The 228374-nt window shown below is 39.6% G+C and overlaps 5 protein-coding genes across 9 annotated transcripts; 2 read left to right on the top strand and 3 right to left on the bottom strand.

Annotated features, from left to right (window-relative positions):
* The first annotated feature begins 13182 nt into the window (after positions 1-13182).
* Positions 13183-74309, top strand: LOC135479124 (myosin-VIIa-like). Of its 3 annotated transcripts, XM_064758864.1 has the most exons (30): positions 13183-14097; positions 32340-32648; positions 46218-46448; positions 46697-46783; positions 47224-47319; positions 47700-47818; positions 48459-48576; positions 49439-49567; positions 49996-50169; positions 50534-50761; positions 51278-51687; positions 54492-54527; positions 55657-55811; positions 56295-56473; positions 56944-57047; positions 57898-58064; positions 59994-60088; positions 60489-60550; positions 60972-61124; positions 63283-63388; positions 64524-64638; positions 65289-65315; positions 66603-66683; positions 67692-67795; positions 68459-68577; positions 69131-69197; positions 70242-70358; positions 70929-71012; positions 71891-72010; positions 73198-74309. In XM_064758864.1, exons 1-30 carry the CDS (start codon positions 14014-14016, stop codon positions 73309-73311), a joined length of 3990 nt encoding a protein of 1329 aa, XP_064614934.1. In that variant the 5' UTR covers positions 13183-14013; the 3' UTR covers positions 73312-74309. The 3 variants fall into 3 exon arrangements, with proteins under 3 accessions (XP_064614934.1, XP_064614937.1, XP_064614936.1); XM_064758867.1 differs by lacking the exon at positions 54492-54527; XM_064758866.1 differs by lacking the exon at positions 65289-65315.
* A 6626-nt stretch (positions 74310-80935) lies between these two features.
* Positions 80936-81916, top strand: LOC135479749 (alpha-1D adrenergic receptor-like). The gene has a single exon (XM_064759653.1). The coding sequence runs from the start codon at positions 80936-80938 to the stop codon at positions 81914-81916; it is 981 nt and encodes a 326-aa protein (XP_064615723.1).
* A 1377-nt stretch (positions 81917-83293) lies between these two features.
* Positions 83294-105523, bottom strand: LOC135479748 (receptor-type tyrosine-protein phosphatase kappa-like). Its single transcript, XM_064759652.1, has 19 exons — positions 105481-105523; positions 105163-105259; positions 102662-102738; positions 101749-101882; positions 101469-101556; positions 98010-98086; positions 97482-97503; positions 97004-97101; positions 95918-96037; positions 94039-94187; positions 92343-92478; positions 91733-91885; positions 89356-89455; positions 88777-88847; positions 87199-87321; positions 86563-86691; positions 85704-85858; positions 85045-85180; positions 83294-83902 (listed from the first exon to the last, which is right to left on the bottom strand). The coding sequence occupies exons 1-19, from the start codon at positions 105521-105523 to the stop codon at positions 83765-83767; spliced, it is 2046 nt and encodes a 681-aa protein (XP_064615722.1). The 3' UTR covers positions 83294-83764.
* A 5773-nt stretch (positions 105524-111296) lies between these two features.
* On the bottom strand, positions 111297-174941 carry LOC135479192 (filamin-A-like). 2 transcript variants are annotated; one of them, XM_064758975.1, is made up of 21 exons: positions 174260-174941; positions 149544-149739; positions 148918-148983; positions 147278-147491; positions 145919-146030; positions 142399-142586; positions 132854-133006; positions 129003-129137; positions 128612-128741; positions 128252-128389; positions 126556-126729; positions 125846-125989; positions 124595-124720; positions 123314-123460; positions 122618-122722; positions 121955-122140; positions 119687-119791; positions 116582-116758; positions 115995-116144; positions 113672-113839; positions 111297-113164 (listed from the first exon to the last, which is right to left on the bottom strand). In XM_064758975.1, exons 1-21 carry the CDS (start codon positions 174537-174539, stop codon positions 112926-112928), a joined length of 3333 nt encoding a protein of 1110 aa, XP_064615045.1. In that variant the 5' UTR covers positions 174540-174941; the 3' UTR covers positions 111297-112925. The 2 variants fall into 2 exon arrangements, with proteins under 2 accessions (XP_064615045.1, XP_064615046.1); XM_064758976.1 differs by lacking the exon at positions 126556-126729.
* A 5432-nt stretch (positions 174942-180373) lies between these two features.
* LOC135479083 (low-density lipoprotein receptor-related protein 6-like) lies at positions 180374-218405 on the bottom strand. Of its 2 annotated transcripts, XM_064758804.1 has the most exons (22): positions 217637-218404; positions 207399-207849; positions 204036-204288; positions 202385-202529; positions 201026-201139; positions 199706-199978; positions 198548-198701; positions 197708-197848; positions 196869-196986; positions 196214-196367; positions 195755-195913; positions 194482-194718; positions 192230-192401; positions 191474-191604; positions 190072-190228; positions 189724-189836; positions 188998-189117; positions 187103-187261; positions 184609-184872; positions 184252-184311; positions 183101-183200; positions 180375-181502 (listed from the first exon to the last, which is right to left on the bottom strand). In XM_064758804.1, exons 1-22 carry the CDS (start codon positions 217704-217706, stop codon positions 181316-181318), a joined length of 3732 nt encoding a protein of 1243 aa, XP_064614874.1. In that variant the 5' UTR covers positions 217707-218404; the 3' UTR covers positions 180375-181315. The 2 variants fall into 2 exon arrangements, with proteins under 2 accessions (XP_064614875.1, XP_064614874.1); XM_064758805.1 differs by lacking the exon at positions 187103-187261 and having other exon boundaries at positions 180374-181502; positions 217637-218405.
* Between the last annotated feature and the right edge of the window lie 9969 nt (positions 218406-228374).

Below are 228374 nucleotides of genomic sequence, written 5' to 3'. Positions count from 1 at the left end.
ATAAGCTACTTATGACCATGGATGCCCTCCAAGACATCAGGAAGGTGACCAAATGTTTTACTAGATACAAAGGAGGCCCCGAGGTGGTGAGCGTGCCAGCGCTGCGCAATGACCCAGGAGCCTCTCACCAATGTGGTTGCTGTGAGTTCAAGTCCAGCTCAAGCTGACTTCCTCGCCAGCCATGCATGAAAAGAGCTCTCGGCAATGTATGGATGGTTGTGGGTTTCCCCCGCGCTGTGTTCGTTTCTTCCCACCATAATTCTGGCTGCCATTGTATAAGTGAAATATTCTTTAAGACGGTTTATTTATTTATTTGATTGGTGTTTTACGCCCTACTCAAGAATATTTCACTTATACAACGGCGGCCAGCATTATGGTGGGAGGAAACGCACGACCATCCGCAGGTTGCTGGAAGACCTTCCCACATACGGCCGGAGAGGAAGCTAGCATGAGCTGGACTTGAACTCACAGTGACCGCATTGGTGAGAGGCTCTTGGGTCATTACGCTGCCCTAGCGCGCTAACCAACTGAGCCACGGAGGCCCCTTAAGACGGTTTAAAACACCCATGTAATAAATACAGATAGAGCAAGGTGACAGTACGGTTTTACTACGAAGATACAATGTGTAGTCAAGGTATGACAATGGATGACTGCGGTGGTAGATCGTTGTGGGTCACTAGTATATCCGGAAAACTGGCCTGGTTTTCTGTAGGGGGCAAAGGCCGACAAGACCATTTTTTGGCCTAATACTTATTATGTGTTACCAAGTTTAATTCGTAAGATCCAAAAATAAGGTTTCGTGTCAGATATGTGCTTAAGTTGAAACCTACACTGATTGTCAGAATTTCAGTATTTATACATGACGGCGAGATTTTTACCGATTTAGGCACCTTTTTTTTGTAGTTTAGAGGAAAAAGATGTAACAAGAATTTCGTCCTGCATGTTTATAGGGACGTTTTAACCGAGGAAAACGGGTGTAAAGTGCAAATGGACAGGTGAACATGAGCCAAAGGAATTTGTAGAAAAATCCTAAATTCGGCATGAGGGAGGTAGGACTGTGTATATGTTGGTTTAATTGGGACATCACCGTCGTGATATGCCGCTTCGGTGGCCTATTGATTAGATATTCCGCCTCGAAGTCGGAATACCTAAGATAAGACCTGAGTCTGGTTATACGAAAGAGTTTAAAAATCGACGTTGTTGTTCCTTCGCTTGGCGCTCAGCACTAAGAGGTTAGAGCAAGGAAAACAGGACTGTTTCTCCTGGTGTCAGTTTTATGTGACTGGGCGTGACGTCATGTGTGGTGTCTTCGGTATGATACTTGAGTGGCGGCAGCACTTTGGCGCCATGGACTCGCCCTGCCACAAGAACACATAATATATGTATGGATACCTGATGATTCCTCGTCATCATATGACTGAAAAATTGTTAAGCGCGACGTAAACGCCAAGCAAATATACTTATAGGCCTACATATTTCAAATTTTTTACTTTGTGGGTAAAAGTGGTTTAAAAGCTTAATAAATAGTGATTTTTTGATATGTTGAAGATAAACGCAAGTTGCATGTGGTTGTATGGCATAGTACTACTTGATAGTTACGAGATATATATTTTATTGGTTGAAGTTGACAGATATACTAAATAAATGGTAAGGAATATCAGTCCGATCTTGTAATCTATATGCGGTAGCATATGTATACGACGAGTTGCTTCCCTTTTATCCTCCCAGTACAAAACCATACCGCTCTTAGCATAACATCCGACGTTCTATTCTAGGAGGTGCACATCCTAGAGGTTTGCTGAACAAAAATGTTACGGCTTCTGGTCATTCTGAACGTACATCTTGATATGAACGATATTATGTTGAATGAAAGTGCCGTGAAATAGTAAACAAACAACCGAGGGAGAAAAAAAAGTCATGAAAACTTCGATTTCTGGTTGCGGAATGTAACTCTCTGTATCTATCAACACGTTCCGCAACTATTCGATTTCAGGCTCATAGCGGTATAGTTGTTACATACCAATCGTTATAAACGTTGTTACTGCATATTTTTGAAGGGGGGACCAGTGTGAAAAGTTGACATATACTACTAACCAGTGTGGTGCTGGACTATCCCCTAACGCCAAAGGATGCCTTATCTGAGGCATTACTAAATACCCGACATGGGATGTGAACCCGATGTATGACTGACGTCATATATTTGTTTATTTCATTAAATTTTAACGCCGAAAATTTCGCTTACGCGGTGGTGTTGAGGAGGAGAAAGCGAGAGCGACGGCATATTCAAATGAGCCACTCAGGGGCCGGGCCCTATTTGTACAAAGCCCTCTTAACGTAACGAGCACGTAACTACCATGACAACCAGCAATGTAAGCATTACGTCCCCATGGCCGTTACGGGCTCAAAACGTTTAGAGGGCTTCGTACAAGTGGAGCCATGACCACTGCATTTTGCAGGTAATACTAAAAGCAGTATACTACATCAATATAGTATATTTTGCCGAGGAACTTCTGACGTTCTGGTGTCTTGAGACAGATGATAAATTAATTCATCGGGAAAATATTATGTATAAACAAGAAGACAAGCTCTGTTCAAGGGTGTACTCTAGGCTTCAAGTGCTATACGAAAGAGACCTGATGGGAGAAATCATGAAATATCCGGTTCCAGACAATTTTTATTGTGTAAAAAAATAAAAAAATAAAAATAACAACAAGTTTTTACATATGAATTCGTTTATTTAGAAGAGACCGAATGTACAAGACATATCTCCGAAATTCTCCGACTGTGAAATCATAAATCACTTTGATTTATTCTTAACCAATAAATGAAGCGTAGAGGAAAGCTGTCCGTCGCAATCTATGTTCAAATTCTCCACTATTTTCAGTCATTGGCTTAGTCATTGTCCGAAGTTCTGTGCCTTTACCAGGCTTCCTAAAATATTTGAATGCTACGGTGGGCTTTATGAGCCACATTGGTGGTTTCTAGGAATTCTGACCTCACGTCATCTTTCATTTCCTGATGTCCACCAGGAAGAAGGAACACTTGTGAGCTGGGCTATATATACGTTCGAACAAGATACCAGAATCCTCTAGCTCCGAAGGAAAGAATGATTATGTTTACAACAATTCATAGTTGATTCTCGAAGGAATGGCCTATATACAATTATAGCATATACACTGACAGTGAGCATCCACAATCGCCCAGGATAAATGTGCTCTAACACATAGTCAGCTTTTCCATGTTAACAGCTCGGATCTTGGTTATGGACTTAGCCTTCCTGTGCAATCTTACAGTACCGATTTAGTCAAGGACTTAGCTTTCCTGTGCAATCTTACAGTACTGATTTAGTCATGGACTTAGCCTTCCTGTGGAATCTTACAGTACTGATTTAGTCAAGGGCTTAGCCTTCCTATGCAATCTTACAGTACCGATTTAGTCAAGGAGTTAGCCTTCCTGTGCAATCTTACAGTACCGATTTAGTCAAGGGCTTAGCCTTCCTGTGCAGTCTTACAGTACTGATTTAGTCATGGACTTAGCCTTCCTGTGCAATCTTACAGTACTGATTTAGTCAAGGGCTTAGCCTTCCTGTGTAATCTTACAGTACCGATTTAGTCAAGGACTTAGCCTTCCTGTGCAATCTTACAGTTCTGATTTAGTCAAGGACTTAGCCTTCCTGTGCAATCTTACAGTTCTGATTTAGTCATGGACTTAGCCTTCCTGTGCAATCTTACAGTACCGATTTAGTCAAGGGCTTAGCTTTCCTGTGCAATCTTACAGTACTGATTTAGTCAAGGGCTTAGCCTTCCTGTGCAATCTTACAGTTCTGATTTAGTCATGGACTTAGCCAACCTGTGGAATCTTACAGTACTGATTTAGTCAAGGGCTTAGCCATCATGTGGAATCTTACAGTAATAATTACAGTCACGGACTTATCAAGACTCTATCAAGGTTTGCCTGTAAGCCACACGACGCCGGTTGCTTGAACGGACAGATGTCAAATGTTTTTCCTCCATTTCAATAACGATGAAGTTGTTTTCCACATCTGTTTCTGTAGCGCGAGCAGGCGCACATGTCATTTCATAGAAAACCTGCCTAAAGAGTCTCCAAATGCCGACGAAAATGAAACAGTTAAGAGCGAAGCTCGCGAAGTAGAGCTGCTTCAAGCGGTCCTTCAGTCCTGCGTACTTGTGGGACCCCTCCACAGTTGAGGGGTCCGTCAACGCTCGGATAACAAGGTAAAGTTTGAGGCATTCCCCAGGTAAGAACAAGATGAGAAACACGAGAGATGAGGTAACCAGAGCTAAGATCATGCTCCTTGGAAGATCAGTTCTGCGTTGAGGTTTGTTTTTCGCCAACTGGCAAGCAAGTCGAACGGATGCTGGAACCAGGACGATACAGGGAAGCAGGAACCCCATGAGGCTGTCCACGAAGGTAAGGAGGTGGTTTGTCTTTGAGACTGTCCCGTGCCATTTTGATAGCTCTATGTCAGCCACCTCAATAGGTGCGCTGCTCCAAATGGAAACGGCGTACAGGACACTCGTTGTGGTCACAAGAGACATGGAGACTTCTTTGGCGCGAGTCGTTGTGCAGTAATTTGGTATAAGAGAGGGCCAGCACAACCGCATGCAGTTGTCTCCCGTGACAGTAGCTAAGTACCACGTTGATAACGAAGCGCTGCAGTGCATGAGCCAAACGAACAAGTAAAAGACGGGCGCGTGATGTAACAGCCCGAGACGTTCAAGTCCAAACCAAAGCATCGCCGAAGACAGCAAATATATGATGTTAGAAAGAGCATTTCCAATCAAGTACCACACCAACGAAAACTTCCTCATTGTCTTCCTGCAAAATATGGCCAGAGATAAAGCGTTCGATAGAATGCCCATGACGATTAAAGCGGACACAAATAGTTGTTTTTGCCGAGCCGGAAGTAGTGTGGTTGCAAAGTACAAGATGTTACTGCTGTTCAGTGGTGGTGTGATTACTAAGGACACTGTTTCATTGTCATTCAGCGGATCCTTAGTAAAATGATTGCTCTTGGTAGAGTTCATGCTGATATCAAGCTGAAACATAACAATAGATTGTAATAAAACAACATTATCGAGTCTAGATTCGTTTACATTTGTTATTAAGATTGGCAGGGGTCTTCCCGGCCGAGGTGTTTTCGCTAGCTGAGCTCAAGTCCAGCTCATGTTGGCTTCCTCTCCGGCCGTACGTGAAAAGGTCTGCCGACAACCTGCCGATGGTTATGGATTTCCCCCGGGCTCTGCCCGGTATCCTTCCACCATAAAGATGGCTGGCTTCGTATAAGTGAAATATTCTGGAATGCGACGTAAAATAAATAAATAAATAATTAACATTGGCTAAAGCGATTGTCGGATTCGATGAACGAAAACAAAAATTTTTCGCTTTCGGGCAACTATAACATTCGACAAATCTCATTGTCAGAGCGCAGCTTATCAAATAGACTCATATCGTCATCCAACTTGCCAAATTCGATGAGTGACATAGGCAATCGCATCGTTTGACCGCGGCTTCAATGAAAACCATTTCCAAATTAGGACACATCGGAATATTGAAATGAAATTTTTGAGACCGCGTAGGCCCCTATTCTTTGCACGTCAAGGAATGCACGGTTAAATGTTTAAAAGATCGTTGGGGGATGACAGCATGCCGAAGAGACCTGCAAGCGCCGTGTCCTTATCTCGCCTTGTGGCATTTGTTACATTACGTGTGTTACCACGTCACAAATTATTACTAGAAAAGCTATAGTTTCGACGGTACTCTCAAAAAAATCAAGGGACCAGACCTCGAGGATACTTAGTTCTTCAGTAGAGTCCTGGAGTGTGCAGTAATACAACTTAAACCTTAACTCAGCTAGACTGACATGAAGCCGTAGGCCGTACTGCACCGGTTAAGTGTGACCATTTGCACACTGTCACACCGTTGTCGTTGCTCTGGTTTCGCTGTCCATGTTCTATCTTTTGTTTGGAGACAAAACACTTGTGAGTGGTGAAGACGTATTCTATCAGGACTATAGTAGTTTACATTATACTCACTAGAGAATTTAATATACTTTTTGGAGAGAAAATCTTTTTTGTAACCCCGACTTAATAGGCCAATCCCAGGTCGTTTGCCATGAACAGCCAATATGGCAGCCACAGACGAGCATCTCTCACTAATAACTACATATTTTGACTAGGGCCTTACCGTGAGATAAAGTACAGTTATTGCAATGGACCTGATCGACTATACAGGTAAATTTCAATCTTTTCAAAAACATACATCACTCTCAGCTGCCACACTACACATGAAAGCATTTAAGCGTTTAAGCATTTACATGAACAGCTAGAATAAAAACCTAACTGGAGTAAGAGGCTGTATTTCAGCAGTTGTGTGTGACCATTTGTCATCTAACACAATGTTCTCTCAACTCTTTGTGGAAATGCTTAAACGTCCGCTACCACCATATCACAATTAGGCAAACCATGCAAAAATTGCAGTGATCTTGGTTGCAGTTCACTACCCGTCACGATCTAGAATTACATGTATATTGTTGTCAAAACGTACACTATGCAATTTTCTTTTAACGTCTGTCATAACAAACGTTCGTATATCAGTCGTCAACTGTAATGGGCGATGCAGGTCAATAGTCGCAATTTCCGAAACATCTTTCAACACAGACCACCACAAACCAAGGAAGTACATGTATTTATAAAGTAAGAAAATAGGACGGAATCATGTGAAGAGAAACACTGAAGCGTTTTCAATGATGATGGAATGACGCAAAGAGTGGTCTTGGTCCGTTGATTTGTCAGGACATATCCACATATATATATATTTGTATACCAAAACCGCAAATGGTCAGCTGTAACCGGTGAAATATGGCCTCTTGAAAGTTTAGCTCAGTTAGGGTTTTATTCCAACTGACCGTGTAAATGCTTTAATATACTCACCATTTGTTTGCTTGTCTTTTTTTCAAGCAACGGTCGAGAACATCGTATCCGCAAGAGGGTGATATGAATAGTGAATTTTTTATAGAACACAACTGATCTGTTATCTTCGGAATATAAGAATAAAGAAATTTGTTCACCTCGCTGACATTTCTGTCCTTGTGCCGTGTTTCTCTGGCCGTCGTCGCTTTAAAAAGAGCACTATCAGCCGCGCATCAGACGTAACTAGAATGAAAGAGGCGACACGTGATGGAGATTGTACTTGACAAACAGTTAGGCACGAACTCACTTTCACCTGCGGAATCGTGACCACGAAGAACAAAACAAAAGGTGAAGTTCATTAACACTTTCCTGAACACAAATCTCATGTAATGTTAAAGAAAGCCTTGTATGATGGATTTTAAGGAAAGGAGAACCCGATGGTGACGTACTTACAATAATATATCGCCAATGGTTAACTATTAGTATGTATTGTTCAAGGCATAGACATTTGTAAAACCAGGTGTCAACCATAATGGATGTTCCAGTTCCAGTCAACGCAAACCACTAAAGAACTAAGAAAGTCCATGAAGTAAGACTCAAGTCATATTGTGACAATCCATCACCCGAGATCTACAGAGAGTATGTCAGAAATATCTTTGTTGATCTTCCATGAATTCGGTCTTCACCTTGTCAAATCAATTCAGTTACATTCTCCGACATTTATAAGAAAAGCCATTTTTAATGCAATTATCTGTGCATCACCTCGACAGAGTCAAGTAATAACAAAAAAGGTGGGAGAGACATTGTTTATTTTTTTTTCTTACATTCCCTGCTTCCTCAGCAGAACTAAAGCGGCGTTGAAAACTTCTGGTCGGGGTGGCAGTGATGTATGCAAGTGTTAGGCAACGGCGCATGCGCAGACAGAAATCGTGATGCAGGTGTAATTCCTTATGTATACGTCCACTATTGGTTAACATTCGCAGGTGTGAAAGGATTCTGACGTCAAAACTCAAAGTGATTCCATCAAACCCAAATTCGATTGAGTTCTGACACCTGCTTGCATGCCCCATTGTAATGGCCAAAATGCCTTTTTGTATTTGTGAAAGTGAGATGTTGCGTTTTAGCTTTAGTGCGTGCGTTTTCACGTATCATCTAGTTAGCTGACTAAGGGAGACTATCTCCTTAGGTGTCGCTTAGGTCTGTTTGAACGTGGAAATGTAAGACACAAACATGGCGAATCCCTAGCATAGACAGCGTGAAAACGACAGAACGTAATGAAGCCCCAAAAAATGATATGCAGTTTATTAATGTATTAATGTAACGTGCAGATATTTACATGTATATCTCTGTGTATAAGCCGCATATATTTTGTGTCTGTGAGCGGCGTAACTTTCCTGGGTTAAAGTAAATAGTTTTCTTCGTTGACAGGGCTTGCTATCGCCTAATTGTGTACTGCATTTCCGCCTTGTTGGCATGGGTTAACCCCGAGTTGTTTCCCTTTATCTGAGGTACTTATGAATGTGATAAAAATAGCGTTAAACGTACACAGTGAAATGCGAATGTTTTCGAACCATTCTTTCGAAATTCTTTCTTCGTTTTTACTTTATCTGTTTTGTTCTAATATGTGTAAATGATCATGTATTTGATTAACATATATATATTAGCCCAAATGGTACTATTTCTTTGCTTGTCATAACGGAGAATGTGTGATGTAAAGCTTACATGTGAAATGTTGTCGTTTATTTTGTTTACAGTCAATCACGTACTGAAAGTATCACGTACTAAAGTATCACGTACCGAAAGTATCACGCACTAATCGTAGAGCATTGACGGACAGAATGTAGCCCAAAAGTATATCAGTAAATGCCAAGAAATCGAACTACGTGCATTGAGTTCTTTATTATCAATTGTTACACCCTTCCCTTGTATTCTTTGAGCTTTTGCGCGTCTTTGGTGGTAGGAAGTTACCAGTCGTTAGACCTTAAATGGTAATTCTCTTATTCACCAGTTTTTACTGCTTACATATAAAATAGTTATATAAAAATGTAAAAATACAAAATCAACAGAAACATGTAAGAAAAGGAAAACGATAATCTGGCGGGAATAAATCTCGAAAAGCTTGTTCTATCCCATGTAAATTAAAGTAAGGGATTACAAATTTTTGTGTCCAAAAATAATCATTTTGGCATAAATATACATGGACACATACAAATACATGTATATACATAAAGGTTACAATAACGAGCATAATATAGACAACAAATAATAAAGAAAAGAAAAAAACATAAAAATGGGAAAAGTACGATAAAGAAGTAGTTATTTTATAAGAAAAATTCTTTTGCTTATAAACTTATAACTTATAAAGACTGAGGTTAAAGTAATGGATGTAGCCGAAGGTGATAGTTTATTCCATTTCCGGAAACAGCTGTGCTTAAGTGTGTAGGTTGTGTGGCAAAAATGTTTGCACAGATTGTGCGGGTTAGATCTAGTTGGATGAAAGTGTATTTTATTTTGTCTTCTAAGCAGGCTACGAAAGTCGGTATGAGTGAAATTATGACCTTGTAACACTAGAAAAAGATATTTAGCTTAAAAATAATTAGTGTTTTTAATGTCATAAAAGCGGTTCAGTGTATTGGAGCTGGATAACGTAACCATTCTTTTGTTGAAGATACAGGGGCTGAAGATGACTAGAAAAAGTATTTTCTCATCAGGCATTAATGCACAAGAAAGATAAGGGCAAAGAAGATAATAGTATAGTATATCTGAAAAGCTACAATCTAAAATGTAGGGGTTCCAGCCAGCAAGGGACAGGAAGGGGCAGGAAGGGGCAGGAAGGGGTAGGTCATGGGCCATCTCCTACTTCCATACTTCTCCTGCTGGTTGGGACAGTTGCGGGGACAGCATTATTGGTTGTGTTGTTGCTTTTTGTATACATCAATGTACGTAGCTTCACTTTTCAAACTACACGATGCTTTATCTTGTTTTATATAAACATTTATGTCCTATCTATATCTTTTATTTCCTTTTTTTCTGTTTTTTTTTTTTCTGAAGAAACCTTGTGCTATACAAAATCAGAACGTGTTATATAATTCTGACTTCACATGGAGTCCTATCTAGATCTTTTATTCCTGGGCGAAAATTACCTACCTCTCAATAAGTGTAAGGACCGAGGATATTGCCCAAACCTTCATAAATTTCGTACCTGGGTAAAGCCAATTAGCCAAGACATCGATTCCAGTCTGCCTTTCCTTCCGTAAAGGGGAAGCGCTGCTGTGTAAAACCGAGGTTTTGAAATATTCAAAGCTGCTACTTGTGCCTCAGGTATAGAGCGGTATGTTAAAACCTCTTTACTTAAGATTTCCCTGAAGGGCAACAAGCAACAAGGTATAGGAATTTACATATCTGTGCATACATCTCTATGTCTTAAACCGATGTCGTATAAGTAAAATATTCTTGAGTGCGGAGTAATTTTAAACATCAATCAAGTCATTATTTTAACGAATGCAAAAAAAGGGGAGGCAACAACGAACAGCTTAATGCAAGTTTGTGCGTACTCCTTACAGCGCACACTCCCCTCTCTTTATGTTCACTGTACATCACGCCATCACTAGCAACATTTGTACACAAATCTTGAACAACGCAGTGGTCGCTAGGGGTTGTGGTAATGAGACAGTAAGTGATATCAGAAAACACAAAAACTCTTTCTCCACCTTTGTTTCTAATAAAAGTTTAATACACATACATTCTCTTTACAGTATATACAACATGATTATGTGTGTTATATTTACAGAATAATAGGTTGCAAAAATAGAATACGTTAGAGCATCACTCAGACAAAAGACTTTCTTTTATAATTAACAGATTAATTTTTTGAGTGAATAGCTGTATAATTACAGCTGTTTGCCATGTGTAGTATACACCGTATAACAAATTGCATTGCATGTCTTGTGTGTTGTGGGACATCAACTGACCTCCGGATGAATTTGTGACTTTCGGTTTATTTATTTATTTTATTTGATTGTTGTTTTTCGCCGTACTCAAGAGTATTTCACTTATACGACGGCGGCCAGCATTACGGTGGGTGGAAACCAAGCAGAAAGCCAGCATGAGCTGGTCTTGAACTGAAAGCAACCGCATGGTGAGAAGCTGCTGGGTCACTCCGCTGCGCTGGCACGCTCACCGACTGAGCCACGGAGGCCCCCGTGACTTTCAAGGTGTTGTACAATAATCTCTTGTATGTATATACATACCTACTATAGAAGAAAAGAATTCATGAATTAATCACAGTCTGGCATGTGAACTATAAGATATATAAGCCATTTCATTATTTATGTCCACTAATTAATTCAAGTGTCCAGAAAATGAATACAAAAGCCTTGATTGTTTGATTGGCGAATTAAAATACAATAACGTTACTGTTATCGAGATTGGAGATTATACATTTCTTGTGAATTTAGCTGGAGGCTTGTAAACACCACCGAAAGGAAGGAAAATCTAAGTAAACATTAGCATATAGTAAATCACTTACAAATCACGACAAAACGAAATAATGGCTTCTGTGGATTTAAGTTACAGGATTTGTCATGTACCTGGTAAGATTCGAAATAGTCCAGAGAGAAAAACATCAGACAGCCTGTGTTTGTTTTAGTCAGATCAGAAATTAATTTCGCCTCAAACGTAGGGACAAAAAAAATGCAGACATATACAAGACTGTTAAAAAAATGGATATTTCATAGACTTGTGTATTGTGTGAAGTTATTGGCTAACTGCGTCGAAATTTTCTTATATCCTTACACTCAAAACATTAATCAGTTAATTTTAAAAGTCTGTTGTTTGAATGGTATTATAATGTATTCTGTTATTGCAGCAGATTGTTCTGTTAAATATAACACAGGTATTCTCTTAATAACAACATAAAAATTCTATTAGATTAATAGGATAATATATTGACTAAGACAGAATATTGTGTTATAATAACAGGATTCATTCTAGCAGAAATTCTGTTAAAATTAAGAGATTATTTTTTTGAGTGTACCAAAAGTCGTTTTACTCCAGCTCTGTAAAACTTTAATGCACATGTCGATCAAGATTAATAATATCATAGAGTAGAATGTTTTTGGGGTGTTTTAACATTTTTGCGTTTTCTTCTAGCATCGCATTAACATAAATACTCTGTATATATTCTGAACAACTTAACGATCTTTTCTGAGACAATAACTTAAGTGTGTCGAATTGTAAGCAAATCCTATCATTTTCTGCAATTTCTTTTCGACATTAAATTTGTATCGATTATTTTTTTAAATATATGGTGTGTGAAAATGTGGTTATTCAAAGTCAAATCAAAACTGAAGTCACATATTTACACGAGACGTTCCAATAATTGTTTTAGTGGTTTAAAGGAGCATTAACTGTATATAGGACGGGAAAACTGCATAAACTCCATAGCTTATGCTTCCCACTCCTATACAATGGCTAGGCTGTTGAGCGATTGAGCTGACTTGTGAAATGAATGAACCTACAGTATTCCTGGCCGAATTCTCATTCGGGTGTACAGGTATATACAGAAACGTCATTAGCTTTCAGACATGTATAACAGGTGGATCAGAAATTCCTCAAGTGGAACGACATATCAAGCAGTTCGAATTCCAAGGAGCACTTCGCCTATCTTAAGGGACACATATAGACACCCTAATTCTTCAACCTATACAATCGCTATTGCAGTCAATATTTCGAAACATTCTGAGAGAACTGTATAGGGGAGAGGAATAATATACACAGTTTTATTAAGCTTGCACCTTTCATGACACAAACAGATCATTTTTAATGTCATTTTTATAATATTTGTATGCATAAATTCCACTTGAAAATGTCCTTTAGTGGTTGAAAACATTGAAGATTTGTAGTAAGTTTTGGATCATTTAACTAGGTTAGGCAAATCAGTCATATTCTTTCATTAACTCATGTAACTGTAATACATTTTTAAAAATTGTAATAAATATTTTTAAAAATGTATATTTACAGACACACCCTTGATGCCCTCCCCCCGCTTTCCTTTGAATAAACGTACCAATATATTCTCTACATCATGAGTAACTAGAGTATAGGCCCATGAGAAAACTCTGTGCATTTTGCTTGAGAGCCGAGCCCGCGGCATTCGCGACCCTCCCGTAGGGACCCTCCCTAGTAATTCGCTGAACAACATTTTCAGCGTGTCGTGTCTGCGAGCCACCACACAGGTAAATAAGTGGCCCATAGAGGAGTTGCTTTTTACCTGGGATCGTACTGTAGGATGATCTATGGTCAGCCACTGACAGACTGAACTGAACTTCACGAAGAACAACAGATCTAAGCAAATGTAAGATGAGGCGATGAGCCAGGTAATTACACCTTACCTGTAAGAAGATAGCGAGTGTGGGACAGTATACAGTTTGTGAATGCAATGTTACACATGGGCGCCGGGGTGTTGCGTAGCGAGACGAAGCACGGCTCTGCGTGAACCAACGTGACGGGGACTGCGTGACGACTGAGCGGGCGGAGAGCTGTGTGTCCGAAGCCGTGCGTGCCCGGAAATAAAGGCGCTGTGTTCGTTCAAAGGAATTGTTACCTGACCAGCCTGTGCCGTGGTGGAGACACTGACAATTATACCTGTTGTAGTCCCACAGGATACTTATACACCTGTCCGCATTTAGTCAGGAATTTTGACTTCACCTGACGTGAAGGTGTACTAAGAGGTATACGCGTGCTTATTTTTCAAAGAGGTAGAACCATACCTGTCCGAACTGAAGTTGGAATCTAATAAGCAACTTTGACAGTTGTTGGACGCCTACCTGTGTGAACGAAATCTGATGAAAGCTAGTTAACCCGATCCTCCACACGTGTGTAGGCATTTATAGACAGACTAGTCGTAGTGATCTATAGCATAGGCCTACTGCGCTCCTGTACCTGTGTGGCTGGGTCAGTACCGCCTCCGTTAGCTGTCGCCTGGTCTGAGGGGGCAGGGGTCAGGGAGGGGATTTACCTGTGGGATGTACCTCAGATTTGACACCGGTAGAGAGGTTTACTTGGGGTGTATGTCTTAAGTATGGATGGCCAAACGGAACAATTCGGCGCGACCACGGAGATCGAGGCAAATGGAACCAGACAAAAAGTGGTCATTCGAAGTAAAGTAAGTACCTATAACTTTATAGCAATTTATTGTTAATCAGAATCAAGTATTCAAATTGGAAAGCTTAAATTGGAAATCATGCTGTCTATATAATTTCAGTGGTTCCTTTCGGAATCAGCAATATTTTACTGATTATATAGCCGTATACAGCCCTGGCGGTGACAAATCACATTGCAACGCAGCAATGATATCAGACAATGTTTGCTGACAACCAGACGGGTGCGGTATTTGAACCATGAGCTACGTGATCAGTTGCTAATGATTTCCAGTGCAGAACTATGTCTTAATATGTTTGAAAGTTTTAAGCCTTATGCCTATATACTGACTAGTGTTCGTGAAGTTCGGCCATTTGTATGATTTAATAGAGAGTATATCTAACACTATACATCTCCATGTACACCTTAGAAACGAAAATGAAAGTGAATGTGTGTAAAGTCTTATGTGTTATTGTTTCATCGCATCTGTACATGTTAAGGAAAACAAGGAACTTCTTCACGAGGGATGAAGATGAATAAGATGGGGGAGGTGGGGAGTGGGGGGGGGGGGTAGAGAGAAAAAATGAAAATGAAAAAGCAGAATGCCCTCATTATTTATACTCAAGTATTTGTACACAAGTACAGCCGCTTGTGAATGCTTATCCCCGCTGAGCCTGTGTAACCTTATGTAGATACACTTGGGGTTGGTGGTTGGGATGGGGTCGGAGTTTTTAGGTGGGGGTGGGGGTGGGGTTGGGAGGGGTTGGGGGGATAGTCCACATCAGTCTCTAGCAGTCACCATTGAGCAAGTTTAGGTAGGTTTTGTATATTTACGGTAGTTCTCTATAACGATGTGGATTAGTATGACACCTTATAACGTCACCTTACAACGTCACACAATCCACGAGGTTAAAATATGCGATGTTAAGTATAACACAAGCTATTCATAGTTTCCAGCACTCGGGTACCTCACATAAGGCAGGAGGTGATAAATAACATGGAGCTAAATAAAGCGAAACGCTGATTCTTGCTGATTCCTAAAGTTTAAAATACTGCAGGACAATGGGTCTATCCTATTTGAAGGTTCGATACGTTCTGATTGCTTTTCCAGAGAGGATTTGTTACCTAAAAGCTATATTTTTCATTTTTTGGGGAGAAACCCCTCTTCAGTGCCTGTCTCCCCTGGGTTAAATTCACTTTATTTTCACCTCCAGTACTCTAGTCACGTGACCAAAGGGTATGCTGGTGATTTGCTCAGAGCAGCTAGTACAATCACTGCAAAACTATGAATGAAGTCGTTTTGCTATGCTAGTATGTTATGTGGCGTAAGTCTATTCTGTCGTGTAAACGTTATGTAAAACATAGTGTATACTGTCAAATGCATTGTTACATGACAAAGTCTAATTTGTTGTATATGCGATGTAGCGTATGGCTTATCATGTCGTATGCGTATTTTATATGGCGTAATATATTCTGTCGGTCATATGATGGTTAGCCATTTGTGTCGTACGCAGTGTTATATGTAGCATGGTCGAACCTGTTTGTATATGCGATGTTATGTGGCGTAGTCGATTCCAGCGTATGTGCATTGTTATTTGGTCCACACAGGTCTAGTCGATTCCGTCATAGGCACCATGTTATTTACCCTACACAGTAGTAGATTCCGTCGTAGATGCCTTGTTATCCGGCCTACAGCGTACTAGTCGATTCCGTCATAGGCACCATGTTATTTACCCTACACAGTAGTAGATTCCGTCGTAGATGCCTTGTTATCCGGCCTACAGCGTACTAGTCGATTTCGTCATAGGCACCATGTTATTTACCCTACACAGTAGTAGATTCCGTCGTAGATGCCTTGTTATCCGGCCTACACCGTACTAGTCGATTCCGTCATGGATACCATGTTATTTGGCGTACACGGTAGTCGATTCCGTCGTAGATGCCATGTTATTTGGCGTAGACATTTCTGCAATTCATGGGATGACTGTACAGTGAAATGTGTGTGATGTTATGTGGCGCAGCTGATTATGTTATATAGGAGATGTTATGAGATGTATCGCATAATGTGTAATGTCCATTTGCAATGTTATATGACGTAGTTTCTAGCATTTACTTATGTACTTATAGCCTTCATCAACTGAGAGTTTGAAGTGGTGTTTTTGTCTGTGATCTGTGTCAATAGCTCGCAACTAGCACGCTCACGACAGACTTATAGCATCCACTAACATTCACCTAGCTTTTCATGGTGAGTTATTGCTGTAGTCTGTGGTCTGTAGATGTGGTATCCCCAGCCACTAGCTCGCCACTAGCATGCACTTCCATGTAGTAGACTTGACTTAGCATTCGTCAGCTGTGGATGTAGAATTACTGGGCAAAGTGTCTGTTGCCACTAGTTTACGACTAGTACACTTGTAGCAGGCTTCTAGCATTCCACAACCATTTCCCTAGCCTTTATCTGCTGATGATGTAGATTTACTGCTGTGTTCTGCGGATATGGTGCCTAGTGCCATTGACTTACCACTAGCATACTTTTAGCACGCATCTAGCGTTTCACAACCATTTACGTAGCCTTAAGGGTGTCTGAGGGTGTGTAGTTTAGTCTTGCGGCCTGTGGATATGGCGCCTATGACTTCTAGCATTCCATTCCCTTCATCTACTGAAGGTGTAGAGTTACTGCTGTGGTCTGTGGATACATTGCCAAGTGCTGCTAGCCCACCAATAGCACACTTGGAGCAGGCTTATATCATTCCACTATCATTCACCTAGGCTGCTATCTGGGGAGTGTGTAGAGTTACTGCTTATACAACGACTGATCCTCTGATACAGTTATGATGTCATTGTGGTTTTCACGAATTCACTATGCACGGATGCGATTTACGTTGCCAAGCTATGGGCGACACCTCTAAACGCACTATAGTCAAATTTATTAGCAAACTATTGCAATGATCATAATTCAAATATCGCACATAAACATATATTCCAGTTCGTGCACGCACCTCATATTTGTCTTTTTGATAATCTTTCCTAATACATTAATTCTCGCAGTAAGAACTTGACGATATCATCAGGAGCCCGTTTTGGCGATTAGTGCTGTCGGCCGGAGATATCATCGTATAAAGAAGATAGAAATCTAGCTTATGTTTACCATTATAAAGGAATGGGTAATTATGGAAAAGCACATGTATAAATTATTCATTCAAGCGTCTGATAATAATTAGCTAATTAATAATTAGCTACAGATGTTAAAGCTTCTCCGCTTTTAGTAATGGCAAAAGTTGCCTTGTGTTGACAACTAATTAATGTGAGGTATTCGATTTATGTTTGGATCGTTGCGGTGGCCTAATGGTTAGAGCATCCGCCTCGAATTCGGGTCGTGGGTCATACCAAATGCTTCAAAAATTGTACTTGTTGTACTGGGATGTTAGAGCAAGAAAACATGACTGGTTGACCGGATGTCAGTATAATATGACTGGGTAAGGTGTCATGCAGCACTTTGGCGGCATGGACTCGCCCTTCCACAAGAAGACACACTTTATGTACACCCACCTATCGACTCCTCGTCGTTATTATTACTGAAAACTTGTTAAGTACGACGTTAAAACCCCAAGCATTCATTCGATGTGTGCGTACGTGGGCTTGCGTTTACGTGCGTGTGCGTGTGCCACACTTCATACTCCATAATACACCGTGTCTTCGGCATGGTACTTCAGTGGCGGCAGCACTTTGGCGGCAGCACTTCGGCGGCATGGACTCGCCCTTCCAAAAGAAGATACACTTTATGTACACACACCTATCGACTCCTCGCCGTTATTATTACTGAAAACTTGTTAAGTACGACGTTAAAACCCCAAGCATTCATTCGATGTGTGCGTACGTGGGCTTGCGTTTACGTGCGTGTGCGTGTGCCACACTTCATACTCCATAATACACCGCGAGCGCAAACCATTACGTCATTCAACATCCGTATATGGGTATATGGGTATATGGTCATATAGTCGTATGGTCATATGGTGGTATGGTCGGCTGGTATCTGGTATCTGGTAGGCCGTGAAGAAAACCCTGTCGTAAATAAGGAGAGCTGGGTCCAAGTTTGCGATCTCACTGAATAAGGGCTGATAGCCACGAGAGTAACCCTTTATATCAACGAGCCAGCCACGGTCAGATTGATTTCGCAAGATTTATATGCCATTTTATAACACGCCTAATTATTTTTGCTTGGATATATGACCATGTTTATCTGAAATTGAACTACACCTTAAAAGAACTAATGAATGGGTGATTATACGAAACTCTCTGCCACATACAGAAATATCCAAACTGTATACAGACGTGTAAGAGATTTCAAGAAGTAGAATTTCCCACATTCCCTGTAGATATATACACATAAAAACTCTGACTGGGCTCACATGTGTTCTGGTATCTCTCTAAGTGCGTGTAAGTAAGAGCCTGGAGGCATTGAGACTATATATAAGTGTACAGAGATGGTTTGTGAACACATCACCACCGCTATATCCGCTATGAACAATAACCTAATCACCTCAGTTTAAAATAGAACTTTTTTTTACAGCAATCGCGAAAACGGACAGTGCTGTACAGTTATGTGCAATGATGTGATACTGACTGTATGAAGTGTTCCTCATGAATATTCATTAGGCTGCAGACCTTATACGGACTACTTTTCTAATGGATAAGCTCTGAAGAAACAGGAGTGCGCGCGTCTCCGTAGCCTTAATTGTGCAGGTGATTTTGTCTGTGTTATATGAAATTTGAACAAAAACAGCTCAACCAAAAATAAAGTAATGTGGAGATGTTATATTTTTGCATTTCTTCGTTTCATGATGCATTTTTTTTTTGTTGAAGTTTATATTTGGTCTCTCTTATTTGCATAATTTTGCGAAGTGACATTTTATACTTTTCATACTTCATTCCTTTATGGGAAATGTCCAAAATCTTTGCCATACATGTTCATTAATATACCTTTATTGAGCCTGCCCTCGCGCAACCTTTAAAAAAATCGTTTATAAGTTAGTTGATTGTAGGCCTAGGGCACCAACTTCATGTACAACACTGGCATTCTTTACCTCCGAATCTAGAGAGTCAAGTCTTCACGGTCACTTGTACCGATACTACTGACACACAGAGCTATATGAAAAAGTAGCCTACATGATTCTTATCCCCGGGGGAAGAGGACCGCGTGGGTATGGTCCTTTCACTTTAGTCATGTCTGGGATCTGCTCCAATGGTTACGTTTAATGGCTGTATGTGTAGGGCGACAGGTTTGGACTGAATTCCCTTGTAACGCCAGCATGTGTATTGTAGTCACAGAATATACCACAAATATCCTTGTGTCCGTTTTATTACGTTCTTTTACACATAAGAAGTACACATATTCGCTCTGGTACATGGTACAAGCCAACATTCACACGCCTCGAATATGGCCGGCCCTGAACATAATCCCTAGTGACAAACGGATCGGGCTGTCACAGCCGGACGGAGAATAAACGCAGATTTAAGTCTCTCACTATTCGCAGGGGCCTTGGTGACAGTAAGTGTTGGCGCTCGATAGGCCATTTACGCAGTGTTACGTTGAAGCCCACCTGCCTTCCACCAATGTGGGGTGCATACCTGTGAGTCACAATATGGCTTGTACACAGATTGATTCATGTTTTCTAGACTATGAAGCTGGATGAGGACATCTCGTTCGTTGTCTCGCGAGGACGGTGCAAATTAGGTTCTGCTAATAAACTTTGTCGATAGTGCTGCACTTCCATAAGTCAGTGAAGTCAAAGTTGATTTGTGTTCGGTAGTGCTGCACTTCCATAAAATCAGTGAAGTCAAAGTTGATTTGTGGTCGGTAGTGCTGCACTTCCATATATCAGTCAAGTCAAAATTGATTTGTGCTTGGGGAGCGGTCAGTAAGTCAATACTGTAAAGATGCAGGGCGAGGTACTTGTATTTACACTATAATAATTAAAGGTCTACTCCATTTGTAAAGTCTTTACGGTATGCTTTCCACAGACGTAAAACTGAGCGAAATATTGTGAGATCTTGTACAGTGTTTGTCAAGCAACAGTTTCTGTTGGTCACATAATGTCCTTGATACAATGTTGGCCTAAACGCTTGGATAAGTCATGTGGAGAGAGTCACCCAGTGCTATTCCAGCTCATTTTAGTTCACGTTACACGACTAATGGCAGATATTTCCACTGTGTCTAATTTCGGTGCTGACCAGTAGCCATGTATTTTGGAATCGTGCCTTGTATAACTGCCAAATCAGGCCATCACTCTAACTCTTCATCGTTCTTTATGAAAGCCAGCCATTGTCTGTGTAAATCTACCTGTCATTTATCTGGATTTGAAGTGTCAAGTGGTAGATTTTGACTTTTAAGATGTCCGACTGTTTGCCTGTCTGCCCACTCATCAACTGGCTCTATAATTAACGGCAAACTGAGGTTGAAAGGTCAGTGCAGCTAAGTAATCTCCAAATCACACGATTGGCTTTTCTAAATAAGAATACATCTGTTGTAGACATTCCTAAAAAGGTGCTTATGCATTTTTCTGAAGTTCTGTACACTCTCATTTAAAATGAAAGAGATCACGAGATTTTAAAGGTAAACAACCAAAGCGACTTTTTTTTTACCTTCGGTTTAAAAGAGGTAGACTTGTCCAATGAACATATTACTCTTAACACTGAGTATCTCTACCTTTGCTTACAAGGGCTGTATTGGAAGATATTGTGTTTGTTCTCAGCTATAAATTTGTGTAATCTCACAAGTGATAAGGGAGCCTTGTAAACAATACAATAAATCTTGCGTCTGGTTCATACAAGCATTCAGCTGCATGTCGGAAGCTACTCACACGCATGCGTATCGTAAAGTAGTGAAATGAACTGAAACACACAACCCTTCAGCGTCTACAACAGCAGGAAGGTTTTACTTGAAAGTATTCGATGCTTTAATCGATCGATTTTTCACTTGGAGGCTTTCTTGGGTGTTGACACTGTGCTTACGTGTTCCGTGTCTGGTTATGAAGAGTCTATAAAAGGGGGAAGTGCACTTCTCATAGGGCAAAAGTGTTAAGGTCCACGCCACACAGATCAATATTGCTGCACCTATTCGGTACATATTCATTCAGTCTACACCGTTAATTGATTTTTGCGCTTGAAGCTTACTTGTGTCAGTTATACGTGTTATTTTAGCCATGTTCCCAGCACTGTTTGCTACCCTTGGAGGTCAGACCTGTTGATGAATTTTCTCAGAGCCCAGCTGACTGATACAAACCGATCGCTATACAGACAGAAAGATATGACATACTGGTGTTACACGGTCAGTCAGACAAACCGATCGACGGATATGCAAAAAGATATTATGACATACTGGTGTTACACGGTCAGTCAGACAAACCGAACAACGGACAAACAGATAGATATTATGACATATTGATGCTGCACGGTCAGTCAGACAAACCGATCGACTTACATGCAAAAAGATATTATGACATATTGATGTTACACGGTCAGTCAGACAAACCGATCGACTTACATGCAAAAAGATATTATGACATATTGATGTTACACGGTCAGTCAGACAAACCGATCGACGGATATGCAAAAAGATATTATGACATATTGATGTTACACGGTCAGTCAGACAAACCGATCGACTTACATGCAAAAAGATATTATGACATATTGATGTTACACGGTCAGTCAGACAAACCGATCGACTTACATGCAAAAAGATATTATGACATATTGATGCTACACGGTCAGTCAGACAAACCGATCGACGGATATGCAAAAAGATATTATGACATATTGATGTTACACGGTCAGTCAGACAAACCGATCGACGGATATGCAAAAAGATATTATGACATATTGGTGTATACAAACCGACCGACAGTAACCTGCTTCACACATTTCACAAGCGAAAATGTACTAATATCTTTAGTGGGAAACTGTTAATTGTTTAAAGATGTTAAGTTAATTTTACTGGGATTCCTGTGAATGCGCGCTTTTGTATGAAGTGCCATGAAAACCCAGTTTTATTCCTTTAAACATTTCAGCTCAAACCATGAGATTCTAATTGAAATCAGCTTCACACGAATCATACGAAGTACAATTTTTCTGTTATCTAAAGTTTTCGAAACTGCACATAATGATGACAAAGGAAAGTAAGCGTATGCGCAAGGGTACTGTTTTATTGAAATCTCGCTTGAGGGTCAGTAATGATGTCTTTAATTGATCAGTAATTAACACGCTCTCCAAGGAAATTGACACGCCGTGCTGCTCACAAGCCATTAACAGAGGTGTGGAAATTTAGATGGTGTTCCCGAAATCTATTATAGTTGTTCATTTAACTCGAATCATTCTGACGTCGCGTTAATTTTATAGATGAGGCTCTCGTGGGGTGGGCATACGCATGGGATGACAACCATCCTATAATAATGACTTTACCCTATCACTACGGTCATTTAGACTCTAATTATCTCAGGTAGTGATCTACCATCCCAGCTAACGTACACACCTGAATCCATTTGACTCGTGCTTGTTGTGATTGACCGGAATAATTTGTTAATGGTTTTGATATAATTATAAGGAAGTTAGTCATTAATTGGACAAGCCTTAGTTCCTTCGCGTGAAAAGAAAGACGATACTTTACTGGAGTACAGACTTCATAACGTGTAATTATTCCTAATAACAACTGTTACGTTGAAACCGATATAAGTATAGCTAACATTGTTTGTAGTAATTTTTAATCTTTAGTGGTTTATAAATATGTCGATATATGGAACGAATCGGTTTTTAATTGCACTTGCTGCTGGCACGTATCAGAAAAAAACGCCTTGGCTCCTCATAGTCAGAACAAAAGGCTGTCTATTTTGGTAACCTGGTAGTGTGGGATTTCTGGTGCCCGAAGCTAAGCTCTACGGGTCCATTCATCCCTTGACTCGGAGGACCTCCATGGCCGAGGTTGTTAGCACGCCTGCGCGGCGCAGTGACCCAGGAGCCTCTCACGAATGCGGTCGCTGTGAGTTCAAGTCTAGCTCTTGCTGGCTTCTTCTCTGGCCGTACGTCGGAAGGTCTGCAGGCAAGCTGCGAATGGTCGTGGGTTTCCAATCCTGGCCGCCATTTTATAAGTGAAATATTCTTCAATACGGCGTAAAACATCAACCAAATAAATAAATAAATCGTCCATTGACTCAGCTCATCAGTCACTTCCGAAGTGGCTAAGAAGCGAAATAAACAGCTAATTTACATTTGTAGTTGAGCAAGTAGGTGATGGTATAAGTGTTTTCAAGCATGCTCTTATACATGTACACTCTTACAATGGTTCAGTGGTCTTATGGTAAGAGATGATATATTTTGTGTCCATAAGATATTTAAGGCAAACAGCAATCAAACTATCAAATCCGTACAGTTTCTCCTGTGAGTCGACACTTTCCTCCTTCTGTACCGCCCAGCCGGCCACACTCAACCGTGTGGGTTTTTAAAATGCTGCGAAACTCAGCATGAACAACCATCTATCCATTACACCCGTCTTTGTGCACATTCAGTGTCCCGTGTTAGTTACCTGTTCTACTATTGCGTGTTCTGGTATTACCTTTGTGTGCATCACACCAATAAAACATGACATAAAACAGGCTGACCTGACAAGCTACAGTTGGAGACAACACAGAGGTCTGCAGGTCTAAAGAGAGGAGTGTAGAGTGTTCAAGCAGAGGTATAAGGTAGTGCATGTATAGGGCGTGGAGGAGACAACGCCCAGATCAAATTTATTTTAAAATGTTGGTTGCAGCAGTTGTTGACATCAGTAAGAACGGAAGGCTTTTTATATATCATTCTGGAACATGCACAGTTGTTGACACAATCAAGGATATCTACATTTGTTGACACAAATAAGGACAGATACTTTTTATTTATCTTTATGGACATCCATTGTTGTTGACAAAATCACGAACATCCACAGTTGTTGACAAAAATCACAAACATCTACAGTTTTTGACAAAATCATGAATATCTACAGTAGCTGATTTTATCATGTAACATTCTGGACATCTACTGTTGTTGCCACAAGCAAGGACAGAGAACTTTCATGTAACAATTCTGGACATTTACAGTTGTTGACAAAATCATGAACATCTACAGTTGTTGACAAAATCATGAACATCTACAGTTGTTGACAAAATCATGAATATCTACAGCTGTTGACAAAATCATGAACATCTACAGTTGTTGATTTTTTTCATGTAACATTCTGGACATTTACAGTTGTTGACAAAATCATGAACATCTACAGTTGTTGATTTTTTCATGTAACATTCTGGACATTTACAGTTGTTGACAAAATCATGAACATCTACAGTTGTTGACAAAATCATGAACATCTAAAGTTGTTGACAAAATCATGAACATCTACAGTTGTTGACAAAATCATGAACATCTACAGTTGTTGAGTTTTTCATGTAACATTCAGGACATTTACAGTTGTTGACACAAGCAAGAAAAAAACTTCATGAAACAGTTTGAATATCTAACAGTTGTTAACATAAACAAGGGCAAAAACTTTTCTTATATCATTTTAGACATCTACATTATGAACAAAGATATTTGGTATTATGTGCTTTGAAAAAGTTTGATATATTGTGATCCAGTTATAACGTATTATCTAAATCCGGGCATTGACAATGCGACACGATTCACGACCCTATGTTTTATGACCACATAAACTTGGATTCACGAGAGCAGTTTGGAATCTTAATCAGAAGAGAACACTTTAGCGCAAAGCCAAAAAACGATTTGTTGTAGCATTTGAAGTGTTTTTGCCATGTGCATAGCAGCAGTGGTTACGCTGTTGCAATTCCAAGGTCTAATTACCAAGGAGATATGACTAAAGTATTAAAAACCTACTCTCATTGTAATTAAAATCAAATCATGCGTAAAACAACACATTTGCTTATTTCTATAATTCAGTCAGTTTAAATCAGTTTAGCCACTGCCTAGGCTGATAAAAGTGATACTTACAGTTGACCAGCTCAGTCACTATAATTGTATACAAACAGTGAGATGATTAAACCGCATGCAAATTGTCTCTTTATGATCTAGTACATGTGGAAACTTGATCAAATAGAGAGTGTGGACAAACTCGTACATTTATGGATGTATATACTAATTCCAAATGAGAAGTTATTGACTTTCACGCAGCTTTCTTACAAACCAGTCATTCGTGAGAATAGCACTGGCACAATATGTCCACAAAAACAAGACAATATAATCACCGAGTGTTAAGAGCAAAAAAAAAAAAAAAAAAAAAAAATGACGTCAAGAAAAAAAATAGCTTGAGTGAACATTCTGTGATGTATATTGCGGCATAGCTGGTCTATGAATAGTATATGATATTTTTGTGATATGCACAAATGTACATCTTTACATGTAATCCCAGAGCTAGGTACGCTTAGTGCATCGACTAATAGACTGCACTCATTGAAAGAACCAAGTTAGCTTAAGAGAACACAGGTTTAGGGCTATGCACAGAGCGCAGAGAGTTTGTTATGAATATTAATGATATGCATGAGGCATCCCGGAAATAAGTCTGCTACTGGCCTTATTGTTAATTGTCACGATATTTAATTAGGGTTTTCGAATGAAGAATAAATCACAGAAGGTACGTGAATGACTTCTACGCGGGCGTGGTACGTAGATGGGAATCACATTCCTTGATAAGAAGAATGGATAATACTTTAACAGGAAAGAAAGTACCACAACGGTAAAATCAGTAGTAATGTAACTCTCCACGATTTAACCGATGTGTTCTCCATGTGATCTTGATCCCCAATAAAGCAATCGACCATGTTGCCCTCACAATGGGGGACAGGTCACACACCCGCCAGCAGGACCTTGACGTCATTTCATTGATGTCAAACGTTCTTTTCCGACATCATCAAGATGACGTCGCATTAAACACAGAACGACGTTACACTAGAAACCCAGACATTCCAAGATTGTAGACGTTCAGCTACAATCCATTTTTGACGTATCAATAACTCAAGGTCCTGCTTCACACTAGCGCCATCTCTCGGGATTAACAAATATGTCCCCTCCTCGTGTTTTATCAGTACTATCATAACAATTTATTTAAAAGTCATTAGTTTTTATCAGCGTTATTTTTTTTCTTCTAATTCTCTGTTTTATAAACAGTATAACCACCGGTGACTATCGATTGCAACTGGTTTTTCTTTCATTCCTCTAGCCACAGGCTTCTAAATACCATTTTAGACCATCAAACCTTCCCCTGATAAAAACAGTGTTCTGTATCAGTATTATGGCTGGGGGTACATTGTCACCGACGTGTGACTAAGTACTGTAAAAAAACCCAGACGAAGTCCCTCTCTAGGATAAAATGATTAATAAACTAAGAGCAAATATTCTTCCACACAAAGACTATTATATTTTGCCTAAAGGTGTTATCCACAAAAATCATCCTTCCATTTTAAAGTATGGTAATTTAGTTTTGTTTCTGTAGTGAAGTTCTTGTACAAACCACGATTTTTAAAACATTTCTACCTGGCTGCATATTGTGTGATTTTTGTGTTTCTTAATAGTTAGAGATAAGATCATCGGGTTACAGTATCACCAATCATGTCTTACTTCTGCCAGCGCTGCACGCTATTAACCACGACTCCTATGTTTCTAGGGGTGAGAGCAGAATAAGAGTGTGAGAGTGCTTGGGGTTTAACGTCGTACGAGCAAAATAGGAAGGAAAAATGATGTGAAAACCCAGGGATTGGGTGGGTTCACAGTCTACTGTTACATTTTTCTGGTTTAACAGACAGACAGAATCACGTGGTCTCATCACTTATGGCATAGACAGGTTTTGTACACAAAGAGATCAGCATTAACAACCAGATGGCGTCTAATTCTCGATTTTCTTTGAGTACATTGTATGTCTACATAGGATATTTAAGATGCGTACGTAATTCATTCAAAAATAAATTGCTATTAAGGGTTTGCATGGCCTACTTTTGGGTTGCCATATTGGTGCAGTGCCTCTATGCCAGGCCATATTAACATCATTCCGATATGGCTGACAACCTAATGTTTCGTTAGGAAGATGTATATTTCTCAATGTGTCCTTTGTTCTGTAGTTCATCTACGTTCTGTGCAATATATGAATATTACCTGTGTTGTAGAAGAAAGTCAATCAAACAATTTCCATAGTTTGATTGACATGGAAAAGAGTGATTTACATATCTCAATACAAAGGAAGGCAGCTACTTTCATATTTTTTACGCTCGTTCTGCATGAAGGGTATAGTACAACGACTGGTTGACCCGTATAGTACAACGACTGGTTGACCCGTATCAGTATAATGGTTCGGGCGGGGCGGCTTACTGGCCTTGGTTAAGTCGTCTCAGTGAAGCAGCACCAGATAAAAGAGCGGTGGAAATCAGTCCTGCAACAAGGAGGCCCATTACATGCACTCGAAGGACTCCTGCGTCGTCATATTGAAAAATTGTTAACTACGACATTAAACCCCAAGCACTCACTCACTCACTCACTCACTCACTCACTCAGCTTGAGGATGAACTGTTTCGAACATAGCGGTGACTTTCCTCTACAAACTTTAGCTGTGTTAATTTAAGTGGAGAAGAAACTACTGTTATGCTCAACAGCTGATTGGCTGCAGTGATCTTAAGATACGACCAGAGCAGATGGCGTATAAACGCATAAGTAACTATTTAAACAGGGCTCTTTGATAATTTTAAGTTATCTATTACACTGTGTGCGAGTAACTGGGTAGGTCTGATCTAGTGCATTTAACACATGACACTAATCCTGTGACACAAACTGGACAAGCTCGGTAAATAGTTTTAAAAACACAATTGCTCAAACAAAACCATGATAATTTAAGTAAAGAAAGAATTTAAGGGAAGTATCAACGAGAAGGGAAACGTCACATTGTTAGGGTTTAGCATCTGTATTTATATTCAAAATCACTGAGGAATCCGCAAAGAACACATAGGTAAGTGAGTGAGCGTCTGGGGTATAACGTCGTACTTAACAGTCTAATTTTTCAGTAATATGACGCTGAAGGAGTCCTTAGAGAGCATGTAATGTGACTCCTTGTTGCAGGACGGATTTCCACCGCTCGTTTATCTAGTATTGATTCACTGAGACACTGAGACGACTTACCCAAGGCAAGTAAGGCGCCCCACCCGAGCCATTACACTGGTACGGGTCAAATTGTTAGTGGCACTATCCCTTTAATGCTGAACGTCGTTTTAAGCTTTTACATGTGGCACAACATGTTGACCCTGGATCTACCGCCTCCCGAAGCGGACGCTCTACCAACTGAGCCATCGTTTCCGTAAAATCACATAGGGAATTTAGCTGTTAAGAACACTGCGAATAGCACAGAACAAACCGTGAAGAGTGCAGAGAAAACCGCGAAGAGCACATAAGAATCCATGAATAGCACACAGGAAACTATGAATAGTACAGAGGATATCGCGGAGAGCACAGAGGAAACCATGAATAATTCAGAGGATACCGCGAAGAGCACAGGAAAAACGTAGGGAGCATAGAGGAAACCACTGTGAGGATAACTTTGAAAAGCACATAGGAAACCACAAATAGCGTATGCGAAATCACGATGAGAATAGAGGAAATTGTGATGAGCGAAGAGAAAAGCGTCGTATCTTGACAGGTAACTTTCCTCACTAGGGTCACTGCCGATCCAGGTTATCTCTTACACTAAAGAACACCTACCCGCGTGTACAACAGCTGTAGTACAACATTATTAGCGAAGTTTGCTGAGCAATACATGTGGTTAGTTTACCACTGACATGCCAGCATGGTAAGAGATATCATGCCACAGGCTGAGATAACGCCATACAGAATTACATGGGTAGGCAGTTGTACATAGTGATACAGCCGCTACATACCAAGGCCTACACAGTATCATAAGTTGTTACATGTAGGTAGCTCACGGTCTGCGATTAGCAGTAATTAACGTCATTTGCAGATTGCTATCTGGAGAAATGTCTTGTCTGATGGATATCTGTGGGATTATTTAGGGCGATCCGGTAAAAGCTCAGGAGAGCTGAGGTCTTAACGACCGAAGCACGACATGCACCATGCAGAAAGAAAGAAAAATAGCGATAATAAAAAAAAGCAGGTACTTGAGGATTGTTTTTCGAGCGTGATAATGATAATAAAAAAAGCCTAACGAATAAAAGTCCATTGACTAAAGCGGAGATGTTATCTCTCAGCATGTGAGGGTTGTTGGTCACATGATGTGTCTGCTGTGAGCAACGGGGAGTTGGGCTTGTCATTTATGTGGCCAAGTGGCGAGAGCGTGTTTGCCGGAGGTTGAAAAGCCAGAGATCGATCCTGAAAATGACCACACAGGACAGTAAAATGTGGTAAGAGTTTAGCCGTCACTATGTGGCTGACATATTTCCGACGTTGCGTTAAGCCCAAAACACTTTTTAATTGTGCTTAGGGAGAAATTGGGACAAGTCATGACTCTTCAGTGGGGCAAAGTATGCAGTTAAACAACGTACTTGACAAGCTTGCCTAGTAGCGTGCCCTTATATACTGTGACTTACTGAATGTCCATCTCACGTTATTTTGGTGTCATCTCTGGTGTTCGATGGTTTTTGGTGTCATGTCTTTGTGCCATATGTCTGGTGTCATTTATGGTGGTATATCTTGTGACCGCTGGGCGTGTTGTCCTGTCTAATGTCCTAGGCAGATTTCAGCACTGATGCAGCAGTGTAAATATGACAACACTGACAGTGCAATGCCGTTGTGATATATCCGAAGTGATGTTGAAAATGACTGTAGAAGTCAGCATTCAGACATTTGGCCCTAAAACGCTATCCAGGTTGACGTCATCATTATCATATGCATGCGATAGACTGAAATATTACAAGCAATCATCGTATATACACATAGAAATCGACGTGAGATATTTTCAAACAAGATTAAACAAGATTCGTATACTGACCTCTTTGTTTACCTCTTACAATAGATGGTTTTATGGACTAATTGAAGAGCCGCTTGTCTTTATAAAGGGAGATAAGCCGCGTTGTCTTTATTGACAACACGCGATAAGTACGCGTCTATAAACTAAAATGAGGCAAATTTGAGGAACTTCTCCGCTCCTAAACAGTAACTGGGTAAACCTGGCCTTGAGTTGTACGACAGTGAAATCATAGTTTTTTTTTCACATTTTTCCAGTTAAGTAAGGGGTTTTCAAACCAAGCTCATGCCTTTTTGGCGAAGAATTTTAAGTTCCATTTGTTACATAGTACTGTGATATTTGTATTAAGCTTCTGTCCAGGTATAGTAGCTATTTATGTTATGTAGCAAGATGATAATTGGTGAACACAACCAACGAACACTATATGGCATGGCATGAGGTGATATCACTTCCATGCAGTTTTGGAAAGTGTAACCGTATTAATTTTTTCAATGCATTTAGTTCCAAAAATATCTACCATTATAGCTGAGACGTAATGTTAAGGGACACAGATAAAAACGATCATTCCCTTCTTCCTGTTTTGCTTTGATTCTGTCTGTGTATTCCCGTGAATGGCGACAATTTCCCCTGGGGCAGAGCCTGTGTATGGTGTGTCTGTGATTGTGATTACAGGTATAAAAACTGTTCTATGAACTACCTGGAATATTATGTTTACCTGAGTGAGGGGGTGCCCTTTTATATCATAAGTTAAACAAATAATAAAGTCGTCACTTCACCCACGTCCATTTAAATTCCATGGGGCATGGTAGACGATATGACAGTCATTGAAGTTCCTCAACGAACGTTCCCATCTGCTTACAATATTTATCTAACTATGAAATCACATGCATACAGCCAAACAAGTTGACATCCCTCAAAATTTTAACGATCACAGTTAAAATGCTTGGGTTATATTTTATAGCAGTTAATTAAATATATGATTAGCTGTGGATAGCTACATTTTGTATGAGCAGTTTTCATCGTTCCGCGGTCGTACGTCTTTCAGCAACCTGCGGACGGTCGTGTGTTTCCTTCGAATTATGCTCGGTTTTCATCCAATATAATACTGCCGTCGCCGTGTAAGTGAAATATTCCTGAGTGTACGACGTAAAACACCAAACAAAGAAATAAATAAATTGAGGGTTCTACTTGAAAAACCTCTTTTGCAATCATCCATTCACCATTCTGCCATACATTAAAAATCCTCTCGTCTGCTCTTCTTCTGTACGGAACTGTCAGTACACATTTATTACAACACAACAATACATATTGACAAGCTGATTCAAGTACTTGGCCTCAATAGCACTTATACAGGCCCCTTTCCAAAGAGTAAAGTGGAGTTATTTCACACGATTGGAAGTGGCCTACATATATGTTTACTATACAGCAATAGGTCGGGTGAAAACATGTAGTAGGCTGTGCGAAACGGGCCTCACTCAAGGCCACGGGCGGACTTTAAATCTCACCCACGTGGAGACACCAGAGAAATGCGGCGAAAAGCAGCGTGTATACGCACCGGAAGCAATGTATACAGAAAAGCGGCGTAATTCCGAAACAAGTAGAGATAATCAACCTTTCAGACAGGCCTATATCTATTTACCTGCAGTAAGCCAGAAGAGTTTTGACCTCACTGTTCTTCCATTCATATCTGGCTCACCGTTTGTGCATTGGTTGGCTTATTCTTGCCAATGTTTGACGTTCACGATTATAAGGACTTTTAAAATTAATCATTCACAGTAATGATTCACGATAATGATGATTCATTATGATGAGGATTACCGAGTTTTCGCGATTAGTATTGATGGTCACTTTCATGATTCGCAAGATTCACGGGAATGACGATTCACAGCTGTCATGATTCCAGGTGATGACGATTCACGGCGATGACAATTCACGGTGATGATGATTTATGGTGAAATCGATTCACGGCGATGACAATTCACGGTGATGATTTATTGTGAAAACGATTCTCGGTTATGACAATTCACACTGATGACGATTTACGGTGATGACGATTCGCGGTGATGATGAATCACGGTGATGACGACGATTTACGGTGATAACTGTTGACAGTTCATGACCACTCACAGTTATGAATCTTCGGTCTTCCGAAAAAGTCGAGGCCAGATAGGTGTCATTGACATCGTTTTTAAATATCTCATGCATACATTCTTTATTCTATACATTTACTCTGTAGGTAATATTTTTCATGTTTCATGTTTCTTTCTGTCTCACTTCAGGATCGACGCAAAAGTGAGGGCCAAAGCTCTTCGAATGGTTCCAAGGCAGTCTCAGCACGGCGGGGCTCTCGACCTGGCGATGAAGAGGCATCGGGGCGCCGAGACTCAAGGCCGGGGGTTGAGACAGTCATCAATGGAGCAAGTTATGGGTCAGTGTTTGGGGACGACAATGACGACGCATACAGCGTGGTCAGTCTAGCCGAAGAAGTGGCCAAAGCTGACAAAGAGAAAAGCAGGAAGTCTTCAGTTACCACAGCTTTCCACAAAGCGACATTCTCCACTCTAGAGAAAAGCTCCAAGACGTCATCGGTGAGTATCTTTTTGTCATAACTTTCTTTTCTTTGTTCCTAGTTTTGGGTTAAAACACGCATGGCTTCGCAGATTACGTTGCAAAGTGTATGTTTACTTTATACCAAACATTTTGTTTAGTATCCATGACCATCTTTTTCAGTATTGGTACTCATATTTTGGATAGCCAATTACTTCTTTGATGATTGTCTTGTTCAGTTTTGATGGCCAGCTGATGGGGATACAATGAAGATGTATGTCTGCTTCAGTTTAGTTGACCATATTGTGTATCTGTGGTGCTAGTCATCCTCTTCTTCCGTTATGTTTGCCATCTTGGTCATTTTTGTAGGCCATCTTGGTCATTTTTGTAGGCCATCTTGATCATTTTTGTAGGCCATCTTGATCATTTTTGTAGGCCACCTTGGTCATTTTTGTAGGCCATCTTGATCATTTTTGTAGGCCATCTTGATCATTTTTGTAGGCCACCTTGGTCATTTTTGTAGGCCATCTTGATCATTTTTGTAGGCCATCTTGGACATTTTTGTAGGCCATCTTGGTCATTTTTGTAGGCCATCTTGGTCATTTTTGTAGGCCATCTTGATCATTTTTGTAGGCCATCTTGATCATTTTTGTAGGCCACCTTGGTCATTTTTGTAGGCCATCTTGATCATTTTTGTAGGCCATCTTGATCATTTTTGTAGGCCATCTTGATAATTTTTGTAGGCCACCTTGGTCATTTTTGTAGGCCATATTGGTCATTTTAGTAGGCCATCTTGATCATTTTTGTAGGCCATCTTGGTCATTTTTGTAGGCCATCTTGATAATTTTATAGGCCGTATTGGTCATTTTTGTAGGCTTTCTTGATTATTTTTGTAGGCCACCTTGGTCATTTTTGTAGGCCATCTTGATCATTTTTGTAGGCCACCTTGGTCATTTTTGTAGGCCATCTTGATCATTTTTGTAGGCCATCTTGATAATTTTTGTAGGCCATCTTGGTCATTTTTGTAGGCCATCTTGATAATTTTATAGGCCGTATTGGTCATTTTTGTAGGCTTTCTTGATTATTTTTGTAAGCCATCTTGGTCATTTTTGTAAGCCATCTTGATCATTTTTGTAGGCCACCTTGGTCATTTTTGTAGGCCATCTTGGTCATTTTTGTAGGCCATCTTGATAATTTTATAGGCCGTATTGGTCATTTTTGTAGGCTTTCTTGATTATTTTTGTAGGCCACCTTGGTCATTTTTGTAGGCCATCTTGATCATTTTTGTAGGCCACCTTGGTCATTTTTGTAGGCCACCTTGGTCATTTTTGTAGGCCATCTTGGTCATTTTTGTAGGCCATCTTGGACATTTTTGTAGGCCACCTTGGTCATTTTTGTTGGCCATCTTGGTCATTTTTGTAGGCCACCTTGGTCATTTTTGTAGGCCATCTTGGTCATTTTTGTAGGCCATCTTGGACATTTTTGTAGGCCACCTTGGTCATTTTTGTAGGCCATCTTGGTCATTTTTGTAGGCCACCTTGGTCATTTTTGTAGGCCATCTTGGTCATTTTTGCGCGCCATCAAGTTCAGTTTTGGTGGCTGTCATGTGCTGCTATATGTAGGATCCAACTTGTTGATTTTTGTTGACCCTCTTCTTCATTTTTGTTGACCCTCTTCTTCATTTTTGTTGACCTTCTTCTTCATTTTTGACGGCCAACTAGTGCAGTTCTGTTGGCCCCTTATTGTTCAGTTTTGACGGCTGGCTGTCTTCGGTGACTTCCCGTTTTGTTTTACACATATTTGTGATAGGAACTTTCCCGAGGAGAATTCCTCAATGGAAATTTACATGGATACACCTTTTCTGTTTATTATACCAAACAAAACCGCATCTAGAAACTGGACCTTGAAAATTGTGTTTTCGGATATTTTGGGGGTCATGAGTTAATACCCGAAAGCAAGTACATGTAGATTTGATCTAACAAACAAACAAACAAACAAACAAAGAGACAGACACATAAATGACATCATTTATGTGTCTGGTTCAAGAAAGCTGAGCTAATAAAGCTTATATGCAGGTAGTGGTGAATCCACATTTCATGCAGTCTTTCATTTCTGACATAAGTGATTAACTCTTCTTTACGTGTTCAAGTGCTCTGTACGGTCTGGATAGATGCGGGGGTGCTGGAATAGGGGCTCCCGGCTATGATTACCTGTGCTTGTCACCATTTCGTGTGTACTTACCTGTAAACATGGGACAGGTGTTAACGATTCTTACGGGGAAAACGCGCTGAATAATCCGCGGATTCTGTTTCGTGGTAAAATGTCTTTGAGAACATATCTGCTTTTCAAGAGAATAAAGCGTTGAACCGTGGGAAAGTTCCCAGATAACATGGACATAGATTTACCAAGAAGACGACGACGAGTGAATACCTTTAGACCTATATTGTGTATAGACTTCTGGTGTACTGTGTCAATATACTATAGGCTTTGGACCGAATCGGAGCAATGAGTTCTACCTACGCTCTATAATATAAACAGTATATAAGGGTGTATAGGGAGAAAATTAGGCCGAAATACCTAGCTGTATATGCTGTATCAGATGTGTACATATACTGTATCAGACGTGTAAAATTACTGTATCAGACGTGTACATATACTGTATCATGCGTGTACATATACTGTATCATGCGTGTACATATGCTGTATCAGACGTGTACATATACTGTATCAGACGTGTAAAATTACTGTATCAGACGTGTACATATACTGTATCAGACGTGTACATATACTGTATCATGCGTGTACATATACTGTATCATGCGTGTACATATGCTGTATCAGACGTGTACATATACTGTATCAGACGTGTAAAATTACTGTATCAGACGTGTACATATACTGTATCAGACGTATACATATACTGTATCAGACGTGTACATATACTGTATCATGCGTGTACATATACTGTATCAGAGGTGTACGTACACTGTATCAGACGTGTAGTAACTTAATAAGTTAGTAGTCTTCTGATTGTAAATGTATATAAGCCTACATGTACCGGCAGTCCATTTTTAACGCGAGTAATTTTAGTGAGATAAAATTTCTTTACTGAAATTCTGATTTTTTTTTTCTTGGTAAAGACTCCGATATTTTTTTTGGGGACAGGCACTTTAAAACCAAACTTAGGTGAAAAAAAGGCTCATGTGATGTCCCAGTATATGTGCACATAGTTTTCATAGTCAGTTAGATAAGACGCATTTTATAGCTCATGGACTTGCTGGAATTTTATTTCAGTATGGTTATTTTAGAAAAAAACTCTACTGCTTGTATTGGCCAAAACAAGGTTTAATCAGTAATAGTGTGGACAGATTTCGTTCTATGTCATTGCCATTTTACAGTAGTAAAGTGGTGACAGAGGTCATGGAGTTAATATGTTGCAGAGGACAAAATACACGTAGCCGTTAATTGCCCTTGCAACGCAAGTCGTCGGCCATATTTGTGTTCAGGGAAACAAGCTTTGCACAGATGGTAAAGGATGCAGCTGAGATTTCTCAGCATTTTACGTGCGATCATATACGTGCGAACTGCAAGGGACTATATCTAAAACAACGCATACAGCTGGAATGTCGTTCTATAAGCGATACCTGTACCCCGCCCTTCCTTTAAGACGTTTACGAAAAAGTCACATTCTATGATACCGACAGAATTGTACCGGACAATGTCTTCCACCATTTATTATGATATTCATTTATTTGATTGGTGCTTTATGCTGTACTCAGAAATCACGCAGATTTGGGGGAAACAAATGGCCATCCACATGCTCCTGCCAGACCTTGCCACTTACGACCGGAGAGGAAGTCAGCATGAGTTGGAATCACAGCGATCGCATTAGTGAGAGACTAGCGGGTCATTGCACCGCGCTGGCACATTAACCACTAGGCCACGGAGGCCACTTTATCCGGATATAAACTAATCTTTGAATATGAAATAATGTTTTATATCTGCAACTTTGTCATTAAAATAAATCAGAAGACAAGTTACGGTTTTTACAGTGAATGAATAAATCATTGATTAAAGTGTAGTTCAGTGTAGCCGCAGCCCATTGTCTATGATCAGTGAGGTCACAGGTTCAAATCCAGCTCTCGCTTGTACAGTTCCAACACTGGGTGAAGACGTTTGCAAGTTACCTGACCAAGGGTGGTTGATTACTTTGGGGACCCCAGTACCATCCACCTTCAACTCTTACTTCCGTGATATAAATGAAAAAGTCCTATTTACAGCGTTTAATATTAATTAAAGGAATAAATGAATGAGGAATAGTTCAATAGGAGAATAGTTCAAGAGGAATAGTTCAAGAGGAATATTTCAAGCGGAATAGTTCAAGAGGAACACACATGAACATTGAAACTAGTAGCTACAGACAAGCGTGCTAGCTCCTATTCATTTGTCAAACATATACATACATGTAGCAAAAACATATATGTGTATAGCATACACAGCTGACCTTTATAGCAAATAATTTCTTGTTTTTCCTTTTCACAAGCGTACGATTTAATTAACATACCTTCAGTTTTAATACGCTTACAAGGTTATGTTTCGCCGTCAGCAAATTTGTGTCTCTATTTTTTATTACCACGAAGGCCAGACTGCTTGTTTCAACAAAGGGCATTTGTTGTGAATTATACGTGTGGCATCCAATAACGTACTGGTTACGTAATAACAAAACCTACGCTTGTCTCCCCTTGCGGTGTAATCAGCCATAGGTAATTCTGGTGCCCTCGCGTTATTCGTCTTTAAGGTGTACATAAATAACTAACCTGTTCTATTTCCGGAAAATAACTGAGATATTTGTCTTAATTATTAATTAAGCTGGGACCATACATTGTGAATAGAGCTGTAGCCAGAACTGGTTTTTGTGGGGACATTTTTTTTTTTATACCTTCTACACCAGCTGTGATTCATTGTCACTGGAAGGGCCTATAATACATATTTTACTCATACATGTATACATTACGCAGGGTTACTCCGGCATGTATATTTAAGCTGTCACAGTTAACAATTTGCAAGTCCGCTCCTGAGACGAGAAGGCAGGACCCGAGGGTTTAAAGGTCTGTGTACATGTTAGGTAGACATCACCTCAGACTTTTGACAGTGGATTTATACCTGCAGCTTTCTAACACCGGATTTACCTGGAAACTTCTAACAACGGATTTACCGCCAGACTTTTAAGGGTGGATTTACCGGCCTGCTAATTTACCTGGAGATTTCTGGTAACGGGTTTAAACTTGGCAAAGCGTGGGAGTGAGTGGAAAACAAATGTAATTTGAGATAAACGCGGAAAAGGACAGGACGTACCTCTAGAACTTGTACAGCCATACTTGCAGAGAATTTCTACCTGTTATCAGACTCATCCGTGTCAGCAACTCTGTTGGTACAGTACCTGGGAGGAAATCACATCGCCTGCGCGACAGTGGTTCTGTATCGGTTATTAGCCTGTACTGTGGAAGGTTCAACGTTTTATGTACCTAAGTGAAAACTGGCTCATTATAAGTCATCAGCGATTCCAGAATCATCATGGATCGATCTCCTTTCTCAGTGTCTGCGCATTTGGCTCAGATTTGCTGTTAAGCTTTAAAAAACTGACATGTCAACTATTTTCAAACGCTGTCCACAAGCGATGGTTTGTTACCTTTTCTCAACGGGCTTAACGTTAATTTCTTCAGCTAACTTCATAACATTACCAATGTGATGTTGATTTAATGCATTTTGAATCAAATCAGCTAAGAAGTGAAACGTCTACCATTGCAACACCTGTTATACCTGGCCTTTGCGGATCTCAGCATTTTATTTGAAATGTGGCATGATCCATTTCCATCAAAAACTGTAGGAAATGGTAAACTCTGCTCCCAAAATTATGACATGGTTCTGATCTGTAGTCTCTTTTCGACGTTTATTACGCTGTGACACGTGCCTGTCGTCTGGTCTAAACGTTAGCTGTGTGTAACGTATAACTGTAGGGCTCGAACGGTGTATCGGTTACTACCCGTCACAACGTAACGTGTACGACTCTAGGGTCAAATTTGTTTCGTCAGTTTATGGGGGGACCTATAACAATCAGCTGGAACTATATGACGTGGATTTAGTGTTTGTTCTCAGCTGGAACTATATGACGTGGATTTAGTGTCTGTTCTCAGCTGGAACTATATGGAGTGGATTTAGTGGCTGTTCTCAGCTGGAACTATATGACGTGGATTTAGTGTCTGTTCTCAGCTGGAACTATATGACGTGGATTTAGTGTCTGTTCTCAACTGGAACTATATGACGTGGATTTAGTGGCTGTTCTCAGCTGGAACTATATGACGTGGATTTAGTGGCTGTTCTCAAATGGAACTATATGACGTGGATTTAGTGCCTGTTCTCAGCTGGAACAATATGACGTGGATTTAGTGCCTGTTCCCAGCGGGGAATATACAAGACGTCAGTTTATTGCACGTGCTTTGCACCAGCTGTACAGATGAAGTGCAGATTAACTGCGTGAGCGTGAATACTGTCTTGTTTGCTGGTGGTATTATTGCGGAGTCATCGAAATCTTGAAACATTTTTCTGCGACATACAGGTTTATCTTTCTTTTAAAAGTATAACCAGTGTCTAATCGCGTCATTGTTTGACTTTCTAAAAAAAAAAACACAATCTTATATCTTGTTTTCCTTCGCCTATTGTCAAAGTGTGATACAGTACAGTGTTGAGAGTCGGCGCATCTTTACCGTGTCCGTCCTCTTTCTTGTTGAAACCAGGCATACTCAAAAAAAATTTTTTCACCTGCAAATTAGATATCCTGCTCGGTGGATAAGCACTCATTAACATTTGTAATGAGGGCAGGGGTGTGACATCTATGAGCAACCACAGACTGGGGCGTTTTACAGGAATAGCGGTGTGCATGAGCTGAGACGATGACGAACTTTGAGGAGAGTGATGTAAGTAAAACATTCGAATCATATAGAGAAATGAGGGTAACGGTCTGACAGAAGATTCCAAACGCAGAGATCGTGAATCGGTTAATTGACGAGAGAGGAGACATAAATATTAATTTGGAAGTGAGCTAGTAGAGTGTTCATGGAAGCTCTTGTGAATACTAAGTGTGGATTTCTGGACAAATAATTTAGGATTTAAGAAATTTCGAAAAATATATTTCTGGGCCCTTACTGTATGAAATTACTGTAACAGTGGAATGTTGGTAATGTTTTTTCGGGTTTATCGTATTTTTAAACCCATGCATGGTATTTATAAGTAACAGATTTGCGTGTATTATGTAAGTACTTTCGGAAGCACTTTTCTTAGTCTGAGGAGTGTTTGTCTTGTAAGAAAAGACTACATATTTCAGTCTTCCTTGAATAAGTTGTAATGATGTTTGTTTTCCCACCAGCAACGTCAGCTATCGATAATGCAGACACAGTATCAGGTATAGGCCCACAAACATAGACGAAAATAATCAGTCCTGGTATCAGTGCTCTGGGTGTTCAAGAGTTATGTAATCCAAATCCTAGAATAAGTAGACATTCTCATGAGAATCCCACCATTGTCGACAAACAAACACTCTGATGTAATATGCGGATCTGTTTATATGGTTTTATGTCTGATTCTATAGAAAACTGACGTGGAGTACCAATTTGTGCGTGTCATTTTTTCCCCACTCTCCATTTGTCAAGCTGCATACCAGTGAGTAACAAAGCGGAAGACACACCTGTTCTTTCTCACTTGTTGATGGATAATTATGCCTGCAGTACTTCGATACCGTTCCGATTCTTTACCCGTGAAGGTATTCTATTCACTTCCTGTACGACACATTGAACTTTTTTTTTTTTTACACTTTTCATGTAAATGTATATAGGCATTGTCTGCCTTTATATCTGATAAAACTATAGGAAATATTCCCACCCATAACCATACCTGAGATATTAGCCTGCTGGAAGAACAACATGTATACATATGTTGTCCCCTTCACATCTTTATTATTACCTTCGCTAAGGAGGCCATGTTCTTGTCGGCGTTTATTTACCTGCCTGTCAACAGCTTTAATAAAAAAAGCTACGCAGGGATTTTGATGAAATTTTGACAACAGGTTGGCCAAAGGTTTAAGGACCATTTCGTTTCATGATGGTGGAGATCCGTATCTGGAATATTTGATTTATCGATTCTTACGCACCAATAATGTAGATTATTGTTCCTTTGTCTGTAGTGAGGGAACTTGTACATCTAGCTGTGACGGAAGTTGTTTATGTCGGTAGCTATTTCTAGTTTGTCAGACGTCCATCGTCGTACTCAATTGTTTTTGTTTACTTATATCACGACGGTTAGGTTTAGGGTGGATGATACCAGAATGCCACGTATAAACCACACTTTAGGGATGGTACCTGACAAAGTTCATGACTTAAATCGGCAGGCATACCGCCGAAAGCTGGATTTGAACCTGTCACCTGTTTGGTCATGTGTCTATCAGTTGCTAAGAGAACAACCCTATCTACACGTGCGTGAGCTACTTGTAGTGATGAAGTTACTGCCTTGTATCTGGACAAGATCCGTTTGTTCATTTATGTGACCTTTACTCGGTGTTGATTATTTACCTGAGCAAACTAGGCTTACTTGGGCAACTAATATGACTGACAAGTGTTTCTGTCCTCTGATCATGCAGACTGAGTTTATTTTGGTCTCAGCACCTCACAAGTAGCCTGTGAAAACGTTGGTGACATCTGAACCCCTAATGGCTCATCTGATGGTTTTTAATGAAGGTAGCGTGGTAAAGGATCGCTGTAAATTCCCGGTGATGATGAACATGTCTTGTGAGCGCCTAGAGAGAAATGTGTAGAATGGCTTTAAAACTGTATTATTAGGGAAAAAGTGTTGCATTTTAAAGGACAAGAATAATTGCGACCTCTCGAACTCGTGGTTTATTTGTATCCGTCAGCTTATATATTCTTAGGTTCTAAAGTTCCTTTTTATTTGACGGCTGATTAAAGATTTCCAATCCAACTGCTTTAAGCACTTTTGACCCACAGAAGGCGTAAAATGTCCCGTCTGTTTTTCTAATTGCGCATTTTTCTGAATTCCCTTGACGAAAATATTTACTTTTTCGCATGAAGTTAATAAATTTACACTCCAGCGGGTATTTTTGTACCGATAATTGTTTCCTGTGCCGATAATTGTTTCCTGTGCATATTTCAGCCATAAAATGTTTGGCAAAATTGCACGAAAATTTGTTAATGTATAAGCAATTCTGACTATATTGCATTGATATATATGTTTTCTGGCTCATCCTTTCTTGAATTAAAATGTCTTATGGCTTTTCCTTTCAATCGCTTTCAGGAAATGACTTTGTCCAGCATAGTCTTTTCTGTACTCTTTGAAGCACACGCAATCCCTTTAAGTTGGATTAAAGTAGAAGAAAGCTAAAATATGAAGTAAGGTTCACCATTCAGACAACTGAAAACTAGGCGTAAAAATACTTTCGTTTATTTTTTCAGATTTTTGTAAGAATGTTGAAAGCATTCAAATATTTGAATATTATGCTGGGCTTTATGAGCCATACTGACGGTGTCTAGGAACTCTGACGTCAAATCACCTTTTATTCCTGGTGTTCACTAGAAGGAAGGAATTTTTGTACACATCATTTCAGTAGTGTTTTACACATGGATAAAAAGAGTTATTCCAGCATTCAGTGTTGTGATTAGAGGTTGGATAAACTTCCTGTGACGTCAGAGTCCCTAACGTTTGATAGCTCACCTTAGAATTCAAATGTTTGAGCGCCTTTAACCCTTTTCAAAAAATCTAAAAAGCAAAATGAAGGTATATTTATGCATGGTTTTAAGTGGTCTCTTTAGAGATACCTACTTCGATTTTTCGAGGTGTTTTCCTTTAAATGAATCGTAAAGTATGCACGATGAGGACGATTATCTATAGTTATTGTACTCTAACTTAAATATATCTAATACCTATAAATATACCCTTGGGTATTAATCCTAAACAAGCTGATATTACAGTGTTTGATATCCGTGAAATGAATCGCATGATAAAGTTTATCCAAGTTGACAGTGCATGACTGACAGATCATTTTCTCGTTGTGACGAGACCTTAACTCTGACCCAGATATAACCCAGCCGTCTTTTCACATGAGTCCAATGTCTGTTGTCACGGCAACTGAATGGGAGCTGTAAGGTTTGGAATGTATACAATGTCAGGCTTTGAGGATAATATCACACGGGTTCAGTAAGGCGTGACCAACATTACAGACACTGACGTTCTGTATTCTTATGACGATATTAGATCATTCTGGTTAGGAATGCGATTACCTGTACCAGAAATGGTCTATTTCATGTTGTTTTTTCAGGTAGAAAAATGTAACAAGCATGTTATAGAGCTATTTACACCGGTAGAATTAATACCTGGTCGTATCTCTGGGTTTTCTGATTGTTTTTACGGTATTGTCTTTGTCCATCTTGAATATAAGCCTGGTTAAGAGTAGCTTACATGCACTTAACTGTTTGTACTTAACCAGTCGGTGGATGGAGTTACAGTAGCGTGTCTACCTGTCCATGTTGAAAATGCCTATGTATGTAAATTTTCACGATGAAAAGAAAAGACAAGAAACACGTCTGAACATGTTTCCTCGGCCGTAGAATTATTCTGTAGATGTACCGTTCTGACCGGAGTGTTAACGAGTGGTTACTTATCTGAGCTACATGATTATTTACTTTATACAAATGGTATGCGCAAAGACAGTTCTGTTCACAACGCTATAAAGCGCACGCTTGTAACAGTATATACTCGCACCTGCTGTAAACTGCATATACATGAATGTTGAACAGTTTCATAGAGCAAACACAACGGCATTGCTTGGGTGAGGTTTTAGCTTTGATGTGCACAGAGGCTTCTTGATTTGAGGTAAATAGATTAATGAACAAGAAGGGAGAATTTTGTGAGAATAGTGGTAATGAGTGTGGCCAAACTAAATGCAGAGGTTAAGCTATATATGGCCAGATTGAACACGGAATTTGGTGTGAATGCCGGAGTGAATACAGAGGCTAAGAGTATGGCCAGACTGAATACAGAAGCTAGGGTTACATGGGAACTGAATACAGAGGCTAGGATTAAGGCGAAACTGAATACAGAGGTTAGAATTAAGGCGAAACTGAATACAGAGGCTAGGATTAAGGCGAAACTGAATACAGAGGCTAGGATTAAGGCGAAACTGAATACAGAGGATAGAATTAAAGCGGAACTAAATACAGAGGCTAGGATTAAGGCGGAACTGAATACAGAGGCTAGGATTAAGGCGAAACTGAATACAGAGGATAGGATTAAGGCGAAACTAAATACAGAGGATAGGATTAAGGCGGGACTAAATACAGAGGATAGGATTAAGGCGAAACTAAATACAGAGGCTAGGAGTATGGCGGAACTGAATACAGAGGATATGGTTATGGCGGAACTGAATGCATAGGTTGAACTATGGCCAGAATGAATACCGAAGTTGGGATTAAACCTAGACTGAATACAGAGGCTAGAATTATGGCGGCACTGAGTACAGAGGCTAAAATTGAGGCGGCACTGAATACAGAGGCTGGGATTATATGGGAACCGAATACAGAGACTAGGAGGCGGAACTGAAATCAGAGGCTAACGTGAAGGCTTAACTGAATACATAGGCTATGATTATATGGGAAATGAATACAGAGGCTAGTTTTAAGGTGGAACTGAATACAGAGGCTAGTTTTAAGGTGGAACTGAATACAGAGGCTAGGAGAAGCTAGAATTATATGGGAACTGAATACAGAGGCTAGTATTAAGGCGGAACTGAATATAGAGGCCAGGAGATGCTAGGATTATATGGGAATTGAATACAGATTTTCAAGTGAACGGCCATTGGAATGAAACTAGTGTGGAAGTTTTACGGCTTTGTTCAAGGTTTGTATATCCTCCATCTGATATAAACATTGTAGGGAAGCTTTTTGACGCCCATAGTAAGATCTACTTTGTCGGTTGGTTAGAAAGAAATTCATAAAATGGATTGAAAAAGGTTATGACTATAAGTGTTACATATACTGGGCTAGTCGTGCTTTGTCTACACCCATAGACTGAGAGCGGAATAACAGTCAAACGTTTACGTTAACACAAAAGAAAAATAAAGCAAAAAAAAAGGGAAGGTCTTCCAGCAACCTGCGGATGGTTGTGGGTTTCCCCCGGGCTCTGCCCGGTTTCCACCCACCGTCGAACAAGTGAAATATTCTTGAGTACGGCGTAAAACACCAATCAAATAAATAAATAAATTTATTCTTCATATTATAATTATTTGTTGGGAATGACATGCAGTCTCTTCTGCATCATATTAAGTCTACGTCCGCTTCCTGCCAATGTTGATTCACGTGTACGACGAATACGGTAACTATCAATTATTATAATTTTATATTGTAATTAGTGTTGCTTCTAAAGATTACTAGGTAAGGAATTCTATTGTCTCTTGTACATAATAGTGCAGTCTTTCAACGATTTTAGTGTACACGTTCTGAATCTGGGTAAAAAAGGTTTTCCTCGGGGACATCGAGTAAAAATCATGCCTTGTTGTTTTTATGCTTTTTTGTTCTACTCGCACGTCACACCTTTTTGACCGTCTGGGTTCATGAGTGTGAAATCGGATGGAAACGATCGTCCGACTTTATGTTGAGAATTATCTCGATCAATGACCGAGTTAAATTGACTTGTTCGTCTGTCCAGTTGTCCGTCCGTCTTTCCAGTTGTCCGTCCGTCTTTCCAGTTTTGTCCGTCTTTCTGTCCAGTTGTCTGTCTGTCTGTGGGATCCAAATATAACGTCAGGCCATTTCCATCAAGAAATTTTGTCAACAAGAACATTAATGTTTCCTTGGATTTTGTAGATTTTGTTTCTCGTCTACGGGGATTTTTTTGGCCACATTTATTCAGTCTATGACGTAATGAAACTATAGCTATATCACAAATGTCAGAGAACTAACGCTTTTTACATATATTTATATTATTTATTTATTTGATTTGTGTTTTACGCCGTTCTTCACATATATACACGGACATCTTAAATACTTTGGTTCTAGCGTTATTTTCACGAATAACTGATCACTGTTTCTTTGATATTTATGCCACCAGTGTGGGCGTTCCCTTAGCTGTGTGTAAAATCTCTTCTTGAAGTGAGACCATGGAAAATAGTAAGGGGCCGTACCCTATTACGTTCTGGTTCATTACTCTCTTTCATTGTTTACGTACTTTATCTCAAGTCCGAAAGAACACCAATCCGGTAAATAAATAGCCTTTGAGCAAAGAGGTTGTAGGTTTTTACTCAGGAGGTTTATCGCGTGCCTGGCCAGGACGGGTGGTTTACTCCGGGCACTCTGGTTAGCTTTCCGGGCACTCTGGTTTCGTCTCCGGGCACTATGCTTTCCGGGCAGTCTGGTTTCCTTTCCGGAGACTCCGGTTTCCATAACCCATATACACCTTGTCGTTACTGATTAAGTCGAAACTTCTTGAGTGTGACCATAAACAGCAATTAAATAAATGATTAAAATAATGAAATCAACGAAATTTGTTTTCAGGGCCGAGAACGTCCGGTATCGTCTATGAACGATGACGGGTCAGGTCACTCGGACGATTCCCCTCCCGGCTCCAGCGAGGAAGTTGCCCAGGAGAGTTATCTCCCCAGACAGGTGCCCGACGGCTTCGCGCATTTCGCCGCTACGTCCTTCCAGTTCAAAGCTACGCCCGTGTATAGTTGTTCAGCGCTACCTAATCCGTTATTGCAGCCGAATGATAGAACAGAGCACCTGGTAAGCACAGCGAGCTGTGGACAATTTCTGAAGTGTATAAGGACTGACGTTAGAATCTGGTATTAGTCGATTTTGTTTTTGCCATTAGGCCTACATGTTTGTCGTGGGCATGAATACAAATACTTATGAATATTACCTAGGTTTCTCATCTGTGTGCTTTTTTTTTTTTGCTCGACGTAATTTAACAATAGCTTACTGAATACTGCTATTTGGTTTACGTTACTTACGAATTGTATTTTTGTATCTAGGCTGCCATGGCTTCTTGGATGCTGATTCTGAGGATTATGGGGGATATGCCCGATTTGGATCACATGAGTACACTGACGGTGTCAGGGGTGAGAGCGAAAACGTGATTTCTTATATTCCTTGGTGTTTACGCCCTTTTTCATATATATTTGCTGATACAACCTCAGTCATTTTTATATATTGCGGAAAGAATACCGCGCTGGGCTCTCCACAAGGCAGCTGAAAACCTCCTAACATAAAGCCACAGCTAAAGCTGGAAGGGAGCACACCATATCAGTGGTCACGATACTATGGTAGACTAAGTAGACCATTTTGACAAGGTCATTGCGAGGTCAACTGCCAAAACTGCTTGAAATCAGTATTGTTCTCAGTAATACTGTTATTTAAACACAGGTTTAAATACATTTTTGATTGGACTTTTTCATCGTTTATATTCCTCATTAAGAGTTAAAAGCTATACAGAAATATTTTGTTTTCCTCCATTCAAACAATTCATTTTAACTACGTTTACTAATTATGATTTCAACAGCAAACTCCTGATGCTTTGTCGAAAGTGAAAAGGTTTTTCAGCAAGAAATACACAAAAAAGGACGTGGAAGATGCCCAGAAAAAGTATTCTGAAATGGTGAGTGTGAGACACGTCACTTCCGGTGTTCGTGATGTCACGTGTACGATGAAGTTTTATATGGTATCATTATACCAAACTGGGACATGTTGCTTTGTTTGATAAAGCTTTGTTTTTAAATATTATATTCCTTAATGATCACGAAATACAGAGAAAATTTTAAGAACAAAGGATCAGTACTTTTACTGAGTTTACTAAACATCATGCAAGATTACTATACTTTATAATATGTAAACATCATATATGATGCTATTGCTCAGGCAAAACTGATGATTTTTAAAACGGATTTTTTTGTTTCTGTTTCTGGAAAACGTTGAAAGATTTTCATTCTGAGGACATATAAATGACACTATTTTTCTTTTCTTTTCACGATTGTTTAGTTTAAAGATCCAACCAACTCCGAGATAAAAGACATCCCTTTCTTGGCCGACCACAAAGAGTCCATGTTGGAAAAAGTCCAGTACATTTGCATGATGGGAATTTATCGACCAGAGCTGAGGTTTGTAACACACGATTTGATGAGAAAATTTTGAAAGTGGACATAGGTTCATCTTTATTTAATCATTGATTCATACATGTACATTTAAAAACTTGTCGATAAAAATAGACCGAATAGACTCACTTTGCTAAGGGTAACATTGATGTCGGTTTATTTGCTCTATTTAGACAAAATCACTATCTTCATTGGTCAGAAGAGTGTCATGGCCGCTTTCATCCAACAAATATACGAGTGCCATCATATCAGTGATAATCTCCTCAGCTCTAAACACAATCATGACCAAAACGTGCAAGGTGGCAGTGCTGATACTTTCTGTCTTGATACTGAAGGCATTTCTGAGTTAAGGAGTTAAATTCAATTTTAAAACTTCGACACAATGCTTGATTCGATGTTTTGCACTATATGACGAAATTTTGATGCATTTGTCTTATGGTAGCACTGATAAAGTGTTCAAAAATTTGTATTTCAAATTTGGCTTAGGTCAAAACTGGATTTTTGGAATCGAACCCAGGTAGACGGATGTGTGCGTAATGTGGAGGTGCGGTTCACCTTATTGGGTGTCTTGGGTATAGCGTTTCAGTAAGGCATCACATTTTGCTGTTGTCTCTACGACACTCTTATGGATTTTTGTATTTTGTAGGGATGAGTTATACTGCCAACTATGCAAACAGCTAACAAATAACCCATCAAAGAACAGCACCGCCCGAGGCTGGGTCCTCATGTATCTGTTCACAGGATGCTTTGCGCCCACAGAGAAGGTAGGGAATTAACGCGCTCTTCAACAGAACTAAAGTTTGTTTCTGTTCATCACCCCAATCTTCAGAAATTATTGTGATCCGTAAAGATATATTTCCTAGTAGATTAATGTACAACAGGTTTATAACAAGGTTGAGGATTCGCTTACCAAGTGGTGTAGACTGGCGTCATGTCGCGGGTTCGAATCCTCCTTCCGGCAGATTATCTAGGTCATTACATCAAAAGGTTTATCGAATGCCTGACGAGTTCAATACTCCTTACAGCGCATGTACGCTCGCTGTACACCTCTGGGACAAATAGACAGACTTGATCTTTGGGGCATGTAGGCTTGATTAGGCTTAGCCTGATCATTGGTGTCCTCGCGCGGAACCATTTAATCAGCATTCATCAGTATAAATGTTTCAGGTTTTGGCTAGAATCATGTTGCACATGCTTCAGACGCAAGAATGCATGTGCATAAAGTATTATTAGAAGCACAGACTGAGACGGTTTTTGTGTTTTCTGACATCACTTTCTGCCTCATCCTTGTGACCTTTGGGACGTCAACGTTGTTCAAGATTACAGCCCAAAAGTTGGTTCCAAATGTGTAATGTAATAGAAGAAGTACAGCATAGAGAATAAAACCAGAGCAGCTACGACAATGTGATAGTTGGCAAATGATAACGCCTAAATGGTGGAATACGGCCTCTTGCCAGGTTACCTCACAGAAGATTATATAATTATTCTAAACTGTTCATCCAGATGTTTAAATACAAGCAATTCACAAGCAATGTAAGTTACATGCACCCTAACGCAAATTACACGCACCCTATACCAATTGTATCACTTGATCAGCATTGCAATCATTTCACCTTATCTTTCCAGTTTGCCTCCTGTCTAGTAAGGTTTTTAAGGGAAGGCCCCACGGAGTTTGCCCCTCAGTGTGAACGGTTGTTACGCCACACCTTTACTAATGGCACAAGGGGCTACCCTCCCAGCTGGTTGGAGTTCCAGGTAAAACGCTGGATCATGCGCAGGCTTTCTGACTTTCTGTGAAGGTCAACAGATTTTATAGCATGCAGAGGATTTTGGTGATTAGTCTAGTAGTGCAAGTTATAAGAAAAACTTTAAGTGTGTTAACTTTGCCGTTACAGTGTTCCCGAAAACTATTTTTTCTGTGGTTGTTTTTTGTGCGGATAAGATATTCGAGAAAAAAACAGTACTGCATTTAAATTCTGTTGGCGGAAGTGAATTAAAACCGCATACTAGTCTAGACACACTATTCGAGTGAGAGGTCAGGTACATGAATTCCGTACTTGTCTGATTTTTTCAAAATTTGTTTTCCCCAGTGTTTCACCTTTTTGGAGAGAAAATATTTAACCGATTAAAATTAATAAAGCACAGATTTCTGTATCATTGCCGTACTATTGTCTAACAAACAGGCTGCAAAGAACAACAAACCACTTTTGTTACCGGTGTCCTTGATGGGAGGTCAAAGGTTATTAATTCAAGCTGACCCTTCAACGACCTTGACCCAGTTCTGCAGACGAATCGCCACCAAAATTGGTCTTCACGACCGCACTGGATTTTCTGTCTATATTACACTGTTTAGAAAGGTGAGTATCATATAGTAAATAGGATACACGGTTAATTAATGCGGGTAATTCCTAAAACATTAAAATCTAAAATCTTTGTAGTCAGTCGCTTGGTGTTCTACGTATGTGGACACATTCCAAATGTTGTTTGTTGGGGGACATCGTACATGATGTCTTTGCAAAGCACTTCAGTGAGGCAGCGCAATAAACATTTTTAGACAAGTTCAAAATTTGTCGTTGTCACACGGAATAATAATTATCTTCTTGTTAATGATTTTTTTAGTTGTTTTTTGTACAATCTACATCTTTTTAAAGGCCTCAGAATAGAATCAGCGAAGGTTTATTCCGCATTTTGTTTATTTTAGTTCATTCGTGCTGTTTTCAGATTTCCTGTCTTGGTCATGGACAACACAGAATCATGGATGCTGTAGCAGAGTGCGAGATCCACACGAAACAGATGGGCATGAGGGAGAGCAGTGCCACTTGGCGGCTCTATTTCCGCCGAGAGTTCTTCCCCCCTTGGCACGTAGCTGGCGGAGACCAGAGAGCTATAGATCTGACCTACCAGCAGATCATGAGAGGAGTTTCCGTGGCCGAATATCGCTGTGATAATGTTAGTACATGGATCCAAAACATGTAGAATGATTGATTGATTGATTGATTGATTGATTGATTGATATATTGTTTAACGATATACTTAAGAATATTTGAACCCCCAGTGAATATAATGGATCTGTCAGAAACCTGCACATGCTCGTTGGTTTCAGAGCCCGGTTTCCCCCCACTACAATGCTGGCCGCTGACGTACACTCAAAACATTAATGTGTTAATATTATCAGAAATTAGTTGTCTGAGTGATGCCAGAATGTATTCTGTTATTATAACACAATATTCTGTCATATTCAAGATAATATTCTGTTAGTTTTATAGAATCTTCAGGTTGAATTAACAGAATATGTATGTTATATTTAACAGAATAATCTACTGCAGTAACAGAATACATTCTAGCATCACTCAGACGACAGACTTTCTGTTAAATTAAACAGATCATTTCTTGAATGTATATGTGAAATATTCTTGAAAGGCGTCTATAACGCCAGTGGAATAATTAAATAAATTATTCTTTCAGGACGACGATATCATTTTAATGGCCGCGCGGCGGTATTATCTGGAACATCTCCCCAAACCAGAACCCAAGAAGGTAGAGCCATTTTTGACTTCCTGGTTGCCAGAGTCCTGTCTGCAGACGAAACCAGTGGCGGAGTGGATGGAAGTCTTTAACAAGATTTTACAGGAAGATCTAGTGGCCAAAAACGTTCCCTCGTATGACGTCAAAGAGCAGATTGTGACGTATGCGAAAGAGCGCTGGACGATGTTGTTTTCACGGTGTTATGATTTGACCAAGCTGCAGGGGCCGAACTTCCAGTGGAACAGCGGCGTGCTAGCCGTAAACTGTCAGGGATTCTTCGTCGTCGATGAGTCGGATAAAACCAAAGTACACTTACCGTTTGTGGAGATCACGGATGTTGTTCGCGGAGGGTAAGCCAAGTGAACACACGCCTCAGCTACACTCATGTAGACTTTTAGCCAACTAATTCACAATATCCAATAGAGGAGTTTTCGTGTTCTCCCTCTTTTATTGCTAAAGGTAAAAAAGTCCTACTGTTCCGGTACCACGTGACCCATCAAAAATGTTAGGCAACTATTTTTGATTACAATTAGTGTAACATAGGCGCCTGAAAAAGGTTTCTGAAAAAGTTATTAAGACTAAATGAACATCGGAGAAAATTGAGAAACTGAACCTTTGTAAACTAAGGAAGTTCCTAAGAAAGCGGTGTTAGTGGTCAATCCAAATATGCAGAGACATTTGATAGGTAAATTAATGTCTTTTAATGTTTCCAAACATTTTTGGTACAAAAGGACTATTTTTACCTTTAGCAACAAAACTCCTCCTCACAATGACGTCAAATTAGTACACGTTAAACCCTTTCTGGCATAATGTGTGTACCGATGCAAACTCTCTCAGCTGAGTACCTTAATGTCGAATAGATCGATTTGAAGTGAAATTGTTTGTTTACTTAGTGGATTTATTCATTTTAGGAAATTTTTTTCTAACAGAAACAGATAATGTTATAGGCACCCTGTGTCCGATTTTTCGTGTACCATACAAAATACAAGAAGAAGTTCAAACTCGCTAATTGAATAGCAAGTTCTCAGCACCACCATCAATATCACTTTGTTTTATCAAATTTGAACTGATTTTAATGAAAGTTTTTTCTTGTTGGAAATTGGTGTTGATTATAAAGGTGGCTTTGCTGGCAGGAACAATAGATAAATGAGATGTTCGTTGTCTGTTTAAATCTGTTTTGTCGACATTCCATACATTTAAATTAAGAATAAAGTCTCTTATCACCACTTGAATTCGATTAGCCAGTAATCGTAGACCTTTCCGGATTCGAAATTGCCTGTTCTGCAGAATTATCTCCGTTTGCAAATCTGCTACTTAAAAATATCGACTGCTTGTTTATCTATGCATGTGTTATGCCTGAACTAAATGCATCCCACCCCTTACCCCGCTCCCCCACACCCCACCCCCACGCCCCAGTGTGTATCAGTATACACTGATATCACATGAGCACCATCTGATTTGTGGTCAAGCAAACGAAGCTCCAGAATGTTAAGGTGTACAGGCCTAATCCCATTAAGAGAATGACACATAAAACCGAACTAATTATATCTTTATTTTATATAATACCTGGACAAGAACATTTCTCTGTACAAACACAACGTATTTTGTGTGCCAACAAACACTGTTTCTGTTTTATTCATTATTGGCATTAACAGAAATATGAATTTGCAATTTTTAAAGTCAAATTGTAATTTTGGCTAGAAAATATGTACTGAAAATCCGTAATCTTGTCACTACTCTACATGGCACTTACCTTAAGATTATTTCTTGTAGAGTCACTGAAGTGGATAACTTTAGCCGATTTATTGTTGGATTGTTCTAATTTATGCTAATCATACGAGACATGCTTTTTAAACTTTCGAAATGGTAGGCGCCTCAGCATATTCGAAGTCCCATGTGTTCTGTCCCTCTTTTCCTGAGTTAAACCATTCTCCGGTATTTAACCGATTTCAAAGTCCCATATTTACTCGGCGACACACCAGTACGTATATTTTAAAGGTAAAAATCACTCAAATATAAAAAAGTAACTTTAAAAATATCAAAGAATTGTGCCTCAAATTACAAGATTTTATTTTTCACCCAGATATACATGCATTCGTTGCACTGTATTGACAGTATTAAGCGCAATGACGTCACATCGAAATAGTAAACAGAGCATAGGATGCCTAATTAGCTGTTTCATTTATTGGAGTATACTAACAATGCAATATAAAATAGATCTATCTCCAGCTGAATATATAATAAATAGAAAAGATCGATATGACGTCATTTGTGGTTAACGCGGTATCAGTATGCTACACCGAAAATTCACGCATTTTACTGTGTGTAATTCACCGAGAAGAAATGTGAAAAGATAGAGAGAAGATGTTTTTAGATAAATTTTCAATGGTCAGTGTGATGAATAACTTGGTTTTGAGAGACCTTTTTTCCATCAGCCAATATGGGCTGCCCACATCAGAGACAAAGACTTATATATACATGCACAGAACATTGATAATGAAGTAAGCATCAGTAGGCCTTTTTTTATAGCTTTATTTCATCTTTGAATACAATTCTGGTGAATTGTACTCATGAAATGTGTGCCTTTGCGTGATGAAGTAAGTCTGACGTTAAATACACGTTTTAGATCGAGAATAATCGCTTTGATGTTACTAGCGATATACGTCATCTGTATTGATACTGTTTAAGACTCATAGTTGTGCGTGGGTTCAATAGTAATAATAATGAAGTCTCGACTTCATTATTATTATTATTATTATCAATATTGTTCATAAAGCCCATCATACAATCAAAACATCTGACCGCATTTCACTCAGTAAAAAATCTAAAACGTAATTAAAGATATTTTCATGTACAGTTTCCAGTAATCTTCCATCTGACGCTTATTTCATTTTTATACTTCTTTTTCCCTTTAAGACACGACTGTTTAGAAAAACTAAATGAATGATCCATTCATTGCTTAATTTGTTACAATCCACTGTGTTTGAAATTTTCTTCTTTTTTCTTTACACGAAATTACTCCCCATATACTTTTGTCTTTAGCTTTTTAACTTTGTTTGCTATCTCACCCTACTTATTGCCTGATGTTTTATATAGAATGCCGATGTACTCTCTACTAACGAAGCCTTTCATTTACCGCTTGTTTTGCTTTTAGCACCAATCCTGTTCTTCTTTCAAACGGAAACCTGAGGTAAATAACCTAATATATTCATGTAATGTGACCTTGCATAACTCGAAGGGAAATTTCTGTTATAACTTTATCGGATATAACTATCTGTTACAGAGTTATTTTGCTCGAACTCATTGGGGTTCACGTTTCCTCCCACTATAGTGCTCACCGCCGACGTATCAGTGACATATTTTTAATGCGGCGTGAAAAACCAATCAAGAAAACATAAATTAATATATAAATAAATTCCAGCACATTCTTGGCCGAGAGGTATAAAGAGCTGGAAATCGAGACCAGTAATCTTTGATGAATATGTTGGGAATTTTGTCAGTTGTATTCAACAGCTTCCCTCAAGTCGGACCTATGAGATATGCTCTCCAGATCGCGAAATAGATCCGAAGAAACCCATTCTCTCATGCAGCCTTTGCTGAAGACCCAATCTCGTTCTTACTTCCTTTTGCTCCTTTTGTCTCATTCAGCTAAATCAGTTTAAAACAAAGATTCTGACTGGTGCAAATGGTTGACCTATCCAACCAAAGAGCGGTCATCGGACCGTCATGCAGCAGGTAGTACCGTAGATCTAATTAACCTCAATTAAGTATTGGGAGGTATTACTAAATCTGACTTCAATGAGATTGATACCTAAGGACGTCGCATGGTTTCCTCACTTTTTCCCGGTTTCCCCGAGTCCCATAAATCTGTATGCCATCCCGCCCCTTGGCGACGATATAATTTGCGTTATAAATCATCAGTAGATTAAGTGAATACGTCAGTTAAGACGTTTTGTCCTTATCACTTGAAAATGTAGACCGATGTCTACATAATTCATACTACAGCCTAGCCCTGAATGACTTGATTCATACTAACCGAGCACTTATTCCCCATGCATTTGACAATTTCATAACCATAATATATTATGTTGTAGTAGTTTGCTTTTCTTAGATACCTTATACATGCTGTTATTTAACGATTAACCATTGAACTTAATAACATTGCAAGGAACATTTCGTCGAATTGCAAAATATGAAAGCACATATCCCGGAATGACGGGAAACGTCATTCCGGGATAATAATAAACGTTGATACGTTGACGACACTCTGAATTACAGACATGTGGCTCAGTGTAACGTTTCTTCCTATTTAATTTTAGCCGACAGTTGCTGACGATGACAACGCTGAAGGGAGAGCAGTACATCATTACATCCCCACATTGTGACGACATGTTTAATCTCCTGCTCAGTTTTGTTGATGGCCTCAAACGACGCTCAATCTTTGCTGTAGTTTTGGAGAGTTCTTCCAAATTTGGTAAGTCGGAATGTCTGAACACTGGCGCGTCGTACATGTAGTCTTAGCCTGCAAAGGGGGACAGACACGAAACCTGCTGCTAAAATTATTGAATATTTTTTTTATTTCAATGGAGTTTAACGCCTCATTTTTCATTTATACAATGGTAATCCGGTATATTGATGGAAGAAACCTGTGTGCCCGAAACTACCCATGTCGTTAGTCAGGAACCTGATAAATGTCTCTATTTAAAACTGCAAGATAACTGATTAAAGACAAGCGTTTGAATGTCCATAGCAATGTCCCAGAACACAATCGCGAGAAGATTTAAGGCAATAAAAAAGCTAAAAAAAAGCTAAAGCCAAACCTATGCCTCAAATGGTACATGCTTGTTTTACTTGTTAACCGAAAAAAAGAAACGTTAGAAATCAACGATGGCAGTTAGGGCACAATACATCGTCTGTGCCGAATAAACGGAGACGTATATATTTGTCCTTCGTACAGGTCCTAATGGACAAAGTGTGGTGAGAGGGGACCTCCTCGTCCTGGACAAAACCTGGGAGGATTTCAGCGACTCTCAGGAAGTGTCGGGGACATGCAAAAGATCTGAACAGTGCGGAACATTACCAAAGTCCAGCGTACATATACTAACCACAACCACAGAGCCATCTCCAGATGTGATGGTAAGATTTTATATATTTTATATTATAGTATTTATATGATTACTTTTGAACTTATGATAAACTCGCAATCTAGTGCACTCTTTTCTTTGAGTGGTTCAAATTATCAGGTTAAAAGTGTTCATAGATTTATTTGATTGGCGTTTTACGCTGTACTCAAGAATATTTCACATTATTTTTACACGACGGTGGCCAGCATTATGGTGGGCGGAAACCGGGCAGTACCCGGGGGAAACCAACGACCATTCGCAGGTTTTTGGCAGACCTTCCCACTTATGGGCGGAGAGGAAGCTAGCATGAGCTGGACGTGCTATCAACCTTTCATAGATGTGGAGTGTCAGGTTTTCTTTCCATTATGGATTGACGTTCGCTGTTGTTTGGAAGAGAAATCTGCTTTTTTTTTCGTGGCTTTTTTTTTGTATTGAATTTAAACACCCTGACCTCACTATGCTTTTGTTGTGTTTTGTCATCAGGGTTTGTTAACAGTTCAGCTTAAGAAGGACGGAGGCCTGTTTGCACAGAACAATAATCAGTCTGCACAACATACGCTGGAAAACTATGCCAAATTACATTTTAGGTAAGACACCAAATTACACTTTAGGCAAGACGCCATATTACACTTCTGGTAAGATGCCAAATTTCACTTAAGGAAAGATGCCAAATTACACTTTTGGTAAGATGCCAAATTACATTTTGGTAAGATGCCAAATTACACTTTAGATGCCAAAACACGTACGCTCAAAAATTAATCTGGTAATTTTTAGAGGAAGTCTGTCGTCTTAGTGATGATATAATGTATTCTCCTATCGCAACAGATTAGTCTCTTAAATATAACACACATATTCTATTAAATCAAGATGAAGATTTTATTAGACTAACAGAACATTATGTTGAATATGACACCGTATTATGTCATAATAGCAGAATACATTCTATCATCACTCAGACAAAAGCTATCCGTTAAAGTTAACAGATTATTTTTTTGAGTGTAGAGAGTAGAACCTGCGATAACTTGGCTTCTGATATGGACAACCAGGTAACTAATGCTCACTTAAGAAGTAAACTACCATCACGACGATGTTCTTGTTATCAGATGCAAATAGCCCCACATGTACATGGAAGAACAAGAATTCAATTAGAACTTGCCAATGGCATCCCATTGTAGCGTCTCCGGCCGTACGTGGGAAGGTCTTCCAGCAACATGCGGATGGTCGTGGATTTCACCGAGGCCCTGCCCGGTTTTCTCCAACTATAGTGATGGCTGCATACTCTTGAGTATGGTGTAAAACAGAATTCAATTAAGTAAATGAATTTCTTTGTAGCGCTGTTAGGCAACTGGCACAATCAATGTTCTTATGTTTCAATGATGTTCGCTGATCTTCTGCTGATTTTTCAAACACTTTTTGTTTTGATGAATACTTTTGTAGAAAATCAACTGAAGGTAGTGTTTCCAAGTTACTGTCCAAAGCCTCCTTCAAACGGAAGTCCCAGAGCCAGCAATGGGCATATCAGAAAGATCCAATCAAACGGCCGTTGTTAAGGAAACTCCAGTTGAGACCGGATACATACAATACCGCATGTACTGCCTTCACTTGTATCCTTTCTTCAGAAAGTTGAAACGGTTTTGCGAAAATCTCTTTTCCTGTTTTCAGTCTGTATTCTCTCCCCTATGTTTACCAACTTATCTAAGTAAATCTACATTACTAAGCTTCACCGTTCAAAAATCGTATTGCTTATTCTTAGATTCCAATCTGAGTTCTTTAATAAAATTTGAGATTTCATAGATTACCAATTTATAAAAGACTACAGCACAGATTGTAGAACTAGTGCACGACGCCAGAGTGATAGTTGGCAAATGGTCACGTGTACCCAATGAAGTAAGGCCTTCTTTCAGTTTACCTCAGTTGCTATTTGTGCTTTTTAGAATTTTCTCCAATGTCTCATGAAGCAACTTTCAGTTTTCCTCAGTTGCTATTTGTGCTTTTGAGAATTTTCTCCAATGTCTCATGAAGCAACTTTCATTTTACCTCAGTTGCTGTTTGTGCTTTTGAGAATTTTCTCCAATGTTTCATGAAGCAACTTTCAGTTTACCTCAGTTGCTATTTGTGCTTTTGAGAATTTTCTCCATTGTCTCATGAAGCAACTTTCATTTTACCGCAGTTGCTATTTGTGCTTTTGAGAATTTTCTCCAATGTCTCATGAAGCAACTTTCAGTTTACCTCAGTTGCTATTTGTGCTTTTGAGAATTTTCTCCAATGTCTCATGAAGCAACTTTCAGTTTACCTCAGTTGCTATTTGTGCTTTTGAGAATTTTCTCCAATGTCTCATGAAGCAACTTTCAGTTTACCTCAGTTGCTATTTGTGCTTTTGAGAATTTTCTCCAATGTCTCATGAAGCAACTTTCATTTTACCTCAGTTGCTATTTGTGCTTTTGAGAATTTTCTCCAATGTCTCATGAAGCAACTTTCATTTTACCTCAGTTGCTATTTGTGCTTTTGAGAATTTTCTCCAATGTCTCATGAAGCAACTTTCAGTTTACCTCAGTTGCTGTTTGTGCTTTTGAGAATTTTCTCCAATGTCTCATGAAGCAACTTTCATTTTACCTCAGTTGCTATTTGTGCTTTTGAGAATTTTCTCCAATGTCTCATGAAGCAACTTTCATTTTACCTCAGTTGCTATTTGTGCTTTTGAGAATTTTCTCCAATGTCTCATGAAGCAACTTTCAGGTTACCTCAGTTGCTGTTTGTGCTTTTGAGAATTTTCTCCAATGTCTCATGAAGCAACTTTCAGTTTACCTCAGTTGCTATTTGTGCTTTTGAGAATTTTCTCCAATGTCTCATGAAGCAACTTTCAGTTTACCTCGGTTGCTATTTGTGCTTTTGAGAATTTTCTCCAATGTCTCATGAAGCAACTTTCAGGTTACCTCAGTTGCTATTTGTGCTTTTGAGAATTTTCTCCAATGTCTCATGAAGTAACTTTCAGTTTACCTCAGTTGCTATTTGTTCCTTTGAGAAGCCTGTCAAATACCTCATGAAGCACGTCCTGTAAATGATTAATGATATTAAGATTACCCAATTATTGCGGTGGGCATCTTTCCAGTAAAGTATTTGGCGACGAATCCAAAATCTGTAGGATGGACAATCTTAAAGTTTTGGAAAGTTATTTTGATTCCTTATCACAATCTGACGGAAAGTTAATCAGTGCCTTTTTATTTCGAATTCACGATTTCTCCTGCTCATTGTTCAATTACGACATAAGATGTTGGTGAAAATGGACGTATGAAAACAGTTTGAGGGATTTTTTTTTACCCATACGTCATTACTGCGTTGTCTGTTTAAGGGCTTAGACTTAAGGAACAAATTGGGTTGAAGTCAAAATAGCAAGTTATGTATAAAGCCTTACATGGGTATTGCAGTCAGAAAGCCAGATTAGTGGCAATACGCGGGAGCATGCGCCAGTTTAAAGTTCAATTTTCAAATATCGTCCAGCCTAAGGCTATGGTTTGTTCTTAACCCCCATTAAGCTATTCTCCAGTACATGTCGGACACATCCGGTACTATCTCTCCAGGACTGAAGGATCTGGTAAATTCTACAGTCGTGGAACCAGCTCTGAGGAATGTGAGTGTGTGGGAAACAGAGTGTCATAAGTCAAGACAAAACTTACAATAAATAATGATCATTTTAACAAGAAATTTTCTCATAACGTCCAAACGACGACAACTCCTTCAGATGCAAGAATAACAGGTGTACTCTTACAAAAGAGTATAAAAATTATATTAATATTTCAACAAAATATTTCAACACAGAATTCAACAAAATAATCGTTGGTATTTTCTGACATTTGATGAATGCGAACCCTGTAGTTGCTTACTTAAAGTTTGAATCTCTAGTCTTGAAGATAAAAATTCGAAAAAAAAAAAATGGTAGCACATTTCTTTCAGTCGTGTTGTATGCCAGTCGTTGCTTTAATTTAATACCACGCACAGTTGTAAACATTCCCACGTACTTACTGTTACAGAGATATATGAGAGAAGAGATTTATTGTCAGCTTGTGAAACAGATTACACAGAACAATGACGTGTAAGTATGATGTTGTTGAGTGTGACGTTAAGTACGAATGTAACAAGTTGCATTCGAAAATACTATGGACGGCGCCATCATTCGCCGGCTTTACTGTATGAGGAAGCCGCAAATTGCAGATGCCGTCAGTTAAGTGAAGAAATTCTAAAGCTGTTTCGTGAATATCTTCGCTGAACATGGGAGGAAAGTGCAGGATGGAGGTGGGGGAGGGGGGGGGGGGGGGTTGCGGGGGAGAAAGAAAAAAAGAAAGAGATGAAATAAGGTATGGCGAATGGACCCTTCATAGACAATCTCATACTCCTTGTTAAATATGAGAACTGGATATGGAAGTATTTGTCTATTTCTTCAATGAAGCATTAAAACTCTCTGATATGAAGCTGTTTCCAGTATTGCATCTGACTTTGTTTATTGCCTTTTCCAGTTCCAGCGAAGATCGGGGCTGGCAGTTGTTGTGGTTGATGACCGGCGTGACGTTCCCCGGAAGTGAGCTTTTCGAGGAGTGTACCAGAGTGATGAAGAGCAGTTCTCATCGGCTGGCCAAGGCCTGTTTAGAGAGACTAATCCAGATCAAAAAGTTAGTGTTTACGACTACCATGAGAACCCAACAAAATAAGGTGGTCCGATCAGGCTACGTTACTTATTTACAATATCAAATCGGATCAAACAGTGTTGCTTATTTGCAGTTTTAATACGAGTGCCATCAAGTATGGCTGTCGTTCTAGACCATATTACTTATTTTAGCATTCTTGTAAACCGAGGAAAGTATGGTTGTCTGATTAGACCATGTTACTTATTTGAGCCATCATGTTAACCAAACGCTATTCAAAACAGGCCGAGGTGCTCTCTGGTTTATGAATAGGGGATAAATGGTAAAAGCCATCAGGTAAACTCAACTTCATAAATTATTCATTGTCCTCAAGATTTCACACCTTCTTTACAAAAAAAAGAAGAAAAACGAAAAAAAAAACAAAAAAAAAAAACGCGACAGTACAAATACAACAATAGTTTCTTGCATTATTGTGGAGATAAAACGATATTTTACAAAAACACATTATACAGACAATACATTCAGTTACTAATAAAAAAGTTTAATTACCAAAAACGAAAACGAAACCAGATGCAGACTATTGGGTTCTTTCCGAAATATATGTACCGGTATTTAAAGTGAAAGACAGCACCTGACTAATGTTTATGTCCACTAAAAGTCAACCATTTACAGTATCTTAAACCGGCGTTAAATATTTTTTACATTTTGTTCAACACCGCAAAAAGTTTAGTGAAACTCTGTCTTGACGCAGCTCCAGCACGTTTCCTTTATTGAGGGCAAGATGACTTCACGTTTACTCTAGCTTTCTAACGTCGAAGGTATTTTCTGTCTAAGCAGTAGCCTAGCTGTGACATATATGAAGTGATACATATAGTTTTCTGGGAAATTGGACACACTGGAAATTCTTCCACACCTTGAACTGTTGATACAGCAGGCCTACTATATCATTTACAAGGAAATCCAGTGACCCTGTCTAAATAGCATAGCTGCAGATGCACGGCCTGGGTATTCTTGGCTTAGGTCATAGCCTCCGGATGGGTTGAGGTGGTGATTTTGACCCGTATTAAATGTTTACAAAATTACAATATGCTTGTTGTACAACTAGATTCATGCTGAATTCAGAAACAAATGGAAATTAATCTAAGCACCACTGTGGCCGATCCAGGCATTCGACTGTCGCTGGATTTGATGCTTCAATTCTGGAGCGGTCGCTTCTAAGATGAAAGCAGTGCAAACCTAGTTATCGCGGACGTCAGAGGAAGAACCTCGGATTAAACACGGTTTCAATAATTTTTCTGTATTTCATAAGAGAAAACAGAAAAAATATCCTTTGTATGCGAATTATAATTCAGTTGTAATAAATTCAGAGAAGATAAAATTATATCTGAAGAATTCATTAATTTTAAGTGTTGTCTGGTGAGGAGTCTCATTCCCATAACCCTTCGGCCTTCCAAGTGAATTTTGCACCGACTCTGATATTTGTTATTTAGAAGCTGCTAATTAAACTCTAAAATGTACAGCAAACACTGTATTTGGGATATTAATGAGGTATGGGCCGAAACAGTATGCTACTGTCTGACATAATTTGTAATAATTTGAACGGCTTCAAATGATTTTGCCTCTTTGGGGATCCGTAAATGATACAGACCTGCCCCACAAGACTTTGTGAAATGGCCCTTCGGCCACACGTAACTAAATCGTTGTAAACGATCTCAAAATGATGTCCTATGCTTAGTTTTGTGGTATTATATGTCAGTTTATGGAGTGAATGGATACAGGCTACGTCACAGCCTAGGCCGCTCAATCTGATAGCAACGTGTTTGATTGGATAAAATTCTCAACATGGCTGCCTCGACTCACACCAGCCATTTGTGCAGAATTGTCATTTTGTTCTACATGTAACTCGGTTAAATCTCATTAAAATAATAAAGTATGATACTTTTTAGAAAGTTTGAGTATCCTGCTGTCAACTGAAATATGTTTTAGCCAGGTGCTATCTGGTCCTTTAACATGTTTCCCGGTCGCTTTTCATTGTGATTAGAGCTTCTGTTATATCATTATCTGTGAATACCCGTCTTCCATATACACTAACTATACACAGCACGCCGTCATGTACGTGGCTTAAAAGTCAGTGTTAAGTGAAACACCTGTCAGATACATAGACGAACTTCTATTGCTTCTCCAGGGGAGGGAGCCGCCATTTTGCTCCACACCGATACGAGTACGAGGCTGTAGAAGCTGGCGAGACTACTATCACAATACATGTCCACTTCCCAGACCAAACCTCACAGGTAAAACTATTCTCACAAAGGAACCAGCTTCTGGTTTCACGAAACGCTTTAATTTTTTTTGTACTTAAGCAAAATTGCTTGGTCGTTTCTGATTTAAGTCAAAATTTGAGAAACGATCTCAAAGCTTCGTTTCGGGTTATAGAAATTAAAATTTTGTACCCTTCTTCAACGTTATCTTGAGAGAAAAGTGTTTCCAAATTTGAACTTCCAGTACCAAAAATTAACCATCGTACATAGTTTTTAAATGTTGACTTAAGTCAGAAAGGGCTTTGTGGAATAGGCCCGATAAGTGTTTGCCTTAAGTTTTTTTGGATAAGCTGTTCATGTTGGACTAGAGCAAAAAAAAAAGAACTATTGACTTAAGCAACTTGCTGAACATAATAAGTTTCGTGAAACTGGAACCGTCTTCCGATTCATTTCTTCGCTTATAAAGGCCTAGTACAATGTTACTGAAGTAAATTAAGGAGAGTCGTAATATAGCGGCATTAGTAAAATTACAATATTATTTTTTATATTTTTGATTAGTGTTTTTCGCCCTATATTCAAGAAAAGGTGTATTTTATATGGCGGCGATAAGGTTTGTGGATGAAGGAATCAAGACAAAATCTAGAAAAGAATTACCGCTGCCCTTCTCCAGAAACACTGGAGCAGCCACGCAAACACAACAGGCTGTTCAACTTCTAGTTTCAAGCAAGGACACAGCAGGAATGAATCAAATGTATGCAGTATTTTTATATGTGGCCAGAGAGGTCGCTCTGAGTTCGAGTCCAGCTCATGCTGGCTTCCTCTTCGGTCGTAAGTTGGAAGGTCTGCCAACAACCTGCGTATGGTCATGGGTTTCCCCCGGGCTCTGTCCAATTTCCTCCCACCATAATGCTGGCCGCCGTCGTATAAGAGAAATATTCTCGAGTATGGCGTAAGACAACAATCAAATAAATAAATAAATATATGTGGCCATTGAATCTGAAATCTTATATGAGAATGTGAAAACTGGCGGAAGTCCATGTTCCATGCTGTTAGAACAGGGGAAGTAACAAGGGTCCAGACACTAGACTAGTCTCCCAGCACCATTGACTCCTTTAGTATGTAAGGAAGCAAACCAGTTGGACGTCAATGAATGGTTTTTGTGTTCCAGCACTACCAAGCGACGTCTTCGAGTCGCGCGGTGGAGTTATGTGCGACGATAGCCAGTGATTTACAGCTCAAATCCTCGGAGGAATACAGTCTGTTCTTCAGTGCTGGCGACAAAGGTTTGTATGTCAAAGACATTGTTCCAGGTCTCAGTAACATTTCTGTATTCGGTTTTGTAATCACGTGCTTTTAATATGAATGGATGTATGAATGGATGTATGAATGATTGGATAATTGTAGATTAATGCTACAAATGAAAGTCTTCGGCAGTATGTTGGTGAGTTTTTTTTTGTAACGTAAAGGATATTTCTGAACATAAATAGCACAATTAGCATAATCAAATGGTACAGACCTAGAAACAGACGATCACCAATGAATAGCAACTGCTTGGTTTAGTTTGATTTCTGTCTCGAATAATAATGGAGTCTTGTCTGAAGGCAACAACTAAATGCCTTAGACAGAAGTTGTTTTGGATTAGATTGATAGTTTTTTGGGGGATGAAAAATTTGAATTTGGTTTTTTATGCGGTACATGATTCATGTGCAGTTTTTAACTGATCGATTGCTCGTAGGCCTACGTGGTTTCCTCCCACCATAATGCGGGCCGGCGTTGTATAAGTGAAATATTCTTGAGCAGAGCGTAAAACACCAATCAAATAAATAAATAAATTTTGGTCATGCGACCATGTAAATGCCTAGAAGTATTCATATTTACAGTGTTTTCCTTTCATGCGTTATAGACAATTGTTTTACCTGTATTCTTATCGCAGGTTTATCGGAACGAGGCTCAGGCCCGTGTAGGTAACTTTTGTGTAATTACACCCTCTTTACACCCGGGCTGCATGCTCCTTGGCATTGGATCCTCTGTCTCTCTCATATCTTATATGTTTGTGGGTAGAGGGCTGAGTTTTCGTAAAAACGTGTTGTAAAATAAAGGAGATGGACGTTAACCATATGTACATTTGTCAAGTAATATATATATATATATATATATATATTCTTCAGTAAGTTTTGGGAATCTGGCCTGTTTGGGTAAATGTACCTCCATAGTCGAAAGAGCGCTATATTTTCAGGGGAGCTAATTGAACCGAAGCGTTTGCAGTGTCGAATATTTCCTCTTTGTCGTATTATGAAGCTGTTGCCTATCGCCTTTTGCTTTACCCACTAGACGTCACTCCCGATTTTCTCTCCACCACACATACCCACTGAAGACGACATTCCACTGAGTTTATTTACATTCTCATCCCCACCCCGACCCCCTAGTACTATTCCATACTACACGTGATAGTTTAAAGGGTAATGTAGTCTGCCATTCCCAGTGAGCCAGTGCTGTAAAACTGCATCCATAATCACGACCTACTTCTCACAAGAGAAAAAGTCTGAAGTGGGGTGTAAAACAGTAATCAAATGCCATAAAAATGCAACCTGCGGATGGTCGTGGGTTTCCGCCGGGCTCTGCCCGGTTTCCACCCACCATAATGCTGGCCGCCGTCGTATAAGTGAAATATTCTTGAGTACGGCGTAAAACACCATTCACTGAGGGAAATAAAACTGTTATAGACAGTGTTTACTTTCTCGGGGGTGTGGTTAATGTTGTTTAAGGCGTCAAAGGCAAGTAACATGTCCAAGCCTAAATGATTTACACTGTAGGGGTGTGTAGGCATTAAATGGTAAAAAATCAATTCCATCCATTCTCATTTATTGATTTTTTTTCTTGTAATTATGCATTTATCCTTACGATGAGTATCTGTAACCTACCTCATGGTTTGGAAGGGGTGTACGGATGTCAGACTTGACGATCACGATTTATAAATTTAATGGACATACCCTTGTATTTAGACAGAATACGTTTTTGAATTCTTGTTCGATGTCTAATTGCTTTATTTGGGGATTTTGCTATTTGCGATTTTTGAGATGTTTCAAGAAACCACAGAGGGATTGACTCAAATTTACGTCAAAATAAATATTTTGTACTTTCAGAATTGAGCAATAAATCAACTGTGCTTAAAAGTTTATGTAGGTATCCAGCATTTTATCTCTTCTGTCAAATAGCTTACTGATTAAAATGATTGTTTTGCTTTCAGTTTTATCCATTCCGGATGACGAGTATATTTTTGATCACGTGTCTTTCGCGGACATTTATTGGATCAAGCGCCGAGCAAGCTGTGAGTTCATTGGTTGATATTTTCGGCTTCATACTTGACGGCTAAGAGTTAACTTTGTTTCATGTGATTTACAAACAACACGTAAACCTTTCGAATTTAGAATTTTACTAAAGATTACAAAGCCAGTGTGCCTGGCAGTGTTGCATAATGACAAAGGAAGGAATGCCTCAATAATAGAAAGTTCAGAGGGGCATTCTTCCATCGGTCTGTCGTTTCCTGAATTGACCGCTATATGCAAGGGTATATTTGTACATATGGGGAACTTTAAGGTTGCGTTCCAATTACATTAATTGAAAGAAAAGTAGCAAAAACTGCTTCTGGCTTATTTACATAATTGGTGTTATTCTTGTTAAGACCTTAAAACACCACACTTTAAAGTGACACTATCTGAGTCCCAGTCGCATTCGTGACTTCACACATATAAGTCAGTTTCCTTTAAATCAACAGTGTAATCACAACAAAGAGGAAATTTGTCATCATGATCGTATAGTAGCGTAGACGTTTCTATTTGCCATTTGCGTTAACAATTTCGTCTTGCCTTGTGTTTACTCATGGCATGTATACACAGTAAAATATGTGTTTAGCATTTAAACACATTATTTTCACAGTTAATAAACGCGTCTTTGTGTTTATTCATCAAAGGCTATGCTTAGTAATTAAAGGAATGTGTTGTTATAGTAAACATAAGGAATGCTTTGTAAAGTATTGGGGTAACTATTTGCCAGAGAGACACACTGTCCAGTAAACATAACTTGCTGTTATGTGAAAGAAGCCGCTAAAAATGTAAGCGTGTTTACATAGCAAACATGTAACATTTACTTTGTAAACATGTCACCTGCTTACTGTGGTAAGCATTACTATGTAAACATTTCACATATTTACTGTAATAAACACTTCTTTAGTTACTAAACATAGTTTTTATTATTAAGCATCAGGATGCGTTTATTAAACGAAACGCCTATGTTTAGTATGTACATGTAAGTATCGCCTTTCTATTGCATATTGCAGACTCCCCTCCCCGCCATTTGGCTCTGTTCTTTATGAAGAAACTCTGGGTGAACGTCGCCCCGGACTCCGACCCTGTGGCAGACCTGAAGTTCCATTATACTCAGGTAAGGTTGCTAAACTGATGAATGTGGTGCGACGGGTTTTTTCATGGCCGTTTTCGTCTTCTTATCTGAACACTACTACTACCTTGTATTTAAAAGACTACATCACAGAGAGTAAAATCAGAGCGGTGATGACAGAGTGATAGCTGGTAAATGGTCACACGCAGGACCAGTGAAATCCGACTCCTTCTGAATTTACCAATGTCAGGATTATGTTCTGAAAGCCTACACGCCCCTGGCAAAGTACATGCCTTCAACATACACAGTCCCCTGTGAGGAATTCCTAACAGAAGACCAACATCACTGCCTAACGTGTGAACCCTAAGGTTTCTGACGGCCACTATCTTTCCTCAGATAAGGCGTTCTTTCAAATTTGAATAGCACAATATTGTGTATGATTGGTCAGATCAGTCATTTGCAAAAATAAAATCAAGCCAATGGTACGGAAGTTCTATTGATTTTTCATTTCTGTCTTTCTCTGACATGTGAAGAGAAGGTGTTTGTGGATTTGTTTCCTGTAAATGGCCAAAACATTTCTATCACCACAAAAATGGAAAACCGCACCAAGGTGATGAGATAAACAGCTCTTGCCTTGACCCGATTTCGGAGCTACAGTAGATTTTTCAGTAGAATGGGTTAAAATTTTTTCATATTCATGTCTTTCAGGAACTGCCTAACTACCTTCGTGGATATCACAAAGTGACGGACGAAGAAGCAGTAACTTTGGCCGCGTGTGTCTACGTGGTGAAAGCCGGCACGACGAGGGCCTCGTCAGATGACATACGGTAAGAAAATATAGTCTGGTAACATGAAAAGTCGGAATGGGGCATAGTTACCCTGCACTGGACTAGGATAGCTCATTCCCGAGTTGCGGCTTACCTACGCTTTTAAAATCTACGAACTTGGTGCGATTTTCTTTCTTTCACTCTTTGTGTGATTTTGTCGTTTTACGCCGTACTCAAGAATGTTCCGCTTATGCAACGGTGGCCAGCATTATGGATGGTGGAGACATGCAGAGCCTGGGGGGAAGCCCACGACCGTCCGCAGGTTGCATCGAAACCTTTCCCACGTACGACCGGGGAGAAAACGATGAACAAGCCAAGTACAGGTCGACCAGATGTATGTGTAATGTGAATAGATGGGGCTTCATATCTGGTGTCTTCGTCAAGGCGTGTCAGCGGGGAAGCCATGTAAATATATTGGTATTTGGACCACTCTTCTCCTAGTATACACGGTAGTAATATGACATGAAACAGCGTTTAAAGGAGGCGTCAAAATCATTTGCAAACTTTGAAAAGAATTAGCACTTCTGTTATGACATTTCTTTTTTCCCCCCAGAAAATCCTTGCCGCAGCTTATTCCGGATGACTTGCTAAAGAAGAGGAGCGCCGACGATTGGGCAGAGGTGAGACTCAACAGATTGATAACAGATTTTATTCAAGAAGTAAAATATAAGTAAAAAATTTATTTATTTATTTTATTAGTGTTTTACGCCATACTGAAGAATATTTCACTCATATAACCGCCGTCAGCATTATGGTGGGAGGAAGCCGGGCAAACCCCGGGGTGAACCCACGACAATCTGCATTTTGCTGGAAGACCTTCCAGCAAAAAATTCCAGCCAGAGAGGAAGACAGCATGAGCTGGACTCATAGCGACCGCTGTAGTGGGAGGCTCGTGCGTCATAAGACTGTGTTGGCAGCTAACTACGACGGCCACTCAGGCCCCCGCATTGGATGAAAACTTGCCTATGAATGCGGTTCGGTTATGGGTTCGGTTATGTAGGTACATCGCACCTATTATACACGCCAGTACTTTTACCAGAGCTAGAAATAACTTACCAACTACGTGGAACAGTTGATTGTGTTGATCATCTTTGTTATCACTGGCTTTATAATCCGTTTTATACCAACGCCATTCGATATATTGTCCTTTTTTCAAAAGAAAAATAAAGAGTTAATCAATTTTTAATACAGCGGAATTTCCCTTAACAAGCCGCCAATGACTTCTGAGAACGTTGCACAAAAAAAGAACACCATGTCAAGTGGCGCATCAGCAAAACAGGCCATTTCTATCTCTATTTCTGATGACATGGGCGTTCCAGAATGTTAAATCCTGTCTTTTCAGGAACGTTCCAACGTGTTATTCTTGTCATTTCCGGAGCGTTCTAGTAAATCGTGTCGTTTCAGGAACGTGCGTATATGTTAATCTTGTCGTTTCAGGAACTTTCCTGTATGTTAATCTTGTCGTTTCAGGAACAATCCCATATGTCAATCTTGTTTCAGAAACGATCCGATATGTAATCTTCTCGTTTCAGGAACGTTCCAGTGTGTTAATCGTGTTGTTTCAGGAACGTTCCAGTATGTTAATTTTGTCGTTTTAGGAACGATCCGACATGTTAATCTTGTCGTTTCAGGAACTTTTCAATATGTTAATCTTCTCGTTTCAGAACATTGTGTCTACTTTGTCTCAGAACAGTCAGATGAGCGTAGATGACGCCAAGCGTGGCTTCCTTGAAATTGCCAGCCACTGGCCTACGTATGGGTCCGTCTTCTTTGAAGTGAAGGTAAGCTGTGGCTATAACGAAGATCCATGGGGAGGGGGAACGAGAATTTTATTGCGTTACTTAGCACTTATTCGGTTGTTTATTTATTTGATTGGTGTTTTACGCCGCACTCAAGAATATTTCATTTATGCGACAGTGGCCAGCAATATGCGGTCGGATGTTTATTCCAAACACTCTAGTTTTGTCATATAAAAGAAGTGTTCATGCATACAGCTTTGAAACAGTCAATTAAATCAAATTAACCAAACCGATCAACCAAACTTAATAATAAAGAAATCCACTTTTTGGTAACCCACATCTGTTAACCAAATACACGCCCACAAAAGCTATGCATGACAGTGCAATAGAAATGTACATACACCAGGTTGTTTTGTTCAACTGTTGGTTCTCTTTACCCTTTTAACATTCTGTATTTTTGAGAAACAGTGACTCTGTGATATAAATCAGTATGAATGAACGAAAGGTGCTGCACATTTCTTGGTGTGTGTTTTGCCTAGTTTGGCTTGGCTTATCTACATAGGTTTTCACTTCAGCTTTCACTTTCACTTCCGCTTTCACTTTCACTTTCAGCAAAGAAGCGCCAAATCTTATCCTAAAGACGTTCTGTTAGCAATCAACACGTCTGGAGTGTATCTCATCGACCGACAGACAAAGGTAAATGCCATTATTTCTTTATTTATGCGTCAGAGGCCAGGTGGTTAGCTTATATAGTAGAAAGCAATACTTAAGCAAAAGTTAATTTAATGTTTTCGCGTCTTATGTCTTGCAACTCAGAATCGATAACGTCATTTCCTATTACATAGTGCAACTATAGAGGTTGATTAACCTATTTCCTCCTGCGTTCTACTTTTCCTGATATTCCAACGTTATTGAAAGAGTTATTAAACATTTCTGCCCTATGAACACACGTATTATTAATTACATAGTGAAGAATATGTATACCTCCCACCATAATACTGGCCGCCGTCGTATAAGTGAACTATTCTTGAGTACGGCGTAAAACACCAATCAAATAAATAAATAAATAAATAAATAAATAAGAATATGCATGAATTTAGTATTTGATGTCATTATATTCGAATTTGTCAACTTTTATGCGTAAGGCTCTAAGCAGGCGGTTTATCAAGTCCATTTGTTTGTGTCAGTGGCATATTTTCGATGTTACCTTACTTCATCAGAACTGTTATATACATAAAATGGATAAAATTATTAAAAATTGTTGTTATAAAATGGATATTTTTTAAAATCAGTGTACGACAAGTGGATCATACCTACCTACGCAACGTTGCACAGTCTTCAAAATCTATGCGCCGAAACAGACATTCGTATACCAGCCGTTAACGAAAATGGACGTTTAGATTCAATAATCGCAAGGACAATTCCCAAGAGACTTAACATTACGGTACATTTTTTTAAACAAACCTTGTACCGGTGTTTGGAAATGACTGTTTTATATAGCATTGTTTCTAGTTTTCTTGCACATGCTCATTCCACGTTTGTTCTCAACTTCCCGTCTGTTTATCTCCCTTTAGGACATGTTGGTGACGTATGGCTACTCCAAGATCCCTAACTGGCAGTACGACAATAGCCAGTTCACTCTGCTCATCGGAGACTCGGTCAACACCGCCAAGATGGTCCTGGACACTGCTCTAGTAAGTGTATAAACCCAGATTAAACGTAATAAACTTACTAAAATCCATGCTTTACTCTCACTCTGGCACTCTGGCTCACCCCAACCATAAAGTCAGGGGCCATTTTTATCACACGTCTTAAGACTTAAGTGAAAAATTCAAACAGCTACAATCAAAACGTTTTACTCTAGGAAGTTTGTACACTGATCGCGATCTTTACTGCTGAACAATGTACTAACCACGATTTGAGTTCTTTCCTATTCTCAATCCGCGTTTAAGCCCTGTGCAATATATGGTTTAATTTTTATGTTGCTTGATTAATAAAGGCATTAACCATCATCATGCAGGTGGGATATCTTATTAATATAAGAGAGAAAAACTGGAGCAGCGAGGACAGTTTGATAGTTTTTAAATGGTCACACGTAACCCAAAGAGGCTGATCTTCTGTCAGTTTAATGGGGTTAAGGTTTTGTTCTTAGTATTGGTGTAAATCCTTAATTTACAAGCCCCTAACACCATTGTTTAGGCAGAATTAGGTAAAACGAAATGCAGTGATGTTAATCGCAATATGGTAGACGTCAGTGCTATAGAATTACTGAAATACTGTGTTATCATCACATTTGCGTTAAACAGTAATCAATAACATTATTTACTTTAAAGGTGGAGAAAACATAAAAATAACATGTGGTTCTGATGAAAGAGTGCGAAAAGTTATTCCTAAATGTGGTCTTCAATATTTTTTCCGATTTTTCCTTAAGGAGAAAAAGACACTTGAAAATAATTTTTGTACAGTGGGTATTTGTGACCACCTTTTGGTATTTATAGTCTTTGTTTAATATTGTCATATATGAGGATGTAACACAGGTTTAATAATATTTTTGCACTAGAATTTTAATTTAGGTTAAATGCATATGTTTCGATATAAACACCAAATTTTTATTCAAATAAATTTATTAGACAAGCATCACATCGTTATTTAGTACATTATTATGCAACAACGAGAAATACCAAAGGTTGTTTCCAAATATCCACCATACAAAAAATTTTCAAATAACCTTTCGTCCCCCCAAAAAATCCAAAAAGATATTAAAGATCATATTTGCAAATAAGATTTGACGGTCTTTCATCTGATTTTGGAATCATTTTTATGTTTTCTTCTCCTTTAAAAATTAATGAATGAATCGATCAATCTGTGTGCTTTATTCCAGGGTCACAATATCGACGACTTAGTCATGGCCTACATCACCTGGCTGATGAACTACCATATGAAGAAGAGAGTGAAGACTGTAGATGGGGACCCTTCTGGGGAATCCTATTGTTGAGAACGACAATGACATGTTTTCTTGGCGAATCTCCATGTTACAGACAAAAAACGAGTGAAATGCAAATGGGATCAAATAATCAAATCCTTGGCGAATCTCAATGTCACAGACAAAAATCGAGTGACATATACGATCAACTGATTCCTTTGTGAATCGCAATGTTACAGACAAAAACGAGTGACATGTAAGTAGGATCAACTGATTCCTTTGTGAATCGCAATGTTACAGACAATCCGGTGAGTGAAATACAAGTGAGACCAAGTGTTTTCTCGGTGAATTTCAATGTTACAGACCAACATATTCCTTAAAAACAATCAGAAAATATCAAGTGAAACCAACAGGTTCATTAGAGAATCACACTCTGAGGGACAAACGTGAGTGAATTTAAAGTGGACTCAAGAGAATTAACCTGAAAGAAATAGTAATAAGCAAAGGACATTTATGGAATTGGAATTGCTTGAACTACTAGTTTTCCAAAGATTTAAAATCGTAAGATCGCACCCGGGGGATTTGCACTAATAGACATTTCGACGAATCAACTTCCAAAATATTCCTTCTATTACTTAGGACTACTTTGTGTGGATTTTTTTTTATCTGAACAAGACCGTCTAAATGTTCGGCACACACAACTAACAGATCAGATAACAAGACGTTGGTTGCAAGCGACCGGATTAAGCCATTAACTTATCATAGGTAGGCTTCTGTTTAGCAAAAGAAGGAAAGAATATCCACTGGTAGCTTTTAAGGCTGTCTGGAATTTTAGGAATTCAGCGTTAACAAGACGACTGATTGCTTGAAATCATCAGACAAACGTGCCGTTTGGATTACTCACTGAAGAGTTGGCTCGTCTGTGATGAAGTTAAATTCAAAACCGGATGTACCTACTTGGGCAGCTGACGATGCGGATTTTGTGCAGTGCAACATTTTGTAACAGAGGACCGCTGTGTACCCCAGATTGGTCTGGGTCTACAACAATGTGCGCGATGAACACAGTCTTGCATTCTGCTACCTTGTGGTTGCTGAAATGCTGTATCTTCTTGTGTTGGCTAGGTACAAGGTTGTGTGGTCCTGGAACCAAAAATTGTGCTCGTTGTCATACAACATTGTACTCGTTGTTATACTACATTGTGTTCCCTAGAATACGACATTGTTTCTACAAGAATACAACATTGTGTTGAAAAAAATATTGTATTGTATTTCCCGTAGTACAGTCCTTTCTCGCACTTAAATACAACCTTGTGCTCGCTGAAATACAATCTTGTGCGCGTCTGGATACAACCCTGTGCTTGCTTGAATACAACCCTGTGCTTGCTTGAATACAACATTTTGCTCTGGCTGAAATACAACTGTGCTTGCGGTAATGTAACACGACATGGAGAATATAATCCAACTTGTCAGTTAATGTCAAAGACTAATGTGTTCAGTATATTTAAATGCACAGAAAGAGTATTAACCAGCGATATATTGCATAACATTTCATAAACCCTGCAAAAATGACACATGGTTTGTGGATGGCTCATTTTTGAAGCACTTATTATTGGTGTATTTTTACTAGGTTTTTCCAGGCTTTACCAAATGACCCTGTAAGTTTTTGTGACATATTTCAAAGCTTTTGGAAATATGCAGGTGTTAGTTAAACTAGAGGGTTTGACTACCGTAATTATTCTTTGCGTATGAAGAGGCCTATTTCAGATGGTTGAAGTGGAAAATTTTGGAAAAAGTTGTTTTTGTTTTTGCAGAGAAATTATTTTTACATGACCAAAGGGTGTTATGGTTTTTTCATGTTTTCAAAGCCATATATACAGCGCAGGGGTGTAAAATTATTTGTTGTAAACAAAGCAAAACAAACATATAGCAAACTACATTAACAAAATTGACGTGAACAATGAACTGCAAAGTATGTGTGGATTGCAAGATAAAAAGTGATCCTAAAAATGTCATTTTTGGGAAAGAAAACATCGTCCGATTACTTTAATACACATTTATAAGTATTTAGAACAATTCTTTTGTATCAGATCCTCGTTCGTGTGTCAAATTTTACATGACAGGTAATATTTGTAATCGGTAACTTGATAACTTAATGAGATTCCAGCATTAGAATCCGCGTAGTATACTAGTGTTAAACTACAGCAATTCCATTGTCTGGATGTTGATTCTCCAGAGTAAACGACGACCTGTATGCTCCTACAGCACAATTACGTGTTCTCAGATGTTTTATTGGGGTTGGGGGCCAACTGGATTTATTATTTTTTTTTCGAAGATGTGGTTCTGAGACATTTATTACTTTGTTCTGTAGTTTCGCCCGGGCCCAACTGAATTTATTTTTTTCGAAGATCTGAGGCATTTATTACTTTGTTCTGTAGTTTCTGTGCGACGAAACTGTCTCAGTTGTTCGAAGTTGAAGTGGATAAGTAGTATGGGTAGTAATAGACATGAAAAACACGTGCAGTTTGGCTGCATTTTTGGCTGCATTTTGTCATTTATACACACTGTTTTTAGTGTCTCCCTGTCCGTTTAGGTAATACGTGGCCCTGAGATTTCTGATTTGAGATTCTTAAATTCTTGAATCGAGGATATGAAAATTGTTTGTTGGCTTAGTGTGAGTTCATTAAAAGTCAAAACTTGTAACATTCGTAGCCACCAAGGGATAAGGGTTGAAACATTGGGATCATTGATATATTGGAATAAATTGTTTATATATATTAATCCGTTGACGCATTCGGATGAATTGGTGACAACATAATTGTTTATACATTCGGATGAGCCATTCACATTTTCAGGTAAACTGTCTGGATATTTGGATGACCCGTTGGCACATTGGGATAAAATGCTGACACATTGGCGTGTACAGTGGATAACATTCGGATAAACTGTTGACACATTGGCATGGCCCGTTGACACATTCGGATAAAACTGTGGACACATCGACATAAACCGTTGACACATTTGGATAAACTGTGGACATATCAGCATGAACCGTTGACACATTCGGTAATCTATTGACACATCGACATGAACCGTTGACACATTCGGATAAACTGTTGACACATTGCGTGAACAGTAGATAACGTTCGGATAAACTGTTGACACATTGGCATGGCCCGTTGACACATTCGGATAAACTGTTGACATATCGACATGAACCGTTGACACATTCGGATAAACTGTTGATACATCGGCATGAACCGTTGACACATTCGGATAAACTGTTGACATTCGGATGAACCGCTTACAAATTCAGATGAACTGTAGACACATATGGACGAACAGCTTACAAATTTGGATGAACCGCTGACACATTCGGGTGACGGGCTGACAAATTCGGATGAACCGTTGACACATTCGGATAAACTGTAGACACATTTGGACGAACCGCTGACAAATTTGGATGGACCGCTGACACATTCGGGTGACGGGCTGACAAACTTGGATGAACCGTTGACACATTCGGATAAACTGTGGACACATTTGGATGAACCGCTGACACATTCGGGTGACGGGCTGACAAGTTCGGAGGAACCGTTCACACATTTGGATAAACTGGGAACACATTTGGACGAACGGCTGACAAATTTGGATGGACTGTTGACACATTCGGATTAACTATAGCGCGGACCAAAGCATATCGATACAACTATTTCCAAGTTTTTAGCAACTTAATTAAATTAGCTATTGTCAACACTTCATGTTTTCCCAGAATTGTTTGGATCTGTATCACCTTCTAAAGAAGTGGCATTGTTTCAGCATGTATTAATGTTTTCGGCAGTATCTTTTAAGAGCCCTGATTGGCGAAGAGATTTCGACTGATCAGGCTCCAGTCACATGTCAAATCCAGCTCGCACTGGGTCATTTGCGGCCTGACCTCGAAAAGTTTGACAGGTTTTGGGTGATTTCCTTATACACCTTGCTACTGTTAAAAACTGAATCGTTTCAATAACGTAAAACAGTAATCAAATAAATAAATGTATTAGTGCGACAGAAAGTATCTGGCCGAAAGTATTTTCTTTAGGAAGTATCTGGCAGTAAAACGTGCACTGTAGAGTATGCTGACGGTATGTAAACACGTGTATATAAAAATACTGAGTACAGAACATATGTACGTCTTTCATTTATTTTTTATAAGCACTTGTTCAATATTAAAAGATAAATAATGTATAGCGCATTTTTATCTAAGATTTATGTATTTATGCATTTCTATTTTTGTACTGTAAAATATCTGTATTTGACTACTTCTACCATGTCAATAGCGATATCTCCATCTTTATACCGGATCAGTTTTTGCCTCGCGGTCATGTCTCAACCTTATTAGTCTGTGAAAAGATTGTATTTATATTGCTTCACAAATATATACCCTGACAATTCATGTTATCTTATGTCATTCGTTCTGTGAAACTTTTGCTGAGCCTTAAAATGAAAAGTGGCTTAGTGATAAGTGCCCAATTTCCAACGGATATCAAATGAGTTTGCGGGTTCAATCCCGGCATTAGATTTGTTTCTTGTGCAATTTCATGTTCGCTGTAGATGACTTGTGTTTCACCAATACGGCGTGGGAAAGTCTCTCAGCAACTTGCTAAAAGTATGTGGTTTTGAACCGAAAACTCCCGTTTTATCCACCAATAAAAATGGCTACGCCTTTGCGTAAATAAGAGAGCAATTCTTGTGTACATGGCGTTTAAACAACAAACAAATAAATAAATTGAAGTGACTAAAACCGACACCAAGTAACTTGCATTTGAAAGACATCCTCGGTGTTTTCCAAATACTGGTTTCATCTCGTATATTTGAAGAGATAGACCTCGTCAATGTGTTCCAATAACGCAATAGTCCCGTATATTTATAAACATTTTTCGCCAAAAAAGAAAAAAAAATCGCGACATTACTTTTCACCCTTTTACGACATTTATTGTTTACGTGTGACACGTTCTTGTCTCAGACTATCTAAGCCAGGACTTTTCCGACAAAACTTGACGAATTCGTGCATTGTAAGAAATTTGCGTCAGAACTACAAATTGTTGCGAGAAGGTACGCTAAATGGTTTCGTTACTTAACATTGTTTGTTAGCTTGTAGGCTTGGTTGAGGTTCAACATCGCTTTTAACTTTATCTTTGTGGACGAATGGTCTATTATTCGAGTCCTCTTGCGAGGGAAGCGTCTATGTTATTTTGTTTATTAATGATATGACATCACTTCATCGTTGCACGTATATATATTTATGAATTACGCAATCTTTCTTTAACATCTATCAAAGGGCTTCAATTATAGTGATGCTTTAATGACATGAGCCAGCAAGTTCTCCAAGAAGTACTTCTAGTACCTCGTTGGTATGTTCGAAAAAATATTTAAAAATCTCTATCAATCTATTAGATAATCGCTATTGAATATTAATAAAGGACTTAGAGAGGAAAACTAGAGCAGCGAGGATCAGACGTAATATGACCTCTTGTCAATCTAACTCAGGGTTTTATTCTAGCTTTTCGTTTATATGTCTAAGTATACACACCCTTAGCACAATGGTCTAGGCAGAATTAGGGTAAAAACATGCAGTAGTGTTGATTTCAATGTATGAGACGTTTCTGATCTGGAAGCCCTGGTACGGTAATATACTTGGCACGCATGCACACCTCGTTGGAGAAACCAGTTCCTAAGAGTGTCAAAGAATCACGAATTAATCGGGGAAATTTAACACCGCGCACATCGAAATATTTGGTTGTGGTATTTGCAAAGAGGACGTTGGTATTAATATCTGTATTTATAATCTAAGGGACCAAGGACATGCGTTTAAACCTGATCGATGGTTACAGCAAACGACGCCATTCATCCCGAAACATCAGCGTTTATAACCGGTCCGTCTTCATTATTTAACAGTCTGAGCGGACGGATTTGTTTGATCTGATCATGTGTAACAGAGTCACGGACATTTCCTCTCCACGTGCTTGTATACAGCGGTTCTGGATTCGATCAACAGAGTTCGCTGAATGTGGACTCGTGTTCAAACACTGCTAAACTCACGCAGTTGCGGTTTATCAATACGGAGGTAGAACCACCATCCTGTAACCAGTAATGCAGACTCGTGTTTGAAGCTCAACTGACTCATATCGCTGCAGTCTCTCCAGTCAGAGATTTTATTGTTCGAGCATTCGTGGGAATTGCTCAATAACTAGCGCTGAAGCTGAAATGACTTACATCGCTGCTCTTGTGTTTGGCTTGAATATTTACTGTTTGAACACTCAAAAAGATTGATTGAGAACTGGTTCCATCGTTTTGTTACAGCAGACCAAACAAGTTGTGATTTAAGCCGAACCTTCTCTCATCGTCGAAGTCGCCTGTGCTAGAGTTTGTATTATTGTTCGAGTACGCTTCATTACTTGAGAACTGGTTCCATCGTTTTGGGACTAACTCTAGAGAACAGGCTACTGGCGGAGCTGAACTTGCTGTAATCATTGCAGTTGTTTGTGTCTATGTGAGATGTCAGACCGTTTTCATTGTTCCACCACTAAAGCTTGGATTGTTTAAGAAACCAGTGTTACCGTTCTCATCACAGGTAATGGGCTGATTTAGAATGCATGGAGAATCCAACTCTAAAGCTTTGGTTTGTGTAAAGCAATTGAAAATTAGTCACGTTGTGTATGATAAGGTTGACTGTGATGCAGACTGAAATTACTGTTCCATAACCAGGATTCATGCGAATTACCTTTGGATGCCTACATCACTCTTGCCTTTGGTCTCGATTTTAGACTTTTGTTATAAAAACAATCCCGTCGTTCTGACGCATTAACTGATTTTGATTTGGAAACTTTTGAATTGGTTTACGCCCTTCGGAAATGGCATTTTAGAAAGTTATCCTTAAATAATAGGCCGACTTGATACAATAACTCAATTTGAAGTATGCGTTGGAAACTATTCCTAAACAACTGAGCGGCTTGCCTTACGAGCTAACGTTCCAGGATTTCTGCTTTCCTTGGATGTATCCAATCTCATGTATGCTTAAGAACAATGTTCATGGGTTAGTGCTTGTCTTGGATATTTCCAATCTCACGTGGGTCTAGGACAACGTTACTGGATTGGTGCTCGTCAAGGATATGCCCAGTTTCAAGTGTGCTTAGGACAACGTTACTGGATTAGTGCTTGTCTTGGTTATGTCCAATCCCTTTTGTGCTTATGATAATGCTACTGGATTAGTGCTTGTCTTGGATATGACTATCTCAAGTGTGCTTATAACAACATTACCGAACTAGTGATTGTCTTGGATATACCCAATCGCATGTTTGCACAGAACAACGTTACTGGATTGGTGCTCGTCTTGGATCTATCCAATCTCATGCACTCTTTGCATCCCCGAGCAAATGACCAATTCTAGCTAAAAGCAAACGTTACTGAGTTAATGCATACCTTGGATGGGCCAAATCTGATAGAGCTGAACGAATCAAGCTTAAGTTAACAGTAACGAATGACTTTTCAGTCTGAGTTTTGGGCTGTTCCCAAACACCACTAGAGCTACAAGCTAACGTTTCTCGATTAATGCTTGCCTTAAATGAACAGATTCTATCTGGATCTGTGCATTTGATCTATTCGGGTTCGAAACTGTTCCGCGTTACTCGATCAGTACTCATCTGATATAGTCCCCATGGATGGAGAACGCATTGCAGGAGCGTCTCTCTTCATCGCTGGTGCTTGTTTAGGAGGCCTTGGGAATCTGACAGTGATCCTTCTCTTCGTGTTTCGACTGTGGTGCGGTCGAGAGACGGACTTCGGTAATCTGTCCCAGCTAAATCTGACAGTCAGCAGTTTCTTCATGACGGTTTACTTCGCCGCGGCAGCCAGTGTGACGTCCCTAACGACGCCGTCTGTCAGCAGTGTCACCTCTGACGTCAAGGTGCCTGTCGTCAGCGAGGGTCTGTGCCAGTTTACGGGCTGGATGCACGTCTGTTGCTGCATGGCCGCTTTACTAAGTATGGTTTTCTTGGCTGTACAAAGGTATCTAGCCATCCATCGGCCTCTGAATTACCAATCCATTATGACAAAACCGCGTTGTGTTGTGACTTGCGGCTTCATCTGGGCGGTTGCTGCCTGTTGGGCGGGATTTCCATTCTTCGGCTGGGGAAGGTACCACATCAAACCACCTGCGGAAGTGCCTGTGTGTTCTTTAGATTACCAGAAAAGTTTGGATTATCTTTTAGTAACAGAACTGGCAGTAAGCGTTATACCAATTAGCGTCACAACCCTTTGCTTGTACAAGTCGTATGGAGAGCTGAGGAGCACCGCCAGCGGAACTAACGTCTGGGACATCAGCCAAAGTGCCAATGGCTCCGCCGTCAATGCCGATGACGAGGCGCTCTGGAAAGCAAAGCAGTCTCTTCTGTGGAAACTATCGACGTCAACACTCATCACGTTTGTTGTGTGTAGCGCCCCCTTATGTATTTTCGCGCCATTATTAATGGTTGTTCCGTCTAGTTGCGTGTACTGGAGCATTGTTATTAACACCGGATTTTTCTCAGCGCATTGGGCTCTCTGTTGGACTTGGAATCAACAGCTTTCTGCCACTCTGCAGGTTATCAAAGAAATTGTTCTCAAGAAAATTGAAAATGTCCGGAAAGTGATTTCTTAGTTTTCGAAGAAAGAACTTCAGTTCGATGAAGAGCTGACATACTGATAAAACACAAATTTCAAACCCAGACACCAATCAAATAAATGCACTTCAAAGCAAAGCAAATAGTTCCTTTCGCCTGTAAAATGCTGAATGTGTTACCATATGCTTTATGCTATATGCCTCGCGTTTTCTTTGCTTCAACAGACGAATTGATTATTTCTGTCAATTTAATTATAGGCAATTCTTGTCTAATAACACATCTCAAAATTAAGAGGAGAAAATTTAGTTTTACGTACTGGAATATTATTAAAATGTTACCATAATTGGTCCCATCTATGTAAGATGAATTCTTACGTATTTTCAGTTGAAAAACTACAGCACCTTCCTCGCCATCATAACAGATCTCTTTACTATAATTTCCGTGGACTCGCTTACTCAGATTTTTAACGCGCTTGTCCGCTATGATTATCAAACTACTGAGCACTAAAATCACGTGTCCAGCTCTCGTTGTTTTGGCTCAGGCTTTAAGTCAGGAGGTTTTTTAAGTACCTAGCAAAGGGCGGTGGATTACTGCGGGGACTTTCCATCAGCTATAAACCTGACTGCCGTCAGTTAACTGAAAAATTCTTGGGCACGGCATTAAACAACAATCAATCAATCAGTCAGTTAACCATTTCCTTTTCCTGCTTAAGTGGTACCTTAGGGTATTGTAAATTGTACTTCAAAAGAGACGCATAAGAAGTATAAATATATATTATTGTCGTGTAACATATTATTGGAATGCAGACTTATCACATTATTCCTGTCTGTCAGCTGATGGGGATACTTATTCAGCTTGGAACAAAACCTGACATTTCCACAGAATTGTCAAAACATGACCATCCGAGACTGTATACGGTAACTTTCTCCTTCGTCTTCATGCGATCGAACTGGAGTCCGGTATGTCACAGGTGAGCTCAATATGACTGCCTCTATAAACAGATTCCCGGGGATGGACGAAATGTACGATTTTGCAGATTTTTTTCGGGTTCCGCTTCATCCCCGTACTATCGATACACATGTGCTGGCTTGTCTTTTCTACTTTACTGCCATAAAGACTTAAAACAATATAAAAAACACATCACCTTACTATTATACTCAGTGAAAGTGTGTCTGACACGGATTTTTATTTTCAACAAGGCTAGAAATTTGCAACAGAATCAACATTTACAACAGTAATTACTGGAATAACGACATGGCCTCTGACATTACAAATAAACATATATGAAATAACCAGAACACTTCTGTTCTTTACGCTTCACATGTATTCTAAGAAGTTAGATGAATACAGAACAATGCAGAACAGGCCTTATGTTGGAATATCCTGATGGGCGAAAAGGGCAGGGGCCTATTTCTGACTTAAGTCAAAATTTATAATCTCATCATTTTACTTTTTGGGGGGTTCTGTAAGTTGTAATGTTTATAAATTTATCTTCAGATGACATTCATAAGGTGTTCTAAATTGTAATTTCTTGGTCCCAAAAATAAATTCTAAAATTGTGCATTTCAAATTTTGACTTAAGTGAAAAATGGCTTTATGGAATCGGCCCCAGAAAGCAAAAGTAAACGCAACAAGGTTCTCCCGCGGAATATTTAAGACAAAGATCATTATTCAACAAATACACTTCTCCTACATGTATATCCATGTAATGGCACAAATATGACATTATACAATAGAAAATGGTTCTTTCTTCACACAAGGATTTCCAGATTGCAACTTTACTTTACATAAACAGTGTTACTTTCTTTTATTTCCCGGCTGCAATTATTCATTCATTCATTCGTTCCGTTTTCTGAAAAAAAAACAACAACAACCCTTTTGAGCTGTTAGTTCATTAACTTTCGGGGCTTTTTGGTTGGTTTATATTTCTCCGGCACTTTCGGCGGTGCGAATTCAATGTTACTGTACTCATGGTGTCCCTGGGCGAAGTTCAGTATGAATTCTTCACAGAATCTGTATTGCTCCTGTAAACGGAAGTAAAACGATTATATGACTATTTTACTGATTGAAATTTGAAGTCAGAAACAAATCATCCTTACGACAAGGATTACAACTAGTGCCATTAAAGTCTGGTATGATCAGGTTTGATCCCGGGTCTCCCAACTGCGAGGCGGACGCCTTGTCCATTAGGCCACCGAAGCGGTCGATTTTTCTTAGTAGACCTTCCCACGAACGATTGGAGAACCAGTCGGTATGGTTTCACAGTGACCACATTGTTGAGAGGTTTCTCTGTCATCGTTCTGAGCGAGCATGTTAAACACACGGCCATGAAGGTGCCATACAACACTGTAATACAATGTACAACTATCTGTGACAGTGGTGGATAAAACCAGGCTGAAGATGTCGCTAAAAACACCATTTTTCTAGAAACAGACACACTACATCTGTCATACGTGGCTTTTCCACTGGAATCAAACCTATATGCTTGTAGCATAAGTTTCTTACGACCAACTTCAATCTCGAAAATCCACTGCTGTTTTCATACGTTACTTAAGAAGTCGTAATAGTGACCCTAACATCGCCAGAGACTCCCATTCAATTCATTTGGCTTTTGTATCTACGGTTACTACACTGTTAGAACTCCTAGTAAACGTTCAGCGATTACTGTACATGTTTTACATATATTCTGTAAATATTTACCTTTTACAGTAAACATTCCACATGTACAAGATGAACTAAGGTGTTTTTACTTGAAATAGTAATGTTTTACCTTGTCACAGTAACAGTCAGTAAACATGTACATGTTCCGAGGAAGGTAAATCCCACTCTCCACCAAACAGCTGAACGTTTATATTTGGCCATGTAAGTCGCTTGTGTTTTTTAAATCAATATATATATATATATATATATATATATATATATATATATATATATATAAATATTAAAACCCTACTTACCTGAAGCAGATAGGCCTGTAAGTCAAGTGCTGAATGAAGACTACAAATCCACGCTGCATCTTTTGGAGTAAATGTTGAAGTAAAAGTTCACTCATGACTTTTATGTGAAGTGAAACTTTTCGGAATCAGGTGCAGACAGGCTGAACCTTCTGCACTAAACGTTCACGGGGACATTTATAAAGTGAAGTATTCGGATGAAGTTGTCTTACCAGAGAGGTGATGACTTTAGTTCGTGCCCGTCTCAACTCTTTAACGGTCAACATCAAGGAGAAAATACCGTCTTGACTCAGTCGCTGATGCACAGACCAACACACAGCAAACAGTCCACATCGCTCAGCCCCATTCCTGTCAACATATAGGTCAATGGATTCCAGTCACGGACAGCAAACGAAACATATATTTGCTGAAAGCCTTAGTCCTACAGATATACGTATATGGTAGTCAAAGACCGAACAGGATGTTGGTGTATTAAGGGTATGAAATAAAGCAGGCAGTGGCAATTATTTCTCTACACGGGATGGAATTTATTTGATTGCTAATTTTCTTTTATCAAATGTGGCCGAGTACTACTGGGTCAGAAAAGGATTGTGCCATAGAAGAGATGAAATTCACAATTAATCGTTGCACATATTTAACATCCAATGTAATTATAAAGATTCGTGTGTTGTCCCTAGCACGGTTTAGCGTTCTTGCCATGGATCATACCGGAAATTTTTGTACACCCGCGAATCATGACGTATATGCAAACAATTTTCCAAACGTTAATTGTCCAGTTCAACGTTTATATAAGACATTTAGCACTTTATTGAATACACATAATAATTTAAGCTATCTACAGTAAGAAATTACTGAGGTAATGACGACTGACCGACACTGCAGGACGATTGTAGACAGCGGAGGCTCTCCAGTCCACTCTGCCACGGCTTCCATTAGCAGGAGTAGAAAGACGTGTGATGACGGAATGGCCTTATCACTCGGCCACTGAGTGAAACAAAACTGCTTGACCACTCTCTGCTTGTTACCCTGGAAGTAACACGACACCAATGTCAACTCGTCTGTACATCTACAGAAACCGCCAGTAGTTTGACGATAACAAAGGAATTATTCTGTGAGACTATGTAACATCGCTGCCTCAAACTCACAGTGTGAGGCGGCCTATGTAGATAAGGCGTTAACATGCGAGAATAAAATGAAACAAAAACGAAAAAGACACAAAAAGTGGACAAGCACGCTATATTCGTTAAAGACAAGCGGTCTTGAACGAAGGTGAAGAAGACAGCTCAAATGGCCCATGGTAACCATATACTGCTTACACTCAAATATTAATCTCTTAAACTTTAATACCAGAAAGTTTGTTGTCTGAGTGATGTTAGAAAGTATTCTTCTATTGTACCAGATTATTTTGTTAAATATTATACACATATTTTATTAATTCAACATACAGATTCTATTTGATTAACAGAATATTATCTTGAGTATGACAGAATATTGTGTTATAATGACAGAATACATTCTAGCATCACTCAGACAACAAACTTTCTGATAACTTTAACAGATTAATTTTTTGAGTGTATAATCATGAAGAAACCATGAACAATGAGGACGTGGGAATATGGCAGTTCTTTGTCTAAGGCCAGGGGTGAACTCACAAGAAATCGGGAGTCATGCACCTCACTCTTTTAGACACTCCCCACAATCGAACCAATCACGCCACAGTGTCTACTCACCCATTTCTTATAGTCCAGTGTAAAAGTCCGTTGTACCATGGCGTTCAGGGTTCTCTGATCAGTCTGGGTAACGTCAAAGCAGTCCAGGTTTAGCGACTGTCCTATGTCAGGCCAGTACATGTCAAACTTCTACAGAACAGATGAACAACCAGAATATATAGAGAAATTTAAAGTTTCACATAAGCCTATTTCATTTACGGATAATGTGGACATGCTACAGACGAGATTCTTGCAAGGAAATATTTCTATGTCGGCCTAAAGACGGTTTCACATTTCAACACATCGCAGTTTTACAAGACATTTACAAGAGTTGCGTAAAGCTAATATCAGGACTTTCAAAAGAGGTAAGCATAAACTTTCAGCTATTTTTCATTGCATTTTTGTAATAATAAACAAAGTATTCAAATGACAGTTCGGGCCTTCAACCCGAAAAACAATACCCGAATTCAAATTCCCAAAGACGAGCTGCAAAGTCAACAGTCCAACCGAATGTCAAAGCATTTCACTATACCATAAATTTATGGTGACTGTTCCAGAAAGAATTTAAGATGATTCAATATATAAGGTAAATGGAAAAAGATGCCGTCTGTGACCTCCGATAAGGTAGACACCGGATATGATCAGCACCACACTAACCTCACATGGTTCCAGAGTAATGATCGTGGAACAGTCGTGTTCTTCCATCATCCGCCAGAAGTCCTGTACCGTGTTAGACAGCGGCATTTGGGTAGAGATAAACAGACGACGATTCCCATAGCCCTATAAGCAAAGAAATCAGTGATATTGTCAAAAGGCGGTGAACTGAAGGCTGACAAGTTTCAATAACGTCAATAATGCGTTAGTTACCGAAAGCGTTCTTGAATCTTAGTATGGACCCAATGAACGACTAGAAGCGCGCAGCTTTCAATCACGTCAGGATTAGGTACGGAAAGCACTAATAAATAGTATGATGGATGGTAGTAAACAGCATAGTCATAAAGAAAACACAAACATGACTAATGCATGATGGGAAATGACGTCGTTCCATCAAGGTGATGTTTACTATTGTTAACAGTTAAGTACATGTTACTTATTTGTTTAATTTATTTGATTGCATTTTTACGCCACACTGAAAAATGTTTCATGTGATGTCGGCCAACATTATGGTGGGAAGAAACCTGGCAAAGCCTCGGGAAAACCCAAGACCATCCGCAGGTAGCAGCCAGACCTTCCCACGTACGACTGGAGAGGCAGCCAGCATGAGCTGAACTTGAGCTCCCAGCAACCGCACTGGGGAGTGGCCGGTGAGTTATTGCGCTGCACTAGCACGCTAACCACTGGGCTACGGAGGCACCCAAATAATAGAAAACACTTTTTTGCGAATATCTCCACAATACAGTATGTGTACTTTCATGTGTTTCCCAATATTATGTGCGTCACTGACAATTTACATGTAATTCATTATCTAGGAATGTCCTGATCGCTTTTGCATTTTCAGATCTTGTCAGATTCCTTACAGCGATCCTCTCACTTCTACCAGACAAAAACCTGACTCCTACAGTGGAGTTGACACAGTTTATTTATTTCATTGGTGTTTTATGCTGTACTGAAGAATACATGTATTTTACTTATATGACGGCAGCCAGAATTATGGTGAGTGGAAACCAGGGAGAGTCCAGTTGACGTAATGAAATAAATATACAAAATGACCTAAAAATGAATTCAACTGATAATACAGCTAATAAAAAAAGCTAATAATAATAGTATAACTTTCAGTTTTCAGATTCTGTTAGAGGATATAGCAAAAAGTTTCATCATAGTTTTTATTTGAAAGAATGCCTTTCACAATTAAAGAAAAAACTGTCTGCGTCGAGACGATTTATGAGATAAAACTGTTTAAATATGTGCAAGCCATATTTCAAAAACAGTTCAGTTTATGTACAGTTGTAGAGATTAATAGTTTTAGAGTAAACAGAATAGTGTCGAATCTGAGTTCTAAAGGAGCAAGGATTTACACTGGACCTATTAGGGTTTGATGTAAGCAGAGAATGTCTTAATTGTGCAGCTTAAACAACTCCAGCTAGGTCTCAAAGGAAAACTTTTTTGTTGAGTTATTAAGAGGCATACATCAGAAACAATTATACTGAACCCTTTTGTTACAATCTTCTAAAATATCTGAAAACATGAAATAACTACATTATGTCATTTGGGGTGACCCTGTATACGGAGTCATACCGGGAAGTAGACGGCGTTGATGTAGTTGTCCTTTCCGGTTACGGAAGTCAGGTACACCCGGAAGCGGAAATCTGCAAACAAGAAAGTTCACTTAATGCCGTTTTAAATCAGTTCACTCACTGCCGTTCTGAATCAGCTACTGCCACAGTAGAACTGAGCAATACGAGGCAAAGCCTCGCATGTCGGACGTAATCAACTGAAAAAATATAAGATATCCCCACTAATTTAAGTGCATGGCCTGAGTTTTATACGCAATGCATTCAAATCAAATTAATACAGATTTCATCTCCATCTTTCGCCAATTTACTGCATTTTTTTGGGTTATGAAGACAATTGAATGGAAAAGTAAAGACAGAACACATACAGTCAACCTCTTGCTGACGCTCTTTACGTTTTCATCCATTTTTTCAATTTTGATAGTGAGTATGATTGTTTTGCCTATATAGCATTTTGCTGGTCACGTGTGACCATTTGTCAAGTACCACACCGTCATGGTTGCTTTGGTTTTACTCTTTGTGCTGTAAGTCATGTATATAGTGTTTTCCAGCAATCCAACTGAAAGGTTAAACACAGACGTACCAGGTAAACAATTCAAATCTCGGTTTTTACCAATGTTCTCGGGACTGGTGGCTTCTTCACATGGCTGCTCATCCAACAAGGGTTTTATAGCTTCAAGTTTCTGTGGATGGAGGGAAAATAGTCCCTGTAAGTTTCTGAAGTGTCTTTAGACATTGGCTCATGAATTAATTTGGCGTTCGTATATGATCGCCCTTCAATAAATACAATAAAGCTTTTATAATTCTCTTATATTATATTTAAAACCTCGTACTGCCGATAACAATTTTATTTATCTTATACTGCTAGTAACAATTCTATTTAACTAATTCTCCTTGTAACAATTCTATTCACCCTCATCCTGCAAGTAACAATTCTGTTTACCTCATTCTGCAGGTAACAATTCTATTTACCCCATTCTCCTTGTAACAGTTCCGTTTACCTCATACTGCTGGTAACAATTCTGTTTACCTCATATTGTTGGTAACAATTTCATTTACCTCATTCTGCTGGTAACAACTCCATTTACCTCATTCTGCAGGTAACAATTCTATTTACCGCATAGTGCTTGTAACAATTCTATTCACCACATATTATTGATAACAATTCTATTTACCTCATATTATTGATGACAATTCTATTTACCTCATTCTACAGGTAAAGATTCTATTTACCTCATTCTGTAGGCACAAGTCTATTTACCTCATATTGTTGGTAACAATTCTATTTATCTCATTCTGCAGGTAACAATTCTATTTACCTCATATTGTTGGTAACAGTTCTATTTACCTCCTACTGCTTGTAACAATTCTATTTACCTTATTCTGCAGGTAACAATTATTTTTACCTCATTCTGCAGGTAACAATTCTATTAACCTCATACTGCTTGTAAGAATTCTATTAAATTTATTCTCCTGGTAACAATTCTGTTTAGCTCACTGTGCAGGTAACAATTTCATTTCTCTCATTCTGCTGGTAACAATTCTGTTTACCTCATACCTCTGGTAACAATTCTGTTTACCTCATACTGCTGGTAACAATTCTATTCATACCTCTGGTAACAATTCTGTTTACCTCATACTGCTGGTAACAATTCTATTTACCTAATACTGCTTGTAACAATTCTGTTTACCTCATATTGTTGGTAACAGTTCTGTTTACCTCATTCTGCTGGTAACAACTCCATTTACCTCATTCTGCAGGTAACAATTTTATTTACCGCATAGTGCTTGTAACAGTTCTATTCACCACATATTATTGGTAACAATTCTATTTACCTCATATTATTGATGACAATTCTATTTACCTCATTCTACAGGTAAAGATTCTATTTACCTCATTCTGTAGGCACAAGTCTATTTACCTCATATTATTGGTAACAATTCTATTTATCTCATTCTGCAGGTAACAATTCTATTTAACTCATATTGTTGGTAACAGTTCTATTTACCTCCTACTGCTTGTAACAATTCTATTTACCTTATTCTGCAGGTAACAATTCTATTTACCTCATTCTGCAGCTACAATTATTTTTACCTCATTCTGCAGGCAACAATTCTATTAACCTCATACTGCTTGTAACTAATTTCATTTCTCTCATTCTGCTGGTAACAATTCTGTTTACCTCATACCTCTGGTAACAATTCTGTTTACCTCATACTGCTGGTAACAATTCTATTTACCTAATACTGCTTGTAACAATTCTGTTTACCTCATATTGTTGGTAACAGTTCTGTTTACCTCATACTGCAGGTAGCAATTTTATTTATCTCATTCTGCAAGTAACAATTCTATTTACCTCATTCTACGGGTAACAATTCTATTTACCTCATTTTGCAGGATACAACGCTAAACCCCAAGCATTCACTCACTCACTCATTCTGCAAGTAACAATTCTATTTACCTCATTCTGCAGGATACCACGTTAAACCCCAAGCACTCACTTACTGACTCATTCTGCAGGTAACAATTCTGTTTACCTCGTAATGCAGGTTACAATTTTATTTATCTCACTGCTGATTTTACTGCCGATAACAACTCTATAAATACGCCATATTGCTCAAAACAATTCTGTTTACCTCATACTGCTTGTACTAATCACATTTGCATCATATGACTGAGTCCAATTATATACACGGCATTGCTGGTAATCATTCTATTTAACTTCTGTTGGTCGGATTAGCTGTTTACCTCATATTGTTAGTCACAATTTGACTTATATTAGTCAAAACAATTCTATTTATGTAATGTCGCTCAGGCCACTTCTACTTATGTCATATTGCACGGATCAAATCTATTTATCTGCTATTAATCGGAACACCTCTGTTATCCTCGTATCGCTTTCTGCTGCTTTGTTTACCTTTCATTCCTCGTATTAGTTATATCACCTATGACTGTTTACCTCATACTGCTGGCTAATACGGTTCAAGTTCTCGTAGTCATGTGACGACCTCGAGATTCGCACCGAAGCCGCCAAGAAATCTTCCTCCAGCATGATAGAACCCTCACAGAGCATACCATCCAGGAGAGCCTTGTGAAGGAACACGTACTGGTCCTGTAAACAAAGTTAAACACTTGTAAATGATTATGTGCTAGTTCTGAAAAAAAAAGTTCGAGATTAGTGAAAGAACAAGTACTGGCGATGTAAACAAAGATTAAAAATTTTGTGAGCACACACTGTAAACAAATTACAAAGTAGTGAAGGAACACGCTCTTGTTCTGTGAGCAAAGTTAGACACTTGCGAAGGAACACTCACTGATGCTGTAAACAAAGATAAAAACTTTGTGAGAACACATAATAAACAAAGTTAAAAACTTGTGGAAATGCACCCACCGGTTTTGTAAACAAGTTTGTAAAAACTTGTGAAGGATTACGTGCTAGTTCTGTAAAGAAGTCATATTAGTGCATTAGCTGAAAATAAATATTAAAGACACAATTGTAACAACCGACCTGGAAATTTGGTGACGCGGGCAGTATTGGTGGGGATTTATAAAGGGAGACAACCACGTACCAGCGTCTGCACCATCTGAGTGCGCCTGCTCCTGAGGTGAACGACGCAGGAGAAAACGTTCACGTGACGGGATCTCAGACATCGGTGGAGCAGTAAGTCCAGAGCGATGAACGTCCCGCTTCTCCCGACGCCGGCACTGGAAAACATACATGCAAACGGGTAGTAGAAGGGTTTTAATTACTTCATTATTGCCTAAACGTAAATGTCATTGATGCAACTTCATTGCATAAAAAAGAAAAAGCGAATAATGAAGTTGACGGTAAGTATTACCGAACGTGTCCATTCTGCATGTCATGACTTTAATCAGTGAGTTGTTAAACACCAACCAAATACATTTTTGCTGACTACACGTTTATATGTTGTGTCAGATAATTTGTCCATCAAACACTGTTGAAGGATATATCTAATACTGAATCGTGGCTATCCACTTGGTTGGTAAATTTGAATTCTAATAAAACTGAATCTCTCCTTGTGTCTAGACGTAGAACGTCATCGCGCCCTCAGTTGACATTACAAAATGCAGCTATCACACACAAGCATCTTAGCAGTACTTTGAATACTCAAGCCACTTGGAGCAATCATACTGATAACCTTGTTCAAGCCGCGAATAAAAAATGATCTCTTCCTAGAGGATTGACATATATATTTATAATGAACAGGAAATCATTTTCTATTATGAACACGAGCTTTATTAGATCATGTCAAGAATATGCAGATGTAGTTTGAGACATTCTTACCGAATATAATATAAACAGGCTGGAAAAAAATCAAAAAGAATGCGTTCGAATGATTACTGGATTGACAGTTAGTACCTCTACGAATTTGCTACACCAGGAATCTGGATTGCTTCCTCTCCGTAAACGAAGGCACATGCATCCTTTGGTTTATGTGCATCACATTATTCACAACCCAGGCATTTGCACTTTATCAGACCATATTCCTCCCAGAACAGTAGATCATAACCATACTTTGTAAATCACCAAACCAGTTAACCTCTGTACATTGTAGAACAGAGCATTTTAAGAAAAAGTTTCTATCTACGACCATCATTGACTAGAATAACCTACCAGAAAGTATTAAGACCCTAACGCCGGGTCACACAAGAGAGATCACTGCTGTCGTATTTCTCTTTGGTGATGAGAACTTAAATGAATTTTTAAATATTTCCATTTATGCACGTATGAATATGAATATAACATATATGGATTGGAAGTATGCATGTGCACGTATGAATACTGAACCATTGTTATTTTTATTATTATTAACCACACAGACGTAAATAATGCAAATTTGTGCTATGCTTATATATCCAGTTGGATTTGGGGTATATCCTTTACCATTATTGTTTTGAATGATATGCTTCTCCTTGTGGCTCCGTTACAACCCATATTTTTGCTCAGATGGATCTATTACTCCTTTTCTGTACACAATCCTTTACATAACAATTTTACTAATCCAAACAAATATGTAAAATGGCCATCTTACAATGTTATTTCTATTTGAAAACGGAGCAAAAATATAAGCGTAAAGTTTAACTTTATTCCGTATGTAAATAAAGCATATCTTTAAACCAAATACATTTAAACCTTACGGCAAAAGTATTTCTCGGAACTCACATATTATATAAACTACTGCAATATGAAGATATTAGAACAGCATCTGTTCACGAGGAAAACATATGTGCCGTGGAAGTTACCTGCAGTGGACGACAATCGGCCCAGTGGACTGGCGGTCAACCGAGTGAACCTGGAACCGGAAGTGAAGGATACCAGCCGTTTCACTGGGAACGTCATGATCCGGCCAGTCAGGATACAGGAAGTGCAACACCTCACGTGACTCGTTACCCTGAGGGCATAAATAGACCATAATCCGAGAAAATTGACAATTTTCCAGTCAGAGAGTTTGGCTAATTATTTAAGTGAAATGTTTGGTTGTCAACTTTACATCATCCAATGTAATAAACTTTCTTTAACAGTTCTGTTTCGAAAGCTATATGGACATTTTCACAATTTTAGTCACAATGTTTTTTCACAATGGCTTTATCCATTAGTTGACTTTGTCTCAGAATCATTTATTTATTTGATTGATGTTTTACACCGTACTCAAGAATGTTCCACTTATGTGTGAGGGGGGCCATAGTAAAAAAAAAAAAAACACAGCAGACACGGCGTGTTTTCATTGTCACAGGAATGCCGTTATATTTATTGCCTGACCTCGAAGACACACTTGACAACAAGAGGAGAAAACAAACATGGGAGATAACCCTACCTGTAAAAACAACAATACAGATTTAGTACTGATACTTTACTATTACAGTGTACTACAAACAACCAGACAATTCTGTACTGCAGTATCCTTTATCCTTTAACCGCTGCACACATCCTAGCATACATCAGTCCATTATCAGCAGAACTTTATGTCACTAACTGCAATGAAGTGTTATGATTACATCATACACAGGAAATATCTCAATAATGAAACATGCATCTTATGGCCGTGGACGTATGTAGCAATATAATAACTATGGCAAGAGTAATTAGGCCTAAACATGCCTTGGCCATATATTGTTCCTGTATTGTTACTACGATTCATATGAGAAGCCACAGATCCTTTCAGCCTTTTTTAGAGTGAACAAACAGGAATTCAAAAAAAAAAACAAGAAAACAAAAAAACAAACAAACAACAAAACCAAAAAAGAACTCCAGAAAATGAAAGTGGTGAGAATCTTTCCCTACAGACAACTATCTTACATGTGTAACTTCACGTGGGACAGCTACTGACTCTTAAGGGAATGGAATTTCACAGTACATGCAAACATCTGTAATCACAAACCATAATACTGATATTTACGGTAATACTGAGTTCACTACTGTTTGACATCGCGAACTCTCATTTCCCTAACAAGTGTGTGTGTGCAATCCAAGTAAATCACATCTGATGGCTTCAGTATAACTACCAGTATCTCAGTAAATTCTAAAGGAAGCATTTAGACTCCACTGCGTCCACTGCGTCCACTGCGTGCACAAAACAAAGTCCATTGAAAAATGCACGGAAACACTTTGCGTTCATATCTCATGAAGTGCTCAGTTTTCGTCACATAGTAACGCTGAGCTAACTGCTAGAATTCTGCGTACAATAAGAAATACTGAAATCCATCACGCACAAAGTATTCACGGCACTCTACCTTAACCATAACTCATGTGTGTTTACTCTTTTGTTACAATGACATCGCACCAATAACACGAAGAAGTAAGAAAAACGTAACTTTCAGTACCTTATATCGTAACCACGAGAAGATACGTGGAAATTCAGCAAATCTTCAGGCATAAAAAATGCTACAAGGGGAGGTATCTCCAATGACAGTACAGTTGCTGTGGACGACGCCTGTCACATATACGACAACAGCCAGCATTGTTGTGGGAGGGCACCGGACAGGGAAACCCACGACCATCCGCGGTTATTTTCTCTGAATAAGTCCTTAAGCTTATATTTACAGTCACTGACAAGACGTTGATGTATCTGTGTTAAAAATCATTTTGAATTTATCCGTTGGGCTGATAATCAATATTACGTACCAAGTTAATTGTAAGCCTTCTCAAAAGAGTGTTTGAGAAATGCTGGACGCTTCCCATTTTGATGACCAGGTCGCCATATCGAACTTCCCCTTCATCTGGCCAGTACTGTTCCACCTTTTTCTGAAGTCAAATGAAACCATGTGTTATCCACGAAACCATCAAAATACGTGTTATCCTCATCTTCAAATGAGAACGTCTATGTGTGTGTTATCAAAATCTTCAGACGAGACATCAAGATATGTGTTATACACGAAACCATCAAAACACGTGTTACCTTCATCATCAAATGAGAACATCTATATGTGTGTTATCAACGTCTTCAGACAAGACATCATAATGTGTGTTATCAACCGTTTACAGATGTGACCATCAAATGTTTCACAGAAAATACTTGACGATGCCAAATGAGCTTATCAATGGGTTCGAACCCGTGTTGCATCTTTTCAACGACAAAACTTTTGATTAAGTGCACAAAGCTTTAAGCCCACACCTTTGCAAACACAAACAATAATTCACGTCATTAACTTAAATAGCTAGGATGAAAATTGTTCTGATTTTTTAACGTAGCATTTTCAGAAATAACCCATAATCAACTGGTGTAGTTTTTGTTGTTTGCTCACTACCAAAATTGGAAACTTTATTTGTTTAAACCCATGGAGAAAAAATATGCTATACGTCTATGCACTAAGTAATCTTGAATTCATTTATAATATGTAAAGTTGCATTGCAAAGTTTTGCATTGATCGTTAAAACGGCCAAATAGTACATGTGACAGGTGGTCGCTTGCGATTGGCTGACCAATTTTAACTGAAATCTGACTTCAAGCGTCTAAGGGAGATAACTCGAGTTCGTCATTTATCGAGTTCGTCATTTAGCGTGAATTGAACCGCTTCCGCCACATAAATTATTATATATCTAGGTTACAAAAGTAGTTATATCTCCATTTGCAAGACGGAAGTTTGCAAAACAGGATCTTGCGTGATGTATATCACGTTGTTGTTGTATATAGATAATGTGGATAGACGTCAGGTTGTGCCATTCCGGAAACAAACAGTAGAGTAGGCCTACAGAATAAAAAAAACTCACAACTCCCCACTCGTGAAGGTTGGTCAGCATCACTATACGGCTACACCTTTCTTGCCATATCATCCTCCAGAACTCCGTGATCGTGTTTGACGTTGGACCTATAAAGTTACGAAACACATTCGTGTGTTAGGGTTATAAAAAAAACTAGGCTTTTCACAAAGGCAGCCGGCCACGGAATAAGGCGGTGGTCTGTTTGAATACAACTTTCACAGCCACGACTGAAGCTTTATCCCACAAGGTTTGCCAGGTAAGTTTATGTGATTCGATGGAAAGACAACAACAACGACGACAACAAAAACAGATATTTCTTTGAATGGGATTTTGCAATCCAGGTATACTTATGTTTTAAGACAAACAGCAGGAAAAAAATTGTTTTTAGGAAACACCATGCTATGAACTCAGCCAACACAATTATTTCGACTCCATCGGTTTTTTTATGTCTTGGGTAGTTTTCCTAGAATTAGCTGAACCCACTTACCCTGTGCAGCGATGTATCCTCCCTGAAAAAAAACCATCTCAAATGCACTCGGTATAAAAACGGGAAATCCAAATAAAATGACACCAGTGCATATATTTAATATGTGCATATATAAAAACCCTACCTAAAACACAGAAGGGAGGAACGGGCTTTTTAAAAATTTATTTAAACTTTCAAATATCTTCAAAAATGAAACCCATTGAATCTGGGAACCATATTGAAGTCAAATTTCAATGTCTTACAAGGCAAGAGCAGACAGGACTAAAATAGACATCTTAATTAAAATATCTTGAGTATTCAAGACTGTTGTTTTCATAGAGAATATTCCCTTTCTATAGAATTTATTTGATTTGGCGTTTTACGGCGTGCTCAAGAATATTTCACTTATACGACGGCTGCCAGCATTATGGTGGGAGGAAACCGGGCGGAGGCCGGAGAAACCCACGACCATCCGCAGGTTGCTGGAAGATCTTCCCACTTAGTTCTACAGAATTAATCATGATGAAAGATCCCACGAACTTTACTTACATCAATGTAGGAGGCGTTGATGAAGTCAGTTTCCTGTGTGGGTCTTAGAGTTCGTAATATAACCCTGGAGTGATCGTCTAGAAGACATTGAAAAAAAAAAATAAATAAAAAAAAAAATAAAAAAAATAAAAAAAGAAAAAGAAAAAACAAAACAAAACAAAACAGATTGTGTGATTAGCTGATCGAAGCTTTCAACTCTTGATGTGGGATGGCAATGACGCATACACATATATACATGTTAATAACAGGAAAGGACTTTAGCTGGGTACGACGATAAGCTAAGCTTGTCTGGTTGTTGAAGTCCTGAGTACGATGATAAGCTAAGACTGTCTGGTTGTTGAAGTCTTGAGTACGATGATCACCTAAGAATGTCTGGTTATTGAAGTCCTGGGTACGACGATAACCTAAGGCTGTCTTGATTATTGAAGTCCTGGGTACGATGATAACCTGAGACTGTCCCTGTTATTATAAATATTACGTAGCTTCGCATGACACACTGAAGAGCTTATCCCTGTGCTAGTTGTGAATACACAGTAGATAATTCGGCTTCATATGCAACTCTGTTATCTTCATCCGTCATCTAACCTTCGTAACGATTGTATAATTATGATTTTTTTTACACCGACCCTGTATCCAAACACATGGTGCAGTATTAAAACAGAACATATATTGGTTCTGCCTATACTTACTCAGGGTCGATACTGCACTCGTTCCGCGGGAATACAAACCCATACAGCTGTGAGTCAGTCATGCGCAGTTATATAGCACATATTCTGTAACGTCCGTATTCTCTCCAAACTTCATGAGGAGCGCACAGCGCAATAGAGCCGAGCCCCGCTTCTTATTGCTATTACCACATATGTCTCCTGTTTGCTATTTGCATCATGAGAGTCTAAGTGAATACCGGTATAAGCGGACGAGGGGATTCCGTGTCTGTCAATTAACTATTAACCACGCTGTTATTTTGTTGAGGGGACACCAGAAAACCCACGACCATCCTCAAATGAATGCTAGAATGTAGACCTATTCTGCTATTGTTATAGCATATTTGATTGATTGATTGGTGTTTAACGTCCTACTCAAGAATATTTCACTTCCACGACGGCGGACAGCATTATGGTGGTAAGAAACCGGAACAGAAGCTTTAAAGAAAAAAAAAAAAACCCATCAAATTAATGTCGAAAACTTATTTGGAAGCATAGCCTTTAATATTTTCTATCAGTAGAAAAGGGTATTTGAAAATATTTTTGTATGGTGGGTATTTGGGAACACTTCTTGGTATATATCGTCTTTGCATAATAATGTTCTAAATAAGAATGCTATTCATGTTTAATTAATTTATTTGAATGTAAATTTGTTTATATCCAAACACATGCGTTTAATGTGAATTATGATAATATTTATGAATATATTAACCATGTTTTAATGTGATCAAAATGCAGGTTGAATACGTTTGTTGGCTAACTGTAGAAGCTCATCATGAGTAAAGTAATGATCAATTTTTAAATTTTAAAGTATGCAGCTAGTGGTGTTACTGTCAGCAGAAAATTTTGTACCTCTTGTAATAAACCAAAAATACGGCGAGTCAAAATTAAGCATATGTGCTTACTTTCAGTTTAAAAAAGTAGAGTTATATACTGTGCATGTAGTGTTAAGGGGAGGCCTCCTTGGTTCAGTTGGTTGGCGCACTAGCGCAGCGTAATGACCCAGGAGTCTCTCAACAATGCGGTCGCTTCCTCTCTGCCAACAACCTGGGGATGGTCGTGGGTTTCCCCCCGGGCTCTGCCCGGTTTCCACCCACCATAATACTGGCCGCCGTCGTATAAGTGAAATATTCCTGAGTACGGCGTAAAACACCAATCAAATAAATAAATAAATATAGTGTTAAGTTGATGTAAGTCCCTACTTAGGTAAGGGAGAATGTTTCTTGTTGTAATTGTTGGCATGTCACATGGTCAACTGACGGATCCCATGCCGCCTTCATTCTGCAAGAGTGCCTTAAGTATGATTATTTTTGCCGTATATCAATGTGTATATAGATAGAAGAAATAGACTGGCTACATTATTCCGCTAACAGACAAGACTTAAAAGGGGTTTAGATCAACTGTTGGACTCCCTGGTGTCAGTGTACAGTGAACGTCTTGGCCATCATATCTTTATCTGTATCATCATATATTTGTACATATCTTTGGCATGATAATTTAGTGATGCAGCACTGCAAATATCTCGGCACTGTCACCGGCCATCTACAACGATACAGAGGCGTGAAATGGTCGGACTATTCAAATCGAGTCTAATCAAAAACAAACAACAAGAGATTGCATTGTTTTATATCCCAGTGTTTGTCCTACATTTTCCCCTCTGTGTATGTTATAGCATGCAATGTAATTCAGCCCCGAGTTCACAAGGCTTCGGTGTTCATGAGTTTTGTGTCATTGTAAATAGAGTCTACATTCTGGAAATATGTGTCAGTGTTGTAAACATGTTTATGATCAACCATCCAGAATTTTCTTTTACGTTAATCTATAAATACGAGCGACGGAGTTGTGAAGTTCGCAGTCATCCATTTAAATTCACTTAAAAGCAGTAATTTACTCAAGTTCATTTGAGAGCAGTCGTATTTACTGTCATTCACTGTGAAGGATTTTACTGGGTTTGGAGACATGGGCTTTCACACCATTCGACTTTCGTCTTTTGTACTCCATTTTCTGTACAGAGCACTTTGTGAGCTTGTGTTTCGCCAATTGCTATTTTGAGACGTTATTTTGGAGCTTGTATCGCTTATTGTCTCTTTGTGCGATCACCTACATTTCATCCCAATTTACCGTGAAATTGACTTCGTGTATATTTTCGAGGAGTGAAACAAACATCGCCAGCTCGGCATCGCTGACGCTACTGTCAACCTGTCCAACCTGAGAAGTTACACCTTCACAGGTAAGAATAAACCATTGTCAGCGTGCCGTTTCCGACGTTGTCATCCTATCATCCGTCGATTGAGGAATTCCTCTTGACTGTGGATTCTATATTTACGTGGACTGACTCGCCTTTGGAAGCCGGACTATTCCATCCGAATTTAGACGCTGACATCACTAGAGACTATACATATATATCTGTAATTATTGTTTCGTATATTATTGCTAGATGTATTATTTGTCTATTTTGTTCAAATATATGTACTAATATGAACTAATTCAAGCGTCTTCGTATTTCTTTGTTTGATCTTGTCTAAGGCACATCACTGATCTGAGAGTTAAACAAGTTTCTTATCTTCACTCGTCGATAGAGGTACCTTTACATAGTCAAAGGCTTTCCGCGCTGTTTACCGAGAAGCTCTTAAACTAAATGCGTGGCGCTTATGATAGACTAACCGAATCGAGTTTAGCTCCATAATCACGCTCAGTATAGAGGTCGAAAGCTCGAACCGAGTCTTACAACGAGGTAAAAGAATGTGATACCTACATGGAACTATTCCTCGGTAGCGGAATCGTCCTTCGTTCTCAGGCTTGTATGCTTCCTCGTGATCATAAAGTAGTCCGGCAGGAAGCTCCTGCAGAAAGAAATTGAACTCAAGCACATCCAGCCTCAGGGTCTTTGCATATCAATTTTGTGTCTAGTATATGTCATTGATTTAAGAGTGTCTTAGACTAAAAGTAATGTAATCCGACTATGGCTGATTATATATCAAAGACTAATTTATATATTGTTTGACACCCGTTGAACACAAGCTTTCATCACAAACCTTGAACTCATCTTGGAATGGATGTTCTTCAGCAAGTCGACTTGTGATGTACTCCAGAATACTGCTCACCTCGACGCGAGTGGACCGGCGCTGTTCAGTGACAACGACGAAATCATCAACACAGATTTCTTGTTCTGGGAAGCAAATTATAAATCGGTTTCTAAAATTCAGGATGAATAAAATCGCTTTTTCAAATGCTTTTAACAAACGGTTGAAGCATCTCACAAGTTTCATCAGGAATAACTATGAGCAGTTTTAAGATTGGACGTTTACATTTTAGTTGTTTGACCGCTTCAATGGCCTTTTCTGCCTGGCTGGTCCATTGTCTGTATAATGTGACCGGGTAGGGTGTTATGTCTGGTGACTTCGGCATGTTACTTCAATGGTTCCATCTGGAGTCTAGGATACCTTACACGTTTCAAACGCCAAGCGTTTTTCATATTTAAATACGAGAGAAAACCAAAATCTTTGACTAGGACATGAAGCCCTTAAACACCCTTAGAAGTGTCCATAAGAATATCATTATATACTTTCTTAATGCACCGATGGCTTGTATTGGACGTTGTTTTGGAAATTAGTCTTGCGGTCATCGGCCTGGAATTTCCATGTTTGGTTGGCGGATTGTATACGAATGTCTATTTGGATGCCTAGATTCAGCATAAGTTCAGAGAGCGTAAACGGGTCTTGCAAAATGAAAGGAGTGAATAAATGCAGCTTAGAGTTCAAAAAATATTTATCTATTCAGGGGAGAAGCTGCGTATGTACAAGTACATATAGGTCATATCGATAGGGATCTGTTACGTGAATATAACCTATAATTGGCTATGACCCACTTATGCACACAGTGCTTTACAGGGTAATCTCCCCTGAATAGATTAATAAAGTCTAGGCTGTATATATTTATTATACATACCACATCCATCATCTGTTTGCCACGCATTCTCAGAATTGTCAAGCAGATGTTCGTTGTCTGACCTTTTAACCTTTCGTCTGCAAAAGATTTAGTCATATTCAAACAGAATTTTTTTTGTATTTAATCATCTAATGATTAAGTTGAACTACCTCGATGGTGGGTAGCCTACACATCGACACACAAGATGTTTTTTTTAGTGCGGACGGTTTAGCTTGAAAGAGTGGGTTACGCATGACACACTACCCAGGCAAAAATCAAATCAGAATTGACACACTACCCAGGCAAAAATCCAATCGGGCATGACACTCTACCAAGTCAAAAATGAAATCAGACATGACATTCTACCAGGTAAAAATGAACTAAAACATGATAGTCTACCCAGGTAAAAATCAGATCAGACATGATAGGCGACCAAGGTAAAAGTCAGATCAGACATGATAGGTGACCCAAAATCCAATCAGACATGACACTCTACCTAGGTAAAAAATCCAATCAGAGATGACACACTACCCAGGTAAGGATCAAATCAGACATGACACTCTACCCAGGTAAAAATCCAAAGTTTCTACTCCCGTTGTAGTTTTTTGTATGTCTTACTATTAGGTCATTATCGTTGCCTATTGTTTCTGCATCCAATCAAGAATCATTTTTTATCACTCCGTTCTCTAATCAATAAATTGATTTGACAATTGACTTATTATTACTGACTTTGACAAGTGTATAAGTGAAGTGTATACTAGTCATTCATTGACCTCGACAGAGATCTGTAATATCTGCCTGATCCCGGCAGAAGACTGTACTATCTGTCTGACATCAGTAGAAGACTGTAGCCTACTGACTGCGTGGCCTCATAAGAAGTCTGTAATGTCTGCCTGATCCCGGCAGAAGACTCTACTAACTGCGTGGCCTCATAAGAAGCCTGTAATATCTGCCTGATTCCGGCAGAAGACTGTATTATCTGTCTGACATTGGCAGAAGACTCTACTAACTGCATGGTCTCATATGAAGTCTGTAATATCTGCCTGATTCCGGCAGAAGACTGTACTATCTGTCTGACATTAGCAGAAGACTCTACTAACTGCGTGGTCTCATAAGAAGTCTGTAATATCTGCCTGATCCCGGCAGAAGACTGTATTATCTGTCTGACATTAGCAGAAGACTCTACTAACTGCGTGGCCTCATAAGAAGTCTGTAATATCTGTCTGATCCTGGCAGAAATCTGTAATATCTGTCTGACATTAGCAGAAGACTCTACTGACTGCGTGGCCTCATAAGACGTCTGTAATATCTGCCTGATCCTGGCAGAAATCTGTAATATCTGTCTGACATTAGCAGAGGACTCTACTAACTGCGTGGCCTCATAAGAAGTCTGTATTATCTGTCTGACATTAGCAGAAGACTCTACTATCTGCGTGGCCTCATAAGAAGTCTGTATTATCTGTCTGACATTAGCAGAAGACTCTACTAACTGCGTGGCCTCATAAGAAGTCTGTATTATCTGTCTGACATTAGCAGAAGACTCTACTATCTGCGTAGCCTCATAAGAAGTCTGTATTATCTGTCTGACATTAGCAGAAGACTCTACTATCTGCGTAGCCTCATAAGAAGTCTGTATTATCTGTCTGACATTAGCAGAAGACTCTACTATCTGCGTAGCCTCATAAGAAGTCTGTATTATCTGTCTGACATTAGCAGAAGACTCTACTAACTGCGTGGCCTCATAAGAAGTCTGTAATATCTGTCTGACATTAGCAGAAGACTCTACTATCTGCGTAGCCTCATAAGAAGTCTGTATTATCTGTCTGACATTAGCAGAAGACTCTACTATCTGCGTAGCCTCATAAGAAGTCTGTATTATCTGTCTGACATTAGCAGAAGACTCTACTATCTGCGTAGCCTCATAAGAAGTCTGTATTATCTGTCTGACATTAGCAGAAGACTCTACTATCTGCGTAGCCTCATAAGAAGTCTGTATTATCTGTCTGACATTAGCAGAAGACTCTACTATCTGCGTGGCCTCATAAGAAGTCTGTATTATCTGTCTGACATTAGCAGAAGACTCTACTATCTGCGTAGCCTCATAAGAAGTCTGTATTATCTGTCTGACATTAGCAGAAGACTCTACTATCTGCGTAGCCTCATAAGAAGTCTGTAATATCTGTCTGACATTAGCAGAAGACTCTACTATCTGCGTAGCCTCTGCAGAAGTCTCTGAGAAGGGACTGAGGCTTGGACTGGAATTGTGCCTGTTGTATTCCCCGTAAGAAACATATTTTGTTGTTGTTTACATTACTTTGTATACTGTACATACTAATGCTGTACTGTTTATATTACATTGTTCAATTATATGTATTGGTTTTAGCTAAGGGTATTTGTGTTTCCTTCTTTGATCTTGTGTGAAGTTTTTATCAGTGTCTGGGAGTTCAACAAGCCATTTGTTTACAGTTGTTACTCTCCGATAGTGATAACTTTGCACTACATTGTATTGGATATATACTGACCTAAGAAGAAATATTACAATGACGACGAGACTAAGCGGCACCAGCAACGCTGCCACTACTCCCCACGGTGGACCCCAGCATAAAGGCCTCACGCATTCTGGAACAAAAAGGGGATCATGTCAATTACATGATACTGAAGCCATGGTCTCCCGCGGCCTGAAAACTTGCAGGGGGTATCAGTTTTACAATCCGCCATTACGATGAAGACAGTTTGGAAATCGACCATGTTAAATCTGGAATTAACATGGCACCGTATGAAAAATGCGCTCTAAGTTGTTTCATTTTAAAGCATAGAAATGTTGAAACAATTCGACTTACCCAAGGTGAAATTGGAGGAAAATTCACCACACAGATCATTCATTTTAAGCGATCCGACATGTATGTACAACGAGTGTATGTAACGCTGCACAGTTTATCAGATTCTAACTTCCTCATTTATTGCGAAAAATTGGTTTTGTAATTACCCATTGCTAGGAATCACAACATTGCGGTTTCAAATCCTGTCGGTCTGTACAGGAAGAATATAGCTTGTAATTTGTGTGGAATTATTTTTATGGCGTTTAGTAAATGTATTTAAATGATATTTTTAGCTAGATAATAGGTCGAATTGTTTGGAAGAACGATACTAAGTTATAATATGTCTGTACTGTGTGAGAAAGCAACTGGTATGAAGCCGGGAGCACGTAGACTATACTCCTTAACAGCGCATGCGCCGCTCTCTGCGTTTACTTTACATCACTGCCACCTATAGCAAATTTTATACAGAAATTTTGAACAACACCCTGGTCAGTGGGGTCAATGTGACGGTCACTGGGCTCACGCCATGAAGTGATGCCAGAACGAGCAAAAGCTCTGTCTCAACCTTTGTTTCCACCAGCGCGGCGCAATGACCCAAAAGCCACTCACCAAAGCGGCCGCTATGAGTTCAAGTGCAAATGGCTTCCTCTCTGGCCGTACGTGGGAAGGTCTGCCAGCAAACTGCAGATGACCATGGGCCTTCCCCGTGCTCGGCTCGGTCCTCCGACCATAACACTGCCGTCGAATAAGTGAAATATTCTTGTGTAAGGCGTAAAACACCATTCAAAAAATAAATGAAATAAATATTAATTATTCATACACGCACATTCTCTTTATCTTAAGCACAACACGATTCTAACCAACAAGTGAATCAATTTTATTGATGGACGCTGATTTAATAGTTAGGACACCAGTGGTGAGACTAAGACTAAAACAAGTCTGAAACGTGCGCAGTACGTTAAGTATGACGGCATTGTTTGGCGTGTCCGGAATGGTATCACATTGACGCAGCACGATACATATGACGGCACTGTGTCCTACAAGGAAAGACTTGACACCGTCCTAAAATAAACGTTATATGTTTACACAGAAAAAAAGAAAAAGAAAACATGTGGGTACCGATTATACACATTTACGCAGTTACAAGCCGTGATTAGAACTCCAAATGTGCCATACCCCAAAAAAGTGTAATTATGAAAATGACAAAGCAGTCTGTCCTACCTCCTTAGCCTTGTGTGTCCTCTTCCCCAAAACAATTTGCAGGCTAAGTTGACTGTAACTATCAAGGCAACATGTGTACGTGTGGTAATAACAATCAACTCTGTCCAAAATTGTGTTTTTATTTGAATTCCATTCTATGTATTTTCATTCCATTTAATTGCATTCTAATTTCATCCTCCCACATAATGCTGGCCGCCGTCTGTTAAGTGAAATATTCTTATGTACGGCGTAAACACTTATATAGTAGATAGATAAGTAAATAAATAAATAAATAACTTTATCTTGTTTACGGACGCTTAAGTTTTACTTATGTACTTTATTTTATGTCATTTATATATTTCATTTATATCAGGGCGGTCAGTTTTATGGGTAAAGCAAACCGTCGTGCCCGGATTAAACTGACCTCTGACCAGTAACTGGTGAACTTTACCACGTGTAACATAGCAACTTCAAGCGTCAGATTTCTGGAAGGAGTACGACAGTCACCAAAATGTTCCGGACTTAAGTTGTTGCATAACCAGAAAGAGATAGATTCGATGAAAAGCCGATCGGCGGCAGTAAGATTGATGATATATTCCAATGAGCCAGAGAAATACGTGAACACGTGATACGTGAATGTCATCTGAAAATCCCAAAAAGATTTTGAGCAGATTTTGGACGGTAGTTTTTAACTTGGAGGTGGGAAGACCCCAAGACGAAAGGGTTACTTATGTGCGGTATTATTCCACATATTGGGGCCTCGGTGGCCGAGGTGGTTAGCGTGCCAGCACTGCGCAATGACCCAGGTGCGTCTCACCAATGTACACCGACCAAACGTGGCAACGTCTGCCACCAGCCTGCGGATGATTGTGGGTTTTCCCCCAGGTTCTGCCCGGTTTTCCTCCCACCATAATGCTGGACGCTGTCGTATAAGTGAAATATTCCCCAAGTACGTCGTAAAACACCAATTTATTTCACCTATTTATTCGTTTCTATTTAGTTGCCACGAACAGTTTTATGAAAGGAAATCCTTGTTTTTGGAGATGTTGTAGTCCATGGTTATTAGGTGCACTTTTGAAATGCGCATGCGCAGAAGCTTGTGGCTATGCATCAGTCATTTATTAAGATTTAAGGTTAGAGGGTTAAGGATACCGTAAGAAAACCACACAACTTCCGGTGGTCAGCAACACATCCCCCCCCCCCCAAAAAAAAAAGCTACGGTCAGCTCAGCCGGAGTTGTACTGTATCTCTCGACCTCACTGATTACAGGATATAGCGATCTTTACTGGTTTAAACTTTCCTAAACATGTTTCTTTCCTACAGTATGGAAATATTGCCACAAATGCTCAACACTGGTCCTTTGTCGTTCTTACTCCTCTTTCATTGCCTCCAGTGTCAAGCTTGGTTTTCTGCCTGCCTGCTGGAAACCAGTCCCAAACTGATATCCTCCTGCCTGTGGGAAACCAATACCAAACAGTGTTCTCTGAGACGATTAAACTAGTTTGTGTGTGAGAAAAGTTGCTATACGTTTACTCTTTGATAATGATTAAAGTAAAACACCTTTGAAAAGCCGGCCGTGAGATGTATTCATTAGCCTAGCCAATCTGTGAAAGGTGACAGCAGACTAAACGCTTAAGGTCCCATGATTAGCAGATTGTGAAGGTTAACCGAGCCTAATATAATAAAACTGGTAAAAAAATGGTACCAAGATGTGCACTGTGTGATAGTTAAAACAACAGGTCTGTGACTGACTGACTGACTGACTGACTGATTGATTGATTGATTGATTGATTGCTGCTAACACCATACTCAAGAACTTTTGATTAAAATGACGTTAACATTGCAGCTTATGGAAAATTACTAGTGGCCTGAGATCATCGTTAGCATACAACGTGTTATTCATTAGGCCATAGATCACTCTTAATTGTTTAACTTTTTCTTGATACCCTATTTTTGGCGTGATAAAATTGTCACCGGATTTCCCCGATGACCCACTGCATATATACTAGCTGTTGATTGGTCTTCCAGGGTGAAAATTATACTTGAGGTGCAGTAATTGAATTAAGGACTTTTTTCCACTCAGTGGGAAGGTCCCCAGCAACCTGCGGATGGTCGTGGGTTTCCCCCGGGCTCTGCCCGGTTTCCACCCACTATAATGCTGGCCGCCGTGGTATAAGTGAAATATTCTTGAGTACGGCGTAAAACACCAATCAAATAAATAAATAAATAAATAAATAAATTTTTTTCCACTCTTAAGCCAGGCTGGAATCAATCATTCATATTAGGAGTATCCATTTTTGTGATATTTGAATTGAATTTAAATTTTTGCTTGACTCTAATTCTGTTCCAACATCTACACCCTTTCCAATACTTCCTTATTATCTTGTAAGGCAGTGTTTTAGGCTGAAGCACGCATGTAAAACATTTCCAGTTTATTACATATATACGTGTATTGTGTCTATACAGACCACAACACGTCCCAACGCGAGCCTTACGTATCCCTCTTAATTGTTTTGGAAATTTCTGTTAATAATCATCATTCAAAATTGATTGTTTATCTTCAGTTACACGAGTTTAGGTAAGCCGAGTGGTACGAACCATGAACCTGAGGCCGTTTTTATGAAGCACACCTAGTCGTAAGTAGCCAAGTTCACTTTAGATCTTTACAACACATGTCGTCATGGTCGTTAAGGGCAAACTTAGCTAAGTGAACTTCATGAAACCGGCCCTAGTAGGGTACCTTACATGAATATATCAGGAACCCTGTACTTTCTAATTTACATCTGTATATGAGAATGGAACGACATGTACTCAATAGTCCAAGCTATTATATTGGCACTTTATCAGGTATATCTTAATTAATTAATCGTCGTATATATGTATATCGTTCTCTATGTGATAAGGGTTATTTTAAATGTCCTGTAATGTTCAGCATAAACAAAATATAGTTGAGAACAAATGTGGAGAAATAATACATAAATGCACATAAATATAACTGTACGAATCTACAGGGCTATGGCGTCAGAAAGTGTTACTCAAGGCGTTAGCACGTGTTCGAAAAATCCACGTTGTAACAATTGTCCTTGACAAGAGTAACGCTTGCAAAAACATCGAAATTGTAACAATGAATATTTCTGAAGGAATAAAAGATCATATGTTAAAGATGAAAGAACTGTAAGACTGGTTACATAAACAAAGGAGGCAACAATCATCGTACGTAGCTCCCATGCTTTAATCAGACACATTTTTATCTCTCGGATTGGACGCTTTACAGTCAATTCATTCCAATGTGGACTAAGACATATTTTGTTTTTATTAATTTTCTTATCCGAAGTTTCATTGATCAGCTTATCAAATGAAAATTTTCCACTACATATCAGGACTGACTTTACCTTTATTCTTGTCACAGCTGAACAACGGAGCGAGAGATAGCTTCCCGGTCTGGCCATGGAACGTCTTGAACCCATTTCGTGAAACAATCTGTTAACGGAAGAATACACCCATTCCCACTGTGGGCGACAGTGTGTCCGAAAATAAACCACCGACCTTTGGTAATTTACTAACGGGCTTTCCAACCAATTTGGCGCACAGAGCGTAATTTTCAACCGACTTCGGACTGCAGAGACGGAGAATCGTAATAAGCAACACCACAAAGACAAAGAGGGCAATCTACAAATTCCCTGTCCGAAATCTGGTGGGAGCCTCTGTGGCCTAGTGGGTAGTGTGCTAGTACAGTAGAGTGGCGCAGCAGCCTCTCACCAATGCGATCGCTGTGGGTTCATATCCAGCTCACGTCCGCTTCCTCTGCGGTTGTACGTGGGAAGGTCTCCAGCAACCTGCGGATGGTTATGGGTTGCCCACGGGCTCTACCCGGTTTCCTCCCACCATAATACTACCTGACGGCGTATTAATAAAATATTCTTGAGTACAATTAAATAAATAAAAAAAAAAATCCTAGACTGGGATTGAACTCACACTCTTTGTTCTTCGTGCTTTAGACTCGCGGGCCTTATACTCACTATGACACATTCAGCTCCATACCTTCATTCAAGTACGTTTACTTCGCAAGACTGCGACTTAATCCCCTGATTTAGTGCTAATCATAAGGGGATATATCAAGTATTGCACGACCTAATGTCTGTACGGGGTATCGTCGTTAGTGTCTTAGGTATGACGTTCTAGTGGGGTAGTGCTATAAATACCGGAGCTGCCTGCTACAACGATTTAATCATTTATTTGATCACCGCACTCAAGAATTCGTATACAGCTCGAAGCAAGCTAACAAATGGAGCATAGCTTGTAATAGATTATCTACACGGAAAGGTGGAAGCATTAGACCTCTAACTTAATCAATTTCGATGAAAAGTACTTGAGAGTGCTTTCCTCGGACGTGCAGTATTAAATACAATAGGGATGAAACTATAATCTGCTATCGTTAACTTGGTAAGGTTCAAGTCCCGCTAAGGCTGTACAACGTGTTGTATTTTAGACAAAAGCTCGAAACTGGGTGAAACTGCATTTTGTTCTGTTTTTATTTGACTTGCCACATTTGACGAATCGTTACCAAAAATCGCGGCGTATAAACGCGTGTTTAATAAATTAATTCTAATAACCTTGAACAAAACACAGAAACTTAATCAGTGGACTAAAAAGTCTTTATTCCCATCAAGCAAAGTGTACAAGTATAACGTTCAATTTACATGCTTGATAAGTTGAGTAAATATAGATTTGTAAGATTTGCACGAAGAGCAATATCCATGACACTGGTAAAGCATAGAAACAGGGGACATAACTCTGTCACAAACTGGGAAGTCTCAACTTCACGCAATTATCTACAGGTCTTTCATACTAACGTACACTTTGTTCACTTGATAGTGCTTACATCTCGTGAGCAATTATGTTCTATTAGGGTACACCTATCCTGTGTTGAGACTCGGCAAATATGTTATTCTCTGTCTTTTAAGAATTATGAGTTTTGTGTGATATTTATGTTGTATTTATGTTTTCATACGTTAACAGCATATCTTAGTGTGACAGTCTGACTTACATATGAAGGTCAGAATATATTATGTACATACGAAAGAATTGACAAAATCAAAGTCACTTTGAAAATATATACTGATAAGTTAAAACAGTGTTGGATAGTTGGATATTACCAGTTTTTAAAGGTTTAGATGTGGTTTTATTTCACTCTTGTCTTTAGCACGGCCTGAATATAAATAGCTAGACATATAAATAGCTTGTGTACCCCATCATCATTGTCATCAACAATCAACACACAATTAGCATTATCTTTGATTTTCATTATTCGTCTCATCGCCATCAACATTACTAATGTCAACATCGCTACGAACGTCGCATATGGCAACCTCGACATCATTACTGTCGATATCATCCTTAAAAACATATTGACTGCAGTAAGCATCATCGCTTTGGTCACCACTGTTAACGCATCCATCGTCAGTGCCAGCATTATTATTTTTTTATCACAATTATCATCATCCTCATTGTTCACCTTATCATCATCATTACTTTAAAACAACATTTTTATCAACAACATCGATATCCTCAACATCATCTACAATGTCATAGTAACTAAAAATGCACCAAAAGCGAAATCTCCAGTTAAATGTCTTTGGTTCACTATGTCATACATATATTCTGCTTTGTACAATATATAACGAACTCAACACTCTTGTGAGACTTGATATATCAATATTTATAGGAAACATTACGCCACTGATGCGATGCTCAATACTGTCTAATTCTATTTTTATGTCAGTCCGATTAAAATGGATTAAATCGCAAAATGGATGTGGTTCGCACGCTACCCTTGGGTACACCTCGCTTGAAGGTCGAGATGTGCCATATTTACACAGTACAGTTTTGGTTCTCGTACATGCGTTATATATACAAAGTTCCGCGTACGATGCTGTGCCTACATATGATGTGTGCGCCACGTGATGTCATGCTCACGTGTGTATCTTGCCTCAATAAACATATCGTTATAGTTAATGCATGGTTTTATACATGTTGATATTTCTATATCTCTAACTATATTCATCTTACAAGTATATGTATAACTTAATAAATTCACAACAAATGTTTGTGGAGGTCTTTCCGTTTGTCTCGCACCTGTTGTAAGAATCAAGAATATCGCTCTCGATCAAGTCGGTTGTATACGATACGTACGTGCGATCTGTGTAGAATATTCTCGCATGCCGTTTCGAACGGCACATATGTTAAAGGAATAACATTCCCCCGTCCTATATATCCTCTTGCCATAACCCTTGTCCATCGCCGTTAGTTATCACGCCTTTTTCTTTCATGTACCGCTGACGAGCCTCCAGCGAATCAAATATTCGAACGTCGAAGGGACTTCCGGTCACGTGCTCGCCGGACCACTTTACGTTGATGATGTAATTTCCGGGCTCCATAGGATCGTAGCGACACAGAATGGTTCGATCCATGTTTGATTCCCTCATCATTTCCACTTTAAAGCCACCTGGTGAGAGATAAAAAAGATGTGAAACCATAAAATTTGTCAGAAGCATGTCGGGAACCTCGTCTGTTAATGCTGGTTTTGCGGAACAAATTAAGGTGGCAAAAAGGCGCATTGTTTTTGTGGTACATATAGGCCTAATAACTAATGGCGCCATATTGCAGTCAGTTTCGTCTAAAGCTGTATGAAACTCTGAAAATGCCGATTCGCACAAGTCTGGCATTCGGGTTTAGCATAGGGGTTAATAAATGATATCCCTTTGCTTCAAGTGATTAAAAGAAAAATATACTTATAGGGGCAAAAAGTCTCAAAAGGCGTTAAAGAAAACAAATTATTCGTAAGGAACGGTAGATGTCGAAATTTTTGATAAGAAACACACTGGACTGTCGTTGTATGGATGTACGCATGGGCTGTGAGCTGCTATGTTATTTCCTTAACTTCCGGTAGCGCCATCTCGTGGAGCTCCTGTAAGCGAAGAACCAGCTTAACCTCTGTTATTGCCACTCTTACCTTTGGGTCCTTTGACTTTGACGGCTAGTTGCCCAGCCCCTGCCCCTCGTGTTTCTACTATAAAGCGGCTCTGAAACTTCTGTATGACTCCGTCTTCCACCCCCGGGCCGTACACCTTAACTCGGGTAGGGTCAGGAGGATCCATCACTCTGATAGAAAATGGACTGCCTACAACAACAACATGGGGCATATGGTGAATATATTGGGGCTTGAGGTCAACATGGATATGCCCCGCGCACACACAGCCGCTTTAGAAACGTTCACATGCAGTCGAAAATCGCAACAAAAACAAGAAATGTAAAACCCGTGGATGACAAATGTTAAATTAATAACTGAAGGACCAAGAAAACATGCAAAAAATACAGAAATCTGTTTCTAACTTCAAAGTTATCCATAACTCTAAACCTCCTGTCTATCACCAACATAAAGCTCAAACACTAAGACAGTCGTGAATTACGTATGCTCTTGACCATTTGTGGAACCAAATGTTTTGGAGTATTTGTGCACACTTCCCCTAAATGGTATGGAGGCTTGCGTGATATTTTCTTTGTTCTATGTTCCTTGTCTAATCAGGCGGTGAAATACATAATCATTACATGTATATATATCTGGTATATGCCCTTTGTCCAATCCGGCGTGTAGTGTCATGTCTGTCAAGTTTTACACTTACAAACACGTGCTACTTGTGTGTAGTCAAGTGGGATCTATATATATACCAACAGCATTAAACGATCTTGGTATATCTCCATCGTCAAAAGCGGGGTGAAGTGGCATGTCTGTCAAGTTTTACACTTACCAGGCCCGTGCTCCTTTCTGTGTGTAGTCAAGTTTTACATTTACCAGGCACGTGTTCCTTGTTGTGTGTAGTCAAGTTTTACACTTACCAGGCTCGTGCTCCTTGCTTTGTGTAGTCAAGTTTATACTTACCAGGCACGTGCTCCTTGTTGTGTGTAGTCAAGTTTTACATTTACCAGGCTCGTGCTCCTTGTTGTGTGTAGTCAAGTTTTACACTTACCAGGCTCGTGCTCCTTGTTGTGTGTAGTCAAGTTTTACACTTATCAGGCATGTGCTCCTTGCTTTGTGCAGTCAAGTTTATACTTACCAGGCACGTGCTCCTTGTTGTGTGTAGTCAAGTTTAACACTTACCAGGCTCGTGCTCCTTGTTGTGTGTAGTCAAGTTTTACACTTATCAGGCATGTGCTCCTTGTTGTGTGTAGTCAAGTTTTACACCTACCAGGCACGTGCTCCTGTTGTGTGTAATCAAGTTTTACATTTACCAGGCTCGTGCTCCTTGCTGTGTGTAGTCAAGTTTATACTTACCAGGCACGTGCTCCTTGTTGTGTGTAGTCAAGTTTTACACTTATCAGGCATGTGCTCCTGTTGTGTGTAGTCAAGTTTTACACCTACCAGGCACGTGCTCCTGTTGTGTGTAGCCAAGTTTTACATTTACCAGGCTCGTGCTCCTTGCTTTGTGTAGTCAAGTTTTACACTTACCAGGCCCGTGCTCCTTGTTGTGTGTAGTCAAGTTTTACACTTACCAGGCACGTGTTCCTTGTTGTGTGTAGTCAAGTTTTACACTTACCAGGCTCGTGCTCCTTGTTGTGTGTAGTCAAGTTTACACTTACTAGGCTCGTGCTCCTTGTTGTGTGTAGTCAGGTTTTACACTTACCAGGCACGTGCTCCTTGTTGTGTGTAGTCAAATTTTACACTTACCAGGCACGTGTTCCTTGTTGTGTGTAGTCAAGTTTTACATTTACCAGGCTCGTGCTCCTTGCTTTGTGTAGTCAAGTTTTACACTTATCAGGCACGTGCTCCTGTTGTGTGTAGTCAAGTTTTACATTTACCAGGCACGTGCTCCTGTTGTGTGTAGTCAAGTTTTACACTTACCAGGCACGTGCTCCTTGTTGTGTGTAGTCAAGTTTTACACTTATCAGGCACGTGCTCCTGTTGTGTGTAGTCAAGTTTTACATTTACCAGGCACGTGCTCCTTGTGTGTAGTCAAATTTTACACTTACCAGGCACGTGCTCCTTGATGTGTGTAGTCAAGTTTTACATTTACCAGGCACGTGCTCCTTGTTGTGTAGTCAAGTCCTACATTTACCAGGCACGTGTTCTTTCGCCATATCCGTCAAGTTTTACTTGCGCGTGCTCCTTGTGCGTAGTCAAGTGCGATCTATATATCAACAACATTATACTTTCCTGGTACATATGTACGGTCGTCGTAACATGTGGAGTAGAGTGTAGTATCTGTCAAGTTTTACACTTACCAGGCAGTGCCCCTTGTTGTAACTGAAGTGTCATATCTGTTAAGTGTTACACTTACCAGGCACATGCTCCTTGTCATACGTAATGTTTAGTGTGTGTCGCCCGGCCTCTGTGGGAAATATCCGAACAGTGTAAGTTCTGTTGTGATGGTCGAACAACTGACAGCGGGCTGTTTGCGTCGGACCCATGCAACTCGCCGTTATCTCCCCTGCATCAACCAAATACAATTGGCAAGACGGTGAAGTCTATTTATGACAAATAGAGGTGGATAAAAGAATATTCTCTGTTTTCAAGGCACCTGTATTATTGGCAAAATCTCGGTGAAGTTTATCAATAGAAATGGAGTAAAGACTATGATTTAGCTTTAAAGCAGTATGATCCATCGTTTGTTGGTAGTTTTAGTTCTGATGTAAGTCCATACCGTGCTATGGAGGGCGTAGGTTGACACTCTTTAAGTATTTACATGACAAGTTAAAATAAAACCCTAACTGAGGCAAACTGACAATAGGGCAGATTTCACCGATTACGGGTGACCATATGGCCACTATCACTCTGCCATGTAGTCAATATTTGATTTTTTTCGCCATTAAATAGCACAGCTTGAACATTGAAATTTTCCCAGAAATGGAAGTTCTTAAAACGCACCTGGCCCTGTGGGGTTTGTATCTACTAAAACACGGAGTTCCTTTCCAGCCAAGCCCCCTTTCAGGCCGTCCCCGCAGACGGCTACTTTGCTGGGGTCCCCCTTCATCGTGACGGTCACCTTGTATGGGGAGCTAGGGACCTGTTTACCCGACCAGTACACGTACAGCAAGTATCCACCTGAAAAAAATGGTAACCATGTGGCGAAACACGTGCGACCATACCTATATGAAAATACACGAGTACGTGTCCTTAGAATAACCGTTGGATTTATTTATTTATTCATCTATTTGATTGGTGTTTTACGCCGCACTCAGGAATATTTTACTTATACGAGGGCGGCCAGCATTATGGTGGGAGGAATCCGGGGTAAACCCACGACCACCCGTAGGTTGCCTACAGACCTTCAATAATCAACTGAAACTAAGCATGTAGAAACCATGCCCTGAATGTAACAGGTTCGCGCATAACCGGCAGTTCAACCAGTTAGTATTTTCACAGATGCAGTTGCCGACAAACTCTTCGATTGCTTTGCATGGCTACTCATAATAACAGAAAGTACCCATCTTTACATACCCGTGCACCAGCTAATCACATGCAAATATTTGTACAAATCTCTAATGACCTAAAGAGTGGAACAAACTATTTCTTGGAAAAAACGGAACAGAATATTCTTTCCCACCATCCAGCAAGTGGTTTACGTTTCTGGGCTAACTAGTGCATATATTTTTATTCACTTGTTTTTCTTCGTATTTAAGCCTATAAAGGGGTGATTTGCACATCCGACTTCTAAAACAACTTGTGCTACGTGATGGCTGTTATATCTCAAACACCCCTTATGTAGGAAAAAAAATGATCAAAAGGCCTTTAAGCACGCCCCTACAACATTTTTTATTTATTAAATACGTTACTGATTGATTGATTTGTGTATTGGATTGGTGTTTCACGCCGTACTCTTGAATATTTCACTTATATGAAGGCGGCTACCATTATGGTGGGAGAAAATCGGGCAGGCGAACTGCCGGAGAGGAAGCCAGCACGAACTGGACTTGAACTCATAGCGATCCCATTGGTGAGTGGCTCCTGGGTCATTGCACCTCGCTGGCGTGCTAACCAGTTCGGCCAAGGAGCTCCCCTTTTATTAAATAAAATATGTACATTTGCTCCCTTTCAATTATGGAGGGTGATTAAAAGGTGGTATTTAAAAAAGATCTGTCGGAGTTTTCCCACAAAGATCTGTTTCCCAATTTACATCCTCGCATCAGACTATTGTAGTTCTTGATCACATTAATCAGACTATTGTAAGTCTTGTTCACACTAATTACCGTGATCTCAGACTATTGTACTTCTTGCTCACAATAATTACCGTGATCTCAGACTATTGTGTTCTTGCTCACATTTTTTACCGTGATCTTAGACTATTGTACTTCTTGCTCACATTAATTACAGTGATCTCAGACTATTGTACTTCTTGTTCACATTAATTACCGTGGTCTCAGACTATTGTACTTCTTGTTCACATTAATCAGACTATTGTACTTCTTGTTCACATTAATTACCGTGATCTCAGATTATTGTACGTCTTGCTCACAATAATTACCGTGATCTCAGACTATTGTACTTCTTGTTCACATTAATTACCGTGATCTCAGATTATTGTACTTCTTGTTCACCTTGGTTACCGTGATCTCAGACTATTGTACTTCTTGTTCACATTTTCTACCGTGATCTCAGACTATTGTACTTCTTGCTCACATTAATTACCGTGATCTCAGACTATTGTACTTCTTGTTCACATTAATTACCGTGATCTCAGACTATTGTACGTCTTGCTCACAATAATTACCGTGATCTCAGACTATTGTACTTCTTGTTCACATTAATTACCGTGATCTCAGATTATTGTACTTCTTGTTCACCTTGGTTACCGTGATCTCAGACTATTGTACTTCTTGTTCACATTTTCTACCGTGATCTCAGACTATTGTACTTCTTGCTCACATTAATTACCGTGATCTCAGACTATTGTACTTCTTGTTCACATTAATTACCGTGATCTCAGACTATTGTACTTCTTGCTCACATTAATTACCGTGATCTCAGACTATTGTAGTTCTTGCTCACATTTGTTACTGTGATCTCAGACTATTGTACTTCTTGCTCACATTATTTACCGTGATCTCAGACTATTGTAGTTCTTGCTCACATTATTTACCGTGATCTCAGACTACTGTAGTTCTTGTTCACATCAGTTACTGTGATCTCAGGCTATTGTACTTCTTGCTCACATTAATTACCGTGATCTCAGATATCGTTCGGATAAGACATGGCGACTAGAGGCTATTGATAAATACAGCACAGCGTAAAGGAGGACGTTGGATGATGACCAAGCTTGAGTAGTTTGAAAGGCGTTTGTTAAATTTAGAGTTGGCAAAATAGATGTATGAATCGATGTCTACTAGTGCTGATGTGATAAGGTCGTCATGGTTGTTAGGTACACGCAAGATGAACAATCTGGGCGTGAAACAGGGCCTGCGTATTGTGCTACTTCTTTACGTCCAGTCATTTTCAAGAAAAAAATATACACGTACCTTTACTTGTATAAAGGCTGCCGTTATTAATAGTTATGGTTTTAGGTGTTAAAAGTGAATAAAACTCTATGAAGATAGCCCCACGCAGTATGTTCCATATATATATATATATATATATATATATATATATATATATATATATATATATATATATATATATATATATATATATATATATATATATATATACCTGAGATCACGGTAAATATATATATATATATATACACGATGTATATAATATGAAATATTTTCGTGTATGTATGTATATATGTATATCCTCGATATGACTGGAATAATTTTAGTCATTTATTCATTCATTCATTCAACCATTCATTCATTTTTTTTTATTTTCGATACACATACGAAGAGAGATCATATTTAACGAAAATATCTAATGCTTTCCTGTACAACCGTCACACTAGTTGAGTCGATACTCGCATTAGGAATATCACCAAAAAGCAGTATGACGTGACGTAACCTGACGAGTTGATGACGTCATCAATCAAGCTAAACTTACCAGGGACATCGGCTGTGTAGGTGCACTTGTACCTATCGCAGGGTAGACGCTTGGACATTATATCAACGTTGGATTTTAAGCCCTCCATCCGGATTTCTGGTGTCCCTGAAATGATGATGTAAGTCACAGTTAATTAGGAGCCTACGCCGTCAATGCGGGATAGGAAGGAAAAAAAATTGAGGTTGGTAAGGCGGGAAGAGAAGATGTGAAATGACAGAAGTAAAACAGGGCAAAGAGGAAAGGTTGGTCATAAATATATTGTAAGATAAAGTTAGAATTTAAGTGCTTGAAATGAAACACAGTTAAAAAATATTAACCCATTGACTTATGATAAGTTCTAGAATAGAACACTGTTTCTATCGACCCATTTACCGGTGATAAGTCCCAGAATAGGACACTGTTTCTATCGACCAATTTACCTGTGATAAGTTCCAGAATAGGACACTGTTTCTATTGACCCATTTACCTGTGATAAGTCCCAGAATAGAACACTGTTTCTATCGCCCCATTTACCTGTGATAAGTCCCAGAATAGGACACTGTTTCTATCATCCCATTTACCTGTGATAAGTCCCAGAATAGGACACTGTTTCTATCGACCAATTTACCTGTGATATGTTCCAGGATAAGACACTGTTTCTATTGACCCATTTACCTGTGATAAGTCCCAGAATAGAACACTGTTTCTATCGACCCATTTACCTGTGATAAGTTCCAGAATAGGACACTGTTTCTATCGACCCATTTACCTGTGATAAGTTCCAGAATAGGACACTGTTTCTATCGACTGATTTACCTGTGATATGTTCCAGAATAGAACACTGTTTCTATCGACCCATTTACCGGTGATAAGTTCCAGAATAGGACACTGTTTCTATCGTCCAATATACCTGTGATAAGTCCCAGAATAAGACACTGTTTCTATCGACCCATTTACCTGTGATAAGTTCCAGAATAGGACACTGTTTCTATCGACCCAATTACCGGTGATAAGTTCCAGAATAGAACACTGTTTCTATCGACCCATTTACCTGTGATAAGTCCCAGAATAGGACACTGTTTCTATCGACTCATTTACCGGTGATAAGTTCCGTTTTTTTGCTATTATGCTGTAGTGGGTGTATACTATCCTAATGTTTTATGAGCATACCCAGGAAGTTCAATCGAAAAAACACAGAAAACATATATGTGATTGGTAACTAATGGTTAGCGCGTCCGCCTCGAAGTCGGGAGACATCGGGATCAAACTCGCGTATCGGGTCGCAACAGACTTTAAAAATGGGACTTGCTGCTGCCTTGCTTGCCCCACAGCACTGAGAAGTTAGATCAAGTAAACATGACTGGTTGACTTGGTGTCAGTAAAATGTGAATGGGTGTGGTGCCATGTCTGGTGTCTTTGGCATGATATTTCAGTGACGGCAGCACTTTGGCCGCATTAACTCGCTCTGCCATAAGGAGACAATATATGTAGGCCCTACACACACCTCAACAGTCCTCGTCGTCATATCACTGAAAAATTGACTGAAAAACTGAAAAAGGTGCGACGTTCAACCCCAAACATACATAAACACGTCATTTTTCAATGACGTCGGGCTCGTACCAGTTAGTCCTATTCAAGTCGGATCCAAGCTGTGTAAAAACACCTCATTGTCTTCTGTTACGCTGTAGTGCTTGTACCTCATTGCTTTAAGAGCACAAAGGCTATACACAAGCAGTGAAGCATTACAAAAAAGAACGAAAGAGAACACCCTTTTACCCACTTGATTTAGACGGGCAATTTCCTCATTTTCGTTTATATCATTTACTTGATTGTGTCTTTAGCCCATACGTTCAGCATTAAGAGGAAGCGCAACGACTGGTTGACCCGTATCAGTATAATGGCTCGGTCGGGGCAGCTTACTTGCCTTGTGTGTGAAGTAGCACTAGATAAAAGAGCAGTGGAAATCCGTCCTGTATGCAAGGAGGCGCATTACATGTTCTCGTCATATGACTAAAAATTGTTAAGTACGACGTTAAACTCCAAATACACTCGCTCTTAACGCCATACTTGAAAATTGAGTTTTATGGGTGAAGTAAACCGGATAGCCCGTTCTAAACCACCGACCTTTGGCAAGTTACTGTCGCCCTTTCCCTCATGTGATACGAACACTATATTGGTGAACGGCAAGTGGTATTAAATGAACGCAATCGTTCACAAGAGGGTCCCCGACCGCTTATTGTCCTCAAAGCTGCACAGAAAGTGATGTTTATCCCCATTAACAGATCATACCTGGGCCTGCCAGTCTGCCATCCACGAAGAAGTATGTTTGGACTGTGGCTCTCGCTTCTTCCCTTCCGGGGCCCCTCACGGCGACTTTGGTGTAGTCCAATGGAGGTTTGGCACCCGGGCAATAGCCAAGCAGAGGCGAGTTCTGAACAGGTACATCGGACCAGTACAAATGGATGTAGTGATCACCTGAATTAACAAAAGCAATATGGATACAAACCACACTGAATGTCATTCCAGCGGTTTTAGCCGTAATAATCTTGAGAACAGTTTGATCTGGCATTTTTTGTTTCGTTTCTCTGCTTTTCAGTAGCACCACGTACCTCTACACTTTCGTTAACACTACGGTGTAGAGCTGCACAACGTCTTATCTGAACTGAAGCAACTGTAGGCTTGAAAATGAACTAAGTTCAGGCGGCTTCAGAGGGAACTCACCACACACGGGAGGCGACATTGTTTACGCTCACCACGGCCATCATGACGGATAGGTTTCTTTTTTGTGTTGCTAGCGTTTCAGTGGATTGTGATTTTGTAGTGCAGCATTTGACACTTACTGCCATGTAGGTAGTAGACCAGTGACGTATGTAAAACTGTTTTACCCAAGTGATAAACAACATTTGCTTGTCTTCCATACTGGTATGACATGTAAGTACTTGTGCACTTTACCTTTTTCCTCTGGGATAAACACTGCCTGGATAACATCGGCTCGCACGTTGCTCACGGTGACCGGTAATCTCCCGCTCGGAGAGAGAACCTCTGCTGTAAATTTCCCTGGGAAAGAAAATTCAATAATTTTCAACAAAATGAATATAGCTTTAAATCATTTGAAAGAAAGTTTAAAGTCTACTTTCGATGAAGGTCTGTAATGTGCACATTATTTCATTTATTTGATTTGCTATCGGGCCGTAAGTGGGAAGGCCTGCAGCAACCTGCGGAAGGTCGTGGGTTTCCGCCGGGCCCTGCCCGGTTTCCTCCCCCCATAATGCTGGCCGTCGTGGTATAAGTGAAATATCCTTGAGTACGGCGTAAAACACCAAAATCAAATAAATAAATAAATAAATAAATAAATAAATAAATTTATTTGATTTGTGTTTTACGCCGTACTCAACAATATTTCATTTATACGACGGTGGCCAGCATTATGGTGGGAGGAAACCGGGTGTAATGTATACACAGCAATAAGTAAAACGTCAGTAAATAATATACATTGTCCAGTATAACAGTTTTATAGTGTTATCTTTTATAGTATACAGTAATAAGTTTCCTTTTTTCGGAATAATTCATCATAGAAGTTTTGGCTGGTTTGCACGAATTTAGAAAAAGAATTTCCAGACGAGCAACACGCATCTCCAGTGTACGAACCTGGACCTGCATTGGCAATACCAAATCTAAAGGTGGCCTCTTCTTTGTAGTCAAGTAAAATGCGCTCATATTCATCCATCCAATCATCGAGCTCGTCCAAGCACGTGACCTTAGTGGCATCGGTTACTCTGACTAAAAAGGGACTTTCTGTTGATTGAGAAAACAGTGGATGTTGTAAAATGTCAGCTCTGTAATGTATAAAGCTGGGTTGAACATAAGCATACTGTTTAAGAATGATCATTTATTTGATTCGAACTTAACTCCGTACTTAAGAATTTGTCAGAAATATGACGTGGGTGGGGATTATTAGTGGAGGGAACTGTATAAAGCTCTATCCCTGTTCGCCACCTACCTTACAAACCTCAGGAATTACAGCAAATGTTTACTAGTCGTGTATAGTTTGCTACAATATCACTGATGGTGTATGAACACAGGACATTTTTTACCAATCAGGGTAATTCTGCCGAATAGAAGGGAGTACAAATCACCTGGCGGTGAAATATACTATTTAAAAGTAGGGGATACTCTATATAATTTATTTTTTTATTTAGGGGCCTCCGTGGCTCAGTCTGTTAGCGCGCTAGCGCAGCGTAATGGCCCAGGAGCCTCTCACCAATGCGGTCGCTGTGAGTTCAAGTCCAGCTCATGTCTACGGCTTCGTCTCCGGCCGTAAGTGGGAAGGTCTGGCAACAACCTGCGGATGGTCGTGGGTTTCACCCGGGCTGTGCCCGGTTTCCACCCACCATAATGCTGGCCGCCGTCGTATAAGTGAAATATTCTTGAGTACGGCGTAAAACACCAATCAAAAAAAAAAAAATTATTTATTTGACCTGTGTTTTACGTTGTACTCAAGAATATTCCATTTATACGACAGCGGCCAGCAATGTAGTGGGATGAGATATTCTATGTAAACTGGATACAGTCATTAATATTCAATATCTGTAATTTAATGAACAATTTCCTAATAACACTAAGACATCTGATGAAGTCAACCACATACGGACATGTTTAGTGGTGATTTAATCACGGAAATATTTGGAAACTGACTGACAAGTTTCAATGCAAATCATAAAACGCACCCCAACAGATCCACGCCTGCATGGTATTCATGTGTTTTAACTATTATCGCTTCACAGCTTAACTGTGTTCCTTATTCATCCATATTTATGCAATCAAATGTTTTAAATCTATGGACTCTAAATCTAACGAACTGAAATACGTCTTCTTAAAAATACTATGCAAATCAAATCATATTAGGTCATAACCGTCTACCATACATACCTCTGACATGCAGGCCATTCCATTTGACGTCTATGGTATACATGCCGACTCTCTGGGGACGATACGACACCTCGGTCGTGCCATCACTTCGGAACATTCGCTCCAATTCCATCTCCTCTCCAGACTCTGTGAAGAAGGCAATCGTCAGTATACGAATTACAACCAATTTCACAGGAAGTATATCTAGGTTGTATGTTTGGTTTGCAAATGTTTGCTAAAGAACAGCTAAAATTATTTTGGTAAATATCATCATGGATAAAAACGTACAAGGATTCCAGACATCTTGAGCCTAGATTGAAATATACGTTGTGTTGAATACCTTTCACAAAATTCACGTTGTCAAGCAATATTTTGACGTTGCTACGTAAGAAATAACAATTTTAAAGTGATTTGAAATTTTGGCTTAATTCGAAAATCGCTTCGTTATGGCCTGATGTCCTTCTTCATAGGAGTAACTTGGTGTCACGTATACCACATCAGCAAAAGTAACATTATATCCGTAGACTCAGGAAGGACATGTATCATACGTGATAAGAACAAATAATGTATCATCTTTAGAATCGTCGTTTATGATTTTATTGTCAAAGTTATTTGAAATACACGCCCAAACATTCGACACACGTGAAAACTGCTGCGTGATTTGGTCCTGCAAACTAATGGTCCTTGTATGGATACAGAATCGACGCCGATTGGCTGATAGTTGAGATAGGTTTTCTACGGTTAAATCTTGCAGCCTTGGTCACGATTTTGGTACCGTACCTAAAATTCAGCTTAGGCAAGGCACAACCCAGACTTGCCTATCTCTCCCACCAACCAATCAGAATCGATTCAGTATCCCTTTAACAGATAGATCATAATATGACCGACAGAAACTGACAGTCAAAATACCACATCAGCTAATAAGAATACTTGATATTTGTGGGCGTCACGATGTTGTCCCACAAGTGGATCGGTGGATTTATACTTCTTTGTTTGTCTTTTTGTGACACTTTTTCAAAACACATTTCTGTCAGCCAGATATTTGGAAACGCTCTTCGCCATTACTGGGTCACACCTGTATCGAACCAAATTGTTGGGCGGTAATAAAACTATCAAAATCACATCGATCCACGTTTTACATCAGATATTCTTTTCAGAAAAACGTTGACGCATATCTGTAGGTAATGGAATGATTGTACCAGTCTCTCTTATTGGTCGTTTATCATCGAGCTATGTAAATGTAATAAGATCGGAGGCCATTGACCGACTGACCTCTTATATTCACGCTGATGTCTCCTTCATGTCCGTCAGGATGGATTGTGAACACGCCTTCTTCCCCGATCTGACATCTGACCACGCCCTCACCTGTCACGTAGATGGACCCGGGGTCCTGGATTTCGATTGTTTTGGGACTACCTAAAAATAATAAAAACGAAACAATCAAAATCATCATACAAAATAATAAGTCATAAATTCTAATTTACATCTTGTGGTCAGTTAGTAAATGTTCTACTGTCTTCAACATTACGAAAGAACAAGAAAATAATCGTAACTATCACTGACGTTTATAGAATTGCAAAAAATAATACAGGTGGAGCCCCAAAACCTTGCTTTACAATACATTCTGTTATGAGATTATTTATAATGACAAATCCCGTAATTATTGCTGTCTACAAAACTGCTGCAATGTTCCAGCGAGTAAATGTTCTCTACATACGATGACGCAAAGCATCAAATTCCGCGTGACGTTTTTCAGTGGTGACCTCATAATAAAACTGTCGATCACACAAACAAGAGTTGACCTCAAATAAGAACGCAGAACCGAAAATAAGAGTGTTAATCGATACCGGGGCAACACCAAGAAAATGTAAGCCAAATTATTCAACAGGGCTTATTTCGTTGTCGATGATTTCCTTTTTATTCTCCTCAACCTTTCCACTTCATCCCCACTCCCACAACGCTTCCTCTGTCAACTGTCTTACCTTTTACCTCCACAGAATGCAGGAGTAAATGGACGGTGTGCGGCCCGCCGTGTTTGGGAGTGAATTTAATATGGCTCTCATGTTCTCCCGCGATCTCCAAGAGGCACGGACAGACGGACGTACCCCGCATGACGTGCGCTGTGACATCCTGTTGGCTGTTAGGGGGGTGAGTAGCTACCGAGAGACGGGGTTATTACTACAGCGTTAGTATAAATGTGCAGCCTGATATCATACAGATAATAGGGTTATAGGTCTTACAGCCTGATATCAGACAGATAACAGCATTATAGATCATACAGTCTGATATCATACAGCTAACTGTAGTTAGTAAGCCAACATACATGTACATACATCATGATATCATACAGATAAAAGAATTAGAACATATATAGCATGATATCACACGGCAATACGTATTACTGGATTGTTAGTATACATACAGAATGATATCATGCAGTTATAGTCTATTTATTTTAGAGAGTCACCTATATTCAGCTGTCTGTAAAATCAGTCATCCTCGCTACCAAAATTGCCTTAGTAAGTGATACATAACAACACTGGCTCTGCACATGCACATGTTGGAAGTTGAGAGTAATTTGTTCTACAAGAGCTACACCAACAGCTAGGTAAATGGTGTCGCCCTCCATCAAAACATGTTGAACTCCGCCCAACATCCAGTATACGATTGGTTTTGGAATAATTATGACGTTCAGCCGAGGCAATGGGTTCTTGGCTTCGAAACCGAGCCTATGGACTTCTACTTTATGCATTAGAAAAAGTGTCCTGACCTCATTTTCCTTACAATAACGTGAACTTGTGTTGTTACGTGTCACAGACCAAAGGAAATTTTGGAAGCGAGTCTATAATAGATTTTAGGGCAAATGTACAAATAGTATGAAATGGTACAAGTAGATACTACAGATCACCCTGTGAATGTAGCAGGCATAAACAGCATTGTATCATGCAACTAAACGGAGTAAATACAATGCTAGTATATGCATAAAGTACATAACGCATAATATGATAGATAATAGGCAATACAGAGAATCATAATACAACAGACAAGCATGCAGCTCAGTTAATATGATGAAATATTAAGTGGTTAATTAATTATTTTACTCCCTAAGACTGAGGTGGGTTAAAATGGGTCGTGATATACTATTTAGACAATTCCCAACAAAGAAATGCAAAAGATGTATACTCTAAGAATTATACAGAGAGATATAAACGAATGGTGAATCTTGTAAAATCCCACATATAGGGCTAATACCGTTAAGATCAAATTCTTCATTAATAATAATAATAATAATAATAATAATAATAATAATAATGCTCTCGGTGACAATTTCGTCAGGTTAGAAATGCTATTTAGCGCACTGACAAAGCCAAGATGAAATGGTATGAGGAATGAAGTGCACGTGAATCAAATAAAAAACAAATAAAAAATTGTGGAATTTTCAAGATTAAATCCATTCGCTTATATTACCGTGAAGTTGGTTATATTTGACATACAAAATCTAAAACAATGTAACATGTTATCCAATAATATACCGAGTTAGATGCAGGTAGAGATAGGTATGGCTCCGCCCCAAACGCAGCATGTCACAGGTTAGGGAACAGCGTAGAGATTGGTATAAACGTACGTTTTGTATAGAGGAAGTTGGCGGACGGGGGCCTGATTATCGGTTCATCTCACCTTTAAAGACGATTGCCTCGCCGACGACCCCGTTCTGGGGTCCGCTCAGACTGACAGATTTGGGGTCGAATACTGTGACTGAGAACGTCCCGCCTTCTACACGTTCGTTCTCAAATAGGGTAGATATCGTCCACTCACCTGGAGGAAAACAAGTGTGGAAAACGTTTGGCGTGTTTTGTTTTATTAAGTTCATAAACAGATTAATTTTCAGTTTTGCATGGATCAAGACTTAAAAAAAGCTTTAGAATTATGCAAATTTTGTTTTGTAAAAATACGTCTATACAGCTCCACCTACCGGTACCGGACTCGGTGTGCACAATGATACATATTATAAGAACACCTCTATACGGCTCCACCTACCGGACTCGGTCGGGTTAAATGTCACTGATCGTGTGCCATTTTGGCCGTGACACGGCAGTGTAATAACTTTTCCGCTGGGTGACTTGGCCTCAACTCGTAGGTTGCCTTCACCGACTCCGCTGGTGTCGACCTGTACGGAGAAGGGAGACAACTAAGTAAATGTTATTTAATCAGGCTGATCACAAGGGCGCATGTTTAGCACAGGGGCTTCTCAGCGTATAAACAGCGTATGTTTCAACATGAAAACAAATCTTCGAATGCTTTTACTATTATAATTAGTGACAAATCACCAGAGGGGACCAGAGGAGACAAGTAGCTGATTAAAATAATAACTAAAGTATCTACTGTTAGACGATCCAAGCCAGTTTATTATAGCAAAGGCCACTGTAACCTTCAGCTCCTGAGCAACGCCAACCATCACTTTTGTCCCGAGATCTGACGTGACTTTCACTTTCGATATATCGGGTGAGACGTTAAATTCAACGGGACCGCCTTTAATTTCTACATCGTCGTAAAAGCATCGTATCTGCGAAAAGACAAAACAATACATTTAAATGAGTCTTTTTTCCGGAATAATAAAATTATGATCTGAGAGCAACTGGTTGTAATGAAATTGAGGAAAAAGAAATAAAATGGCGGCAGCGTGTTCGGAACGAGCTCTCGCTGTCTCTGATGTGGCTCTGGAGTTTGTCATTTATATAAATTAATGGCAACAATCTATGCTGTCTCAGAATCTCTGTCCTGCCTTCTCCACAAGTTAGATCTGGTGCGACGTAAAGCATCAATCAAACAAATGAACGAATGTATAAGAGTAATCACTCAATGGCAAAACGAAAACTGCACGCCCTTGACCTTGCTTTCTCCCATCATTGCAATGAACCGGCAATGGAATAGATCTGGGTTATGTCAATTGTTAGTTTGACCCTGGTGTACCGGAAGTAGGTCATAATGCGCACTTTGTTAAGTTTAATATTCTACTTGGGGTCATTAATATGCAGGTCTACATCAATTAATTCCTTGACGGTTATATAAAAACAAAAAATAAAACAGATAGTCTTTGTACACGAACACATTTCACACCATTACCAGTTAGCTACATTCACCTGTTATGTGAGTGTTGTATTCATTAAGAAGTACGCCTATAGATACATCACTCGATATGTGATCCATCGCTTGAACAGTCATGCAAGTATGCGAAATCGCATGTTATTGTTGTTGTCAACTAGTAGCTGCCTGGACTGGCTACGCATGCGCGGTTTGCGTGGTGCATGACTGCGTGACTGTGATAAAAGGTACTGAGGTTAAATAACGTGACGTATCGAAGCGTGACGACAGGCACACGAAGACAAGCATGACTTCTGGGTTCACCCCCGGCACAAGTCTTCTCAGAGGTCGGATTATTTCTAATTAGTTTGTCTTTCTGTTTATGCCTAATTAACACATTATCATACGGCTCGATAAAAATCGCAGGTAATGTACCGTGGGTGGTGGAGGTGCATATCTAATGACACAGACAAAACAATAAAAAAAAAATAAACAAACAAAAATAAATTAAAAGCACCAGGAAAGACAGAGTAAGGGTAAGAGACTGATTGCCACAGTGAATTGTGGTTGCACGTTAGGATTGGAGCAGGTAGGGTTAACCAGCGCGTGAGGAATTACAGAAATCAAAATAACTAAATATAAAAATAATAAAAAAAATATAAAAAAGTCTTTTGTTTCAAAGTCTCGGTTACTGGGGAGAATGTTTCCCTCAGTTACCACATCATGTCAATTTCTGTCAATTACCATGCATGCAAAGTGATTTTGTCAGTCACCATGCACAATGTTTTCCGTCAGTCACTATGCAAAATGCTATCTGTCAGTTACTATGCATGCAAAATGTTTTCTGACAGTTAGCATGCCGTCAGTTACCTTGTAAAATGTTTTCCGTCAGTTACTGAGGAAAAGGTCTTCTGTCCATAAACAAGCTGCAAAATGTTTTCTGTCAATTACCATGCGTGCAAAATGCTTTCTGTCAATTACCATGCGTGCAAAATGCTTTCTGTCAGTTACCATGTAAAATATTTTCCGTCAGTTACCATGCAAAATGTTTTCTGTCAGTTACCATGCACGAAAAAATGTTTTCTGTCAATTACCATGCTTTCAGTTACCAAGTAAAATGATTTTTGTCAATTATCATGCATGTAACATGTTTTCCATCTGTTACCATCTGGAATGATTTGTATGAAACAATTTACAATGTTGTCTGTTATTTTGTTGTCAGCAGAATCGTGTGTACAAACTATGGAAAGGACTGAGCTCTTAGAGAATTCCCACTTGTTGAGAGAAATGTGCTGCATGAGATGTTAGAAGAATTAAATGTATTGCTGATAAACCCCATATACAGCTCTGGTATATCAGATACACAGCATCACAACCCCATATACAGCTCTAGTATATCAGATACACAGCATCACAACCCAATATACAGCTCTGGTATATCAGATACACAGCATCACAACCCCATACACAGCTCTGGTATATCAGATATACAGCATCACAACCCAATATACAGCTCTAGCATATCAAATACACAGCATCACAACCCCATATACAGCTCCAGTATATCAGATACACAGCATCACAACCCAATATACAGCTCTGGTATATCAGATACACAGCATCACAACCCCATATCCAGCTCTGGTATATCAGATACACAGCATCACAACCCCTTACACAGCTCTAGTATATCAGATACACAGCACCACAACCCCATACACAGCTCTAGTATATCAGATACACAGCACCACAACCCCATACACAGCTCTAGTATATCAGATACACAGCATCACAACCCCATACACAGCTCTGGTATATCAAATACACAGCATCACAACCCCATATACAGCTCTAGTATATCAAATACACAGCATCACAACCCAATATACAGCTCTAGTATATCAGATACACAGCATCACAACCCAATATACAGCTCTGGTATATCAGATACACAGCATCACAACCCCATACACAGCTCTGGTATAACAAATACACAGCATCACAACCCCATATACAGCTCTAGTATATCAGATATACAGCATCACAACCCCATACACAGCTCTGGTATATCAAATACACAGCATCACAACCCCATATACAGCTCTAGTATATCAGATACACAGCATCACAACCCCATACACAGCTCTGGTATTTCAGATTCACAGCATCACAACCCAATATACAGCTCTAGTATATCAAATACACAGCATCACAACCCCATACACAGCTCTAGTATATCAGATACACAGCATCACAACCCCATACACAGCTCTAGTATATCAAATACACAGCATCACAACCCCATACACAGCTCTGGTATATCAAATACACAGCATCACAGATTTGCATTTCATATCACTGTCACCACTTTGTGTTCTTGAGAAAATTAAATAATTCACGAATTTACTCATATTTTAAATTATATGCTGTACCTAGTCATTTCCTCCTTCCTTTTAGCGACAAAATAAAAACAAAAATACCCAACAAAAAAATCTGCGTCTGCCAGTTTCAAAAGATTTAAATCATGTCTAAAAAAATCCAGTTGAACAAGTGCAGAACGCTGCTGTGGGTACGCATTCACCGAATGACAGTAGTGATCTCACTGTTTTACTGTAACACGTTTTTAGCGTGTGTAGTTCGGGTCAACACAGCCAATGTGTATAGTTTGAACAACTATATGAGAATATATTATTTTTCCTAACTCCATCATGTCCAAAAATTTGGTAGTTGTAAGCAGGGTGCAACCAAATAAACATAAATTAGTAATTACTGAAAGTTTAATATTTTAATATTATAATATCACCAATGTAATATTATAATAGCTCCAAAAATGAAAATGAAGAACTGTCGGTTACCTTAGTACGTCTTCATCTGTATCATCACAAATTATAACTCATTAGCTTTGACCATCTTAGATTCTACACCCTGGACGAGAACATTTATATGTAATGTCGGCCTTACCGACAGGTAAATCACAATGTGGTTCCCATAACTACCACTGAAATGTTTAACGAACAAATAACTGTAGTTTATAGCCATTGCAAGATGTAGAGTAAGCCTTGGGCATACATGTACCCGGTGAGGTCTGAATTACACCACTGAAGGCTGAATGCCCGGCAAACAGATCAATAAAGAGAATAAATAAAAAAACAAATAAAACAATATGTTAGGTTGTGAAAGATTATAATATAACCTTACCTGATATTTCCCTACAGCCAAAGGCACAAGGGTGACGTCAGCTTGTTTAGCACCCCATATTATGTTATTCTCGTACTTTCCAGGGCCATTGACGTCCACTCGTACGTTTTCTTTGTTTAGGTCCTCGTCCATTATGTCTAAATGAAGCATTGCCTAGAAAAAATAGCAATGAGAAATGAACCGGTGAGAGATCGAAACTCGATGACAATAGGCTTTACACTTTTCCCATTAGTATGCTGCACGAAGCTTTATAGCAACAAGGTTGGCGTAATATGCCACTAACTTTAAAACAGCTTTTTTTGCAGTCTTAGTAAATGTGTCCAACAAGTCGGCATCAGAAACACATTCATCACAAGATGTCCGTATCCAGAAACATTCAGCGCAATCCTCTGTCTTATATTAGAAAACAGTCAGTGGCATTTAAGTGTTTTACTGCATGTATGTCTGAAAGATTCCTTCCAGAACACGTTGACATGGTTGAGGACACAAGTATTCACTGATAGCCAAACAACATGTAATAATCTTTTTTCTTGTTGTACCTTCCTACGGTGCTGAACACCTTAAGCAGCAATCGCTTATCGCCCGTAAGAGACTACTGATACACTAGGCGACAAACTCTGATCATGCAGAAATACTGATGTATAAACCGTTTGAACGCCTTTTATAGCAGTAACACCAATCCAGGCCGACGTACAAGACAGTACAGGGACTTAAACCTCGTGTACTCCGGATGCACGATAACCGCTCGGCTGCTTCAGTCCCGTGACGGCCATACGCATGGCTGAATTCATGCAAATAGTGTAGCCATCTATCGACTCAATTAGCTAAACAGCCTAGTATCGCCTTGGTGTTAGAAGACACCCCTGCTTTACTATCCCAACATCCTAACATCTTCATGTCTATGCATATGTGGTAGTATTTTTGATATCCCCTAATCGAGGTCAGGCGTGTGAAGCTAATGAGCTGTTCATAATCACAAATATTTTTAGGTTTATCACGATAAACTTGCATCCTAACTAATTAAAGATTAGGTTAAAGTGAACACGACACGCGATATGCATCTAAACATAGATGTTAATTTTTTTTTTTTTTTTTTGGCTTTCGTTAATTTGTTTGTATTAGTGTTACGTCTATCGATCTTGTACTGTGTGCTCTAAACTAGGTCATCTAACTGACACAACCAAGCCTGTCTGACCTATTTTGTTGGTAACTAGATAGAGTCATATTCTCCACACAAATACCAAGAATCTCACCAAATTGGTAATCATCATTAATACTCCGTGTAGGTCAACTCTCAACTTCAAGATGGATGTGATCTTCATATGTTCAGGAGAAACCATTACAGCCTACGTCAGACAGCAATAGGCCTAAGTAATGTGGTTGAAAGTTTTATGTTATTAAAGCAAGACATGAAATAAGATTTAATTAGTCAAGAATATTTAACTTATCATGCAATAAGAACATCGCCAAATGTAAAGTTATGAGACAGTCCTGTATAGCCGGTGAGAAAGCGATAAAGAACTTTCGATTTCAGTCAACAGCCATGGTTTTATACCTCTTGTGTACATGTTGAAGGCCTCAACTAGTCTACTTATACGTAACACATCCGCAGTTCGGTCACTTGGGTCCAAGATTTGCCTCCGAGCTGAAGTCTGAAGGAGAAGTGATTGAATAATACTGCCACACAGACATTTTAGGTTGTTGATACACCATACATTTCTGCACTGCTATTTTGAACCACGTTAAAATATTTCAGAATTTTGTCTGTTTTGGATAGAATTTAAATCTGTTTCACCCAGTGTCACTATCTCCCCCAGCAACCACAGCTGAAAAAATGGTGGTCCTGCTGTATAGGTTGATTTTTGTGTTATGTTGCAGAGAAAAGTGCAAGCAGCATGTGAAGGTGTGGCATCTTTACACGCGAGAGTTAGGGCATATATATTTTTGAGGTTGACAAATTTAATACATTAATGGTAAGGAAAATTAGTGCGGTCGTTTATAACATAAACGGGAATGTAGAGTTCCTAATATCGCGTCGTTCACGCAAAAGTGCTCCTGTGTGCAGCACTGTCCTATAATGTCGGATAATCAGACACTGCGGCTTTAGAGGAGAAGGATGGACATCTTCAGTGCGATATTGAGTGGGAGGGAATAATATGATCTCCCTTATATCTTAATTTTAATAAATAATCATTATTTATTTGCTGTTAAGAAAGACGAGTTTTCCAGCTTTCGGAATAACACCATCTTTCTTCAGTCATTATCTCTACAGTGAATAAAACGTAAACAAGACACGAACAACAGGCTCTGTTCAGGACTTTTTCTGACCATATTGAACAAGCTGAAGCAAAGTGGTGATCCAGAAATATTTAGAACTTTAAATAATTTCGTGGCTACAAAAAAGGTGAAACGTCATTGTGCTACAACATGTTCATTATCGTCCAAAACGACTACCACCGAAACATTAACTTCATTCACTGTAAAAAAATGTTCAAAAATTTCATTTTGGATGGTGTCTTCTATTAATGGGACACACACAATGCAAAATACTTAATGATCACTTGCTTCAATAGTGGGGTACCACAAGGACCCATATTGGTTCTTTTTGTTATTTTATTATATGCACCTTCAAATAATCTCATTCAAAATAAAATACTATCTGTTGACGATGTATAGCACGCCATGTTGACATATCGACATTTGCGCCTGAAGACTTTCAAAGTACACGTGGTGCCCATGTCAAAACATAACCACGTGATGGGTGACGGCTCAGAACTAAGGAGTACACGTGGTGCCCTTGTCAAGACACAACCACGCTATGGGTCACGGCTCAGAAGTGAGGAATATACATACTTTCTGTACCGTCTATATGACCTCTTAACAACAAGCTCTACATTCTAATTTGCGATGTTAGCCAGCTTATTTAATAGGTTTCAGTAATATTAGCCCACAACCCTTCTGTCGGGATCGCAACATAAGGGGGCGCTACGACACTTGTAGATGAGTATACATATAGGAACAAAGCAGCACAACGTAAGAGTGCAGTAGTAACAGTAGGTTACTAGTGCACAATTACCAAGTTTACCAAAAGCAAAATACACTTGTGCACAATGAAAGACCATACATATAAAGCGTGCTTACAAGAGCAAAATACACTTGTGCACAAAGAAAGAACACACTTGTACACAAAATACACTTGTACACAATGACAAGAATGATTTAACATAAAACCGCATTTAGACAAAACAATTAGACGACAATAACACAAGTTTGGAACACAACGTAAGATGGAAGAGCACAGTAATAAACTGCACTCCTGCAAGATACCAACAAAGCAGTTGTGCATTTAAACATACCTAAAACAAATCTGTTGGTGGAAGAATTTTACAGCACAGTTGGTAACCGAACCCAAAATACAGCATTTACCCAGGTAACTTGTTCATTCAACCTCAGAGTTACAACTTCCGGTTACAGTCTAGAAGCGATAAGGAGAATGAAGGTCTTTTTATGTACAAGAGAGGACCATCTAGGGGTGGGAGAAGTGACAAACAACCTGTGAGAGGCACCCCAGGGGGAACCGCTGAACAACTCAGGCGAATCCCTTATGCCGATCAGGGTACTGGCCCGGACAAAATCTTATCTATCCGAACTTTTAAACTACGGCTTTATACCCGGAAACCCAGGTAAACTCAGTCAGGTGGAAAAATGCAAATGTCAATGTTTTGCCTGAAACCTTTTTTCAGCATTTTCACATTTTCTGCTATTTATCATGGTTATTTGCTACCCATGACTTGGTGGTCCTACAGGTACACAACAAGGGAGTAAATGAAAGGCCTATTTGCTGGCGGCAAGACGCCTAAGTATGCCTGTCAGACACAGGTAAGTTTGATGCTTGACATATATACCTTATACTAAATGATTTTATTCTCTTAATTATCAGAGACTCAATTAAAACATACACACACATATACACACGCCCTGAGGACTGCACAGATACACAAAATCTGACCACCGACAACGGGGAAACTGCGGATAGTCGTGGGCTTCCCCCGGGTTCTGGCAGGTTTCCTCTCATCATAATGCTGGCCGCCGTCGTATAAGTAAAATATTCTTGAGTAAGGCGTTAAACAACAATCAAATAAATAAACAAATCACAAAAGCTGTGTTAGATGTAAACAAACAACACTGGTATTCAGTGATTTGATTTCTGCCACAAATACATAAAAATAGGGTTCATAATCAACATTATAGTTTAGGCACCGTTGCCGTGATAGGTCTAAGGTTTGTAAAAAGATTTTATAAAAACAAAGGTCGCTGTTCATACTGGTTACAGTCTTTATCTAATGATTGAGTCTTCCCCCGGGCTCTGCCCAATTTCGTCCCACCATAATGCTGACCGGCGTTGTATAATTGAGTATTACATTCGTAAAACACCAATCAAAATACATACATCCTTGAGTGTGTACCAATTACCACAGTGTTCTCGCTACTCTCGCTTTACTCACGGTATGACTAAGGGTACGGTACAGGTATATATATATATATATATATATATATATATATATATTAGTGTAAAAAAAAGCAAAAAAGTTATAATTTCGAGTGACAGCGTCGTGCTTGTATATCCACATATACGTTAGGCCATATGCCCACCTTTAACACCCTCTTATTTACAACTCGCAGTGAACGGTAGAATTTTGTCTCTAATGTATGATAAACTTCCATCTCCATTACAAACATGCACCGAAAATAAAACGCCAAATAATGTCATTTTCATCAATAACTTTTCATCAAAAGAGTCATTTCATAGATCAAAGTGGTATTATACAAAATCAAGAAAAAAAGGCTTATGAATAATCCGAAAGACTCAGTAATATAATGAGCTGTAATAAATGTTTACTTGAGGTCAAATGTCATGTTTGCTGTATAAGCCCAGTTCGTACACAGGAAGTCCGAAATTACTATTTAATGTTATAAACCTATTTTACACTGTTGCCATAGAAACTAGCTAACACCATAGTAACCCGTTTACACGTGATTTGCCTGTTTAATGTACAGTGTAGTCAAAGTAGGGTAAAACGGTATATATAGAGTGGGGTTGGGTTGATGGCGACCCAGCGAAAGCCTCGGGTATGGACGCTTATTACTGACAATCATTTATCTCCCCAGAGCAGGGGACTTCCGTGTGTCCGAGATAGATAAAAATAAAACAACATCAAAACCAAACCTTCAAGGGGCAAAGCAAACAACACCAGGTTTTCACTTAGCTCTCCTCACAACTATGTTGTCAGTACTCACTGTATTGGTCATAAGGTTATACCGCCTGTACCACGCGCTAATGAGCGAATGAATGAAAGATTATGGATTCACGCCCCAAGCCAGTCTGCCCGCAAATGTCGTGGCAATAAACATGTTAGAACCGGGAAATAGTATGGTTTTCGAAGTCAAAATGATATAGTTTAAGACTAAACGAAGACAGACATTTTTAAATCCATACTCTAACAATTATTTCAGTCGACCCGGTTTCCTCCCACCATAATATGCCAGCCGTCGTATAAGTGAAATATTCTTGAGTACAGCGTAAAACACCAATTAAATAAATCAAATAAATAAATAAATTTCCGTCGACTCCAAGGTTTACTAAGGACAGGATACACGGCCCAATCATCGGAGTGAAAGGAACAGCTTCACATGAAACACGCAGGAAAGCCAAGTAATCAGCATTGAGGGCGAGAAGTTAAGCGTCAGTGATTTTTCATCATTTCACGACGGCGTCTTCTTTTAGCAGGCTGGTTCCAAATATATAGTGCAGCTTTACTGTGAAGCCTTGCCGAAGACACCAGACTCAATGTCGAGATATTTATAGCGCTGTCTCACTGGAATGCCAATCCGAAGACACCAGACAGAATGACTACATATTTAGTGCTGCCTCCCACTTGAATGCAATTAGGAAGATATCAGACACAATGTCGACATATTTATTGTGCCGCGTAACTGTGATACCACGCAGAAGACACCAGACACAATGACAACACATTTATTGTGTTGTCTCAGAGGAACCCTTTGTCGTAGACACTACAACTAGTGCCAGTATATTTACAAGGAAGTCCCACTGAAATACCATGCCGAAGGCACCAGACACAATCCTTACTTATTTATACCGGTGTTTCACACTGAAACGCCAATGCGAAGACACCCTAGTCATACTGACATTAAGCCAGCTAGTACTTCACTTACCACTAATATACTGAGCAATCCCGACAGGTAAACGTAAGGATTGAAATCCTATCTCGTCCTTTGGGCCCGATGATGTAACATCCAACCCCGGCCACGTCAGTGCAGCGAAACTTTACGATCTTGCATACAGTTCTTGTCCGTACCGTTAAAAAAAGTGCATTGTTTTGTTACATGATGCCTCTGACACGGCTGCTTTTAAAACAGGTGTCGTATTTACTGATAGGCCAAGGTCTAATTTCACCGAAACATATTTGATATACATCAAATGAGAAAAAGTTAATGATAGAGGGTGTGACAGAGTAAACCCTGTGTAGCCCGTGGATATAACACACACGTAATCTCTTTCATTTGTTTAAAACGAAATGAAAAAGAAAGAAAAAGTATTCTGCAAGAGGGACGCAGTGCGCAAAAACAAGTGGAAGCATGCGAGTTAGACTTAATTTTAAATCTGCACAAACAATATCAAAAGAAAAGTCACTTTAGCCATTTTATAACACCAAAAGTGTTAAAACAAAATGATATAATTTTTATCAGCATGAAAACAATAGAAGTTCTCGTTATAACAATTATCACAAGTATTTCTGGCTTTCAAGGACGGTTAAGCGATGAGTTTTGCTCGCTAGACAAGGATACAAGAGCCTAATGAATTTTAATTAAGGTGACGTTATACGACCGGGTCTAAAGATTTCAGCCAAGATAACCAGGAATAAGCTCCGGGGCATCTATTCTTAAGTTTATTACAAGCTAAATCAGACTGACTTACATCTTAATATCACTATTAAGTGAAGACTGAATAGTAGTATATTGAAGATATGGTTCTGGATACGTTTTAAAGAAAATAGCGACGGGCATTTCAGCATTTTTCAGACTACCATTCTACAGAGCGAGGCATAGTGTTACTATTCCAGGCGTGCCACAATAAAACACAAAAATGCATATTCTATATCAATTCCAGGCCAGTTGCCTTTCTGCGTTGGAGCGTATTATAAAGAGATATTAGATCATATTGTTGTATCTGACAAGAAAACCAGATAATTTCTTCTCTATAGAGTTCATTTCAATCATCATCTTTTAATGTGTTGCATTACCCCCCACGTCGCCTAGAAAATAAAGGTGATTTTGCAGTCAACATTACAGTTAACCTGCAGAAAGAAAGTTCGTTATGTCACATTATCATACACCGATAATGTTTCATTTGGAAGATATAAAATACAAACTATGTGTGTTTGTTGATATGACTCTGTCAGAATACAGTTATGTCCAAATCAATACCATCGCCTCTTATTTCGATGAGATGTACTCAACTATTGATGTGTTAGGTAAATTTATAGCTAAAGCCAATCCGCAAATTAAAAAGCGACGATGAAGATAAAAGTGTCACATGCTATATCCTAATTTTTGTTTAAGAGAAAATATCACAATCAGTACGAAATATCATAAGCAATCGTACAATGTTTGGCTTAACAGACGCTCTCGTTATATGTACATATTGAATACAGACGTCCGACGATGATTGCGGAACCGGAAGTGGTACGGCACGCGGACCGATGAAATTTCGCCCTGGGCAGTTCCGTTTCACGGTAAATTGCGTGAAGCCGCCATCACAACAGTTTCATATCGCAGACCCTCTCCATCGAACACTGCAGTGCTATCACCATTGTGCTCACATTTGAGCCGATGTGTCAGTGGGATAGTCATGTTTTCTGAGTCGACACTGTGTGGGATGACAGTATAGAAGATAAGAATCACGTACATCACTTCGATTTGCTGTATATTGGGTACGTTTAGCGCCTAGAGCCATTTTCAGAATTTTAAGCTAATTGCAGGTGTGTTTCGTTTGAAGTGGAGAATTGTTGTTTCTCTTGTTTGTACAAGGTACATGCCTGCCAGGGATATAGGGCGATTTACTTGTATGCACCGTCATGCTGCACAAATATCAACGCATTCGTAAATATATCAGGTAAAAACAGGGTAAAATCAACTCGACAGATATGCAGATATCAGGCATGTACATCATTTACTGGCAATAGCCTTAGACGAAGCAATAATACTTAAATAATTTGTATTATATTCGGAATTCAACTATATGATTCACGCATAACTGCATAAAATTTGAATATAAATATGTCTACGATATGACATAGGGTTATAGTACAATACATTTACATATACATATGCTTGTGTGTCAGAACTAATCTTTCTGTCAGAAATAAAAAGTAAGGAAATTTCTGTTTACATGCACCTCCTGTTACCTGTTAAATGCGACAGAATGTCATATGATAGAACAGTTTAAATACAACCAACGGCATGGTGAAAGATACGTAAACGTAAAACTCTTTTTATATATATATAAGATATATCGCTGCAGCGTAAACAGTGATGGAAACTGCATGAACGACGACTTCAGTTATGCCTAAAAGGAATGTAGACGAAAGGAGATATGTTGAAAAGCAGGTGGCTTACCACATCCTGGTGTTTTGTACCCTTGAGATGTTCCAAATGCTGAACTTAAACCAACTTAGACGAAAATAGAAGCAGTTGCGGTGGGTGGAGTTTGTGGGAAGGTTCAACTTACTTAAGTGGGTGTCTGAGATCAGTAAATGTATTGCTCTCACATCTGGTATGATGACAATCAACGGGTACTTAATTGTCTGTGGTAGGACCGAAGAGAATATACTTTTTTATGATGGAATTTAGGCATTTAACGCATCAATTAATGATGTTTGACTTGGAATTCATCATATAAAATAATGCATTATTCTAAATTAGAAAAGCATGCACGAGTGGGATGTCACGTCAAATTCGTGTCTTGTCCACAGTGAACGCGATGTTTTCAAAAGACCACGAAGCGCCAAAGTCTCCCACGTGATAATGTAAAAGACTTTGACGTGTGTCACGCGGAAGCAAGCAAAATTTATCACGTGACTGTTGAAGTGTCATCATTGCAGGCATATAAACTCTGAAAGCGGGCAACACTAAACACACACATATTTCATCTCACTTTTCACATCGCTGATTTACATAATCTGTCCCCGGATGCATGAAGCGCAAGCAGCTAAGCAATCCCTTAACTAACATAAGGTAAGGTGTAGAGGTATGGCCATGGTCCCATAAAGCTTACTTAATATTAAGTAGCCCATGTTTCGATTCCACAACGTACTCAAGAATATTTCATTCATACGACGGCGGCCAGCAATATGGTGGAAGGAAACCGGACAGAGCCCGGTGGAAACCCACGACCATCCGCAGGTTGCTGACAGACTTTCCCACGTACGGGTTGAAAGCTTACTTCATGACGTCGTACTCACCGTTTGCCCGACCTTGACGTCAGTGACGTCAGTCCGTATAGCCAGCTTCTCCTCTTTTTTGCGCAGAGGTTTGACGTTGCGGAAGCTGTTGATGTATGCCATCATACTGAGGTGGTCTACGGCCGGGTCGCTCATCTCTGCAGCCGTTAACACAGGCTGTACTCCCAAGGATTTCCCAGCGTCTATCCCTGCATGGGCAGATAAGAACAACGGTAAATCGATCTGTTTGCCCCATTCTGTAGCCGTTTGATGGACTCCTCAAGGCTATTTCACTTACCTATGTACTCCACAGTTATCTGATCTCCATTGGAGGAGGAATGTCATCGTGACAATTAACGGAGAAACATCCTGGGGTGAAACAACAAACGACACTGCAGGAAGAGGTGATTCTGGGAGGATACACTATTGGTCAAAGACGGGTGGAATCGATGTAAACTTTGTGTTGACTTTGTCAGAATAATCTCCAGAGATAAAGAGCAAAACATTTCTTGTCTTATACACATAACTAATGATCCAAGACTGGAGTCGCATGTACCATAGGGACGGATTACGTTACCACTAGCGACAAAACCAACAACAACTTCATGCAACAAAAGCCGATCAAGCTGAAGCAAATATGACAGAATAATGGGAAGATATTCATTCCATAGGTTGATTGAAAGTTGGCCATTGCATCCATGAGGAGTTTCTTGAGGAGTATCTTGAACAACTGGGGAAAGCATAGGCTAGTCTACGTAAAAACATACCTTTAATTTCTGTCATCATCGAATTCATCGTATAAAAGACCTTATCCTGCCGTGATAGCGATAAACCAGGTAAATGTCGCCTTACAAATGGCGGTAAACAATCCAAAAACTTCGATTTCACACTAAAGACCAGACCACAGGGCCTCCTAAACCAACGTACATCCCATATGCTGTTTATGTTCCAACTGACAAATTCTGCCCCCTCTCAGTGTTTTATAAGTGAAGGCGTTTGACCGACGTGAACAGCCCTACAACAGGTCTTGTCACCCTAGCGAAAGGGAAGGTTATATTCTCCTCGTTTACTTCCCGTCGGCCGTTTGTTCACCACGCCTGTCGCTTATCCATCCAACTGTAGCGAAGGAGCCCTCGGGTTGTAACTTGGCCTCAGCTGTTATGGTTGATATCCGTGGCATAAAACGTGAAATATTTCACTGAAATTTGTGTTATACCTATAGACGTATAATTTCCATCCAAGCAGATTCTCCGCTATATCATTATGGTAGAGTACAGAGCCAAATTAATTTAAGCAGTTATACAATGCTAAAATAAAAAAAAGAGTTTAAGAGTTGATATATTCCTAAGCTTTGAGAACTTCAAAGTTTATGTTTCAACCTAAAAGTTCAAAACATTTTTTACACCATGGTTAACTGCCACTAAAAACTAAGTGTAACTTCACTAACTAAAGCCATTGGTCTGTGCACCGTTGAAAAACACATACCCAGTACGTTGGAATGAGCTTGTCAGTGTTTGGAGGGGCTGTGTTATTATTGAGACTATACCGATGCAGTATATACACAGTTCCCAGAGTGCTAAAATATCATCAAACAGACTCATATAACAAATCTCTCGGATAATTACGTCTTTGGCCTACAATACATGTCATGTAGGTCAGTTGTAGCAACAGAGTTTCATTAAAATGTAATGTATGAGATTGGGACCTAATTGGGGAATGTTTGCATGAGCTTGAAATCGAATTATTACATGCGGAATTTAGGCATGACCTTGGGACTGAATTGTTACAGAATGTCTGCATGACCTTGGGCCGAATTGCTACAGAATGTCTGCATGACCTTGGGACTGAATTGTTACAGGCGGAATGTCTGCGTGACCTTGGGACTGAACTATTACATGGAGAATGTTGCATGAGCCTGGGATCGACTTGTTAACTAATTTCTTTAGCTGTATAATGAAAATTAACTACGGTGTTATAAAGCCGCTTTAAGGTGATGGTGGATTGAATCATAATACTTGAGTTACACATGCTTGTCATTCAACGTGTGAAATTCTGCCGATATTCTTATTTATTCATCTAATGATTTACAGATTTATTTATTTGTTTGATTTCTGTTTATTTATTTATTTATTTATTTATCTGACTGGTGTTTTAGGCCATACTCAAGAATATTTCACTTATATGACGGCGGCCAACATTATGGTGGGTGGAAATAGAGCAGGCCCCGGTGGGGGGGGGGGGGACCTACGACCATCCGCTGATTGCTGACAGACTTTCTCACCTATATACCACCGGAGACGAAGCCAGCATCGGCTGGACTTGAATTCGCATTGACTGCATTTGTGATAAGCTCCTGGGTCTTTGCACCGAGCTGGCGTACTAACCCCCGTACTGGATCACACGTTGTCACACGATCAGGAGCTTTATATTCTGTCTTTTCCTAAAGTCAGAAACTTTGACACCCCAAAGACACCTTGGAGTAAAATATTAAATTTACGCCTTGAGGAACCCACTCTCGCGAAACCACATCGAAGTCACACTGAAGTCACGGGGACAAAATGTCATGGCCACCGTTAATAAAATATGTTTCATTCATTGATTTAGTGAAAAATATTTCACTTACATGTCTGCAGCCAGTATTATGGTGGGAACAAAAGCCCCGTTTACACTACCGCTTTTCAACCGGGCTCGGCCCTGATGGGGCACGGCCCGGCAAAAAATTGAGTAGTCTAAACGGGTTAAGCGTACTCGGCACCGTGCCAGATTTGACCGGGCCGAACCCCTCAACGAGAGGTAGGCTCGGCCCAGCTGAAGCTCGGCTCGGCTAGCCAAACGTGTAGTGTAAACGCGCCACCGTGCCTGGCCCGCTCAGAGGACTTAACTGCGCATGCTTAAAGGCAACTTCCTCTGACCTTCCACTTCCGGCTTTTCAGTTGGCGCACTTTTTTTCGAACAATAAGAATTTAAATATGTCAACAAATCGTGGCGCTACTTGGACAAAAGAGGAGACAGAACAGCTATTAGCTATTTGGGGCGAGGAAAACGTGCAGGCGCAACTTGAGAGCGCTCGTCACAACGAGAACATCATACAGGTGGATGTATATGAGTTTCGAAAAGGCCGTCTGTATCTTTGCCTTACAACTACTGGCAGCGCCATTTTCGCAGCTGAATAAAGTGTTTGTACCTCCAATGTCTGAAGAGTGCCACAAATAAATAGCCCAACTCAACCTGAGTTGTCGTTCCTGTTTGTGATAATGGATTTGGCCCGCCAGCGAGGCGTGTAATGTAAACGGTACTTGTCAAGGGGGCTCGGCCCTGATCAAGCGCGACCCTGCTAAAATGGGCCCGGCCCGGCTGTAGTCTAAACGCGGCTAAAGAGGGCAGAGCTTGACACATACGACCGCAGAGGAAGCCAGCATAATCTGGACTTGCACTCACAGCAAATGCATTAATTGGTGAGAAGCTCCTAGATCATTGTGACGTGCTAATACGCTAACCACCGTATGTCATGAAATGGCCTTAACAGGCTACTGAGGCTCACCTTTCTGACAGTTGCTCAGGTGATCGGTCTTATCTATGTCCGGCCACCCCGGGATCTCGGCTCCCAAAGACTGTGCTACACAGCAAAGGTAGTATCCGTCATTCCAGTCAGTCTACAGGGTGAAAACAAAGGAGAACTGGTTAACAGACTATCAAACGGTGGACTAATCAGGAGATTGATTCACTGGTTGGTGAATTGAGTGATTGATTTAGTAATTAATACAATGATTGAATCAAAGTTGTTTGTTTGATTGGTGTTTAGTCATGCTGTTCTCATGATTTTGTTTGATTATATGACAGCGGTCATGTTAACAGCTGGAGGAAACCAAACAGAACCTAGTAGAAAACAGCTGCACGTATAAAGGCACCTGATCAGAATGACCAGAGCTGGTTATGAACTCTGGACGTTACTATGGAACTTCCCGGAGTTCACCGAACACTAAGGGATATTTGACGCCAATTAAGGAGACACCAAACCGTCGATGTACGCTCCTTTCATCCCGACACTGAAAGTCTACATTCAAATTATGTAGAATGGCATTACACAGTTAACCTATATTTTAGGATTGTTTCGCGCATTTGTACATCTATATGCAATTGAGTTTGAAGTCAAATCTGAACAAGTTTAACTGAAGGTAACTGACACCATTGTGTATCTCAATGTGCTTTATATCATACCAAAAGAAGTATGCCGTATATACAAAGGGTAAACTTGTCCCAGTATCTTTAAAAAAGCATAACCATACGGTGTCAAAGGCCATTTATTCTAAATGAGTGCAACCTTGATCAGTTGAACTGAAGAATATATGACTTGTCTTAATGAAGAAATTTCATTGAAAGAAAAGACAAGAAATAATTTCACCTTATTTAGTTCAGAAGAAACGGACCTAAATGTCCACAGTCATTTTGTTCTGGTGCTTGGTAGCTGTATAAATCAATTTTTAATCTGGAATTCCTACGAGGTCATGGGATGTGCCATGTTAGAGCAACCGAAAGCAGAATGTCGCTTCCTCCATACCCCAAAAATTGAGGGTATGGTTCAAATTTATAGCATTGTTGCTTTTTGGATTTCTTCAATGTGCGCGATTTTGCTTACTACAGGCAACAATGTCTGGATTATGCAAGAAAAAAGGTAAAAAGGTATATTTTTGAAACATTATGTGGGATAGTTATTCGATGCACATGTACACTGGATTTACTGCTGTTTTTTTCTTTTAAGCCATAATCATTCATTCATTCTCTTCTTTTAACAATTGTTTCCTAAAGTAGATGTCTGTACACTCCAGTCTGTATTAATGCCTTGTCTGCGTTAGGAAGGAGTTTAAAAATGACGCCATACAATGCACATACGGGCACTTACCGTGAGGTTGGTGACGTTAGGAGAGCGGATTTGTTTGCACACCCAGTTCAACGTGGCGTAGTATCCAGGCGACCCTGTCTTCACGAAGTAGGAGAGGTAAGTCATGGCCGACAACTCGTCCAGCCCCTTGCTCGCGAAGTCCTCTGGACTGATCACTCGGGGGATGTTTAAATGTTCTTTGGCTAAAGCCATTGCCGTCCGACAGTTCTCTACCCTGTAAATAAGGATTGTCTTAGTAAAATTGTACATTCGAATCACGCTTTAGTTCCCATAGCGAATTTATGAGCCAGTTAAGACATTCGTGCATCAGAGAAAACCCCATAGCAGGTTCATAAAAAGTGAGTATTTGTGAAATATGGTTACAGCTGTTCCTAGAAACCATTGATTATGTAAATAAATACATAACAGATAAGCCCTGTTTATAACGACTAGTGGAGCTAGAAAATGAAATTGTCAAAAGACGCTTAACAATACTCAATACTGTTTTAATGTATGTCATAACAGATAATGGGTAATGGATAATGGGTAATGGGTAATGGATAACTGTTTACTGAATTATATTCAATATAATTCACACAGGTAAATGTTATAATAAATAATCAACACGTTCAACAGTTAAAATTGAACATTTTGAGGACCGTACTCAAGACTTTTTCATTCAGATGAAACCAGGGAACCAGCGTGTCAGCCATTGGCCAACGCTGATCAACCCTGTCAAACCGCAGTTGAATAAACGAGAGCTGGTTTCGAGCCTGCATCCTCACTGTTCTGGGCGGAAGCGGTGAGAAGAACGCCTTATCGCCAGCGTCAGTGGAGTTTCCTTAACAGTTATGGTACTGAGACTTTATTCTCTTGTTCTGAATGAACACCAATTAGCAATGCTTTATTTCGTTTACCGCTCCACAGTGTGCCCTGCTAATATGTGAGCACGACACAGAGTGTTTTCCACACTGAGTTACTCCCCTTTTATAGACTCAACCAGTGAAAGGCGAAGGCCGCTTTTTAAAAATAAATATTACGTTTACAGATTGCAGTCGTCACTTGTCATCTGCGAGACCAACCAGATCCGTGCCACTGTTCAGAAAATGTAAGAGTCGCAGTTTCACCAAAAACAGTGGGGTCAAAGTTAATGGTACCGCAGAAAATGGTATAAATCCTGGTTTGGAATTAAAGTTTTGTATCGTTTTAGTCTGGTGAGATAGTGGTGATTGGAAGGCTTTCATTATCTGAGATAACGAAAACCGGAAGTTCCCACTTCCGCCGGGAGTTCCCTATAGACGAATGAGGTCGAATCCATCCAAAGCAGGTTCAGCAGCAACTTTTACGTCAGCTCAGGTTTGTCAGGTAATTGTCAAAGGTCTGTGGTTTTCTCTGGGTTCTGCCAGTTTCTTCCGCCCATAAATGTAAACGCTGTTATACATACATATGTATATGCAAAAGATTTATTAAATAAATAACTTCTCGATTTTCACCATCTTCATCATTACCAACTTCATCATGTATATGTGGATAGTCAAGCATGCATATTGGGTTACAGCTACGGGTTCGGCGTAATCAAACGCAGTTTTAAGTGCGTAAGACGTTGCTAGCAGATATCAAGCCAGGAATGTACTCTTGTTTCCTAACCAAAGGAATCTTACCTGTTTTTGGGATCTAGGTTCCTCCAGTTCGGCGAAAGGCCAGGTTTGCAGTGCTCAATCAGAGCGCTGCAATATAAAAGAGATGCTCACAGAACTTAGAATGAGTTATGACAGTCTAATCACCGGAAGTACTTTTTTCAACAGAAATAATTAAGTGTCAAGACAGGACTTATTTATTTGGGTTGTTTTATTGGGTTTTTTTTAAAGTCACTCTATTTTACTTGGTCACGCCCGGACAATTTCTCCTTGTAAAAGATCCATCTCAATGCAATCTTATTTATAGTGCTACATCACTTGAATGCCATGCCAGAGTTGACACCCGACCTTATCACGGTGTAGGGCTGTACCAACAGTACACATAAGCCAATACAAAATAGGGCAAAGAAAAAATAGTCCTGTTCTTCTACGCCTTACTAAAATATACAAAACGTTAATACTTATTTATTTCATTGCTTTTATCTTTATTTGCAAGTAGTCTTCACTCACAAAAAGGCAGGCAGTGCAAGACGCTAATCAGAATTCTGCACGGTATTGTTATACGAAAGACATTATAACTGTCTGAAGTGCTTAACTTGAGCTTAAATGAAACAACGTTTGTGCCCATAGTACGCATGCACCAAGCTTACTGTAACGCTATCCCGTTATTCCAGTCTGAGGTCAGGTTGGACATGCTGATGTCAGGTATCGCTGACTGCAGCCATTGCAGCATTATCTTTTTGGGTGGAGCTTTGGACTTGGAACTGGATATCTGGTATCTGATAATGAGATGCCAGATGAGACCGAGGATAAGCTTGACATTCCCATTGACAACATCTTCGTTTCCTACAACAACAACAACAACAACACTTTAGGCCAATCTTTAAATATCCAAAATATCAAAATCATTTACCCATAGTCTTGTTCTTTTCTGTTTGCTCATCTTGTAATAGCACCAATTTGTACATAGAAAACTCACTATTCAGTGTTTATTTAATTACCAAGGCTACCTAAAGTTACTCCCAATGAAAGAAGGTACACGTGGTGAAATATACCTGGAGATACGGGCGGTGAAGGACACCTAAAGTTCCTCGCGGTGAAAGATACCTGAAGGTACACATGGTGAAAGATACATGGAGATATGCGCGGTGAAAGACACCTAAAGTTCCTCGCGGTGAAAGATACCTGAAGGTACACATGGTGAAAGATACATGGAGATATGCGCGGTGAAAGACACCTAAAGTTCCTCGCGGTGAAAGACATCTGAGCATACATGTGGTGAAAGAAATCTGGATGCACACATGGTGAAGGAAACCTGGACGTACACATAATGAAAGATACCTAAAGCTGACTTTGTCATCAGGTAGCCAGTTACCAAGCAAAGCCTTCTGAAAGCACCTCACCAGAGCTACCGAGAGCTGGATTTGAACATGTGAGAAATGGCCAATGGCCTCGGGCTGTCTGAATGCCTGGGTAAACCTTGAAGAGCTTATTTAACTTCTATATAAGCACAACATGTTAGGTATTGAGACAGTTATTCGCTAGTTATTTGAGTGAGTCGCTGATACTAATTCCAGTCATTGCCAAAAACCCGCTTTTTTGACGATTAATCCGTTTCTGTCACCCGCATAGGTAAACATTTTGAAGATATGATGACACAAACTGTTATCACAAAATAGAATGTTTCAAACAGCACAAAATATGTGTACTAGAATACTTTTCATCTTAAAATCGATCATGCCACTTAACGAGAAAAGTGTCTTTTGTACTGTGTACATTGAATGTAATCCTATATTTGAAATTCGAAATCTAACCAAGTAAATATATTGACAAATTGGTACATTCCATCTCGGTTTATGTGTCTAGTCATGCCATTCTTTTGTATTTGTCATTTGTAGACTGGTGTTTACCATCATGAGTTCAGCTCATATCTTGACGTGACAGTCATACGTAATCTACAGTAATAAATGGACACAGACCCCCATTACGATTGTAGTTCTGTGAATTTTAGGGTATAAAGTCTTTTTTTGCTCCCAGGCGTCCATTTTTGGTGCACAGATGCATGCTTGGTATTAAAATGCTGGAAACTGTCTAAACTTTGAGGAGGTATGAGCTTTATTGATGAAAGTTTGAAATTCTGGGTGAGAGGACACAAGGTGTGAGGTAGTGATGAGGCTGCGAGTGACGTCCCCTTGGCGTTGCTAGGCACCCCTCCCAGCTGCCGGCATGGAAAGGTCCAGATTTTGACGGTCAACCTATGTCAAGATTTTTATGGCTTCTTGGTTATTGGCCACGGAATGTTTGGGACTGAGCTACAGCGCTAGACGTTAACATTGTCGCTTATGGAAAATTATTGGGGGTCCGAGGCCAAATCATGGTAGATTAAGTGACGCTTCCACTACAAAGTAGAGCCAAGGGACACTACTCGGTATTGCTTATTGGCCGGTGAAAAAGCGAAAATGCGTTATTCGATATAACAGTTATAAGACATTTGTTCTAACGCGTCAAGTCTCTAAAAGTCAGCTAACGCGAGAAAGCATGGCGTTCTCGTGAAATGTAAATGAATGTAGCGGTCAAAAGTACTGCACATGACCATACACTCCTTAGATATTAAATTATGTCCTAGATATGGAACTTTGGGAAGCAAAAAGTTTAATTCAGCTGTTTGGCCATATTGTCTCTGCTCTGCCCCACCCACTCAGAAATCTAGGTCAGTCAGGTATCTTGCTCAAGGCCAGATGTCACGTGTTGCATGGGTTGCGATCTTTTGTCAGGAAATTTATCAGGAAAAACGACGAGGTGCCTTCAGTGGATTTATTGATTGGAAAACTTGGCCATGACCACCGTATAAGCGAGATATTATGGAGTACACTTTAAAACACAAATCAAACCAATGAAATAACGTAAAAGAGTCTGTCTTATAACAAATAAAAAAAGAAAATGATAATTAAAACAGACACACAAATGAAAGACTCTCTTCATTTTGAAAGACTCTTACTTTAGCGAAAGCGTTTGTTTTATACAACATTTAGAAAACTTTGTCAGCTTATGCAGATACCCTGACGCGAATTAACAATAAACACTTTCTTGTCACGGATTATACTTGAGGTTTAAACAACGACTTCTTGTGTACAGGTGCGTCAACTATTTCACACTTTAAGTAGGGATTCTCCGGCAGTTCTACACTTCTGTTTACAAAGAGACAGCACGCAGATAGTTATTTATATTGTAAAATATAGGTTGTATAATCTAAAGAGATTTTATTGCACCAACAGTGCATTGTGACTTCGTAGCTTTTGCATAACGCACTAGTTTGTACTGACGCAGGCCTTTGTTGGTAATTCGCCAGAAAACACTCCAAGATATTTTATGGCATGCTCCAAAAGATCACTACGCATCAGATGGTGGTCGAATCGTTAGCGGTTCAAGCTGTCCTAAATGTGTACATACTTAACTGAATGTAGTGTAGCTAGCGATAAGTTATCTCCATTTGCTGTGTACGAGTCACCAGTCACGAGTCAAGCCAGGGTGTGGTATGATACCCTGAATCAGGTCAGTCCGGGTAAACACAGCAGATCCCGGGCAGTGAAAAATACCTTTGATAGATAACACTGGTATGCATAAGGGTATGTCAGTCACCAGTCTTTAGTCAAACTATCACGCATTTTTATTTTTTCTTCTTCTCAAATTCAGGTCTATATAGCCAAATACAACCCCAGCCAATGCGTGAAGTGGAAATATAAAACCGTGTCGTTAAAGGAGAAGACACATGCAGGGAAGACAATGCAAAGATAGACTATTTTTTCTCTCAGGAGAAAAGGGTATTTGAAAATGTTTTTGTATGGTGGGTATTTGAGATCACCTCTTGTTTCATGTATATATCGTCTTTGTCTAATGATTGTCTAGATCTGGATGTTATGCATGTCTAATAAAATTTTTGAATGTAAATTCCAAACACATGCATATGATGTAAATTCTGATAATATTTATGAAAATATTAAAAATATAATCAAAATTCAGGTTGAACACACTTATTAGTTGAAAAGACCAATATATAAATACATATATTTATTAAGTATGAGTTAGATGCTCATGTATAACATTATTACGCAAGGACAACGTATACCAGAAGATGGTTCCAAATACCCAACATATAAATTATTTTAAAGCGTCTTTTTGTCTTTAAAGAAAAATGGAAAAAAATATCCAAGATCACATTTACAACTAAGTTTTCACGCTCTCTTATCTGAACTTTATGTAATTTTTATGTTTTCTCCACCTTTAATATTGTAGAAGCTATATGCCAGAGATTTGCCACTTCTGTGCGGCGTTAAAATGTCTTGTTTCTCTCAGGCATTACGACGTGAATTGTGATTTTCATAATCAGCGTAGAATGAGCTGTTTGCAACTGTGAATTCATCATGTTGGCTTAACGCTGTCTACGTATGTATTGAGGGCATCTAAATATCTCGCTGGCCATAGTCCAAATAGACAGCATAGACCATCAAGTGAAGTTTAAAGATCAAACAGCCAGTTCCATGAAAACATTTTTTAGTCCGTTTTGTCTTTCTAGGTAATCCACTTGAATCTGAATTATATACTGGATTCTTTAAAAAGCTGTTTGTGTAGATTTCAGGTTACGAACCACTCAGTAAAAATATATGTGGTTTACTTTCTTTTGCTTTTATCTTTCTTTTATGTTAACAACATTATTGATTGTTGTTGTGTGAGAAATGGTATGTAACAAATGTTTAGTCTTGAAACAATATCCTTGTCATTTTCCTTCACACTGCATTCCAGCTCTCTGTAAAGCGTCTTGGCATCCATACTGAAACGTGCCCATGTATAAACCTGGAGGTTCACATGCAAATAGCCTTGACCTATCAAGCAGGCTTCAGACGTTTACACGAAATGTATCTTAGTGAGGTTCTCCCCCGGGCATTGCCCGGATTCCTCCCACCATAATGCTAGCCGCCGTCGTATAAGTGAACTATTCTCGAGTAAAACATCAAATAAATAAATAAATAAATAAATAAATAAATAAATAAATAAATAAATAAATAAATAAATAAATAGTGAGGTTCACATGCAAGTAACATGGCCGTATCAAGCATACTATCAAGCATACTCCTCACGCTTACACGAAATGGATCTTAGCCATGTTCACATGCAAATAGCCTGGACGTATCAAGCATACTCCTCACGCTTACACGAAATGGATCTTAGCCATGTTCACATGCAAATAGCCTGGACGTATCAAGCATACTACACACGCTTACACGAAATGGATCTTAGTGAGGTTCACATGCAAATAGCCTGGACGTATCAAGCATACTACACACGCTTACACGAAATGGATATTAGTGAGGTTCACATGCAAATAGCCTGGACGTATCAAGCATACTCCTCACGCTTACACGAAATGGATCTTAGTGAGGTTCACATGCAAATAGCCTGGACATATCAAGCATACTCCTCACGCTTACACGAAATGGATCTTAGTGAGGTTCACATGCAAATAGCCTGGACGTATCAAGCATACTCCTCACGCTCTCACGAAATGGATCTTAGTGAGGTTCACATGCAAATAGCCTGGACGTATCAAGCATACTACACACACTTACACGAAATGGATCTTAGTGAGGTTCACATGCAAATATCCTGGACGTATCAAGCATACTACACACGCTTACACGAAATTTATCTTAGTGAGGTTCACATGCAAATAGCCTGGACGTATCAAGCATACTACACACGCTTACACGAAATGGATCTTAGTGAGGTTCACATGCAAATAGCCTGGACGTATCAAGCATACTACACACGCTTACACGAAATGGACCTTAGTGAGATTCACATGCAAATAGCCTGGACGTATCAAGCATACTACACACACTTACACGAAATGGACCTTAGTGAGGTTCACATGCAAATAGCCTGGACGTATCAAGAATACTACACACACTTACACGAAATGGATCTTAGTGAGGTTCACATGCAAATAGCCTGGACGTATCAAGCATACTACACACCCTTACACGAAATGGACCTTAGTGAGGTTCACATGCAAATAGCCTGGACGTATCAAGCATACTACACACGCTCTCACGAAATGGATCTTAGTGAGGTTCACATGCAAATAGCCTGGACGTATCAAGCATACTACACACGCTTACACGAAATGGATCTTAGTGAGGTTCACATGCAAATAGCCTGGACGTATCAAGCATACTACACACGCTTACACGAAATGGATCTTAGTGAGGTTCACATGCAAATAGCCTGGATGTATCAAGCATACTACACACGCTTACACGAAATGGATTTTAGTGAGGTTCACATGCAAATAGCCTGGACGTATCAAGCATACTACACACGCTTACACGAAATGGACCTTAGTGAGGTTCACATGCAAATAGCCTGGACGTATCAAGCATACTACACACGCTTACACGAAATGGATCTTAGTGAGGTTCACATGCAAATAGCCTGGACGTATCAAGCATACTACACACACTTACACGAAATGGATATTAGTGAGGTTCACATGCAAATAGCCTGGACGTATCAAGCATACTACACACGCTTACACGAAATGGATCTTAGTGAGGTTCACATGCAAATAGTCTGGACGTATCAAGCATACTACTCACGCTTACACGAAATGGATCTTAGTGAGGTTCACATGCAAATAGCCTGGACGTATCAAGCATACTCCTCACGCTTACACGAAATGGATCTTAGTGAGGTTCACATGCAAATAGCCTGGACGTATCAAGCATACTACACACGCTTACACGAAATGGACCTTAGTGAGGTTCACATGCAAATAGCCTGGACGTATCAAGCATACTACACACGCTTACACGAAATGGACCTTAGTGACGGAATGAGAATATGCGGGATATGAATAAAAGGAAAAAAAACAGGAATGTGGGACATGAATGCAGATAGGTAGCTACACCATTTTGTTGCATCACTCTCCATATGATAAAAAGAAAATTGTACAACAACATAACAACAACCCCTCCCTTAGGGCAATCATAGATTCTTAGCTGGTATTTCTGCAAAACGCACATATTGACCTTATTTGGTGGTAATAAACTATAATCAACATTTACTCTTTTTCCTTAATACATACATACAAAAACTAAAACAATTCTTGGCCACAGAATTAATGAACACAATAATTAAGGTCTAATAAGCAGGTAAAGTATAGTCCTAATGAATCTGTTAAAGAAAATTATCCTGTGCATTTTTTCAAAAGAAAAGAGAAACTGAAAAAAAAAGATTCTTCTAAAATTGTATGTATTTCATAATTAATATATAGTTTATTTATGGCCTTTCAGCTGAGTCCAACTTATTTGATACTAACAAGCACAGAAAGCATAGTCCACCAACCTATAAATCAATATAAATAGTCAAAACGGAGGAAAATTTGTACCACTTGAAATCAGTGTTCAATTTTTCAACGCGTCTGTCAAAGTCTGCTGTCTAAGAAGAGGTTACGAACCTAACACTATCCGACACAGCTGAACTATGATCCCTCTTTTTTTTTTTCTTCGTACACAAGGATCAAGCTTTTGATCTTGCATGGAAAATTTGTTTAGTTTGTTTACATTGTTCTATATAACATTTCACTTATACCATGTCTGTCATTTATATTAGTTGAGGTGTAATTTAAAAAGAACATTTTTATACTTATCACACAGGGCATGATAACGTTAACAGTTAACGTTTCTAGGTAAAGCCAAAAGGTTCTTATGGTACGAGTAGGGTGAACCTTCAGAGAACGGTTCTTGTCCGCTGTAAAAAGAAAAACAATTATATAGTCAGAGGTTACTGAGGTTACTGTGATTCGCCTAGTGTCTACGGAATGTGTTTAAACATGCACTTAATACTAGAGACGGGGGGGCCTCCGTGGCTCAGTCGGTTAGCGCGCTAGCGCAGCGTAATGACCCAGGAGTCTCTCACCAATGCGGTCGCTGTGAGTTCAAGTCCAGCTCATGCTGGCTTCTTCTCCAGCCGTACGCGGGTCTGGCAGCAACCTGCGGATGGTCGTGGGTCTCCCCCAGGCTGTGCCCGGTTTCCTCCCACCATAATGCTGGCTGCCGTCGGTACAAGTGAAATATTCTTGAGTACGGCGTAAAACACCAGTCAAATAAATAAATAAATAAATAAATACTAGAGACTGATACTCGGGGTTTATTGACCAGAACTCAATTGCCACATGATATGATAATTTTGCTTTATGGCTGGAGCAGTATAGTGTGTTAACAGACAGGCGCGTACGGCATGCAGTTGGAGCGCTAGCGGAGAGGTTAAAGTAAAGAAAACAACAATGTGAATTAAGTTTCATTTAAATTATTTTAAAAAGTGTTAAAAGCGTTCAAATATTTGAATTCCGTGGTGGGCTTTATTGACCATACTGACGGTGTGTAGGAATTATGACGTCACATTATCTTTTTCCTTTATGCTCAGCAGTGACTAGAAATTTTTGAGAACATCATTTCAAAAATTTTTACTTGTGAGTAAAAGAGCTATTCAACAGTCAGTGTCGTGTCTAGAGTTTCTAAACACCGGTAGTATGGGCCATAATGGTCACCTTAGATTTGAAACGTTTGAACTCTAATAGAAAAATCTAAAATATAAATGAACGTATTTTATACATTATTATTAAACTATAATTTATATAGTTTTGGTATATATAGAGATTTCTACGTCAATTTTTAGAGCCTGTTTCCTTTAATGGTGAAGAAAACATAAAATTACATAAAATTCAGATAAAAGAGTGCCAAAAGTTAGTCGTAAATATGGTCTTCAATATTTTTTCCGATTTGTCTTGAAAGAGGAAAAAACACGTGAAAATAATTTTTGCATGGTAGGTATTTAGGACCGTGTTAAGGTCTATATAACTGTTTTTTTGTCTTTGTGTAATGGTATTATAAATGATGATGTATACATGTTTAATAAATATATTTGCACAAGAATTTGGTCTTTTCAGCTAACAAATGTGTTTAACCTGGATTTTGGTCATATTTATATTCTTAATGTATTCATAAATATTATCATAAATTAGATTAAATGCATATGTTTGGATACAAACAACAAATTAACATTAAAATAAATTTACTAGACATGGATCACATCCTTATTTAGAACTTTATTATGCAACGACGATAAGTACCCAAAGCTACCAACAATTACACACTATTCACGAACATTTTCAAGTCGACTTTTCTCCTGAAAAAAAGGAATCGAAAAAAATATTGTAGACACTATTTGCAAATCAGTTTTGACGCTCTTTCATCTGATTTTGTCATGCTTCCGAACTTTTGCTCCACCCTGCATTTACTGTTTAAATGCATTACCCGGTTTCATGTACCTGTTCTTCAAAGTAGCTGCCATAAGCCGGATTACCCACAAATCACTTAGATATAAACTCTTGTGAACATAGCTCACAATACGATAATGTATATATAATGTTTTAGTGCTGTCTCGGTGTCGTTTATGCCATCCCCACTACAAATATACAGCCTACACAAACTATCCATGGTTATATACAGGTTAGGCCTGCTCTAAATCATTTGGCCGAGAGGATAAATTACAAAATAAACACATTGTACGATTTATTGATTAACTGGTTGATTGTGGTTAACACTGGTTTAGGTTACTACCACTGCGAACCCGTCTGAAAGCCACATCGTCATGCCATTAGCTCACCACTATCGCACATCGCGTATGGCATTTAGTGACGTCAAAAGGTGTGCACGTTAGAAAGGGTGCGTATGCTTTTTACCTGTCTGCTGTAGCCATGGTTCCAAGAGATTGTATAAGCTACTACTATTTACGCATTTACACGAATAGTTAGAATAAAATATTAACAGTGGTAAACTGATCAGAGGCCGAATTTTCCACAGTTACGTGTGACCATTTGCCAGCTATCACACTGGCGTCACTGCTCTGGTTTCATCCTCTACGTCTTTAATCATTTTGTCGTTACCACTTCACCCAGTCCCTTCTAATTTGTTTATACAATATTTCTCACGGCAGTGTTTTTCTTTTTTGAAAGTATATCGGTTTATTTGTCTAGCTGTACATGCGTTGCGAACTTGCAGTGTTGTGGGCTTATCTCAGTATTAGCCCTTGTCGGCAAGATGTTACCACTGTCAGACATAAGCAGACAACATGACGTGTTCCTCTGTGTTGATCATGAACAACTTTCTTGGTGGATATTTACGCCTTTGGCACTGGTGAAATTTCAGACAGTTGTGTTGATTTAACGAAACAGTTTATAACGCAATTATTACGCTAAAAAATGAAGCAATCGACAGCCAGGCCTTAAACTGGTAATAAACGGGGGCCGGTTTCATGAAGTTGACTTAGCCGAGTAAGCCCTTAATGATTACACGTAAACGGTGAAATACAGCCTCTTGTCAATTTACCTAAGTCAGGGTTTTATTCTGACTGTTCATGTAAATGCATAAGTAGTAGCAACTTAACGCCACCTAGGGCCATGGCTTAAGCAGAATTAGGTAAAAAAATATGCAGCGATGTTTATTGCAATTTTTCAGACATCACTGGTGTAGAATTATACAATGTGGTTCTAGTTCATCAACGTGACTTCATTTCATCAACACAGAGTAGTTTGTAATCAAGTTTAAAGTACAAAGTTGCACCCCATCAAAGATTGTTTTTATTTGCTGATGCTCTCGTTAATCTGCAAAATTAAACAAGCGGTCCGATGTTCAACCCAACGTTCCCTCCGTGTTCTCCCTTCCTCCTTCCGCCTTCCCCCGCGCCACACCCAAGGTCAGCTTAGGTGGGATTATAAATGATTTGGCCACTAACCGGACGAAACTCCTCGATATATTTTCAAACTTGTATATACACTGAACCATGTCACCTTAACTATAAGATATGAGTTACTTCCGAAAAATAGAGGAGGGCAACTATAAATACAACTTAGGTCTAGATAATTCTAATTTCCAGTGAGGTCACCTAGACGTGTTACGAATCAGAACAAAGCCCCAAATACCCAGAGCTGTATACACCATTACCTTTAAATGGAAGAAAACATAAACATGAAATAAATGTCAGGAGAAAGACTGAAAATTGTATCTGAAAGAATGTATTTTGCTTCAGATTTCTTTTACACTGAACTTAATAAATACTTTTAAGTGTTTAATGACAATAATGATAATGCATGTCGTCCAGGACGTCGCACAAGTGTTTATTGACCATAATGATAATGCATGTCGTCCAGGGACGTCGCACAAGTGTTTATTGACCATAATGATAATGCATGTCGTCCAGGACGTCGCACAAGTGTTTATTGACCATAATGATAATGCATGTCGTCCAGGACGTCGCACAAGTGTTTATTGACCATAATGATAATGCATGTCGTCAATGACGTCACACAAGTGCTTACTGACCATAATGATAATGCATCAATGACGTTGCACAAGTGTTTTGCACATTTAGGTTCAGGGCCTCAATAGAATCCTTGTAAACTTAGAAAGGTGAAAAATTCAAAATTCTGTGAACTCTGTTTGAGAATTATGCTTACAGTGTACGTTAACCTTCCCCTCAGATATAACATCGTTCGACTTAATCGACTCTAGATCTGTTATGGTGTCATCTGTATGCATGTGAAAATAATGCAAATACTCTGTTAAAAAGTAGTAACTGACAGTAGTAGGTGAGTATGATTTGAAATTATAGAATATATTATTCCGGAGATCATCATTTCAACACTTCTGCCAACATACGCTTTGGTTCCTTTTAGAACTATTTATTTTTATAATGTACGGGAACTCCATCGATGGCATGCAACCATACGTATGCTAACTGGAATAACCCCATTTGTCCTATAAAGTGAACAAAACCTCTGGGTGGAGCTGCGGCCCTCTATTCACGCAGTCTCTATAGTCCCATAGCCTAGAGGAACTGCGCACTACTGACTGTACAGATCTGTCAGGTTACAAGCTCAGCGCCAGGTAGCAAGTACATAATACCTGAAATCGCCTCAGAAAACATGGATTTAATCAGCGGTTAATTGGCATTGCCCGGGGGCCTCCAAAGGGCAAATAACGCCATTTCCCCTAACGCAAGGTGTTATAGTGCTCAGACTGTATCGATCCACAGGCTTTATATACCTGGTATTAACTAGCCGTATTGATACCTTATCGATGTATGCCATCTGCACCTGTGTGTGCTGGGAGAGTCATCGGTAAACCACAAGAGGCTGAACTGTGTTTTTGATTCCACGGTTAACACAACTAAGGACAACTGATGGGGGTCGAGGAGAACGCCCCTACCGCAACCGTTACTCAAACATCACAAAAAACACTAGCGGGAGACACGGGTTCAATTCCGAGTAGGACAAGGCACTAATCTAAAAAAATGACAACATTGTTACTTCTTCTATTTTGGATCAGCATGGATAGACTGATGAATTGTTGACCGACTGAATGTTTGTATTCTGTGATTAGATGAGCCAGCGTGGCTGGTGTCTTTGACACGATGTTTCAGTGATGCAGCTCTGTTCACATATGGGCAGGCTGGCGGGCTACAAAGAGACACCGTTGTGAAGTGACACTAATAATGATGACACCGACGTTATTAACACGATGCCAATAAGCAACAAACAGAAATTTGATTTCGTGACTTACAGAATTTTTCAGAATGTAGACCCATGCACATCCGTCTACACCCACCCATGTTTCCTGCACCCATAAAACTAAAATCGGTACATCTCTTTAAGTTGGTACTTTAAACTTGGTGCCCACCATGAAACCGCACAGAACATGTTAAACTGAGCTTTTGTTTTTTGTTGTGTACGCAAACATAAGGAGATAAACTCATAAGGACGTTTGTTTGCGGATTGGATTTACTGAGATTCCCTCCAAAGTCACCGCATTCAAATACTGGTGGCGTCAACCATTCCACGGTCAAGTTCTAATCGTGTCAATATAGACAAGAGGTTTCATGGCCAGTAATCTTAAAAATATACATATATCACTCAGACGATGCCAAACTGAAGTGACTGATCATCGACCGGTATTGTTATTTTGCCAAACAGAATCTCACATCTGATTTTACTGAGAGCAATATCAACACTGTTAATCGTTCACACGCCATTGCTTATATAGTTTCCAATGCAGAGTTTAGGAGGACACTGAGATTCCATGTGCATAGACTACTTCATCAAATCATGTTTCGCGTATGAGAGCAAACTTGTTTTGAGCTTGAATTAACTCACTGAAATACACACAAATCCCTTGGAAAGATCCTTGAACACTCCAAAAAATCCGCAGCTGTCATGAAAATGTCAGTGGTAATGTCGTCGATCTCATTACAAAATACCATGCAGTTTAGCTCTATCGTCATTAACTCGTTACAAACAGTCATGCAGTTTAGTTCTGTCGTCGACAATGCGTTACTAACTATCCTGCAGTTTAGCTCTGTCGTCATTAACTTGTTACTAACTATCCTGCAGTTTAGTTCTGTCGTCGATAACTCGTTACAAACTGTCATGCAGTATAGTTCTGTCGTCGACAATGCGTTACTAACTATCCTGCAGTTTAGCTCTGTCGTCATTAACTTGTTGCTAACTATCCTGCAGTTTAGCGCTGTCGCCATTAACTCATTACTAACTACCATGCAGCTTAGCTTGTCTTCGTTAACTCGTTACTAACTATCATACAGTTTAGATCTGTCGTCGTTAACTCGTTACTAACTATAATGCACTTTATCTCAGTCAACATTAACTCGTTACTAAATATTACGCAGTTAAGCTATACTTACAATACTATTTGTGTTCGTCAGTTATAGCGTAGCTTTGAAATGTCCTTTAATTTAGTCGGCCATTAATTTCTAACTAACAGTTTAACTGGCTTTATCTGTTTCAGTATCCTACAACACCACTCCCCGACGATGTCGTTAGACTGGTATTAATCCAGTTTTGCTTAGGGTAAAACTGCCAACAAATATACTGTACATATTCCACCAGTCTAGACAGGAACCTTTGTGTAAACAGTACCTGGTACGTCTCTCCTCAAGCGGCATACAGCAAGCACATTGTATAGAAAGTGATCGCTTTTCTTCGATTTGAAAAATGGGTCAGTGGCCATTACTACTACTTTGTTCCGATACGAATTCTCAGAACTATAGCTCAAACTGGTTTGATCAAACGCAGACGTCACTTATCATTTCCCGACCAAATTAACCATTAGTCTGGGCACAAGAATACTGGGTCAGTTCTTTAACTTACTCTCCAGCCAAGCATAAAAAACAAAAAGGAAATGGCGTGTTATCGATTTGTTACTTGTTACAGTATTCTGCCTAGAGTTTCCAGGTGAAATGAATATTTTGTTCGGTGGTGAAATGCAATAGGTTTATGCATTGTGCACCAAACTGTAAAATTGTAACAGCTTGCTGAACGCCGTGTAAAACGTAAATAGATTCTCAGAAGCACTGATGTTAATCAAACGCGATTGGGTTACAATCCCGTTACAGTCTCACGGAACACCATACCGCTTGAGGTTGTACCGTGCAGACAGTCTGATGTAGTCACAATGTCAAAAGTTTAAAACAACAACAACAACACAAAACACTTCTAATCAATGATGTCAGAGAGCTGTGACTGACGCACTGCCCCTTGATGTACGCTCACACGTCTTTATAGTCCATTGCGTAAACGAAGGCAGGTGTGAAAACCAACAAGGCAATCAGAAATCCCTCAGGTAATCACTTTGACTGAAACAATGCGTGTTGTGGTATTTCCAAAATTGTTAACTGTTCCATCTGCTACTAGACACCGCTCAAATTCATAATTATGCAAGCAGGTCAAAGGTTAAGACGTAATCTGTCGACCTATACATGTAAAGACTTACATGTTGCTACATGTATGGTTAAGTATTACATGTAAGGTTTAATTTTACCGAAAAACGATACATATTGTTAAGTAAACGATCAAATGTATGTATAGTGTGAAACTTACTTACTCGTTCATCAATGATTGCTCATCTAAGTTCATAAGTTAGCTTGAACTCCATGAATATTCGTATTATGTTTAGGGCACAAAATTCCCTAAACGGATATCTAAAGACCTGACAGATGGTGAGGCGATTCCTAATTTAAACTACGAGTAAAATGAACTGTATAGCCTAAATAAATTATAACGACCAGACGTGCCCCTCATTACCATTAATACTGAATGATTCCTCCTTGTTCTCAGTTCCTATATTACTCACGGCTATAATCACTCGCTATACGCGTTTACATTTAAACATGTGCAGACATCAGTTTTATTTATTCAGGTAAACTGCCACTGAAGAATATATCAACTGGCTGCCCCAGATGTACAAGATAGCCCAAACCGCCCGTGCAAACAACTCAGCTGAAATGACGGCTCATGCCAAAGAGAGAGACAGACAGAAAATCGATCGTATAACTGCAGCGAAAATCATCGCTATATTTCAGTACTGGGCAGGTGTTACGTTTTTAGCAATGTCAATATTGCAGTAATCTGTAAGGACACCTGGAAAATAACAATGCATAAAAGCAGCGTCGTCAATACGATTATTTTTGGAATAAGTCGCCATTGTCCCGTTGGTTGTTGTGACTGTATAAGCATCCAGACATTACACGAGAATCCTATATAGCGTCACATAGGGCTGTATTTGTACAAAGCGACATGTATATACTGACGGTGCTTTGCATGACAACGCTTCTAAATCCCATTTCACTCAGATAAAACTTTAATACTTCAAGATATATAAAATTGATATAAAAGATTTCAACAATGAGAATCACAATAGAGGTGTGACGACAGTGTGAGAGTGTCACACACAACCGCTCACATATAACAGGTCGCATCACAATAGAGGTGTGACGACAGTGTGACAGTGTCACACACAACCGCTCACATATAACAGGTCGCATCACAATAGAGGTGTGACGACAGTGTGATAGTGTCACACACAACCTCTCACATATAACAGGTCGCATCACAACAGTGTATGACGACAGTGTGATAGTGTCACACACAACCTCTCACATATAACAGGTCGCATCACAACAGAGGTGTGACGACAGTGTGAGAGTGTCACACACAACCGCTCACATATAACAGGTCGCATCACAACAGAGGTGTGACCACAGTGTGACAGTGTCACACACAACCGCTCACATATAACAGGTCGCATCACAATAGAGGTGTGATGACAGTGTGAGAGTGTCACACACAACCGCTTACATATAACAGGTCGCATCACAATTATATGGTGTGACGACAGTGTGACAGTGTCACACACAACCGATCACATATAACAGGTCGCATCACAATAGAGGTGTGACGACAGTGTGATAGTGTCACACACAACCGCTCACATATAACAGGTCGCATCACAACAGTGTATGACGACAGTGTGATAGTGTCACACACAACCTCTCACATATAACAGGTCGCATCACAACAGACGTGTGACGACAGTGTGATAGTGTCACACACAACCGCTCACATATAACAGGTCGCATCACAATAGAGGTGTGACGACAGTGTGATAGTGTCACACACAACCGCTCACATATAACAGGTCGCATCACAACAGAGGTGTGACGACAGTGTGATAGTGTCACACTCAACCGCTCACATATAACAGGTCGCACATAACCGGTTAAATTAATTTCAGCAAGTCGATTCATTTATTTATTTGATTGGTGTTTTACGAAGAACTCAAGAGTATTTCACTTATACGACGGCAGCCAGCATTATGGCGGGTGGAAACCGGGTAGAGCCCGGGGGAAACCCACGAGCATCCGCAGGTTGCTGACAGACCTTTCCACTTACGGCCGGAGATGAAGCCAACAGGAGCTGGACTTGAACTCACAGCGACCGCATTGGTGAGGCAAGTCGATTTATTGGATGCCTGTCACTTTCAGTATTCTAAATGGGGGATGTGCATTTTATCCCGGTAAAGTTTCCATTTTAGCGGACTTTGATTGCTAAATCTTTTATTATTTCAGTTATATATTTGCTTGGTGTTTTACGCCGTATTTTTTCCGCGAATATTTCACTTATATGACGATGGCCAGCATTATGATGGGAGGAAACCGGTCACGACCCTGGGGAAACTCATGACCATGCTCAGGTTAAATGTTTTATTAGAATATTGGTTTAGTTTAGCATATACAACTGCATTTTCAGTTTTTTATCACTGGTACTGCTAACTGTAACCGTGAACTTTTATGTCTTTATATTTGACTTTGCTGTGTAAACGGTGGACAAACCAGCCTCTTTGTGGGTTACTTTGTCAGTCACAGCGGCCCAGAAGAAACCATGTTTGTGGGCATAAATAAAATGATTAAATATTAATGTACTAATCTAATTACAATCACAGTTCCTATACAGGTCAAAGGTGAGGCTGAGTTGCGCCAATAACGCTGCCTCTGTTTTGGCAATCGCGGACTCATATTTATTTCCGTAAATTACAACATGGTCTTCTAGTTCCCTGCATGTAAAATGTTTGTCAAGGGGTATAGGTAGCAGTAAGTTCACAAATGAACAAAACGTCAAAACTTAAGAAAACAGAAACAATATTTACGATGGCAATGCCCTATAAAATATCCCCAAACATTTTTCTTTTTGTGTTGTTAAATGAAAATCGAATAGGCACAAATAAAAAATGAAATGAAATTTTATATCTGGTATTACCTTCAGCATTTTGTTTTGAAAAATGGCAGCATAATTCTGTAAATTTCAAAATCAAAAGTATACAACTTGGTTGAATCACCCATAAAAGTTACATGGCCATAAAAGAGACGGTTGCTTAGTAATAGCCCACTAAAAATGTACTCTCCATCAAAACTGCAAGTTTCCCATTCAAAAGAGGCTCTGTTTCTTTAATTCACAGTGTCAAGATCAACCTTAAGCAGGAAAATATTTTTGCTGAAACTTTCATATGTATGTTCCTTCGTGCTGTCAAGGCTTGGTATTGGTTAACGTTTGTCTTCATAAGTAAACAATAAACTTTACATTGTGATCAGTTTTGTAATATTTTAGCAAGTTTAAAACCCGTATTTCTGCCATAGTCTAGAGCATTTTGCATAGTACAGTGATCTAACGAATACACTATGGAGAACAGATTGCACCTCTTTGGCAAACATACTTTTTGTCTGAGTAAAGATATAGGCTGTCTTGCCTTAAATAAATGTTATCATGAATTAAAACGGACAAATGTTAAGCTACGGTATTAGGTAACTTGTGGTAATAAGGCGAAACCAAACGTGAATCCTTGTTGAGAGCGCATGTGGTCCTCTAGCTTTCATTAACATAATTTTCATTAACATGATCTGCGTAGCTGAAGTATAAGGCTGAACATTTGTTATGTGTGTGTTAAATTGATTGGTGCATAATTGTGCTCCCAAAAATTTTTTCAGAAAGTTACATTTGTGATGCAGTCATTTTTCCCCACTGTAGTGTCTAATGTGAAGAAAAGAAGATATTTCAATGTGAACTGAGCAGGCTATCATTTTTCGATTTTATGATCTATAAATTTGCTTCGGTGTATGTTTGGGGCTTTATAAAGTTACATTTGTGGTGCAGTCATTTTGCACAGGAAAACAGGAAAAAGCATGATTGATGTGTAAACAGGCCCTGTGAACCAAAGCTCCTTACAGAAACCGAGAACTGACCATGGGTGCGTTCAAACAAAACCTTGGACCCGAGTCAAATTGGACCTACTTTTGCCCGACACGTAACACTTTATAAATCATATACTTTGATAAATCCTCATACAGTTTGATTGAATCAGTAATATGATCAGATTAAACTGCACACTGTTTGATAACCCGATATAGTCAGATAAGCTCTAACCTGAAAGGCGAAAAGTGCAATAAACTTTATTTGAAACTGTACAACACTTACATGTCCTACCCTGTCCCTGTCGTAGTCTGCCATTCGTTTCGGTTGCACATTTAAATAATTCAGATAAAAAACCTCCACAAAAGGGGATCAAATTCAAAGTGTAGGGATATATATATGTAACGATGGCTGGGGTCGCTTAGTTAAACATTATAATGATGAAGTTGGAAAAGTGGAGTCGGGCCGAGAAATCGTCCAAAAACAGGATCGATCCTTTCCACCCTAACATTTCACGAAGCCAGTTGCTTCTCCATATAAGGATTATGTGAAAATTCATGTCATGAGCTCCATAATGGTAACCTAGCCCTAACCCTAACCCTAACCCTAAATTCCAATCGACATATGTTACATTTCATTGGTCAGCTCATTCAGTGAAATGAATGCTCTACCTTCTTTGTCTTATCGTCGATAGATTTCGCATGCTAAAACAACTTTTATTTATGAATTTGGGGCCTACAAATTTACCCTTATAAATTCACAGGCTTGAAAGTTCCTCCCGGAAATTATAGGCGGACCGATCCACAATAAGTCTACAGTCCCGCATATGGGCTGAAGAAGATTCACTTATGATAACCATAGTTTTTGTTATAAAATGCGATCTAACATAAAACTCGTTTTGCCCAGTGCTATATAATTATATTAACAACCTACAATCTTACGTCTAAACCGCTGTCATCACTCAAATTCGAACGGGCTAATCATTGCATATAATCCCCATATCGTAACTATCCCTTTTACGTTTAAAGCCTCTAATTAAGGCCTATTTATAACCTCTCCCCCGCGCATCTGTATGTTTGTATGTCGATATATAGAGTGTGTGGTAAGACATATATCTTTGCTCTTGTCACAGTAGTCTGCTTGTTTACCTGTCACAGAGGTATCATATTTTATGAACATCCGGGACTCTAGGCAGATATTTATGTTAACCGTGGCTCACAAGTCAGGCTCTTTGCCAGGACGTGTTAGCACACTAGGGTTTTATCAGTCTGTTATCTTGAAGAGTGTAGACCTAGTCTAGATTTAACGGTGTATTGAAAAGTTCTTCACTGCACGTGGATCGTCAGCGTAAAAGGTGATGAAAAAAAACTCTCTGTGTAGAACTTCCTGACTAAGAGCCGCAGCCAAACCATCGAGAGCTAGATGTGACCATGTGACCTCATGATCATTGACCACGGTCTTGTGGACTGTGTCGAGAAGAAAAAAAAACTTCTGTTCAATGAGCCATCAATGATAGCCTGTACCTGACGTGCAAGATGCACACCTGTATAGTCCTGCAGCCTACCTGGAGAGAAAAGTGTACAGCTGATCCTTAATTACACCAGGCGGATTGAGTAGATAATTAACCAACTGATAACGGCTCTAGCTCGCTCATCCCAGTAGCGCGCGTCACCTTGGTGAATACAGCCGCCATACCTTATTACAGTATATATTAGGTGCGTTTAGGAGCTGTAGTCAACTGTTAGAGGTACTAATTACCGTGAAGAAGCAGGTAAATCAAACTACTTGAGCTGGGCTTCTGGGCCGGAGAATAAATACAAAAGACGTTTCATCTGGGATGAAGTGTGAATCGTTTCCTAAATCAACTCAGTGCTGTGGTTTTACGAGTGTGCAATCTGCATGTATATATATCGGTACATACTTGATGTACTGGGCAAACTTGTGCGGCGAAAGAAGTTCTCTTAAGTTTAGTATACGAGACGGGTAAAGCACTAGGTATGGATTCGAGGGCGAAAATAGTTACCTGGCAATATTGGCAATCGATCGATTGGCTAAAGACCTTATTTATTTATTTATTTATTTGGTTGGTGTTTCAAGCATATTTCACTAATAGGCCCACGACGGAGGTAGACCTTAGAATCTACCGTATAATTCCACATATTTGACAGGTTCAGCCCCTGTTTATTTTCCTTCAACTTCAAAAACATAAATTTTATAATGGTTTTGAAAAACGCCAAATTCAAACTTTTGAGATACAATCGATAAATTAATAAAAAAAATCCGTATTAAAAATCTGCAAAGAGCTTATCCACGTCAGAGACATATTCTCTGGAAAGCCGTTAACAACAAGATATTTGTGACAGATTCTCAGTAAATCTACACAATGGTTCTACCTATATCAGGTACATATTCTCACCATACATAAACCCATAAATTTGTTTTATCAATACCCATATGAGATGGTGATTCTCGAATAATGATATTTTAATCAACACGAACACAAAGTGAATTAGTTGATCTTATCTTTGGCCAGACATTATCTATTGGAAATCAAAACCTCAGCTGAGATAAAAATGTCAAATGGACTGACGAACAACATTCCTGTTTGATCAAGCTTTAAATGTCCCACCGTGGTCACCGCTTTATTGACAACTCCCTTGTCATAAGTTTGCGGTTACGTGTGACCAGGTGCTAACAATCTCACTGTCCTCCCCACTTAGCCTTAACTCACTTTTCACATGTTTATCGTTATGCATGTGTGACCAGCTGCCAATTATCACACTTTGTATTTGTTTCAGCTCAACCCACTTGTCACATGTTTACCGTTATGCATGTGTGACTAGTTGCCAATTATCACACTTTGTATTTGTTTCAGCTCAACCCACTTGTCACATGTTTACCGTTATGCATGTGTGACTAGTTGCCAATTATCACACTTTGTATTTGTTTCAGCTCAACCCACTTGTCACATGTTTACCGTTATGCATGTGTGACTAGTTGCCAATTATCACACTTTGTCTTTGTTTCAGATCAACCCACTTGTCACATGTTTACCGTTATGCATGTGTGACTAACTACCAATTATCACACTTTGTCTTTGTTTCAGCTCAACCCACTTGTCACATGTTTACGGTTATGTGTTTATTTATTTGGGGTTTAAAGTCGCTATCAACAGTATTTCTGTCATGTCCCTTCGGTATCTCCTTGCAGCATTACGGACCCCCGGCCTATACATATGTATAGCGCTGCCTCACTCGACCGCCATGTCGACGACGCCAAATACCAAGCTTAAGTTGCTTCGTTCTAGTTCGCTTGTCAAACGTTTTCGATTAGGTTTTCTCCACCTTCTTTACCTCATATTGTTTGCACTGAATTAATATTTCAAAATGTATGATGTCTACATTACCTCTGTATACCTTATTTCTCCTTATTTTTGAGACACCTGGTCTGCTCATTTTAGCCAATATACATGTAATTCTAGCAGGAATATTGAGTTTTTTTCCCCATCATATGGTAAGACCATCCAATGGACAACACACTCATATCTTTACTTTTCCAAAAGATTGGTTAATATTCTACGTTCAACACTACTAATATCTGTCCCCAAAATTAGAAGAATTTGGGTAGACACATGGCTGAAGATACGATAAGCAACCTATTCAGTGAAGAATCCGTCCATTCAATCATTAAGGGAATATATAATAAGTTTATCCTACACGTATATACATAATTCATAATTCAGTGCGAACTGTGTAAGTATCCCTTTATTCAGTTATCACAGTCAGCTACTTAATGTACAGTTTATAGTTACTTCCTTGGCAAGTCGTTGAATTACACAGCATACATACGCCTAAAAACATTATTTAACATTTACTATTTGCCAGAACAAGAGAGCATTGTTAAATCTTATGATATCTCCATACTTCATCACCCCGCCGTATTTTAGTTACCAAGTCAAAACATCAACTATTTGGGGGAAAAATAATCCCAAAATATCTGGATATGTCACTGGTCCTCGTATATAAGAGCATCAGGATGTTGCCGACAAAATATTTGAGCTGTTTTGGTTGGAATATATATACTGGAACACAGCTGCCTAGTTGTAAGACATATGCATGGCTTTTTTCAGAACAAAGATTTATTGTTCTTTCTAAAAAAATGAACGTCTTCTGTTTCCTTGTGAAATGAAAAGATATCCCTATTGCTATGGCAACCGACAATTATGAGTACATTAATTTTGGTAGATTTCTCACTCAGTTTACAACATTATCTTCATTAACACGGTGGCGAATAGCATATGTGTAATGTAGGTGACATAACACACCTCACTGCTGAAGGCTTCAAAACAGCATAAGAAAGAAAACTTCTCAAAATACATGTAACTTAGACAAACACGGGGATCAAAAGAAAAAAGGACCGCCTCTGGAATTGAGCTCGCGACCTTCTTATAAGGGAATAAACGTTGTAAACAATTAGTGCAGCAGATATTAAAGGCAAGTATATCATGGTTGAGGATACGGTGCATAATACGGTGTACGGCTGGGCACTAATGACCTACCAGCCTACAGCCCGTCCCCATTCACAGCAAGTGCCAACACAGTGAAATTATTGTGAAATTTGACGGCCCCAGCCAGACAAGCATAACATAAACCCCTTTAGGGTTCACTGGGCAGCCGTGTCTGGATGTATGCCTTTTCCCTCCCTCACCCCGCTCACCCCACCCCTCTCCCCTACTGAGACAGGCCAGGTATACTATTTTATAGACCGTCAGGCGGAATGAACGAAGTTATTGACTGTAGCCTGCTCTGTGGAAACCCCTACAGTAACAATTCTCAATGGACATAAGGTTTGCTATGAAAGACCAGGCCGGCTTCCATTCTGTACCTTTATATTACAACTATAAACGCATACGTGTCACACGTAATGCGATCTGCCTAGCCTCATGTAACCTAAATCAAAATTGAATGATTTCTGTCAAGAATGTGAACAAAAACTTCGGCTGTCGGTCAGACTCTTGTCGATACCGATACAACTTAAACTTTGTTGGGTGTCTTTATGAAGATGAATTTCAAACAATGATAAAACTAGAATGTCCAACAATTTTCATATTAACATTCAGATGGGAAAATGCCTCGTAAAATTTGAACCAGATTGGGGCTACAAGCTACTAAAATGATGACAAGAAACTTTCAGATCTCGGAAGAACATATTTACACTGCATACTAGCAGTCAAGAAAACCAGCTGCTATGGGAATGTTCGCCCACTGGTAGTATCATGGCATGGCAAAAAAAGAATACATGACAAACCTTCTTAAAACACCAATCAGATAAATAAATAAATGAGGACCGCTTCTCTTGCTGCAGAATTTTGACTTTCTTTGTCTTTAACGTATTAACGTATTTGTCTATAGCCATATTAATCCGTTCTTCCCTCCATTAAAATATTGACCATAGCCATAGGAATGTTATTCCGTCCTTCCGTTTTCCTAGAAGTTGACCATGCTAATTAGGAATGTTATTCCGTTCTACAGTTTTCCATATATGTTCACACTGTTTACAGCCATACTATTCCGTTCTTCCGTTTTCCTAGAAGTTGACCATGCTAATAGGAATGTTATTCCTTTCTACTGTTTTCCATATATGTTCACACTGTTTACAGCCATACTATTCCGTTCTTCCGTTTCCCTAGAAGTTGACCATGCTAATAGGAATGTTATTCCTTTCTACTGTTTTCCATATATGTTCACACTGTTTACAGCCATACTATTCCGTTCTTCCGTTTTCCTAGAAGTTGACCATGCTAATAGGAATGTTATTCCGTTCTACTGTTTTCCATATATGTTCACACTGTTTACAGCCATACTATTCCGTTCTTCCGTTTTCCTAGAAGTTGACCATGCTAATAGGAATGTTATTCCTTTCTACAGTTTTCCATATATGTTCACACTGTTTACAGCCATACTATTCCGTTCTTCCGTTTTATAAGATGTTGTCCCGCATATTCATGTACAGTAATGATAGGAATCCTTTTCTGTTCATCTGCTTCATGAGATGCTGACAAGGTTCATGCATTGCTATTCGGTGATATTATCTACATGTTAATCTGTATTCATCGTCAGAATGCTCCTCTCCACAACGATTATTTTCTAACAATGTTTGCCTCCGAGACAGTTTTATCTATTAACAGTGTGATCTTGTAGTGTGCAGTACCGTATACCCAAGTATCATTTTAAACACTGTGTGTGTCTCCTTTAAATGAATGTCTAAATTTTAGACACCATTTCAGACCTGATAACATCTACATGTATTTCAATATATAGAGGTAAATAAACAGTAAATTTCAGATAGACAAACGATTACATGGCCACATATTTTCTCTTCTGTTTTCAGTAAATGGATGCAAAATTCTTAAATTTTGAGAAAGTAAAATGAAAAAAAATCCTCATCCCTGCACGCAGTTGGACTGTTAATAAGGATTATAAGCTATTGCTGAATCAGTTTGACGGATAAACAGAAATAAAACACGACAAATATTTATTGTAATTTCTTTATAGAACAAAATGTTGTATGGCACAAATGCACAGTCCTACATTTGTCAAGGCATTGAACACGTCCAGTACATTGCTGATGTATAGCTGTATCCACGATTAAAAAGTCTATGTTTTTTGGGAGTGAAGGTCATGTATAGAAAGTAAACATATGAAAATATATACATACCTATGTTCACCATGCGAACGTGGTCTTCCGCTATAGCTTTGAATGCCAAAGCTACATTCCCTATCATCTGAATTTGGTTCCTGGGATTCCGACATACTTTGCCAATTTTCTTGAATTGCAGAGCTTCGACTAGTGCCACTAGAGCTTCTCCGCTGCACAGATCTCGCTCTAGTATTTCCACTTGTTTCCCAGTCACCGTCAACTGTTCGTTCACCCAGTTCGTGAAAGTTTTCCTCTGGATGTCGATCCAGGCCTCGGAATACCCAGACATGGGCTCCATGGAGTTGACGCGGTCCCTCTGTGCCTCTATTGGGCACAGCGTTCCTCGCGGGACGGTATCAGAGACCGCCTTGGCACCTCATGGTAACACCGAGAGTGTGGGGACACGTTAGTACCTGGTTACTATACGCCCGACCTGACTGTCACCGTCCCGCCGACTTTTCAAAATCTCCCTCACTTATAATACGCCGTACTACAAGGTCGTTCAGCTCTAAGGAGGCTTAACACATATGTTGTTATTACCAACTGACTCGAATCACGCCCACCTGAGCTCGCGACGACTTCAGGTGAAAAAAGTACACCTCACATGCTTGGCCTATATAATAAAAGGCGTGTGTGCAACGTTCACATGCCAGCTGATAATTACGGGTATAGTCCAGACATTCCACGGAGGCTGTGTTAGGTGAGGCCGGCAGCGGCGAAATAGGAAACTCTCTCCTGAGCTAACATAACAATCAGGTTAAGCCGACTGGCCAGGTACTTGACAAGTTGGCAGGTAAGTGGCCAGTAACACTCCAAGAGTTGTCTGCGCTTGTAGCAAAAAATCGATCGGTGTCGCCAGATGGGGCTGTGATATGTGGCATATACATGTATGTGTGTATATATATGAAAAATATATGCTCCGCACAGCACAGCTGTTGTGAGTTTTAAGATCGCTGACAATTGCGCAAACAATAACGTCTATTCATAAGGCCATGTTTATTAGGTAAATAAAACATGCTGGTATGCTAAATCAGACGCTACTGTCACACTGACTATAGCGACATGCGCAGATTAAACGTTACATGTCCATTTCTGGTGTATGAATGTGTAACCCGCATGGCCTCAGTAAGGCTGGTTAAGAAATTCGGTCACACATAAATCTTTGTTGCGTTTAAGCTGTAATCAATAATACAGGCTAATACCACAAGAAGTGATCAAAGGTCTCATAAAATCATTAGTATATATCCTTGAGAAAAAAAAGACAACCTGCCAGATATTTTTTTTTGACTTATTTGATTGTGTTTTACGCCGTACTGAAGAATACGGACAGCATTATGGTTCGAAGAAACCGGGCTTTAGGTACCAACAAAACTACATTAAAAAACAGGAAATTTTCGTCATCAACACCTAGGTAGAGATAGGATTTCGCGGCGAATCATATCTGAAACAAGCTACAATAAATAGCTTTCAATCGGTAAATCCGTTAATCATCAGGCATATATCAGTCAGTGAGAGTTATTTCTCAAAATGCCAGCATGTTAGAAGGCAAATGTACTGGAATGAGCAAACGTAGATGGAATGGGTATATGTAGACACTTGTTCAAGTTGACGGAATATAGACTGTGCTCTTACACATAAAAATCCCAAGTGTGCGATTCCTTCATTTTTGTTCATTTATTTTTATTTAATTGGAGTTTAACTTCGTGTTCAAGATTTTTTTCACTTGTATGACGACGGTCAAGTGTGAAACGTCTTTGAATAGTCTGCAGTGCCCAAGATATGACACACCTCATGCTTTTCACAAATTCTCCAATCTGTTTGCCAGGGAAGTTACACAAAAATTCTCTTTGTTATCTGCCCTGCATGCTACAGACCGTAAGCCGACTTTTTGTGACTATTTACGGAGTTTACACAAGAGGAGAAAATTATTTCCATTTAATAAATCTTAATCTGCTCAAACTCCAAAACCAACCGCATGCTGATATAGTCTAGTAGGTAATATCATCTTTGGTTATTGCGGCCAAAAATAATGACTTTCTCTAGTATTTTTCTCTACTATGAGTGGCCTACAATGCTGGCCTGATGGACTTAAGCTATCGTGTAATCTTATTTATGCCTGCAATACCAGCGCTTGCTAATAATAGCGTAATTAGGAATTGAGTCTCCTAAACTATTTAAGTGTTTAATAAAGTGCGTTTTATCTGTATCTGATTTACAGATGAGTAGTGGATTGGATTGTGGAACAATTCAAGTAATCAGCTTACAGATCCTTATAGCTTTAAAACGGCATTGTCATACCCAAGGGGCCAGTTTGTTTTGGGGTCTCGGGGCCCAGTCACACCGGTTAATAGTTGGATCAAAATGGGGTTAAGCCTTCCTCGAATTTTAGCTTAGACAAGCAGTTCTATGGGAGCTACAGGACGGCTTTGTTGTTGGCATTCCTCTTGTTTTTTTTTTTTTTTTGTTTTTTTGTTTTTGTGTGAATGCTTTTCTTGAGCGTAGGGTGCATGTTTTGAATGAGCAGACGTCGAAGGTTGTTACCAGACACCGGTCCTTTGTCCGACGATGTATCATGGGACATGTACGTCACCGCTGGGTGTAAAAGCGTCCTGCGCTAGACGTAATGGTTTGATGGTCATTTTGAAGCTAGATATTACTACGGAATCGCGCAATGAACATTTTTTTGGACATTGTCTAAGTAAGGGGAAAATTAATTTCCCCCATCTTAGGGGGATCTGGTATCCTCACATATTTGCCAACAAGATATGCAACAAATTTACAGCGTTGTTATGTAGTAACGCGGAAATCGGGAAACCCTTGATCAAACCTGGGTTGGGTCAAACCATAGACTTTAAAAATGCTGCTGGATAGCTTTGCACTCAGCACTTAGAGATCAGAGCAAGGAAACGTGACTGGTTGACCCGGTGTCAGTGTAATGTGAATGGGTGGGCTATCTTGTCTGGTGTTTTCGTCATGATAGTTTAGTGGCGGCAGCACTTTGGCGGTAAAGGCTCGCACTGCTACAAGACGACACAATATATGTACACACACCTAATGGTTTCCTCCCAACATAATGCTGGCCGCCGTCGTATAAGTGAAATATTCTCGAGTACGGCGTAAAACACCAAGACGCCCAACTGAATATATTGTCATGGGCTATGGAAGGGGATATCCGCCAAGACCGTATGCGTGTAACTTTGAACGTTGCAAGTTCTACACTGCTATGTAAGTCTGCAGCTTCTGCTATGATGCCGCAGGTTCTGTCTTTCAATGGCGTGCACTTGTTTCCATGATTGCATTTCTGGGTAGGGATGAGACGCATGTGCCAGTACCGCTGTTAGCCACATATACGTCTTACAACACTGCTCTCATCTGTGGCGATGCGCCATTATGACAACAGGTGGTGCTGTAATCAACTAAACGAAAAAATAATAATCGCTGCTAGGCCTGGAAGTACAGTCCATTTTACGGTAAACTGTTCAGTTGTCGTTGTTGTTGTTGAGATAATAAGACGTCAAGCATGGATGAGTTATGCTAATTGCACAACAAATTACCAGGACTTTTTAGTGGTTTTGCTGATGATATCATTGCAAGTGTTGTGACAAAGTTTGAAAACCCTTTTGAATGTGTAATGATATTATGTGGGTTGTTAATATTTCAGCAGTTGATTCAAATCTGTCGTTAACATTTTGGTCGAAGCAGTCCCTAGTCCCCACCATCGTCTTGCATGGGCGCACTCACAGTGAGAGGTTGCCCAGCAACCCCATGGGTTTAGGGTGCCCCTAAATTTACACTGACTTTCAAAATGTAACATTGTTGTTGTTTTTTTGTTTGTTTGTTCTTTTATTTTTTTTTCGTTTGTATTTTTTTTTTTGCATATGTGGCAGGCGACAGTCCATATGCTTGTCCAGGGGCCCATGATAATATTATGCTTAGACATGTCAGAGTAAAGACGTACAGCCCTGATGCCAAGGCAATTAACCCGATATACACAGAAACATTTGAAATAGGTCCCTTTATGACATTGAAACATTAGTACTTTGTATGCTAGTGGGTATTTAGCATGTTGTACTGAGGACTCACTTGAAATGTTACAAACAATACGTGTATCAAGTGGTATTCTTCACACCTAAGGCCTTAAAAGAGGAAGTTGTAACTTCCTCGCTTGGTGTTCAGCATGGAGAGGATAGTGCAACGACTGGTTGACCCATGTCAGTATAATGTTTTGGGTGGGGCGCCTTACTTGCCTTCGGTAAGGCGTCTCAGTGAAGCAGCAGTACATAAAAAAGAGCGGTGGAAATCCGCCCCGCAACAAGGAGGCACATTACGTGCACTCCAAGGATTCCTTCGTCGTCATATGACTGAAAAATTGTTAAATACGACGTTAAACCCCAAGCGCGAACTCACTCACTCTTCACATTAGCTCATTGAGTATTACTTTCGCTTTCAAGGACAACAACAACAACTGTGCACTTCTATATATATTGAACCCAACGTCAGACAGAAATGAAAGCAAGTTCAATGATTATACATGTACATGATTGAAAATCTAATCAGAAAAAAGCAACGGTGTTTTTGGGCCAGTTTGCTTGTAGACTTTATTTGACTTTTATTTGAAATTCGTGCGAGCCCTGTCATAAATATCAATAAAGTGCTACGGCCCGTTCATGTACCAAGAATCATGAGAGTACTAGCCAACAGCCAACACAAGAATACATACCAAAAATATCCTCAGGGCAATAAAATTTTAAAGCATAAATTTACCTTTCACCAAAGAAAAATATTTCTTGAGAAATAAGATACAAAAGAGCACACAACTATGCCGAACATGGGAAATCAGCTGAAACGAAATGTCGTAATTTTTAATTCGGGAACGGTTGTTATTTCAGTTTACCATTGACAGAAGCGCCCCTTGTTTTCATAACGGGGCATCGTCACAGATGAGAGCAGCTGGAGCGCTCATCTGCCGGGATGCACCGTTATGACACGAGGGGGCCCTGATTCCTCCCTTGAAATTTCAACACGCTTACAAGCTTTCTCGTTGGAAAGACAGATCCAGCGGCATCACAATTTGCAACCTTCAGATTACATAACATACCCACATTTCGGTAGCCACATAGCCGAATGTCGGTAGACACATAGCGGAAGCTGCAGAATTACATAGCAGTGTAGGACTTGCAACGTTCAGAGTTACACGCATACAGTTTTTGCGGATATCCCCATCCATAATTGACCAGACAGGCTGGCTATCGGGTTAAGACATAAGATTAACGCCAGACGCCAGTCACATACGCGTCCAATGTAGAGTCCGAATCGGACACCAGTTCATCTGTTAATCTCCCAACAAGAATCAAAAAAATCCAAACACCCTGCACGCTTTACTTCTGACTAAACTCATCAAAAAATAGAATCTGCATGGGCTTTTAACGAGGCCTACTTTACTAAAACCAGTATATTCTATGGCCATTTTAAAGTTTCTTATTTATTTATTTATTTGATTGGTGTTTTACGCCGTACTCAAGAATATTTCACTTATGCGACGGCGACCAGCATTATGGTGGGTGGAAACCCACGACCATCTGCAGGTTGATGGCAAACCTCCCCACGTACGGGGGGAGAGGAAGCCAGCATGAGCTGGACTTGAACTCACAGTCACTGCATTGGTGAAAGACTCCTGGGTCATTGCGCTGCTTTAGCGCGCTAACCAACTGAGCCACGGAGGCTTAGCTGTTTGTATAAATATATTATATAAATATAAATATATGTGCCCCATCACTTTACACGATGGTTGTGTTGGTCATATATTTTTTAGAGTAGTTCACTGTCCATTGAAAAGATTTCTTCCTTATGAAATATATTCATTTGTTATCTGAATAATTCCGTTTTACAACCGATGCCAGCATCGATGTGGAAGGAAGGCGGACAGGAAGGCCCGGGAAACAGGATCATAGGCAGGTTGCTGACATCTCAGACTAGCATCCGCAGGTTGCTGTCAGCAAAAGCTGGACTTGAACTCACACCGATCGCATTGGTGAAAGGGTCCTATTTGTTTGCGCTAGCTCGCTAACAACAAGGCTACAAGGCCACAGAGGCCCTTCTCATGAAATATGTCAGAAACTGTTTTATTGTCACTGGACAGAGATACATGCATAGATGCGGTTCAGTGCAAGCAATTGAACCGAAACAAACTGAAACACTACCACTATCATATCAAATGTCATGAATAAAACCCGACACTCTATACGTACAGAGAAATATGAACTATTTATTGACCTTATAGAAAACACTGTACAAAATGCAGTAGATGTATATGTAATTTACATACACTAGCGTATTCTTGGAATGGAGCATAAAAATAACGAGCATACAAAACCATGTACAGAGCAATGATAGATTTTGATGCGCATAAAAAACAGGCCAGCGATTTGAGGCCAAAAAGAAAGATAAAAGATAAAAAAAAAAAATTAAAAAAAAAACGAAAAAAAAATATATAATCCCATATCTCACTGTGTACGCAACGATCTTTGTTCATCATCTATAATAAAATATCTCAAAAATACCAATTCAGTCACATATAGAGAAAACAGTTTTATCGTCAATAGCATACAGAATATTGTGACACACCACCCACAAATATCTGGTGTAATTCTATAAACGCATAAAGTCTTCGTCAGCAGAATTACTTTTTCTGAAGATGTCCTCAAAAAGACTTTGGTCCCATGTTCAATTTATTCAGAAGCCTGTCCTCAAAACTTTGCGCCATGGCAATGTAATGTTAGCTTGATGACATCAGGAAGTCACACACAATTACAGTTTTTCCTTTTCTTTGAACAGCAGAGTAAACTGTCAGCAGAAAGTTCCATTTCAAACTTTCACCGCGGTGCGTGACATCATGGCTTTATACTCTGAATATAAACAATATCATATCGATTGAAACCTGCTGGTCACTAAAATCAATGGCTTCAACTGATGTACTCTTCACATTTTTCAACGTTGTACTCGGCTTAAAGTATCATCATTCGTGGGAGTCGGTGACGTCACTGGGGTCAACCCTACTACACCCAGTTACGACATCTACCGTAAACTGGCTAGCTGTTCCGCTTCCGCTGCCTGTAGCTCACTCATCGTGTATTTGTAGGTCGGGTTTTCAATGCCCGAGTCTAAACTCGCCTCTTCATTGGCTCTCTCCGGGAAGGCAATCTGATAGTAGGAATCTACGCGTTCGTCTTCCACGAGGATCTGACGACCTCCGCTACGCCACCTGTAAGCACACAAGATTGACTGATTGATTGATTGATTGATTGACTGATACCCTAAATCCTCAACAAATTCGACCACACACATAGTTCAGATGTGGCCTATCAACGGAATAATACCTGATCTGAACAGTTTATTTTACAATTTCTGGTACGTTCATATGTGCCCAGACGTAAATTATGGTTTCGTCGATCAATGAAATAGGTCTAAATACTCTTATCTGTGGCATAAAAATTCAATCAGATAAACAAGTTAATATTTTCGAAAATGTGCACAGAAGCCTCAACGTTGACATTTTCGATGTGTTCAACATGGTCCACTGATATTTCCGATGTCTTCTGCACTTTATATTGACATTTTCGATGTCTTCTGCACGGTACATTTTCCATGTTTTCTGCACGATACAGTGACATTTTTAATGTCTTCTGCACGATACAATGACATTTTCGATGTCTTCTGCACGGCACATTGACATTTTGGATGCCTTGTACACTGTGCATGGACATTTTCGATATCTTCTTCACGACACATTGACACTTCCGAGATCACCTCCTATGCCGACGAACCACGTTGTTCGCACAACTAAAATAAATTAACAGTACCATCATGCATATTTCACCTCAACCAAGGATCTTTTGAGACTAGCTAACCTTCTATATGGTGCAATATCTTCATTTCAACTAATAATCTTTTGAGACTAGCTAACCTTCTATATGGTGCAATATCTTTATTTCAACTAATGATCTTTTGAGACTAGCTAACCTTCTATATGGTGCAATATCTTCATTTCAACTAATGATCTTTTGAGACCAGCTAACCTTCTATATGGTGCAATATCTTCATTTCAACTAATGATCTTTTGAGACAAGATAACCTTCTATATGGTGCAATATCTTCATTTCAACTTATGATCTTTTGAGGCTAGCTAACCTTCTATATGGTGCAATATCTTCATTTCAGCTAATGATCTTTTGAGACTAGCTAACCTTCTATATGGTGCAATATCTTCATTTCAACTAATGATCTTTTGAGACTAGCTAACCTTCTATATGGTGCAATATCTTCATTTCAACTAATGATCTTTTGAGACTGGCTAACCTTCTATATGGTGCAATATCTTTATTTCAACTAATGATCTTTTGAGACTAGCTAACCTTCTATATGGTGCAATATCTTCATTTCAACTAATGATCTTTTGAGACCAGCTAACCTTCTATATGGTGCAATATCTTCATTTCAACTAATGATCTTTTGAGACTAGCTAACCTTCTATATGGTGCAATATCTTTATTTCAACTAATGATCTTTTGAGACTAGCTAACCTTCTATATGGTGCAATATCTTCATTTCAACTAATGATCTTTTGAGACCAGCTAACCTTCTATATGGTGCAATATCTTCATTTCAACTAATGATCTTTTGAGACAAGATAACCTTCTATATGGTGCAATATCTTCATTTCAACTAATGATCGTTTGAAACTAGCTAACCTCCTACATGGCGCAATGTCTTTATCTCAATTAAGGATCTTTTGACACATACCTCGTGTCTAGTGAAATCATGCTTATATTTTGACACACCCATGTTTCGTTTGACACTTACCTCCTGTACAAGTACACTCCCATGAAGGCTACCGCGGCCAATATTCCCAGGCAGAGTATTACAATCAAAACAATGATACCTGGGTGGATGCCCGTGTCATCTGAAATCAGAAACAGAGGGGTAGAGAGTCATCTCAGGCAAGCATCCAAACTGTGGCAGAGCAGTGTCTTGTGATAACAAGTCATAGGAGTCGTTTAGTTTGTGTGCCTGTATATTTAACTATGGCCATATTTGCTAAACGAAAGACAATACAATGCTTTAAAAGAAAGACATCATTGGACAAAATGTTTCTATGCATCGATATAGTATCCCACATTAAGTCTTAAAGGTACACTTTTTTTTACGATGCATAACTGATATCGCTGTTCACAGTCAGCAAAATCACGGACATTGAGAAAATTGAAGGTGCTGCCATTTCATCAATTTTAACCAATCAGATGCGTGCTACATTTATAACCCGAAAACACGGTTTCTGCTGACGTCACGCGACCTCTGTTTCGACTTTCAGCCCTATGAGCATGGCGTACGAATGGCGTGACATCGTGTTTCCGGTTTCTCTAGTAAAGCCTTCCAGATAAAAAGTTGATTTAATAGATTTGCTAAGCACGTCAGAACAAAACAGCTGTGTTCGCTTAGGTCTGTTATCACCCCTCTTTCGAAATAACTATGGTTATATTTTTGTGTTGTATTTCCTTTAAATTTAATTAAAGGGAGTTGTTTGTAAGGACGGCAAAAAGCAGAAAGAAATTCAACTCCAGCAAATTACTAAAAAAAATTCAACACTATCATTTGTTGGGCGTATGTGTCAGTGATGGATGGCACCATTTGTCTTATCCTTGGCTTAACGTCAGGTCTGACCATTTGCCATTCTTTTAAAAGATAAAAGTGGCGCATAACTCTTTAAACAGGGCTGCCACCTGCGCGTTTCACAAAGCGATTACGACCTTTAGCCTAAAATTGTTGTAAAAATTAAACTCTTAAATATATGCATAAAATAGTAGTGCCATTTAAACTAAGTATTTTGTTTTCTTTTTAAAAGAAGACTAACCTTCATCAGTGCAAAACGACTTTGTGAAAGTAACAGATCGAATAGCTCTTTAATTGCCAGAAATTTCAATGTACCCAGGGAATTCAGTAAATAATGTGCTTACCATCATTGTTTGTTACCTTCTCTGAGCTTCCTGAAGTAGTGGTTGGAAATAAAGTTTTCCCTGAAAAACGTACAATCACATTTCAGAGGTGATCTGAGTCAAATCAGTTGAAACAATCAAAAAGTTTTGTTTAGATTTGGTGGGTACTGCACGTGGACAGTCCTCATTTATTTCCCGTACACAAAAACGTACAAGGAAAGGAAAGCAACTCTTATTACGCATTTAACAGTGGCGGAATCACAAGGAGTGACCATTGCTTTAAAAAAAATCAAAGAACATCTTTGGCTTTTCGTTCATAGGTTTTGTGCTTTGATAATTTTTTTTAGTGCCTGAAATAATTTGTTATTATAAACTTACCAGGTGTTAACGTTGAAGACGAGTTCAAAGTAACAGTTGAGAATGTCGACGTCAACGTTATATTTTGTGTCGATGCTGGAAGTTTAACTGTCGTCGTATTATTCGACGTTTGCGCTGCTGACGTCACTGGCGTCGGCGTCGTCGTTGTCTTGGGGCCGGCTTGTGTGGTAGGACTGGATGGCGACTGACCCGTGGATAATGATGTACTGAGAGAGAGTGAGGACACAGTGCTCGGCACTGAGGGGACTATCGATGTGGTGGGAACTGGAAGATAAACGGTTAATTATTTATTTATTTGATTGGTGTTTTACGACGCGACGACGGCGGCCAGTAATATGGTGGGGAAAACCGGGTAGAGGATAAGCGATTTAACAAACTATAACAACGGGATCTTAAAGGAATTATGACGAAATTAAAGGGATTCAGAATCGTTTCTGATTGGCTGTCGTGAGAGATGGGTGAGTCCTGACTATGCCTAACCAAAGCTGAATTTTAAGAATGGCAGATTTATTAACACGTGACCAAAGTTGTACCCAGGAAGACCTATCCCCACCTTCAGCCAATCAACGTCAATTCTGTATATCTTTATGGGGATCTATGAATATGGTGCACACGCACATGCGTGAGTCATCAACCGAATAGCCACTAGTCACACATATGGGGTACACGTACATGCTAATCATGACAACCTCATCCACAGAGTCATCAACCGAATAGCCACTAGTCACACATATGGGGCACACGTACATGCTAAACATGACAACCTCATCCACAGAGTCATCAACCGAATAGCCACTAGTCACACATATGGGGTACACGTACATGCTAAACATGACAACCTCATCCACAGAGTCATCAACCGAATAGCCACTAGTCACACATATGGGGTACACGTACATGCTAAACATGACAACCTCATCCACAGAGCCATCAACCGAATAACCACCAGTCACACAACCTCATCCACAGTCATTAACCCGTCAAACATACCCCTCGTCACAACCATCATATGACACTCGCCACATTACCATCCTTCACATAACCACTCGCCACTTTATCATCCATCACAGAATCACACGCCACATTACCATCCATCACTCGCCACATTACGATCTTTTACATAAACACACGCCTCATCACCATCCATCACATAATCATTGATCAAATTACCACCCATCACATAACCATTCGCCACATTACCATTCATCACATAATCACTCGTCAATATTACCACCCATCATATAACCACTTGCCACAAAACCATTCATCACATAATCACTTGCCACTTACATAATCACACGGAATATTACCATCCATCACATAACCACTCGCCACATTACCATCCAATGCATAACCACTTGCCACATTTCCATCCATCATATAACCACTTGCCATATTACCACCCAGTACATAATCGCTCGCTTTATTACCACCGTCACATAACCACTTGTCACATTACCATCCATCACATAACCACTCGCCACATTACCACCCATCACATAACCACTCGCCACATTACCACCCGTCACATAATCACTTGCCATATTACCATCCATCATATAACCACTTGCCACATTACCACCCATTACATAATCACTTGTCACATTACCATCCGTCATATAACCACTTGCCACATTACCATCCATCATATAACCACTTGCCACCTTACCACCCACTACATAATCACTTGCCACAATACCATCCATTACATAATGACTTTCCACATTACCACCCAGAACATAATCACTTGCCACATTACCACCTATTACATAATCACTTGCCACATTACCACCCATCACATAACCACCCGCCACATAATCACTTGCCGCATTACCATCCATCATTTAACCACTTGCCACATTACCACCCATTACATAATCACTTGTCACATTACCATCCATCATGTAAGCATTTGCCACATTACCATCCATCATATAATTACTTGCCACCTTACCATCCATTACATAATCACTCGCCACCTTACTCTCCATTACATAATCACTTGCCACATTACCACCCATTACATAATCACTTGCCACATTACCATCCATTACATAAACACTCGCGACATTACCATCCATTACATAATCACTCGCCACAAGGACTACTTTCTTCCTTATGGCGTGTATGTGTGTCCAACCCATCAAATTCATCCGGGGTATTAGAATATAGCAGTAACAAAGCCATCCATAACATAACCACAGCTACATTACCGTCCATCACAGGACCACACGCCACATTACCACAAATGACATAACCACTCGCCACATATCGGAGACTGTTTTTTACTGATTGGCGTATGCGTGGCCAACCCATCAAATTTACCCGCAACATCCAGCCCATCGGCCATAACTCCTAACTTTCCAAGACTTGGAATTCCCGTGTCATTAATCTCAGGTTTGATAAGTGTTTCTTTTGGACATTCTCCATATTTTATGCACAAATTTTCATCACCGACAATAAGCGCTTTTTTAGCCTTGTTATGTAAACTTACCAGGTGTTGACGTTGAAAGTTTAACAATTGTTGTATTATTCGACGTTTGCGCTGCTGACGTCACTGGCGGTTGCATTCTGGTCGTTGGAGCGCCGGCTGACGTCGTCGGACTTGTTGATGTGTGGTCCGTGGATGGTGGCGTCTCTGTACTAGGAGGAACTGGAAGATAAGTGAATAATTGCCTACACCACAATGTCTTCACGGCCAGTGTTGGTCCATCCATCCATCACATAATCAAATGTCAATATTGTCACATATCCGTTTGCCACATTACCGCCCGTCACATGTCCGTCTGTCACATTACCGTCCATTACATATCTGTTTGCCACATTACCGTCTGTCACATACCCCTTTGCCATATTACCATCCGTCACATATCCATTGCCACATTACCATTGGTCACATACCATTTTTCCACATTACCATCCGTCACGCGTATCCGCTTGTCACTTTACCATCCACCACGTATCCGTTTGCCACATTATCATCCGTGACATATCCGTTCGCCACATTACCGTGTGTCACATATCCCTTTGCCATATTACCGCCCGTCACATATCCGTTTGTCACATTACCGTCTGTCAGGTATCGGTTTGCCACATTACCATTCGTCAACTGTCCGTTTGCTACATTACCGTCCGTCACATATACGTCTGTCACATATCCCTTTGACACATTACCATTCGTCACATTCCCGTTTGCCACATTACCATCCGTCATGCGGATCCGCTTGCCACATTACCATCCACCACATATCCGTTTGCCATATTACCATCGGCCACATTCGTTTGTCACATTCCATCCGTAACGTAGATTTCTTTGTCATATTACCATCCACCATGTATCCGTTTGTCATATTACCACCCAGGTTTCCTTGTACCATAATGCTGGCTGCGATCGTATAAGTAAAATAGTCTTAACTATTGCGTAAAACATCAGTCAAGTACATAAATAAATATTAGCATCCGTCACATACCCGTTTGCCAAACTACCATCTGTTGCGTATCCACCGCCACATTTCCATTCTTCACATGGTCGTCTGTCACATATCAGTTTGCCACATTACCATCCGTCACATATCCATGTGCCACATTACCAGCCGTCACATATCGCTTCTTTTTTTCTCAACTTAATAAACTGACCCCCATCGCACAAATAAAAATCCTTGACTAGGGCGTTAAATATCAACTGAATAAATAAATTAACATACCCACTCACTACATTACCATATGCCCTGTGTTCCACAGCTGCCTTACCACGTGCAATTCTCCACATTACCATGTGTCACATAAACACTCGCCACATTATCAACTGTCAAAATCTATTCGCCACATTAGCAACTGTCACATACTCATTCGCCACATTACCAACTGTCACATGTCCATTCGCCACATTACCAATTGTCACATGCCCATTCGCAACAATACCAACTGTCCCATACCCATTCGCCACATTATCGACTGTCACATGCGCATTGGTCGCATTACGAACCGCCGCATGACTACTCGCCACATTACCAGCTATCACATACGCACTCATAGCATTACCAACCGTCATGCAGATGACATGTGCCTTGTGTAACAGTACATCACAGAAATCAGACAAAGGTGTGTTATAGGAGCGACAGAAAACATGTACCATGGTATACACAATTACAACTGGTTTTAAACGTGACACAGCATATATAACACTGATCATAACCGTATATGCGTTAAACATATGACAAATATATTCCTCCTTTATTAAAATGGGTATTTATGGAAACATAAATACGGGTAATATTAACATCTAGTTTCTAGATAAAATGACACTACGCTAGTGTAAGTTATTAAGTCATTAAGGGATCAGTAAATACACTTCGTATTTAACAAGATGCGAATTAATCAGTTACTTACCCGAGCACGTGCGTCCATCACTGTTTAAGATGTAGTCATCTGGGCATGCGCACACCTTGCCACCGTTGGGCATGGGTAGACACAGGAACTCACAGTCCTCGTCCTTACACACGCTCGTGCCTGGTTTGAAAGGAAACATAGGTAAACTTATAAAGATTCTTGAATTCTTTTTATGAAACGTTAATATTTCAACGGTCTTCAAAGTGTTCATATTACAACTCCATTAAAGCGTTAAAGTTTTAGCTCAAGTGTTGGTTTAAGGCATTTATTAATCAGAGTTGAAATCTGTACACTTTGAAGTGTTGACAAATTTAGGCTTAATAAAAAGTAATACTGGTCAGATAAAGCCAATCCTCGTTACCTTTACATGATTTAAATATAACATTGGAGTCTTAAGAAAGGTTAAACCTGTGCCCAAGTTTCTCGCTATAATCAAAATTATTACATTTGCACGTCGAGGTTTCTCGCTGTAATGAAAACTATTACATTTGCACACAGGTGGATACCTCTTTCGCTGCATGAAATAGTCCGATCAGATAAAAGAGCCCCACCTTGTCAATTACCCGACAAGCATCACAGTGCAAAGCGGCTGGCAGATGCCGGAATCGAGCCCGCGACCTAACTGACCATCGCGATGTCACCTATAGCGAGAGTTACGAATTATATGACTAAGTGAGGGTTGAGCCAAAAATACATAAATAAACATATCAGAGACTTGGTACAAACCCTTGATGATCTCCGAGGCGTTGTAAGCTTGTATCCCGTTTAGCCTGCCGAAGGTAGCTGGTCCCACGACTTCCAGGAACTTAGGGTTCTGTCTGTCCAGACGCATGATGCTTCTGTAAATTATGATTACAACATTTGGTATTAGAGTCCAAAAAGTCACAAGTGGCGAGAAAGTAACACAATCAAATGGACAAAGTCTGCAACTATATGTGGGTAATGTCAAATACAAATATGTCATCATCAAGAGTCTTTGCAAATTTTCAAACCCTTTCAACACTTTCCATTACCACGCAAGACGTTTACGGTTACATTCAGGGTAAATCACTATTCAGATAAAAAAGGACTCACTTTCTTGACCAATCAGTGAGGTAGATATAGCTTCCCATGAGAGCTATGCCAAAGTAGTGCGCAGTTTCCTCCTCGTACAGCGTCTGTACGTTGTTACCATCAAAGTCGGCAGACATAATCTTATTGTTCTTAGCGTCACACCAGTAAAGAAGCTTTCCTGAGGCAATATGAAAAAAAAAAAAAAAACAACAAAAAAACATTGACATATTATATCTCGTGATTTGAGAATAGAGCAATTGGAAGTTAAAGGACCAGTAATGATGCTTTGGTGTGGCAAGATGAAAAATGTGGAATTTCCTAACGGGTGATTTGAGAGGTAACAGGCCACGGACAAGGTACTGACTACTCAGTCTGAAATAGGATGACAAACTGAACGTCTTTACTTAATAATGAAGAAAGAGTCCATAAATGTCAGATATTTTGTTTTGACAATACAATTCGTGGAGTCACAAAATGTATACATATGCCTAGAGAAACCATAATACCATCCGTTCGCTCAGAAAGTAGAAAATATCACATTTCCTGACTAATGCAAACCCATACACCTTATCATTTGTACCTTTATTCTTCAGAGCCACCGAGCATTTCACTGCAAATGAGGCGACGATTTATTACTTTTTCATCTTTAAAATTCTAAATTAGACAGTCTTGATGCAACCGTTGACCTACCGGTATATGTGAATAAAAACTTAAATCCATTAAGTTACCCATAAAGTTTGTACCTACTTGTTTGTGTGTTATTTTTTACAAACGTCTAAGCTGGGGGTCTCCCTGGCTCAGATGGTTAGCGTGCTAGTACAGCATAATGACCCAGAAGTCTCTCACCTATGCAGTCGCTGTAAGTTCGCTGTGAGTTCAAGTCCAGCTCATGCTGGCTTACTCTTGCCGCCGTAAGTGGGAAGGTCTTCAGCAACCTGCGGATGGTCGTGGGTTTCCCCCGGGCTCTGCCCGTTTTCCACCCACCATAATGCTGGCCGTCGTCTTATAAGTGAAATATTCTTGAGTAAGGCGTAAAACACCATATGTCTAAGCCTCTTCCTCCGTTAAGTCTGCTATATGCTCTGTTAAATCCCCAAGTTACCATGCTGCACTGTAAAAACGATCCCAACTATCTTAACAATGACCGGCCCCCGACAACACAGTTGGTAGAGCGTCGGCTTCGGGAGCGTTTTTTGGGCACACATGTATATTAGCCATATTGATCAATAACGGCTTTATACTCCCGCTCTGTGACTAACGAACTTGAGTCAGTATGAATGACTGAATTCATTCTGTCGAGTTTCGACTTTAATAGTATATTTTTGTTTTTTAGCTTTATTTGACGCAATGAGCCACAAGGTATATGGTATTTAAATTAACTTTGCACTACTGTTTGATCAACCTCCTTGACCTGTATACTCACCCTTGTAATCAATGGTGAGTCCATTTGGCCAGGAACCTACAGTCAGATTCACAATGGTGAGTCGCCGGCTACCGTCTGTAGCAGCTCGCTCTATCATCGGCTTGGAGCCCCAGTCCGTCCAGAAAATAGATCTGAATGTACACGAGGCCAAAGTACACCCTCAATAAGTCAGATGTTCAGTGAATCACAAAAGAGAAAACTGAGGTAACTGAGGCTCTTACTAAGAAATCATTTACGTTAATAAGTGATAATAACTGATCCTAACCAGGTTCCAGTTGCAAATAAATAAATAAATAAATAAATAAATAAATAAATAAATAAATAAATAAATAAATAAATAAATAAATAAATAAACAAATAAATAAATAAATCTTTGTTATATAAGTATGGAACTCTAATAATATTTATTTAATTATTTTAGGCTGTTTTAGGCCATATGCAAGAATATTTCACTTATACGACGGCAGTCAGTATTATGGTGAGAGGAAACTGGGCTAGGGAAAGCCACGATCACCAGCAGGCTACTGGCAAACCTTCCCACTTACGACCGGAGAGGAAGCCAGCATGAGCTGGACTAGAGCACACAGACGGCCGCATTAGTTAGAGGCTCCTGTGCCATTGTACTGCGCTGGCACGCTAACCACATCAGCCAAGGAGGCCACCTCTATTCATACGTCAGAATCCCGTTAGTGTATACTTTACACATAAACACAGCTCATTGTACACTCCTAAAGACCATAAGAACCCGTCACTCACCCTTCATACGGATCCACAGCTATATCCCGAGGCTCTTCAGTAGTGGATCTAACCACCACCTTTGACTTGCTGGAGTTTGTCATGGAGATGACTCCAATCTCGTCCCGACCCGTGTCTGTGTAGTACACAAGGCGGTTCAGGTAATCCACGGCTATTCCATCAGGGATTGATTCTGAGAGAGAAAGAGAAACAAAACACAATCATACACAAACTAGCTGGGTGATTCACAGAAAGGTTGAATTTAGTGACACACTTATAGTACAACTTCACGTTTAGCAATATTCTCATGGTACAACTTTAAGTTCAGCAATATTCTCATAGTACAGTTTTAAGTTCAGCAATATTCTCATAGTACAACTTCACGTTTGACAATGTTGTCAAAGTATAACTTCACGTTTAGCAATATTCTCAGAGTACAACTTCACGTTTAGCAATATTCTCATAGTACAACTTCACGTTTAGCAATATTCTCAGAGTACAACTTCACGTTTAGCAATATTCTCATAGTACAGCTTTAAGTTCAGCAATATTCTCATAGTACAGTTTTAAGTTCAGCAATATTCTCATAGTACAACTTCACGTTTAACAATGTTGTCAAAGTATAACTTCACGTTTAGCAATATTCTCAGAGTACAACTTCACGTTTAGCAATATTCTCATAGTACAACTTCACGTTTAGCAATATTCTCAGAGTACAACTTCACGTTTAGCAATATTCTCATAGTACAACTTCACGTTTAGCAATATTCTTGTAGTACAACTTCACGCTTAGCAATATTCTCATAGTACAACTTCACGTTTAACAATAATGTTTAAGTACAACTTCACCTTTTGCAATATTCTCACAAAATATAAATGTCACTCGCCGATATTTTATGACTAACAGAAATTTAAGTTGGTATCATGTTTAAAATATTTATCTGCTACTCGGTGATACTACTTGATCTTCTAGGAGTGAAATTTCAATTTACAAAATCCAAATTTTCGCTCGTGATATTTCTCACTACCATCTTATAATTTCCACTCGCAAATGTTACTGTTGCGTTTAATAATGGACTTGTGAAATTAGGGCGCGAGGCTTCAGTTAGCCAGTGAAAAAAAGCTCTCAAAATGTTAATATGACAAAGTGGTGGCGGCATAATATTTGGGTCCAGTTATTGTCCTACATCGTATAAAACGATGTTAACTGGTCAACTTCATAAAGCATGCCTCTCCGGCCGTAAGTGGGAAGGTCTTCCAGCAACCTGCGGATGGTCGTGGGTTTTCCCCGGGCTGTGCCCGGTTTCCTCCCACCATGACGCTGGCCGCCGTCGTATAAGTGAAATATTCTTGAGTACGGCGTAAAACACCAATCAAATAAATAAATAAATAAATAAATAAATAAATAAATCATAAAGCATGAACCTATGACGACCACTTTTAGAGATGAGGACTATTTTCACTCACAACGGTAGGCTAATACTTTTCTGTTGCAAACCCCAAACAATTAATTTTATTATAAACAGTCCCACGTCTTAATACACCGCTCGTCAGCTTACTATTTTTTTCAACATGCCGTGAACAGAAATGTGGAAAGTTCATCGAGTAGTAGCAATCAGTGTGATGACAAAAAAGACAATGAGAGTGATCTCCCTTTCCTTAGGCTCTTTTAATGGAGAAGAATGGATCATAAAGCACACATGGAAGAAGCCTGCGATTTTTTATTACTCGTAACCAGTGAAAAAAATAAGCAATTAAATACTGGAAATTTTGTCATTAGCTTGTTACCCCATAGATCTACTCGAAACAAACCTTATGCGATCGAGGTCACGCTCAGCTGCACATGAAACTCCACATACCTGAGGAAACCGACAAGATCACGACGAAACCAAAGGATATATGAGGAAACCAACAACATACACGAGGAAGCCGGAAAGATACCAGAGGAAATAGAAACGATACAGAGGAAAATGACAAACTACATGAGGAAACCGAAAATATACAAGAAGAATCCAACAAGATACACGATTAAACTAACAAAATACACGAGGGAACAGACACGATGCTTGATAAAAACCGAAAAGATCCCTGAGCAAACTTCCACGCTTCATAAATCCATCTACAAGCCAACACATGCCGGATCCGAACCGGAAATGTTCTCAGCAAAGAATCTAAGCTAGAAAGAGTCATCCGAATCAGCGATAACACAGAGAATGTACACGCTTCCAATACAAGGCTGAATTAAATGATGCCTGAATTTGCGTTTGTCTTACTCATTGAGAGTACAGCCACAACTTCCTCGTATGTCCCGTCCAGGTTGACCCGCTTGATGACCTTGGAGGTAATATCTGACCAGTAGACCTTTTTGTCCACAGGGTCAAGGTCAACGGCGATGGGTCGGTAGTGTATGGACACGTGAATGGCGTTGAACCTGTTCGATACTGCACCAACTTGGTAAATCTGTTTTTGATAAGCGTCCGTTACCACTAAGTAGTTGTCCTCCAACACCTCTGTAAACAAAAGTTAGGAAAAATTGTTTATTCTAAGCTCATGCTCCAAAATGTATGCATGGATAAGAGTGAAAAGTTTTGATTCACTTTTATGTGTCCGTCCAAACACAATGTTTTTACATCAACAATCACAAGTTCATGAAAGTCACACTTGCATCTCACAATACCAGTGGGAACGGACGTTACAGCAAAGACAAATATGCACCCTGAATATTTATTTTTTCAGACTGAGTTGTTTAATTTGATTGATGTTAAACGTCATACTCAACAATTGTTGACTTACATCTAATGTAGCTGTGGAAAAAAGCGCAATGCCCGCCCTTGCTCAGGAGACAAACCCTAACCCCTGTCTTGAACTCTCAGTCAAATAAGCTTGAGCTGGATTCGAACCCACAACCTCATTGGTCAAGGGCCAAGCGACGAGGGCGAGGTTATAAATAGCTAAGTGAGGCAGCCAGGGCCCTTGTACTGCTCGTAGCATAGCAAGAGCCGTAATAACACATCGAGACGAAATATCAGCGACATTGCGAACAACTAAATCGAGAAAACCCCCCAAAAGTATATATTTATGCTAAATATCTCTGACCAAATATTTATTAATATGGAAATTTATGTCAGACTCTGATTAAAGAGAGTGCTGATAAAAATAATAATATAGGCATCGGGAAAGCGCACAGTGTAGTGTTCTATATGTTACATACTGCAGATGGCTGATCAATATAATGAATAGCATCTTGTACAGTATTTCTTGCATTTCACCCAAGAACATATCTATAGTGATGCCTCACTACATCACTATGCAGAAGACACCAGGCTTCTGACCCTGCCAGAGAATATACTGGCACAGGTCAGACCAGCCTATCTCCAGCAAAGCTTTACCATGCTAGATTGTCAGTTTTAAGGTCTTAGCTACTGTCTGACTGTCCAGTTTGTTCACTGCCCTTTTAAAAATAATGAAAGTATTGATATATTATATTATGACCGAAATCGCTTTATAAAACCGGCAGCACAAAAAAACTACTAGAAACAAGCTTACGGGATGTGCAAGTGCTGCCACCGACATCAAGTTTGAAACCCAGCCCGCATGCGCAGTGGAAATTTGTTCCGTTTCCGGCCAAACACAGTTGCTCACAGCCGCCATTTAAATTGCCACATTCTTTACAGTCCGCGGGTGCGTCCACAGAACTACAAAACCCTTGTAAAAATAAAGAAAACATCAAAAACAAAGATATATAAGAGATGAATTTTTGAATATATCTGAAGTCGCTGTTATAATATTTTCAGAGTGCATTTACATGAAGCCAATAATACATACCTGAAAGGCAAAAACATCTTACTAAGATTTTTAATAGTTCGGACCTTGATCGTGTTAATTCTCAAGTTTGGAAGTAAGCTGACAAAAGTCATATTTGCTATTCAACAGCAAAATGACACACAATGATCCATTGCTTTTTCTTACTCAATACATTAATACCATCAATATAAGTAGTGTTACCGTTTCTGATTGGCTGTGAACTTTCACTAAAAGCGATGATGTCCGTGGCCACACCTACAACGGGGTGTATTATTCCGCGCACCTTTTTCCCGCTGTCAACAATGGCGACGTGTACACCGTTCCGCTCATCGCGATCAGTCCAGAAAATGTAGTCCTGTTAAATATACAAAAATATTTGTTTGTTATATAATCGTGAAAGACGGTGCCATTATCATTATTACTGTTGTTTCTTCACATATCAACGGCACTACATTATGTATGGGTTTTCTTTTAATTCTGGCATCGTCATTCACTCACTCAATTGTTGCAAGTCAGTATAACGGAGCTTACTTTGGTTTAGTAGTGTTTAACATACCTTAATTGAATAGAAACAGATCGCTTCTGATTTTTATAACGCAAACAAATCTTCTTAATAACGTCTTAGGCTGATTTGAATTTTTTTAGTGGATCGCGTCATATTTTCCCAATTTATTCCAGACAACACCGCTGTCAACAAAAAATAATCCCAGTAAAATGAGCTCTGATAAATTGCAGACGATTTGTTTTATCCGAGAACAAATTCATTACGCCCAAATTTGTTCAAGATTTACGTTTAGATTCTGCGCGATGACAAATCTGGGCTACGTCAGACTACACACGTCTGCAGCTCTCTGACCTGGAACACGCTGATGCCAAAGATATGACTGTCGGGAACGGAAATGACTTTGATCACACTTCCGGTATCCAGATCGAGGTAACGGATGTTGTCCAAGGTCGAGTCGCTCCAGTACAATCTGAAGAAGAACACATGACAAATCTTAAATGTTTCATTATAAATACTTACGCCTAATGACTCAGCATTTATTACTTTCTGTATAGAGACCACTGCTTTTATCACGTTATCATGGCATTATATTAATGTCGTTTTTATGCTTTGTTGAAATGAGGCAGATTATGACCTTCGTCTATAGCAAACAGGTGCTAACACTCGTTTTCTTGTTATTTCGAGCATCCATAGGTCATCTGTTAAAATAATGGTAGGAATGACGAATGTCAATGGAAGACAGTTTCTTACTGAGGTTTTTCCCGTTATTTCGAGCGTCTAAATCATATAGTTGGATATGTCGAGAATGTAACACGAATCAATGCCATTTCCCAATGTCCGATTTCCTCCCACCATAATGCTGGCTGCCGTGCTATAAGTGAAATATTCTTGAATGTGGAGTAAAACACCAATTAAATCTGTCGCTTTTATGCTGGTTAGAAAATACAGTTCAGAATGTATTATTACAAGGCCAAATACAACTGGCCAAGAACACTGATGAAATATGTAAATTAATACATACATACATACATACATACATACATACATACATACATACATACATACATACATACATACATACATACATACACACATACATACATACATACATACATACATACATACATACATATATACATACATACATAAGACCGTAAACATCCCCACAATGTGTAATGATTTCTACTCACCTGTCAAATTTGAAGTCAATAGTGAGATGATTGGGCATGCCCAGCCGTTCCTTTTTGATGTTAACCAGCTGTCGTGAGGAGCCGTCCAGGAACGAGGTTTCAATCATCGGGTCTGATCCAACCAACGTCCAGAACAACTGTCTGCAATACGTCACATACAAGTTTCTTCATGGATTTCCTTTAATATCAAACTAAATCAAAGATTGACTGCCTCGGCTCTAAGCAAGACAGCACAAGTTAAGTTTGGCTTCATGCCAGGTGTCTCGGACATCGTGCCCCAGCGAGGCAGTACTACGTGTAAACATATACGCACTGTGACCGTCATACTACACTGTCGTGGTGTAATTCTAATCATGTCCAGAGCTACGCCAAACCTCCGAGGAAACGAACATGTGATTTTCAAGCCGATGGTGCGGGGAACCCAGGCTAATAAAAAACAACGCAAGTACCTGGCAAACTACATGAAGTAGAAGGAGCCAACGGAAACTGGATTCAATCGGACAAACAACTAGGTTAGCGTGGAGATGGCGTTTAATTAACGAAAGGTGAAATGAACAACAGTGGCAATGTATGAGTGATTTCCTGTCTGACATCTTTATTTCTGAGATTTAAAAATGAATAGATAAGCTGATGAGTAGATTTGTACATGAACACACGAGGCCATAAGCAGGTAACAGATACTCAGTTTCTAGAAGGGTGATAACTCTCATAAGCAAAACTGAACGACTATTCTGGAGGGGTTTAGGTTTCAAGACCAAAGAGATAATATATCTGAGTGTTACAAAATACAGTATCAAACTTCGCGCATACTTCTCAGGATTATGTCGAAGTTTGTCTTACCGTCTGTAGGGATGTACGGCGATGCCGAGTGGCTGTTGAGGAGGGGTGTTCAGGAGAATTTTCTGGTAGGATCCGTCCAGACGACTCACCATAATGTGCTTCAGCACACTGTCCGTCCAATACAGGTTGTTCGCCACCCAGTCCACCGCCATGCCTGACAACACCAACACGCAAGATTTATACAATCACTATAACATACACCCAACTTTTAAAACCTTCATTGAATTCGTTCTTGATATCACCAATAGATATAAAGCTACAAAAAGACGTAAGGTTTCAATATATTTACCTTGGCAGCAGTTAAGACTCGAACTCGCCTAATTCCGCTTAACCCGTGGTAAGAGGCTGTATAGTTAGTGTGTTGAAGTATATCGTCATTTTGGATATATGAACAGTTGCAATCAAATTTGGACTATGTACAACTTATATACTAGCATGGTACGCGATCTGGATACTGATTTCACTCATTCTTGTGTATTTCCAGCATCATTGAAAACTGTTAACTGCTTCTCTTTCCATGATTCCGTTTTATTTTTGTACTTCATATACTTTCTAAATTCGTTGTCGCTCTCTGTTAAACGTTGTTTTGGGAGCTGGCCTTGCAATTATTGACCTGGAACATTCATTTGTTTGACTTCTGGTATATGAAATCTTGTTTCGACGCATAGATTAATACGTTCTTTGCAAACTTTCGATAAATTATTTCTTGATTTCACCATTAGCTATAAAGCAACACAAAGTATAAAATTTATACTACTTTTACGTTAATTCTTATACGCTACCTCACTAGTTCAAAGACTTTTAAAGAGTTGACGTCTTTGAGCACGGATCTTGACCACTGTGGCTTGACGCCATCAGAACACTGTCCCTTCTTCCGGTTACTGATAGAGCCCGGCTAGACTTTGTGGTGATAGTCTGTTTAAACTTTGATTTATCTGCCTCTTATGTGTATCTATAAAAACCAAACCTAATCACCTTTCTATCATTTTTTCAAGTTTTGTGCTATGTATAGAAATGTGAAGAAAACGACCGCTTAATAGTTTAGTCAGTTCATTGTAAGATTAGATGGAGAATTCGATCGCTGAGGGACCATTGATTTAAACTAAAAAAGGGAAAACAGAGAAACATAAAAAAACATAGTGAAAAAAATACACCTACCTTGGACGGCTCCGACGCCACCAACAATGACTTCTTTTGTGGCGCCATCCTTGAAATGAGCACGGTAGATTTTCTGAGTTCCGTTCTCGCTGATGAACAGCATGTTCTCGTATACGTTGAAGGCGAGTGCCATAAAGCCGTTGCCATCGGTGATGAAACATTGTTTGTCAAGGGTGACGTTGGTGAGGCTCATGTCGGGGAGGTTTGCGGGATACTGACACACGGCATCGCCTATCGTGTACACGTGAGACGGCGTCGCGAACTCCACCTGGGCTGTGCAAGTACAATATGCAAGGGTTTAGATCAGGTGCATTGATTTGTTTTCGTGTTTCGACATTTGCCTTGTTTTGGACATTATTACAGATACACTCAAAAATTAATCTGTCAGTTTGAACCGTAAGTCTGTTGTCTGAGTGATGCTCGCATGTACTCTGCCGTTGTAACAAATTATTCTGTTGCAGATACCGCAATTATTAATTCAACATAAAATTTATATAAGTCTTACAGGGTATTATGTTGAATATGGCAGAGTGCAATGCATTCTAGCATCACTCAGACAAGAGATGTTCTGCTAAAAAAATAAAGAGATTAATTTTTTGAGTGTATATCACGGCGGTATCTCCTTGTAGCATGGGAGTCATTTATATCCAAAGTAATTGGGAACATTTCACGCCTTAAGTAGTTCCACCCTGAGTTGTGTAGGTTGTTCAATCCTGTTGTGCACTCCTGTTGTTCACTCCTCTCCTTCGGCGTTCAGATTTTAATTGAATGATTTTGTGGGGAACCTAAAGGTGGTTAGCACGCCAGCACGAGGCCATGACCCAGGACTCCCCCACCAATGCGGTCGTTGTTAGTTCGCCCAGCTCATACTAGCTTCCTCTCGGCCGTACGTGGGAAGGTCTGTCAGCAACCTGCGGAGGTCGTGAGTTTCCTCCGAGCTCTGCCCGGTTTCCTCCCACTATAATGCTGGCCGCCGTCGTAAAAGTGAAAAACAATGTCAGCGCAGAACACCAATCAAATAAATAAATAAATACATAAACTCCCTATCGAAATGATGTTCCCTCTTGTTCCATGTCTTACCTATACTTCCTGTTCCCAGTTTCACAAAGATATCGCACATGTAGGACAATGGTACGGTAATAGTGACGTACAAAATATCGCACGACAAATGTACGATAAAAAGTCGCACACCTTTTTGTGAAACTGGGTCCTGTTGTCTTTCTCCAGCTGGAAGCCGGGATTTTCATAGTCTGAATGAATGGTTTTGTGGGGAACTTAAAACCTCTACCGAAGTGATGTTCCCATTGTCCGAAGTCTTACCTTTACAAGTCCTGTTGTCTTTCTCCAGTTGGAAGCCGTCCCCACAGTAGCACTTTGGCCCGACCAGCGGACCATTCACACATATATGTTCACATCCCATCGCAAAACAGTCATCTGAAGTGGGGAAATACAATAGTATCAGATTTAAGGAATCCCAAGCCAGTCATTTTAAACTATTCCAGAATCACTGGTTGTAAAAGACCACTTGAGTGAGTGAGTGCTTGGGGTTTAACTCCTGAGAGTGCATGTGCCTCCTTGTTGCAGGAAGGATTTCCACCGCTCTTTTATCTAGTGCTGCTTCACTGAGACGACTTACCGAAGGATAATAAGCCGCCCCGTCCGAGCCATAATACGGATACGAATCAACCAGTAGTTGCGCTATCTCCTTAATGCTGAACGCCAAGCGAGGAAGTTACAACTTCCTCCCTTAAGGCGTCAGATGTGACTCGACCCAGGATTGACCCTGGATCTATCGCCCCCGAAGCAAGCGCGATATCAACTGTGCTATCAAGGCCGGTCAAAGACCACTTGAAGAAACATATTCAAGAATGATGGACCCTTCATTAAACAGCAGCCGTACTAATAAACAGTAAAACTTCGGGGTTTGCATATTGCTGCTGTGAGAGGTTCTGCAGCAGCCTGGAAGAGGTCGTGGTTTTCCCCCGGGCTCTACCCGGTTTCCTCCCACCATAATGTTGGCCGCCGTCGTGTAAGTGAAATATTTTTAAGTACGGTGTAAAACACAAAATCAACCAAATGACGCTCTGCTACCTGAGTAACTTTCAGTGGAAATGTGCATTCAACATTTAAAAGCTCTCTTATCACGGTCGTGTCAGACTGGCGCAGTTATTATGCCACACACTTTATGGACTGGATTTCTCACTGGTTAGCAAACCATAAAGTTACTATTACCATAGTTTTGCTTCAAAGAACTAGATACTACTTTACGACACTGACATTGTTTTTAGGAAACGTTGCTATGGATTTCCCAATGCTCTGTCCGGTTTCCTCTTAACATAAAACTATTTTTTATATTGAAAATCACTTATTCTTGAGCAAAGTGTTAAATTGTTTTAACATACCGTTTTCCAACGCACACGGTTTGCGGGCATGATATGAGTTAAATATTCTTCAAAAACAGCAATCCACAAAATTAAAACTAAATAAATCTTGCGTTCCTCGGAGAGACACTAATGAAATTCAGGGGCCTGTTTTACGAAGCATTCGCAATCTACGCATGGCGCAATTTCCATTGCAACATCCAGTAAAGAGATATGTCACCATGATAAATACACATGCGGCCGCGTTGGGACATCTCTGTAGAGCGGACCTGAGAAAGGAATTCAATATGGTACTTACCAAAATCTCCTTCTTGTAAGTTCTCCTCATACATAATGATGCCATACGGCGTGGAATCCAGATTGTAGTTCACATAATTTGTGCCTTTCGTCTTGTCGTACATTCGTAAATGACCTTCGTTTTGTTCTGTGACAAAAAGATATTCCTGAAATGGAAGATGTACACATGGCTCAAGCGTCTATCACTGACTGAATGGTGTATACTACGCTATAACGAGCAGTAAAATTCAAATCATTTTGTCTGATAACCTTGAAAAAGTCAACTTCTCGGCCTTCTAAATCTGGATCCTGATTTCACTCATACGCCTAGAACATTCCTTGCGTCTCACTGAGAACTGTTGACTGCTGCTCTTTTGCATGAATCCGTCCTATTTTCGTACTTTATACAGCCGACTTTCTTAGTTCTTTGGTGGTTTGTGTTGAGCGTTGATATGGGAATTGGCCTTGCAATTACTAACCTGGAACGTCCATTTTGGTTGACGGCTGGTATACGAATTTTTCAACCCATGGTTTTAAGATTTCAAATATGTCATGTTGCCACTGATGATCATAAAGTCAGTACATCATAAAGATGGTTTCGTTTTACTATCTTCATACAAATCTATAGTGAAACTGTTCGGAAAAATTGAAGGTGATCATAGGCCTACTTTTCACAACTGACTTCGGTTTCTTTATATATGTCCGTAAATGGGAAGGTCTCCCAGCAACCTGCGGATGGTCGTGGGTTTCCCCCGGGCTCTGCCCGGTTTCCTCCCACCATAATGCTGGCCGCAGTCGTATAAGTGAAATATTCTCGAGTACGGCGTAAAACACCAATCAAATAAATAATAAATAATAAATTCTTTACATATGTAAATAACACTGTTAGACTAGCTGATGATGATCGACTTGAAAGTTTGTATTCTTCAAAACTGAATTCATTTGGTTTCTTGGCATACATCAATAACAGTTTTTAATCATATAAGTTTCTAATCGTTAAAATAGAATTTGTTTTACTTTCGACAGAACTCAATATTGCCCCCGAGAATTTCTGCATTTAAAAGCAGAAGATTCACTGGCGTGATAAAGTTTAGCCGGAAATTTGTCACAATGTATGGAAACCTCGACACACCATTTTATGAGACTTTGAAATACGCGGCAGAACGGCGTAATACCATAAAATCTAATCTGTTAAATTGACAGCATGACATGTATGCTTGGATGTAGTTAAACTGTCAGAATATGTGTTTTCTGAGTGGTGGTAGAATAGGCCATATTAATAGTACTAAGCATTATGCCATATACGGCAAACTGTTATTTATTTATTTTGTTAGTGCTTAACGCCATACCCAAGAATTCGGTGATAAGACCTCGGTAAGATTATCCGTGGAGGAAATTGGAGTGACCAGAATTAACCACCGACGGTGGCCAAGTATGGTATCTGACAAACTTTCTGAATTAAACCCTCGGCTGAAACAGCCAGAGCTGGATTCGAGCACGTGATCTCACTGGTCAAACGAACATTTTTGTAATAATATTTTTTAGTGTAACACATTTTGTCGACACATAATATTATGTTGTAGTAGCATAATCTATTCTAGCATCACTTAAAGAACAGAGTATATTAAAATTTAAAATTTTTCGTGTACCATTACGCCTTCAATCTAGCATACCTTGTACAGGGCAATGCCGTAGAAATCTGAGCCAGGCTGGGAAGCTATCTGACGTCTGTTTGCACCTGAGAATTGCACGGACTCCACTGTGTCCAATCCACTGTCCACCCAATATAGAACGTTCTCGGCGTGGTCCACCGTCAACCCGCGGGGGTACATCAGTGTCCTTCCCACCAGCACCCGTCGGTTCTCACCCACTAAGTCTGACACTTCAATCTTAGGTTCAACGCCCCAGTCAGACCAGAACAAATAGCTACAATGGGATCAGTTGAGTATTTATTTATTTACCTATTTCATAGGTGTTTAACGTCGTACCCAAGAACATTTCACTTATACGACGGCGGCTAGCATTATGATGGGAGAAAACCGGGCAGAGACCGGGGGAAACCCACGACCTTCGGCAAGGTTGCTACAACACCTTCCCTCGTACGACCGGAGAGGCAGTCAGAATGGGCTGGACTTGATCTGACAGCAACCGAATTAGTGAGAGGATCATGGTTCATTGCGCGGCACTGAAACATTGACCACCTTGGCCACGGAAACCCCAGTTGGTGATGTACGTCTATTTATTATTCTGTTGATTTGTTGATAAATGATTAATGACGTGGAATTCATGTACGGCGACAGCACGTTTTAAAGCGAGAGTTGCACCAAAATAATCTATGTAAAAATTATGATTTTGAAGAAATTTCACGTTGAGAATTTCTGAGAATACTTCACTTACATGACGGCTGTAAAGTTGACAACGCTTTTCGAAAGCTACCTTTCAAAATGTTGACTCACAACATCTGAATTCGGATACGTGGTCTTATTTGGCAAACCCTTGGCTGCATTGTTGTAGCGGATAAAGTGTTTGCCTCGTAAACGGCAGATCTGAATTAGAACACGTGGTTTCCTTTGGCAAACCTGTGGCTGCGGTGGTGTAGACCGAGGGTTCAACCCTGTGTCTAGTCATGCCTAAGGTTTATAAACATGTAGGGATTGGGTCCCGTCTGCTACAAGGAGACGCCGTCGTGATGTGACTAATAATGTTGCAAGAGAGATTAAACCACAAATAAACAAAGCGTGAAGGGGTTCTTATCTGCTGCGAAAAAGACTCCAAACCAAGCGAGGCATCCACATACAACTAATAGACATGTAACTCCATGACTTTTGTGTCCCAGGAGAAAGATAATTTTAAAATGTCACTTCCCTGTCGGAGTACCAGTATTTCAGATGACGATAACATGTTTCTCAGTGTGAAGATTCTCAAGTTTGGGAAACTGGTTTTACTTTAGATCTAGTTAGTGAGAAGTGGGTACAAGTCAGGATATAGGGAGCAAACACTAGGGATTTGACATTGGTCATGTAGGCAGCTGCAGCTCGGCTAGCCAATTACAATGTCAAACAAAACATTCAAAAAAATAAACAGCATTTCGTCGCTGTCAACATACAAATGCAGATGCGGAATAAATATTGCGTCGTTATCCGCTGATACAAACACTTATATATCTGTGGCAAGCCGCGCGACCTTGACAAGCTTATACCAAGGACGTACTTGGTCACATGATGCAGCTAGAGGTCAGCCATGTAGATAGTGTGTATTATTTAGATAACTTTTTGACATGTGCAATCATCCACAGACAATTACCTCTTGACAAGGTCACCATGTTTGGGTTGCGTGTCTAGATTGTTGCGTGCCAGTCACGGAAAATAGTTAAAATATCAGTAATGAGTGTTCTGTGTTGCAAATTAGTATACATATAACTACAGAGGCATGTTGGGAGCACACGGGTCAGGCAGTGGTTATAATTTGCCTTTCTCACACAGGATTTCATCTTTGTGGGCATTAAATGATAAAGCATACAGAAGCATTTGCAGCGCTACAGTGAAGGCAGTGCGCATGAGCATGAACTCGTAGCGTAAAGAATGATTCCTTATTGTTCCTAAAAAAAGATAAATATTAAAGTTATTGTGTTAGACAAAAGCAAAAGAGTGTCACATTGACTGCGTTATGTGTGACCACCTGGCATTTTGGTCTTGTCAGCCAGATCGGATTTCTGTTTGTTCAGTCTGTATTCTATCACTGACTATGTCCCTTAGCACACAATTCATTGAGCGGAATGAAGCTGAAAGCAGTGAACAAACTACTTTTGAGGACAAGATTTACATGATCTCAAGTTTCCATTTTCAAATATATGACATGTAGCTTTGCATCCAAAACTTCTTACACGATTATCAGTCATAAATGATATTTCCTGGTTGTCAGCATTCAATCTCGACATTCTCTCGGTCATATCTGGACGATGTCTGAGTGTTGCAGGCCGGCAGCAGAACCTACACATGTATTTATGTGCTGCTTGACTGGAGCGCTGTTCTGAATATGACAGATATGACACCTCTAGAGTATATTGACAGCAGACATGACACTTCACCATTGTATACTCACAGCAGATATGACACGTCATCCACCCACACATGACACCACGCCAACATGACACCCTACGCACAGTATACAATAAAGTAGTACTTGGTCTGCCTCTTTGCACTGAACACAAATCCCTTTAAGTACCACAATACGAGAGTCTCGAGTTCGAACTCTTTGGTTGTTGAAGGTGACAACAGTCCCCCTGTATCATGTGACTTGTGTACAATGTGGTTATACCTTGCAGACATTAATTTACCGATCACTTGTCTCATCGTATTACAGAGGCACAGATGGCACTTCTTTCCTTTTACAAAAGTTCAGCTCCGCATTTTTCTCCATCGTTTGTCTACTCAAACGATGGAGTAGACAAACATAACTTTCTGTGAAACTTTTTTCAGACGCCATTGTTATAGTAAATGTGATCCTGCAATAGTTGCCAAAAATATTTGACAGGTCACTTCTTTTACCTTTAGCGATAGAAGAGTTCGAACTCAAAACTCCCCTATTTTATATTGGATTCCAAATTTTCCTCTTATGAGGCGGACGCTTTATACCACTCAACCACCATGTCACACGGTTGGTGTTGGTGAATGCATCAGGCACAAACGCTAGTTACTGACGTACAACATTAGTACTTAGTACTTACTTTCTGTTTTTCTGTATTTTGCACTTTCTGTTATGAAACTTACAAAAATAGGGTCTACACTTTCAGTATATACTTGTGTGTATCTTACTGATTTGATTGAGAGTTTACGCGTTTGTCTTCAAGAACACTTGTAGACGATACCGGGGGAAAACGACTGTGTACATTTCAGGTACCGTCTAACGAAAATCCACAACCAACACGTCGGGAGCTGGATTCGAACTCAAAACCGCATATTCACCGACTGGGGTCGCTTGAAGGATTGGTTCAGCGAAGGTCTTTTATACAGAAAGACAAATTAAACACTACTTACCCTTTTTGAGGATACACAGCTATTCCCATCGGCCGATCTAAATTCGTATCCGTTACAAGTTTGTGCGGGAAAACGGTAGAATTCAAACCGACCATCATTACCCAGTTATACACAGAGTCCGTAAAGTACAAGTTCCTGGAGACCCAGTCCACCGCCAGGCCCTCCACATCACTCGACGTTCCGTTAAACACATTGTTTGTCTCAGTGGAGCCGTCTAATCTCAAACCCTGAATTCTCTTGTTGCCTTTCTCGCTCCAGTATATAGTCTTGGTGTCGTACTGATACGCCAAGGCATTAAAATGCCACTGTATACTCGGTGCACTTATCTGACGTACTTTCAGCTTGCCCGTGGAGATCCAGTCTTTAGGGTAGCCTTCGATACCAACAATTTTAGCATAATCTATCCGTTTTGAGGATCTCTGGGCCCAAATGAGGTTAATTCCATGCTGAACTGAAACAAGGAAACACAATATGTTTCATATGCATGACGAATTTGTTGTTCATTCATTTATGAATCAACAGCTCATTTTCAGTTTTAGGAAATAACTGACATGGAATGGATTAGTGTTAGTATTAGATCGTGTCTATTTTTCTCTAAATAAAAGAAGTTAGTTATTCATTTAAAAAATCTACATCAATCAAGGTGAAGTGCAATCTGAATCCGAACAATGCTGCCATTTAGACTGATATTTTGACCGCGGTGACTCTAAACAATGCGGTCGCTGTGAGTTCAAATCCAACTTCCTCTCCGGTCGTACGTGGGAAGGTCTGTCAGCAACCTGCGGATGGTCGTGGGTTTTCACCCGGGCTCAGCCGGGTTTCCTCCCACCATAATGATGACCGCCGTCGTTTAAGTGAAATATTCTTGAGTACGGCTTAAAACACCATTCAAATAAATAAATAAATAAATAAATAAATAAATAAATAAATAAATAAATAAATATTTCGGTTGAATTCAAACCATTATCAAGACATGACGATTGCACTTTTTTTAATTCACATGTGTTCGTAATTTTCAAATCATGTGGCACGTCCTACACCGCGTCAAATGTTATTACAGACACGTGTCAAAAAGTATGTACTTAATATGTCATAAACTGACACAACTGGTGCCTATTTTCTTTACCATAATGACCTTATATAAACTGGAAAACATCAACACGGTTTTTACATACTCCTGAACCTGACGAGAGACTGCAAGTCTCAAATCTCAATCTCAAAATCTTTATTTAGTTACAACAGACTAATATTATCCGTCGAAACAGACACTCGTATACCAGCCATCAGAAATTAAAAGACAACAGTAAATCAACCAGACCAATTCCAAGAACGACGTTTAACACAAAATACCAAATAACTAAGAAAGTATATACAGTATAAAAATAGGACGGAATCATGAAAAGAGAAGTAGTCAGCAGTTTTCAATGATGTAGGAAAGACACAAAGTATATTCTAGGCGACTGATTGAAAAACTGAGTATTTAAACCGTGTACCATGCTAGCGTCAGAGATTCTGGAGTGAGTGAGTGAGTGCTTGGGGTTTAAAGCGCACTTAACAATTTTTTCAGTCATATACGACGAAGGAATCCTTAGGACAGATTTCCACCGCTCTTTTATCTAGTAAGCGCCCTGCCCGAGCCATTATACTGATACGGGTCAACCAGTATTTGCACTATCCCCTTCATGTTGAACACCAAGCGGGGAAGCTGCAACGTCCTCTTTTAAAGTCTTAGGTGTGACTCGACCCAGGATTGACCCTGAATCTACCGCTCCAGAAGCAGACGCTCTGCCAACTGTGCTAACGGGACCGGTCAGAGATTCTGGACGCTTTGTCTATATTTACTTACAAAAGAATTACACCATTGTAAAACATAATAAACTTTGAATGACGGCGTTTTGGAAGAATAAACTTTATACACTAGTTTTTTGCAGTAATAACTTGTGACTTTGATTGAAATCGTCACACAACACGCACGATGTAACAGATACTACAAGGCAAGAAATGTACACGCCATATGCAGAACCCTTCGGTATGTTACTGTCCACGTAAGGATAATTTACAATGTCAAAATTGAAACTATCCCTCTTGTCGTACAAAGAGAGAGGGAACCGTTTTTGTCGTTGTACAAATATAGGTCCAGATAGGATGTACCGTCTGGTTTCCCATAAACCCAGTGAAGATCGATATATATCTTACACAGCCTTTGCTATATATGGATTGTTTAAAGCTGTCAGGTCATCAATATACCGTTTAGTGCATGAGTAAAATCGGGCCTGGTGAGGATTACACGTTGTGTATATGGTTTCCCGAATTTCACATAAATGTTGTTAATGAGAAACTCAAGCAACTCGAAGAACAACGAAACATTCCATGAATGGTAACCCTCGTTTGTGGTGATGCTAACGTAAGTAGCCTTCAAGGCTACTTATGCCGACAGGGCAAACCATGACAAGTGCGATAAGAAAACATGTGTAAATGATATTCACAATCTTTTCATATACATACATAAAAGAAATATATAATAAGACATATGAAAAAAGTATTTAAAAAATACGTATGTAGGAGTATAAGATTTTGAAAATATTTATTGCCTTTTTGATAAGAATGGCTGAAACAGCTTAAATGGAATAAAACTAAAGTTCAAGTCTGGAAAACTGAGAATTGAGTTGGTGACACCACAGATTAATAACTTCATACTGTTTCTGTTTTAAATTCTCATTCTATGCTAGTAACACTACTTGAGTTAACAGTCACTAACACGTGTAAAGACATCAGACGGTTGATATTATGAACAACTGAATGGACGAATTTTTACAAAACCAGGAAAGCTAAGACATGTGGAAAAACTTAGGTTTCTTTGATCAATTTTTATTTTATTTATATTTGACGTAGATATAATGAGACATCAGTGGATTAAGGTTAACCAGTTCTTGGCTCCTTCATTACACGAATGCCCGCATCCTGCATGGCTGGATTACTCACTTAAGTGGTTTACAGCAGTCACGGCCATGTAAGAGACTCACGCGGGATTTTCACTCAGTTACATGACTATCATGATTATGTGACACACAACAAACTACGACGACCAATGCGGAGAGAAGATTTCTTCCTGAACATCAGGTCATGTGACAACGTTTCATTTGTTTTATCCGTGTTGTTCAGCATACAGTTGAACACGTGCTTATTGGGAGCGGCATTTTTACCACGAATGATATAAGGTCACATGTTAACTTGTTTTATTTTCAATTCTGAGTTTATACGTTATATATGACTGACAGCGATCTACAACACCTTATAAACTCAACGTATTTATTTTGTGCAGCGAATTTAACGCTTTTTTCCCTTCAGTTGCAGATTCTGAGGTGCAGTGATCTTTCCTGATTACTCTCACTTTTCTACAGGAAATCTTAATTTCCCTTTCTTTAAGATTTCCTTAGCAACGGATTTAAAGAATCAATAATAAATTAAATAAACTCATTCATCAACACCCGAATGAGCACAACGAATAGCTGATGATGGCGAACTTCAGCCTATCGTCGGTGTTTCTGTATCTTACCCCAATCAAACCATTTCCAGATGTGTAACATATGTGTTTGCATAACATCTCCATCCAGACTCATATGGTCTCAGCTACTATTACATGCACAGCATGGGGCAGATGTCATAAGATACAGATCCATGTCATCCGGTACTGTATGTACATGTAGCTGTTAACCTCATCAGTAATATATATAGTAAGCATATAATATCTAATCTCCAGGTCTAATATCTTAGCAGGTTGGAAAAATCAGAAATTTGACCTGTTTTCGTAAGTTACTGGTTCTACGGATTGAAGTTCACACTGCAATGTATTTGCATGTATTCAAAGTTCTTGCTGGCGTGAACTTATAAGACTGATGCCAAACCACATTCGCTAAGCAGCACTTCTGGATTATACCCAGCGAAATCAGACTACCAGCTACCCATTACCACCTCGGCCTGTTTCTTTTACATGGGCTATATATATATATATATATATATATATATATATATATATATATATATATATATATATATATATATATATATATATATATATAGTACTATCTTGGGTCATACTGTAACTGCCAGTATACAAACACGATATTAAAATGATATGTTAAAAACACGATAAAATAATGGGTTAGAGCATATCTCCCTTAATGGCAGAAACTCTGACATTGTAAGGTCTTGCAAAAAAATGAAACATCCTTTTGAACAAATGTGAAGGGACGTAAATTAGGTTTTTCGGCAATGAGCCTACTTCGCGATTGTACCTTATTCCGCTGAACTCGTTGCTAGGTCTTTTGTTGTTTTGATATCGCTAAGGCTTGTATACCCATCACGATGGTGTACCCATCGTGATGATTGTTATCGTAAGGGGTGGTGTACCCATCATGTTGAATAATATCGTATGGGGTTATGCACACATCGTGATGAATGATATCGCTAGGGGTTATGTACTCATTGTGATGAGTCAATCGCTTGGGGTTACATACACATCGTGATGAATGATATCGCTGGGGATTGGATACTGATCGTGATAAATGATATCGCTAGGAGTTGTGTACCGGTCGTGAAGAATGATATCATTAAGAGTTGTCTACCGATCATGATGAATGATATCGCTAGGAGTTGTGTACCGACCGTGAGGAAAGATATCGCTAGGAGTTGTGTACCGCTGGTGATGAATGATATCGCTGGGGGTTAAGTACACATCGTGATGAATGGCATCGTTAAGGTGTTCACATCTACAGTAATCAACTTAAGTACAACTGACTAAATGTACCATTTTCTGGTGCACCACCCAGATCCTATGTCTGCGGTATGAAAATTTAAACACTTCAGGAGAGGATTGATATGTCCAACCGTCTGAAAGCTCAATTTATATCTGTCTGACAAGTGTTGTCTGACTTTTGACTGCTTGTCTCTGGTATCACTTCTCTAATATTATTTTCAATTTTTGATTACTTGTGTCCTGTATAACTTTTCTGAGATTATTGACTACTTTTGACTACTTCGTCTCTATTATTAATTTGTTATAACCTTTTCACACTATTATACACCTTTGACTACTTTTTCTATACTGTGACCTTCCCCTGACATCATTGTACAAGTGTAACTTCTTTGTGTCATTACCGGCCCCGATTGCTAATGGGTAGAGCGTCCGCCTCGGATTTGGGGTGGGGGTGGGGGGTGCTGGGGATAGATCCAGGGTCAATCCTGGGTCGGGTCACACTTAACACCTTAAAAGAGGAAGTTGTAGCTTCTTCGCTTGTGGTTCAGCATAAAAGGGATAGTGCCACGACTGGTCGACCCGTATCAGTAGAATAGCTCGGGTGGGACAGCTTGCTTGCCTTCAATACGTCGTCTCAATGAAGCAGCACTAGACAAAAGAGCGGTGGAAATCCGTCCTGCGACAAGGAGGCACATGACATGCACTCGAAGGACTCCTTCGTCGTCACTCACTCACTCTTTGTGTCTAGTAAGACTTTTCCCACAGAACATCTGACTGCGTGTAAATATACATGTAAAGAATGTCGTCGTATAAATTTTGCGTAATCTTTTTATATTAAATATAACCTTGAGTTTTGACGAACTAATTCACATGCACTGGTGAAAAAACTAGAACGGAAAATCAAGGATATAAAAAGAAGTAATTCATTACTTCATGTGTGTTTTACGGACAAGCTTTCCTTCGACGATTGTAGAGTTAAATTAATTAATTTTCCATTGACTTGCCCACCATGATTAGGCATAATGCTGTTCTCAGAAAATGATTATTTAAATGTCAAGGAAGGAAATACCGATGCGTCTGTAATATTCAAATACAGTTCGTAAACCAATCACACTGGCGTTTCAAATATTGAGATTCTCTCAAGGCCCGTTTTAAGAAGAAGAAAAAAATTTCCCAACAATTTCCCAACTATGACAATGTCGCCGTTGCTCTGGTTCTCATCTACGCCACATAAAATAGTTTATAATATATCTTAAAATATATAAAAATAGCACATCATATAATAAAATAATATATAAATCTAAGATTGCTTCTGTAGCCTAATGCCAGCCCACCACGATGTTGGGAGACCCCGAGATCAAACCCGGGTTCGGTCATATCAGAAACTTTAAAAATGCCACTTTCTGCTACCTTGCTTGGCGCTCAGCACTGAGAGGTTATAGCAAAGAACATGACTGGTTGGCCCGGCGTCAGCATAATGTGATGCAATGTCATATCTAGTGTCTTTGGCATGATACTTCAGTGGCTGCCCTGCCATAAGAAGAGACAGTATATGTAACTTAATGACTCTTCGACTGACTGAAAAATTTTGAAGTACGTCGCTAAACCCCAAGTATACATACATATAAACCTAAACACCAATAATACATGTATTATTAAAATCCTAGCGGCAAAATTATACTTGAACGTCCATGATTTTTATCAACCTGTTTTCCTAAATACCAAGAGAAAGGTATTAATACGTTAACTGTTGGAAAGAGACAGAAAAGTAAATAAATTCAAGGAATTTTTCACCACCGCCCCATCTCTCTCCCCCCACCTCCTTTCTGATACGAAGAAGGACTACTCAAAGAGGTTGTGTAGACTTATGTTAATTCGTTATCCAGCTACCAATGAAAACATCGTGTTGTCACATCCGGAATGGTACATAGTGGTATTTAAAAAAATATCCGGCTATCTGCGGAAACGTAATAACATCTGCGGTTAAGATCCGTGTGTAGCACGTGAGTGCGTGAGGATGGAGAAGAAGGAGGTGGGGATGGAGGGGGGGATGGAGAGGGTGCCTGCTTCAGTACCAATTATTTAGAAGCAATGTGCTTATCGGGTCACAATGTCACTTCATGTGATACAGAATCTATGCGTCGAAGCTGACATTCGTATACTATCCGTCAACCAAAAGGACGTTCCAGGTCAATAATTCCAAGGTCAGTTCCCAAATAAGACCCTGACAAGGAATAAATTAGATTAGAACCTTTCATTTTTGTATCATTTTAAGATAAAGAGATTATACAGTACACGTATGTATAAACAGACAGGATTTACATGATATATTATATAATATATGTATGGGGTTTTTTTTGCTCCTTTTTGGAAATAGTTAAGGAATTCTACTTTATGCTAACATAAAGAAAGTACATGTAATTCTAGAGATTTCGAAATGAATTTGGGAAAAATCTTCATTGTAAAATATAAAACAAATATAACGTTCCTGTATGCTGGAAATGACAACACGTTCTATAAAATGTTGCGGTTATGGAAAAAAAAAAGAAAAAAAGAAAAACAAGTTGGGGTGAACATCCTTCAAGAACATTGATGTGTACCAGGCCTCTAATCCCGATGATTCAGAGAGAGCCACTAATCCGGACGATACGATAAACACGTACTATCAGAAATCCTGAGGACAACAATGATAGTCAAAAACAGAGCTATACAGACACCACGTAAGAATCTGTGTGAAAATGTTTGAAACACATCCGATTACGCGGTACAATGACAATCCCTGTCTGCATGGGCCAGGTGTCACTGTGGTTATTATCAGAAACCACTAAACTTCTCTCGCACTGAATCGAAAACATGACACCACGGTCTGAGCTTGTGTGAATACTTACCTTTAATTTGATTCATTTATTTGTTATTCCTAACGATCCGACAAAATCCTTTACCTTGTAATTATCGCTATAAACTTAAAATCGTTTGTCCACTAACTCAAAACAACTGGTAAATACTGATTTACTTTGTAAATTTTCACTTGCTGTATCTTCAATGTGCCGATGAAATCCTCTTACATCTTGATAAGTCCTGATAAGACACTTCATCAAACCAGGATATTACCGGCGTGCTTCAGAGAAAGAGAGTGGGGGGTAGGGGTAGGTGATTTAGGTCTAACACTTTACACCGGAAGTAGCAATCGTATTTAGCATGATACCAAACCATACCACACAACATCCTAATTAGCCGCTTTAAAAATAATAGTTTCACAAAAAAAAAGAAACGTGTCAATTCACAACCTCCCATAATAATATAGTACAAGTTAGAAACCAGATTCTGCAGGCAACACGCGCGGTTCCTGCATTCGCTTATCCCAAGAGAAGGCCTATATATGTACGGTAGAGATTAATTAGACGAATTGAACAGTCGTCTTCAGAGAACGGTCATGCGCCATGACCCTCGCCTAAAGGAACCACGGGCTGCTAAACGACCAGATGGTTTTAATTCTATGTTTACATCTGAATTAATTCCGCCCGGAGTTGGCATACAAACAAACCCCAAATTCTCCCACCGTTCTCCGCTGGGTAATACAAGGCGTTTGGTTTGGCAGTGATCCCCCGCTGAAACCAGTGTACAATCTGAGCACGTACACTTTCCACATTGGCATCTGTTACATTAAATGTGAGCTAGTGGTTTGTGAATGCATGCTCTCGGCATGCGCACATTATAGGGTCTAGTCAACATGGGCATCACTTATAAGAGGCATTTCAAAATTTGCATATTTCCTCGTCTGCGCGCTAATTGAAAGCACAAAAATGTCACTGAAACGTTCTTTTACAAACACCTCTTCCGATAACCGACCTCATCGATTATGATTTACTATTGATATCTCTTACAAATACCTAAATTGATCAATTATGTTTGTCCAGGAACAAATTATTATCTTGCCGAATCTTCATCTTACGTTTAAATGTTGTTAAGAAACACTTAATACAGAAAGCCTACAACATAAAGAGTAAAAGCAAAGCAGCGGCGACAGTACGATAGTTGAAGAGCGGTCACAAGTCACCGGTGAAGTACGGCCTCTTGTCAAATCACCTCAGGGTTTAATTCTAACTGTTCATGACACAGCATGAGGAGTAAAACCGGAGCAACACGCAGACAAAAAATGTTAGGCTATCTTACATCGACAGCCAAATGTGACTATCAATGTCAATGACCACACTCTCAAGGCTTTTTAGTTTAACTTAAACTTCGAATGTGTGTTTTAATCCAAGAGACATATTGTGAAATAAGGGACACCCAGGTGGAAATGAACAAAACATCTTAACATTGTGAATACTCTGATACCTTCGCAAATTTGAACTAAACACCCTAATATTATAAATTCACGGACAATATTCAGTTTGGCCTATAAAAACTCTGTACACATGTACGCACTTGTAGTTTAATTTAAAACTTGCTTTAGCCAAGAGGGCGTATTTAACGGTTACGTGTGACCATTTGCCAGCTATTACACTGCCGTCGCTGCTCTAGTTTTACTCTCTATACTTTACGTCTTTAATTATATTATAAAATCTCGTAACATAATGACATGCCAAGGCGAAAATGAAATTTCTGTGAAATCGCTCAAATGAGTAATCCATATATCACGTAGTTACTTTCTTAATGTTGTCGCAGAATCTCAGCCTTAACTGATAGTTTTCATTAAAGATACTATGTATTATAATGATTATTATTAATTATTATACAATGATGTTATAAGTGTGTAATGACAAGCACTTAAGTCTCGACAGTCCTGGATAGTCGATCTTGATCGTTTGGGATTGCTGGATTTTTGTACAAATGAAACTCCACGCAGCTAGAATGCGGTAAGTTCTGAGCGACCTACAGCGGTCTCTAATGGAAAGCATCAAAAATTTATTAACCGAGATCCAAAACTAGATCAGGCTTCCTTTCCCTGAAATAACCTTAAAGCACTGGTTATATATATATATATATATATATATATATATATATATATATATATATATATATATATATATATATATATATATATATATTTATAAAGTGAGCCAATTATAATAATGAAGGTACATATGCGTGTAGCAGATGAGCTACGGATGTTAAAAAGTTGACATTTACATTGTCGATCCAGTAGTATTGACACGTGCCCCTATTACGCCGTAGTATTTCTTGTTGCAGGCAATAAAACTCACCAGTTTACAACAAGAACTGCGATCGGATAGGAGAATTGTAAACTTACTGATTTTTTGTAAACAAGTGAATGCATAAAGTTTGTATCAGGCCATCGGCAAAACAGCGCCAAGAAAAACATGTTTATTTAGACGGAGCCCTTGCATGCCCTTGTTGTGTACAGCGGCTGTATAAGAGAGCCCTGCAACAGGTTGGCGTATATAGGCAATGCGACTGGAAGGTCACATATAGCTTGTACTTGTCAGGCTTGGCAGTGGGTATTAGAACAGCTACTTACCGGCCATAGACTCCGTTATCAGTATTACCAGTGCGAGCGTAACAAGAACCAGATGTGCCGCGGTTGCCATGCCGGCCTCCTAAATACCTCCTCTTTCACAGCTAGCTGCAAACTTGGGCTTCCGTAGAGATCTGTTCAATACGCTGATAACAACACAACAGGGCAACTCTGTAGTAGATGGAACAATAATAATAGGTCGACTGTGCGAACAAATCACAACATGAGCACTCATCCCTGTATATACGTGGAGGATGGCGTGGGGCTGCCACAGAGGATATGTTGGCAGTCGATGCTGCACCGCCGCAATATTTGCCAGGGCTTCAGTGTTAATAGACGGCTACGGTGTCCCCTTGACCAAAGATCGGGTAACCCGGAAACTCACTTCCTCAGTCTGTGGTAGAGAGCGTCCACTGCGTGACAACTTACTTCAGCTGGGCTCTTGGAACCGGACCAGTCCCTCGAGCGTCGCCAGAGACCGCCGCACCAAGGAGTTCCACAGAGATAGCCAGATAAAACCTGCTGTATGGTTCTTGAGGCAGGATCAGCACAAGTGGATGCGGGCTTAGAATGCCCAGCCTCTGACGCGCATGCCGGTCAGACGTACCTCCACCCTCTTAGTGGGACACTATCACCACACACCAGCTGGCCGCAGGGGCGGGAGAATTGACACCGTGTATGTACACAACGTTGCATAACTACCTTGTACCTGTATCTTACAATTCCATAAGGACAAACATCTTTCGATAGTTCCTGGTTCACGAGGCTACATGTATACAACCTAGCCCCTCGTCCTGTCAAGTCTTGTTTTGACGCTGCATTCCCGGCACTAATACAGCAGCCCCACTTCAGTTTCCGCTAGAACTCAAATATCTGGCATTTGGAATCGTATTCTTTACCCACTGTACGGCTGGATTTTCTGGCTGTCATTAGTGTCATTTTTTCTCTCTCTGTCTTCCTCACCCGCGCCCCCCCCCCCTTTCTCCTTTTCTCCTCCACCCCACAGCCTTCGTCCCTCCCTCTCCAGCTAAGGAGATTTATCCCCAGTTTCCAAGCCCCACATCACATGTGTGACCTGCGATACAGATCGCAATGGGTGGTGCAGTACAAACACACACACATATATCATTACTAATTGAGTTGTCACTTGTTTAATCCATGAGGTGGGTGGGAACGAATGGGGGATGGGAGATAGGTCGCTGGCCGGACGTTAGCTGACCTTTGCATACATCATAGTATCTGGCCACTGCCTGTCAACGGTCGGACTTGAGTGGTAAAACAAATAATGCTTAGTTTTCATACAAAGAATAAAGTCAAAGTACAGAGATGTGAGTCCAACGTGCATGTAATTAGCAGCGAGGCAAAGTGCAATCTTTGCTCACTTTGAACGATGTCTCTTACCCTAAAACCTTGTCGTAGCAATATTCTTTTTATACACAAGAATGAATGAATCAATGCGTTTGGTTTAACGTCATACTTCACAACTTTTCGTCATATGGCGAGGAGGAGTCATTAGGTGTGTGCACATATACTCTGTCTTCCCAATTATATCAGGGCGAGTCAAAGTGCTGCCTCTACTAAAGTGTCATGCCGATGACACCAAACATGACACCGGACCATGTTTCCTTGTTCCTAACCTCTCAGTGCTAAGCGCCAAGCCAGGTAGCAACATGTACTATTATTCTTCGGTATGACCCGACCTGTGTTTCTGTTATATAAAAAACTTCAATAAAGCTAAAGTTAGTAGGGACTGTGTGATAGTTGGCAAATAGTCATATGTAACCTATAAAACCCAAAATTTTTGTCAGTTTACCGGAGGTAATGTTTTATTCTAATTGTGCATGTAAATGCCTGAAAAGTAGAACCATGGCTTAGGCATAATGTTAGGAGCAACTTAAGCGACATCACTGGTCTGTGTACTGTGTTCAACTTCAATCACATGAACGAATAAGTCGGGACACATGGAATCAAGGCCGGGTCGGGTGATACCAGACCTTAAAAATGTTTTTTGTTAATGGCTTGCTTAATTGGTGCTCAGCACTGAAGACCACTTGCCTTCTACCAATACAAGTCTGAACGTTTCACATTGGAAGGATGATCAATTACTTGCCAATAGATCTGTGGCTTTAACCATGGTAACCCTGCTTCCTCCACCCATTAAACTGATTTCCACCGTATTTGAGAGGAAAATCATACATATGACTTTAATCAACAAACAATTAACCAATCCATCGACCATCGATGTTGTTGAGACTCTCAGGTGAGAGATTTGGATGAAAGGCTGGCCGAGACGTGTAAGGGAATTACGTGCCGTGGTTGTGAGTACACGATTCAGGATACTTCTGATATTGTTACCCCTATACACTTAGATTGAAGGACGCTTTTCACATGAAGCATTTCCTTTCTTAGAAGCATTAGGTGTTATAAGCGTTGATATTATAGCGATGAAGTCTGGCTTAAGCTTTAATGAAGTATACACGAACCAATCAGTCAAACATCATATCACGTACCTGAAGCTTAGGACAAACTTTGTACGACGTCATTCACCAGCTCATGGTACAACTTGTGAATCCCGATCATCTGATAATGATAACTGTGTAGGAAAAATGACTTAACATGCTGATATCAGCTAGACCACAACAAACAATATTTTATTTACAATTACAGCGGCTGATGGGTGAGCAGGTATATAGGCTCTATGTTTCTGTCAGATGTAAATGATATCATATGATCAGTTACACAGGTTAGCTCAATGATGTGCTTGCCTTGATGATGTGCTTGTATATATAAGCCGGGAATTTCAGTACCTAATGATTTCTCGGGGTGACCCCATGAATTAATGGACCGGTGTAAGCTAACGACAGTATTAGTAAATTCCCTGTGACAATGAAGAGTTTCAACTTCGGGACTGAGGTATAACTTCATAAACACCTTTGCAACTGTTATAAGGGAAACTCATTTTAGAAATCAACATGTTCTGGCAGTAACCCCATCATTTCATGGGTGGACTGAGGATCCATGTTTACAGAAGGTTAAAACTGACATGTAGATAATATAGGACGTTTAACCTTATAATTCCAAATTAAAACAGGTGGCACGACAGACATTCGTATACCAACTGTCAGCCATAAACGGGTCAATAATCGCAAGGCCAATTCCCAAAACGACATTTAACACAATTTATCGAAGAACTAAGAAAGTATATCAAGTACGAAAATAGGACGGAACCATACAAAGAGAAGCGGTCAACAGCTCTCATTGATGCAGGAAAGATGCAAGGTATGTTCCAGGCGACTAAGTGTAATCAGTATTCAAATAGTGTACAGTGCTAAAATATCAGTTGTCGATAACAAAATATGTATCTCAGTTGCGCTTTGATTGCAACTGTTCGGATATCCAACATGGCGAACACGATGGAAATAGAGTTCTTAGCCCCAAGTTAAGCAAATTAGGCACAATCATGAAGTAGAGCGCCAGAGATTCTGAATGCTCTGTCCAGATTTAATTACAAGTACTCTTTGCAAAACTTAAGAAACTTGGAGTGAAGGCGTTTGATGGAATAACCTAAACACACAAGTTTTTGCAGTAATAACTTGTGACGTTGATTATAATCGTCACACAACACGCAGGATCTAACAAATGCTGCACGGCGAGATATGTACACGCCATATGCAGGATCCTTCGGTATAGAGAGTAAAACCAGAGCAGTGATAGTTGACAAATGGTCATACGTAAAAGGTGAAATACGGCCTCAGTCAGGGTTTTTCTAACTATTCATGCAAATGTTTAAATAGTTACAAGTTGCACGTCCACAAATAGGCAATTATGTTAACTGCAATATATTATAGATCTAGAACTGCTGAAAATTTTGTATTGTCATCTAATTTAATATAGGAACACATTAAACAATATATAAAGACCTGGCTCCAGGATCACGAAGCTATCTTAGACTTAAGTCAAAATTTCAAATCACTTTAAAATAATTATATCTTACGTGATAAGGTAAAAATATTGCTGACAACAATATTCACAAGTTATTGTGAAACAAATTTCAGCTAAAATGACGTAAAGGCACATACCAAGTTTAATGATTCTGGCTGATGCAGGAATACAATCTAAATCACAACAGCAGAGAGTAAAACAAGTGCAGCGAAGACAGTGTGATAGTTTGCAGTTGGTCACTTTTAACCCGTGTAATACGGCCGTGTACATCCGTGGAAATGGGCACATTGTGCTTATCTAACTTTTCTTGTTCGGTATTAATATAACATAGAGCTATAATATATAATAATTTATAGTATATGTCAATATAAAGTCTCTAGAACCTAGTGATATGTGTACCAACTCTAGGTGCTTCCCAGCTTCGGCGCTCAGCATAAGGATAAAGTCTAGTTACATAGTGTCAGTGGTTGGACATTTGGATAGTTCCGCCACAGGAAAAGCTGTTTTCTCATGGACACTTTGACAGTTTTGCTACAAGAGGATCTGTTGTTGCACGCTGGACATTTGGATAGTTCTGCTACTGGAAGATCTTTTGTCTCATGTTGCACAATGGGTAGTTCTGATACAAGAGGATCTTTTGTCTCATACTGGACATTTGGATAGTTCTGCTACAAGAGGATCTGTTGTCTCACGTTAGACATTTGGATGGTTTGGTTGTAAGAAGATCTGTTGTTTCATATTGGACACTTTGGTAGTTCTGCAAAGGGTGGTCTTTTGTCTCGATCACGTTGGACATTTGGCTAGTTCTGTCACAAAAGGACCTGTTGTCTCAAGTTGGACACTTTGGCAGTTCTGCTACAATAGGATTTGGATAGTAGAAGGATTTGTGACTCAGGTTTTACATTTGGATAGATCCACCAATGAGGACCTGCTGTCTCATGTTGGTCATTTGGCTATGTATGTATGTTGGAAAATGTTGCAATCAGTTACAAAACGAAGGGGCAATCCAGAGGAATAGCACACATTCTTCTCCACCCACCATTCACCCATCTCACCTGGCTGTGTCTGGTATACATCACCCAAGCCCCCTGTCTCCAATACTTCTCCCCCGGGACGGGCTATCGCTATAGCAGTCTGCTCCACGGTTGTTTTCTCAGACCCCTCCCCCAGTATGTGCAGCGTTAAGTCTTAGCTGTGGGAACCAAAGTTCTGTCATCTGAGAGCCAAGCCAGTTTATTTATTATTTACACAGGCTCCCCTCGTAGCCGATCACTCCATGCTACTCGTCGTGCCGAATACTGCTGTGTTTAATTTTGCTAATGGTTTCAAAATGACGGTTTGAGCTTCTAAGTATTCTGCGTTACGCGCCATGCAGGGAACAGACATGAATGAATATTGTCGGCTAGGAAACAGCCTGGGCACCGGAACCGTTCAACTGAGAAAGAAAGTACTTTTTTTTTCTTTATTCATCCGAAATTCTGGTGCTTCACTTATGGACCGAATTGGTCAAGAGTCATTGGGCTCTAAAACAGTGCTTGGCCTAGTGCTTAGCGTGCTAGAACAGCACAATGTCAGACTGCACGAGTTCAAATCCAGCTCATGCTGGCTTCCTCTGGGAGCTCTTCCAGCAACCTGCGGACCATCGTGGGTTTTTCTTCGGGCTTTGCCCGGTTTCCTCCCACCATGATGCTATCCGCCGTCGTATAAGTGAGTAATACTTCAGCAAGACGTAAAACTCCAGTCAAATAAATAAATCTAAAAACAGTGCTGACTTCAATCTGACTTGAAATGGTATACGTCGTCCGGAACCTTTCGATGGAATGTTAACCGAATGCAGAGCCTCAACATGCAGAGCCTCAACATGCAGAGCCTCAACATGCAGAGCCTCAACATGCAGAGCCTCAACATGCAGAGCATGCAGTTTTTGGGCACGAAGTCGATGGACTAAGGGAGAAAAATTAGATTCCACAGTACCCTTACCAATGTACCCTGAACAGATATAGACCCAGATATTCGTATCTCACCTGTTCACAATAATGGATGATCCGGGTCAATAATTGAGGATAAAGAGTAAAACCCAAAGCAGGGAAGAAGACTGTGTGATAGTTTGTAGAAGCCAGGATTCTGCTCCTGGACTGAGCATATGCGACGCATTGTTATTTGCTTAAATACATTGACAACACAGCACTTTGAGCAATTCTAGACGAATGACGTCTAATAAATTACATTTAACATCACTGGATTTTCTTAGCACAAATAAGGGAAGGTTATTTCGGTACTATTTAAACATTTACATGAACAGTTATAGAATAAAACTTTAACTGAGGTCAGCTGACAAGAACCCGGATATCACCAGTTACTATTATTTGCCAACCATTAAGCTGTCGTCACTGCTCTGTTTTACTGGCTTTACTCTCTGTACGTTTTTAATTGGTTTTACTCTCTGTGCTGTACTTTTTTTAATTATCTTTTCACTTGAACTCATTTAGGGGTTCATTCTAACTGTTTAAGTGCATGCCTAAATGGTAGCAAATGACACTCCGCCCCCCCCCCCCCCCCCACTTCATCCCCCAGCACCATGGCCTAATGAGGACATTAGGTAAACAGATATTCAGTAATCCCAAGGGCAATATATTAGACGTCAGTCTATGGCATAACATTACTCAAACTGTTGTAGCGTCTTCACATTCGATATACAAACACAAAATCAATTTCCAAAACAAAGTTAACCACAAATCATCTATAAAAGTATATAACGCTAAAACTAGGATGGATACAAGAAATTCCAAGCAGTCAACAGCTTTTAATAATGACATCAAGACGCAATGAATTTCCTATAGGAGAATAAGTTGAACGGAAATCTCTTCAAGAACACGAGGTTTTAACAAGAGCCTTTGTGGATATGTCGACTAAGGTGCTCTTACTCGATTCCACTTGGAGTGCATGTAATGTGCCCCCTTGTTGCAGGACGGATTTCCACCCCTCTGTTATCTAGTGCAGCTTCACTTCGACGACTTACCAAAGGCAAGTAAGCTATTATACTGATACGGGTCAACCAGTCGTTGCACTATACCCTTCAAACTTCCTCTTTTAGGGTCTTAGGTGTGACTCGACCAAGGATTGACCCTGGATCCCCCGCTCCCGAAGCGGATGCTCTACCAACTGTAATATCGGGGCCGTTCTACAGCACCTTGAAGAATAAGGCGCTCTGAGATTTCCCAGATATTTCACAGAAAATAGGATAGTTTCCGTTGGTTTTCTTAGACTCTCTTTTTATGTGAATCAATGCAACAAATTATATAGTTAATAAAATCGAAAATGGCATATCTCGCCCTTATGAAAATGTCATACCAAACTTCCGCACATTATGCATAAAAATAATGATCTTAATTTCCTTCAATGAATAACTACCAAAAACTACTTAAACATTAAAGCGGGGAGGATTCTCTGTTTGTGTGTATGTGTGTTTGTCCTTAGAGTTTTTTCACAATTGTTTTTCTGGTCGACCTTGTCTGGTGTATTGATGTAGACCCGTGGAAGTGCAGTGCCGAGTATCAAACAAGCGCTAAGGCAAATTAGAGAAGGATGACATTACAAATCTTTTCGACGGACTCTGCATTGGGTTTGTACACAATACAAAGACTACAGCATAGAGATTTAAATCAGAGCGGCGGCGACAGGGTGATAGTTGGCAAATGGCATAAATGTATATTACAGGGGAAATACGGCCTCTTGTCATGTAAATTCTTGAATTATAACACATTAGACCCCCTTCAACCCCCACACATGCGCCCCACACGCGCCCCCCTCTCATCCCCCCTCCCCCCCCCCCAGAGTTGAAGCAGAATTATGTCAAAAAATATATGCACTGATGTTAATTACAATATGTTAGATCTCACTGGACTAGAATTACTCAAAAAGTTGTATTGTCATCACATTTGGTATAGAAACACATTAAAACAATGCAAAGGAATCAGGCCTCGGGGATTCTTTGTCCATCATTTCCGGTTTATGTAGATATACAGCATAAAAAGATCCTGTACATCCATCAGATCGCCAAAATGTGCACTGACGTCACAGATTGTGCACTGACGTCAAAAATGTTTTCATCGGGCGCTGTCATCACCGTGCTGAGTTGGTACACAAACCCTACATCCATCCTGTCTCCAAATGGGCTTAGTGAGGGCAAACAAGCTCTAGATCCATGAAATATCCAAAAGGGCTTAGCAAAAGTAAAAGTTTCTGACGAATCTTTCCAAGGTTCTCTGCATTAGTGTAACATTGCTCACGTTGTGTTGTATTATACTATGCATGCACTCTAACACTGAGATGTAAACCTCTATGACTTGGGTTCTAGAGGGCGAGCGGAAACCAAGACTAGAACACCATGTATACCGGAAATGCTGGTAAATACCCTATCCACAGGCATGACACGATCACGTGTGATGGGACAGTCACGGAAAAATGACTAATGTATATCGGCCTATATGTAGTGTGTTGTTCACTCCGCACCAGACACTAACTGGTGTTTAATGCAGATTTCAGAAATATTTCAGTTTGGTTATTCATTTATTGACTCGTGTTTAATTCTGTGCTGAAGAATTTTTCACCGTGGTCAGGATTATGGGCGGGCGAAACCCATAAAGTGCACCAAAAATAGGTTACCTGACAAACCTCTTGTCTTAAAACCGATCAAGAGAAAAAGTCCTCCTCAGTTCAGTTAGAAACTGCCTTTCGGGGACAGGGGTGGGTGTGGGGTTGGGGGGGGGGGTAGTAGGGTCAACAGGTATGACCAGATTGCCAATCTGAATTTATTTATTTTTTTAATTATCTATTTATTTATTTATTTGTCGCTGTTAACATCACTGCATTTTGTATCTACTTCTGCCTAAGCTGTGTAAAGTACGAAGTTAAACTCCAAGCATACATAAAATAAGGTATGGTGTTAGAGGTGTAGAAGTTGCTAATGTTTAAGCGGTGAAGTAAACAGCTAGAATATACAAAACTTAAAGTTATGTAACTGAATGAGCGACACATTTCACACATTTGCATTTTGGATTTGTTTCTATTTAATACCATTTCACATATGGTGATATTGTTTCGAAACATTTAATAATTTATTTGTATTTTAAAGTACAGCGTATAATTAAAGCGGGGCCTCTGTGGCTCAGTTGGTTAGCGCGCTAGCACAGCGTAATGACCCAGGAGTCTCTCACCAATGCGGTCGCTGTGAGCCGTAAGTGGGAAGGTCTGCCAGTAACTGCGGATGGTCGTGGGTTTCCCCCAGGCTCTGCTCAGTTTCCTCCCACCATAATGCTGGCCGCCGTCGTATAAGTGAAATATTCTTGAGTACGGCGTAAAACACCAATCAAATGAATACATAAATAAATATAATTAAAGCCTGCTACAGTGTGCAGGTTAGAGAGAATAAGTAGATTTCCCTCTCCTAGAGTTCAAGGGCTTTGCTTAAAGGAAGGAATCGATCTGTCTCGTTTTGGGGATGTAATTTGTTACTATTGTACAATTTACCTGATCAGTTAGAATAAATCCTTAAATTGACAGGAGACTGTATTTCACCGGCAACGTGTGACGCTTCGCCAACCGCTACAGTGTCGTCGCTGCTCTGGTTTTAATCTCTCAGCTGTAGTTTTAAGGCCCCTTGCAGGCTATCCAACATCACTCAACTTTTGTTGAGTTAACAAGAGGCAACACAGCAAGTTGAATGTCCCGTCCACACTGTAAATTATGTAGGTCAACATTGTCCAACGCTATAGTCGGTTGTTGAACTGTGCTGAGCTGTGTTTTTGTCTTTACCAAACTTTAGATAAATTGGAGGAGAATTTTTATCTGTCTGTCCAGTGCATGAGACATTATGACGAACAGCCGGAAGAATCGTTTCGTAGGTTTAAGAGAGTGCTGTACAGGCAAGGCTATTTTTTCATACTCTTATATCAAAGAAATTGTCTCATCGTGAGACAAGTTTCTCTCTTTGCCTTTGGCACCACTATTTTGCTCAGGTCACGTGCCTTAAGGCGGTCACGTTATTTCTACACTTCCGCTGATTGGCTACTCTCAATCAACTTGACCCAACTTGCTGACAAAAAATACACATCCATATTTTCGATTCAGTAATGTTGGATGGTCTTGAGTGCTGTTGAACCAAGCTTAAGAACCCGTTCAGACTACTCAACACGACTCAACTTGTTGACTCAACAAAAGTCAACTTGAAGTTGAGTGATGTCGGTATGTCTGGACGGGGCTTTATATTGCATACAATTTGCCAAGTATTACGGGCACTACAACATCCAGACGAAATCTGACTAACAACTTTCATTCATTAAATAGGCTATATTGGAAAATTCAATCAAATTTTTCCTGTTACTGTGGAATGGCCCAAATAATTGCCTACCCCAAAATATCGGTCTCGTTTGTGCACATACTCACGTTCAAAATCGGTAAAACGTTCCTGAAACTTATAATACTTATTACCAGGTATCCCTTGATGGGTACTTATTCACGGAAGGTGCATATTACCATACGTACCTTGACAGACAAACAATGCCCAGGGACATGGGCAGAAACTCATTATTAGGTATATTTCGACAAGCAAAGTTTAACCGGGAACTTCACAGCGTACTCATTGCCAGTTATGCCTCTACAAGAAAAGATTACCCAGGAAACCTGTAAAGGTACTCACTACCGAATATGCATCGACAAACAAAGATTCCAGAGAAAACCTCATTACCAGGTATACATCAAGACGTACAAAATGCTCGGGAAACCTAAACATGTACATATC

The sequence above is a fragment of the Liolophura sinensis genome, chromosome 12 (assembly GCF_032854445.1).
Source record: "Liolophura sinensis isolate JHLJ2023 chromosome 12, CUHK_Ljap_v2, whole genome shotgun sequence".
NCBI classification, from domain to species: Eukaryota; Metazoa; Mollusca; class Polyplacophora; order Chitonida; family Chitonidae; genus Liolophura; species Liolophura sinensis.
The sequence above is the reverse complement of the archived record's forward strand: the minus strand, read 5'-3'. Positions and strand labels throughout refer to the sequence as shown.

Coding starts and splice junctions, on each gene's coding strand:
- LOC135479748 (XM_064759652.1), bottom strand. CDS start 105,523: ATGAATGATCTGTGTGGTGAATTTTCCTCCAATTTCACCTTGG. Junction 105,260..105,480: donor TTCCTCCAATTTCACCTTGG/GTAAGTCGAATT, acceptor TTTTTGTTCCAG/AATGCGTGAGGCCTTTATGC. Junction 91,886..92,342: donor CTCAGATGGTGCAGACGCTG/GTACGTGGTTGT, acceptor CTTTGTTTACAG/GACCAGTACGTGTTCCTTCA.
- LOC135479083 (XM_064758804.1), bottom strand. CDS start 217,706: ATGGCAACCGCGGCACATCTGGTTCTTGTTACGCTCGCACTGGTAATA. Junction 202,530..204,035: donor ACGGCATTGCCCTGTACAAG/GTATGCTAGATT, acceptor CTTCCATTTCAG/GAATATCTTTTTGTCACAGA. Junction 199,979..201,025: donor AGACAACAGGACTTGTAAAG/GTAAGACTTCGG, acceptor GTACTTGCACAG/CCCAGGTGGAGTTCGCGACG.
- LOC135479124 (XM_064758864.1), top strand. CDS start 14,014: ATGGATGGCCAAACGGAACAATTCGGCGCGACCACGGAGATCGAGGCA. Junction 66,684..67,691: donor GATCAAGCGCCGAGCAAGCT/GTGAGTTCATTG, acceptor TGCATATTGCAG/ACTCCCCTCCCCGCCATTTG. Junction 71,013..71,890: donor TCATCGACCGACAGACAAAG/GTAAATGCCATT, acceptor ATCTCCCTTTAG/GACATGTTGGTGACGTATGG.
- LOC135479192 (XM_064758975.1), bottom strand. CDS start 174,539: ATGGAGCCCATGTCTGGGTATTCCGAGGCCTGGATCGACATCCAGAGG. Junction 126,730..128,251: donor CGAGGCAATCGTCTTTAAAG/GTGAGATGAACC, acceptor GTCTCTCGGTAG/CTACTCACCCCCCTAACAGC. Junction 113,165..113,671: donor CAAAGTCAAAGGACCCAAAG/GTAAGAGTGGCA, acceptor ATCTCTCACCAG/GTGGCTTTAAAGTGGAAATG.
- LOC135479749 (XM_064759653.1), top strand. CDS start 80,936: ATGGATGGAGAACGCATTGCAGGAGCGTCTCTCTTCATCGCTGGTGCT.